General features: G+C 37.1%; 2 protein-coding genes and 1 pseudogene across 4 annotated transcripts; 1 reads left to right on the forward strand and 2 right to left on the reverse strand.

The window, feature by feature from the left end:
• Positions 1–4,027: 4,027 nt before the first annotated feature.
• Positions 4,028–142,424, reverse strand: SNX13 (sorting nexin 13; the record flags this gene model as incomplete). Of its 2 annotated transcripts, none has more annotated exons than XM_082661480.1 (26): positions 4,028–7,503; positions 15,394–15,506; positions 17,404–17,472; positions 17,728–17,873; positions 20,480–20,551; positions 22,002–22,163; positions 31,381–31,491; positions 33,410–33,517; positions 42,942–43,114; positions 47,211–47,280; positions 51,438–51,475; positions 57,108–57,240; positions 57,856–57,960; positions 63,781–63,974; positions 64,850–64,949; positions 68,481–68,569; positions 68,976–69,114; positions 72,449–72,532; positions 76,869–76,957; positions 78,334–78,435; positions 78,527–78,648; positions 94,423–94,544; positions 95,602–95,691; positions 98,251–98,353; positions 102,482–102,594; positions 141,825–142,424. In XM_082661480.1, 26 exons carry the CDS (start codon positions 142,422–142,424, stop codon positions 7,256–7,258), a joined length of 3,495 nt encoding a protein of 1,164 aa, XP_082517606.1. In that variant the 3' UTR covers positions 4,028–7,255. The 2 variants fall into 2 exon arrangements, with proteins under 2 accessions (XP_082517606.1, XP_082517607.1); XM_082661481.1 differs by having other exon boundaries at positions 42,942–43,081; positions 141,825–141,976.
• Positions 92,390–93,098, forward strand: LOC309826988 (phosphoglycerate mutase 1-like; annotated as a pseudogene). Its single transcript has one exon. The product of its transcript is annotated as a phosphoglycerate mutase 1-like (transcript).
• Positions 142,425–203,723: 61,299 nt separating the features above from the next.
• PRPS1L1 (phosphoribosyl pyrophosphate synthetase 1 like 1) lies at positions 203,724–204,668 on the reverse strand (the record flags this gene model as incomplete). The annotated part of the gene is given in 5 exon segments (XM_082662423.1): positions 203,724–203,851; positions 203,855–204,299; positions 204,301–204,391; positions 204,394–204,527; positions 204,529–204,668. Coding segments are annotated over 5 exon segments (936 nt in total). The 3' UTR covers positions 203,724–203,725.
• Between the last annotated feature and the right edge of the window lie 83,690 nt (positions 204,669–288,358).

The raw sequence follows: 288,358 nt of genomic DNA on the forward strand, positions 1-288,358 counted from the left end.
AGCTTTGGAAGGAGGGAGGTCAGAAACACAAAGGATTGCAAGGAGCCACCATCTTTCAAGCAGGCACAAAAACTTTTTTTCTTTAATGTCTTTTTTAGCTTTCTGTGCTGTGCAAATAAGACAAACAACATGGAGGATTCTACCTGTGGCAGAAGACACACAATTACTGGTGTAGCCTGCAACGTGAACTTCTTAATCCCAAGGCGAGACCTGCTATTGGCCAGACTAAACCTATGTCTGAAATGCCAGTACGTTTTCTTAAGAATCCTCAAGATGTGCAAACAAAAAAAGCAAATGGCTGCTTGAGAGAGAATCAGAAGGTCAGACCACAAAAAAATCAGCTTCCCAACATCGCTTCCACCAATAGAGAAATAAAAAATCTGTGCACTAATCAAAATCAGAACCAGATTGACCTAGACTCAGAAAAAGAACCAGAGGGAAGAAAAGTAGGAAACAGTCAGCAAGGGTGAAAGCTCTAATTGTTGAATGAGGTTCATCCCCGGAGGCAAACTCAGTTCACCTGGGCATCCCAGGGGAACTTTCACTTGTCAAAGGAAAACGTAGATACAAGAGCACTTTAGGAAAGGCTTTTACTTATAAAGAAGACTGCAAAAGAATTTTCAGGCTCTAGAAAGACTCACTAATAAAAAGGACAAGAGTTGAAAGTAAAATATCCCAGAAGTATCAACGTTACTGAGTTAATAGCCTGGTCATGGGAGTAAAACAGCAATTTTCTCATGTAATCATCACATCTTTAAACATCAAGAAAAACCCTGCTTTTCTTGTTTATCTCAGTTGCAAAGTCCCTCTCTTCCCTTCCCCTTCTTCCCAACTATGGGATGCCTACTTAAATCAAGACAAGTTAAAATATTTGGTTTTGCTGCCTCTAGCTCTAGCCTTCTCCTCCTCTTAAAGCAGGGCTAGGCATCCCATTTACATTCTCCCTGTGACCACCTAGAGGGGTGGGATAGGGAGGGTGGGAGGGAGGGAGATGCAAGAGGGAAGAGATATGGGAACATATGTATAACTGATTCACTTTGTTATAAAGCAGAAACTAACACACCATTGTAAAGAATTATACTTCAATAAAGATGTTAAAAAAAAACACAAATAATTCTGTAACAGAAAAAAAAAAAAAAAACTAGCCGCAGATTCGTCAGGTGTTAGCTTGTAGAGAAAAAACAATACCCAGAACTTAAGTCTTCAGTTCCTACTTTATTTTGTAAGTGAGAGCACAGATCAGTGGTTCTCAGTTGGCGGCAATTTTGCCCCCAGACATAACTTGGCAACGTCTGGAGACATTTCTGGTTGTCATAGCTGGGGATGGGGGAAGTGCTACTGGCATTATGTAGTAGGTAGAGCCCAAGAATGCTACTGAACATCTTTAATGCACAGTACAGCTCCCACAACGAAGAATTATATGCAGCCCAAAATATCAATAACGCCAGTTGAGAAACCGTGGCACAGACTCGAGTAAGATCACCTGTGTTGACATTTCAGCCTAATCACTTACCAGCTCTAAAACTTTGGTATGCTTGAGTTTTCCCATCTATAAACTGAAGAAGGTAATAGTATCTACACCTCAAAAAGTTGATTAGTAAGTGCTGTATAACTGTTGCTATGGGAATCTTTATTGGAAATACACAAATATGTTCCTCCAGCTTCTTGGATTGCAACATACATTCATAACATTATCACTATCTTTTCCCCTTTCATCTGCATCTGAATTGGCATGTTTCCACTTCCAGGTGTGGAGGCTTCTACACAAGGATAAATCTTAAAGATCTTCAGTGCAACTCATTGCTTTCTGTTAGCCATTTCTTTGAATCAAGGGGTTTAGTTGTGTAGAAAAGAGTTAACATAGAAGGTATGACTGCTGTCCTTTGAAAGGCCTGCTTATAAGGTTGGCCTTTGTTCTCAGCTATCTGAGAACTTAGATTTTAGGAGTACTCCTACCATTCCCAAAACTGACAGAAGTGGATCAGTATGTGTAAACCGTTTGTACAAAATATATGGTTTATGTGGAACACATGCTTTCCTTCCAGGAGTCCAGAATTTTGGTGTTAAGCAGAGGGTGCCTACATGACCTGCCCCCAATAAAAACTGTAGGCAGGGCTTCCCTGGTGGTGCAGTGGTTGAGAGTCCGCCTGCCGATGCAGGGGACACGGGTTCGCGCCCCGGTCCGGGAAGATCCCACATGCCGCGGAGCGGCTGGGCCCGTGAGCCATGGCCGCTGAGCCTGCGTGTCCAGAGCCTGTGCTCCGCAATGGGAGAGGCCGCAACAGTGAGAGGCCCGCGTACAGCAAAAAAAAAAAAAAAAAACTGTAGGCAGTCTTGAATTAGCTTCCTTGATTGGCCATGTTTCACACGTGCTGTCACAACTCATTGCTGGGGGGAATTAAGTGTATCCTGCAAGACTGCATTGGGAGAGGAACTTCGGAATCTCGTGCCTGGTTTCCCTCAAACTTCACCCCATGCACCCTTTCCCTTTCATCTTGTTCTATATCCTTTTGCTGTAAGAAATCTTTGCTGTATGACTGAAGGCCGAATCCTGAGAGGCCTCCTGGTGAATCACCAGGGGGGTGGTCTTGCAGTTTTCCAACAATTAGACCTATTGTTTTATTCCACTCAATTATATGTAAAAGTTCATGTTTGCCAACTTAAAATGTCACATTTCATACAATTCTCATACACTGTGCATTGGGAAACAGACATTAAGTATAATTTCCATTCTATTGTTTTTCTTGTGAAGTACTAGGTTCTTAGCTGCTGCCATTGTTCCTAGATCAAACATAGCATCTCCCTATTATATATGGATTAATGTCTGGCACATATGTTAAAATCTGACCTATATTACATTTCTCTCTCCTCTTTGCATTTCCTAGTTACTACTATTTTGATCACCTCAGCAAGATAAGGATCTTTAAGAAGTAGCAAGTATTTTTCCTGCTTCTCAGGAGACATACTCTACTATCCCTCACTGAGTTCATTATTCTGGTATCCAGTGCCAAATTCAACTCCAATATCTCCTGTTAATTTTTCTAACTGTCCTTTTTCTTTCAAACACTGAACTTCGTATACGAATGACAAGCTAAAAAAACAGGAAAGAAAAAAAACCCAAAACACCATCTCCCAAATTCATGGGTTTTTCTATATAGAGTTTAACTAAAGATGCCTCACCTTTTTTTCTCCCCTACTAAGATTTTTTTTTTTTAACCACGCTCCTTGGGAACACTATCCTCAAGCTATTAATAGGTATTTATGACAAAAGATTCTGTAGTTAACTAAGTTTGGGAAGTCAGGAAAACAAAGTTAAACAGAGTTATTCATTATATAACTTTTTAGAACCTTTGATACAATCATTTGAATTGTGAAGGAACATTTTAGGGTTTTGAATAGCATGTAGATTTACATAAGTTACATAAAAGTATAAAATTATTCCTTCAGGAACATCTTAAAGGGACCACTATTTTACAGTATGCATTTTGAGAAACACTATGCCTGCCCCTGGTAGGGTAGGAGTAATCACACTGATGTCTGAGAAGTCTTTGGATATAGATCCAAGAAGCCTGCAAAGACTATCGCCAACTAGGCAGAGCTACATTTCTGAGTATTGAGTCTATTGCCTTTAGAAATGAAACCTCTAAAATAGCAGGCAGGCCAGGAATTTAAAATGAGATCAAACAAAAATTGTTAATGGATTACTTATAGATCTTCCTCTCTATGAGAAAATTATAATTTTGCATGTAGGGAAGTATGAAGTTTCTTTAACAAGTGGTAGTAAATTAGCTGCCCCATAAAAGGAAAAATTAAATTCAGTTAGCTGTAAGTCAGTTATCATTCAATAGTTCATCTATCAACCTGGAACTTGAATTGCTTGATTTCTAAAATGAAAGGAAAATACACACAGATAATAAAGATAAGACAAGTGAGCAAGCATTTTTTCAAGTAATAAAAATACATCACTACTAAATAAAATTCAACAAAAAGGTTTGTTAATACTTTATTAGTATTTTCTAATGGACAAAACATAACGCAAACCAAATAAAATTTTTAATCTTCTTTTTAGTTCAATAAAAATAACTGACATTCTGATTGTTGTTCCTTCTTTGTTAAAGAAGTATTGATAGAATAGTTAGGCACACAGTTGACACTTACTGTACAATGAATGATATGCACAAGTTATCTTTTAACACTTATAATCCTAAAATGTGCTCTTTATATTTTTCCCTTGTAATACAGGAGCCATGCTCCTATAAGCAAAATTTACTAATAACAAAAGAATTTTACAAGGAGTGACAAAAAGACTTTTAAAACAAGTCCTTAAATAAAAGGATGCAGCAACAACGGAATGTAAGTTGTTGGGTTAAGAAGACAGCTTAAACTAGATCTCAAAACATTAAAAATTCATTTATTTTACAATTACTCAAATACACATGCATTAAATGAAAATATTGCACAAATTAAAATTTTAGATTGTGAAATTTTATATTGTTCTTAATTTTTTTAAAAATTGGTACACTTTCCTGGTAGCACTTAACTGTTTGATTTTTTTCCAAACACCAAAGCACAAACTTAAAATGAAGGAAGTGAAATATTCAAGGTTTTAAATTTAAAAAGAAAAAAAATTAAGGCTAACCAAGTGCATCCATTAGTCAATGGCACAATTGTTTTCAGCAACTATCAGAAAACCCTAATCATAGGAAATGCCCATCTAACCGTTATATATAAATCATACAATCAATTTTTTAGGTGAATTACTATGTTAGTAGTGATGGTTTCTAAAGTCTGTTACCTGAAAAGTCAGAAAACCCAAACAAAGAATGATTAATTTAGAAGGTTCTTGCCTAAAGGCACCACTGACTTAAAAACACATTCAAAAATCAAATATCAGAAGACATAAAGCCTCTTCATGTATATATTCATATATGCAGTAAATGCATTAAATGTAATAACTTTATTAAACATAGTACACTGTACTTGACTTATGGGTTAAATATTTTACACACAGCTCGACCAAGTCATTCAAAAAGTATCTCTAGTTTTAGCATGACCACGGCTCTCTCTGATGTAAAACATAGATGTGCAAGGAGAAGATGCATAACCATTTACACAGACTACCATTTGACATTTCTGCTTTTGAAATATAAACTCTTTTAAACAAAAATTATTTTAAAAACCCATTTACTCAAACAGTTTTTGGTATGATTGCAGTTCTCTTGCAGGGCTCCATGAAAATTCACAATCCTGCATGACCTTTCTTTCCCTGGTTGATGGCCAGCGTTCCTCACATTATCTAGAAATGCTTTTTCACATGTACACACTAGGCTCTTACTCTTAGATTTATTTATGGCAAAAATATACTTGAAATGGGCAGGGGTATATCTGAAAATCATTGCACTTACGGCCATGCTGATGCTTCCTACAGACATGTTTCACATATCTTTTCTTCCAAAGCCTGGGGCATGAGGAGAGACCAGGGCAGGAAGACACATTGAGAAGAAGAAATATTATATCTTCCACCAGAGTCAATAAGGATCTTTTCTCATTTGGAAGTTTAAATGAAAGGGATTTCATTTATGTAATTCTGAAGACATGCAACACAGGCTGAAAATATGCATACTATAAGTATGCACAACAGCATTATTAATAAATATGATTATTATTATAAAGCTTTAAAGGAAGGCTTTATTCTATTCGGCTTCACTTTGTAAGTAGGATCTCAGTGACAAGACAATAACATCTTGTTCCAATCTTAAAGCTCCCAAACAACTGGGATACCAATACTCTGTCCCTTTATCTTAAGCACCCGGATGTTCTTTTAATACCAGCATCTTGGCTCAGTGGTCTGATAAATAGCTTCACTATTTTAAGGTTTTAGTGTTAAATATTTTTAAAACAAAAAACGCTGACACACCCAAACCCTTAGTCAGTGGAAGTATTTAAAACTATGCAGAAATCCTGCATACAAAACATACGAAGACTTCCAAGATTGACAAATGGAGAATGAGAAAACTATAGGAAATGCAGAGGCTCCAAAACTGGAAAAGGTATTTCGTTGTTGTTGGTATAAAATTATTTTAGGGACTTAAATGTATACACCGAGGGGTTTTGCCAACTTGCTTTATTTAGTAGAATTTTACATTATGCAAAATATAAATAAAGCCTATTTTAAAAAATATTATAGTTGTTTTATTTATTTTCATATATGTACACTATAATAGAGTTAAGAATTTGTATGTTTACATACGACTAATAAACTCATTTAATCCTTTGATTTGCTATTTTTGCAATCACCTAACGTATGTCTAGATCACACAGTTTAAAATCATCATATAGTAACTTTCAATAGAGTACTGTTTTTTAAATTTCCACATTTTTAGAAGTATTTGGCAGTTCTTTCAACAAATTATAGCCCCTATTACATAATCAGTAATCTCTTAAAGATAAAGAAAACTGTAATAATTTTGTAACTTAACTAAGAGCCATCATATGCTTCTTTTTACACACAGAATGCCAAAATAAAGCTTATGACTGAGTACCGTTAAGAGCAAAATAGAGCCCTTAAGACACATAAGAATCAATTAAAATCTGTTTTCTACCAATGAATAACAGATCCAATGAAATTTTTGTTTTCACTGGTTTTATTTTATACTAGGTTTTTACTTTATGTCACAAAACTGTAATTTGGATATAATGTTACTTCATACTTTAAGGGCATTCTGTCACTTTCCCTAGACCTGAAACAGATGTTCCAAAGATCACTCACCTGGCTATCTACACTATATCAAAATTCTGAAAAAGACCTATAAAATCATTATGCAAAACAAATCCCTCCAAACAGCACATTGCACAGTTTCCCACTGTTAAACAAATCAGCCAATTTATCTGTGAACTCTTGTTTTGTGCTTTCCTTAGCTCTCATATCTACACTCTGGCACTTTGTCATTGCTGGAGAATGCTGATTAGTTTGAAACAGAAGAGACCAACGTCATTCTTGCTTGAGATGGGGGCAGTATCCTCTCAGTGTTGCAAAAATATGCACCAAATCATTTAAGACACAGAAATCTCTCTTGGTAGTGGCTGGATTATAGACAAGGATGAGAAGAACCACAGTCTTATGGATGTATTAATAATCTATTTTGAGACACTAAAAGACTGGTGCAGACACAACAGTATATGAGTTAAGCCCCAGAAGATCCGTCCATACCATCAGTCCTGGACAAAACGAACACCAGCTTCATAGATTGGAGTGTCACCTTTTCTGTAAAGAAGGCGCTTGAGTAGTATGAAGTTTCTGTTTATATTTCTGCATCTGCTTTGACCGTGAATGCAGTCTGTTGAAAAGTTCACGGAATTTATACTGTGGAAATAAGCTTTCCAAAAAGCCTTCCAAAAAGACATAAACCATCCTCCTATTTAACTGGTTGTGCTGAAACATTTCAAATACACGAAGAATACCTTTCCGTGTTGTCTCAGCCCCAATAATGTGCTTCAGTTCATCTAAATGAAGCGGGGGAGAGGGGAAATAAACACAATTCATTATTCAAAGGAAATCCAAGGCCTAAACTATGCTAAGTATGTAAAGTACAAAGCAGAGTAACTGATAAGTAGCAAGTATTCAGTTAATGACCTTAATATAAGTTTAATAACTGACTTAAAACTTATATACGTTTGCAAGCATGCATGCACTTACACAATAGATACTGTGAGACAAATACAGCACAGGAGAAAGCAGGAAACCCCAAATTAGAGTTGTAATCTTGTCCCTTAATACCTATATGATAACTTACCCACCCTGAGTTTGCATCCTCATCTGTAAAATGAGAATTTATAATAACCAATATTATTATAACTGTAAGAATTTATAAAGCCTTGATGAGATAATGTGAAAAGTGATCTGTAAACTCTAAAACACTATACACATACTTTTACTACATTTAATGCAGTCAGAAATACTATAAGAAAATGTGTGAAAGCTCATCTATGATTTCAAAAAACTTGCAACACAGAAACAGTGCCATTAAAATACTAAAAGCATAAAGACACTTACAAGGAGGGAATGCAACATGAGATAATAAGGAAAGGTTCCCTTCAAGGAAGTGACAACTGAAGTAGATTTTGCTACCTGGGCAGCATTTTCATAGGTGCAAACAGATGAAAGATTTAAGAACAGGAATGAGCAAATGAGCACTAAGTGGAAACAAAAACAAGACAGGCTCAAGAAATGGGGTAGTAAAGTTTGGTTGAATTTTAGGATTCCTGTAAGAGAAAGTGGTGAAAAAAATGGAAAACTGACAGTGCTGTGACTGTCAGGGTAAGCAAGTTCGGAGTTTACTCATAGGCAACATGAAGTTACTAGAGACACGTAAATATGGGAGCACCATGTATTATTCTTTTTTTTTCTCTTTTATTCTTGAATTTTATTTTATTTTTTTATACAGCAGGTTCTTATTAGTTATACATTTTATACACATCAGTGTGTACATGTCAATCCCAATAGCCCAATTCACCACACCACCACCACCACCCCCCGCTCCTTTCCCCCCTTGGTGTTCTCTGCATCTGTGTCTCTATTTCTGCCCTGCAAACCAGTTCATCTGTACCATTTTTCTAGGTTCCACACATATGTGTTAATATACGATATTTGCTTTTCTCTTTCTGACTTACTTCACTCTGTATGAGAGTCTCTAGATCCATTCATGTCTCTACAAATGACCCAATTTCGTTTCTTTTTATGGCTGAGTAATATTCCATTGTATATATGTACCACATCTTCTTTATCCATTAGTCTGTCAACGGCATTTAGGTTGGTTCCATGACCTGGCTATTGTAAATAGGGCTGCAATGAACATTGGGGTGCATGTGTCTTTTTGAATTATGGTTTTCTCTGGGTATATGCCCAGTAGTGGGATTGCTGGCTCATATGGTAATTCTATTTTTAGTTTTTTAAGGAACCTCCATACTGTTCTCCATAGTGGCTGTATCAACTTACATTCCCACCAACAGTGTAAGAGGGTTCCCTTTTCTTTGCACCCTCTCCAGCATTTGTTGTTGGTAGATTTTCTGATGATGCCCATTCTGACTGGTGTGAGGTGATACCTCATTGTACTTTTGATTTGCATTTCTCTAATGATTAGTGATGTTGAGCAGCTTTTCATGTGCTTCTTGGCCATCTGTATGTCTTCTTTGGAGAAATGTCTATTTAGCTCTTCTGCCCATTTTTGGATTGTGTGGTTTGCTATTTTAATATTGAGCTGCATGAGCTGTTCATATATTTTGGAGATTAATCCTTTGTCCACTGATTTCTTTGCAAATATTTTCTCCCATTCTGAGGGTTGCCTTTTTGTCCTGTTTATGTTTCCCTTTGCTGTGCAAAACCTTTGAAGTTTCATTAGGTCCCATTTGTTTATTTTTGTTTTTATTTCCATTACTCTAGGAGGTGGATCAAAAAAGATCCTGCTGTGATTTATGTCAAAGAGTGTTCTTCCCATGTTTTCCTCTCAGAGTTTTATAGTGTCTGGTCTTGCATTTAGGTCTCTAGTCCATTTTGAGTTTATTTTTGTGTATGGTGTTAGGGAGTGTTCTAATTTCATTTTTTACGTGCAGCTGTCCAGTTCTCTCAGCACCACTTATGGAAGAGACTGTCATTTCTCCATTGCATATCCTTGCCTCCTTTGTCATAGATTAGTTGACCATAGGTGAATGGGTTTATCTCTGGGATTTCTATCCTGTTCCATTGATCTATATTTCTGTCTTTGTGCCAGTACCATATTTCCTTGATTACTGTAGCTTTGTAGTATAGATTGAAGTCCAGGAGCCTGATTCCTCCAGCTCCGTTTTTTTCCCTCAAGACCGCTTTGGCTATTCGGGGTCTTTTGTGTCCCCATACAAATTTTAAGATTTTTTGTTCTCGTTCTATAAAAACTGCCATTGGTAATTTGATAGGGATTGCACTGAATCTGTACATTGCTTTGGGTAGTATAGCCATTTTCACAATATTGATTCTTCCAATCCAATGACATGGTATATCTCTCCATTTGTTTGTATCGTCTTTAATTTCTTTCATCAGTGTCTTATAGTTTTCTGCATACAGGTCTTTTGTCTCCTTAGCTAGGTTTATTCTGAGGTATTTTATTCTTTTTGCTGCAATGGTAAATGGGAGTGTTTCCTTAATTTCTCTTTCAGGTTTTTCATCATTAGTGTATAGGAATGCAAGAGATTTCTGTGCATTAATTTTGTATCCTGCAACTTTACCAAATTCATTGGCTGGCTCTAGTAGTCTTCTGGTGGCATCTTTAGGATTCTCTATCATGTAGTATCATGTCAACTGCATACTGAAGAATCCTTGCATCCCTGGGATAAATCCCACTTGATCATGGTGTATCATCCTTTTAATGTGTTGTTGGATTCTGCTTGCTAGTATATTGTTGAGGATTTCTGCATCTTTACTCATCAGTGATACTGGTCTGTAATTTTCTGTTTTTGTATTATCTTTGGTTTTGGTATCAGGGTGATGGTGGCCTTGTAGAATGAGTTTGGGAGTGTTCCTTCCTCTGCAATTTTTTGGAAGAGTTTGAGAAGGATGGGTGTTAACTCTTCTCTAAATGTCTGATAGAATTCAACTGTGAAGCCATCTGGTCCTGGACTTTTGTTAGTTGGAGATTTTTAATCACAGTTTAAATTTCATTACTTTGTGATTGGTCTGTTCATGTTTTCTATTTCTTCCTGGTTCAGTCTTGGAAGGTTACACCTTTCTAAGAATTTGTCCATTTCTTCCAGGTTGTCCATTTTATTGGCATAGAGTTGCTTGTAGTAGTCTCTTAGGATGCTTTGTATTTCTGTGGTGTCTGTGGTAACTTCTCCTTTTTCATTTCTAATTTTAATGATATGAGTCTTCTCCATCTTTTTCTTGATGAGTCTGGCTAATGGTTTATCAATTTTGTTTATCTTCTCAAAGAATCAGCTTTTAGTTATATTGATCTTTGCTACTGCTTCCTTTGTTTCTATTTCATTTATTTCTGCTCTGATCTTTATGATTTCTTTCCTTCTACTAACTTTGTGTTTTGTTTGTTCTTCTTTCTCTAGTTCTTTTAGGTGTGAGGTTAGATTGTTTGAGATGGTTGTTGTTTCTTGAGGTAGGATTGTATTGCTATAGACTTCCCTCTTAGAACTGCTTTTGCTGCATCCCACAGGTTTTGGATCGTAATGTTTTCACTGTCATTTGTTTCTAGGTATTTTTTTATTTCCTCTGTGACCTCTTGCTTATTTAGTAACGTATTGTTTAGCCTCCATGTTTGTGTTTTTTACGTTTTTTTCCCCTTAATTGATATCTAATCTCATAGCGTTGTGATCAGAAAAGATGCTTGATATGATTTCAATTTTCTTAAATTTACTGAGGCTTGATTTGTGACCCAAGATGTGATCCTGGAGAATGTTCCATGCACACTTGAGAAGAAAGTGTAATATGCTGTTTTTGGATGAAACGTCCTATAAATACCAATTAAATCTATCTGGTCTATTGTGTAGTTTAAAGCTTGTGCTTCCTTATTAATTTTCTGTTTGGATGATCTCTCCATTGGTGTAAGTGAGGTGTTAAAGTCCTGCACTATTATTGTGTTACTGTCAATTTCCTCTTTTATAGCTGTTGGCCGTTCCCTTATGTATTGAGGTGCTCCTATGTTGGGTGCATATATATTTATAATTGTTATATCTTCTTCTTGGATTGATCCCTCGATCATTATGTAGTGTCCTTCCTTGTCTCCTGTAACATTCTTTACAGTCTATTTTATCTGATATGAGTATTGCTACTCCAGCTTTCTTTTGATTTCCTTGCATGGAATATCTTTTTCTATCCCCTCACTTTCAGTCTAGATGTGTCCCTAGGTCTGAAGTGGGTCTCTTGTAGACAGCACATATATGGGTCTTATTTTTGTATCCATTCAGTGAGCCTGTGTCTTTTGGTTGGAGCGTTTAATCCATACACATTTAAGGTAGTTATCAATATGTATGTTCCTATTACCATTTTCTTAATTGTTTTGGGTCTGTTTTTATAGGTTCTTTTCTTCACTTGTGTTTCCCATTTAGAGAAGTTCCTTTAGCATTTGTTGTAGAGCTGGTTTGGTGGTGCTAAATTCTCTTAGCTTTTGCTTGTTTGTAAAGATTTTGATTTCTCCATCAAATCTGAATGAGTTCTTTGCCGGGTAGAGTAATCTTGGTTGTGTGTTCTTCTGTTTCATCACTTTAAATATGTCATGCCACTCCCTTCTGGCTTGTACAGTTTCTGCTGAGAAATCAGCTGTTAACCTTATGGGAGTTCCCTTGTATGTCATTTGTCGTTTTTCCCTTGCTGCTTTCAGTAATTTTTCTTTGTCTTTAATTTTTGATCTCTGAGCTTCCTGGACTTCGGTGGCTATTTCCTTTCCCATGTTAGGGAAGTTTTCGACTATAATCTCTTCAAATATTTTCTTGGGTCCTTTCTCTCTCTCTTCTCCTTCTGGGACCCCTGTAATGTGAATGTTGTTGCATTTAATGTTGTCCCAGAGGTCTCTTAGGCTGTCTTCATTTCTTTTCATTCTTTTCCCTTTACTCTGTTCTGCAGCAGTGATTTCCACCATTCTGTCTTCCAGGTCACTTATCCGTTCTTCTGCCTCAGTTATTCTGCTATTGATTCCTTCCAGTGTATTTTTCATTTCAGTTATTGTATTGTTCATCCCTGTATGTTTGTTCTTTAATTCTTCTAGGTCTTTTTTAAACATTTCTTGCATCTTCTCGATCTTGGCCTCCATTCTTTTTCCGAGGTCCTGGATCATCTTCACTACCATTATTGTGAATTCTTGTTTAGGAAGGTTGCCTATCTCCACTTCATTTAGTTGTTTTTCTGGGGTTTTATCTTGTTCCTTCATCTGGTACACAGTCCTCTGCCTTTGCATCTTGTCTGTCTTTCTGTGAATGTGGTTTTTGTTCCACAGGCTGCAGGACTGTAGTTCTTCTTGCTTCTACTGTCTGCCCTCTGGTGGATGAGGCTATCTAAGAGGCTTGTACAAGTTCCTGTTGGGAGGGACTTGCCCACCAGAGCAAAAGAGCTGGCTTTTCCTCTGGTGGAAAGAGCTCAGTAAAACTTTAATCTGCTTGTCTGCTGATGGGTGGGGCTGGGTTCCCTCCCTGTTGATTGTTTGGCCTAAGGCGACCCTACACTGGAGCCTACCTGGGCTCTCTGGTGGGGCTAATGGTGGACTCTGGAAGGGCTCACGCCAAGGATTACTTCCCCAAACTTCTGCTTCCAGTGTCCTTGTCCTCACGGTGAGCCACAGCCACCCCCCACCTCTGCAGGAGACCCTCCAACACTAGCAGGTAGGTCTGGTTCAGTCTCCTACGGGGTCACTGCTCCTTCCCCTGGGTCCCGATGTGCACACTACCTTGTGTGTGGAGTCTCTGTTTCCCCCAGTCCTGTCGAGGTCCTGTAATCAAATCCCGCCAGTCTTCAAAGTCTGATTCTCTAGGAATTCCTCCTCCTGTTGCCAGACTCCCAGGTTGGGAAGCCTGACGTGGGGCTCAGAACCTTCACTCCAATGCGTGGAATTCTGTGGTGTAAGTGTCCTCCAGTATGTGAGTCACCCACCCAGCAGTTATGGGATTTGATTTTATTGTGATTGCGCCCCTCCTACCATCTCATTGTGGCTTCTCCTTTGTCTTTGGATGTGGGGTATCTCTTTTGGTGAGTTCCAGTGTCTTCCTGTTGATGACTGTTCAGCAGTTAGTTGTGACTCTGATGCTCTCACAAGAGGGAGTGAGAGCATGTCCTTCTACTCCGCCATCTTGAACCAATCTCCTATTATTCTTAATTATTCATAGTCAGGACCCTATAGCAGGGGCCTCAAAAGCAATACTTTATTGCTCTCGAAAGAAACATGCAACTTCCAAAATGTATATTTCTAACTAGGGTACAATATAATTTAAAGCAAATAGTTTTTAATTTACTAAAAAAGAGGTGAGAGATTATGTATATATAAAAATATATACTTTTACATCTATCCTCACTTCCTTCACATCTTCACATAAGTGTCTTCATCTCAGGGAGGCCCCCAATGGCTACCCTATCTGCAACTGCAACTCAACTGATACCTCCCTTTTCCTGCACTATCTGTCTCCTCAGCACTTACCACTATCCAACATACTGTGGTTTATCTATTTCTTTCATCTGTTTTCTGTGTCTCCCTAGTAGAATGTAAACTCCAAGAAGGCAACGATAAGTGTAAAGAATAGTGTCTGGCTCATGAAAGGCTCTCAATAAATATTTACTGTATAAATGCATTAAGATTTCTTCCAGCCACGTAACTGAGTCAGTCTATAGCACCATCTGGTTTATTCTAACAGTATATTAATATCCTACATTATTGTTTCTTTTTATTTTTCTAAAATGTTATTTCTGTCACTTGCTTTTTATCTCCAAATGCAACAGTATAGTCTATAGGGCAGAATAAATAGCTATGTGGCAAATTTCCAACTTGTCAGAAGACAAAGTTGATTAAAATCTATGATGAAAATATAGTTTAAATTAAAAACAAAATTATATGAAAAGAAATAGATATTGAGAACTTAAATATTTTTCTATTCTCTACATCCACAATTAAAATGTGGAGAAGAGATATCTAGGTATTTTCAAAGATATTTATAACCAAAGAAGAGATCAAACAACCACCCAACTACACAAAACTGCTCTTATTGAGAGAAGACAAAACGGACAAAGTGAATCTCAATTAGTGAGACAGCAGTGTTCTAAAGTAACTCAAATTAGACCAACAGAATGCCACTATGTACACTTTCTTTAGGATCATGTTTTAGTAAAGATTAAGAATGGGCCAATCAGCTGTTTCAAAGGGATTCTTTGAAAAAATGTGTTTGTTCTCTTAAGTAGAACAAATATTCTTCCTGAAAACCTCATACTTCATATACTTTTATCAGCCCTTTCATCTGTCACAGAATTTATCATCAACTTCATTCTCAAAATGTTTCAAGGCAGCAAAGTGAAGTGGTTAAAAGCAACACTTTTTCTTCAAATGGTTGAAAGCAATGGCTTTCGGGGAACTCAGAGCTGAGTCAGAGTCCCAACACTCACTTACTAGCTATAAACCTTGGGTGACTCACTTAACCCCTTTGAGCTTCTGTTTCCTCACATATAAAGCTGTGATGTTAACAGTACCTTGGCTTCATAATGTTGTTATGAGGGTTAGTTAAAGATATGTGAGAAATGCCTAGCACAGTGCCTAGTATATGATAAGCCATCAAATGATAGTTATTATAGTCAAAAGGCAGCTATACTTAGTATGCTCAATGCCTTAAATTCAGAAGAAGTACAAATTAATAAGATTTATACTAAAAATGTTCACTTACCTGGCATAATTGAAAGTAATTTAGTTTTTCCTGCAACTCTTGTTCTCATTCGAATAGCTTTATCTCTGCATGGAACAGTCTCTGCTAAAATGCCATTTGGCCAAAAGGCATCTCTATTTAAGAAGATTAAATAAATTTTGTAAACATTTTCATTTTCTAATGATACAAGTTGGTAAAATTATTCCAATTTTCTAGAGAAAACACAAATGTAAACAGAAAAAGGAAACACTTCTGCAATTTTATATAGGTGTGATATTCAACAAACAGTAACTACATATAGGGTTCAATTTTAGGTGTAAAAGGATATATACAAGAAAAAATAACAGAAGTATGCCCTGGAACAACTTAAAACTAAGCCAATATAAAACAAATTCTGCACCCACACCTTAGAGCTGTATTGATTACAATGTTTCTTTCACACATTTAATCCATTCTCCTTTACTTTCACAGTGTGCTTGATTCCTGTTCCCTAGTTCTCAGGCCAAAGATAGGAATTGAGCACAGTAACTAAGCTTCCATCTGGGAATTTGGTCTGAGAGGAAGAGACTGCCCAGAGTAGTCCTTCTTAACTCTGATTGCACATTAGAAAACACCTGGGAGCTTTAAAAGAGCTTAAGGACCAGGGCCTCCACCAGATGAATTAAATCAGACTGTTTGCAGATGGGACCTAAGCATGAGTACTTTTTAAAGCTCTCCAAGTGACTCCAGTGTGCAGGCAAGGTTGAGAATCAGTGCTCCAGAAAAACAATATTTACCCACCCTGAAACAGAATGAAGGTGCCAGGGCAGGTGGTACAGCTTTTAGAAACAGTATGGTATTGTGAGGAGAAATTTAGCTTCAGATTAGAGAGACCTGTTTCCCCACTATCCAGCACATGAGGCTTTGGGCAAGCTGCTTAACTTCTCAAACCCTCAATTTCCTTGTAACAAAATGGAGACAAAAATCCCTATCTCATAAAATAGGATAAAATCAGAAAGTGTACATGAAGTAGTTAGACAGTGCCAAGTAAACAGTGTTCGTAGTTCCCTTCTTTCTGTTACTTCAAAGTACGTGATGCCATGAATGTTTATGCCTTGCTTATCTCTCACTTTTAGAAAAGTTGTTTGTCTGCCATGGTATGCTTTCCTTGAAGGGACTGAACCTTACCTCTCAGTTCCTGGTAAGAGGGCTAGACACAGAGAAGGGGTTCAGAATATTTTTGTAGAATGAACATATGAATTGGAGTATCACTACTATTAATCTGAACCTTTTCAGAGGTTCAAATAGTTAATAAAAATTTCGACCATGGACATACATATTTCTAAAATTCTTCATTTAAAAACAAGGTTAGCAGGGACTTCCCTGGTGGTGCAGTGGTTAAGAATCCGCCTGCCAATGCAGGGGATATGGATTCGATCCCTGGTCTGGGAAGATCCCAAATGCCATGGAGCAACTAAGCCCGTGTGCCGCAACTACTGAGCCCACGTGCTGCAACTACTGAAACCTGCCCACCTACAGCCCACACTCCGTAACAAGAGAAGCCACTGCAATGAGAAGCCTACGCACCACAATGAAGAGTAGTCCCCGCTCGCGGCAACTAGAGAAAGCCAGCATGCAGCAATGAAGACCCCATGCAGCCAGCCAGCCAGCCAGTCAATCAATCAATCAATCAAATCAAGGTTAGCAAATACAACTGAGAAAAATTAATCCTGGAAACTAGGTAACCTGATTATATGACCATGCCATGTCTACATTAATATTTCAATTATTTTAAAGCCACATTACTATGATAAAATATAGCCTAACATCTTAAAGATTTTTCATTTACACTTTTTTCTATTCTGGTTTTAAAAAAACAAAGATGAATAGGTCCATGGGACAAATGTTTATAATTCTTGCAAGTCTTTTTGCTCATCAGTGATGACTAAAACCAACTTTAAGGCCAGGAAGAGAAGGAATGCAATGAAAGTTAGTGATAACAATGCTCAACTCTGTACTATCTGAAAGAAGTGACTGTGTCTTAAGACATACCTGAAACGTTTCACTAAGTCGGCTACTTGCTCAGGTGAGGTCATCCAGTCAACATGGTCAACTATTTTTCTGAAAGTAAAGAAATTCAAATAAGTAAGGTCAAGATTTTAGAAGGTGAATAAAATAAAGAAACATTACTTTCATGAAGTAAGCAACTTAATTTGTATGAAGATTATCTCTGAGAGCAATAGTCTGCTTTAATGATCTTCAAAGACCCAGAGAAGGAAATTCACCTACAAAAGGTTGAGCAATCTACTTCCAGAAGTAAAACTTCAAAAGCTAAGTAAGATCAGCTCTAAGTAGTTTAAGAAAAAAAAGTGGTACCTATTAATAGTATCACCATATGTGGCTCTAATAAGCTGTTGAAGTAGGTTTTTGATATTCCTTCGCAACCACTGATTTCTCTCTTTTAAGTCGAATACTTCATCCATGAGAAGCAGCATTACCCTAAGTGGAATATTGTCATCCACCTGACAAAATATGGGAAGAAATAAGGATACGTTTATTTGAGTTACCTATCTACTATGAATGGCTAATTTTGCTGCTTTTACCAAATGACTGTTACTATTTACAGGTTAGAGAACAAGTTCTACTATAGCCTTTGTAACCAATATTTCATTCTAATTTAGAAAAAATATTTTTAACAGCCATTTTGACAGAATACAGAATTTTACAACTCTACAATGATGAGTAAATTCCAAGGCTGTAGTGAAAACAACTTCTCAAACTGGATTCATGATGGTCTTAGGAAAATATGATTTGGGATCTTGCAGTAGAGTCTGTATTAGTTTATAAGGCAAAGGCTAGCCCCTTTGCCTATTCTCTGGGGCATCTTTTTCAAATGAACAAAATATTCTCAACATTTCTCTTTATTTAATAGAACAAAATACAATCTACACAGAGCAATCTGTTTTGCTCGGTTACTGCGTTGTATGTATATAGGTATTTTCATGGAAAAGAAGCTGAAATAAAATCCAGCTAACATTACAAAAGGCAACTAGATTACTAGAATTTTCTTTTTATTTTTAAGAAGTAAAAATTTGTACACTTTTATCATGGGAATATTCAATTAATGATATAAAAATAAAGAAAGACAACTAGAATGCTTTGATGCCGAAATATATCAATATATAATAGGGTGCAGGTTTAGATATGCAACAAAACTGCCATAATTGCCAGTAATTTTGTAATTCTTTCATCACTAAGCTACTCTTTCCAATTATTTCCTCATCAATGTTGTAATTTAAATACTTAAATTTTTTCATGAGAAAACAGCATGAGTCATACATTTTTCACTGTGTTGTAAACATTTTCTTAGCATACCTTCTCTTTCACATATTTTTCAATAGCTTAACCACTTTGGAGGCAAAAATCACTACTGCTCTATTCTCTGATCGAGTATAGTCATGAGTCTGATGCCACATGACAATTCTAATAAACAGTTAAATTGTAAAAACCCTTAACAAAAAGTATAATGTTATGGATATTACAACAGTACAATGCATAATAAACATTCTAAAATATTCTTAAAAAAAACAAAAATATTATCTTTAAGACAGTTTATTATAAAGAAATTCAATGAGAAACTGAAGAGAGATAATTATAACTTTAAAATAACTCTGCCTAATAGAATAGAATATAAAGCCCAGACCCAAATATATAAAATAAAAAGATTTGTGACAAGGAAAAACCATACACTGGGAAAAGAGGGTCTTCTCAGTAAATGGTGCTTAGGTCAACTGCACCCCTACCTCATTCCATACACAACAATTGATCCTAGATGAATGCAAATCTAAGTTTTGGCACGGTAAACAAAAACTTTTTTTTTTTTTTTTTTTTTTCCGGTATGCGGGCCTCTCACTGTTGTGGCCTCTCCCGTTGCGGAGCACAGGCTCCGGACGTGCAGGCTCAGCGGCCATGGCTCATGGGCCCAGCCGCTCTGCGGCATGTGGGATCTTCCAGGACCGGGGCACGAACCCGTGTCCCCTGCACCGGCAGGCAGACTCTCAACCACTGCGCCACCAGGGAAGCCCAACAAAAACAATTTTTAAAGAAAATCATAGGAGAACATCTTTGTGACCTTGCAGTAGGCACAGATTGTACACAGAGCATAAAAGCACACAAAGTAGAAGATATTCACAATACACAAATACTTATATCTGACAAAGAAACAATATTCAGATTATACAACGCACTCTTACTAATCAAAGACAACCAAGCCAACAGATAAAAAATGGGGGAAAGAGATAGACATGTAAGACAGGACACCCAAATGGCCAGTAAACTTATGAAAAGAGGTTCAACATTTTAACAGTCATCAGAGAAATGGAAATCCGCATGAGATACAACAAAGAGAATGGCTAAAATTAAAAAGGCATAACATATTGAGTTTTGGCAGGCTGTGAACCACTGATTCGCATGCATTGCTGATGGCAGCGGAAGCAGTACACACACTTCGGCAAATTATTTGACAGTATCTATTAAAATTGAATTTTTGCATAACCTCTGACCAAGTAATTCCATTCCTCGGTACAGAAAGAAATATGTACTTATTTATTTAATCAAAAGACAAGTACCAGAATGTTCACAGGAGTACAGTTCGTAATATAGCAAACATATTGTACTATATTTACAAAATGTAATTGTACTATAATTACAAAATTGCACTGTAAGGCCACAAAAATGAAGAAACCACAATCACACGAAACAAACATGGAAGATTATCACAATGTTGAGCAAAAAATGCCAGACTTAAAGGAGTACATACCTCACAGTTTCATTTATATAAAGTATAAATGCAGGGTAGAAGTCAGGATAGTGTTTATCCTTGGCAGGGGAGAGGACAGTGACAGGAAGAGAGCATTAGGGGCTTTCTGGGGTACTGGTAATGTTCTGTTTCTTGTTTATAGTGCTGATTACATGGATATGTTCAGTTTGTAAGAATTCATCAAACAATGTTTACAATATATGTACATTAATGACAGATATACATATTATACTATATTAAAAAGTTAAAAAGATCTGCCAAGTATGATGTGAATTTCAACTGAATGCTACCAAAATAAAATTAACTCACAGTATCATCAAGTTGAGCTGAAACTCGACAATGTTCAGGATCTGAATCAGTCTTTGGAATTAAAGGAGGAACCTAATATTTAAAAAAACAAAAAACACAGTAAACACACTAAAGCAGAAAATGAAAGAACACAATACAATAAACCAAAATTAGTAGTATCAAATATAATGAACAGCATTTGATTTGATTTTGGGGACAATATATAAACAAAATTTATATAGCATTAACAAAGTATTGACAATCTACAGTTAGAAACCCAATATAAAAGGGTAATTATTTCATTACCAACAGATTTTCTTTCCTTTAAAAAAGGATTCATTTTGAGGTGGATGGAGATATTACTCAAACTCCCATACTTTTTAGAATTTAAAGGTAAGTAAGATTAAATGATTTAAAGACCAAAAGTTAGTAGCACAGTAGGGGAACAGAACTCCAATCTTTTTTCTTTACCATAAAGAGCCTGACAGTATGCTAAGAGGCTTAAAGGAACTAATTAACTGACTGTTATATAATGTAAGTTATGGAGGAAAAGGACAGAAGGACCAGTGCTAGTTGATAACCATTTCTCAGCACAGGAAGGACCATCAAGATCACCTATTATAACCCCTTCACATTACTGGTGAGGAAAAAGAAGCCTGGAAAAGTTCAGTGACTCTTGTAGGAAGTCATATGGGTAGCTATCAGCAGAAGCAGCACAAGACAACCCTCACTTCAGTGTTAGTGTACTTCCCCATGATTAGAAATTAGGATGAAACATCAGAAAAGGTATGAGAATCAATAGAAAGTATGATTTACACACACTGTATTTCAGGAGTTGCCTCTTACAATAAAGAAATTCTATCAGTGTTTATATATATTTCCTCTTCATTGAAACATTCTAATAGTTACATGATTTCTTTTATAGTCTTGATTATAACCTTAAACAACTAGGTCAAAATTATTTAAAAAATGTAAATTAGAAGCAAAAAACTACTTGGTCAACTACCTCTTCTGCTAGCAAAATGAAAAAGCTTCCCAAGAAACTCTTCTATGCCTCTCACAGGTATATACACAGTAAGATATGGCTGCAGAGACTGATGATGTTGAAAGACTTTTCCTCTCTTTGATCTCGTGAATCTTGATCGTGTGACTCAGGAGAAATTAGACTTTATGTTTGCTGATGAATACTAGTAAAACTAATTTACACAACAGCACATACCTGTTTTGTTATAAATTTTAATGACACTATAGAATAAACATGGCTGAATGGAATAAAAGAGTACAAAGAATGTTTACTTATTTTAAATATGTGCTTTAAATGGATTTTAAAATTCTACTGTAGTGGAGACTGAGGAGTGACTGGATTTTACAGTATCCATTTTCGATAAGAATTAATTCTCTTTAGTTTTTTAATTCTTTATGAGACTATGTGTCTATAGGGCTTTGGACTTACAAAGTAAAATAAGGTAAATCTAAGCAAGAGCTCAGTAAATCTTAGTTGACCTAAAAATAGTTTCCTTTAGGCATTACTGAAACATCTTACCTTGAAAAATGATTGCCTTATGTCTTGACCTAATCTTTCTGACATTTTGCCCATGTTGTCTGACATTTTAGTCATTCCCTCTGCGAAGCTATCAGGAAGGGATTTAACTGCATTTGAAACATTCCTCATAGAATTTCGAAGCGGATTTACAAAAGTGTCCATCTAAAGGGGAAAAGATTATATATCATGACTTCACTGTATCAGATTTGTTATTCAACTGAGAAGCATGGGAAAATAGAGTGCAACACATGAAAGATGTAATAATTTTCCAGTCTATATTATCTCATTGCATTTTAAAAGGATAAAACTGTTGTCTTCAGTGTGTCTTTAAAATCTATTTTCAGACATAAATATATGAATAAAATTTTTGAGTGATATGGTTATTGGTAGAAATGAATATAAACCTTGGGTTGCCTTCTTATTAAGGAAAACTCTGAAAAAATGAAAATTTTTCCAAACTAGAAATTGATGCAAGTATAAACAGCTACAACATACTTCTGGCACAAATTCAAGGCAACAATGACATAGATATTTTGAGGTGATATTAAAAAGCAAACAAGCAGATAAAATAAACAAACAGCTCAAATAACTAACAAGTAAGATTTATTTTTTAAAAAAATAATTTTTAGGATATGTTACATGCTCAATTACAATATATGGAAGGAATCTGGAATCCATTAGGAAGAAAAGAAGCTGCAAATCAGACATGTAAGCCATACTTTATTAAGGGAGAATAGAAAAACCATAAAGAAAATATGACAAGAAATATAAAAAGAACTGATCTCAGAGGAACAGGAAGCTTTAAAATTGACATTCTGAGAGGAACTTCAAGATGGCGGAAGAGTAAGACGTGGAGATCACCTTCCTCCCCACAAATACATCAGAAATACAACGAACTACATGTGGAACAACTCCTACAGAACACCTACTGAACACTGGCAGAAGACCTCAGACCTCCCAAAAGGCAAGAAATTCCCCACGTACCTGGGTAGGGCAACAGAAAAAAGAAAAAACAGAAAAAAAGAATAGGGACTGGACCCGCACCAGTGGGAGGGAGCTGTGAAGGAGGAAAGGTTTCCACACACTGGGAAGCCCCTCCATGGGCAGAGACTGCGGGTGGCGGGTGGGGGGGAAGCTTCGGAGCCACGGAGGAGAGCGCAGCAACAGGGGTGTGGACGGCAAAGCGGAGAGATTCCTGCACAGAGAATCGGTGCCAACCAGCACTCACCAGCCCGAGTGACTTTTCTGCTCACCCGCCGGGACGGGCGGAGGCTGGGAGCTGAGGCTCGGGATTCGGAGGTCAGATCCCAGGGAGAGGACTGGGGTTGCTGCGTGAACACAGCCTAAAGGGGCTAGTGTCCCACAGCTAGCCGGGAGGGAGCCTGAGAAACGGTCTGGAGCTGCAGAAGAGGCAAGAGACTTTTTCTTGCCTCTTTGTTTCCTGGTGCACGAGGAAAGGGGATTCAGAATGCCGCTTAACGGAGCTCCAGAGACGGGCGCGAGCCGCGGCTATCAGCGCGGACCCCAGAGACAGACATGAGACGCTAAAGCTGCTGCTACAGCCACCAAAAAACCTGTGTGCAAGCACAGGTCACTATCCTCCCCTCCCCTCCCAGGAGCCTGTAGAGTCCGCCACTGCCAGGGTCCCGTGATCCAGGGACAACTTCCCCGGGAGAACACACGGCACGCCGCAGGCTGGTGCAACGTCATGATGGCCTCGCCACCGCAGGCTCTCCCCGCACCCGTACCCCTCCCTCCCCCCAGCCTGAGTGAGCCAGAGCGTCCCCGAATCAGCTGCTCCTTTAACCCTGTCCTGTCTGAGCGAAGAAGAGACGCCCTCAGGCGACCTACACGCAGAGGTGGGTCCAAATCCAAAGATGAACCCCGGAAGCTAGGTGAACAAAGAAGAGAAAGAGAAATCTCTCCCAGCAGCCTGAGGAGCAGCGGATTAAATCTCCACAATCAACCTGATGTACCCTGCATCTGTGGAATACCTGAATAGACAACGAATCATCCCAAATTGAGGAGGTGGACTTTGGGAACAAAGATAGATATATATATATATATATATATTTTTTTTTTCCCCTTTTTCTCTTTTTGTGAGTGTGTATGTGATTTTGTCTGTATAGCTTCGCTTTTACCATCTGTCCTAGGGTTCTATCTGACCGTTTTTGGTTTTTTTTTTTTTTTTACTTTAAAAAATTTCTTTCTTAATAATTATCTTTTCCTTTTTATTTTGATAAATTTATTTTATCTTTCTTTCTATTTTTTTCTCCCTTTTATTCTCACCCGTGTGAATGAAAAGCTCTTGGTGCTCCAGCCAGGCGTCAGGGGTGTGCCTCTGAGGTGGGAGAGCCAACCTCAGGACACTAATTCACAAGAGACCTCCCAGCTCCACGTAATATGAAATGGCAAAAATCTCCCAGAGATCTCCATCTTAACGCCAAGACCCAGCTTCACTCAACGACCAGCAATCTACAGTGCTGGACACCCTATGCCAAACAACTAGCAAGACAGGAAAACACTCCCATTTACCATTGCAACAAACAGAATAAAATACCTAGGGGTAAACTACCTAAGGAGAAAAAAGACTTGTACGCACAAAATTATATGACAGTGATGAAAGTAATTAAAGATGACAGAAATAGATGGAGAGATATACCATGTTCTTGGATTACAAGAATCAACACTGTGAATATGACTCTACTGCCCAAAGCAATCTACAGATTCAACACAATCCCTATCAAACTACCACTGGCATTTTCCTCAGAACTAGAACAAAAAATTTCACAATTTGTATGGAAACACAAAAGACCCCAAATAGCCAAAGCAATCTTGAGAACAAAAAATGGAGCTGGAGGAATCAGGCTCCCGGACTTCAGACTATACTACAAAGCTACAGTAATCAAGACGGTATGGTACTGGCACAAAAAAACCAGAAATATGGATCAATGGAATAGGATAGAAAGCCCAGAGATAAACCCATGCACATATGGTCACTTTATGTTTGATAAAGTAGGCAAGAATATACAGTGCACAAAAGACAGCCTCTTCAATCAGTGGTGCTGGGAAAACTGAACAGGTACATGTAAAAGTATGAAATTAGAACACTCCCTAACACCATACACAAAAATAAGCTCAAAATGGATTAAAGAGCTAAATGTAAGGCCAGAAACCATCAAACTCTTAGAGGAAAACATAGGCAGAACACTCTATGACATAAATCACAGCAAGATCCTTTTTGACCCACCTCTTAGAGAAATGCAAATAAAAACAAAAATAAACAAATGGGACCTCATGAAATTTAAAAGCTTTTGCACAGCAAAGGAAACCATAAACAAGATGAAAAGACAACCCTCAGAATGGGAGAAAATATTTGCAAATGAAGCAACTAACAAAGGATTAATCTCCAAAATTTATAACCAGCTCATGCAGCTCAATATCAAAAAAACAAATAACCCAATCAAAAAATGGGCAGAAGACCTAAACAGACATTTCCCCATAGAAGATATACAGATTGCCAACAAACACATGAAAGAATGCTCAACATCATTAATCATTAGAGAAATGCAAATCAGAACTACAATGAGACATCAACTCACACTGGTCAGAATGGCCATCATCAAAAATTCTACAAACAATAAATGCTGGAGAGGGTGTGGTGCACTATTGGTGGGAATGTAAATTGATACAGCCACTATGGAGAACAGTATGGGGGTTCCTTAAAAGACTAACAATAGAACTACCATATGACCCAGCAATTCCACTACTGGGCACATACCCTGAGAAAACCATAATTCAAAAAGAGTCATGTACCAAAATTTTCACTGCAGCTCTATTTACAAAAGCCAGGACATGGAAGCAACGTAAGTGTCCATTAACAGATGAATGGATAAAGAACATGTAGCACATATATAGAATGGAATATTACTCAGCCATAAAAAGAAATGAAATTGAGTTATTTGTAGTGAGGTGGATAAACCTAGAGGCTGTCATACAGAGTGAAGTAAGTCAGAAAGAGAAAAACAAATACCATATGCTAACACATATATATAGAATCTAAGAAAGAAAGAAAAAAAAGGTCATGAAGAACCTAGGGGCAAGACGGGAATAAAGACACAGACCTACTAGAGAATGGACTTGAGGATACAGGGAGGGGGAAGGGGAAGCTGGGACAAAGTGAGAGCATGGCATGGACATATATACACTATCAAACGTAAAACAGTTAGTGGGAAGCAGCCGCATAGCACAGGGAGATCAGCTTGGTGCTTTGTGACCACCTAGAGGGGTGGGATAGGGAGGGTGGGAGGGAGGGAGACGCAAGAGGGAAGAGATATGGAATATATGTATAGCTGATTCACTCTGTTATAAAGCAGAAACTAACACACCATTGTAAAGCAGGTATACTCCAATAAAGATATTAAAAAATAAATAAAATAAAATTGACCTTCTGACTGTACAAGTGTCAGATAATTTCAATTAAGAGAGCCGTCTAAAGAAACCAAAGTAGATGCATATGGATCTCTCTGAGATTTTTTTTTTTTTTTTTTGCGGTACGCGGGCCTCTCACTGCTGTGGCGTCTCCTGTTGCGGAGCACAGGCTCCGGACGCACAGGCTCAGCGGCCATGGCTCACGGGCCTAACCGCTCCGCGGCATGTGGGATCTTCCCAGACCGGGGCACGAACCCGTGTCCCCTGCATCGGCAGGTGGACTCTCAACCACTACGCCACCAGGGAAGCCCTCTCTGAGATTTTTAACAGACTAAAACAAACAAAAGAAATGAAAGAAAGAGAGAAAAAGGAAGGGAGGGAGGGAGGGGAGAAAAGAAAAAGGGGACACAATAACCAAAGTCAAAGAAAACTGTACGACTATTTTCCAGAAAGTACTGAATCTCATAAAAACTACCACAGATATGAGTTATGTTGTATACAAAAAGAAAAAAAATAAAAGCAGTAAGAGCAAAAAAATGGAACCCCACTGCTTAAGGAACACAATGTTAACAGATGATATCAAGAAGATAAAACTCTTTAATATGCTTTCATGGTTTTCAACAAGAAAAATTAGAAAAGGTGAAATAGGTACTGTAATAAACAATAACAACAAAGAGTTTACTTCAAGATAACTGTAAAAGTTTTAGTAATTCCTTGGGTTAAGCAGACCCAACAGTCTTATAGATATGCTTGCTGGAATATACAACCTTGAGGAGGGACACTATCACAGCACAACAAATTTAAAGAAGAACCAAAGGACAGAAAGGAAGAAGAAGGGCTTGAAAACCACTACCACTGGTGAAGAGAGATAAAGAGATTACAAAGGGTAAAAAAGATGAAGTTAACTCTCTTGTGTGTGCACACACTTATGTGTACAATTATATATTTGGGTGTAAAATTACATATATGTGTGTGTGTAATTCTAATTCTATATACAGTAGTTCTGAGTTAACCAGAACAGTGTGTTCAAATCAATCAGGACATTATTTCCAACACTGACATTACTGCCAAGTTATTTTAACTGTAATAACTCTAAGTCATAAGAACACAAGTAGAATTTTTAAGAGAGGTAAACATGAGAATACCACACTTAAAATATACATTTTTTATGAGGTAGAATTTCAGAAGCATAAAAGGCAAGAATTTCACTTTAATCTTAACCTACATTAAAAACTGAACACCGTCAAAAATATTTTAGAATTTTATGTATCTTACACTTCGCAGTAGAAACATGGGTTCAACTAACATAACCTTAAGTTGGTTAAATGAATACAACCTCAAATCCTATCTAGGCATAGGGCTAACTACCACTGACACTCTTTCAAAATAAGAGAACTTAAATCTATATCATGAATTAGATAACTGAAAAGAGTTGCCTGTGCACCAGTCCCAGAACTACAGAATCCATTTCTTTTTCTTTCCTTTTCTTTCTTCCATGTTTTTTTTCCTCCAATTTCTGAGGGCAAAGCTTAATCATCTGTGTTGGGGGTGGGGAGTGGGGGAACCAGGGGGCATGGAAAAACCTCCACACGTGATTATGACGCTCAACCCTGAAAGCAGCAGAATTTAGAAGCATAAAAGCAGCCCATCACAATATGATAATGTTTCCAGAATCAGGATTCGTCTTAAAACAGATGTTTAAAGCAAAAAAAAAAAAAAGAAAGAAAATTGCAAAATTACCAGGCAGAAGAGTAAATTATGGATTGCCAGCAAAAGTGTACACTTAGCCTGACATACATAGATGTTGTCTATTCATTCAATTATCACCTCAGTTGAGTTATTTGTATGGGTAAAAACACGAACAAAGGAATTTTAACTTAAATTTAGGTCCCTATCTACAGCTTAAAACTGCCATCACACCATGATACAAAACTGGATAGAAAGGTACTGTGTACATGGAGGAAGACCGCTTGTCAATTACTTCTTCTAGGAATTGGCCCATAAATTTTGCAAAGCTAGACAAATTGTGTGGCCAAGTTAATGTGTTATAAAGTATTATTTCTCAACCTGAGTAGCTACTAATAAAATGTTTACAGATGATTTTCTCTAATAGCTATTTCATTTCCAATGAAATATAATTAAGGAAAATATTAAACTACAATTTAGCCAAAAAGGAAATGTAGCTGAAAACTCCTAATTCTTGATATGCATGAAAATTATTCTGACAATCTAAAAGAGGTCAAGATGAACTTGGTAATTACCAATATGATTTATGAAAAATGTATGTTACTGTGGATTTCCAGAAATAATTGAGAAGGATTTTTAGACTCTAATTTTTAGACTCTAATGTGTATATGTGTGTGTGTGTATATATATATATTGGGTTGGCCAAAAAGTTCCTTCAGTTTCTAAGTAAAAATAAAAGCCGTATTTTTCATTTTCACCAAGAACTTTATTGAACAACGTACTTACCCGTTTGTTCCACTACCTTTTGCCATTTTTCAGGCAACTTCATAATTCCATTCTCCCAAAACTTTTTATCTTTTTGAGCAAAGAACTGTTCCAGGTGACTTTTACAGTCTTCCAGGGAATTGAAATTTTTTCCATTAAGAGAATTTTGTAATGATCTAAATAAATGGAAATCTGAAGGGGCAGATGAATCAGAACTTCCCAGCCAAGCCCTAACAGTTTTTGCCTGGTCATCAAAGAAACATGCGGTCTTGCGTTTATCCTCATGGAAGTTTATGCATTTCCTGTTGACTAATTCTGGACGCTCTTTGTCAAATGCTGCTTTCAGGTGGTCTAACTGGGAGCAGTACTTGTTGGAATTAATCGTTTGGTTTTCTGGAAGGAGCTCCTAATAGAGGACTCCCTTCCAATCCCTCCATATACACAACATGACCTTCTTTGGATGAAAACCGGCCTTTAGTTAGTTGGTGGTGGTTCATTTCACTTGCCCCACCATCTCTTCTGTTCCACATTATTGTACAGTATCCACTTTTCATGCCCATCACAATTTGTTTTAAAAACGGAACATTTTCGTTGTGTTCAAGTAGAGAATCACACACGGAAATATGGTCAAGAGGGTTTCTTTCTCTTATGTGGAACCCAAACATCAAAGCAGTTAACATAACCAAGCTGGTGCAAATGATTTTCAGTGCTTGATTTAGATATTTTGAGTGTGCCAGCTATCTCCCACATGGTACAACGTCGACTGCTCTCAATTAATGTCTCAATTTGATAGCTATCAACTTCAATTGCTCTAACCAACCCGACTGTGGAGCATCGTCCAGCGAGAAATCTCCAGAACGAAACTTCGCAAACCACTTTTGACCCATTTAGTCACAGCACTTTCTCCATACACTGCACAAATCTTTATTTGCGTTTCAGTTGTGTTTTTACCTCTCTTGAAATAATAAAGCATAATATGCAAAAAGTGCTATTTTTCTTCCCTCTTTAATATTAAAATGGCTACACAAAAATTTACCAATTTTGATGTTTTTTTTAATGCACGCCGATATGACAGTTGTCACAATACAATCTAACAAACTTGTTTTGAATGAAGTTAAAGACAACTAAGCACTACTAGAGCCATCTTACGGAAAAAACGAACTTTTTGGCCTACCCGTTACATATATACATGCACAACTGCTGGTTGGTAAAAAAGACATTGTCTACATTTAATATAATGCTTCTTTTATCTCAAAAAGCTCTTATCAATTTATTAGTTTATCTTAAAATTGATACAACCTTGAGAGAAGATAAGGTAAACATAAAAAAGATGGAATACTGAAATGCATCTCTATTGACAATAAAGCCATTTAGAGCTGGAATTTAAACTCAATCACTTCAATCACAAAATATAAAGATAAGTCCACCATATTTTTTTCCTACCATTATAAGGTACATAACCTGGAATTTCTTATTAAAATAAAACATTCCACTTAGAAATGTTAACATTCACTTGGATGTTAAACCGTAGTATCCTTGAGAAATCACATGAAGTTCTTATGCTTACAGTTGTTAATCTTACTTATTTTGTACCAATTCCTTAATCTTTTTTAAGCAAGTTAGCCTTTTTAGAAGAACGAGTGGTGGGGAAGTCTTTTACTTTTAATTTTCATTTTGAAGTAATTTCAGACTTTTAAGAAGTTGCAAAAATAATCCACAGAATTCCCACTTCCAGCTTTCCCAACTGCTGCTACAGCTCCTGCTACTACTGTTACTACTTCTAAGAGCCAACGTTTATTCAGACAGGCACTGTAATACATAGATTATCTCATTTGATCCATACATGCTCTACACTGAGGATTAACACCTTCAATCTTTAGAAAATTAAAAGCCCAGAAGGTTAAGTAACATTTTGCAGGACACAGCTAATAAGTGGCAGAACAGGAATTTGAACCAAAGGTTGCCTGATTCCAATGTTTGTGTTCTCACCCAGTGAGCCTATCTTGCCCAATTTGAGCAGTAAATCATTTATTGCCTTAAGCTAGCATCTTAATAGGTCTTGTGTCCCCAGAATTTTAAACAATAAATATTTCACTCAAAAGGCACAAATACTTTCAGGAACATATCCTATTTAACATTTTTCTTATCCTTACTCCAAATAAAAGACATTTCCTCCCAATAAGAAGTAGCTCCTACTCAAGCTAACGAAAGCTGTGACCTGTCTTAGGCCAACTCTCCTTACTGTATCATTTCAAAAGCTTTTTTTTTCTTGCAAGCTTTTGCTACATTTTAATCAATATGTAAAGACAGGAGTTTGTATTTATTAGATATACTTCAATAGTAGGCTTAATAAAGCATAGAAGATAAACATGCAAAGGAGCATTTAATAAAGTTTTCTAGTTTTAAAACATACACACAAATACAAATTTATCTTCTTTTATTAAAAACAAAGTATGAAAACAGACCTATAAAGAAAACCAATGCATGGTCTGCTTACCTTACGAGCAAAATCCCCTTTCCCTTTACTGTAGGCTTTGTTCTCAAGGAAATCATACACGTAGTGAGCCAAAGCTGGGGATGCTTTCATCATTTCAGGAGTTAACAGTAACTAACAGGAAAAGAAAAGAGGTATCTTATATTGATAGTATACTGAAAATTAACTATTATTTATAATTTCATCTGCTAGAAAGTTAAGAATGTATAGTAAAAATGTTATTTTTTAAAAAAAATTTTAACACATTTTTCTATCTACCTATCTACCTGCCTATCTATCTATCTATTTTGGCTGTGCCACGCGGCATGTGGGATCTTAGTTCCCTAACTAGGAATCGAACCCACACCCCCTGCAGTGGAATCACGGAGTCGTAACCACAAGACGGCCACGGAATTCCCCCAAATGTTATTTACTATTCCATTTTCAGGTTTTATAGCTTATACTAAGAAGACCCACCATCAGTAAACTGTTATGTTTTTCACATTCTAATTTTAAAGTTAACATTAATAGAAAGTACATAAAATAATTCAAATTTTTTTAAGTATTAGAAGGCCCAAAACAAAGTATTGCTTTTACACTGTTAATGATACAGTCTAACATTCTAGCTTAATCTCTTCAATTAAAGATGTTTTGACATATTGAGATCATTACCTAAGAAGTAGACAGTATAGCCACAATTAAAATACATATTTATGGCCCCAGATTTGGAAGAAACGTGCTTATGTTCTAAATTTTATAAATAACTGATACAGATTTTAATGCAACTCAAGTTAATACATTTTAAAAAATCAAAATGTTTGACAAGAGTCATATAAATGATTTCAGATATTTAGCCTTAAGCCAGAAGACAAAGGTGAGTAATAGTAGATGTATATGTTTTTCCTACCCTTTCAGTAAATTATAATGCCATGGAATTACAATTATGGTTATAAACAAACCCAATTAAACCTATAAATGTTTAAGAGAGCGAAACCTTCCAAACAAAATATCAAGTACAGTATTAGCTAAGTTTCACTAAATATAATACTAAGACATGGTCGGCAAATTTTTCCTGTAAAGGTGCATATAATAATTATTTTAGGTTTTGTGATGCATGGAGTCTGCTGCAACTACTCAACTCTGCTGTAGTAGTGTAAAAGCAGTCATAGACAGCAGTAAACTAAATGGGTGGCTGTGTTCTAATAATAAAATAAACTCTTAATAAAACAGGCGGCAGGCTGGATATGGTCTGCTGGCTGGAATTTGCTGACCCCTGTTCTAAAGAGAGAAGTGGGGAGCTAATAGATGAGAAAAGTTTATAAATCATTCATTACTATAAAAAACCATAAAGTGATACTATTAAAATCTGGCATTTGGGTACCCAGGTCTAAAACAAAGTTATTTCTGATAGTCCCAACGGCTTATGCAGTACGTAACCTATGAGACACGTTTTATTATCCCATTATTCCAGAAGAGAAATCTACATGCTTAGCATGCTACACTTCTGAAAAGTCCCTTGGATCTATTCCTCTCTTGAATTATCCTGTAATTTTTAGAAGCTTTAGAATCATTCTGGACCATGGCAGGCAGCTATTCACTTTATCTGAGAATAAAAATCTATACAGGGGACTATATTTAATACCATGTAATAAGCCATATGGAAAAGAAAAAAAAAATCTACTAGCTTTGGATACATCATGAAGAGCAACTATTTACTGAACTGGTAACATTTAACTGTCTGCTGTAAAATACCTAGACTTCCTAGACTTTACAGTAGTGTAGAATGGATGTGTGCCTGCCGGTGTGTGTGTATATTCATCCAAACCTGAAGAAGCAAAATTCCTAGCACTGAGTGTCCAGAAAACTTCTAAGTTAATAAACAAACAGAGAAATAATATTTATAAATTACTGAGCAGATTGTATGTCACATCTCAGCACCTCAAAAGTGGCTGCTATCCCACTATTATAGTACAAACATTCTCTAATAAAGAAATCAGTTATATTTCTATGCTATATTGAAATGAAAATCTATGGGTAATAATAATGAACTTACCTGCAAATATGCATTTAGATCCTTTTTTCTCTTTTCTAAAAAATCTCTATCCATATTATTAAAAGTCTTTTTACCGGGAAGCTTTAATATGCTTGACAGATTTTCAAACTAGAAAACAAAATACATTCAGTAATCTTAATTTTTTTTTCAAAAACAGAAAAGTATTTTCCAACTGACAATTTCTCTACATATCAAAAGCATCTAGAACAGATTCTGCAATATATTAAGCCAAAACCAGAAAATATAAAATACTGTCCAAATATGTCCAAACCACAGTTCGAATGTTATTTATTATAAAGAAGTTATTTTCTAAGAATGACAAACATGGATTGCTGATGAAGATGGGTGATATCCACATGGAGTTTCATTTTATACTCTCTCTGATTTTAAGATTGTTCAAAAGTTTCATAACAAAAGGTTTTAAAAAATATTTTGCTATTCAATTGGCTAAAAAGAACTTATGATACAGTACTGAATACTCTTATTATTTGTAAATTATGTGTCTTTAATATTATTAAAATTAATAATAAACGTAAAAAAAATATTTTGTTTAACAACGCTTTAACTTGTGAATAAAGTATTAGCCAGTACATTTTTAATAATCAAAGTTGTGAGTTCCTGGTTTGGTAAAAAAAACTCAAAGAAATATTTTATATTGATGACTTCAAATCAGTTAATCACTGTAATAGCTAATTATTAAAGGAATAAAAAGCAAATTTCAAAACAAAGATTACAGCTATATCATAACTCTCTATATACAAACAGTACAACACATACTTCTACATGAAACTGCATGAAAAATAAACTCATAGATAACTAAGAAAAAAACAAATTAAAAGCTATCAAGTACGTATCTTATCTTTGTAAAGCCACAAACAAAAAAAACTAAGTGTACATACTTGAAATCTAGCATTTACAGACTCCACCTTCAAAAGTCCAGATATGTAGGAATCTACTGTGCCTTGATGAAGCACAGATTTTAACCACACTAGCTGCTAACAAAGTGGAAGAGCAAAGTCACTGAGCAAAGAATTGTGCTTGGCCAGCAATACCTAGTATCTAAAACTTGAATGAGCAGCCTCATTGCTTTTCCTTTGTGATACACATTCAGAAGTGCAACAAACTTTCTAAAACCATTCTTTGTTTAAAAACAACAAGGCTTCTGTAAAGAAAACTCATTCCTGGTGCAGAGATTAAAAAAAAGAGGAAATGAAAAGGTGTAGGATAATTTTCATCCCTAAACTGGAAGATTCTGATAAATTATTAAATGGAATGGCAGATCAGATGGTCGCTTGGAGCTATAATGAGAACAAGTTCATTACATGTTAATGCATGAAACTTAAAAGCAGTTCTTTCGCCCTAGCCAAGGCGAAAAAAAAAAGGGGGCGAGGGGGAGGTCATTTACAGCAGCGGTCCCCAACCTTTTTGGCACCAGGGACCAGTTTCACAGAAGACAATTTTTCCACGGACCAGGGTTGGGTGGATGGGGGTATAGTTCAGGCGGTAATGCAAGCGATAGGGAGCAGCAGATGAAACTTCACTCCCTTGCCCTCTGCTCACCTCCTGCTGTGCGGCCCAGTCGCAGACCAATAGTGATCTGCGGCCTGGGGGATGGGGACACCTGATTTACAGGGCAAATGTTATGCTGTAGTAATAGTCACAAGTTTGGTGGTTCACAAAATATTACAATGGGTCAACAATGAATGAATGTACAATATAGAGTACCTGGTTTTATGAATTAATTTTTTTAAAAATGACACCTTATAGAAGTACATTTACAGTTTTCAAGGTGTCCTAAAAGATATTTAGTTTCCTAGAATAGGACTTATCCATGGTATCTTAAACTACTGACTCAATTTTATAGAATGCATAGTTTATTCAGGCATTACCAGTATGTTTTATTCCCTCAAAAATCGTATGTTGAAACCTTAACCCCCAATACTTCAGAATGTGGCTGTATTTGGAGACAGGGCCTTTAGAGAGGTAGTTAAATCAAATCAAAGCCCTTATAAGAGGGAATTTGGACATACAAAGAGACACAAAGGATGCGACCACACAAAGAAAAAGTCATATGAGGCCACATCAAGAAGGGGGCCATCTGAAAGACAAGGAGACATGCCTTAAGAGAAACCAAACTTGCCAACACCTTGATCTTGGACTTCTAGCTCCCAGAACTATGGAAAAATAAATTTCTGCTGTTTAAGTTACTCAGTCTATGTTATTTTGTTATGGCAGCCCTAGCAAACTAATACACCAAGGCAATATAACAGTACTCAGCAAAACAACAATTTATTTCCAAAACTTTAAAACATTAAAACTTATTAATAAAAAATTAAATGTAACAGTTATTTTGTTAGAGTCTAAATTAATCAAACTCCTCTTAAAATTATCTGTCTGGAACAGAAAAAAATTACAAGTATTCACAGAAAGAAAATTTCGTATTATACCAAATTCCCATAAATATGCAAATAAATAAGAGATATATGTGCTGTTTTTTACAATGTATATCTTAATTTAATTTTACTTTTTTAACATCTTTATTGGACTATAATTGCTTTACACTGGTGTGTTAGTTTCTGCTTTATAACAAAGTGAATCAGCTATACATATACATATATCCCCATATCCCTTCCCTTTTGCATTTCCCTCCCATCCTCCCTATCCCACCCCTCTAGGCGGTCACAAAGCACAGAGCTGACCTCCTTGTGCTATACGGCTTCTTCCCACTAGCTATCAGTTTTACATTTGGTAGTGTATATATGTACATGCCACTCTCTCATTTTGTCCCAGCTTTCCCTTCCCCCTCCCCGTGTCCTCAAGTCCATTCTCTAGTAGGTCTGTGTCTTTATTCCTGTCCGGCCCCTAGGTTCTTCATGACCAATTTTTTGTTTGTTTGTTTTTAGATTCCATATATATGTGTAAGCATATGGTATTTGCTTTTCTCTTTCTGACTTACTTGACTCTGTATGACAGACTCTAGGTCCATCCACCTCACTACAAATAACTCAATTTCGTGTCTTTTTATGGCTGAGTAATATTCCATTGTATACATGTGTCACATCTTTTTTATCCATTCATCTGTTGATGGACACTGAGGTTGCTTCCATGTCCTGGCTATTGTAAATAAGGCTGCAATGAACATTGTGGTACATGACTATTTTTGAATTACGGTTTTCTCAGGGTATATGCCCAGTACTGGGATTGCTGGGTTGTATGGTAGTTCTAATTTTAGTTTTTTAAGGAAACTCCATACTGTGCCCCATATTGCCTGTATCAATTTACATTCCCATCAATAGTGCAAGAAGGCTCCCTTTTCTCCACACCCTCTCCAGCATTTACTGTTTGTAGATTTTTTGATGATGGTCATTCTGACCGGTGTGAGGTGATACCTCATTGTAGTTTTCATTTGCATTTCTCTAATGATTAGTGATGTTGAGCTCCCTTTCATGTGTTTGTTGGCAATCTGTATATCTTCTTTGGGGAAATGTCTGTTTAGGTCTTCTGCCCATTTTTGGATTGGGTTATTTGTTTTCTTGATACTGAGCTGCATGAGCTGGTTGTAAATTCTGGGAATTAACCCTTTGTCAGTTGGTTCACTTGCAAATATTTTCTCCCGTTCTAAGGGCTGTCTTTTGGTCTTGTTTATGGTTTCCTTTGCTGTGCAAAAGCTTTTAAGTTTCATGAGGTCCCATTTGTATATTTTTGTTTTTCTTTCCATTTCTCTAGGAGGTGGGTCAAAAAGGATCTTGCTCTAATTTATGTCACAGAGTGTTCTGCCTATGTTTTCCTCTAACAGTTTTATAGTGTCTGGGCTTACATTTAGGTCTTAAATCCATTTTGAGTTTATCTTTCTGTATGGAATTAGGGAGTGTTCTAATTTCATTCTTTTACATATACCTGTCCAGTTTTCCCAGCACCACTTATTGAAGAGGCTCTCTTTTCTCCACTGTACATTCTTGCCTCCTTTATCAAACATAAGGTGACCATATGCGTGTGCGTTTATCTCTGGGCTTTCTACACTGCTCCATTGACCTACCTTTCTGTTTTTGTGCCAGTACCATACCGTCTTGATTGCTGTAGCTTTGTAGTATAGTCTGAAGTCCGGGAGCCTTATCCTCCAGCTCCGTTTTTCGTTCTCAAGACTGCTTTGTCTATTCGGGGTCTTCTGTGTTTCCACACATATTGTGAAACTTTTTGTCCTAGTTCTGTAAAAAATGCCATTGTAGTTGGATAGGGATTGCATTGAATCTGTAGATTGCTTTGGGTAGTAGTCATTTTCACAATGCTGATTCTTCCAATCCAAGAACATGGTATATCTCTCCATCTATTTGTACCATCTTTAATTTCTTTCATCAGTGTCTTATAATTTTCTGCATACAGGTCTTTTGTCTCCTTAGGTAGGTTTATTCCTAGGTATTTTATTCTTTTTGTTGCAATGGTAAACGGGAGTGTTTTCTTGATTTCACTTTCAGATTTTTCATCATTAGTGTATAGGAATGCCAGAGATTCCTGTGCATTAATTTTGTATCCTGCTACTTTACCAAATTCATTGATTAGCTCTAGTAGTTTTCTGGTAGCATCTTTAGCATTCTCTATTTATAGTATCATGTCATCTGCAAACAGTGACAGCTTTACTTCTTCTTTTCCGATTTGGATTCCTTTTATTTCCTTTTCTTCTCTGATTGCTGTGGCTAAAACTTCCAAAACTATGGTGAATTAAGAGTGGTGAGAGTGGCCAACCTTGTCTTCTTCCTGATCTTAGTGGAAATGCTTTCAGTTTTTCACCATTAAGGATGATGTTGGCTGTGGGTTTGTCATATATGGCCTTTATTATGTTGAGGAAAGTTCCCTCTATGCCTACTTGCTGCAGGGTTTTTATCATAAATGGGTGTTGAATTTTGTCAAAAGCTTTCTCTGCATCTATTGAGATGATCATATGGTTTTTCTCCTTCAATTTGTTAATATGGTTTATCACATTAATTGAATTGCATATTTTGAAGAATCCTTGCATTCCTGGAATAAACCCCACTTGGTCATGTTGTATGGTCCTTTTAATGTGCTGTTGGATTCTGTTTGCTAGTATTTTGTTGAGGGTTTTTGCATCTATGTTCATCAGTGATATTGGCCTGTAGTCTTCTTTCTTTGTGACATCCTTGTCTGGTTTTGGTATCAAGGTGATGGTGGCCTCGTAGAATGAATTTGGGAGAGTTCATCCCTCTGCTATATTTTGGAAGAGTTTGAGAAGGATAGGTGTTAGCTCATCTCTAAATGTTTGATAGAATTCGCCTGTGAAGCCATCTGGTCCTGGGCGTTTGTTTGTGGGAAGATTTTTAATCACAGTTTCAATTTCAGTGCTTGTGATTGGTCTGTTCATATTTTCTATTTCTTTCTGATTCAGTTTTGGCAGGTTGTGCATTTCTAAGAATTTGTCCATTTCTTCCAGGTTGTCCATTTTATTGGCATACAGTTGCTTGTAGTAATCTCTCATGATCTTTTGTATTTCTGCAGTGTCAGTTGTTACTTCTCCTTTTTCATTTCTAATTCTACTGATTTGAGTCTTCTCCCTTTTTTCTTGATGACTCTGGCTAACGGTTTATCAATTTTGTTTCTCTTCTCAAAGAACCAGCTTTTAGTTTTATTGATCTTTCCTACTGTTTCCTTCATTTCTTTCTCATTTATTTCTGATCTGAAATTTATGATTTCTTTCTTGTGGGTCGCCTGTAGACAGCATATATACCAGGTCTTGTTTTTGTACCCATTCAGCCAGTCTATGTCTTTTGGTTGGAGCATTTAATCCATTTACATTTAAGGTAGTTATCAACATATATGTTCCTATTACCATTTTCTTAATTGCTTTGGGTTAGTTATTGTAGGTCTTTTCCTTGTCTGTGTTTTCTGCCTAGAGAAGTTCCTTTAGCATTTGCTGTAAAGCTGATTTGGTGGTACTGAATTCTCTTAGCTTTTGCTTGTCTGTAAAGGTTTTAATTTCTCCATTGAATCTGAATGAATCCTTGCTGGGTAGAGTAATCGTTGTAGGTTTTTCCCTTTCATCACTTTAAATATGTCCTGCCTCTCTCTTTTGGCTTGCAGACTTTCTGCTGGAAGGTCAGCTGTTAACCTCATGGGGATTTCCTTGTATGTTATTTTTCCCCTGTTCCTTTTTTTTCTTTTGTGGTACACGGGCCTCTCACTGCTGCGGCCCCTCCCGCTGTGGAGCACAGGTTCTGGACGCGCAGGCCCAGCAGCCACGGCTCACGGGCCCAGCCGCTCTGCGGCATGTGGGATCCTCCCGGACTGGGGCACAAACCCATGTCCCCTGCACCGGCAGGCTGACTCCCAACCACTGCGCCACCAGGGAAGCCCCCTTGCTGCTTTTAATGTTTTTTCTTTGTATTTAATTTTTGATAGTTTGATTAATATGTGTCTTGGCGTGTTTCTCCTTGGGTTTATCCTGTATAGGCCTCTGTGCTTCCTGGACTTGATTGACTATTTCCTTTCCCATATTAGGGAAGTTTTCAACTATAATGTCTTCAAATATTTTCTCAGTCCCTTTCTTTTTCTCTTCTTCTTCTGGGACCCCTATAATTCGAATGTTGGTGCGTTTAATGTTGTCCCAGAGGTCTCTGAGACTGTCCTCAGTTCTTTTCATTCTTTGTTCTGTATTCTGCTCTGTGGTAGTTTTTTCCACTATGTTATCTTCCAGGTCACTTATCCGTTCTTCTCCCTCAGTTATTCTGCTATTGATTCCTTCTAGAGAATTTTTAATTTCATTTATTGTGTTGTTCGTCATTGTTTGTTTGACCTTTAGTTCTTCTAGGTCCTTGTTAAATGTTTCTTGTATTTTCTCCATTCTATTTCCAAGTTTTTGGATCATCTTTACTATCATTACTCTGAACTTTTTTTCAGGTAGACTGCCTATTTCCTCTTCATTTGTTTGGTCTGGTGGGTTTTTATTTGCTCCTTCATCTGCTGTGTGTTTCTCTGTCTGCTCATTTTGCTTAACTTACTGTGTTTGGGGTCTCCTTTTCGCACGATGCAGGTTCACAGTTCTCATTTTTGGTTTCTGCCCCCAGTGGGTAAGGTTGGTTTGGTGGGTTGTGTAGGCTTCCTGGTGAGGGCACTGGTGACTCTGTTCTGGTGGATGCGGCTGGATCTTGTCTCTCTGGTGGGCAGGACTGTGTCTGGTGGTGTGTTTTGGGGTCTGTGTGACCTTATTATGATTTTAGGCAGCCTCTCTACTAATGGGAGGGGTTGTGCTCCTGTCTTGCTAGTTGTTTGGCATAGGGTGTCCAGCACTGTAGATTGCTGGTCGTTGAGTGGAGCAGGGCCTTAGCGTTGAGATGGAGATCTCTGGGAGAGCTTTCACCATTTGATAGTACATGGAGCCAGGAGTTCTTGGTGGACCAATGTCCTGAACTCGGCTCTCCCACCTCAGAGGCACGGGCCTGACACCCAGCCAGAGAACGAAGACCCTGTCAGCCACACGGTCTGTTCCAGGCTGTTTTTGGTGCAGGTGACAGAATGGAGTACAAGAGAGATGAGATCCTTGCCTCAGGGAGCTCACGGTCTCATGGGCAAGATGGATAGGAAAATCTGGAATACAAGACAGTGGAGCAAGGGAAGTTCTCAAACTCAGGAGATGAGCCTCTTGGTTACTTAAATCGAGCTCTGAGAAGCAGTGGCAGGCTGGCATGTGATCTGGGAGGAACGTAGGACATCAGTAGCACCGGTGATGTTCTAAGCCAGGCCAGGGGTCGGAAGACGTTTTTAGATTGCTGGTTTGTTGTAAAAGGATATAACTCAAAAACAGCCAGATGGACGTGATGAATAAGGCAAGATATGGAAAAGGGCATGGAGCATCGATGCCCTGTCTGAGCGTACCACGTGTTTGCCAACCCAGAAGCTCCGAGCTATGTGATTTTAAAACAATATGAAACAGGTAATAATATAAAAAGTAAATACAGCAATTATTTCTTCAACGTGGGGCAGAAAATTCTTTCACCTGTGCAAACAAATCAAGCTAAACATGAAGAAAAGATCTATTCAACAAGAACAACAGAACAGTTATGTCCAAAGTTAGTAATTTCCTTATGAATATATTAAAAAAGTCCAGTTAATATGGGCTCAAAAGTGTTTAGAGACCAGGCTTAACCTGGTCTCTAAACACTTTTGAGCTATTAATAGTTTATCTCACTCTATTCACGAAGTACTTTAGTGAGATTATCATGGTGGCAACCATATATTTGCCACTACCCTAATTGAAAAATATACTCTCTGGGGCTTCCCTGGTGGCGCAGCGGTTGAGAGTTTGCCTGCCGATGCAGGGGACACGGGTTCGTGCCCCAGTCTGGGAAGATCCCACATGCTGCGGAGCGGCTGGGCCCATGAGCCATGGCCCCTGAGCCTGCACGTCCGGAACCTGTGCTCTGCAATGGCAGAGGCCACAACAGTGAGAGGCCCGCGTATAACAACAACAACAACAACAAAATATATATATATATATACTTTCTGATTACTTAAGTAGTAAACTGTCATTTCAAAGCTTGAGTCCACCCAATCAAATGTCACCATTAATTATTATTATTTTATTGGCTTAATAATAATTGTTTATTTTAAAACCCTGAAAGAAGGATTCTCATGACTTAAAATAAATGTCACAGAACACCTATTCCAATTTATCCTGTGATAAGTTATTTTGTTCTAAGTTAAAAAGAAAAGAATATTTAATAAAAAATAAAACAGAGAGGGCTTCCCTGGTGGCGCAGTGGTTGAGAGTCCACCTGCCGATGCAGGGGACACGGGTTCGTGCCTTGGTCTGGGAAGATCCCACATGCCGCGGAGCGGCTGGGCCCGTGAGCCATGGCCGCTGAGCCTGCGCATCCAGAGCCTGTGCTCCGCAACGGGAGAGGCCACAACAGTCAGAGGCCCACGTACCGCAAAAAATAAAATAAAAATAAAATAAAACAGAGAAATAGTTTGTTTACATTCGTTATGTTTAAGAGTCCTCATACTTCTATGAAACAAGAGGGTTATATTTGTTAAGAATTAAAAACATTATTTGGTTAATGTTAAACTTAATTTAGATTTTGGTTCTTCATAACTTAATGGATCAAGGATTTAACTGTTAATACTTGGAAAAGGACGCCATTTTAAATAACCATAGTTTTAAATTATACTGCCAAAAATAAAACCACCAAATGTCCAGTGATCCCCATCCCTACTTTAAACCAAACCCAAATACCTCTGCAAAGCACAGCACATACACACACTCTTAATATCAGAAATATACACTTATTCTAATTTTCCAAGGTATACCACTGATACTTCATCACTAGTCCACAATGGTTAAGACTGGTTAAAATTTGATTGGTTAAATGTGCAAAATCATTATAACATTCATGTTGCTTATAAAAAAATTCTTACCTTATTTACTTAGCTTTGGTCAATACCTTAGCATCCCTCAGAGCTATTTAGAATCAAACATGGAATCAGGAAACAATGTAAAGTACACAAACTTTAAAAACCTCATTACCTGTTCAGTGATCCTCATGTGGAAGTCGTGGAAGTCACTATAACGACGGTAGGTTTTCCACATCTCCTCACTGTTTAGACTGCGCCGGTGTACAGTGATGGCATATAATGCGTATGTCTTGCCATGATCATTACAAACGCCTGCCACAGCATATGGGTCATAGTCAGCATATACTAGTCATTTAAAACCAAATGAAAAGGAACAAAAGACACAGAAAGGAGGAAGATGAAGAACAAAAACAAACAAAAAGGACAACATGAAATGAAGAAGAATTTGAAATGACAGACTGAGACGAAAGGATGTCACCAAAGGATAAAATAGATTCCCATCCTCTGTACTCACCTCCATAATGCGTTATATATGATGGCTACATTACAAAATGATCTACAAGTTTATGATGATACTGCCAACCACACAGTGATGTCTACTTTGGACTCTCTTCCCAATGAGCTTTTATTTATTATCAGTAATGATAACACAGTACCACCTCATACTATAGTATTAGAGTCTCTTAAATTTAATAGAAGAAAAACAACAGAAACAAAATAATGACCTCTGTACTAGCCTTCACTATTCAGCTCTAACTCGATAGCTTTTTAACTGAACAGCAAGCAAAAGCTATAGGATAAGACCTATCTTCTCTTTTGGCAAATCTCTTTCTTGTTTAAAATATTCAACAATTTACAAGTGTAATTTATTCTGAAGACTGTTATAAATAGTTATTTTCCTACTTAATTGACACAAACCATCCAAGCCAGGTAGTCTCAAAAATCAAAACCTATTCCTATTCTGTACTAATCTTAAGTAAAAAGACATATTTTGAATCATTTTGTCTTTCTCATGTTCCATTTTTTCCCTCTGTGTTGTATTCTATTCTAGATCATCTCTTCAGGTCTCTAAAAGTTTATCAGTCTCCACTCATTTGTACCTGGTCTGTTTCTTAATTCAGCCACTCACCTTAATTTCAATAAGTAATTTTTTTTACTTCTATAATTTCATATGGTTCTTTTTTTATAGTGTGGTATTCTTGCCTCGTTTTATCTCTACAAATATTTTTAACATACTCTTGGGCTAGGAAACCCTGTGGTACACAACCACTTCAGGATGGCTGAATCTAGACACACCAATATCGCGATACAAGACAGGCTTTCAATTTCATATGGGTGATAGATACCATTCCCAACCACAACCTTGACATTCTTTGTTCTTTCCTTTGACAGTAGGCTAAGTTCTGGTTCCTCTTTCACATCAAGCCACCTCTGTGACTCTGGGCTTTATGCAAATGACTGTGTTCCAGCTTCTCCTTGCCTTAGCCCATCCTGCCTCTTCTAAACTTGAGGGCATGAAAATGCTGTCAAAATCAAGACAGCAGTCTTCACGCCCCTATAAGCTCCTTGGCTTCAATTCCTCTTCATTTCCCTAAATTTGCTTTTCCTCATGGTCTATTACACCTGTAGATTTCCCCTTTTAGCTATTTTTATTCTGTTGTTTTCAGCCCTTAGATGTGTGGGAAGCAAGATTTCCCACAGCAGTTTAGACTACTACCATGTTGACCAGAAGTATAAACTGCTCTTCTAATAATAGATTATACTGATCCATAATTACAAAAAAAAAAGTGGCCAAGCTTTGGAGCTGACTAAATATTTGTATTTTGTATATAATTAGGCAAAGAAGGGTCTGTGCAGCTTCTTAGTAAATTATTTTAATAATATAATAGCTACAAATCTATACTGGCAAACGTAGTTGGACAGGAACCTCTCCCAGCCTTTCATTAAAATTTTTCTAAGATTTGCACTTTCTATTCAAAATTGTCCTTCATTCCCTTACCATCTAATATCAGTGTTCCTGACTTGACAAAATAGAAGACTAGGGATAGACCTGGGTCATCTTGCTGTCAGAGGCTTTAACTCTAATATTCACTGTTCACCTCTTTCAAATATCCTTCACTCGGAGGAACAAAGTGTACAGCAATTTTTCGACTATGTGGAACAAAGTGTACAGCAATTTTTCATCACCCAAGAGAACCACCATCACTCAACAGAGTTAGCAAGGCAACAAGGGAATGGATTCACCTGTTGTGTTCAAGATACGTTTGGGAAAGGATAATAGGAAGCAGGGGCCAATTAGGCAGCAAACCATAACCAATTAGGAGTTAATAAGAACAAGGAGAATAGCAAGAAATAGAAAAGGAAAGAAGAAAGGAATGTAAGAAAGCATTCTAAAAAAGAATGATCAGATTTGTCACAAATTGATAGGCAAGGGAGATCATGACTAGGATGCATGCACAATAGGAAGAATAATGGGGCTATTATAAAAGAAGCACTAAGACAGAAAGGTAATTTGATTTTAAAAGATAATGAGGTTACATATATTTTGAGATGATGGTGAGATATTATAGTGGAAATAACAGGTTTTGTTTGCATTAGGACAATGTTACTACTCCTAACAGGTGATGTGCAACCTCTTCGTTCCTAATCCATAGCCAGACAAGGAACTAGGATCAGAATATAAATAAATCTCATCACTAAACACATTGCCTAACGTAGCCAGTATTTTTTAAAACAAGATTTCTCAGTGAAGAAGCCAGTACACTGTAGTCTATGGATCACTCCTTAAATAGCATTGGACTCTTAAGTTCTACTTCCCATCATACAGATGTTAAGGACATGGGATCCAGACTCAAAGAGACTCTGAAGCCCAACTCATAAAAGAAATCTTTATTGAACAAACACTAATATATAATGCCCACCATGTAATTACGAATACAGTTAATTAGTCCCATAACAATCCTATGAGGCAAGTATTATTATTATTATCATTAATATTCCATTTTACAGATTGAGAAATTGAGATACAGATTGGGAAATTGAGATACAGATTGGGAAATTGAGATACAGAGATGTTAAGGAACTCATCCAAGTTCACCCAACTATTAGGTGGAAGAGCTGGAGTTTGAACCTAAGCAATTTGGACAAAAAGCTGTGCTCTTAACCACTATACTATGCTGCCCCTTTAGTGTTTATACATAAATTTGTCTGACAGAAATTACAATTTATTAAAAATGCTTAGTATTATGCTTCCGTATCTTTTAAGAAGCTAATAAATACTTGTTGAATGAATGGACAAAGCAGCTAGAAAACTAGAACCCTCAGAGAAGAGAAATATCCACATAAGAAATATGGACATTAGTATCTTCTTCTACACACAAAAGTTTAAGGACTTGAAGAAAGAAATAAAAGGACAAATTCTAAATGTTGCACTTTAACAAAGGCTTTCATATTTCGAAGACAACTCAACAAAGAAGATAGTTCTTTAAAAGAATTTTAAAATTTTAAGGAAGGAAAAAGTGAGACAAATGTATCAAAAGCTAGAAAGAAACGCAACTAGACCCTCTGGTTTTATTGACAACAACGTATGCACCAACTATTTGGAAAAGATAAAGGAAAAACTGAAAAAGCAATTATAGATAACTTATTACAGAAATCTGGCAGAAAACACAATGGAAAATTAGACTCCAGCTCCAGTGAAAAGAAAACAAGATCTTAAAAAAATAGATGCAAATGATCTTTTTAAAACTACACTTGTACTATTAAATCTCTTTCCAAATTATCTAAATTATAAGTATGAAATTGAACTCACGTATTTATCTGTACGTTTATACTTCAGTATGTAATCTGACAAACACACTCCTATATTGTAGGAATACTGAGAAGCCAAATAAGAAAATCGGCATTGGCATTATCTAATAACCCAATAACAATGATGGAAATTGATTTTTTTCCTCAGTTCACTAGCCACTTTGCACATATGCTGATTCAGTCATGAATCTCACCTCATCCAAGCATTTGTTGAACTTCTATAAACTCCTATACCAAAAAGCTTCATTTATCCAGATATCTAATCTGACTTTGCATGTATGAAAACAAATATTAAACTAAAATCTGCCCCAAGACAATTTAATAAGAATTATGCAGACAATTATCAGCTAGACTCAAAGAAAAAGAAGACTGGTTTCAAAGTTTATTAGACATGACAAAATGCTTAAAATTTAACCTTTTTCAAACGATAACAGTGACAACCTTAAAGAAAGGAAACACCCATGTAATAAATATCATAGAATTTAATGAAGAACATGTTACAGAAAAAAAGTAATTTGAAAACATGACTACAGAACACAAAAATGATTTATAAAAATAAATGTGGAAAATAATGTAGGAGTAGTAACAGTCAATAGTTTTTAAGTAATAATTAAACCATGAAGTCTCTTACCAGTGTCTGAAATGTAAGCATGAAGTTGTACTGAGTCATCAGAAGACACATTTGAAAGGTCATCTAAAGACTGGGTGATGGGGGGGGGGGGATCAGAACACAAAATTGTTAAATTTTACAGGAAAAAAAAATGTTAAAGAATTCTACATCATATATAACATTACTCTACTCATCTTTGCCCTATGTAAGCTTTATATTATTTGTATCTTTCCCCCCCAAACAATAATCCTCTTTATTTATACTAATAGGAGAGAGAGAACCTAAGATTAAGAAACTATAAAACAAAGTAATTTAGTAATCAACTTAATACATCAGATTATTTCTTCCTTCATTACCTGTCCACATACTATAATTTGCTTCTTCTCAATTATATATATTCAATACATGGCAAAAAAAAATGTGGATAAAAATAAGCAGACATATTCTTAAATCAACATTTCAATTTTAATGCTGAAATATACTAGAGCCAACTTTGTATTCTTTAACTTAACACTGTTGTTAACTTAGAAATAGTTTTAGTTAATTTAGATTCCTTATCTATAAAATGAGAACAATCGTACCTACATCAAAGGGTTATGTGAGGACTAAAGGAAAAGACATGTAAAACATTTAGAAAACTGCCTAACATAAAAAATGTTAGCCATTATTATGATTACTCACTAAATGAAGTGAATCCACAGTTTAAGATATTTTAAATAATTTTCAAAAATTATTCCATAAACAAAAAGTATTACTGATCGATTCAGAATAAATCTTTTCTAACTATGGACTTTAGCTCTAAACTTAAAACTTTTTTGCTACATATCCATACACCCACACATACAAAGAAGGGAACATAACGCATATAATGAAGGCAGACTGTATGGAAAAGAATTAACACAACAGACTTGAAGTTGCTCTCGTTAGAAAGGACTGCTTTCAAGGTTGGCCCTTGGACAATACCTGGGAAGTCAGATTTAGAAAAAGTTCCCTCCATTCCCTAACTGCTAAGAGTGGCTCACTCTACGTAACTATCTGTACAAACAATGTGGTTTATGCTGAATACCTGCTTTCCTTCTGGGAGTCATTTTAGTATATGCTAGGCAGAGGGTGTCTGTGTGATCCACCTCCAATAAAAACCCTGGGCACTTAGTATCAGATGAGCCTTCCTGGTGGCAACATTTCACACATGTTGTCATAATCACTGCTGGTGAAATTAAGTCTGTCCTATGTGACTTCCGTGGAAGAGGATTCTTGGAAACTTGTGCCTGGTTTTCTCTGCACTTTGCCCCATGCACCTTTTCCCTTTCTTGATTTTGCTTTATATCCTTTTGCTGTAATAAATTCTAGCCATGAGTATGACTATGCCGGGACCTGTGAGTCCTCTTAGTAAATCAATAAACATAGGAGTGGTGTTGGGGACCTATAACACACAGACATTATATGATTCAGACATATTTTACACTTAGAAAACCATAGGATTGAATGAACTTTGGAGTATTAATGTGATATTACCAGTTATTACTAAGAGTCATCTAAATGACTTAAATGAAGCCATGCATATGACACAAAGCCATTTAAATTAAGCAATTACAGTCTAAGAAGAAAGCCAAAATTCTACCTACTAAAGACTGATCATCAGGAGAAGCAAAATTTGATAATTCCATACAGATTAACCACAAATCAAGTGGGAGAACCATTCAATTAAATTAGGTCTAGTCCAGGCTTCACCACTGATACCTTAAGAGACTTTAGCCATATCAACTAGTCTTTCCTGTTTCTCAGTTTTCCCAATGTTATAATGGTGTAATACCTGTTCTACAATTCTATCAGGATATAAAGTGAATGAAAATACTTTGAAGAGATATAGAATGCACTTATTTTTTTAAGTGCTCACCTGACCTACAATAAAACATTTTGACAGAAACAGCACAACTTTTGTTTTAGTATTATTTTTACATGAAAGATAGAAGCCCCAGAGGAAATGGAATATTCTACAAAATTTAAGATTGTTATCTACTGTAATCTTCTTCTAATTACAAGCTAGCACCAAGAATATAAAACAATCACCTTTTTCAAAAAAAACATCATTATTATTGGTAACCTTCCCTTGCAGGTAACATTTAAAAAGCTAAATGCCGCTTACTTATTACTTTAAACACGTTAGCATCTTATATACTATGCAACCCAGAAGTTGTTGAAAAACTCTGTATAATATATAAGTGTCTTTTTAGCACATTTAAAATATGCAAGTAATATTATTTTCATTAAATATGATTAAAAAAATCCAATGAGATATCTCTTAACCATTAGTCACAGTTACAATGCATATGTAACTATCAACTAGACTACATAAAGTTACAACTGGTGAAATAATAACTACAGAACTACATTGTGATTTAGAACTATAAGTATTGATTAGTCATAGAAAACTGTGATTTCAAAACAAGTGCATTAATGCTGTCCTGAAATAAAATCAGTTTGTAAAGTAATTCTTGGGTTAAGATTCTTGAATTCCTTACCAAAAAAAAAAAAAAAGTGCTTTTTTTTTTTAACACTATGCTAAGATAAAAACCAAAAATTCTAATTTACTATGATAATCAATTGAGCAAACACAACTACAATGGCACTTCTAAAAATGTTTATAATTTATGTGTCAGTTTCAATCACAAAATGAGTAAACCACGACATTAAATATTTTCTTTGCTTAGTATACTGGAATAAACTATTATGATCTAGTTTATAATTTTAATACAATTAATAAATGTTATCTTCATCAAACATGAAAAATATCTGATGGTTTTTAAAACAATTCTTTATAATCTTAAACTATTTTTTAAAATGCAGCTATTCATTAAAATCTATGTATTAAAAAAATAGAATTGAAAACAGTCTAGCTACTTAAAAGCTTAGATTTAACAGATGTGAAAACCAAAAAACTGTAAGTCACTGACCTCAAGTGTGACCTTTTTCAATCCACACTGTTCTGGTTTATATCACTATGTGATAAAAGGGATCTCTTTTACAAAAAAGCATTTATTCCCAATAGGGAATGAAGAAAAAATATTTTTTACTAGTGTTCAAACACTTGTACAAGCACTACAAAGGTGAATATTAAAAAATTTCAAACCAAGGAAAAGTTTCATCACATTTGGAAACTTTCTATATAATGGGCATTATATTGCTAACACTCTTCATTCTCTAGGACCTATTCCTTTTCATTATAACTCTGTGGAATATGAGAAGTAAATGGTAATGATACCAAATAATTTAGGAAAACATTTAAAATGTTACTAAATATATGACATAACGCTATGGCTGATTTGCTTTAGTGTTTTGTTAAAGGTTATACGTTGCACAATAATAGAACATTTATACAATAAAGTAATTTTAGAAATAAATGTAGTAGTGAGGAACATAAGACAATGGACCTCTAAACTATTTAGCTATCACAAAAAGTTTGAAAGAAAATGTGTTGTAGGTAGAAGGAAAAACAAAGCAAACAATCTCCGCCCATCCCCCACAAATTCTGGACTGAAACTTTCACAGAACACTAATATTTCTTTCCAGCAGCATTTTATGAAATAAGGTATTCAATGGCAAGGATGGATATATAAAAGAACTGAAATGTTCATTGTTTCACACTTCACCTTGAATATATGAAATGTCAATGACAGTTTATATGCTAAAAACATGTCATTCTTAAACCTGTAATCATAGAATACAGTTGCTTAATTCTTGTAAAACCCTCTAAGCTTAAAAAAAGGGTTTTTTTTACAATAACTTGAATCTTTTATAGTGTAGACTTTAAAGAAATATCTTTTAAGTTTTCAGATATCCCAACTAATTTTATATTTCTTTTCTAAATACAAGAAGAAAAAACTAATTCCAGTGTAAACATTTTATGTCACAAATTTACTGCCCATCATAGCACTGATCAGAGTCATTTTCAAATATTAAATACTGGGGTTGAAAATAATAAAATCATTTTTTATCACCTGCAACTAAATCATTCAGGTGTGGCTTAAGCACATTTTTTAAAATGAAAAAAAATTTCATGTCATTTTTAAGTTCTAATTAACAGATCCCTTATTTGTGAATTCAATATTTCTTTAAAAGCATAACAACTTCTTACAAAGGATGACTTGGGGACTTCTAATAAATCATTTATTTACATATGTTAAGGCTCAGTCTTTCACATTGTTTTCAGGCCACTTTATTAATTAAAGTACTCATAACAGTACTTACCAAATTTATGCTTCCTGTAGGAGACCCATTAAAAGATTCTGTGAGAAGGGAAATTCAACTTAGTATACAGTAAAAAACTTTTGAAACTGCTTTATCTATCTAAGGTTCAAACACCAAGAACAAAAGTCACACAAGCCAAGATATAACAAAACAGTAAATTGTGGTACACTATTCCCAAACACCTATTCCCATTGTTTTCCAAGCCAGATATTTCAGTGAAAATAGTTATGTACCTAAGTTGCTCCCCCCCCCAAAAAAAAGGTATTTATGTACAGGAAAGCAATTATTATATATTTTATTCTCACAGTATCATATTAAGTTGTCTAATACAATGTAGATATGAGGTAAAACCTGCAGAGTGAAGTCCACTAGGAAATGTCAGAGGTATTTTGCTATTTCTGTCCCACTGGATTAATATTACAAATAAAATTATTCTTTAATATGAAGGATAAATAGATTGACTTTTAATATATCTATAAAGTCTACTTATTCTTGGTTGATCTGGATCAAAAATATTCAAAATCTAGATTCTTAAATGAATATACAATTAATAGAACAAAAGATACATAAAATCCCATGTGTAATGTCATTTAATTAAAAAGCAACTAAAATTATTTTTAAAAATTAACGTTAGAGACTAAGTGAATTATTAAAATTAACATCTTTCCCTCAGAATTTTAGTCTATATCTGAGCAAATTAGGTTACCAATTAAGATACCCCTCTGTTAAAAACACAAATGAATATATGGTAAAGCAATATTCATAAACAGTTTAAAGTTAATGTATGGCTTGTAGCCCTTAAGAGATTATTTATAATTTGGATCTCTAGATGGGCCTTCAAAGGAAATTTCTATTACTCTTGAAATAGGCAGTTGGTGTTGCTTTCCAACTTCAACAACTCTAAATGCCCAAGAACACTTCTCAGTTCCTCAAAACTTTGGTCACAAAAATAGGAAATCCCACCTAGGATTACCCCTTGGTTAACAGCAAGGTGAAAATTAAAATGAGTAAACAAACAGTTCTCTAACCTCCTTATTCAATTATATGCCTCCTACCTCCTTCTGTGGTCTGCCCACCTCTTAAGTCTTCCCACCAAAGACATGTCAAATTAAAAGAGAAACTAGGAGCAAAACAAGGCATAGTTTACTTTCTTGATCAATAATAAGATCCAGAAATAGAGTCTAAAGCCAATCTAGGTCCACATTTAATCAAAACTTTAATAACTGGTTATTAATATTAGAAAACAAAAGAAACTATTGTTTGACATGATGAGAAAAACGTGACTGAAATTAAAATTTAAAACAGCACAATTTAAATATTTTTAAAAGGCTGTGAAAGTATGTAGGAAAAAATACTCTTAAAACAATTTAAAGCTGAACTAACTAAAGAAGGCAATTACGAACAAAGAAAGAGAAAAGGAAAAAAGGGGAGGAGAGGAGGACAGAGAGCATGGGTTAGCACGCCATCCAGCCACCTACCTACCTACCTACAGAAGTCTAGTTAAATAGGAATGAAATTTCTTCCACAGCAAAGAAAAACCACCAGCAAATACTATTACACGTGGTAAGATTTGACCCACTAATTCTGTGCTCAGTTTAGGCTGCATTTTCTTAAAATCAGCTACATATTAAACACTAGATTAGGTAATTATTTCAAAATGTCTAAAAAGTAGCCAAAACTTCAGGACTTTAAAAAATACACAAAGTGCCAGGAAGCTTAATTTGAAAAGTCAGACAATGAATTTATAACCAGAAGATTTAACAAAGGCCTATTTTTAATTAAACAGTCTTATAAAGACAAGAAAATCATAAGCATCACTATTTGAAAAAGTTGTCACAAGTGCCTAAAACCTAAACACTGACAAAGATAATATACCTAACTGCCATTTTTAATAATAATGTTTCATATTATACCCATCATTCCACATACTTTTTCAAATCATTTCAAAAAAGGGTTAGGCAATTTCTCAGTTATAAAATATATAAAAGCTCATCAATTACGACACAGAATGTTAAAAAGCAATGTCCTAGAAAGACGAAAGAGATATATATATACACTAATTCCAAACTACAATCAATGATTCCGGTGTGAGGGACTACTCAATGACTGATATATAATAGAAGTACATTTACTTCAGATCAAAACTAGTTGCAGAAAAAAAACTTTTAAGCTACTCTGTGTTTTAAATAAGTATGAGGTTTTGAGAAGTTTGAGACAACATAAATAATTTGCTTCCATTAGTTGCATACAAGACAAATATAAATGGAAGCTAAAAGTCAATTTAGAAGAATTTGAAGTTCTTACACTATAGGATCAAAACCTACTCCCAGAGAATATATTGTTACTGTCATCATTATATAATATTTAGACACTCATATATTAGCTGATTATGATTCAATTTATCCTCTTTCATCCTGGGTCAGATAGCAAATCTGTTTCACAATACTAAGGAAACTTCTAAAGTAGACAAAATCAACAATAAAAACATTTTAAATAGTCCTTTCTGGAAGTAGAGTTCCTACTGCAAATTTCATAGCAGCTATGCAAAAGATTTTTCAAGAGACAGTAAATAGATATACTATATAACATACTTGAGGTACACTGAATTTTACTATTCATCTCCCACAGAAGTGCTCTTAAAAAAAAAACACTTCCTCAATTATGCAATCAAATCCAGTTAATAAAATATTATCCCAATTTTACAAATAACCAAGATATTAGATCAACAATCAATATAAAAGTTATTACAACATGGAAACTTCTGTAACTAGATTTCTTAGATTATTTAAAAAGTAAAATCTTGCTGGAGAGGGTGTGGAGAAATGGGAACCCTCTTGCACTGTTCGTGGGAATGTAAATTGATACAGCCACTATGCAGAACAGTATGGAGGTTCCTTAAAAAACTACAAATAGAACTACCATATGACCCAGCAATCCCAGTACTGGGCATATACCCTGAGAAAACCATAATTCAAAAAGCGTCATGTACCACAATGTTCATTGCAGCTCTATTTACAATAGCCAGGACATGGAAGCAACATAATTGTCCATCAACAGATGAATGGATAAAGAAGATATGGCACATATATACAATGGAATATTACTCAGCTATAAAAAGAAACGAAATTGAGTTATTTGTAGTGAGGTGGATGGACTAGAGTCTGTCACACAGAGTGAAGTAAGTCAGAAAGAAAAAAACAAATACCATATGCTAACACATATATATGGAATCTAAAAAAAAAAAAATTGTTCTGAAGAACCTAGGGGCAGGACAGGAATAAAGACGCAGACGTAGAGAATGGACTTGAGGACACAGGGTAGGGGAAAGGGAAGCTGGGACGAAGTGAGAGAGTGGCATGGACATATATACACTACCAAATGTAAAACAGATCGTCAGTGGGAATCAGCCACATAGTGCAGGAAAATCAGCTCAGTGCTTTGTGTGCACCTAGAGGGGTGGGATAGGGAGGATGGGAGGGAGATGCAAGAGGGTGTGGAGAAAAGGGAGCCTTCTTGCACTATTGATGGGAATGTAAATTGATAACAGGCACTATGGGGCACGGTATGGAGTTTCCTTAAAAAACTAAAATTAGAACTACCATACAACCCAGCAATCCCAGTACTGGGCATATACCCTGAGAAAACCGTAATTCAAAAATAGTCATGTACCACAATGTTCATTGCAGCCTTATTTACAATACCAGGACATGGAAGCAACCTCAGTGTCCATCAACAGATGAATGGATAAAAAAGATGTGACACATATATACAATGGAATATTACTCAGCCATAAAAAGACACGAAATTGAGTTATTTGTAGTGAGGTGGATGGACCTAGAGTCTGTCATACAGAGTCAAGTAAGTCAGAAAGAGAAAAGCAAATACCATATGCTTACACATATATATGGATTCTAAAAACAAACAAAAAAAAAATTGGTCATGAAGGGGCCGGACAGGAATAAAGACACAGACCTACTAGAGAATGGACTTGAGGACACGGGGAGGGGGAAGGGAAAGCTGGGACAAAATGAGAGAGTGGCATGTACATATATACACTACCAAATGTAAAACTGATAGCTAGTGGGAAGAAGCCGTATAGCACAAGGAGGTCAGCTTGGTGCTTTGTGACCATCTAGAGGGGTGGGATAGGGAGGCTGGGAGGGAGATGCAAAAGGGAAGAGATATGGGGATATATGTGTATGTATAGCTGATTCACTTTGTTATAAAGCAGAAATTAACACACCATTGTAAAGCAATTATACTCTAACAAAGATGTTAAAAAAATATATAGAAAAAAATTTAAAAATAAACAGTAAAATCTCACTAATATAGACTAGGGAGTGGGGAGGATAGGTAGAGAACAGGGGAGGCTGGAAAGCTTCCATAATAGAGGTATTTTTTAAAGCAGTGCTCACTATCTAATACATCTATTATATCTCCAACTTCAAGTGGTCCTGTCCATAAAATCTATTCATAAGTAAATAAGCATAATTAAAGCACTCTCTTAAAATAATTCCTTAGTCCAGGGCTTCTCTGGTGGCGCAGTGGTTGAGAGTCCGCCTGCCGACGCAGCGGACACGGGTTCGTGCCCCGGTCCGGGAAGATCCCACATGCCGCGGAGCGGCTGGGCCCAGTGAGCCATGGCCGCTGAGCCTGCGCGTCCGGAGCCTGTGCTCCGCAACGGGAGAGGCCACAGCAGTGAGAGGCCCGCGTACCGCAAAAAAAAAAAAAAAAAATTCCTTAGTCCAATCTTTCCCATTTACTTTGTATTTACATTGCTTATTTGCTGGAAAGTTTATCAAATACTAGATATTTAATTAGAGTTTAATAAGTACTTCTGAACTGAATCACAAGTAAAATGGTCATCAGGTCTAAAATCTGCAAACTGTACTCTAAGTGCTGCCTCTCCCACTATTCTTAAATAACAAATTATTTACTACTAATAAAAACTTATATTTGCGTTTTAGTTTATATTTCATTTTTATATACAGAATTCCATTAAAATATGACAACTCTGAGGTAAGATGATATTATGAGAAGAATATTATTCCAGATTTACAGCTGAGAAAGAGGCTTAAAGAAATTGTTTGGCCAACATCACACAGGCAATAAGAAAAGGATTAAAATCTAAGTATTATGACAAAGTCTGCTTTCTTTACTATAACATGTAGATAGAAAAAAAACTGAACGATTGGAATAAATGACTCTTATAGCTTCTCCCAGCTTATACTGGGCAGGATTTGGAAAAGGGTACAGTTAAAGAGGGAAAAAACTGTATTTTTATGTTTTATAGTTTATGGTATATTCTCAGATTCATCACTTGTTATTTCATTTAATCTTCTCAATAATCCTATTGCTAGTCATGACTATTATTACTTATAAACAAAAGGGAAACTACCATAAAAACATTGGGGTGACACAACTCAAGAAAACATGCTTCTTTAAGAATTCTATTTTCAACAGTTACATTCAAATTTGTTATTAAATTTTAACATTTTAATTTAGTATAGTAAGTAAACTGTCATTTAATTACAGATTTTTAAATATACTACAATTTATATTTGGGTTTCAAAAACATTTTTTATCTTATTTGAAAGGACTTTTTTTGGTAAGCAGAATATATACAGGAAAATACATATACACATAAATGTACAACGTGTGCCACCTTACCTCCATCACCATCATCTGATCCTCTGAAACTAGGATCTTTTAACATATCCAGCTCGGCTAACATGCGCACATAAAGTGCATTCTGCCTGAAGGAAGGATAAAATCTTTCATCTCGTAGCATCAATTCATATACCTTATTGAAATAAATCAAGATATTCAATCATTAATGCAGATAATGCAGTGATTTCCACTAATAAGATTTCAACGAAAGCTAGATAGAGGTCTTACTGTAATAAATTACAGGTTCCATATTAACAAGATGTCAGTAATAAGACTATGTCACAACCAATAATTTTTTTCTGGTCCCTCCAGCACCCAAATTGTACTGAAACAGGTCCTACTGCAACACAAGTCACACGACAGCAGGTTACATAAAATGTTCCAGAAAGTAGTACTCTCTAAGAAACAAGTACACATAAAGGCTCAAGACACATATTCAAATAAATGAATCATGTTATTTATACATCATCAATTCATAAAATTCTAGAATCTATATCTGGCCCTGCAGTCAGATTCAAATTAAACAACCCAGCTAAGGATTTTCCTCATTTGTCAATTAAATAAACAAAGAAAAACTGGCCTACCTTTTTTGTAATTGTGAAGTACTGATATTATTACCATAACTCATCTTTTTAGTTATCACCGTACTTTCTTAATGCTTCAATAACCTTTTATAAACAAATTACATGCATATAGAAATATACATTGTTTTCGAGAAAGATATAATGATAAATGTTGTACATAATACCTTCCTTTGAATGTCATCAAAGATTTCAGGAGTTGGATCTTCATGATTCAAAGTATCTGCTAATTTTGCTACCAAATAATCATCAACAGTAACTCTTGGAGATGCCTGACAGAGAAAAATAACAGTAGTATTGATCTTTGGATTTTCTATATACAAGTTAAGCCTTAATAGTAGGAGAATAATGGAATCATATTATTGAAACTAAATGCCAGAAAATCCTTGGTTTGTAAATGACACCCTGATGATTAAAGGCTGAAATAAGAGCTAGAACCTTCTTGTCATCAGGTACTACACAGTCGACGTTCGACAAACATGGATTTAAATCTTGACTTTTGCCGAGCAACTTACCTCTCACTAGGCTTCACTTAATCTGCAAAATGGTGGTAAATACCACATATGGTTATTATGAGGATGAAAAGAGATTTACGTAAGGCATATGTGTCTAGCACATAGGAAACTCTGTCATTAGGAGTTAGTGTTGAGCACTCAGTAGTCCTAGATGTGTATTTAATAAAATACCAAAAGAATAATCCATTTGTTATTTATCATTTAACGTTAGAAACAATCCTTTTGAATGGCATCTAAAAGAGACTATGCTTATCTTAATTTGGTTTTATAATACTGCAGCAAAGTTCCCACATGATACAGGATGGAAAAAATCTGAAAAGTTAATTTGTTCCAACAATTTCCATCTCAAGGTGCATAATGTGACAGATACTACACAGAAATATAAAATATCATGTTCAGTGTGAAAACTTACTGAAAGAAAATAACGCTGAGAAGCTAGAAATATGGTCATCTTTGGCATGTCAACTTTTGTATTTTTAGTTCTGAAGGCTCTAGAGAATAAATGAGCAACAAGGATGGTAACTTTTAGAGAAAGTACCAAAAGAATGCATTGTTCAAGTGATTTCTCTATGCTAATACACTATCTAAGGAACAGAAAAGAAGATATATCAAGAAAAGAAAAAAAAGTAAAAGTAAGTAAGTAACCTGGGTATATATACAGACAAAACTATAATTTTAAAAGATACATGCACCCCATGTTCAAAGCAGCACTATTCACAATAGCTAAGACATGGAAACAACCTCAATGTCCAACGACAGATGAATTGATAAAGATGTGATAAATATATACAATGGAATACTACTTGGCCACAAAAAAGAATGAAACATGCCATTTGCAGCAATGTGGATAAATCTAGAGACTATCGTACTAAGTGAAGTTAAGTCAGAAAGAGAAAGACAAATACCATATGATATCACTTAATATGCAGAAGCTAAAATATGACACAAATGAACTTATCAACAAAACAGAAACAGACTCACAGACGTAGTGAACAGACTTGTGATTGCCAAAGGGGAGGGGGGGTGGGGGAGGGATGGATTGGAAGTTTGGCATTAGCAGATGCAAGCTATTATATATAGAATGATAAACAACAAAGTCCTACTGTATACCACAGGGAACCATATTCAATATCCTGTGCTAAACCATAATGGAAAAGAATATGAAAAAGAATGTGTATATGTATAACAATCACTTTGCTGTATAGCAGAAATTAACACAACACTGTATATCAACTACACTCAAGCAAAATTTTTTTTTTTAGTTTTCTTTCAAATAAGTAAACAGGAGGCAAACGGCTACACAACTTCTAATGCTCCCTTGTTAATTCAACACTCCTGGTAGTAAACCCAAGTAGGTTGTGTGGTGGTTGTTTTTTGGTTTGTGTGGGGTTTTTTTGGAGGAGGAAGAGAAGGATACTTACCTACTATTTGTTTGTGTACGAGTGTGGTGTTTTGTGGGTTTTTTTGCGGTATGCGGGCCCCTCACTGCTGTGGCCTCTCCCGTCGCGGAGCACAGGCTCCGGACGCGCAGGCTCAGCGGCCATGGCTCACGGGCCCAGCCGCTCCATGGCATGTGGGATCTTCCCGGACCGGGGCACGAACCCGTGTCCGCTGCATCGGCAGGCGGACTCTCAACCACTGCGCCACCAGGGAAGCCCACGAGTGTGGTGTTTTTTTGTTTCCCCCGAACTAAGAACAGGAGAACTAAACAACTTCAACTATGTGACAAAGATCAGAGACGAACAAGATTTAAGTTAGTTTTGTCCTTTCATTTGCCCTCTAAGCTCAGTAAAACTCAGTTTCTAGGAAATAAGAGAAAAATTTGAAAATAATAACATTATCTATTTATCTAGTTTAATTTTTTCTATAATCTCTGGAATACAGAATTGGATTAAGCCTCATCCTTGGAAGAGGGTGACCAAAACTTTCAGAGAGCCCACCTTTCAAAAAAAGTAATATGGAAGAAATACTTATACATATGTTACTTCTTTAACATAAAAATACAAAAATGGGTGTTTTTCCAAAATTATCTATTAATCTGTATTCTTTACTCTTCTGTTACACAAATGTAGTTATTTAAACAAAACAAAAGGACTAGTTAACAGTGGCAATTAGTAATTAATTGGACTAATCAAAAAAATGTCTGAGAATATTAATATACTTAATGTTTCTGTACTCTGATACAGCAACTTATTTTAACATATTTTAAACTTTTTACTTTTAAATTTAAATATTGTAGGTGCTATATTATATATTCTTAAAATATAAAAATGTAAGACTTTTTAAAAGATTATACCTATAATAGGACTAATTAAATAGATATATCTATATTTAATAAAAAGTAAACAATTACTTTTCTTTTTATTCCATGATCTTGTAGGGTATTTTTGTGTTGCCCTTTTAAACGATACTTCTCTGATCTGCCTGCAGCCTTCAGGATATTATTTTATGCAGTGGTATAACTAAGTACAATCAACTATAAAATAAAATTCACTATGACTTTCAGCTCTGCTCTTAAGGCTATATATCACACTTATTTCTCTAACCAGTGCAATGTCATGACATCAAGTAAATATCCCTTCAATAAAACCATTTAGGCAAAGAATAATGGGATTTTACTCACTAAAAACAGCAGGTTTTTAGACCTGTAGGGATTTGTATCTCCAGATTTGTTTCATAGACCAGCTGTTTGTCTATCAGGTCCTTTGCATCTATGAATTCATCATACAGGCTACCCATGTCTAAAATGCCCATTTTTAAGTACTTCGAAGCATAATGAATGTCATAAGTTAAATCTCTCCTTTTCAAGGAAAATGGTTTTAAAACACACAGATCATTTAAATGTGGTAAAGGTGCATTCCAAATAAATTATAGTTTTAGTAAAGAAAGTGAGAAAATCCTCTTTAAGCTAGCTGTTCCCTTCTGGTGATATCTGAGTTCTCAACAGCCTTAGTTCCAAAAAGTGAGTCATTTTTTTCATTATATGAGTTTTTGTTACAGCCTACACATAAAAAACTCAGTTCAGTCCATCCATTTCAAGGTTTATTTTAGTCCCTCCAAAAATCATTCAATAGTTTTAGAGAAAGCATATAAATTTCTGTTTACGTTAATTTATTTCACCATACTCATTCTTGATGCATTTTCAAATGAGAGGACATTATTCGTGTCCCATTCTTTGAAAATATGATTTACCGCAGGCCATTGTTGGCATCTTTACTATGACTGGCAACAATGATAGCCATCTGGAAGGCACGTGTCTAAAGTTTTCTCCTGACATTTTGGTAATGTCAAAATCTCAGAAAGCTGAAGCAATAATATTGTTCAGAACATACAGGTATAATAAAACTGTATGGGAAAGCAAGCGAATAATTACAGAAAATGGGCTTCATCAGGAAGCAAGGACAGGTAAAGAATATATAGGGATCTTTAAAACTATAATGAATGTTCTATTTCTAAAGCTGGATGGGGTATAAAGGTGTTTGCTCTACTATTATTCTTAAAACTGTGTACTCTTTTAAGTAGGGTATATTTCATAAGGCAAAAATGTAAGCAAATGCACAAATAAGCAGTTTCCAAGTAACATTCATACTTAAAATTCAAATACAATTTTTGTGTTAAGTATAAATTAAAAGGTTATTATAGCATAGCCATTAAAAGTACTGGAGTGTGAGTAACCTTGAATCTTGAGGATTTTTGTGTCCATATTCATGAGGGATATTAGTCTGTAGTTTTCTAAATGATGTCTTTGTCTGACTTTGATATGAGAATGACACAACTCATAAAATGAGCTGGGAAATGTTTTATTTTTTCTCTATTTTCTGGAAGAGTTTGTGAAGTATTGGTATTATTTCTTCTTGAAATGTATGACAGAATTCATACCTAGTGAAACCAGCTAGGTCTGGGCTTTTTTTTTAAATTATTTAATTATTTTATTAATTATTTTTTTTTAATTATTAATTAAATTTATTTACTATATTTTCTGTTTCTTCTTAAGTCAGTTTGGCAATTAGTGTCTCTCCAGGAATTTGTCCATTTCATCTAAGTTGTCAAATTTGTTGTCATAAAGTTGTTTGTAATATTTCCTTATAGGCCCTTTAATTTCTATAGAGTTGGCAGTGATGCCTCCTCTTTCATTCATGATTTTGGTGATCTGTATCTTTTTTCCGGGCCAATCTAGCTAAAGGTCTGTCAATTTTGTTGCTCTTTTCCCAACTTTTGGTCGTACTGATTTTTCACTATTGTTTTTTCTGTTTTCTATTTCACTGATTTCCATTTTGATCTTTACTATTTTATTTCCTTCCTTCTGTTTGCTTGGGTTTGTCTTGCTTTTCTTTTTCTAGATTTTTAAGGTGAAAACGTAGAATGTTGATTTGAGATCTTTCTTCTTTCTCATTAGGCATTTAAGGCTACACATCTCCCTGTAAGCACTTCTTTAACTGCATCCCATAAATTTTGATGTACCGTGTTTTCTTTTTTTTTTTCTTTTTGGCTGCATTGGGTCTTCGTTGCTGCATGCGGGCTTTCTCTAGTTGTGGCGAGTAGGGGCTACTCTTCTTTGTGGTACGCGGGCTTCTCGTTGCGATGGCTTCTGTTGTCGCGGAGCAGGGGCTCTAGGCGCGCGGGCTTCAGTAGTTGTGGCTCGCGGGCTCTAGAGCTCAGGCTCAGTAGTTGTTGCACACGGGCTTAGTTGCTTCGAGGCGTGTGGGATCGTCCTGGACCAGGGCTCGAACCCGTGTCCCCTGCATTGGCAGGAGGATTCTTAACCACTGCGCCACCAGGGAAGCCCCGGAAGTCACTTTAAAGTAAATGTACTTTAAGAATAAAGGAGTCTGGAAGCCTGGGTCACCCTATTATTCACTGCTTCTCGCTCTCCACTCCTCACCCTGACTCACTGACTTTCGTTGGACTGTGGCATGAGAGAGAAATAAACCTTTGTTGAGTTAAGCCACTGAGAATGTGGAGAGTTCTAACGGGTTTATAGGGCTGTTCAATTCTTGTATATCCTTGGTCATTTTCTGTATAATTGTTTTATCAGTTTTTGAGAGTGAGTATTGAAGTCTCCAACTGTTATTGCTGAATTGTCTACTTCTCCCTCAATTCAGTCAGTTTGTGCTTCATTTACGTGGGGGCTTTGTTGTTTTATCATCCTTATCAACTGACCCTTTTACAATTAAAAAATGTTCCTCGTTTCTCTAGTAACAATTTTTTGTCTTAAAATCTATCACTAATATTGGTGTAGCCACTCCAGCTCTATTTTAGTTACTGTTTGCACGGTTTACCTTTTTCCATCCTTTTACTTTCTACCTATTATCTACAGTGTGTGTGACCTTGAATTTTAACTGTCACTTTGTATCTGCATGACCCTGGACAAGTTAATTCAATTTTCTAACTGAATCAGTTTCTTCACCTATAAAATGAGGATAATACACAATAATACTATTACCAGGATTAAATAAGGCAATGTAAGGCAGCTGTGCATAGCAGCATGAATAATGGATATTTACAAGTACTACAAAAATCATTATTAATGATACTGCCAGAGAAGATAAGCAAACAGTAATCAAAATATATTCTCACCTTTTCTGATAAATACTGTTCATAAATTCCAACAGCAGCTGCTCTTAAAAGACCTTTGGTTTGGTTGGTTTGATGTCTTCCATCTTTCTGACGACTTGATAAAACTTCTAGCTGTTGTTGGGCTGTAACCCGGTATCCTTCCACTGTCATCCAGAAGAAGAGATGTGCCTGACCTCCAGTTTGCTGCATGTAATCTACCAAAATCCATAACAACATAGATATTAAAGTTACACATTTTTGGGTGCATACAGATGTATGACAAGTTAAGAAGGATTAAAGTTTCAAATACTTAAAACTCCACATTTTGAACATGTTTAGAAAATGCTTGAGGTTAAAAAAATATATATATATCATAAACTGGTTAGGCTGAGAAGACCAGTTATGCAGAAAAAACAAATGGAAACACGTATTTTTTTTAAAAAATCTGATTTTTCACTAAAATATCTCTAGGGGATAAAACTGCCAGAGAAGCCTTCATCAGAAATAAACTACTTCACCAACATTCAGCTTCCATTCTCAACAAAGATTATTAATCACAATATTACTATTATCATAAATATTAAAAATAACGTTTGGGCTCTTCAATAAGCCATGCATTTGTTTTTGATCGTGAAATGAAGAATCAGGGAGTTTTGCTGGAAATGTCCCCCAGATAAAAGCAATTTTGATGTAATATTAATAAAATTAATAAATATTTATATATTAAAATGGCATAAAAACAAAGCCCTCTCCCATTCATGCACCAAAATGATATACACAGGTTATACACACCAAGTATTCCTGATAAAGTATTCTTTCTCAAATAACTTAAATTTAAATTCATAGTAGAATCTCCTGGGGTTTATTTAAAAGCAGATTAGCAAATGCACATTGGAGTTAAAATAAGCATTTATTTGCTCGACAACAAAATAAATCTCTGGTTTCCAAAGAAAAGGGAGTATTTCAGAGAATGAGGGGTGGAAGAGAGATATATATGCCACACCTAATACCACGTATCTAAAATTTAACAATATTTACAAATATTAAAAATTTCAAGGTTATATCATTTTTATAAAATGGATTTACCTACCCATAAAAAATTGTAGTGCAACATTGTCTACAAGAATGCTGTCCAGGGGGACTGTGCAAAGTTTCCCAAAGTTTGCTGCCAGTTTCACAGTATTTATTTCCTACAAATAAAAGTTAATGTAAATTAATATTTCATCTATTCACTCACTAGGTTAAAGATCTTTACATAGATGTAAAAATTTAAGTTAAAATGGAATAAAAATAAAGGTTTCTCTTCTTGTACATGTGGGTGCCCAATAAAAAGTATCAGCTCACTGAATTTCCTAGAGTTATTTTAAGAGCTGCTTAGTAAATATACATTAAAAGTATGATAAGCACTCATTTCTTCTAATAAAAAAATAAATCTAAATGTATTTTCATGGATTCTCTAACTCTGTATATTCCAAACAAAAATGAACATTTTAGGAGCTAAAGGGGATATTTGGATCACCTTAATATGTTCAAGAATAAACAAATCTCAATATTTTCAAGTACAGATTGAAGTCTATCTACTGGGAAAACAGAAAATATTCCCGAGTTAATCTGCTCCTAACGGAGTAAAAATTCTATAATCTTTATAGAAAGTGTATTTCTTTTCAGTCTACCTAAACAGTAAATTACATATACTTCAAAGCAAGAGAGCTACATAGGGTGAAAAAAAAATTTGTTAACAGGTTCAAATTTAGAGAATCTACATGTCCAGCATTGTGCTAGGTGCATTATACACATTACTTCATTAATCTCCACAGCAATCCTATTGGATAAATACTACCAATCCCACTCAACAGATAAGAAAGTTGAGGATCGGAAATGTTGCCTGGGGTGACAAAGCTGGTTAGAATGAGTCAGTGTCCTCAAAACCTGCTGCCCCTTCCACAAAGAGCCATAGTGTTTCCAGGAATGATTTTCACCAGCTTCTCTGCGTTCCCAAATCCATCTCTCACAATCCTCTATTTTTAAAAAAAGATAGACAGGTTTTCTGAAAGTTAGATAGGCTGCCTTATTCAGGAGCAGATATTAAATTAGGCATAGGAAAAGGAAGATGTTTTGAAAAAAGGAGAAAAAAGCTTTCTCTGTAATTAGTATCTCTCCTTCATATAAGTACTTAATAATAACAGATTACCAACTTAAAATGTCTGGGGTAAAGCAATCTAGTCCCAGCGCATGATTTCTCCTAAGTCTTCCTTCCTCAGATTTTATCACCTCTTTTTCCTGTCCAGCAGCACCTCTATAGACAGGGAATGGAAAAGAGTATTCACTATCACTTTATTTCTGATAAAAAGAATAAAGCACCTCCTAAGACTTTAAGATAAGTAGCATGGTTAAAAAACTACATCTCTGCGAAGAGTGTGAGTTTTCTTCCAAAGGAAAACACTGTATGACTTGAGCTATTAAAAAAGGTAAAGGTTGATATTCGAAATAGAATTGACAAGCTTCCAAACAAGGTTCCAAAATTTCAAAAGGATTCAATATCGGAAGGTGTTTAGGCAAACAGACTTTAAATAATGATGCGTATGGATCATTAACTCTTAAGATCTAGGTAAGGTAACTAGATAAAGAAACAGTAAGAACAAGTGAAACCATATTATTCTTCTATTCTGAATTTACATGCATGTATAAACTCACTTTAAAATATAGTTAACTGAAACAAAGACAGACAGACATACACCCGCACACACATATAAATGACAAATGTGGGCCTCAAGTAATGTAAGTTATAATTAAACTAGCAAACTAAACTCAAGATTTTTAAAAATAAGTCTTCCATTCCTTAAGGAATTTAAGTACACTGCAAATTACAAGACCAGAGAGTCACAAATAAATTTCCAATAGAAAACCAGCGTGAAAAAGGTGACTACATTAAAAACTAAATGTAGTAAAAAATGTTTTTGTTACGTTTTAAAGCCCCAAATCTCTGCTTCTCCTTTACAATGAAAGTCTTCCAAACAGCTACCTGTAATCACAGTTTCTAATTCACCTCTTCCCATTTTCTCCTGGACTGACTCCAGTCAGGGTTTCTCTCCACTATTCCACCAAAATGCTATCATCAGATCATCAATAATCCCCCTGCTGGCAAACCCAATAGTCAATTCTAAATCTTCATCTTACTCAACTTATTAGTCGCCTTTGATATACCTGATCTCTCACTTCTTTAAACATTTTCTACACTTGGCTTCTAGGATATCACACTCCCAGGTTTTCCTTCAATCTCACCAGTCACTCTGTTTCTTTGGCTAGATCTTTCACTTTGTCTTAAACACTAAGTAACTGCAGGGCCTCAGGACTAAGTCCTTGATATCTTCTTACTTAAACTCATTCTTTTAGGTAACCTCATCCAGTCTCTTAACTTTAAATAAACATCTGATAATCCTGAGGATTCTCAAAGTTTGTTCCATCACTAAACATTCCCTTGAACTCGAGTTTACGAATTAGCATGTGTACTTGAATGTCAAACCGGGATCTCAAACTAAAACATTCAAAACTTGATTCTCTCTTCCAGACTTCCTCCTCCCTCAGCTGTATCCATTTTAGTAAACAACAACACTATTCATACAGTTGCTCAGGCCAAAATACTCTGGAATCATCCTTGAGTCCTTTTTTCCTCTCTCACCCTGTATTTAAACCATTAGCAAATCCTGTTAGCACTATATCTAGTCTCTAATTACTTCTCACATGAACCTCCACAGACATCTCTTACTGAACTAATGCCAACAGTCTTGTAAGTGATCTGTTTCCATTCTTGTTCCCACCACTCCACCACAATCTATTCATCACAAAGAGTCCAAGTAATCATTTTAACTCATAAGTCACATCATGTCACTTGCCAGGGCAAATCTCCAATGGATTCCTATCACAATTAGAATTTTTAAAAATCTTACTATGGCAGTAAACCCCAAGGTTCCTCTCTAATTTCATTCCTACTACTACAATCCTTTTCATGCATTCCATACCAGACAAAATGACCTCCTCTAACTCACCAGGCACTTTCCTATTCCAGGGCCTTTGCATGCTCTCACCTTTGCCTGCAAGATTCCTTTAAAAAAAAAAAAAAAAATTCACAGGACCCTCTCCTTATTCACATCTCTCTCTGCTCAAATGTCACCAAATCTCTCAGCATATATCTAAAACACTCCCAGACATTCTCTATCACCATACTTTGCTTTACTGATTTTTTTCACATTTACTTATTTTTTACATTTTTTACATAATACATCAATTTATATATTGGTTAATTTTCTGATTCTACAACTACTGGGTTGGCCAAAAACTTCGTCCGGGTTTTTCTGTAAGATGTTATGGAAATGTAAGCTCCATGAGAGAGATTTCTGTTAGGTCCATCTAAAAAAAGGTGCCCAGTGTACAAAATATAATAAATGTTGAATTTTGAATAAATAATACATGAGTAGATAAATATATAAATCAAGAAATAAAATCTTTAATTACTTCAGTATTTTTCATGCAGCATTTTAATCTCTTTAGCTTGTTTTAACAAATACTTACACTACATTGTGTAAGATAAACTTTTTTCTAAATTCTTAGTTCTTTTGTAGAGTGCTACACTGGTTAATATTCTACCTTTTGTCATTTGCTAGACGTTTTAATGAATATAAAGTATTTATAACTAAATATTAACTCAAAAGTACTTTACTTACCTTGCCTGACTGCAACCGTTGTATTCTTGAGTCACATACTTTCTTTACAAATAATAAGCTATTTATTTGATTTTTGATGGTGTTGATATCTAAAAACAAACAAATTGATTATGAGGTAGAAAGTGGCAGTGTTACTTGTGAAATACTTTAAACATACATTTACTATAATTTAACATAATAACCAATGAATAGAGTAATTATTTTATTTAATAAAAGAAAAAACTGGAAACTTTACAGTGAAATTATTTAATTAAAATTAAACCATGCCAATTATCTTTACTTCAGAGATAACTGCAATAATAAGAGTCTCATATTCAGAAAATTATCGTGCTTTAGTCTCAGCACATATTAGCATAATAAAAGTCAGATTTACTTAAGGTGAAAACAACTAATAGCATCAAATGACATTTAGGTAAATTAAAGTTTTGTTTGAAGACACAGTAATCATTAAAGAAGTAAAACATTCTTATGCTTAAATAAATTATCAATACTTACCATCACCAGCTGTATCTAGAGATCGAAGATATTGTAATTCTTCTGCTGCTTTATCTCGGACTGCTTCTAGCTCTCCAATATTGTCACTCAATTTAATAATGTTCATAAAGGCCTCATAGTTGCAGTTAGAATCACGGATCTGAAAATAAAGTTTAAAATACAGATGGGAGGGAGACTCGCTTAGGTGAAAACAGAATCTTGAGTGCCTACCATGGGCCAGGCACAACTTTCCTCTATATCCCCACTGTTTATAACAAAGCAAAATGAAAATCTCTGTACTCTTGGTACTTAAATTCCTGTGGGTCACAGACTATTAACAAAGTAAGTAAGATATATAGCACACTACAAAGTAAAGAGCATGCTCAGAATGTCTGATAATAGCAAGGAAGCCATGATGGCTAGAGCTAAACTAAAGAAGTGTAGAAGAGTAATGGAGATCAGTGGTAATGGAGGGCAAATATGGAAGGGTTTAGTAAATATTTTGGCTTTCACTCTGAATGGAATAGTTACTGGAGAGTTTTAAACAGAAGAGTGGCATTCTCTGACATAAATTTAACAGAATCACCGTAATGACATAAATAACTGTTATTTCATCTTTTTTCTCCAGCCACTTGCTATTTAAGAATAGGAATGGAGTAGAAGGTTAAGTTGGATTTAACCAGAGTGTGGTTTCACCAAGCAAATAATAAAGTGAGAGAGACAGGAAGGTAGTTGAGGATGTTGTGAAGGAATGTATGACCACCAACAAAATTTAAGCTAAGTGAAACAGTAAGGGGAGCTATGAAAAGGTAGCCAACTTGGGATACTGTCCATTCTAAACAAGGAGTCAAAGCACTGGGGATTTGTGTAAGTCTGGAGGTACGGAAAAAAAAAAAAAGGCCAATGAGCACATGAAAAAATGCTCAAAATCATAAGTCATCAAGGATGTGCAAGTTAACCATAAGAAAATGACAATGCCAAATGTCTATCAGAATGTGGAGAGACCAAACTCTCAAACAGTGCGAGTGGAAGTACGAAATTGTAACACAACTTTGTAGGACTACTTGGCAGTTTCTCTCACTTGGTATAAATTTTACTTCAATAATACAACAAGAAGTAGGTTTTTAAAGACCTGATTTTTCTAAGAATACATTAAGAAACAAGTTAAGTAGCTGTTCACTTATCTGCTCTGGGGGGGGTGGTAACAATATGAACCAATTAGGTACTCTATTCCACAGTCAGAGATAGGACTTAACATTAACTAGTTTGTCTTAAAAAGAAATAAAATATATATTTCGAGATGAATAATGCAAATCCGTCCACACTGTTTTTAGAAATGACTTAAAAATTTTAAACTATTGTTGGGTAACACGAACACTTTACATAGATAAGATGTATGTTACTACTACACTGCTCTAAACTTTTCCTTTCAAATAGAAATAAACTATACAATTAGATATCATTAATATGAAATTTAACTGGGTGAAAGAGTAAGAACTGAGCCAATTTTAATCTTTATAATACCTACACATGTAAAGGGTTTTCCACACAAATAATGCCAAAAGTGTGCAAACCAGACAACAAAGTAGGCTAACGATCCTTTATTGATATATTCTTCTCTTTTAAACATATTTTCTGATATTTTATAGCTAAGTACAATAGTGATCAATTCCTGTTCATTAGATAACAAAAAGACCCACCCATCATACACAATAATAGTACCAGCTCAACTGTGGGGAGAACAAGTAAAAATTTGATGGTCTGAATTCTTTTTTGAGTATGTGTTAAATCCCCCCAAAACATTTTTCCCATATAACTAATTATATACTTAATATAAGCTTAGCAAAAGAAAAATTGAAAACTGAAGAAAAATATAAATAGGAATAAAAATAATTCCTAACCTCATGAGTGAGAGATAACTATAACATTCTGGTAAGCATGCATCCTTTTCTGTACTATAGGTAAGGTTATACAGTACTGTACCCTGATTATTTAAGGTAAGTATACAATATCCATTTTTGTGTTACAAAAAAATTTTTTTTAATGTCATTTACTCTTGCTTTATTACTTAAATGTTTTTAAATTTGACCTGTGTTTCCTACTTCTTAAAAAATCATTTTGTTACATAACCAATACTCCTTGTGAGTAAAGTGAAATATATAAACAAAAGAGAAAAATTAAAACTTTCAGGATCCTACCTCTCTATTAATATTTCAGTCAGTATACATCTTATCAGAATCACAGTCATTCATAAATATATAATTACTTATATATTTATTTTTTAAAAGATTAGATATCTATACATACATCATTTTAAATTATGTTTTCACATAAAAATATACATATCTTTTCATATTCATAAAGATACACTACCATAATAATGGCGGCATAGTATTTTATTGTATCAATATGCCTAAATTATCCCTCTATGTGGGACAATTAAATTGCTTTCAATTTTTTAGTATTACTAGCAACACTGTCATTAATGACCTTAAATCGGATTGTTGCAAACTTGCTTATTAGCACTTTAGAATAAATTTCAGGAGTAGAATTCCTAAGCAAAGGACATGTATTGTTTAAAATTTTAATTAAGCGGATATGCATATTTTTAAAGCTCTTAGAGCCTAGCAGTACTCTGAAGAAGCTGACAAAGGAAACAAAAAATCAAGTTCTGTGACCTCCATGAAAGGCTCTAGGAACACAAAGATAGTAAGATAATTTCTGCCTGCAAGTAACCCACCATCTGATGGGAGAGACAAATACTGCAACAGGAACAACAATAAAAAATGGCAAGTCTGATAATGGATATGGTTAAACAAAGAACAATCAAGTAGTTCCTTCCTAGGAAAGCTAGACTGAGTTAACAGAAGACACTGTGGGGAAGAAATTTCAGATTCAAAAAAAATGAATCAAAGACCTAGAAGTACCTATCAACGTATTCCCAGTAATAGCCCATTTACACTCTTCCTCAGCCATGAATTTATTGAAAGCACACATAACCAGAAAAAAAAAATCAGAGCTAGTAAACTTAATAACCACTAACCCTTTGATATATCTGACGAATAAGAAAACTGAGTTATCTTATAGACATACTAAGCAACTTACAGAAACAAATTTAGAATAAAATGTAAAGTACATACTATTTAAGTAGTTCAGAACACAGCTGTATTTAAAATCAAATAGTTTTTTAAAATACTCATCATCTATATACACACAGACAATAAAATATCCTTTTTTAAATTTAAATAAGTAGAAACAGCACCAAAATTGTAAGGAAGATTACCTTATCAACAAACTTTCTTACAGAGAATTTGGCTGGTACATTCAACACATAAGCAAATAGAAATACTGAAAATATAAAGATTATCTTTAGATGTATTTTTACTTAATTTCTTGAATAAATTATTGCTTAATCATCCTGACCTCCAAATCATATTTGTACATTTTAAAAAACTGTTTTAAAAACAAGAGTTGTAATTTTACAAAGTACATACCATCCATATGACATATTGATTAATATAATCAGGATCACTGAGTTGATTTATTAATGGAAGAAGAATTCCTCGTGCAAGGATTTCCTGGACAAAAATTTTAAAACACAAAAACAAACTTAATCTAATATACTTCTCAAATCAATAGCACAAAGTAAATTTCCTAACACAATGCTGTTACTTAAGAAAGGTAAGGTACATATAAAAGTAAAACTTCATAAATGACATGATTTTACAAAAAGGTGAGCTAGTACACCTCATTTAAATGAGATGAAGCCACCTATATCAACTTGGATACATGGCCACAATGATAAGTAGAGTTGAGTGAAAAAAGGCAAAAGGATACTTCTAATATGTTAGCATTTATACTCATTTTTAAAAGGCAAAACATGGCACTAAAAGTGTTTATGGATTCCTACATCTACATTAAAAGTATAAAAACAAACAAGGAAAAGATACCAATCTTAGAATAGTGATTGCCTTCAAGGGAGGGACAGAGCAACTACAGCAAAATATTAACAGTGGTTAAATCTGGGTTGTTGGTACATAAATGTCTATTGTATTATTCTCTATACCTGTCTGAGTTTGAAATTTACCTAATAGAAGATAATAAAAATAAAATAACATAGGTTAAAACAATTACTCAACATTCTTTAGAATATACCTTCCCATTCTTTGCAGCTGTTTATGCTCCTACCTATTAAGATTCTGCCTCTCCTTCAAGGACTGAATCCAGAATTAATTTTCCAATTAAATAAACCCTGATCATTCCAGCTGAACACTTTTTCACTTATATGTTTAAAATACACTAATGCCCTGTATTTAAGCCATTTATCACATACCATTCTCTATGTAATTTTGTGTCTTCTACTTCTCTCATACACTACAGCTCTTCAGGAACTTTTTGTATATGAGTGAGATTAGTTAATCTATTGATTTATCTATCTTCAAAAATATTTAGCCTCTTCTTCTCAAGGTCATTGTCTTAAACATGGATGGAATTTGACAAATATTAAATGATGGAAATGAAGAAACTAAGAATTTAATGCTGATTCTACTAAGACAATATTTTTACCTGTTATTACTCTTCAGTCCTTTATGCCTGTGAAATCTAAATTTATGAAATATCATTTCTTATGAATACTGGAGAGGCTAAATAGCTACAAGTTTAACAGGATGTTTCACTTTTCTAAGTAAAGGACCAATTTATTTACTTATTCCTTTCCAGATCTCTAATTTATCTGTGCCATTTTCTGGTGTAAGTTCATAGAAGGTAGCCTTCACTTTATTTTCCTTTAAAGAAATACGTTATTTAAATTCTACTTTTGTAAGTTGTACAAGTCTTTTGACAACGTTTCCCCCACGATGAATTCGTATTTCCAAAAGGCACTAATGAAGGCTCCAGTAACTTTCTGAAATCTCTTTTGAGACACCATACAGTCTCAAAGTAGAAGAAATTGCTTATTCTTTCAAGGTTAGCTTTAACTCTAACTTCTTAAAAATTATATTTATTTATAGAATCCCTTCCTTCAAATTATGTATCTGACCACAGAAGCTCACATTTTAAAATGTACTTTGTAAGGAGAAAATTCACAAACAAGTATTTTTTGAAAGTTTCTTTTCAAAGTGAGAGAAAAAAACATGTGGACAAAATTTCTGAATAAATCTAGTGCTTCTTATTAGTTAATGCAAACAGTCAATATATCTCAGAAAACTACGCTGATCTCCTAATCTGCCTCATGAAAGGGTTTGGTTAGTCTAAGATGTAATCATATGACTCAACAATTCCTCTACAGGTTCTAGTGAGAGCTCTAAATATTCCAAAATATGTAGCAATTTCCAGATAATTTTCATATACTTTAAGACAAGCACCAGCTGCCAAATATGAAGGCTCAAAAGATAGAGTCATTGAGGCCATGAATCTCTAAACCAATAAAACACGGTAATGGAAGAAAGGAGTAGCAATTAAACAGCAATTATCTCAGTCAAATACTGTGATCTGTACAATCCATACAAAGGATCCATCATATAAAGGAAAGAACTAAGAACTCTCTAAACTGTTATTTAATCTGAACAAAATGTCTTTTGGGAAAACCTAGATTTAATTATCAACAAAAGAAAACTGATAAAGAACTATCAAGTTAAAAGAAAAACAAACTGATTGCAGTGCTCCAACAATTATACTCAACTCAATTAGACTCAAGCAAAAATAAATAAAATATTGGTCTAAAAGAACAATCTATGGCAAAACATATTTGCTCTTTAAACAGTCCTACTTATTTTAAACTATAACCCCATGTAACAAGACTCATCTTCATTCCTGTCTCCTAGAAGTCAATTTAATCTTTAAGGAGCAGCAATAGCGTGTCCACCACAGCCAGCAAGAAGGACAAATAGGTTTCCTTTTGCATTAAACCCAATTCTCTGATTGGGTATGTGCTATGTGGCAGGTACTGTGATAACCACTAAGTACATAATCATGATAAATACAAAATATGGTCCCCGTCTTTATAGGACTTAGGATTCTACTGGGGGAAAGAGGCATCAAGCAAGTAAATGCAACAACCAAATTGTCATTTTAAAATATGGTAAATGTTATGAAGGAAAACAGTACTTACCTACACTAATAGGGAATTATGAGGGGGCTTTTAGATTGGAGGCCTTTCTGAGAAGTGAGATATGTGGGACAAATACAACTTAGCCAAGAGAAGAAGGAGAATCATTCTAAGCAGATGAAAAAGAGTACGAGACAGTCCTATGGTGGGGAGAAATGGCACTTCTGGAGAAGCCAATGTAGCTGGAACATAGTGACGGCATGGCATGAAGGCCAGAGAGGTAAACAAAGCCACATCATGCACAGTCTTATTGTAAGCCTTTTAAAAGGACTTGAGATTTAAAACATTTCCTGGATAGTTATTACTGGGATGAAGAAAAGACTTATAAAAGGTAGACAGGATCTGGAGGCAAGAATAAGATTTCCATCTTGGGCATTTAAAGTTTAAAAGGGCTGTGAATCAATCAAATAGTGATTTTAGTGGGCAGCTGGTCAGAGGGGCCTAGAGCTCAGAAGGGAATCTGGCCTATAGACATAAATTTTTATTAGCATTTGGCTGGTGTTTAAAGCCATAGGAATGGATGAGCAAGAAGAGGGCTAAGAACTGAACAACTTGGATATTTAAAAGTTAAGAAGAGGAATTAAAGCATATAGAGGTGACTAAAAAAGAGACCGAAGGAGGAGAAAAAGAGAAGACAGTAATGACGTGGAACCCAAGAAAAGACAGAGTTTCAAGAAGGAAGACATGGCCAGCCATGTGAAATGCTGCTGAGATACTGCCTAGCAGTGGCTCTCTGGAGTACCAGGCAAAGACTCTGCTGCCAAATAATCAGCATGAATGAGTATGATGACTGATTAGCAGTATCTTCCTTCAGTGGTAAGTGTGAATCTAGTGATAGACATGCCAGATATTCACCTCCCTTGATAATGACTAGCCCAAATGACTGGTCTTCACTATATATAATCTAGCAGACTCTTCCCATCAAAATCAAGCATTTTCTTCTCACTTCACAGTACCATTACCCTACCTGAGAAGTGCACTGAACTCAAGTTAGAGAGCTATTAGGAAATTGATACTGCTTAAATAATAACAAACAAGCATTAAATAACAACAGACACCTTAGGAATTGGTGTATCTGTTCTGCAGAATGGTAGACTAAAGAGATCATAAGCTTTCATTTTTAGAAAAATTAGAAACTTCAATTTTACCCATTCAGCCAGGGTAAGGGCTAATGTTAGCATTAGCTAGCATTTCTCAATCACAACCAGTAGCCAAAGCCAAAATGTTATTCCTTTACATGTGTACAAAGAATTTTACTCCAAAGGTTTATACCCAGGAAATAAATGAGTCCAAGACTACTGTTCTCATCTGACTTAACTTATTTTCCAATGACAAGAAGCAGAATCTTAGCTACCCAGATTTTTTTGAAAGTTTCTATCCAGAAGTGTTACTTTAGTCAGTCTAATTTAAGTAAATTTATAGGTGAAGCTATATTAAAGAAAATTTAAAACATATCTTTGTTATAACCCAAAATCCAAGTATCTAACTCTAACTCAGGCAGTTTTCAAGGTGTTGTCCAGGAACCTCTGGGGTGTAGGGGGAGACAAGCATACAGTGATATTTTCAAAAAGGAACATGATGGTGTGATGATACCATTAATGGAATGTGGGCTGTGTATTTGTGTTCCAAAATTTCTTAGTTTTAATTTACAATACAATAAATATTGATAGATAAAGCCCACATAAACAGAAGCTCTTTGGGGTCCTCGATAATTTTTAAGAGCGTAACAAGGTCCTGGGACAAAAATTTTAATAATTACTACTCTAAGTTTCTTTACAGCCATGTATTTTGTATGAGCTTAGGCTTACCCTGACAAAGTATCGCATGATCTTGTTCTGGAAATCTCCAGGAGGTAGCAATAAATATAATAAGACCTCACACAAATCCCTTAGGAATCCTAGAAATAAAAGAAGTAGCTATAACAACATTAGAAAATATGAAGTCTCCACCTACTCTTGATATAAAACACAAATAAAGGTAGAAATAAGCAGTTGCCTGATTATACCAGCTTATTACCTTAGTAATCAGTATTCACTAAAAATCCCTTTATTATTCTCCAAATAGCAACTATTCATTAATCAAACGAATACATATTTTTTATTCTGCCCAATTCTAACCCACATTTTGAACTGTTGAGAAACTTCAATTACAAAAGTGTTTTCCCCAAAAAGTTTTAGTTGTACCATGTATTCTACACTTCTACCACACATCTTTGCATACTTAAAAGTTATTTGCACATTTAAAAATACACTTGTAACTATTTTTTCAGGAAAGAACTTCCATTGTCTTGGCAGGTAATAACAAGAAGAGTATGCGCTTCTATTGGGTTGGCCAAAATGTTCGTTTGGGTTTTTCTGTAACATTATGGAAAAACCCGAACGAACATTTTGGCCAACCCAATATTTTACTGATTGAGGAGGGCTTGATTTACATAAAAGGACTGTACATTATTATATCTATTTCTTACATTTAGTTATTTCATATTAGTGCTAATGAAGTAGCAGTTAAGAACTGAATTGCACAATAAATATAAAAAAGGAAAGAAGGAAAAAGGGAAAAAGCGGAAAGGAAGGCAAAGAAATAAAAAAGCTGAGCACATTTTTTAAAATCTAAGAAAACAATTTCCACAACCAGAAATGCGTTTCTGAATTGTTCATATGCTGACACTTCCCGGGAATATAATTACTGGGTCAGAACGAACTTTTTGGCCAATGCAATAAACAGCTAATCAGAAAAATGTGCCAAGCAGCACAGACTCCTAGTCGTTGTAAAACTAGGAAAAGACAACATCCTCAGCTAAAGCTTATCGGGTCTAACCTCTCAAAAAGAAAAGTACATTCAACTCTATAAATTTCATTTGAAATATTATAATCATTCCCTTAGGAAATATTCAGGGTAACAGGTGTACTCTTGAAATAGAAATAATAAATTCAAGGGGAAGATAAATTACTATAGATCAAAAAAAGTAAATTTATAATTATATAATGTTTCAGTTTGCTGTATTTTAAAAGATGACGAAAGAGGTACTCTTTAATTGCCATCTTTAAATTTTAAAGATGACCTTAAAAGAGAAAAAAGAATCTGGAAACTATTTTAAAGAGTTAAAAAATACAATAAAGTGAATAGTAGCAGTGTCTTTACTATGCTGCCTGTCCTGTAAGAATAATTTCACTCTTAGATTTTACACTTATATTTGTTCACTGATTCTGCTAACTTGTCTCCAACCAATGTGAACAGTTACTGTTCTCAAAAAAGTTAAACTGAAAAGAAAACCTTCTTCATCTTTGGGAGATGTGCACACTAGGTCACGGCAAACGTCCTTCTCCATTTCAACTTCAACTTCAAAGAAGGTATCTACAAGATCTTCTGCTGTACCTGGACAAAGAAGGAACAATTCAAGACATACAGAATAATAAAGAAAAACAGATTTAACAATCCGAATTTTCAAAGGGGATAAAGATATTACCTTTTACTTGATCATCTTTCTCTGTTATCTTCTGTTGAGCCTTTCTGAATACTCGTAGGTGTGTGCCAAAATCATCTACAATGCGTGTAGTAAAATAAGGTTGCCAGTCTATTTCTTTTGACCTTACAAAAAACACATGACATAAAAGCATTATATAAATGCTTTTTTAATCAAAATATAAGTTTATTTAATGACTACTGAAAGACATGATTATCAAAAGAGACTGAATTTATTTATACTGAGATTTTACTCATTTAACCACTATTACACCTTAGCATTCCCTTTCAAGAGACCCAGTTTATCAAATCTACTTAAACCCTCGAACAATATTCTTTGAAGTATTTTATGTGCCAAAGCTTAAAAGTACTATCTAAATGCTTAAAATAAATAAGAGAAAAAACAACAGGTATATTATGCAATTTCTCATCCCAGACATAACAATATATTAGGAATTCAGAATGTTTTTGCTTGCTTTTAAAAGAGCAGTTGAGATATTTCTTGGTTCCTTCTGAACCCTTTCTGAATTCTCCACATTCTTCCTTTTAGTTATACGGTCCAAGTTTTGAACCAAATATCTTTGGTATGAGCCTGACTGGTTTCTGTTTGCATATAAAACACTTAAAAACTTAACTATTTGAAATAACTATAGTCACATGGAAATGGTTTAAAGAGTAATGTAAAATACCACACTTACCCATGAAAAAGGTGATTACTAAGTTTATTAAGTTACCTAGTACTCTTATCTCTAAAGCAACAGACCTCAACAAACATCACTAATTTAGTAAACCAGTGAAACAGATAACAAATACAACAGATAAACCCAGATTATACATCTCCTTGGATTAAGTGATATTTTTAAACAAACATGTTATTCAATGCTGTTTTCCTTACGTTAGCACTAAAATTAATTCACCCCTTTAGGAACATACCAAATAAACAGAAGATAAAGAGGCTACTCATGAAGATGCTAGACAATGGGGGAGCAAAAAAAAGTTACCATAATTCATTATGCTAATTCACCATACCTGTATAATAAAGAAGCTAGTGAATAAGTTGACTTGATTACTGTCTTTTGAGAAAAAACTTTTAAATGTGGTAATGGCATTGAGGAATATAACAGATGGCTATTTTTAAACAAAAACATAAATTATTAACACTCATAATTTCTAATGCACAATTATGATTTTGTTATATACATGGAAAGAAAGAGTAAATTATAAGTACATGAATACAAACAATTTAACAAAAATAAATGTAACCTGAGCTCTGGGATCTGAGGAGAGGTTACCATTACTCAGAATGTAAGAGCCATGTATATAAGCATACACTAAACTTGGTAACAATACTCAGTCTCAACATAAAACCTAAAATAAAAACTTAAACCTAGAGGTCTCTAGAGTCTCTTTTTGCCCTTATTTTAGAAAGAAAAGCACAATCTGTGTAAGCATCTTTCAAAACTCTTTACATGAATATTTGTACAAAATCATCCAAACCTGAAAATTTTATAAGAACAAAATTTACTTGGTATAGGCCATTAGCTCATTTAATCCATAAAAGGTTCATTCTAACAAATTTAGAAGAAAGCAGAATATATAATCTTTCAAATTACATATGTTCTGTTTCATGGTACAGTGCTATTTACAGAATTTACTGAAATTTTCAAACAAAACAAAATTTATTAATTTTAGAAGGCATTTTAAAACCTATCTCAATTCATTATGGAGCATATAATGACATTTAAAATGACTGAAAGTTAACAAGTAATGCAAATACATGAAAATTATTTTAAGTATTAAATACAGATTTCTACTTTCAATATACAAATATATTGAGGGTGGGGAAAACAGGGAACACAGTATTTTATATTCTCTATCCAAGGTCATCATTTTCCCTCTGCTTGACTCATTTACCCTGAATACATGCAAATCTATTGCAAATCTCAACTCAAAGGAACTGTTCTAGGTTAGGAAGATAAGAACAACAGTAGTACATGACTTCCCATTTACATAATTAGGAAAATATCTACTAACAATTTCTAGTAGTATTTGTCTTAAAATTTGAAAGCCACACTTCCTTCTATTGATCCACAGGTAGTTTTCTATTAGAGCTCTTAATATTATTTATTCTTAAGTCATGCCTACAGTCAAGGCTCTTTTTCACTTTGTTTAAAATATTCCCCCACATGACTCCTAGTAAAAACACCTGGATTATTACACAATGAATCCTATTATCTACACTTTCATTTTATTATTACTTAGAGGCTTTCACTTCTTGAATTTAAAAATGAGAGCATACTTCCTATATGACCAAGAGAATAAGGGATATGTTCAACCCTACCCTGAGAATATACAATTTATATTAGGCCCCTGAAGCTTATATATCTTGACAGAATGCTTGTAAGAATTACGATGGTTAATTAGGAATGCAAATAAGCAATGAAGTCTTAATTAAAGAACAAAAGGAAAAGTCCAACTACCAAGTGTAGCTCTCTGATACATCTGGCAGGCCTTATCTTCATCTCTAACACCGTCATCTTATTCCTGGCCTTTTAATTGATCTCCCACGTCCACTCTAGTCTACCCTCCATTCTATTTTCCATACAGCAGCCAGACTGATCTTTTTAAAAATACAAATATGATGATACAAAACAGGAGCCGTAAAAACCCTTTAGTGACTCTCCGATCATACACAGCTGGGACCCTGCTTACTTCCTCATCATTTGTTCCACTGTCCTTCCTTTTCTGTTCTGTGTTTACCTCAATACCTTTGGACAGACTATTCCCTCTGCCAAGTTTGCTCACCCTGTCCACTCTCCATAAATTTACCTTCGCTCCCCCACATTCCTTTGACAATTCTCACTTATACTTTAGAGTTCACCTAAAATGTCAATTCCACACGGCACTCTTCGTTGACCCTCACCCTTTGCTTTATTCCTTCAGACAAGGTCTGGATCTCTGGTTACATATTCTCATAGCAGCACATTTTTCACTTTTTATAGCACTTATAACCTGCAGTTAAATAATTCAACTGCTGAGATAAAAATCTCAGGAAGTCAGGGATTTTGTCTGTTTTATTCCACTATGTTTTAGTCACTACTTGTGTTCCCCAATGGCTAAATAATATGTTAAACACTGGAGGCACTTGATACATACTGATTTATTGATTTCTCTTTCAGGGTCAGAGCACTGTTAATAGGTGCTTGGAGAATGGCCACATGAACCACGTACAGCAACTGCTTCTTTACTCCTTAAAGTTCTGAAATAGGACATATATTGAGAAGCTCTTTTTGCGTCCCTAAACCCCAAAGCTACTTAATGCTAATGCCAAAAAAAGGCAATGAATGTCCCAAATATGTGGGCTGAGACTGAGATTACATAAATTGCTTCACTGGGGCCATCTATTCTAAGCAGTATACAGCTCATCATCAGTAACACAAAAAACACATCAAAATCAACTAAGACTGAACTGGACTGAATACATGTCCTTGATTCAAGTAAAAGATACACCATTTCATTAGCTGTGAAATTCAGCAAGTCACGTCACCACCCATGGTTTTTCTCTAGGGACACTTACAGCTTTAAGAACCTATGATTAACTACATACCCATCCCAACACACACACATGCGCGCGCGCAGGAACACAATACATAGAAAAGTGGTAACTGGTAAGTAAATCGAAATATTTGATCAAAAGAAGGAATCATGAATGTATTTCATTTTAACTTAAATCATATAAATCTTTCAGTGTAAGACTAAGATAAGACCTTTTGATTAATGTTTTGCTAAGTGTTATTAATGTGGCCTTTGTCTTGAATAAACCATTCTCACATTGAGGAAGTTATGGTTTCCAGTTTCTTTTAAATGGCATTAACAACTAACGACATCTGTGAACAAATCCAAATGCAGAGTAAGAGTCTTTCAAGGCTTTTCACCAACATTTTATAGTTGTCTTTCACACACCTAATCCTACTGTGATCTATTTAGCAACTAGCTGAGTAAATTCCAAAGCAAGTGACCTCTTTTTCATAGGAACTACCCTGTCATACTCATATTCTTTAATCTATGTAGAAGTAAATTAAATTATATGATTATAATAAAAAGTATAAGCAGGGTACACAGGTTCAGAAACAAATACAACTTCCTTTTTTAACACACTCAATTGTCTTCCTCCTCTAAAGCATCCATGCTCAGCTCATACCACAAAACAATTATATCAGACTTTCTGTGCCCAAGAATCAACAACTAACTTCTGATAAGTTTAGAAGTCAAAAGGTAGGGACAGAAGTGGACAGAAGTACTAGAATGTAGCCTATTAGCCTAGCTTTAATGCTAAGGGCATGAGTCAGTATGTCTTACAAAGGGAATGGAGAATAACTGGCTAACTAAAGAGAATTTCTATTACAGTAGTACAGAACTGGTACCATTCTAAAAATAGCTTACAATTTTTTTTGATGATACCCACACACAGAAATAAGTAGAAGTTAGTTAAGTGCTATGTCGTAAGTCAAAAAGGATTAATTAAAGAGGCCACACTACAAACATATTTTGATGAATGACTAGTATTTAAATGGGGTAAAGAAGGATATAGGAACAGACAAAAGAGGGATATGAGCATGGCCTATGCAAGAGTCATCACGTAGACCTGCCTAACTAAAGAAGTGGGTGACCATTTGGCAATAGAGGCAATCTTCACACACTGGGCAGAATACTGCCCTGGAAAAGGTCCTTTATGTCAAAACGATAAAAGTAAAAACTGATTTTCCCACAGAAACAATCCTATAATAAATGTTACATTCCTGATGCTGTATTATTTTTTCACAGAAATGACTACTAAGACCTTATTTTAAAACAGTGAGAATGACATAGTAGGGACCTCCCTGGCGGTCCCAGTGGTTAAGACTCTGCACTTCCAATGCAGGGGGCATGGGTTCGATCCCTGGTTGGGGAGCTAAAGATCCCACGTGCCGTGTGGTGCAGCCAATAAATAAATTAATTAATTAACTAATTAAATAAAAAAAGAATGACACTGTATCTGCATAGTATGTATGTACGTATATGTATGTATGTGTATATATATACACACACACATATATATAAAGACTTTTTAAATGTGTATTAATCAATAAAGGTGATGTAATAACCAACTGCATAAAATTACAATAATATGTATTAATCTCCTATATGAGGTCTTTTACCTTCTAATTACAAAATTCAGACATTTAAAAAAATCATTAGTATAGTAAAATTCCTATACTAATGATTTCTAGTTTTTCTGGGTAGATTTTGACAAGCATCTTTGAAGACATTTTGAGAAGTTTTATTCCACTAGAGGATTTTTAGATCACTGACTCAGACATCTTTTGCTGAAATTGGGTGTCCTATCTGTGAAAGAAAAAATTCCTTCCTTGAGTCACGGAATCAGACAGTAACTTCCCCCTCAGACTTCACTATTATAAAGGATATACTCTTTAAAATACATAAACCTTTACATGTTTCCATCCTTCAAGAGTCCTTGAGGGAGTACGCTGTTAGCGTCAAAAGCTTCAGCCTAAAATTGAATTTGAGCAATATTTTAAAAGCAGAGAATTATAAACTTGCTCCTAAATCCATTAAAAGATTTTCCCTTCTTCCAGTCTCAATTTGCTCATATTATAAATACTTCACGTTACCATAACCACCTCCCTAGAGCACCTTTGTTTCCCTTTTAAAATCTACTTTAAGGATGTAGTTATAAGGATTGAGTATAAAATAATGAAACTGAACTTACATTAAATTTACTATTACTCTATACCATAATTCTTAAAAATATATGGAGAATTACTCTTTCATGGGAGCTAAATTAGCAACCACACGAGGTAACAACTTTCATTACTTCATGGTTGCTAACCTGTCTGCTCCCTTCCCTTGGCTGCACTGTTGTATGCTGAGTAGGAGAGCCAAAGGTGCACATCTCTCTCCTAACTCCACATTCAGTGACTTCATACTGACAGCTTAAAATCAACCATGGTGGGAGTATTTACACTTCACAAAACTTAAAGGAGTCGACTTATAAAACTACAAATTTATTGTTTTCAGTATTCAGTACAGAATAGTACTAGTTTGGATAATCAAATAAAAATTTTTCAAGTTTCACTGATACAAGACTTTTAACTACAGAGAAAAGACTGGTCTAGTAAATATCTTTCACGTTTAAGTCTTGTATCCTTTCTGACCGTGGAGAAATACAATAAAAGGTTTAAATAAAGTTTATCATCACCCTACTCTAAGATCTCCTATCAGTAAAACAACAGACTAGAGGAGTACTTTAATCCCAAAGTAAATTAAATCTAATTAGCAACCCCACACACTATAAAAAATAACTCCCCAAATGGTATTCAAAATGTGGGGTGTGATAGATAATGTAAGTGAGTGTTTTGAAGAGGAAGTATGAGTGAAAACAAACAAATCAAGATTAGTACCAACCATACCAGGGAATCTCAGTCTTTTAGAACTGAAAGAGATCTGAAATAATTACCACAAACCCCTGTAATTACAGAGCCAAAACTTAAATTACTTATTCTAGATTATATAGTTATTGAGATCAAGGCTTTGTTTAAAAAAAAAAAAAACAGAAAAACAAAAACAGGGTTCCTAACTTTCAATTTGGTGTTTTCTCTGCTATACCTTAACAACACAAAACCTTCTGACTCATAAACGTTATAAACAAATTGGTAGAAATGGAGAAAAATTTAGGCATGCAGTTTTATATAACCATAGTAAAGGAAATGGTATTTAGTGAACTATAACTCCACCTAAGAAATCCATCCAGTTCTACATCCTGTGCCCCAATGCTTCAAAGAGGTCAAGGATGCATAACTTTTAAAGAACTTGGATCTTCAAATATAAAGAAAAACTTAGATAGAGGAACACACATGAAGCACACTCTATTTTAGGGGTTGAGTATAAAGAACACAGAGCTGGAAGCCTTAATCAAGCTACAGGAAAAGAAAAAAAATAACCTGGGGCTAAGTGTGAATCTTCTTAAGTATAATGTTAAGTATTAAATATTAAATTCATGCTATTAAGTATTTTAATAAATAAGGTTTTCAGTAAAATTTACCTGATAAATGAAAAATTCCTAGACCCAACAGCGAAATATATTAAATTTTGTGGAGAAAAATTACCAAGGAAGTCATAAATGGAAACTCAATTAACAATAATTTATTGAGTATTCACTACCTTATCATGTACAAAACACTATATTTAAGCATTAGTTTCAAGATAACTTCCCAAGGAAATATTCAGTGGCTACCTATACAAAAAATGTCATCTACACCTGAAAAACGGTTTATTTTATTTATGTGTTTGCAAGAATATAAAAAACAGAGAAACAGGAAAAGGAATTTAGTTGCAAAGTCATCCTAGATATTTTTATTGCTGAGCAACAAATGTTTCTGTCTTGGGCTATAAGAATAATACATGCCCGTTTTGTAAAATGTAATTTCCTTCTTTAGATTTTCTGTATCAGCTATAAATTAGCCTTAAATCCACAATCCAAAGATCACTGTTAATATTTTAGTGTTTTTCTTTTAGTATCTTTGCTATGCTCACATACTTACAATTTTTTACACAGCTAAAATCATATAGCGTACACTACTTTGTGTGCTTTTTATTCTAATGTATTTCCTACTTCGTTAATACTACGTAATATTTTAATGTATGCAAATCTATGTATTCCAGGGGTCAGCAAACTCTCTCTAAAAGAGCCAATTAGCAACTATTTTAGGTTTTGCAGGCCACATCATCTCAGTCAACTCTGTCACTGTAGCACAAAAGCAGCCATCGACAAAATGCAAACAAATGAGCATAACTGTCCAATAAAACTGTACTTACAAAATCAGGCAGCAGTACAGTACACTCAATAATAAAATGACAAATAACCTAATTTTAAAATAGGGAAAAGATCTGACAGACATTCTCTATATACAAATGACTAATTTGCACATGAAAAGATGTTCGACATCGTTAGCTATCAAGGAAATGCAAATCAAAACCATCATGAAATACCGCTTCACACCCACTAGGATGGCTATAATCAAAAAGACAGACAATGACAAGTACAGGAAAGGATGTGGAGAAACTGGAACCCTCATACATTGTTGGTGGTAATGTGTAGCCACTTTTTAAAAGTTTGCAGTTCCTCTAAAGGTTAAACTAAGTTACCATATGACCAGAAACTCTACTCCTAGGTGCACATCTAAAAGAAATAAGAACATTAAGTCCACACAAAAACATGTACATGAGTGCTCATAGTAGCATTCTTTATAAAATCCAAAAGATAGACGCAAACCTACTGTCTGCCAACTGATGAATGGATAAACAAACTGTGGTGTATCCATACAATGGAAAATTATTCAGCAATAAGAAGCAATAAGTAATAATATATGCTACAACAAGGATGAACCTTGAAAACATCACGCTAAGTGAAAGAAGCCAGTCACTAAAGACCACATATTGTATTATTTCATTCATGTAAAATGTCCAAATGCATAGAGAGAAAAAGTATATAATTGACTGCCCAGAGCTAGAAGCTTTGTGGGGGATATGGGGAGAGACTGATAGCGGATATCAGGTCCCCTTGCGGGGTCATTAAAATGTTCTTAGGGCTTCCTTGGTGGTGCAGTGATTGAGGATCCACCTGCCAATGCAGGGGACACGGGCTCGATCCCTGGTCCAGGAAGATCCCACATGGCACGGAGCAACTAAGTCCATGAGCCGCAACTACTGAGCCTGTGCTCTAGAGCCCACAAGCCACAACTACTGAGCCCACGTGCTCCAACTACTGAAGCCCGCCACGCCTAGAGCCCATGTTCTGCAGCAAGAGAAGCCACTGCTATGAGAAGCCTGCACACTGCAAGGAAGAGTAGCCCCGGCTCACCACAACTAGATAAAGCCTGTGTGCAGCAACGAAGACCCAACACAGTCAAAAATAAATTAATTAATTAAATAAATTTATTTTTTAAAAAAAGTTCTTAAATTGACTGTGATGAAGGCTGCACAACTCTGTGAATATACTGAAAGCCAATGACTTTAAGTGAGTGAACTGTACAATATATGAATTATAAAAATATACAGTTAACCACCCCTGGTCTATTCTATAGATATAAAAACTTCAACTTTTTCTCCCCTTTTAAATATTTAGATGGTTCCTAATTCTTTTTGCATCTTTCTGATTAACATCTCTTTTGAGCTAAGTTTTCAAATGGCAAAGAATATAAAATGACAATAGTATAAAACTTCACTGTTGCAAATGTCCATTATTGTACTTGCCTTTTGGACAAGTCTAGGAACATACGATTTACATTTCTATGGCAAAAGGGAGTGAGAAAAATGGAAGACAAACTAAAATCAAGCAGGACCCTTGGGAGCTTCCCTAGACAGATCCCACCACCACCACCATGTCTTCCACCTGCCTCTTGTCTGTAGAAAAACTTCAGGCAAAGAATAAATTTAATCAAAGAAATGAGAAAATACAGAAACAAAGTAAAATAGTCAAACAGGACAAAATAATAATAGTTCAGTCCTTAAAGTCAAGGACCTTTAGTTCCTCCTCAAGGGCTACAGATAATATTGAGCCATATCCTCTGAGCTGTTTTACAGATATTAAAACCCCCACCAGGTGGAAAAAGTTAACTACTTGATGACCAGACTGTAGCCCTGACATAAGCTGCTCCATCTTACACAATTCTAAGAACTGACCTCAAGGAAATGGGAACAAACTGACCCTGGAACTGAAGATTCACTGTACTTAAAGCAATCGAGATGATGCTAATCAGACCACCTCATGACCAATTTCAAGATGACTATCAGAGCTTACTATGCTGCTCTGCACAAAGCCCCCTCCCTCTGCCTATACACACCTGAAACTCCCTTTTAAAAGCTCTTGCCCCCTGATCAGCAATGGGGAGTTGGCTTCTGGACATGAGTCCACCTTCTCCCCGGGTTGCCAGCCTCCTGAATAAAACAACCTTTCCTTTCCAACCAAAATTTGCCTCTCAAGCAGCGAGCAGTGGGACCTGAGTTCAGTAGCAAAACCCCGTTATTCCAGGAACAGTGATACCATCAGCATCAGAACCACTGAATCTCAGAACCTACATTTCCTATGTCCTTACACCACGGGAAAACCCTTCAGGAAGGAACACAGTAGCAATAGAATATATCTCCTTTCCACTAACCCTAGGGTTCAGGGAAACAGATGTGTAGAGTTAGTAACCACATTTCACTTTTGAGAACAACAAGGTTCCTTGTTCACTTGTACCTCCTCATACACTAACCTTATCCCCCTTCTGAGAACTGTGCTCAGATTATTCCTTTTGCCTAACATGTCCTTTATCCCTCCCTCTCCATCTCAATACACCCATTCTTGAAGTCCAGTTTTGGCCTCAATCCACATGAGGTCTTGATCAGTGACTCTGGTCCATTCTATCTCTACATGAAATCCTCTAAATGCCACACAAATCACCACTTTATTTCTCTCCATTTCATGTGCTTTAATTTTGTCTCCCTTTCCCTTCCCCCTCAAAAAAAAAAAAAAATAGAGCTAAGAAGACAAGGTCAAAGAATCTGTGTATATATCCTAGGAATGTAACAAATAACAAAAACAACAATAACAACAAAGAAGTTAACATTCACTGAACACATGCTATGTGCCAGATCCTATGATGTTTTACATGCACTTTTCCCCCATATAATCATTACAACAATCCTATGAGAAAATTACCCCATTTTACTGATGCAGAGATTTAGGCACAGAAAGTCAAATAACTTGCTCAAAAAGTCATTTATTGGTCGACAAATACTTTATGAAATATTTCATGCACATCATCTCCTTTGCCCCTCACAAACTCAGAGTGTGCTACAAGTTCAGCATCACTGCTGTACAGAGTTGTTAAGAAATGTTCTTTTAAGTGCATTATAACTTAATGGTACAGGTAGAATTGTAATACAAATCTCCCAGGGCTTTCTATCCTATATCATACTATCTTATTTGAAGAGAGAATAAAAATACATGGGTTATCACAGATTCATCTGCTAAAGCTCCAGCCTAATTTATGCCCAGGCTCCACAGAGAACTCAAGTGCTATGGGAAGGTTTCCTTCCCTAAACTGTTACTAGAATAACAGGTACTAATGTTAGTATGAGGTGTTATCATTACAAAGTACTCTCTCACATGCGATGTCATTTAATCCTAACAACAACCTGATAAGCAGACATAGGTTATCACTAGACTCAAAGAATTTATGGTTTTTACCCATTCAAGGCCATAGAGCTTAATAAATAATAGAGCTAAAGCTCAAAACCAGAACTTCACACTCTAAGTGTATCCTTTTCTTCCTGTTATATCTCAAAATGAGTATTTTGTTTTATGTTGATGTTCTGTAATTGTTTCCCCAAGCTGATGAATAAATATGAACACTAGAATTTGGTGGTTCTAAATCTTTTCTGGGTTCATAGGCCCTTTTTGAAAATAAAATCTATGGAATCACTCAATAGGAAAAATAACAGACAATTTCGCATACATCTTCAGGGCTTCATGGGCTGTTGGTTAAGAACCCTATGCAAGATTGTAATTTGAAGGAGAGAAGTGATAACTTATGCTTCACAGTGCACAGCAGACAAGAATAAGAATTTTTAAAGTATTTGAGTGATTATAACCAGGCTTAATTTTCTTGATATTCACATTGGAAATAGTCAAGGAGCCTCTGTGAAGACATACATTTTAGTAGTAACAGAAAAAGCCAATGAAGGACAAAAATAAAGTCATTCACAGAAAAGGCACAAACAATAACTGAGCTTTACTGTATGCTACAGGTTTTACATCATATTGTTTTTTAACCTGAAAGCAGCCTCAAAAGTAGCTTATTATCAGCTCTTTACAAATAAGGAAACTAAAGCTCAAGAGAGGCTGATTAATTTGCCCAAAAACTTAAGACCAATGAACAAGCAAAGATATAAATTCATATCAGTCTAGTATGGAAGAAACCTGGCTCTTCCTGTAATCACCCAAATACTTAGCTTGAAAGCACAGAATATTAGAGAAGGGGGAAAAAAAAACTTACGACAGGAAGTTTAAAGAAAAGGTGGTTATAAGATCAAAAACAGGGAAAGCATTGCAATGATACGAAAGAAAGGTGGGAGAAACTAAGATTAATAATCTAGATCATAATATATCTGGTAGCGAGTGGAGGAAAGAATACTAACTATTAGGAACAATCTGATTCTAATTCTCGCTCTGCCCCCAACTCAACAGATAATCCTAGACTAATCGCTTAATCTTTCTGGAATTTAGCTTCCTTGTCTGTGAAATTATGGATGTTGGACGGCATAAAAACTTAAACTTCTAAATTCCTTCACAACTTTGAAAACATTTTCACAAGAACTATTTTCATTACATTCCACTGAGCAGGGATTTTGCTTTATTCATTGCTGTATCCGCAGCACCTGGCTGGTACAAAGTAGACACAAAATATTAGTTGAATGAATAGATGAATTTGATCATGACAATAACCCTGTGAGGAATGCAGTACTGGGCAGGTATTTTTTATTAGGCTTATTTCACATGTGAGAAAAACCAAGATCCAAAAAATTTTTAATACTTGCTCACAGTACTGCGGCTAAATGGTAGAGCAGGATACAAACTCAAGTCTTCCAATTACTAGTTCAAAGTTCTTTCTAGGTCTAAAATTTTTTATATTTTCATATACTCTTAAGCAGACACAAGAATAATGAACTCTTCTTATTCCCACTCTTCCAAAGGGAGAAAAACATCATTAGGATGGTGTTACCATAAAAAGCAGTGAATGACCGATTCAAAAGAATGATCTTAAAAAATACCTAACACACAATAATGTTATATATATGAAATAAGGAGATAAAATCCAATTTCTGACTTCTTTGATTATACTTTATTATATTTTCTGTGTTCCACAGTTAAGTCTACACTCCTAATTATGGCTGGCTACTTTACAATGTTTGCTGTTAATCATAAGGGAGAAGGAGCTCAAATCTATCCAAGTAAGGTTAAAACTCAAACCATGAAACTTACTGTAGGCCTCCTCAGTGACCTCAGGCTGAGGAACTCACCTCACACTCTAAAGCTTAAGATCAACTGAATTATAGAAGAAAAAGTCTTGACAGGGCAGCATGAGCTAGAAATATCTATGTGAACAGAGATGGAAACAAAGTAACAGCCCTAGGGCAAAGCTCTATTCTCCAAGACTCTCAAAAGTACAAAAGTATATTTCAAGAACCTAATTAGGGAAGAAGAGGGGTTGGTTGGAGAATAATACCTTCAGATTAGACAGTGTACTCCTGGCATAGCAATGCAGCCTCCTGCCTTGAGGCCACAGGCTCATAGGAAAATCACTCTGTGTACTGGGTAGCAAATTCTTTTATTTAAGAAAAAAAAAGATTGCAAATTCGCCCAAAGATAGAATCCTTTCTTTCAAAAATAAATAATTTCTGCATATGAAATGCCCTCCCCAAAATCAAGCAGCTTAAATACAAGGATATAGACCAAAATATTTTGTTATATGGGAGGCAGTATGTAAGGGGTGTTTGTAAAGTGAGAATTTTTGTATACCTCAGAAAAGTTTCTTAAAGGAAACTCATTAAAATACACTTCTCTTCTGAAAGTAAACAAATAAACTGAATACGTATTCTCCACTGACTTATGCTCCTTTGGTTTCTTCTTCCTCTAAGAGGACCCCGCTAGGTATGTGCCAAAAGTGAGCAGTTATGCTGAACTATTTTCAGAGCGCTTGAATAAAACAGAGTATCTGGGGTCATGACCTTGGCATCTCAGTGAGCCCCAGTCTATGCCGCCATGGCCACCTACAAGGTGGTGCTGATCCCACACAGGAAAAGCACACAGAACCTGTAGAACAGCTTCAGTGGCTGGAGCAAAGCCAACATGAGCCCAGGAGGCGTGAGGAGGTGAAGCACCACATGCAGGTGCTACAAGATGCTGGCTAGGAGTTTGACATCTGCTTCACCACGGTGCAGAAGAAAGCCATTTGGATCTTCTAGACAGCACTGGATGCCAATGACCAAGTGTGGCTGCCAATAGTGAGGACTTGACTTCAATAAAGCAGAAACTGCTGCCAAGCATGACGAAACCCAGGTAAAGATCTGGACATGCTATTATGTCCTACCACCTCTTATGAAGCTCAACCACCCTTCTACAGCAACATCAATAAAGACTGAGGTATGCAGACCTCACTGAAGATCAGCTACCCTCCTGTGAGAGTCCGAAGGACACTATTGCCAGAGCTCTGCCCTTTTGGAATGAAAAAATAGTTCCCCAGATGGAGGAGGGGAAGGGGGTACTGAATACAGCCCACGGCAATAGCCTTCAGGGCACTGTCAACCCTCTGGAGGGTCTCTCTGAAGAGGCTACTGTGGAGCTGCACCTGCCCACTGGTAGTCCCACTGTCTATGAACTGGACAAGAAGCCCATGGAGTTCCTGGGAAATGAAGAGCCCATGTGTGAAGTCATGGAGGCTATGGCTGCCCAGGGCAAGGCCAAGAAGTGAAGGCAAGCAAGCAGCCTACTTTCCCAAGGACACCCCCCTCCCACCCCATTCCTCTGCACCTCTTCCCTGCACATGTCTGTGGGCATCTTAAGTTGTAGCTCCAGATGGGGATCAGTGGCTCCCAATTTTCTTTTAGCCATTTTGTCTCCTGCTCCCATTTCCTTCATACAATCTAGTCAGAACAGCACCTATGGGGCAAAGGGTCCTCAGTCCAAGTCAAGGGAAGACTTATTCAAGAGGGTGGAGAGGAAGTAACTCTGGGACTTTTTGCTAGTGCTTCGTTTATTACTAAGGCCCTGCTTGAGTAGAAGATAGGCAAGAACCATGCTAAGATGTGACCAATGAGGAGGAACAAGAGAGCTTATTTGTGTTCCCAAAAGCTAATCCTGTACTATTTTGTAGTCATGTGACTGTCTGGGAGGCTCTAGTTATTCCAGTAGAAGATGAATGTAACCTGCATGGTGATTCAAACAAACATTTCCTCCATTACACCAGAGAAACTCGCTCCAGAAGATTAGGATCAATCCTGAATGTTTAAGTGTTGCATTTACTTTTACAAAATATATATATAAAATACATATATGTTGTGTCTATATTTGTACATATTATATATATTTCATATATTATTTATATATTAATGTTAAAAATATCAACAACAACAAAAACCTTCCGGGGATTTTAGTGGTGCTTAACAGAAAACAAACTATTCCTTACACCAATATGAGATAAGCTCCCTGACTCCTAAGGTATAGGACTTCACCCTGTTGTATGTTTCAGAACCCCTCCCCTGCCTTATTGTTCTATGGCCATAAAATGCCTCTTGATCATGTCCAAGCATGTCTTTCACTGTGTCAGATTTCCGAATCATGTTCCAGTTGTTTGGCGCTGCCACTTGGCCCAGTACTCATTTTGAGCATAACTGTACTAAATCCTATTTCCAGAACAGTATAATAAGGGAGTGATGCAACTAAAAACAAAATAAAACAGAACAAGAGTATCTGGGTAAGAGGGGAAAAAAGTATTATCGGTAAGTGGGATGAAAGACTTTGAACAGTCACATGATTGGACAACTGGACCCTGAGGAAGAAACGGACGTACAGACTAAGAGAACAGGTATTAGTCAAGATAAACATTCTGTAAATGTAAAGGAACAAAGGTTTTTATGACTCTAGTTCTATAATCTAAGAGTTATCCCACAATAATAATCTACTGTTCTACTTACCATGTAATAAATCAATTTTCTCCTTCCATTTGAAAGTTATTTTCCCTATTGATACAAACAATATTTAAATTTTTCTGCATAAATACAATGCAGTGACCTTACCTAGTAGCAAACTGAATGAGTGCATTCTGAAGAGTCTGCCTAATTTCAAGAAGAAAAGATTCATCATCACTTAGTGTATAATACCAATACTGGACATAATCCCTCAAGGAAAATTGGATAACCTAAAACAAAAATATGGAAAAAAATACAATTTTTTAGGATTTAAAAAGTAACAGTGGCAAAGTAAAACCTGAAAGGATTACTTGCGATTTATATTTACTTGCTACATACTAAATTGTAGTGGTAAATAACTGCCTTCATTAAAAAAGCATCAATATACTAAAACACATTTCAAAAATTTTTCAATTATTTTGGTAGCCCAATTCATCCACTGCCCAAATTTTTTAAAAAATTAAAGAATTATCTATGGCGAAGCCCCACCCAATTTCAGATAAAGATGAAGCCTGCAGAAAAAATAAATTTCCAATGCTACAACATAATGAAGTTTTAATCCGTTTGATGGAATGAGATGCAAAATAATGTCAAGAGACGCTAATAATCTTGGAAATGTTTTCTTTTGAGAATATCATCAGAATCATTGAATCAAATTATAAAAATGACAATTCACTTAATTCTAATACCGGTGATGCTGCCAACAGCACTGTTAGCCAATAAATAGCAAATAATACAGTTTAATGTATTATGTTTTTGCAAATCAGACAAAGTAAATATGGGTTCATCTAAAAAATAGTATTACATTTTAAAGTATACATTATTTGTAATAATCACAAAATCAAGAATCGATGAAAAATATTTTGGAGAAGAATAATTTGAATTCTAATTTTTAAAATATTTTTGAATGAAACCATAAATATCCATTTAAAAAAGTAATTAAACTAGTAGGAAAAACATCTGATTTATCAAACCACTAAGCTTGTTCATTAGCTGAAGAGTAACATTTTAACTATAAAATAATTAGAAACATTATCAGATGTCAGTAAAACCTTTTTTTCCTAAATGTAAATTCAACCAAAAGGCTTTAATATCGTATTAAGCAAACACCTTATTATAAGTAAGTTCATAAGTAAGGCAGCATCTTTATGTACAGACTCCAAGGACAGCATTATAATGAATTTCCAGCATATTACACAAATAGCAAAAATTCTTCTTTAGTATTTTCAAAAGAAATGCACCTAGCACACAACATATGGAATTCAAATACCACATACTGAAACTCACTTGCTGGAGAGGTTCATCAATTATATTGGCACCTGTCAATCTTCTATCGATCTTTATAGTCCTGGCTTCCCGTTTCATTTCTTCTAAGCACTGAAAGGAAACCATAACATTCTATTACATAGTTTCTTGATTTAAAGTCTCTGTAGTTTACTTCTAACTAAATATTCATTGTAACTTCCCTGTCATTATTTTCAAGTTAATAAATAACCTTATTTCTTGAGACTCGGGTATAAAGCAAACACTATTTCTCAAATTAACAAAACTAGACATCTAGAAAAAAAATCTTGTGTCATCACCAAAAACAATTATCAGCAAACATTATTTAGAATGTGAGAAATTGAAAATATCAGATATAATATTGCCATATTTCAATGAAACTTTAAAATCATAAGTTAGTGTTTCAGGTGAGTCAAATAATTGTCTTTATTAAACACACCCCTATTTCCTCCTTCTCCCTCCCAGCCCACAACAGTATACCAGCTGCCAAATGAATATATTTTAAATTAATTTTACTTAGGGATGGTTTTTAGCAACTAAAGAAAATAAATATTTCTCTGTAGTCTTCAGAAAGACCAGTGACCTGGAAATCGGGTGAAAAGTAGTAAGACACTCTTCAATTAAAAATACAAACCAAAGCACACATACATATAAAAAACATATGCCTCGAGTTATCACATGCAACCTCTAAGATTTTTTCATAAAATATACTTAGGAATCATTTTAGAAATAGCAATCAAAATCACCATTTTTACACCATATACTAAAAAACAGATTATAAAGACTTAACCAGTCTTGACTATGATTTATTACTGTTTAGGATCTTAATTCTTAAAATATTTTGCATCCTCTCTATGTACCACTCAAGTGAGTGGAAAATATGGATGGCTAGGAAATGATTCAAAAAGAAAAGGCAAAAAAGCAAACAACCCAATAGAAAAATGGGCAGAAGATCTTAATAGAGATTTCTCCAAAGAAGACACACAGATGGCCAGTAGGCACATGAAAAGATGCTCATCACTAATTATTAGAGAAATGCAAATCAAAACTACAATGAGGTACCACCCACCTTACACCAGTCAGAACGGCCATTATTAAAAAGTCTACAAATAACAAATGCTGGAGAGGGCATGAAGAAAATGGAACCCTCCTACACTGTTGATAGGAATGAAAGTTGGTATAGCCACTATGGAAAACAGTATGGAGGCTCCTCAGAAAACTAAAAGTAGAGTTACCATATGATCCAGCAATCCCAATCGTGGGCATATACCTAGACAAAACTACAATTCAAAAACACACACGCACCCCTACGTTCACTGCAGCACTATTCACGATAGCCAAGACATGGAAACAACCTAAATGTCCATCAACAGATAAATGGATAAAGATGTGGTACATATATACAATGGAATACTCCTCAGCCATCAAAAAGAATGAAATTATGCCATTTGCAGCAACATGGATGCAACTAGAGATTTTCTTATTATATAAATGAAGTAAATCAGAAAGAGAAAGACAAATAGTACATGGTATAACTTATATGTGCAATCTAAAATACGGCACAAATGAACCTATCTCTAAAACAGAAACAAAATCACAGACAGAGAGAACAGATTTGTGGTTGCCAAGAGGGAGCGGAGGAGGGAGGTGGGTGGACTGGGAGTTTTGGGTTAGTAGATGCAAACTATTACACTTAGAATTGATAAGCAACAAGGTCCTACTGAAGAGCACAGGGAACTATGTCCAATCTCCTGGGATAAACCATAATGGAAAAGAATATTTAAAAAAAGAATGTACGTATGTGTATAACTGAGTCACTTTGCTGTACAGCAGAAATTAACACAACATTGTAAGTCAACTATACCTCAACTAAAAAAAAAAAAAGGTTCATTTCCTCAGAAAGATCTGTGAGCAAACTCAAAGAATACACACTAAAGGGAGTTTTAAAGGGAGACAGAAGTAAGTTTCAGAGATTACTTTAAAAGTTACAGTAAGTATTAGAAAAAAATGTATTTATCAATATGAAAGTCTTATTAGCACATAATGGATAAGTTAATAATTGTAAAATTCAGTTACTGGCATCAACTCCAGACCATTGGCCTCTCTTCATACAAGAAAAACCATCCTAATCCCACAATAATAATTGAAGGCAATGAGAATCTGAAGCGTACTTCTAGTACACAATTCCAATTTTATTTAGAGTATGATATTGAAAACAAAAGAATAGGAAAGATAATATAAAATTGGACTTGAATTATTAAAATTATAGAAACTGCACAGCCTAATCGCAAGCTCTATTTTTCAAGTGAGTTAAAAGAGAAAGTGCCCATTTTCCTCCCTCTGGTTCCGATGCATTTATTTCATTCAAAACAGTATATTCATTGACATTTCCACAAGTCATACACATGATGCACTGAAATTCTAAGTTAAGACAGCAGGAAAAGACCCCAAATTTCTATCTTTTCCTCAAATTTGCATTCTCACCTTTAACATCTAACATGCATTTTCTAAGCCTGATCAGATAGACTCTCATAAATTTATAGTGAGCATTACTGAATTATAGGAAAATCTGCCAAGCCATATAAAGATGATCACATATCATCACTGCGTACAGCAGGACTTTAAGGTTTCACATTCCTTTACCCTTCTTACCTTAGGAATCCCAGTTGATGTCGGAGGAAGAAATGAGTGTTCACACTGCTCTAGGTACTTCTCTGAGTTTGTTTTTCCAAAGAGGAGAGTAACCACAAAACCCCTGAAAGAAATTTAATTATAGATACAAAAACAAAACTTCACTACAATTTAACACATCTATTTATTACCAAATATATTTTTCAGATTTAATTGATGGCTTACCATTCACTAAAAAGTCAGTTTGTGACTTTGACGAGGCGCAAGGAATTGACAGATTTTGTTAAGTTCTCAAGTTTAAAACAACTATAAACATTTTGTGAATTTATACAATAATGCCTTTACGAGTTTTCATCCAATATATTTCACAAAGAATCTCAGGCAACATTTTCAAACTTTAGAAAAATAAACCTTCATTAAATAAGTAGGCAAGCTAATAACCAAAGACAAATGAGATGTACATCTATAGCTATACCCACATTTCTATAATTCTGTTAACTAATTAAAGAGAGATATAACTTGCCACTATGAATACAGAATAAACAAAGGCTATACAGGAAAAAAAAAGATCCAATTTACGATTTGTTTAAAATAAGACTGGAATTTAAAAAAGAAATATAAATACATCCCCAAAAGTTAATTATTTTTAAAACAATTATGGAGTCAAGGTAAGATAAAATACTGGTTTAGAATACTTTGTATTGACTAAATGCTATCAGTATTTCCTACATTTAAAGTTTCCCAAATAAATCTAAGCACTACTAAGTAGATAGGAAATCCATAAAAGAATATTAAATTTTAATTTTATAATGATTTACAGTAATCTTACAATGATTGAAAGAGTGCAGTTGGGGACTCCCCTGGTGGCGCAGTGGTTAAGAATCCGTCTGTCAATGCAGGGGACACAGGTTCGATCCCTGGTCCAGGAAGATCCCACATGCCGCGGAGCAACTAAGCTCGTGTGCCACAACTACTGAGCCCACGTGACACAGCTACTGAAGCCCATGTGCCCTAGAGCCTGTGCTCCGCAACAAAAGAAGCTACTGCAATGAGAAGCCCACGCACTGCAACAAAGAGTAGCCCCCGCTCGCCACAACTAGAGAAAGCCCATGTGCAGCAACGAAGACCCAACACGGACGGACGGACGGACGGAAGGAAGGAAGGAACGAAGGAAGGAAGGAAGGGTGCAGTGACAAGAAAGGAACAGTAAAAAATTAAACACAGTCAGCCTTAGCTATTGAAAGGAAGATTCTCAAGGTCCTCTGCTTTTCGTGGCTATCTGCCATTTCACCACTCTTCAGTACAGGCACCACATAAGCAAGGAGGAGGTTGGAGAAACAAATAAAGTCAAATCAACTCATGTCATCAATTCTGTTTCTGTTTCTTTTTTAAAAGGTTGGCCTCAGAATTATCAGTAAATTTCACATATCTGTGTTCTATCTGACATTATTACTAAGAATCAAGTTGGCCTTGTATTTCAGTTTTACCTAGCTGTAAGCATATTTAGACACAATAAAATGCTGATATTAAGTTAACAATGCATTTCTAAAAACATTATCATAAAATAAACGTTCACCTTTGCCCACAGTGTGACAGTAGGAAAGTAAGCTAAGGAATAATATGATCTTAGAAAGAACCTTATTAATAGCTTCAGCCTTGAGGTTTAAGTAAAAATAGGTGCTACAAATGATTGCATAACCAAACAAACATAACGGGAATGCCATTAAATAACTCATATCAGTACTGAAGGTATCCCAAAATAACCAGAAAAAAAACCCACCAAAATTCAGAAAAACAAAAACCAAAAACTTCTGAGTGGTTTTCTTTCCAAAGGGTTTCTTTATTTTAGAAAATAAGGGGTTACCATTGACTATAAGCAAAACATATACATTATCAACACTGTATACAGGTAAACTGCAGAACTCAAAAACTTAAGTTTTACTAGCCAAAAAAAAAAAAAAAAAAGATAGTTTCCATGAGAAAATGTATTAATTCCTCTCTGACTTGCATTTTAACTAGGAAAAAGAACAAAAACAAATCTTTAAAACTTACACAACAAAAACAAAAAAACACTAAAACTAAGAAATGATTTTTAGTTATATGTAATGTAACTATTTAAGATTGATATATAAAAGCCTATTTTTGCTCTTAAAATTCATAAGGCACTAAACTATATAAATAAAGCTACATTAAAGAAAGGACAATCATTCTTCATAATTAGAGCCAAAATTAGAAAGATTTTTGACTCAGGAATTGTGATACTCACTGACTGTAACTGAGTAACCTGGGAATGCTTAATTAACTAATCCTCTGAGATGATTCTGGATGCTTGTTAGTATATAAATTGAAGTCCCCTTACTGTGGCACTATATTTCCTGACATCAGTAGTCTGGAACAGAATATCAAATCAATTTATGACATAACATGAACTTGGAATTTCAGATCCTTCCATGTGACTTAATATTATCTAAAGAGTTTATAGTGGCCCTCCCACACCTACCAATATCCCAACTTATCTAAAAAAATTCACAGAACTTTACAAATATCCAAAAACTTTCTTGAAATTATTCCTTAATAAATTAGCAGACTCAAAAAGGGAACAACAAAGGTTCCTGGGACTTCGAAATGAATGGACTCGTGACCCTTTTCCCTTTCCCAAATTTTATATGGAGCAGTTGAGTCTAAGAGAAAGGATTCTCACCCCTCTACCTTCATCTGTAACGCTGCAATTTCTTCCCTTTCTGAAGTATTGTAAAATATTCTGAAATCCTTCCTCACTTTTGCCAAAGGCTTATTCAATTAGTGAAATAAAAGAAATCTTTCCTTTGTGAGAGAAACATCTCCTCAATTTCCTTTCCAATAAATAAAAGCAGCCATGACCTTGTGGGGGAGTAGTGCAACCATGAAGGTCTGGCCTTGATTTGTGACTAAAGAATGTAATTTAGGAAGCCCAAATGGCTGCAGATCTGTAAGTCTTCAATCATCTTTATAATCAATAAAGATATTCAGAACTCCATTTATCTGATTCCTATGGCTTATTTCTTAATTGTCTCAGTATATAATACCATATCCAAGCAATTATAAGGAAAATATTAAATCTAATATAAAATACAGTTTTATGAATAGTCCTCGATGTAGCTTCCCAGTTAAATTAATTCTCACTTGTTCAACCATCAGTGGGTGACCTCCCTATAAAATGGTTACACATGATTTTCAAACTCATAACCTGAAAAATGTGACAGGATGACAGCCATCCCTTCAGTGTCTTATACAGTCTCTCTCAGGCCACAGTGTATATATGCTATTCAATTCAGCTAAGTCCTCTAAACCTATAGGCTCAAACAATTCCTCCAAATATTTGGGGTCTCAAAAGATTTTTCTGAAAGAACTCATAGGTATTCACTGCACAAATAATTACATAAATGTATTACACATATACAAATACACATATATATATACATACACACATAAACATTAACAACAAAATGCTCATTTCAGCTAAACTACCTTGTTCAGAGTACCTAAGTAGCAAGCATCTCTCTTGTTTATACATTTTCTTACATATAATTCATATCTGATACCAAACATTCTACATAGGAAGCTATACTAAATCATGACTGAAACCTCTCCTGTAAAGTTTTATCAACTCAAGGTAAAGCATAAACACTGTAAACCAAATAACCATGAAGAGAAAAATGGCAAAATCAGGTGTTTGTTGGAATTTTCTAGAACAAAATGACAGCATTCACTAAGGGAAATAATTAACACAATAATTAACATTAACATAATAATTAACATTAGTGTCTGAAGTCTAATCAATGAAACAGTCAGTATCTTCTAGTCTGTAAAACTTGATGTGTCATCTCAATTTAACTTATTTATCTTATTATTATAATAGATAAGGAAATTTCAACCTTAAAGGGGAAATAACACCAAAAGGAATAAAAAAATCTTAAAAACTTTTCAAGTTACACAAAAAAGTTTATATCATCAGAAATTGAAATTTATTTTTGAAGATGATGACCCATATTGCTGGTACAAATCATAACCATCATCGTTTTTATTTCTATAGTTATCTTAATTTTACTATTTTTAACTCTGGTAAAAACAATTTGCAAAAATAGCATTCACAAATCATACTGCCATTTCTCATGATCATTTTTTTTTCTCATTGAGGTCTCATGGTCATTTGTTTCCATTTTGAACAACTGAACATGACATGAATTATAAAATTATCATTGAGAATACTTACCCACCCACAAAGCAGAGGATATAAAATGCCAAATAAAATATTACAAAGGGTCCAAACGTTATTAGAGAAAGGACAATGCCAAGGCTTCCCCATCCCCATATGGACAGACTGGTCTGAAATAAAGCAGGAAAAAAAATCTTTTTAATAAATAAATAATTTTCCATAGGAACTAGAAAAGAACCAACAAAACTTTTACATACTTTATGTTTCTCCTTTTAAGCATTCATGGTATTGTTTCAGTAATTTTAAAAATATTTACTTTTGAAAGTGTTAAGTACATTCTTGGAAATTTATCTCCCAGAAACAATATACAAAATCTATATGTAGAAACAAATTTATAGCATATCAGCAACGATTTTAAAAAACAATCTATTGGCAATATAAATGAACAAATTACATAAATTGTTGAATGACATGAAAAGTGATAAAGTATTTATAATAAAAACATTTATACATTTATATATGCAAAAGCATGTATGAAAGCTTAAGTAGACAACAGATTGTACTTGTTTATATTTCATCTTAAAACTACAGCATGAGACTTTTTAAAAATTAAAATTTCAAGGTAAAAAACCCATGTCTCACTAAAAATTATATTTTTATTTACTCAAATTATTTGCAGAAATTTGTAAAATTATAACTGCACAACTTCCAACTTCCCGTTACCAAAATTTACCACGAGTTCAACAAAACATCTCTAAAAATTCTCCATCCTGTTTCCCTATTTTGTTTAGAATTATACTGTATTATCTATTAAAAATACTCCTTTTGTTGAAGGCAAACTGGATTTTAGCAATTTAAGTCATTATGAAATAAATAAATGTATTCAGTTCAACAAGTTCCTATATCCATTTGCCTTGTACTGTGAGGTATACAAAGGATGCATTTGTCCCACTCCTGCCATCAAGAAGCCCAGAGAAGAATGTCTTACAGGAATGAAACAATTAGACACTGAACCAAAAGAAAATAATAGAAAGCATTATAAGATGCTAAACTGAACGAAATTAATGACAAAAAAACTATGGAATAGACAATAAGTGCTATGGACTATGAGAGAAAGCACAGTTTTACTTATTTATTCATTCATTCATTCATTCACCAGTCATTGACTGCTTCCTATGTGCTGTAAGTTCAAAGTGCTGGGGATATCACAAGGAATAAAGTATACCCTCATAAATCTACATTTTAGTAAGGGAAGAACAACAAGCACACCCTCATGAATTTACATACCTTCGTAAGTTTACATTCCAGAAGAGGAAAAAAGACATATAAATAAGTAAATATATATCAGATGGGGATAAATGCTATAGAGAAAAATAAAACAACTGCATGTGGTTGATCTAAGAAGCTTTCAATGATTAAGTGACACATGAACAGAAATCTTAGATAAGATATACGGAAAATTTATAATAGTCTTCCTACCCCCAAATAATATTTTTCCATTTATTCATATCATCTATGTCCCTCAGTGAAGGGTTTTTTTAAATTTCTTCTATATAAGGCCTTCACAACTCTTGTTCATTTGTATTTTTATTACCTTTTTTCCTTATCCTGGCCACATCTTTTTAACCAGAGGACAGAATGCCTACTGATGTTTCTACCCTGCCTTCATGATCTCCTCCTTGAATCAGCTGGGGATACTATTGCACCTATGAAGTGGTCTCCCCTGACTTCTTTCCAAGAGCTGAAAGTAGGCCATGGTGGTTTAGAATAAAGTACAGAACATTTCAGTCCCTCTGACAATAGTTCTGCTGAACATTCGGGACCGGATCCACACTATAGTACCGCCAGATGGCCAACTATAAAAAACAGATGTGATTTCCCAAGATTCATTCAAAACCTTTTCCACTGACTTTCCTGAAAAGAGTTCTTACAAACTCTCAGGAAAGCTCAGACCAGACTATGACCCAGATACTTTATCCAGCCTACCTTCTTCAATGATATTTGATGTAATATTAGCAATATTACTCTTTCTTTACAAAGTTATATTTATGCTTGCTCGCCATTTTTCATAGCTAAACAACTTACTGTTCAAGGATCTATTCAGAGGTTTGAACAATGAAACCAAGCAAAATGGCTATCTCTGGAGATAAAGGAAAGAAGGGAGCATGCAACTGGAGGACAATACACAGGGGGCTTCTCAAATACTCAATACTCAAATGTTCTATATTTTTTAACCAGGTGTTTGCTCTAAACTGTATAAATGTGTTATGGCTCCAACTGTATGACTATCAATTAAAGAAATTTAAAAATTAAATTTTCAGGGCTTCCCTGGTGGTGCAGTGGTTGAGAGTCCGCCTGCCGATGCAGGGGACACGGGTTCGTGCCCCAGTCTGGGAAGATCCCACATGCCGCGGAGTGGCTGGGCCCGTGAGCCATGGTCGCTGAGCCTGCGCATCTGGAGCCTGTGCTCCGCAATGGGAGAGGCCACAACAGTGAGAGGCCCGCGTACCGCAAAAAAAAATAATAATAAATTTTCAAAAAAGAATCACAATTATATAATGTGGGAAAGATTATTAACTCAATTATTTAACAAGGGGAGATGCTCAATTGTCTAAAAGCTCAAATTTTCAGAATCTTACAAGTCTCTTCTTACTCATTTGAAAATGGCAGCAAAAATCATCAAAAAACAAACTCTTATTCATTCAACAAATATTTGGGAATAGCTACATGCCAGATGCTAGTGATTTAACAGTGAACAAAACAGACATTACCGTCACATGAAAAAAAAAAATCTATGGAGAAGAACCTTTCCTTAATTAAGTTTGAGAGGAATTTCTATATTCCAGGGACTAATAAAATTAAACATTTCTAATCAAGCAAGTCAGGTGCTCATTTGTTTTGTGGTTAATCTCATAATATTTACCTTCAAATAAACTATTCAATGAAATATCAGAATAGAGAATTGTCCAAAATTGAGAAAGTTTCATGTTATATTTAGTGTTCCCATTTACATATTTGACTAATATTATAATCTTAACTGGTGAGATTAAGAAGAACATTTGATCTAAAACCATTTAAAATTTTTGAGTTCTAATTATTTCCTAAGATGATACAGGATGATAAAATTTACAAAAATTTTGCACTACATCAGAAACTTTTTACAAATTCAGAACGGAAGCCAAAAAATATAAATAAATCCACTTCACAATGATTTACATTAAAATAATACTTGATATGTTACTATTTTCTTCTCCAAACACAACAATCAACACCGAAATATTCATGTGTCTGGTTCCCTAAAATCACCGACACACCAACTGTGAGATGGAAGAAACCTTCGTGATCATCTACGGCAGTACTTCTCAGACTTTAAGAATCTTAAATGTAGGTTCTTAAAATGCAGATTCTGATCCATTATATCTGGGGTGGGGTCTGTGATACTTTTATTTCTAATAAGCTACCAAAACTGTTCAGAACTAAGGACAATTATATATTTATAATTCTCCTAAATTAGCCTCTAGGTCCACAAAACCTTACAATTCCAGAACCCAAAACCTCTGAAAATCAAAATTGTACCAAGTATTCTATATACCTATCTCATTTACTCCTCAGAACAACTTATGAAATAATCAAGAAGGTAATACAGCATAGTGCTCAAAAAATATGAACCCTGGAGTTTAACTATCTGAGTGCAAATCTCACGTTTACTATTTATTAGCTGTGTAACCACTCCACGCCTTCATTTCCTCACCTACATTACGTGGTTTTTTGGGGAGTAAATAAGCCCATGGTCTAGTGGTCGATTTTAGCTTAATCGTTATTATTATCCCTAGTTTAACAACATAGAAACTAAAATACAGAGAAGTTTTTTTAAAAATGGCCCAAGGTCACACAGTTAGTATGAGTGGGATTTGATCCTATTCAAATCCTGACTCCTTAATGAACCTTAAAATTTGTCAGCTGACAACTGCCTGAAATTAAAACTCACAATAAGAAAAAAAGGTTAAAATCATAACTGAGTGCTTTCTTTTATTTAAATATTCATCAGCTTAATATGCCTCCCAAGAAATTAGTCAGAACACTACTTGTAATGAATGTTATAAATTCCTGGTTTGAGTATCAAGTACATAAATATAAAGTATAATTTTTATTAGACAATCAGTTTATCTATAAATAATGAAAATAATTTCAGTTTCAAAGGGTATCAATTTTATTAGCATGCCCTGGTTCTTATATGTATCAGTTTGGCCTTGAGCAGAGGGACACACAGATATAAAAAATGACTCCTGCTGCCAAGATGCTTAAAATCGAGAAGTGACAATGTAAAAAATCTTAAATGCCTCCTGATAGTAGAAAGCAAATGGAAATAATTTACATTGTGGTATTTTATGCCTATCAATTCATACTACCATTTATCTTATTTCATCCTCATCACAGACTTTTATTGGGCTGGCCAAAAGGTTCGTTCAGTTTTTTCCGTAAGATGGCTCCAGTAGCACTTAGCTGTCTTTAACTTCATTCGAAACAATTTTGTTAGATTGTATGTGACAGCTGTCCTATCAGCATGCATTTTAAAAAAAGACTTACAAAAATTGGTGAATTTTTGTGTAGCCCTTTTAATATTGAAGATGGAAGAAAAAAAGCAACATTTCCGGCATATTATGTTTTATTATTTCAAGAAAGGTAAAAACACAACTGAAACGCAAATAAAGATTTGTGCAGTGTATGGAGAAAGTGCTGTGACTGACTGACTGGGTCAAAAGTGGTTTGCACAGTTTCGTGCTGGAGATTTCTCGCTGGACAAGGCTCCATGGTTGGGTAGACTAGTTGAAGTGGACAGTGATCAAGACGTTAATTGAGAACAATCAACATTATACCATGTGGGAGACAGCCGGCACACTCAAAATATCCAAATCAAGCGCTGAAAATCATTTGCACCAGCTTGGTTACGTTAATTGCTTTGATGTTTGGGTGCCACATAAGTTAAGTGAAAGAAAACTTCTAACCGTATTTCTGCATGCGATTCTCTACTTGAACGTAATGAAAACGTTCCATTTTTAAAACAAATTGTGACGGGCGATGAAAAGTGGATACTGTACAATAATGTTGAACAGAACAGATCGTGCGTAGGGCAAGCGAAATGAACCACCACCAACCACACTAAAGGCCGGGTCTTCATCCAAAGAAGATGATGTTGTGTATATGGAGGGAGTGGAAGGGAGTCCTCTATTATGAGCTCCTTCCAGAAAACCAAATGATTAATTCCAACAACGACTGCTCCCAGTTAGACCACCTGAAAGCACCATTTGACGAAAAGCATCCAGAATTAGTCAACAGAAAACGCATAAACTTCCATGAGGATAAACGCAAGACCGCATGTTTCTCTGATGACCAGGCAAAAACTGTTAGGGCTTGGCTGGGAAGTTCTGATTCATCTGCCCCTTCAGATTTCCATTTATTTAGATCTTTACAAAATTCTCTTAATGGAAAAAATTTCAATTCTCTGGAAGACTGTAAAAGGCACCTGGAACAGTTCTTTGCTCAAAAAGATAAAAAGTTTTGGGAAGACGGAATTATGAAGTTGCCTGGAAAATGGCAGAACATAGTGGAACAAAAGGGTGAATATGCTGTTAAATAAAGTTCTTGGTGCAAATGAAAAATGTGTCTTTTTACTTAAAAACCGAAGGCACTTTTTGGACACCCCAATATGATAGGAAAGGTAGCAGAATACAGTACTAAAAACATAGAATCAGAAATTACAGGTTCCAGTTTGCCACTAATGTTCTATGTAACCACTGCAAAATCACTAACCACTTTTTGATCCAGAACTCACACTAGCGCATGAAGAAGCTGAGCTGTGAGACCATCCCTCAAGTCAAGCCTATCTAAAGCAGACTTGATTAAGTAACTTGGATGCAGAGCTACGCATAGATTCTCCCAGCTATGTGTGGAGAATGGGGCTAAGTGCAAACAGCTATTTTATATATTAATAGATCACATGAAGAACAGATTGTCAGAGCTCCCAGAGAACGGACCTTGGACTCTCATAAGAGTCTTACTAGAGTGAGTCAGCCACTCTCAGTTATATTCACCTGATATGTCTCAACACATTACATGGCATAGGGCAGCCAGATAGGGCTGAGAATCTTAAAGCTGATATTACTTCAGTGCCAACCTGGATCACAGAAATTATATAAAAGAATTCAACAACAAAAACAAGTACCCATAAGAAGAGTCGCTTTATTGAAACTATAGATTGTTTTCCGTCCACCTTATTCCACCTATAATAAATTGGAAGTTCTTCTCCAAGTAATTTCAGTAGAATGTGCTCCTGACACAGAACTTTGGCTCATTCAACATTACATAATAATTTAACCAAGGCCTGCTACAAAGAAGCTGCTCACTAAATACAGAACTAATTAATTAATTTACTAACTAGAGAAATTAAATAAGGGAGGGAATGGAAAGAGAAGGAAGGGGAGAAAAGAGAGAAGAGGGGAAAGGGCAAGAAAAGGAAAAGGGGAACGCTAAATTGAAGTCCTGCCCCTCACTCCCACCTTAGGACTTTAGGCAGAGTTATACATTCCTACCAGCACAACCTTCACCAAGCCCCCAACCTCCAAAAAAAATAAATCTCCCAAGAGCTTGGTCCTTTTTCTCCCATAGAACTGATGTACAGAAATAACATACTTTTGACTGTCTCAACATAACCTACAACAGCCTACATCACAACTTCCCTTTCAGGGAGGCAGCCACGAAGAGGCAGCCACACAGGGATCATCAGTACATTTAGCTAAGTTGGTCCCCAAACCCCTCTTTTCATACTCCTGGGACACGGAAGTAAAGATCCTCTTCCACTCACGTGTATTTAAGATACCTAGTATATCCTTGTGAGGATGATTAAAGACTAGCATGATATGGTGCACATTTTCAATCCAGCTGTTGAGCCAGGAGGGGTAGAGGGTCTTGTCTCCAAGATGGCTAACTGCCCAGCTGGCAAAGATAATGGCCACTGGCTACCTGTGGAGATTATCCTCTCTCTCCCAACTAGGGGTGCCCAGAATAATTAGGTTATATACACACATATACACCAGCCCCATGTATTTTTAGTTCTTTGGTAACAGAACCCTCTCCCTTAAAACAGAAATCTATTGCTCAACTTTTATATATTTTCAAGAATTAATTATGTACACATATGTAGGTAACTACTTTAACAAACCCTTCAATGTTATATTAGAGCAGTAGTTATAAAAGATCATACACTACTACATAATTAGGACTCCTAGCATCCAATGATGAAGAAAATACAAGAAAACAAAAAAAGCTACAATTATTTCAGTGTTTTTTAAACTAGATACCATCAATTACAAAATAACTATACAGTCTGAAACAACAGCAGGTACATTCATATGCACTTGTTTTTTCAGGATACAAACTAAGTTAGGCTGCACAACCCCTCCCCAGCCCATACATTGGGGATCACTGGAATTAGAGTCTAAAAGAAATTACAGTACTGAAAAAACAAAGGACTGTATTTACTGAGTGCTTTCCCTTATAAAGAATAATACAAGTATTTAAAATGTGGATGGAGCAGTACAGCAAAGAACAGTCCTGACAGGCTTCTAGTAGACTCAAAGCCTCCAACTTCAAAACCATGTTAACAAGGTTTCCTGAATTTCCAATTAAAGGTCCAGTAGATACACAAAGCTGAAATAAATTAATCAAAGGTGCTTTCTAGAAGCTGTATTTTTATAGTTATACATAATGTTTTTGTGCCTTAATAATAAATAACTGCAGGACTTCCCTGGTGACACAGTGGATAAGAATCTGCCTGCCAATGCAGGGGACACAGGTTCGATCCCTGGTCTCGGAAGATCCCACATGCCACAGAGCAACTGAGCCCAACTGCCACAACTACTGAGCCTGCGCTCTAGAGCCCATGAGCCACAACTACCAAGCCCACATGATGCAACTACTGAAGCCCGCACACCTAGAGCCAGTGCTCCGCAGCAAGAGAAGCCACCGCAATAAGAAGCCCGCGCACCGCAACAGAGTAGCCCCTGCTCTCCACAACTAGAAGCCCGCGCACAGCAACGAAGACCCAGCCCAGCCAAAAATAAATAAAAAATAAACTAAAATTAAAATAATAATAATGAAAAAAACTGCAAAAAATCATAGTAAAGACTTTTTAAAACAAACGTTTAACCTAGAGGGATGGGATAGGGAGGATGGGAGGGAGACGCAAGAGGGAGGGGATATGGGGATATATGTATATGTATAGCTGATTCTCTTTGTTATAAAGCAGAAACTAACACACCATTGTAAAGCAATTATGCTCCAATAAAGATGTTTAAAAAAAAAAGAGAAATAAAACAGATTATTTTCCTTATGTTTCCATTTGACAGATAAATGTCTATTTTTAATTTACATATACATCAGTCTCATTCCTAAACAAATACATATGTATGTATACATGTATATATAGATAACATACAAAAAGGAAAAGTATTCCCTTAAAAATAACTGATTAAAGCAAAATTTTTAAAGCTACTAAAGAATAAGACAGCTAAATTTCTAATTATGTGAACTAAAAGAATCCATCAAGATATCAGAAAAAAAATACCAATCCTGGGCATTTTGAACAAATTTTTTTGTATCAGCATACTTAACCTGATTATTTTTTTAATCCAATTACATACCAGTAGAGGAAAGCATGTATAGCTATCATTCATCTAAGGAAGGGAGGGTGAGAGTTATAAATTTATAAACATTTGCTTATTTTTTTTAAATATAAGGATATACAGAAAATTTTTTAAATGACGATCTTTAAGGAATGGAGAAAATGGGGTAGAGGGGACAGGGATAAGAACTGGACACTGAAAATACCTTGCTCTGTAAATCTGACTTTGTATCAGTATAAATATTTTACATATAAAAAGAATTTCAAAAGCAATCTCTAAATTTCAAAAGCAAAGTGAAATTTAAAAATCTAACTCAATATACTAACAATGTTGGAATAACCACACAGAGAAAGCAATATAGTAATTTTACTATGAATCATTGCTTCGGTAAAAAATAGTGTTGATAGTTCCACTAAAACGAACTAGGGCTATTGGAGGAATGGCTGATTCCAAGTCTGGAGCAGGAACTGAGTTTAAGATGGGCCTGGAACACTTTGCCATACCAAAAAGCTACCAAAGATTACTAAGAATATGTCAAAACTCAGCAGACAACCTGAAGAGGCTTCACCTGGCTAAAGATGGAATCAGTTACACTAACAACTGCAATGTATTGGAGCACTTCAAATATTTGAGTTCATGAAATCATAGAAAGATTTTTAAATTTCATTGATCACCTTTGAAGGGTTCTAAAGAACCAGCTCTTTTTGAAAAGTGGTAGAGAATTAGGCATTTATCAGGCTAATCAGAGAGTTGATGAAAAATCGGTTTCTCTTTAAGGAAAAAATCCATATAAGAAGAAGAAATGACAGAATATTGCCATATTGCAATCCCTAACATAGTTAGGGATCTACCAGTCTAACACGTGCAAGGAACGGATGGGGGGGGGGGGGAGAGAGAGAGGATGAAAGAGAGAGAGAGGATGAAAGAGAGAATATGAACCAGACATTACATGCCTCTTGAAATAAAAATACACATCACCATCTATCAAAAAGTTTTGTGCGGGTGGGGTTGGGGGACTCGAACCTGAATCTGACTGAGGAAAAGCAGAAGACTGAGAAAATGTTACAATACATCATGGAGATGAACTTAGCAAAATTCAGACTGTGAGAAACACTAAAGGGCAAAAGACCCAATTCCTTCAACAAATAAAGGGCAAAGGGAAAAAAAAAAAAAAAAAAAAAAGAAAGAGGGAAGAGGAAGGTTGAGGAGAACCTGTGGGTTAAAACTGCAATATGTAGAACTTATTCAACTTGATTTTAACAAAAATACAGTGGAAAAAGAAGAAGAATGAGGCGAGAAAGAAGGAAGAGAAACTGGGTAATTCTAAATATCTTCTGAATATTTAATGACATTAACAAGTTACTGCTTATCTTTTAGCTTAAATAATGAATGGTGCCAGCTATTATGTTATAGCAAAAAGAACCCTTATGTTTTAGAGATGCATGATGAAATATTTAAAGATGAAATCATGTATCTCGAATATGCTTCAAAATAATTCTTAAAGTGGACAGTAGAGGAAAAGTGAAAAAGGATATAGACAAAATATAATTAGGCATGAGCTGGTAAATGTCTAAGCTGGGCGTGACAGAGGAAGTTCATTATACTAATCCTTCTACTTGTAATGTTCAAAATTTTTCACTAAAAACATTTTTTAAAACACACACAATAATCACAAAATTCACTTACATAGTAAATGTACTTGCATTTCTTAAGGAACCAATGCAGGAAATAAACAGTGCACAAACATGCTACATGTTCACAGCCCAGAGATTAAACTGGGATTAAAAATTTCCTGTGATTAGTTGATAGTAGAGCAATATACACTTGGCTATTCAATTAAGAAAAAGATTCTTTTAAATATGGAACTACTGTAAGTAATGACTTTTAATATCCCATTTTATGTGTGGGTTATGTATTTATTTTATATAAGAATTACTGCCTTTCAAAAATAATTATTTGGAGGGGTTACACTGATCCTATAATAATTAGATAACCATGTATTGGACTTTAGTTATACAAAGATGAATCAGGCAGTTTCTGCCCTCAAAACGTTCATAAACTAAAAAGGTAAAATACACATGTAATGATAACACAAATGCGGTAAGTGCCATAATAAAAAGTTACAAACTGTTTGGGAATACAAAAAAGATAAATCCTCCAGAGCTTAAACAGTATTGACACTCCTTTAAAATTGGTTTCCAAAGGCAATTTTGCAGTTGAACAAGAAAAATCCATCTCTTTTCTTTTCAGTTACCCACTTCTTTCCATCAAAATGGTATTACCCGAAATTAATTACTCACTTGATTTACTAAAGTTTTGGTAATTTCCAAAAATAAAAATTCCAAGTGAACAAAGATTCACAACTGCTAACGCTACATAAGAGTGTGCCACAGGTAATCTTTCATACAAAAGTAGGACAGAGAATATCATTTGTTTACTAAACTTCTAAGCCCAATGCTCAAGGCTATTTATACTTTTATGTGTAAATGTATTTAAAGATTCCATTTATAAATGGCAACAAAGTAAGTTGTGAGAGATAAATGTACTATTGAAGAGTTTCCAAAAACTACACATAACCAAATACAATCTTTTCAACAAATGGTGCTGTCACAGACATCCACAAAGAAAAAAATTAATCTAAGACACGGATCTTATACCTTTCACAAAAATTAACTCAAAATGGACACAGACCTAAATGTAAAACATAAAACTCCAGAAGAAAACTTGGGAGAAAACCTAGACAACTTTGGGTATGGTGATGCATTTTTAGATATAACACCAGACATAATCCATGAAAAAAATAACTGATAAGCTGGACTTCATTAAAATTAGAAGCTTCTCTGTACTTTGTACTTTCCTTTTAATTTTGTTATAAATCTAAAACTGCTCTTTTAAAAAAGTCTTTAAAAAAACTACATATAATCACAAATACAAGATGATTTTACAACAGGAGAGAATGGTAACAAGACAGCACCAGTCATGAATTATAATAAACTGATATAGTCATTATCAATGCACAAAAGTATGAAACTCAATCGTCAAACTGCTCAAAATTCATTCAACTTTATAAAAATGTAAAGAAACCTATTTTTACATAATGTTAAAATTAACTATTTAGGGGCTTCCCTGGTGGCACAGTGGTTAAGAATCCACCTGCCAATGCAGGGGACACGGGTTCGAGCCCTGGTCCGGGAAGATCCCACATGCCATGGAGCAACTAAGCCGGTGCACCACAACTACTGAGCCTATGCTCTAGAGCCCACGAGCCACAACTACGGAGTCCGTGTGCCACAACTACTGAAGCCCACAAACCTAGAGCCCCTGCTCCGCAACAAGAGAAGCCACCGCAATGAGAAGCCCACACACCACAACAAAGAGTAGCCCCCGCTCTCTGCAACTAGAGAAAGCCCGCGTGCAGCAATGAAGACCCAATGCAGGCAAAAATTTTTTAAAATAAAATAAATTTTTTTTAAAAATGTGTCCTTTAAAAAATAAATTAACTAGATTCATTTCATAGATTTCATAATCTCTTATCTTAGGACAGGAAACAAGAGGTCAACATCTCTGATACAGAAAACCTTAAGAGAAACAATAAACGTACACAAAATATGTATAATGTAATTAAGGAAAATTGAGGATCAGAATTTTAGTTGACATAATACATTAGCACATACTTCAACTACCTCCACCTAGACTCCCCTCCTCCCAAAGAAAATCACACTGTCTTTATTCAGGATACCTAGTGTATGAATTCCTCTCATAATCTACTCTAGTGTGGTCTAACATTCTAACATTTTGTGGCACAGTTTTTTAAATATAATTTTTACTTGTGAGGTCTAATTTTTAAACAAATGGAATTTATTTACAAGGGAAAGCTGTTGCTAAAAGGGAACATGTGCACTCAAAACTATGTAAGTTCCACTTGCAGGAATAATTACTTTTCCCTCCCATGGAGAACAAATAGAAAATCCAAAGGTCAGTTCCAACATATCTCCCTGATTTTCCTATGGAATGAGGATATTTTCTATAAAAATTCTTTGACTCAACAAAAATAAATAAATACAGTAAGCCCTAACAAATTATACTTTGAGTACACTGAGTAAATCAGGTGTTCAGAACTTGAAACCCACCAAGTGACAGAAACATTATTATTCACGTGGGTTACATTCTGGTGACAAAACACCAAAGCTGGGTGTGGGGATGGGGGTGGGTGTGTGTGTTTAATTTTGTACTTAAATATGCATGATAAAATAATAGAAAAATATCCTCCCTAACTAAACACTCCAGTTTCAAGTCACTGATCATGGTGCCCAGGATCAAAACCTCAGCAAATAAGGAATTGAAGATAGGGAGGATTCATTACCAGAATACTTACTGCAGATGGGATGGGAGTCAGCCCATCTGATTTCATGACCCTTTATTACTCAATCGTCCAAATCAAGCGATTGGGCCTGTCTCCTTTTCCACTACAGTCTTCTGAGGCTTCCAAGTCAAGTTTCCTCTCTTACCCTAGTATGCAATAGAACCAAACACACCTCAGACATCTCAGTAGGTGATGATGGTTGGTCTTTGTTACAAAGAATTTAAGGTTTGAGAAAGGGATCAAAAACTGCCAGCATATTTTAATTCAATAAACATTTTTTAAAAATCAGGATTTCTGACTTTTCTTGAAAAACAGAAAAATCTGGCATCAGTGGAATCACCTCCCTGCAAGGCAATAATGGAATGAAGCTGAGTGGCAACAATCCCCATGAAAATGAGCCACAAACTCCTCGGTAGTGCCACAGTCCCAAAATTTGCTATAAGGTGTACCAGATGTGAGTCCAAGATGTGATTTATCACCGTAGCTTTACAGTTGTTTTAATGAAAGAAGCAAAATATTTATCTGTATCTATGTTACTATCAGAAGAGGAAAAACAAAAGATAAACCAAGAAAGTAATATGTTTAAAAAATGGCAGACAACCTATTTCTTAGTGGAAGTAAAGTTAGAAATACATATCCCCATTTCATGAAGGGATGTGAATTCACATTAAGCGTTTCCTTTTCCCTAGTTTAGTCTGACAACAGACACTTCAAAGAGGAATAAACTAATAGCCTCAAGAAGAATCCAGTGGAGTAAAGAATGGAAGGAACAAACAGGGGCTGCAAAGGGGAAATTTCTGAAATCTGTTAAAGTGGGAAAGAATAAAAGGAAATTAAAGAGATCAAAAAATTTTCTACTGCTTTGCAAGTATACCAGATTATCTTTAAGCAGAGGAAAAGAAAGCCTGCAACGCCCAGGATTCTGTTTTCACTCTCCTACAGTCTTACTATATATGCAATCCCTGAGTAATTTTGTTTTCTAATCTACCACTTTTAACTACCTCATACGTACCATGACTTCCAAAACTGTGCCTCCAGCCCAGATATACCTCCTGAATTTCTAACACTTATATTCAACAGCATACTGAACGCTTCTGCCTGAATTTCTCATGGGTACCGCAAACTCATCATGTCTAAAATTAAATTCATTCCATACCCCAATTTCCTATATTCCCTCATTTACATTAAAAGGAGGAGACGTCGACATAGAGAATGGACTTGAAGACACAGGATGGGCAAGGGGAAGCTGGTAAGAGTAGCATCGACATATATACACTACCAAATGTAAGATAGATAGCTAATGGGAAGCAGCCACATAGCACAGGGAGATCAGCTCGGTGCTTTGTGACCACCTAGAGGGCTGGGATATGGAGGGTGGGAGGGAGGCTCAAGAGGGAGGGGATATGGGGATATATGTATGCAGACGGTTGATGCACTTTGTTGTACAACAGAAACTAACACACTATTGTGAAGCAAGTATACTACAATAGAGATGTATTAAAAAAATAATTAATTAAAAGGAGGCATCACTGCCTATCCAATCACTGAAAAGAGAAGTCGTAAGAGTTACCTTGAACTGTCTGTCCTCTTAGAACTCCCACATCCAACTAGTTAGTTATATTTTACATCTTAAATATCTCTTGGGGCCCCCCTCACCACCGAAGCCTTATACAAGACCTTCATTACAGCCTGCAAGACTACAATTCCTGCCTCTCCTCTGTTACATCCTCCTCACTGCCAAAATGACTTTTGAAAAAAAGAGTCTGAAATACCTGGCTTTTTCTTGAGTAGGACCTGTTCTCTTGCTTTTGTTCTCTAGGATGGATCACCTTTCCTCTCTAGCAAAATCTCTATCAAGTTCCCTTCAAGAACCAGATCAGATTTATACCCTCCATAAAGCGAGTCTTCCCTCATAGGCACCTCTCCCTCTTCCCAGATAGAATGTTCAGTCCTTGCATTCTCTGCCTCCACTGCACTATTTAAAGTTCTATAGTAATTATTTATGAATATCTGCTTTTTCTAAACTAGAAACTTCTTTCATTCATTGGTCAAACATTTATTAAAGTCTAGCATGTGCCCCCTATAGCCAGGCTCTGCATTAAAGGATTATTCTGGGCCTCAAGAAGCTCACAATCTTGTGGAAGAAGAGAATTACATATAAAATTATACAACAATACAGTAAGAAAAATGATAGACATGCATCAGCTATTACAAGGCTCTAAAAAGAAGGAGCAGGTAATCTGACCCAGCCCGAAGGGGAGGAGGGGCAGCAAATCAGAGGAAGCGTCCTGAAAAAGGTAACACCTAAGATTAATTTCAGAGGATAACAGGACTCAGCCAGGTGAAGAAGAGGGCAACTGATAAAGAGAAGACAACAGGAGTGGGCATTGAAGCAAGAAAGAGGGTCCCATGGGGAAGGCACTGAAGGTTGTTTTTAAAAGGTAGATTGTGAGAAGCATATGGAATGTTCAAGTTAAACCATTCTATCAATTATGTGCACGATTTGAAATAGGCAGGAAAACCTATGAAAAGCAATTACAGTCATACTATCTAAAAGCCAGAAACAGGTCAGAAGTAGTGGGGATGAACACATGTCTGCATAGTGGAGAGATATCGAGATGACCAACCAATAGATCAATAGATTGCATGGGGCATGACAAAGAGCCATCATCACAGCTCTTTAAGCTTGAGTAGTATCTGGCTGAACAACTAGTCACTCCAAACAAGATACAAGAAAGAAGGCTGGGGGATGGTAAGTTTGTTGTTTTGCTTTGTGGATGAAGAAGTGAAGTTCAGTATGGGACATGTTCCGAGCAAAGATACATACAGATCTCAAGTGAAGACAGACAGCAAGCAAATGGATATAGTGATACAAGTTATTTTCAAGGGAATCCTCAGGACTACTAATACATAGAATCAGAATTGATTAGTCATCTAAAAAAAATGAGACGGGCTTCCCTGGTGGCGCAGTGGTTGAGAGTCTGCCTGCCGATGCAAGGGACACAGGTTCGTGCCCCGGTCCGGGAAGATCCCACATGCCACGGAGCGGCTGGGCCCGTGAGCCATGGCCGCTGAGCCTGCGCGTCCAGAGCCTGTGCTCCGCAACGGTAGAGGCCACAACAGTGAGAGGCCCGCGTAACGCAAAAAAAAAAAAAAAAAAAAGTAGTTAGGAATTCTAATCCTAGCTGGTTTCTACTCCTAGCTCTGCTCAAAGATCATGTGAACCTGAGCAATCAAAATGTCTCTCAACCTTTGTTTACTCACTTCTAAAAGGAAGTGGATGATAGACTTCTTATATATACTTAAATGGCTTAAAAATTAACTTGAGATGATAGTATGAGGGGTGTGTGTATGTGTATATACAACAAATTCAAAGATATAGTCAGTGCAACTCTGGAAGTCTTTTGTGAATTTCTGTAACTGCAAGAAGAATGTTAACTTGGAGTATAAAAGGGCTCTTTCCTAAAACGCTTAACTGGATTATATGTAATAAATTATTTTTCTACTGAGATCATCACTAAGGCTACCAGAAATTCAAAAAGCAGTACTCGAAGAAAAATGTAGTACCTATGTGAAAATATGAACCTGCCGTTCAGGACAAAGTATTCATCTACTACACTGCCTCCCTTCTTGGACTTCTTAAAAATGCCTACCTACTATGGTTTAAACCATCTTCTGAGGGACTCCTTAAGTACAGATCACCATGCTCTGAATTATAAGAATGACTCCCACCACACTGGGCCACAGTTACAAGGGTGGACTTCTAAGGCTGGTTTACTGGTCTGTTAGACAGCCTGACAAAATAGCTCTATCAAATAATATAGGTAACCCAGAGTAAATGGTGACTCTGATCTGGCCAATAAAGTCTTCTCTTGGGGCTGTCAGTTGATGGTGATGGGAATAAAAGCAGCAGTGACGCAGTAACAGAGTCACTCAGGATGGCACAGCACCAGCACAGGCACTTATAAAAGCCTAATGCTAGGAGTGTCACAGGTTACCCACGTAGCTAGATCTGTATTATATATATTGTACATGACCTTCTGGTGGCCAGATATGTGTTGTATCCATAACTCCAGTCTACATCTCAATCTATCTGAAACCATGCAAGGCAGCCGTTTCTGTTGTATTGTGAAGTCTGGCTATCTAATAAGGCTCTTCTTTCACTGATTTCACCACTACCTTATAATAAAATTCTTGTCGACTAAGGGATTATTCCAGAATTCCTCTGTGCCTTACATCCTTAAAAAAAAAAAAAAAAGTCTACCATACCTAACACTTTTCAAAAAGCTAAATGCATTCTATGTACCTTTTAGTAGGTCTCTATCTTCTAAAACTAAAGAAATAAAAATAATGACCTTCAGATTCTTTCCTCAGTACTAAAGATGTAAGTTTATACTGTTTTCTCTGTTAACAGAAGAACTCAATTAGATCTTCCAGAGCTGACATTAGCTTCTTAACATTTTTTTCTTTCTTGGCAAACATAATTTAGTGAGGGTCATTTTATGATAAAAAACAAATTAAAAAATGAAATATTGAAAGAAATAGGCAGACTTCAGTAATGTCAGAAGGTCATTATTTAGTCCAAACTAAATCAAAATTAGCCTTATCTAAAAAACCTCAGATATCTGATGACTATTTAACCTATCTTAAACCATTTACTTTAAATTTTCTACAGTATCCATTTATCAAGTATAATACAAGGCACTATTTTCATAAAGATGTTACAGTGATAGGATGGCCCCCAAATGTAAAGAGACTCAAAAAACAATTCCCAAACCCTTGGCAAAAGTAGAAGACAAAGAAATGTGACCTGCACTAAAGTCAGTTAAAACCTAAAAATAACTTCTTGAAGGTTCCCAAGACTATTTGTGTTACTGTTTCCCCCTATTTTTTCTTTTTCATTATTTTCATTTTATCTTGCACAGTAGGGAGATTTACATTTACTTAGACCTCTAAAACCGTTCTCTGGGTTCTATGAACATAAATAGAGTGAGAGAAAAGAAATGAAGGAGCACAACTTCACTTCAGTTTGAATGACATGAACAAAGCAAAATCATATTCAATAAACAAATAAACCACTGGAACAAAGATAAACAAACCCGTTTGAAAAATCTACTGTATAAAATGTACTAAATAAGAGTTGATATCCTAAAACAACAACAACAACAACAAACTGATCTTTGGCTCATTTTCTTTTTCAAGTCACCATGATCTTACATAGGAGAGTAGAAGGGAAACAAATAAACAAACAAAACTGGGGTTATGTAAAATGGTACAGCCACCATGTAAAATGGTTTGACAGTTAATCAAAAATTTAAACATACAATTACCATATGACCAAGAAATTTCACTCCTAGGTATATATCCAAAAAGCCTAAAAACTCAAATACATATACATACATGTTCACAGCAGCACTATTCACAATAGCCAAAAGATAAAAATAGCCCAAATGTCCACTAATGAATGAATGGATAAACAAATTGTGGTCTCTACTTACAATAGAGTATTTATTATACAATCATAAAAAGGAATGAGGCAGTACTGATATATGCTACAACACGGATAGCACATTATGCTAAGTGAAAGAAGCTAGGCACAAATGGTCAAATACTGTATGATTCCATTTATATGAAATACACAGAAAAGATAAATTCATAGAGACAGAATGCAGAAAGGTGGCTGTCAACGGCTGGGACGAGAATAAAATGGGGAGCAAGTGTAATTCGGGGTGATTAAAATGTTCTGAAACTATATAGAGGTGGTGGCTACACAACATTGTGATTGTACTAAATGCCAATAAATTGTTCACTTATAAAACGGTAACTTTACGTTATGTCAATTTCACCTCAATGTTTTGAAAACTTAAAAAAAAACTGGGTCAGCTGTTAGAAGACACAATTTCTACACCCAGGTTGTAGGCCAACCACTTATAGCTGACCTCTCTGAGCCTCAATTTCTTCATCTGTAAATGCGTTGGGAACAGATGATATCCAAGCTTCCTCTCATTAACTGATGCTCTATATCTGCAGCTCTGAATTTTTAAAGAATTGTATCATATAGGAATATATCTGAAAAACAAAGCATGAAGTACTGGTTTATGTTCTCAGCAAGTTTTACAGGAAAGTCATTAGAAAGTTTAACAAAATTGCTTCTCCTAATGACTTTAAAGAAAGTGGACATAAACATTAAAAGGCACGTCAATGAAGGCAACTCTGCAAGAAGTAAAACTAATGTGTTCTAAGATTGTAATTTTCTAGTAGTCAAGCTATATCCAAGGATACAAATTAGAGAAGTTAACCACAATTATAAATAAACAAATAAATAGATGAAATTTGAGAATCTAAAAGAAAGACTGGATTAAATAACTCTCAGGCATTTTCCCCTAATATCAATTCTTTCAGGCTTTGAGAGGTGCTGAGAATCATATAATCTGCGGTCACTGAAAGTGGGTAGTCTATATTCCGATTTAGAGTTAATCTATATACACCTAAAAATAAGGTAAACCATAAAAATTAAAGAGCCTAACTAGTGTTCTCACAACGCTACTTCTACAAGTTAGCAGACTAAAGCCACATAAGCAAGCCAAAATTTTCCTCAGGAAGCAGCTTTGGATATATACTCTAACACAATAAATGTTCAGCTGAGTTATCAGAATTTACCACCATACAGTAGAGCAGAAATAATTTTGGCCTAGAAAATTTAAGCCAAATGATGTCAGCTGCCACAGCCAAAGAAAAATCTTATTAACATTCCTATGAATAGTCTAAATCTGTATTGGCAAAACTAAACTATGAAATGTCCCCACAAATGACTGAGACAACTGACTAGCTGTGCAGAGTTTTTTAATAAATATCAACTGACTTTTAGAAAAATGAGAACCATTCATACCCACCTAAACATAGGTAAATCAATGAATGCAATCCAAAAAGAGAAAAGGAAATCAAGCACCATTTAGCATAATTGCTCCTCAGTTTTCATTTTGCTAATAAGCACATCTGAAAACTATGAATACAAAAGATACATATAAAAAAATACATGTCACAACCCAGCGTTAAAAGCATCCTTTTGATGTAACCTAAATCCCTATGACCCATCATAGGTATCATATGCTTGGTGTCACAACCTCAAAAAGTTACTTTTACTTTCATAATTCAAACACACGTGAAATAAAGTCACTGTATACAAAATCATCTACTTTTAAAAAGTACAAAAGCTTTGGGCTTCCCTGGTGGCACAGTGGTTGAGAGGCCACCTGCCGATGCAGGGGACAAGGGTTCGTGCCCCAGTCCGGGAAGATCCCACATGCCGCGAAAAAGCTGGGCCCGTGAGCCATGGCCACTGAGCCTGCGCGTCCAGAGCCTGTGCTCCACAGCGGGAGAGGCCACAACAGTGAGAGGCCTGTGTACCACAAAAAAAAAAAAAAAAAAAAGTACAAAAGCTTTAATCATGGACATATATTTTGCTCAGTAAGGGCATATGGGTTTAAATTACTAGTTGACATGATATACTGTAATTATGCAAAAGTATATTTTCCACTAAGCATACAATTTTCTTATTTCTACATCAGGCTATTACCAAATTTACTACTTTACTACTTACCCTATTCTGACCAAAAATCTATTAACAATTTTTCATAATGTTTTTGAATGAACTCATCATTCAAAAGTAATTCCACAGTTCATTTGCATAACTAGGGTAGCTCTTGAACTCTGCAAGTATTATACTTTAAAACACTTCCTTTAATTTAAAAGAAATATAAATTTTCTGCACTCCACTGACAGTGATATCTGATGTTCTCATCTTCCAAGTTTAACAATGCAAAAAAATCAAGTTACATGTCAAATTAATCAAATGAGTTGCAGTAAACCAATTTATTCTGACAACAAATTTGAATCAGTGTAACAATTATAAATTTCTAGTCTCATATATAGTTTATACTTTAGGTTGAATGGTTTCTTTGTGAAACTGACTTCAATTCTCTATGCATAAAATTCCAACGTATAAATAAGGGAAGTTTGCGTAAATAATATACAAGGTCCCTTTTCACTGTTTCTAAGTCTATACCATTTCTTCAATGTTGAAAAAAATCTGGAATTGGGCAATTAAAATTGTTCCTGAAAAGCATCAAGTGTAAAAGTAAAGAAACAGCAAAGGCTGTGCCATTGTTAGGTACAGCAAAGTGTCAAACTCACACAAGCAAGCACGCTCGAGTGAGCAGAGCTATGCTCTGCAGACCTAACCAAGCCTTGACACTCCACAGCCTCCTCCTGCCAGTGTCCGGACAAAAGAGACCAGGCCCCTAACCACTCACCTAGGAGCCTGTGGAACAGCAGCATGAAACTCTGGGCCTCTCCATGGATCTTATGCAACCAATTCAAACCCCTTAACAAAGAGAAGAATACAAAGCTAGGACTTCCTACTAAGTTCAACCCCAGGTCTTAAACTGACTCCTGAGAGCCACTCATCCAATTCCCAACTTTCATCCACCATGGGACTGCAGAATGTATTTTCCAGATTCATTATGAACCCACTATGCCCTGTTATCTTTGGTCACTACCAAAAGATAAATTTATTACAGTTATCAGTCCTCTCCTGGACTCTAACCACTGTACTGTTCTTGTTTTTTCCTCCTTTATCCAACCTCCCACTGCTTACCTTCCTCCCAAAACCTCCCTCTAGGTTTACTCTGCTCCAGGGTAAAAGTAAACGGATCTATATCATCAACAATTTCACTGTTTGCTTTAAGTAAAAGCTGCTTCTCCTGCCTCACTCTCAAAGGTTGCTTATTCTTTCATTTATCATGTACTCCAACTTCATGATGCAGGGTCATGTTCCTAACCGTAACTCCCAGCCAGTTTCCCGTAAAAAGCAAAAAACAAAAAAACCAAAACCCTGCCACTGTGCAATTGCTGCACATTAGAATTCCCAGGGGCATTTTAAAGCCCCACTGCCCAGGTTACACCCCATACAAATTAAATCTGAATAGCTGAGGATGGGAGCTAGCCATTAGAATTTCCAATGTGCAGCAAAGTTAGGGTAAGAGCATTAGTAGTTTATAAAGTTCCCCAAGTGATTCCAAAATGCAGTCACAGGTGCAAACCACTGCTCCCCAGGGCACTACTAATCATTCACTCAAAACCCTTGACATGCTTCTGTCCTAAGTACGACATAACCTTGAATTATTTCAACATGCATCCACCCAACATTCTTTTTCTTTCTTTTTTTTGGCCACGCCGTGCAGCTTGTGGGATCTCAGTTCCCCAACAAGGAATTGAACCCGGGCCACAGCAGTGAAAGCGCCCAATCCTAACCACGAGACCAACAGGGAACTCCCAACACTCTACTTTTAATATCATAAGCATTTCACCTCCACCGACATTCACTGCAAGTCCATTTTAGCCACTTTAAGACCACACTCCAGACTTCATCACCCTGTCTTCTCTGAATGGGAAATGTGAAAATTAACTATCTTACTCTCTGATCACAATCTTCCAGTTCTAAATTAGTTAAACCTACTGCATCTATTTTTCGTTATCATTCAGAATTGCAGACACTTAATTCTACTTTCTCGTTACTTAGCCCACTTCTGCATTCACTTCCCTATCTAGACTGGACTCCACAGTTCACCATTTCAACCACTCTCTTGCCAATATCTTCATTTATCACATTACGTTGGCACTGTCTATTTATTTTCCTGTATATACCATATACCTAAGTCTCATGAGATCATAAAATGTATATGCTTTATTCATTGATGTATTCCTGTTGACAAGTATAACATCTGGCACATCCAGTATACTCTGAATAAGTATATATCGAATCCACAGATCTTCTCAGTAATCATCTAAATCAATGTGATATACACATCAATATTTTTTCCTAGTGATAATCTTCACCAGATTACCTTCCTTTCTTATCATTAATTGGCATCTTAATACTTCAATTTCACTTGCCCTTTGTTTCTGTGTCAAATCAATTCAGTGAGCACCTATCTATATGGCAGAGGGAAGGGGAGAAGACAGGAGTATAAAGTGTAACAATAAACACTACTGGAAAAATTAGATAAACACTTGAGAAACTTATAAAAGTGGGAAAAGATAATTTACAGCACCACTTTTAAGAGTAATTTTTTTAACTTAATGAAAATTTTCTCTCGTGTATTAAATATAAAGAAAGGTATAGAAGTATGTACCCAGACTGCTTTTAAAACAGAAAAAGCAAATACTTTCACTTCTTACTAAATACACTTCTGCACTGGTTTACTCTTCAAGCAGCATGAACTTTTTTAAAAATATATATTGCAAATAATACTTTATTCTTTTTAGATTACACATACCACTTTTCCTACAAAAGACACACCATATCCTTAACTCATTTTATTTACATTCAATTAACAGTCATTTAAAATGTTTACGTGAATACACTATTATGGATGTTTATTTCTATCAAGCAATGATCAAAAAGGCTGTCATAAAATCTGTACTCCAGCAAGTGAAAAACATGAAACTAACATCTTGTTTGAGAAAGCGACACAAAACAATTGGTCAAATTATGGTAATAACGAGGGAATAGCTTAACACACATAACCTTTAAAATGAACTGGAAAATCTTAAAATACAGATATGTATTTGTATATTGTCAAAGTTTAATTAGGTAGTAAATAAAATTTTTAAAACGTTAATAAGTATAAAAGAAGGTGGAGATGATGAGAGCAGACACATTGCTGCAAGTGACTATGAAGAGGCAGCGGGACCATAATCAGAGATGATCCTCAAGAATATCATGACTGAGCTGTGATTCCTGGACATGTAGTGTTGCTGAAAGAATAAGCCGGCCTAGTTAGGGATCTGCAAAGTCAAGACCCAGAGACTCAGAATGTGCCGGGAGAAAAAATAATGGATAAGCACACCAATAATCATGAAATAATAGAGCCAGGAATTCAGGAGAAGGTAAACAGATTATTACAGACAGAGAGGGCAGGACTAGAAATAAATAGTCTCTGCTTTTGGAGGATTCCTCCTCCTCTAGGGGGTGCGGTTAACCATGAAAACACTCAAAGCATGGCAACTGAGGATTGGAACACTGCAAAATTTTAGGTTACTGTAGCTAGCTACTCCACTACAGAGCAGAGCGGTTTTTAATTACCTAGCACTGCTACAATGTAAACCAAATGCCTCATCACCCTCAAATTCTCAGTAAAGTCTTCTATCAACACACACACACACACATATCTAAATATGATAATAAAATTTAAGAAAAAAATTATTTTTTCAAAATTCAAGTTGGGGAAAACTATAATGGCTTAATTTCTGCTCTATTTTTATGTATTTAGTTTGTCTTGTTTATGTGATCCTTGATACCATTTCCTGAAGCTAATTACAGAAAATATATTACAAAATTTAAATATTTTTGACACAAAAAGCACAGTCAACAAAAGAAAAATAAATTGGACTATGTCAAAATTTTTAAATGCTGTGCTGCAAATGATACCCTCAAGAAAATGAAAAGCCAACCCACAGAATGAGAAAAAATATTTGTAAATCATATACCTAATAATGAACTTCTACCTGGAATATACAAAGAACTGTTAAAACTAAGAAGGACTTCCCTGATGGCGCAGTAGTTGGGAGTCCGCCTGCCAACACAGGGAACACAGGTTCGATCCCTGGTATGGGAGGATCCCACATGCTGCAGAGCAGCTAAGCCTGTGCGTCACAACTACTGAGCCCGCGCACCACAACTACTGAGCCCGTGTGCTGCAATTACAGAAGCCCACGCGCCTAGAGCCCATGCTCCGCAACAAAAGAAGCCACCACGATGAGAAACCCGCGAACCACAACAAAGAGTAGCCCCCGCTCACTGCAAAGAGAGAAAGCCTGCGCACAGCAACAAAGACCCAACACAGCCAAAAGTATATAAAAATAAATTAAATAAAAACTAAGAAATAAATAATCTAATTTTAAAATGAGCACAAGATTTGAGTACACATTTCTCCAAAGAAGATAATATAAGTGGTCATAAAAAGCATATGAAAAAATGTTCAACATTATTAGACATTAGGGAAATGCGAATCAAATACACTACAAGATATCACTTCTCACCCACCGGATGGCTATAATCAAAAAGACAGATTATAACAAATATTCTTGAGGATGCAGAGAAATTAGAAGCCTCCTATATTGCTGGTGGGAATAAAAATAGTGCAGTACTTCTGAAAACAATTTACAGTTCCTCAAAAGGTTAAACATAGAGTTACCATATGATTCAGCAGTTCCATTCTTAGTATATACCCTAGAGAAATGAAAACATGTCCATACAAAAAAGTGTTCATAGCAGCATTATTGATAATAGCCCTAAAGTGAAAATAACCCAATATCCATCAATAAATGAAAGAATACACAAAATGTGGTGTTTCTATACAATGGATTACTAGGCAATAAAAAGAAATTTGAAATACTGATGCATGCTACAATATATATGAAACTTGAAAACATGTTAAGTGCAAGAAGCCAGTCACAAAGACCACACACTGTATGATTCCATTTATATAAAGTGTCTGTAACAGGCAAATCCATAGAGACAGACTTGTGATGATAGCCTGGGGCTCAAAGCAGGGAAGATTTGGGAGTGACAGCTAAAGGGTAAGGGTTTTTCTGTTTGAGGGTAATGAGTTCTACAACTTACTGTGGCAACAGATGCACAACTCTGTGAACATACTAAGAGCCACTGAACTGTATTCATGAATGGTATATAAATTACATGTCAATAAAGCTGTTTTTTAAATTACTACTTACTAAACAACAAAGAGAAGTAAAATAAATAAGCAAAAGAGGCTAAAGTCCAGACACACAGATCAATGGAACAAAACAGATTCGAGATAAAAACAATTCTAGAAATAAGTATCTAAAGAGATAAAGTGCAGAAAAGGCACTATCTTTACTGCAGTGGTTCTCAGCCAAGGGCAATTATTTCCCCAGGAAACATTTAGCAATGTATGGAGACATTAATGGTTCTCAAAATGGGGGGTGGGTATCACAGACGCTAAGGATTTTGCTGTGTGCATCCTACACAGCATCCTAATGCACAAGATAATCATCCACAACAGTGAAGAGGAGAAAGAGGATGAGAAAGAGGAGGAGGGACTTCCCTGGTGGTGCAGTGGTTAAGAATCGGCCTGCCAATGCAGGGGACACGGGTTCGAGCCCTGGTCCAGGAAGATCCCACATGCCTGTGAGGGATAACACAGGTTATGCTATTCCTGTACCTAGGTCAATGTATATGGATAAAGAAAAGAAAAACTAGATTTCCACCAACAGTTTGTGAGAATTTTGAAACGGCTGAAAATTATGTTGCTTGTAATTCTAATCATATTCTTAGAAATAATTAAACACACTAAAACTTGTATTTCTTCTAAGACATTTAACAACAAAAAATTATTTTTTAAATTACACTTAAATCATTCCTTTAAAAAGCTCTTTTTCTGAATAACAGAGTTCTAATTCATTACATTTCTTGAAACTACTACGGGAATATTTTAGTGAGGAAGGAAGCTTTATTCCACTATATTTTTCAAGGCCAGAAAGAAAACATCAAAAGGAAATTAAAATGTTGAATGCCCAGGTTTCTCAATAATTCTCCTCCTGTTCCATAAATATCTTGTTCTCTTTAGATTCTGTCACTTTAATACTACTAAAATAAAATCTATTATTTTGATATAATACAGTATTGCACTTGGCATTTCTAACCCAATAATTTGTCTACAGCCTACCCACTCTATTTGAGCCACATTACAGTAAGTACATAAAGCTCTTCAGGGGCTTCCCTGGTGGCGCAGTGGTTAAGAATCCGCCTGCCAATGCAGGGGACACGGGTTCGAGCCCTGGTCCAGGAAGAACTCACATGCCACAGAGCAACTAAGCCTGTGCACCACAACTACTGAACCTGCGCTCAGCCCACGAGCCACAACTACTGAGCCCACGTGCCACAGCTACTGAAGCCCGCGCGCCTAGAGCCCGTGCTCTGCAACAAGAGAAGCCACCGTAATGAGAAGCCCACGCACCACAGCTAAGAGTAGTCCCCACTCTATGCAACTAGAGAAAGCCCACGTGCAACAAGGAAGACCCAATGCAGCCAAAAATAATTTTTAAAAAAATCTTCAAACACCAAGGTCATTCTCTATCATTACCTCATACTGAAAAATAAACTCAGTCACACAGCAATTCACCTTAAGCTCCTTTTACAAAAGTGAATCAGAAAGAATGAATTTAGTTTATACATTAGAAGACTGTTATTTACCAAAGTGTTCTCTACTACAGCACACAAAACTTTTATTACGGCAGTTAAATAGTGCAATGCAAGATAAAACAGGCCATATTCATAAGTGGCCCCCCTTCACCTCATTCATATAAGACTGTAACAATACAAGAATAATAGTCCCAATATTGACAATTCAACTTCTGCTTTTCCCCATAATATATAATACAAGGGGAAACTACAGTAAACAGGGTTAAATGTTCAAAGCACAGCCTAGCACTGAACTGTCACCAATCTCCTACCTCTCCCTTTCTTCTTATGAAAAGGAGCATCCTCTGAAACAGCAGGAGCCATGATGTATTAAGTGTTAGTATTAACTGTTTAGTGCTTTGCTAACCACTTTATATAGATTTCTAATTCTCACAACTCTATGACATAAGTTATATTACTAACTCTATTCTATAGATGAGGAAACAGCTAAGTCACAGAAGTGGACCATGAACTGAACTTGGTTTAAAATTTAAGCATGGGGCTTCCCTGGTGGCACAGTGATTAAGAGTCCACCTGTCAGTGCAGGGGACATGGGTTCAAGCCCTGGTCCGGGAAGATCCCACATGCCATGGAGCAACTAAGCCCATGCGCCACAACTACTGAGCCTGAGCTCTAGAGTCTGCGAGCCACAACTACTGAGCCCAAGTGCCACAGCTACTGAAGCCCACGCGCCTAGAGCCCGTGCTCTGCAACAAGAGAAGCCACCACAATGAGAAACCCGCACACCGCAATGAAGAGCAGCCCCCACTTGCCACAACTAGAGAAAGCCCATGCACAGCAACAAAAACCCAACGCAGACAAAAATAAATAAATAAATTTTAAAAATAAAAAAAATAGGGCTTCCCTGGTGGCGCAGTGGTTGAGAGTCCGCCTGCCAATGCAGGGGATGCGGGTTCGTGCCCCGGTCTGGGAAGATCCCACATGCCGCGGAGCGGCTGGCCCATGAGCCATGGCTGCTGAGCCTGTGCGTCCAGAGCCTGTGCTCCGCAACAGGAGAGGCCGCAACAGTGAGAGGCCCGCATACCAAAAAGTAAAAAAAATAAAAAAAATAAAATTCAAGCATGTCCTGAACCATTATTTTACACCGACTCTTAAGTAGACTTTTTTAAAAAAAAGGATATGGAGGGGGATGGGCAAAATTCTGCACATATATCTAAGGAATCAAATAAAAGTGATTTATTAAGATTTAAAAACTCAATTTATTGGGCTTCCCTGGTGGTGCAGTGGTTGAGAGTCCACCTGCGAATGCAGGGGACGCGGGTTCGTGCCCGGGTCCGTAAGATCCCACGTGCCGCGGAGCGGCTGGGCCCGTGAGCCATGGCCGCTGAGCCTGCGTGTCTGGAGCCTGTGCTCCGCAATGGGAGAGGCCACAACAGTGAGAGGCCCGCGTACCACAAAAAAAAAAAGAATTCAATTTATCAGAAAAACCTGAAGTAACTAAACTGACACTAATATCTTAGTCCTTGGTACCCCTTAAGAATCTGGTGTAGATTTTGTAGGTATTAGTATTCAGATAACTTTCAAGGTATATTCTAGACTTGGTACAGGTTCAAACAAATTTCCTTCATGTTCCTGAAGGCTGTCCAGTAACAACTCCACATCAAAACAATGACCCTGAAAGTACTACAAGATGCTCTTAATTCACAATAAAAAATAAAGCTCAACATTGTTCTCTGTTAACTCAGAGATTATGAGGCTTTTTAATCAATATAAATTCAGACAAGAGGTATACAATCACAAAATGAAATTATACTGAACTGTATTATTTAAAAATATATACAAATTGTTGTATACATTCGCCTTTTAAATTTTTAAGCAATGGAAAGTATTTTTAAACCCATTAAGTGGAGTATAACTTAAAAAATAAAAGTTAAATTATTGTGGCCTCTTTAATTTGCTGGAGGTGGGGGAAGGAAAGGGTGAAGGTTAGGGGAAAAAACTGAGAAAGCAAGCACGCCTACAGACATAGAGGAGAATAATAAAAGAGGTGAGGGAAAAAATCAACACATCCACAAAGCAACAGCGACAAGGGGGAAAAAATAAGTATAGTAAGGAAAATAGAGACAGACACAGATTCACCCACAAAGGACCTTGATGGTATAATCTTCAGCTAACTAAAATGTTATTATCACATGAACACTCCACTCTTTTTTTTTTTTTTTTTTTTGCGGTACGCGGGCCTCTCACTGTTGTGGCCTCTCCCATCGCGGAGCACAGGCTCCGGACGCGCAGGCTCAGCGGCCATGGCTCACAGGCCCAGCCGCTCCGCAGCATGTGGGATCTTCCCGGACCGGGGCACGAACCCGCGTCCCCTGCATTGGCAGGCAGACTCTCAACCACTGCGCCACCAGGGAAGCCCAACACTCCATTCTTTGAATATAACAATGTATTGTACTATTACATGAATGCAGATAAGCAGCTCCTGAATAAAGGAACTGAATTTACATTCTTAATACCCATATTTAGATGTATAAGTACAAATCTTATTTGTAATAACTTAGCCCTAAGTCTTTTTCTTAACCTACTACACAGTATACTAATACCAATCAAGCTAACTACATAATTTTTTTAAACAAAGTATTTTAACATTTCTCATCTTTCTATTCCCTATATAAAAAGGAACAATTCAAGAGAAAAGCTTAAATAAATTCTGAGCTACTTTACACAGAACTTTATCAAATTGACAAGAACCTTAGTACTTCCCATAGCAGAAAACTACACAACACTGGCATCTTTTTAAAGCATGTGAGATTATACTACAACTTTTCCCTTTCACTTCATCTACTGTAAAACCTTTAGTGGGCAGAAGAAATTATTGTTCAGTCAAAAGTTCTAGTTATGACCACCGTATACAAGTGTCACCTCTCTTGATTTCCTCCTGATATTTAGTCTAGATCTAGCTCTTAGTGCAATACATAATTTAGAAAGTTAATAAAAACTGAGAAAGGGAAGAATTAGATCATCTGCATCAAAGGGGATTATTTTGTTTAATTTGACATTTTAAAACTTCCTCAATAAAACAAAGACAAAATACAAAAAACAACTTCAAACACATTCTAAGTTATAAAAAATAAACCACTTGTTATTTACTTCTGAGGAAATAATAATTAAAATCTAGTTATTTCTTGAGTTTTATTGTGGGAAATACTGTGTGCAGTACTTAACATGTTATTTCACTTAATACTTAGAACAACCCTATAGGGTATCATTAATTTAAAAGTTACACAGATGAAAAAACTGAGGCTCAAAAAGGTTAATAACTTTCTAAGGTCAAAATACTCTGAAGTGACAAAACAGATTCAAATCCAAATAATCTGACACCAACGGCCACTCTTAACCAAAAGCATACACTCTTCTTCAGAAACTAAGAATGTCCAATTTGTGATTAGAAGATATATATGTGGCAGGGTTGGGGGGAGAGAGAGAGAAGAGAGAGATAGAGATGATTAACACTCTGAGTCCCAGTACAAAGGCAATCTCACTAACTTCTGGAGTTCTATAAATTTTGCATTAGTGCCTATTATTTGTTTGAATATTCTGAGCTATCAGACACTAACTGGTAGAGCTTTTATAAATTATAAAATATTCTTAAGCCTAATTGATTTTTCTAAAATTTTTATATAATCAACACACCCACTATTTGTAAAGTCCATTATTTCAGTTTCTTTTTCTGTACCTTTGTTGTGTTCCACCTTTCAAGTTGTCGCCAACCTCCCTCTAGACCACTTCCTCTTATTCTGCTAACTCTTACCAGGATTAGACTATTTCAACGGTTTGAGTGTTGAGTACTTAGGTAGTACTCAAGAAAAAGTGTATGACGTTAGTAATTAACACTGGACATTAAAGGAGCTAGTTATACTAACAGTTGTGATCTGATTAAACACCCTGAGGAAAGTTCTGAGGAAGAAAAAATGCCACCTCAAATAATCTCAGGAAGAGAAATCAAGAACAAATTCTAAAGTACAATATTATGACTTGGAGAAACATTAGATAATACATAATATCATAGTATCTTAAAATCAGACCATTATTTCCCAAAATCTATGTAATAACTAAACTGAGGTGAAATTTTATTTCAGACTTAACTCTTCCATTAAAACTGTACAACTTCAGTTTTATAACTTCCAAGCCTCAAATGATCGTGAATCCAAGAGCCATTCTCCATACATATCCTGTTGTCACACAACTCTGGCCTGAAAATAAAAGATGTCACAATACAAAGAATCACAGACTCGCTCACCTGCCAAACCACAGCCAGGCTAAAGATAGCTCCAGGTTCCAAGAGCAAAACCAATTCAGGTTTAAATAGAGTAACATTCAAGGACTCTCCAATAATGCAGGGCTAACTAAGGTCGAAACAGGATTCACCGTAGGAATTTCACAGCTGCATCAGAATTAAAAGGTCCCTCAGGAAATTGGAGAAAACAGTGCAGTAATCTAACAATGGTGAATTATTCCAGATGATTGTATATGAGCCTCTGGTACTAAATGAAAGATCATTAAACCAGCTGCAGAATTATTTTATTGAACTTTTCTGGTACATATTATTTCTGAATATACAGTGGAATTATAGATGGGTGAAATGATCTAACAATGCTCTAAGAGTGACATTGAGAGGTATTTTAGGTAAGAGATCGTGGTAGCAGCTGCCCTCCTAGAAAAGGTACCCCCCAAATGTCCAACTTTTTGAAATTCATGACTAAATTTTTACTCTTACTTGCAACTTCGAGACAACATTAAAGGTCATACAAACACGAAACACTCAACAAAGCACCACAAAAATCTGCATTACTGTACTATTATAAACAAAGCTTTAGGTTTATCTAGTTCAGGAATACAAATGAAATCATAAAAAGTAAGTAGTAAAAACACAAAATAAAATCCAAGTTGTTCTTGCATTTATGATTTGTTACATGAAAATAACATCAATCTAATCAGATTCTTCTCTGTAGGAAAAATTAAAACAGAATTACATTCTAACTAAATGCTTAATGTTCACCTTTTTTTTTTGGTCTAACTTTTGTGTGCGTGTTTTGTGATCCCAAACATAGTATTCAACCACAGTGTACTATTTTAAAAAGCCTAATGGACAGAGATAATAACCAGTCCTTGAAGGGTAATTAATGTGATAGTTTAAATTTATCAAAGACGATTTTTGTCTTAGTAATTTTTCAATTTTACTTTCATTTTGCTGGAGGGAATATTCAACATTCTTTTATTGACAGATATTTAGTGAGGACTAAGCGTGAAGCTCTCTTCCAGGCACTGGGAATACAATGGTAAGCTGCACATTCAGGAGTTTACACGAATATGTAACATACAGGAATATGTAACATACGGGGTAGGGACCAAGTACTACTTTTACCAAGGTAATGGAATTCAGCTACGTCTTTCAGTAAAATCTGGTAGACCTCTTAAGGAGATATAAAGAGTCTTTTCATAAAAACAAAACAAAAGACAAATTCACTTTTTTTTTTTTTTTTTTGCTCCTCTGTTCTCTTGTGTTTTTTTTTCCACTTCTCACTGTGAATTAGCTTGGAGCGAAGAGAGACAGTAGAAATGGGCTGACTCTTCAGTTGTAAGAAGCAGCTCATTTTAGAGCAGCCATGTCATCCAAACTGGTAGTTTTACCTGGAGTTAACTGAAGCAAATGCAAGTAATTACCTTTTAATTACATTCTCCAACCTTTTATTCCTCTTGATTTTTCACCTTTTAATTACGTAATTTGTTTTATTCTGACAAAAGACCTCAAAGCTTCAGCTGAATGATGGCCAAAGTGGCACCAGTTAGCTCTGATAGTGAATTTTCTGAGGGCAGGTTTCAGGTCAGACACAACTGCAGCACCAGAACTTAGCATGTGCCTACCACAGAGTAGGGGTATTTATGTTTGGTGAACAAAGTGATCCACAAAAATTAATCTCCATTAGTACAAGTTACAACCAAAGCCTTATAAAAATTGTATTAAACAATTAAGAATTAAGAACTTATTAATTTATTTCTTAAGAATCGACCAGGATTTTAATAATTTACCAGGGTTGATTAAAAATAAAGGATTTCTTTTCCCACGAATATTTCACACTGTGTATACACAAATGACTACTAACCCTCAAATAAGTAACCTTTTTCAAAATATTTTTTGGAACTGCCCTTTCAGAAATTCTCTGGAATCAATTTACCAACCACACAAGAAGCTATCCTTATTATTACTCGGCAAGACATGCTCTCAGTCTATTTTTTTTCCTTTCCCTTCTTTTAGTCTAGTCCCTGCCTCTCTGTAACTGCACCAATGGCCAGGGGATACCCTCTTTCTCTTGGGATCCACTGAGAAGCTAGTGAGCCATAAAGCTATGGAGCCTAGAACCTGAATTCATATTAGTGCAAGACATATAGAGAACAAAACTGATGTATTAACCACTAATATTTGTATAATGATTGACAGTTTACAAAGAATTTTACTCCCTATCATTTTATTTGATCTTCATAACAATGTGAGAGTAGCTAGGAAGGTGCTATTATTATCCCAGTTTCACAAAGAAGGAAACTAAGGGTCAGAAAGTTCAAACAACTTCCCCAACGTCACATCATAAATAAGTGGTGAAGTTAAGACTCATCCTTAGAAATGCCTAACATATAGGTCATATTCGTGTAGCCTCACTATTGTGGTAGTTGATAGACAAAGTATGCATCACCATGACTTCAACCTATTACTCAAGTTTCAACCATTTTTTAACATGATAAAACAGAGCTGTCCACTTGCTTTAATTCAAAGTTCCCCCTCCTCACAAATATATAAGGCATTGTAATATGAAAATTAAACTTGACTCAGAAAGTCAATGTTAGAGTTCCATCAACTGAGGGAGCACTTGATGGTCTGTGAAACCGCAGAATTTCAAAACACAATTTAAAAAACCATACCCTGAGAACCTCACTCAGGAATGCCATAAAGTCACTTAGCTTTGCCACCAAATGGCTAATTAGTGAGTAGCCAGCATTGGAAACTCTTAACGATGATAGAACCTGTTTTCTTCCTCTTCCAGAAGCTCATGCTCCCTCCTTTTCCATTATTACTCAGCTAACAGAGCTTACTTGATCCACCTAAAACAATCTACTTCAAACATCCTCGCATACCCCTTTTTTTCTCTCTTTACTCTAGACAATACTCTTTATTCCACAGTTAAACTAGAAATGACACTAAACATAAGCATGAGCACATCTAATAACGTGATTAAATTAACAGATAAAGCACCCTTTATAATCTGTAAAAGTGTATACATGTGCTGGTAGTTACTACACACAGAAATGTAAACCCACACACTTTGCAGTGGCCTTATGATTCACAAACCAATGCCTTGTACCTTTAAAACTACAAACGTCTGTACTTTAATTCCGTATTTCCTCAAATAAATAAAAGTAATTTTATAAACTTGTAGCAATTAAGGCAAAACTTTTAAACACAGTGGACTAGTTAAGAAACTTTTATCAATTTCTATGAAACACTGGTCAACAAACTTTGGAACAATCCATCTGAACACTGGTATCTCCCTACCTAGGACTCCCAAGGATGGTTATGGAAATCTAAAACCTCTATTTTAATATTCTGAAATGCCAAATGGAAGACCTACATTTATCTAATATAAAGTTGTAGAGTTTAACTAAAAAATCACACATTTGCTTTTGTTTGCAATTCTGTCAACCAGCTAGCTAGTTGATAATCAGAAGTGATGAAAAAACGGTATATGCGTGCTAGAATAAGAAAATATAATGAAAATAAATACTAAACAAATATAGTTTATTTATAAGCTCTCTGAAAGTCTGGAATCAGTGGGAGGAAAATAAAACAAAGGCCCTTTAGAATTCTTGAGAAATGGTTGGCAATACTCAACTTGGCTTGTCAAAAGATGTAGAGTGGCAAGCCAGCCTCATTCTAGACAGTAATGTCCTTCTTCCCTTATAAAATCTCTTTCCCACCTCTTAACATCCTTTGAATAGCAATGGGCCTATGCTTCTTGTTCTGGTTAGTAGCCTTTATAATGTCATTAACTAATAATGAAAGAAAGAGCTCACGTCATGTAAGGAGTAACCCACCCCAAGAGTATTTCTCTTAACTAATGTATTAACCAACAAAATCAAGTCATAATTTTTTCTTAAGCACTTACTATGGGCAAGAGTGTGTGTGTGTGTCTTTAAAAAGAGCTCTGAAAGTCCAAAGACTCTCCCTTAATGCACAACTCATCACATCTCAGGATTTCCCAAAGCGAAATACAAGAAACTCTGTAAGTATCTGTATTCGTCAGGGTTATCCAGAGAAACAGAACCAATAGGAAATTTTTTTAAGATTTATTATGAGGGCCTGGCTCACAAGATTATGGAAGCTGAGAAGTCCCACCATCTGCTGTCTGCAAGCTGGAGAGCCAGGAAAGCCAGTGGTGTAATTCAATCCAAAGGCCTGAGAATCTGGGGATCTGACGGTATAAATCCCAGTCCAAGGGCAGGAGAAGATGAAATGAAATGTCCCAGCTCAAACAGTGATGCAGAAAAAAAAGGGGCAAATTCTTTCTTCCTATTGTTCTACTCAGGCCCTCAAGAGATTGGATGGTGCCCACCCACACTGGGGAGAGCAATCTACTTTAACAAGCCCACCAATTCAAATCCTAATCTCATCCTCATCCAGCTGCACCATCACGGTGGTACCCAGAAATAATGTTTAATGTGGCACCCCAAGGCCAATCAAGTTGACACATAAAATTAACCATCACAGTCTCTATGCAATTTGACACAAGTTCTAACACATTCTTTGACAGCAAATCACCTATCAAAAGCTATAAGAAGTCCTTTTTAACTTCCGTTAGGCAAATCTTCCAAATTTATTTGAACTACAAAATTTTACTCCCTTAATTATTAACCTGGGACCTCTAAAAGTACAGCAGTTTATGCCTTACCCATCTGTACCATATTTGTTAACCACAAAATCAAGAATGAATGTTAATATATTAAAAAATCAATAAATCTAGATGTAAATAACTTAGCACAACTACAATTTTTATGTAACATTTACTAATGCTCCACATTTACACACAACCCAAACAACTACTAAGTTTAAATAAGTACGATTTTTATTCACTATTTTTGAAAGCACAAGTGTCAACAGGCTGGTAACTGGTTTTTATGCACAGACAATCTCTAGAGTATGCCACAGCAGTGGTGCAAATTCAGTATATTTTCCTACGTCTTCTATAACTTTAGTTCTCTATGATAATACATGCTCAGAAATAATAACCCCAGTAGCTTTTTAAAGTGTGTGTAATGAAAATTCACTAATAAATATTTCATTATATTTGAATGTTGTGAAAATTCAGATTAATTGAAACAAGTTCTCAGGTAAACATCCTATACCCTAAGTCTGATATGTGGAAGTTCACTCCTATTTAAAAAAAACGAATGGGTGGGGCTTCCCTGGTGGCGCAGTGGTTAAGAATCGTCTGCCAATGCAAGGGGCCACGGGTTCAAGCCCTGGTCCAGGAAGATCCCACATGCCACAGAGCAACTAAGCCCGTGCGCCGCAACTACTGAGCCTGCGCTCTAGAGCTCGCAAACCACAACTACTGAGCCCATGTGCCACAACTACTGAGCCTGCACTCTAGAGCCCGTGCTCCGCAACAGAAGCCACAATGAGAAGCCTGCGCACCGCAACAAAGAGTAGCCCCCGCTCTCCGCAACTAGAGAAAGCCTGCGCGCAGCAACGAAGACCCAATGCAGCCAAAAATAAATAAATAAAAGAAAGATAAATTAAAATAAATAAATAAAATAAAATCTCTCAAGAGAGCTGAAAACTATCCATAGAGAGGAAAATGGTCAGAGTTCTATACTGAGAGTCAGGAGATGGGATTCTAGTTTTACCTTTGCTTCGAATAATTGTTTGGCCTTGGATAAGTCTCTGGGCTTCAGTTTTCTCATCTATAAAATGACTACTCACAACCACAGATGAGATCCAAGTACCATTTAATGTGGGCCTTACTTTGGAGAGGTAATCCAGTGTAGTGGTTAATGATAAACTCAGCAGAGACTGCCCAGGTTGGAATCCCGGCTCTATCACTTAAAAGCTACGCACAGCACGCACGCACGCGCGCGCACACGCACACACACACACACACACACACACACACACACACAGAGCAATAAAGCACATCTAACTACTATCACTGACTTACTGTTTAAAATATTTCACTGAAAGATGAAATTATTTTAAAATACAGAAGCTTCAGGGAGTTCCCTGGTGGCCTAGCGGTTAGTATTCCGCGGCTTTCACTGCCGTGGCCCGGGTTCAATCCCTGGTCAGGGATTTGACATCCCGCAAGCCGCGTGGCACAGCCAAAAAATAAAATAAAATAAAATAAAATAAAATACAGAAGCTTAGAAAGTTCAGCCTTTCCAAATCAAGACTCTCATTTTACTAGCAAGCACTGAGTTCATGTGAAAGCAGTACAACTCTTCAAAGGCTGCTAACCTAAGCCAAATTTAACCAAAAGATTATCTCATAAAATACTGTACATTAGCAACACCACTGAAAATTTATTATAAGGCTAATTATTCCCAACAAAATATCACACTAAAGGTAAAAATAGAACTTCTGCTACTTGCCTTTTTTTTTTAACCTAATACTGCTAATGACAACAGAGCTTATGATATACCATAATCTCTGTGAATAAAATTAACCATGGGAATAAAATTAACTACAGGAATGAAAAAAATAATCTGTAGAATTCAGAAATATAAAGTGAACTACAAACTACTAGAAATAAGTAGTTCATGAGTTAAAAAATCAACCAATAAGTATTTACCAGGCCCTCCTACACCAGGCTGTGTGCAGATTATTAAGTACAAATACCAAAGTATGAAGTTCCTCAGAGTTAATAAGGCTGGAAAGGCAAGTCCTTTATTATCACATTTTCACACAACAAAAGCCACTCATCTACAAACATTTTTATGTCCTCGTTAGCCCAAGTAGGAATACTTCTCACTGCCCATTAAAATTGTTTGCTATCCTTAGTTCAGCCCACAAAGATGCCCAAACTAGTCCGTGACAGCTGACATTGGAAGCTTCACAGGACTTAAAGTGAGTATAGCTTCTAAGATATTTCCTCAAATCCACAAGCTTCAGAATTTATCTTCAATGACACCCACACTAACATATACCACAACACATAACTGTTAACTTAGGTCAAGTACCTACTTACAACAATTTCGTTCTTTCCCTTAAAGTACTGCTAGTAAAGGCAAACTCTACTTCTTCAAAAAGTCTGCTTTTTGCAATGGTCATCAAGCACTAGAAAAGGGAAATTGATTGGCTAGTCATAGTTGCCCTACTTCCATTTCAGAACCAAGGGAAAAAACTGTTCCACTGAGAGTACCAAGGAAGTCTTAAGCAAATCAAGAGGATAGATGCTAAACTCAACTTCCAGATTCCTACGATTTAAGCGAAAGGTGACAGGGTGTGGGAGAGGGAGGTGATGTAACTGGGCTATCGAAGTATCCCCCTGAGAAAAAGAGGTCCTCTTCACGAAGCAGTCAAGGTAGGGGGTGGGAAACAAACCGGTCTGGCCCAGTGACAAACCCAGGATGCTGACCGAGCTTGGAGGTGGAGGGCCCTGGAGGCCAGAGACCCGCGAAGAGAGAGACCTCGAGAAAACCGTAGGGGAACAGGAACCAGCAGCAACGCGGAGAGACCGACACTGCCACAGACCAGCGTGTAAGGGGACGCCACGAAGGGAGCGGCGAGTTAGGAGACAGCGACGGCAGGAGGGAGACCAGTGCCAGGGGCGACGAGCAAGTGGCAACTGCGAAAGAAGAGGCACAGGCAGCCGGAGGTGGCGGGACTGTTGAGTCAGCACAGCTCCTCTTCAGGGGGCACTTGTAGGATCCCCGCTCTACTCGGGCCCCGGGGCCCGCTACCAAGGGTCGAGCCCGCAGGCGGCGGAAATAATGTTATCCGACCGGCAGGCGCCGGCCCCTTCCCCATCTCACAGGTAAACACTGGCCGCCGTCGCCGCTTACCTCTGTTAACATTATTACACCCCGGGGAAGTGAGCTCCTTCCTAGCCTCGCCGCATGGCAACAGCCGTAGCAGCAGCGAAAACTGCCTGAGCCGCCGCCAACGGCGGCAACAGCTCCTTCAGTCCTCTCCCGGGCGGCGGCTTTACTCGGCTTCGCTGGCTTCCCCCCGGCCCGGCAGCTCTCGACGGACGCGCCGCCATCTTGGAAGAGCGACGTCCGCGTCTCCCCGCGACGTGCGCTCCCATTGGCGGGCGCAGGGGCAGCCGGCGTCTCGTGACCGTCGCCATAGCGCCGGCGCGAGGGGAAGTGGAGGCGGGTGGCCGGAGACCCAATCGGCGCCGGCTGAAAGGGCCCTGGGGCAGAGCGCAGAGGCCGACTTGGGACCGCTGGGAGGGCGAAGAGGCCCCAGCGCGATGCCGGCCCGGGAGTCCGCGCGCGCGTCCGCGGCGGCAGCTGATCCTCCGCCGCACGCCGGGGTCGGTCGGCCCTGGGGTACAGCGAGAAGGGCAGAGGCCGAGGCTTCCATGGATGGCGCTGCGGACCTCGCGCGTCTCGGGGACAAGGCGGCAGATGTCCAGTAGAAAAACTTCCCTCTCGCATATCTCCGGCCCCGCGGCGACCCAAGAGCAGGAGGGGGATGTTCGGCTTTCTCCACTGTCTGGGGCTTAAATATGAGCTGAAAGTGCTCCCTGCTCAGCCCCTCTTTCCTTCTAAACTTTGACAGAAACTTTCCTTTGTCCTTACCAGTCCTCAGCGTCTTCTCTTCTGGGGTGCGCGACAGGTAGTAGAAGTGATACAGGCATATCAGCTTTACCCCGGTCGTAGCAGAGTGTCGCTGATTCGGTGTTTGGCCAGCACCTGTATAACAATGAGGGCTTGGTTTTGCTCTTCCTAAGAGACCTCTAAAAAATGTAAAGCCAATTTTACTTTTTAACTGCGGTCCGTACAACTTCACTGGCTTCTTGATACAGTGTGTGCGTGTGTGTGTGTGTGTGTGTGTGTGTCATGATGAGGAAATTTCAGCACGTGTCATTGTCAATAGTCCTAACTTAAATGGGACTGAACTCTGGAACGCAGGGTGCATAGAAGCCCCTGTTACTGACACCCTTCTGAACCTGCCACTAGGCAAGTTACAGTGTGTGAAACTGAAGGCAGTCACTTCTACCTGAATTGTAATGAAAGTAATTTACCTGAACCTGCTGTCAAAGTGAGTTACCCTGTTGTATGTTAGAAACCAGTTTCCAAGGAAATTGACAAGTAAATTTTCAAATTTGACACGCAGAATCCTTCCACCTCTTTTAAGGGGTTACAGAGGCATTTGGGAAAGAAGTTCCTTCCCCTTAACCGGAGTCCCCCCTTCCCTTAACAATAGTACTATTGTGTAAAATGAAATTTACCTAATACATTACTCTTATATTCTCAAAACATTAAGTAAAGGCATTAGAAACTTTGTGTTACCTCTGTTGTGTCCTTATCAAGGAAAGAGAATGATTCATTTAGGTAGCCAGGTAGAAATTCAAGATAAATCCTGATTTTACTCAATTCAACTAAGTGAGGCAAAGTAATTTTGCTGTTGTTTTAATCTACATCTAATACATAATTTTCATATTACTGGGCCAGCAAAATTCTGACCTCTGCAACAGAATAAAATGTGTTACAGGGATTGACAGAATAGCCATGAATAGAAAATAAGATTGGAAAATACTCTCTGGCCTAAGATATTAAGGAAGCGAAGAGATACTAGAGACAACAAGGAACCTGGAAAAAGATAACTGTTCCAACCTATAAATAAGAAAACAGAGGAGGCTCATTAATATTTAAGATACCAACTAGTAAATTAAAACTGTAATTTAGGTGTCTGGCCTGAGTATTTAATTTTCACATGTTTTTCCCATTCCAGAAGGAAGGCATTTTCACTTATTTTAAAGGTGATAAATTAAGTGTAGGCACAACTTGAGGTTTGTACCAACCTGTAATATGACATGGCTATGCTTTTAACATTTAGAAGTTTGTCCGTAGACCTAGGAGCAAGCCAAAATCATTAGCTCCAAGTTTTCTCCGCCAGAGTTCTTTCTGTGACCTAAAAAACCTTATGTTATCTAGCCTCCCCAGTCCCACCCCACATCCACCTCTCTGACCTCATTTCTGCTAAGCACTGCTCCTATAACAGCAAGGCATCCTCTAGCCCTGGGGCCTTTGCACTGAATATTTATCTGGAAGGATCTTTCCACCAGGTACCTGCATGGCTAGATCTCTCACTTCTGTTCCATCTTTGCTCAAATACCGCCTTTTTCAAGGAAGCCTATTCTGACCATCCTTTTAAAATGTTGCCCCTCCCCCAGTGTCCTCCTAAAAGACTCCCAAGGAAAAGGCCTAATTAAAAATGAAAACAAAATCCTTTGTGTTGAAAGAATTTTTTTTTCAATTGACCATTGTGTGTTCTTATCTTGCAATTAATGGGGGAATTACTTTTACTGTCACTAGAATGCCAGAGAGAAGTTTATGACAGAATAGTAAGCTGAGCCTTTCCCTTAAGCTTATATTACTGCTGATATTTTCAATGGTGATAATGGGATGGGAGGATAATAAAGATAAAATATGTTTAGAAGAAAAGCTTTCTTGGGCTTCCGTGGTGGCGCAGTGGTTGAGAGTCCGCCTGCCGATGCAGGGGACACGGGTTCGTGCCCCGGTCTGGGAAGATCCCACATACCGCGGAGCGGCTGGGCCCATGAGCCATGGCCGCTGAGCCTGCGCGTCCGGAGCCTGTGCTCCGCAACGGGAGAGGCCACAACAGTGAGTGGCCCACGCACAGCAAAAAAAAAAAAAAAGCTTTCTTATGTATATATACATTGGCATGAGTCAAAGTTAATTTGCTAGCAAGGGAAGCAACAAAGTAAATAAGGTATGGCATTTCAGAGATTTATGGACGTTGGGAAAGAGAATGCTTATAGAAGCAGCTAGCTTCAAAAAAAAAAGTAAGCATCTAATTTGGCACAGATTACAGTTTCATACCACGTGGTCTTAAAAACATCCTATCAGTTGTTACAGAGGAAACCTGGGACAGGCTGACCTGAGATGCCACGTTCTTTGGCTATCAATCAGAAATTTGAAACAAAACAAAACTATCCATCTTAAGAAACACATGATAAGGATACATCTGTGGTTGTTATTGCAAAAGGTTTGATTCCTCAACAAGCAGTGTCCAGTCTAACACAGCAAAGGATGACAAAAAGAGGTCAGAGGCAAAAATCAAGTGTGTGATGCTTTTAAACAGGCCACTGCCAGTGATTTCCAAACCTCCGAGCAACAATTCCAAATATCCAATTTGCCTAATTTTTTAATTTTAAAGCAAAGAAAAAAAATTCATCTACATATTCAGGTTGTCACATGTTAACTATAATCCTTTTTGAGAAACTGTAAAAGTATAGCATCAATCTCCCAAGCAAATTGCATCTATCAAACAGTTGTCACATTTAATCTTTTGGTTTCTTAAACCATATTATTGACTCCAGTTTCTTCATAATGCAATGTCATCAGTGTCACCTACCACCTGTACCGAGCATTAAATAGTACCATACATTCATTAACAAGGTCCAATATCACAGCCAGTGAATCAGTATTAAAATAATGCATTGGCAACAGAGAAGACACATTCTAAGAACAGACAGCAGCAGGGTATCCTGATTCTTACAGCTTTAGTATGACAACAGTAAAGCAGAAATTTCAAGGCATTTAAGAGTGTTCTGAAGTCTAGCTTTGAAGAGCTCTGCAGGTGCTTTTTTCTTACACAGTATTTTTTGAGGAAATACTGAGGCAACTCAAGACTAAGAGAGAAGCAGTAATAAGGTGAAGTTTTGCTAACAGCAGATGCAGCCATAAAATAATAATATTCACAAGTCCACAATGGTACCAAGATCTCAATAGAAAGGACCATATTACAAATATGTAGAGTCTGTAGTGTATTTCAGAGATTTTACTAGATCACTGACAGCCCCAGTCAATAGTTTTTAAAACAAGTATTTTTACACCATAAAAATCAGCACTTTTCAAACAGTTAATTCTCAATTTTGAATACTATTTTTCAATATATGGGCCAGGTGCTGTGGGAAGCATTTCGCATATATTGAACAATTGAAAAAGACCATCACAGTAGATCTTATTACCCTCCAGGACGTGAGTTTAGTAACATTCCCAGGATCACCTATCAAGGATACATGCTATCAACAAGATCTTGAAGCTGACCTCAGTCACCTCCTTCTCTTTGAGTATAGATCTACATAAATTATTTCAAATTATTTTGCATAGGTGACTTGTCTCTTCTCCATTTTTTATTGATTCAATCATTTCTTTATATGCGTATGTACTCGTAGATATTTATTTTATACTTTGGGTTAAATCCAATACTATTTTATTTGGTTGTTCAGATTGCCTCAGCTTTGGCCACTGGGAGCTCTTTCAGTTGTCCTATGTCCTTTTAATATAATCCCATCACTGTGGGATGGTTTTTTGTTTTTGTTTTTGAGTACTTCCTTAATTTCTCATACTACAAGATTCTTCAGGCTCGTCATACCTCTGTCCTAGAATCAGCCATGTCTCTAAGGAACTTTGGTTCCTTTACTGGAGAATGGTATTAGAAACCAAGATCTGTTCTTGGTTTCTAGAAACTAGAAACTAGGAACACATCTAAAAACTAGATGTGTTCTTTGCTACTGGTGGTGCCCTTTCTTTTCAGCCCTTGCAGTTAAGAAAGCAAGGAAATATATGCATGTACACTAATCTATATATATACACCTATCTATATATATTTCTGTATGGAACCATCTGTACCTATATTAAACTAAACACAAATTCATAGTGATGTCTACAACTCTAACGCATTACCAGAAGGATCATTCTAGCCTCCTTCCTTGGCTTATCTGTAAATTTTCACTCCAGCAGTGAGAAACCTGATTCCTACTATCAGCCATCCATTTATTTACTTGTTCAATTCCAGTATGCATGTATAGCTGTATCAGAATTGTTAGCCCATAACCCCTTGTGAAATCAATTAGAGTACAGTCTCTAGGTGCAGTTTCTTTTATCTTTAGTCTTACAAACTTCAGTCATTTCCAAAGTTGCTTAGTTCAGTACCTTTCCTCCCACCCTCTTCAGTGAGGTCATTTCTTATATTGGTAATATAGTTAGATTCTCTTGTTGCAGTCTACTTTCTTTCTTGAGATTCCCCCAACCTCCTAAATAATTTGAATTTTTAAATTCGCATACCTTAAGTTTCACTCTTTGTGCTGATTTCTGACAAACGCATAATGTCACATCATACAGAATAGTTTCACAGCCCTAAAACATAAAGAGAAACGCATAGTGAAATTACTTTTACATTTTTATGCACAGACCCAAACAACTAATGATTTTATAGAAGAAACCTCACTTGGATATAGAGATATCATAAATATATATACATCTATATTATATACATATATAATATTAGATATATTAGACATATAATCCTCTATAATACCTGATATTAAATTCTTACCGTGTGCCAGGCTCTGTTCTAAGTGCTTCACAACAACCCGAGAATATAGGAACTGTTATTATTCCCATTTTACAAATGAAGAAATTGGGCCCCAGAGAGTTAAATTTTTTTTTTTTTGCGGTACGCGGTCCTCTCACTGTTGTGGCCTCTCCCGTTGCGGAGCACAGGCTCTGGACGCGCAGGCTCAGCGGCCATGGCTCACGGGCCCAGCCACTCCGCGGCATGTGGGATCTTCCCGGACCGGGGCACGAACCCGTGTCCCCTGCCTCAGCAGGCGGACTCTCAACCACTGCGCCACCAGGGAAGCCGGAGAGTTAAATTTTTTGTCCTAGTTGCACAACTAGTAGTAGAGAAAATATTTAATGAAAAAATTAATATATACATACATGTATGTATATATATACACTGTATAGTTATATATTTCAGAATTATATGTGTGTATATATTGTGTTTTCAAGTATATTAAATCAGTTAACTTTAAAAGCTAAAATTTTTCAGTGATCCTGTCCCCAGTTTCTTATGTGAATCATAAGAATAGTGACTGGCCTTTGACCTCCTGTTTCTGCCTTCAGCCAAAGGAGGAAATGAGAAGAGGAATCAGTACTCACAGACAGAACCTAGTATGTCCACTTATTTAAGGCTTACCTCAGCTAGTTCCATTTTTACAGAGTAAGGGTGAAATCAAAGACTGCTATTATATTGCTTCCTACTTTACTAGCTTAACAACGAAGGTAAAAAAAAAGTTACCAGTGTTTTTAAATGGTTACATATTACGTTAATTGGCATAAAGTTAATGAGACCTGCCTTTACCCTTGCATATATGGTAATCTTTCTGTTTTCAATAAAATTTTTAAATTTAAAAATAACTGTAATAGGCACTTCCCTGGGGGTCCTGTGGTTAAGACTTCGACTTCCAATGCAGGGGGTGCAGGTTCGATCCCTGGTTGGGGAGCTAAGATCCCACATGCCTCGCGGACAAAAAAACAAAACATAAAACAGAAGCAATATTGTAACAAATTCAATAAGGACTTTAAAAATGGTCTACATAAAAAAAAAACTTTAAAAAATTAAAATAAATTAAGAAAAACAAAAATAACTGTAATAGATGTACATACAATTGAATGGAAGAGATATTAGACACATGCCCCATAATATTGGCCATGGAATGAGAAGAGTAGAAACCTGAGAAGATTTGCATTGTGGTCCTGTCTTTGCTATTAAATAGGATTAAACCTTGAAAGTGAAAATTCATCATTTTTTGAGCTTCACTGTCTTTTTCTGTAAAGTTAAGAGCTTGAAACATATAATTAGATTAACACTAATATACTGTGTACATGAATACAGTCAGTTGTTGCTTGAAGCATTGGGCAATGCACTGCGGCTCAAGATCAAATGCTCTCTAAGGTTTCTTTCAATTTTAAAACTGTGGTACTTATGATAGCAAGTTTTCCTATCACTTTCCTTCAACAAGCATATTCATCATCACCTTTTTCAAAAACCTTGCTACCAAGCAGAGGCTGCTGTGAACTGTTTGTAGTAATGAACTCCTTGAATTACCACCTTTCCACTTAAAATGAGACACCTCCTACCTTGGAACAGCCATGTCTGCAAATATCCGTGAACAGAGAGATCAGCAGAAATGTCAGGAAGAGTTCTGGTGTATAAAAAACAAAGCAAATAATCAAATAAAAAAGCACCTAAAATCACACTATTCTTGAAATCGATAGGACATTCACCTATTTTGGATAGATAAGATTTATCTTGTTCACTTAATCAGCAAAATGCTGAGGGTTTCACATTTTATCTTTAAAAATAGATGTCCTTTTTGGGTTTTCCTGTTGCTGGGGAAGTGTACTTTCTGTTGCTAACTGAGAGCTAAATGTTCTGCTTTGAATGGAAGATGTTTGTTTTTATCAGTAGGAGTGGCAGAAGGATGAATGAAGGAATCCCCCCTTTTTTTAACTTGTTTCTGTAAGTGAAATGTCTGCCTTCTGGGTAAAAGCATATGATTGGCTATTTACCAGAGTATCCTTTAATAGAATCATGGAATTTGCTCATTTGTTTACACATTACTTTATTCACTAAACCTTAAATGAGCTAACTATTCAATTTTTAAAGATCACAGGGTTATGGAATTCTTATTGAAACACCTGTTATCACTCAATCTCTAATGGTTAGAAGGTACAAAGAGATTATCATCTTTGCATTTTTGTCTGATATAATTTAGTCTCAAAAGGGGGAGGGGAATAAGAAATAGATGAGATCTGACTTTCCTTTCAAATCTTATGATCATATAATTAAAATACAAGGCATCTTCCTCTTCATCTTTATGTATTACTGTTTGCACTATTTAGGGCAGGAAACTGAAAGGGGAAATATCACAGGCAAGCAAATTTGAACAAAATATTACTTTGGTATATTTACTTTCATGCTTAAAACTGCATTAAAAAAAAATATACCCATTCTGGCTATCCTCAGCTTAAGGTAAGAATTACAGAATTATTTTTTAAATGTAATTGTCTTAACTTGAAATTAAATTCTATATTATCACCATCTTAATTGTATTGTAGTACTCTGTGAAAAACTGTTGATTTCTTAAACAAGGACTTCTGTTTTGTTTGAAGCTGTGTCTCTCGGTAATTCATCAAGTTTATACTTTATGGTTATGCCAGAAATTTTGGTTACACTGAAACTCTATGCTGTGAAAAATGTAATTGAGTTTCCATCTTCCAAATTTCATTTTTTGTCTTTAGAAGTAAATTGTTAATCTATGAGCCACTGGCTTTTGGGAAAGAGAGAATATTTCATTATATCTCTCTAAATCATTCTGTGGCATGATGATGTTGCCTTGGCCTAGTCATTTCATTTTCCTCCTGGGCATTGAGGGAGATTACAAATCCTGCCTGTCTAGGTGGGGTCCAGTAACTAGCTCAATGGAATGTAGCAGTCTTCCTCTCTTTCCACCTTCGAAGGTGACCTTCCATGCTATGCTAGATAATAGAGACGAGTTGGAAGGAACCACACAGGAGAATCTGCCCACCAGATCCAGAAAGAAAATCTTTGGACTTTGCACAAGTGACAAATTCTTTTATTATCTTGGGTTGTTGTTACGGTGTTAAAACCCTCTCTCACTCTACTTACTGACAGTAGTAAGTGTCTAACCTGAGAAATCCCCCCCTCCTCGCACCCTCCCCACCCCCTGCAAATGAGGGGACTGTTTTAAGTGATATTACTTAAGTAGATCCTCAATAGTTCCACTTTTTTTTTTTTTTTTTTTGCGGTACGCGGGCCTCTCACTGTTGTGGCCTCTCCCGTTGCGGAGCACAGGCTCCGGACGTGCAGGCTCAGCGGCCATGGCTCACGGGCCCAGCCACTCCGCGGCACGTGGGATCTTCCCGGACCGGGGCACGAACCCGTGTCCCCTGCATCGGCAGGTGGACTCTCAACCACTGCGCCACCACGGAAGCCCAGTTCCACATTTTTTTTAAGGAGAACCATTTTAAAAGTTACGGCCTGGGTGTTACAGATTAGACAGACAAACACACACGCAGGCGTGCGCGCACACGCACATACACCAACACACACACACATAGGCACACAGAGACGGCTCCCAAAGATTTCTGGGAGAGGCGGATGAACTGAAGACCCTGTTCCATCCAGTCTTCTCAGAAAAGAAAACCAGGGAAGTTAATGGAATAGAAAAAAGAGTGAGTAATAGACAGGCATGAACCAGAATCAAGGACCAGTTAGTTGCTCTGAAAATCCTGAGAGCCTTCCCGGAGAGTTCTAATAGCCACTGCCCAAGTATGCAACCAAATTAGGAACTAAGGAGGGTTCAGACCAGACCAGGTGTTTGACTCAGGAATTCCACCAAAGAATGACTTCCTGGTCACTTGGAAGGTTTTGCCCTGGGGATGTCTTACAGGTACTCCTCACCTCTGACAGAGTCTCCCACACTGAACAGTTCACCTGGGAACAAGGGAACTAATGTTTTTAAACTCCTCTGTGCCAGGTGCATTCCGTACCTTATCTTTAAACCTCATAGTAAGCAGTGTTAGCCCCATTTCTAAAATGAGGAAATTATGGCTCAGGAGGTTATTTAATTTGCCTGAGTCTTCTGCTAATAAACGGCAAATCTATTTCAACTTTCTGACTTGAAACTTATCTCTTTTTTTCCCACGATACCTCCCCCAAGCTCAGCCTCAGATCTAGGATACCCTTCGAATGGCCAATAAAAACCTGTCTCTTTTCCCAAGCATTTCCTGCTTTTTACAGTCCAGATCTCTTGAGGATCTCTTGGAATAAACTATCATTTATCTAATGATGACTTGTTTTTCCAGTTTACTCACTTTTTCCTGCCTCTCATATAAGAAGAGACAAGGGTATGAGCCCAATAGCATTTTACCTGATTTCTTCTGTTAATTTGTCAAATATAACCATAGTTCTTCTCTAATGTAAACACGCTTTACCTCTCCTGGTTGTAAAATGCTAATCTCACATATTTATTGAATTTTTCTTATTGATTAGCATGCATTCCACGTTCATTATTATCTTATAGAGCGCGCTCGAGGCCTCTTTATCATTAACAGCAATATGATTTTCATATGTCTGCCTCAGGCCTATTGACCTCTGCCTAGGCCATACCTGTACCATAAGCCAAGGGTATATGGTCTGTTTCTTTCGTTCTGCCTTCCTTTCCAAGTGAGGCGCCAGACTTTAGCTGTGTCGGGTCTGTTCTCCTTCACTTTTCTCCCTCAGAGGCTTATGGTTTTGTGTTTTTCCAGACGAATTACATCTCCCTCTCCTCACCTGCTTCTGACATTGACGACTCCATCATTAATCAACTCTTTCTCCTTAGGCCAGTCCCTAGTCCCTAAAGTATCCTTCATGACCATGGTCATAAGCTGCCTCTGAGCCCCATTAGAGCAGAGAGGGATGACCCTGTGATTTGTAAACACCAGAAAGAGCAAACCACAAAGTAGAGGTTGTAACTTCATCAGCAGGCCTATTTTCCTGAAGCACATTGACATTTATGAGAAGTTAAGTCCAGGTGGTTTGCAAAGTCTCCCATTTTTGACATCACAGACTACTAATGTAAATTTATTTTCAGTCATTTCTGGTGATTTTTCTCCTAAGCTCCAGATAATCTTTTCCTATGTATTAGTCTCATTCATTATCCCTTTTCTTTTTAACCAATTCCTCAGAAACACGTTTGGTATAATGTATTTCACATAATTGTATGGGGTTTTTTTGCTTTGCTTATCTTTAGAAATAAAGACACTAAAATGTTAAATGTACACTGAGGAAACCAATAAGGTTTAACACCTGTGCAACGTTTGAAAGCAACAAGTCTATATACAACATCAAAGACAAAATAATTACTAAATAACACAATTACTATCCAGTTTCGAACTTAATTTATTTAGTAATTATTCTCATTTATCCACTTCTTTTACTGATTAAAGCACATGAGTGTTTGAGTCACCAGAAAACCAACAAGTGGACACCTCTATAGTCAATGCTAAATACATAAAAGTAAAGTAAAATATCGAAAGTGTTTCTCACTCTTATTTTCCTTTATTCCTATTTCTTGGCCAAAGCATACTCACTAAAAGACAGCATTATATCTGAAATAAACAACATTTTCCTAGCGTTCATTGTCTCGCTTTGTCTAGTATTTTAGAAAATTATTAGAGTGTGAAAGAGATTCTGATAAGAGTTTATAATGTGAAGAAATAGAGGTCAGATTTTAATCACACACATCAGTGAAGGAGCAGAAAAGGCTTTCAGAGATTCTGCTTTTGCTTCCTTTTCTAACTAAAATCTAAAGCTTATGGAATTTACACTTTTTACAAATGTGATAAAATAACCTCTCAATCACTTGCACTAATAAAAAGAGAAAATGGATTTGAAAAATTCCAAATAGTGAATAATCTAAAACTTGTCAAACTACAAAGTAAAGCCATGGAAATTTGAATGTATCTAATGCTGGATACCCATCTAGCTATATTTACTGAGTATATTGTTTTAGATAAATCTAGAGATTTAGAGATGCCATGGCAGAATCTTGATGTTACATGTCGGCTCGCTATTTTACGATAACTTCAAGTTATTATTTCTTAACTGCCTTTTCTTCATAGTAATCATGCAGACCATCACTAGTGGTGTTCTGGAGCTGGTTCAGACTGACTCATGAACTCGGGGAATTGTTAAAATTCTTAGAATTTTGCTAGTTAATTTTTAGATACAGTAATTATTAAAAATTAAAGTATATAAACTTATAATTAAATACATTATCTATAAAACAAACATAATAAGTACTCAAAAATCTTCACTTCCTAATTATTTTACTACTTTTTATTATTATCTATGTTTTGAGGTTATTTATGCTTAGAGTATGATGAAAATACTACAGAATAGTGTGCTAGTTCTCATTTCTTCCCAACTCTTTGTTTACTGATGTCCTATTAGTAGCTTAAAATAGGCTGTGGTGGGAGTATTTACACCATGGAAATTGGCAATTATTACAAGTCAAGACGAATTATTGTTTTGCTGATTTTCTAGAGTTAAGGAAGTGCTCGAGAACACGTTAATAATGCATATTAAACTTTAAAAGTGTCATGACTAGTTGTTACATTGTGAATAACAAAAAAAAATATTGAGGAACTATCCTTCCACTATTCAAAAATTATTATCCAATTCAGCAAAGAAATTGTTCACACAACTGACAAATGAGTGAAGTTCTGGCATTTTACTAGTTAACGAAAAAGAAAATATCAGCCAATATTCATGTTCGTCAAACACTTGTCAATTGCAACCACAGTTTAGCCAGGATACAAGAACAGCAAAAATCAGCAAAAGCATCAAACGAGAATCAACTGGCTATATTCAAATAATAAAAGTCTTGAACACTGTATCATTTTTAATAAGTTGTGTGCCACTCATTCTTTATATCAATAAAACGTGTAATAAGTTTATATGCATCTTTTAATATATGCATGCATGTTTTCCAGAGAGCCAGTGTACAAGCTCACTACTGTCTAGCACTTACACTCTGACCCCCTTCACACAGCCTCAGTTTATTAATCAGTTGTCAGCTTACTCCCCTCTCCTCCAGTCTCACGTTTGATTGGTTATGACCTGAACGATAAAGTCGTTCTCTGGTTTTGATACCTGGCTGCTCAGGAGCACTGTTCTTCCTGGGGTTGCCAAGCTGTATCTGCTGGCAGGTATGTTCTCAGCCACATGAAGAAGGCATCCCTGCAACAGGAGAAAATGAGATTAACATGCCAAGAGAAGTAGAGACAAGCAGAAATATCTGCACTTCAAGGAGTGCAGATAGAGTATGTCCTGGTGATGCTGACTTCCCAGATCCAGTTCGTCCTATAGGCATTACTTCCTATAGCCATTTCTTTGACTTACTTCAATATCTTCCCAGCTACATGGCCCAATACCTTTATGTTTGCCTTAAGATAAAATGAGCTGGTTTTCTATCACTTGCAATTATAGAGCCCTGACTAATACAAATCCCTATGCAGTTAATGGACAGACTTCAGCAAGTCTGTAAACTGCCTGAAATTGTATGCAAGATTTTGTGTGTTTGTGTGTAAGTGCATTTTCCCCCCTGAGAATAGGGTTCATAGCTTCCCTCAGATTCACAAAAGGATCTATAAACCCACAAAAGCTTACTTAAGTTAATGTGAATCGAAATAAACTAAACCTGTATCTTTCTGTGTCAAAACTTGCTAGGCATATATACTACACCAATCTAGAGGTGATTACATTCACCTGAGTATGAATTTGAGTTTGTCTTTGTCTGATGTTTTTAACCTAGATTTTAAGGCCTCCTAAGAGTCTTAAATCCCAAAGGCACTTAATTTTCACTTAATTCCTTCCTTGTTGTTACATTCTTCACATACTAGCCTATTTCTATATGTGTGATATTGTGAACATAGTTCTCAAGAGAGACTAAAGTGGGAGACACTTGTTATTCATTTGACTTTTACGAAATGAACATCTGATAAGAAGCCAGTATCTATATTCTATCAAAGCTTTAAAAATGACATTTATTCACCTTTAGAAATAACTTTCAAGGAAGTAATATCAGGCATTAAATCCAAATTGGATAAATACATATCAGTTGTTTTAAGATTATTTTCTAGGTTAAGAGGTTAAGGAAATTAAGTTATAGGGCAGGAAATATCTTTATTGGGGCAAATTAAAACTGGGTTCAATATGAATAAGAAAACAGTAAAAGGTAAGAAACCCATCTTGTTGTCTTGTGATGTTAGTTCTCAAGTGGAAAATAACTGTATTCGATAAAAAGCAAAATAAAGTGTTCCCAGTACTAGGCATTCAATCCCTTTACTTCAGCAAAAGCTAAAGCAATTTCCGAGGATGATTTTTGTCTAAGAAAAGTAATTTATTGCTTGGATAAGCATGACATAGAAGGCTGTGCAGGTACCGCTCACCTAACTGAAGCAATATTTTGTTAGCCTCTGTAAGAGTTTTGGTTGATTGTACCTATTGCACTAAAAAGAAATTATTTAAATCATATTTAAAATATAACAGACACAATAAAGTGATATAGTCAAAATGTCTTTGAAAATAAATTTGGTTTGAAAATTAAAATGTGATACATTTAAATTTCTAAAAAATAAAAACACTTTGTCATCAAAGCCAATAGACAGCATTATAAATATCCCATCAAGACAGAAGTGAATAAACAATGTTTAAGGCTTATACGAATACAACTAGACTAAGATATCTAGTCTAGTAATGAGAGCTTAGGAGCTAAAGCTATCAAGTTAAACGGTCTATTTTAAGAAAAAAATGACTACATTTAAACTTTACTCTTAGTTGAAATTTAGTGTTGCTTCTTTAAATCACATAAACTATTAAGTTGAGAATGATTAATCAATGCACAGAAAAAGAATTCTAAACTTAGTTCTAAGGTTACAGTAGGTTATACCTATTTAATGGGTAGTTGGGTTGGTCCAACCTTTAAGGCTAGAGTTTATAACTGCCTTGGAGTCTATAATTCTCTTCATAAGTACTTCTCATGCTATTGGCTATAATGTTAATCCAAACATGTACAAATGGATTGATAGATAAGCATGACACAGAATACTATGAAGGCCTTGATCACCAAACAGAAACAATATTTTACCATCCTTTAATAAGGCTTGGTACAATAAGAGTAAGAAATTGACCCCTGGATGTTTCTGACTACAGAACTCAGATTTTCATGATAGTTCATTATAATAGAAGTGCAAGTTAACATGGCTCTAGGTGTTCAACTCTAAGAAGAAAAAGTTATATGCAAAAAATTGGTTTGGGAGAAGAAATATGTAGTTCCTTATTCTTCATTATCTACTTATCGATATTATTCATTTCTTCCATAAGATGCCTTACACTGACATCAAAAGTGGTAACTTGCCCCAAACTAAAAATATCCTGTAAACTGAGCTTGACACCTATTTAAGTCATTATTCTATGTAACCTGCAAATAGAGTCTAAAGAGGCAAAATAAATAATCAACAGAACCATGTGGCAATTCCTCACAATAAAGACTTTATAGATATTGAGGAGTATAAAAAACAATACACAGGGCTTCCCTGGTGGCGCAATGGTTGAGAGTCCGCCTGCTGATGCAGGCACACGGGTTCGTGCCCCGGTCCGGGAAGATCCCACATGCCGCAGAGCAGTTGGGCCCGTGAGCCATGGCCACTCAGCCTGCGCGTCCGGAGCCTGTGCTCCGCAACGGGAGAGGCCACAGCAGTGGGAGGCCCGCGTACCGCAAAAAAAAAAACCAGAAAAACAAAACAAAAAAAATACACACTGGCCTACACACAGCACTGACTAAGAGTTAGGATATTTTCATACTATCTGGGTGAAAATTACAAGCAGGTGATATGCACAGTTCATCGATATGCTTAATACACTTACCCTGTGAAGTGTACAGAAACTATCAAAAAAGAAATTATGAACAGTGTTTCAAACATTTAAGAAGTTAATGTTATATTTCAGAAGAGTAATGATTAAGCACCATTTTCTACTTCATACAAGTTACTTAGATATCTGCATAAGTTTTCCTCCTACGTATAAAAAGTTGATAATACTAAATAGCAAAAACCAATCACTGATGCCACTAATATTGACATTTCTAGAAGAAGGACAAATAATGTAGCACCCTTCATAGCAGACAGGATTCCTACTAGAGGCCTGGGGGATTGTTCTCTACTGGGTTTCTTCTTTTTCCTATTTCTCATTTGCAAGCTTGTTCCCATAAGATAACAGCCTAGCCAAATGAATAACCTTTGTTTCTGAAAAGAGCCTCTGCCCTAGGTCCCTCACTTTAATAAACAGGGATCAGTAAGCTAGAAAAAAAATCATTAAATATTCTTTAGTAGTATCTCCTGAAATACAGCATCTAGAATTAGTCCCAAGTAGCCATCCTGGTGCCTTCTCTTTTATACCATACCCTGACTTCTTTATCTTTTCTAATTCACGAGTAACTCTCAAACTGAAAGCACCTCTGACCCAAGAGATAGAGAGAGAACCTGCAAGGGAGGAGAAAGACATACAAATGTTGCAACAATTCAAGCCAAAGTACATAGGAGGCCCAAAGTTTACTTCACCATGTCTAATTTTAAAATTTTGTTTAAAATTTTAAGTTTAAAATTTCATCTCCTTTTTCCAAAAGTTCCACTTCTATCCCCCACCCCAAGCATTAGGACCATCTTTTCTACTCTCCCCAAATTTGAAAGTGGTTGAGAAATTTTAAAAGAATGAAGTCAAAAGGCACTGGGAGGGAAAATATGGGTCTCAGAGTTGATTTGGAATCAGTACACAATATTTAACATATTAGTGTAAATCTATTAACAAAAATAAGAGAATTCCTTTGCTTTCAAAAACAATTATTTACATAATTTTGTTTAATAGACAACTGAGTGGTCTTTGATGATAAAATAATTATGAAAACACCAGGAACTGACAAATGAGGTAGACTGTCATAATCAATTCATCTACAATTTGAAAATAACACGAGGGGGGAGGGGGAAATAAGATAGGAAATTTAGAATTTCTGTAGGACATCATCATAACATTTTCAGTTAGTGACTACTGATGAAGGCCAATTTTGAATAATTTTTAAAAGCAGAGATTAACAGATAGTATTATAGGACACAATTTTGTAAAACTTAAGAGTAAATATTTCGGTAAAGCCAACTTTCTGCAAAGGTACAAGTAACGAAACACTTTCTACAATGTAATAATTCTATTATATGCAATCATTAGTTTGTAGGTCTTTCTCTTCTGCTAAATTGAGCTCCTGGAAGGAAAGACAGGCTTAGTCTTTGTTCTCACAGGTTCTACACAAAGTGTGATTCAAATGTTTGATTAATTTACTTAACTGATATCATATATCCTTATGGAACATATACTCAAGTTACTCAAGTTAGAGTTCATACTATATTAAAATCACTTTCAAAGTTTTTATAAAACAGATGCTTAGGCCCCAATCCATACACAGTCCTAAATATGTTTATTTTTTTATTTTTAAACATCAATATGTATGAAGTTTATTTTTTATTTTTATTTTTGACCGTGCAGCACTGCTTGCGGGATCTTAGTTCCCCAACTCATGCCCTCAGGCAGTGAGAGAGGGGAGTTCTCACCACTGGACCTCCATGGAATTTCCCCTAGATATGTTTAAAAAGCTCTAATTGGTACACCTTTCCATAACATGCTGAATATACAGAAAACCACTAGAAGTATTACCACCAAAGTCAGAAACAAAGCAAGGATGCCTATTAGCTCCACTGTTGTTAAACTTGGATCACAGGTGCCAGTTTCAATCATACAAGAGAGGATAAGCAGAAGCTTAAGAATCAAGAAAGAAAGAGCAAAACTATATCTAATGACATATAATGTATTTTTACACCTAGAACACAGAAGAGAATCCACGCTAAGACTAACACAAATAAGAAAAAAAAAACTTTTAATAAAGGAGCAGTTGTTAAATTAACATACAAAATCAATAGCTTTCACAGATAGAAAACTAACCACTTAAAATATATAACTAAAGAAAAAATATTTATAATAACATCCAAAATATAAATAATTAGATATAATCTTAACAAAAAATGTGTTTAACTTCAGGAAAACTTTAAAATACTCTTCGGCTCAGAAAGTAGACCTAGAGAGATGGAAAGACATCCCTTGTTTTTCAACAGGAAAACTCAGTATTATAAAGATATAAATTCTCTCCACGTTAATATGTGAATTTAATGTTGTCCCAGTAAAAATTCCCTGAAGTTTGTTTGATGAAAATGGGTGATTCTAAAGTTCATATGGAAAAATAAACATGCAAGAATAACTAGGGAAACTCTAAATATAGACAATCTGAGGGAGGACTAGCCCTATGTGATACAAAACATACTATAAAGCCTCTATAGTTGAAAATGTGGTGAGTAGATGCATGAATAGAGAGACCAATGGAACAACGGAATACCGTGTCCAGAAATAGCTCCAACTACCTATGGAATTTAGTAAATGACAAAGGTGGCAGTTTAAATCTCTAGGAGAAATGATGGACTTTAAAAAGTTGTATGAGAATATTAGATAGAATTTTAGAAAGATAAATTTACAGGCATACCTCACCCATACAAAAAGGAAAACTCACCAGATAGCTAAATGTAAAATATTAAATCATATACATACTAGAGAAAAACAAGGGAAATTTATTTAAAACTCTGTTGTATGGAAAACTTTTCTAACTATGACTCATAATCCAGATGCATTAAGAGAAAATATTTGACCTCATAGCCTTTATTGCTGATGGAATCTCTAGTCAACGGGAGGTTGAGCCTATCCTCACAAGAACAGAGAAAATCAGGCAGAGGGGTCAACGGTGAATCCTGCAACTGCAGGACCAGTATCTTAGAGTGTCCGTGCACTGGGGCAGATGTGTCTCCAAGTGCAGCCTGCTTCTACCCCTCACAGTGCTTCTCACTTCAAATACCTGGGGTTCTGCCTTTGCTTTCCAACCTGGCATTCCACTAAGACTGGAGCCTCTAGTCTGCTTCTCTAATAGCCAGAGACCCTGCATAGAATTTACTACCATCTTCCCACAAAAAAGGTCACGTCCTATTCCCCAAATTCCCATACCATAAGTCACTGACTGAGGACCTGTTGTGAAATAATAACCCGGAACCATCAAACTGACTTCTTCCAGTATTTACATTTCCCTGTAAATACTGCTTATTACCTTTATGTGTCATGGACTCCTTGTATTGCCGATGATTCCTATTATTACTGCACAATTTGCTCTCCTCAAATAATGGCTCCTGTTAGAACCAAGCCCAGGGGTTCTTTCAACTTTGCAATTTGAACTACTGGCCTGGCTTCCTCAGCATCTTACCCAATGGAGAAGTCACTTTTCTCAGTGACCCTTCCTCCGTGAAATCCTGTCTTCCTTCTCCATGTCCAGTCCTTGTTGATAGAGTTGGTTGGCTAAACCCAGGTCATTTGACCCTTAGTTTAATCACCAAATTGCTTTTCATTATGCTATGGTAGACATTACAATGCTCACCTATATCAGTTCTTTCTGGAAACATCATACATTACACTTCTCTGCCCACCTTTTAGTTAGGTGGCATTCTCATAGCTTGAGCTCCCTAGATGCAGCTTCTAAGACAAGAACGTGTGAGCCTGTGCACCACAACTACTGAGCCTGCTCTCTAGAGCCTGCGAGCCACAACTACTTGAGCCCACATGCCGCAATTACTGAAGCCCATGTGCCTAGAGCCTGTGCTCTGCAACAGGAGAAGCCACCGCAATGAGAAGCCCACGCACCGCAGTGAAGAATAGCCCCCACTCGCAGCATCTAGAGAAAGCCCGCACACAGCAACGAAGACCCGATGCAGCCAATAAATAAATTAATTAATTAATTTTTTAAAAAAGATGGATTAAGAAAATATCCTCCAGAGAGACTGGTAAGGAAGTGAGGGAAGCAAAACAAGGAATGAAATAAAGTCAAACAAGAGTATAAGCTAAGGCAAATGTCCCATAGAGGGCAGGCTTTAGCGTGATCCCACAGGAGAATTCTGGAGGGTAAGTGATACCTCTGAGTTGTCCTAAGCTGAGGAAAGAGAGTTGAGCTTGTATTCCTGCACAAGACAGTCATTCATAAACAGCCACTGGGGGTGTATGTCCTTGTGAAAGCCAAGCACTTCTGGCTCTCTGTGCAAAGGAGTTCCAGTAGCTCAGAGGCAGGCTGCTGAAGAAGAGCCCATGGGTGCTGGTCATTGAATGCACACAGACTAGGGATTTAAGGGGACACGCCAAGGAAAGAAAGACACTGTCTGTGTACCTTAGGTGCTATGTGAGTACTTCTGGCCAATAGTGTTTCAGTGGAAATTACTATCACAGGTGAGTTTAATTTCCAGTGTGTAATCTTCCAGCATTTTATTCTCTTGTCTTGGCAACCTAGAAGTCTACCTGCTTCAGACAATCCAGCACCACAAGGTGGTGGAGTTTTGTCAGTCTGTATCCCTGAGTCATTGGGGCAGATCCTCCTTCTGATCTGCACTGGACATTTCTACTAAGTGAGAAATAAACTTAGGCTGAGTTTGTTATTATGGCATATCCTCTCCTATCCTGACTAATGCACATATCATTTATACATTCTTCATTCAAAAATATTTGTTGAGCAAATACCATCTGCTAGGTATTGTGCTTGAGAATATAAAGACAGAATAATTATTTTTCCCCTCAGAAAGCCCATTGTTACAGTAGCGTATAGTTAGTACCATAATAGAGATACAGTGTGGGATCCAGAGTGCTATATGAACAACGAATAGGAGACTCTAAATCAGACAGTAAGTTACGGAAGCCTTCTTAGAGGAGGTTACATACAAGTTAAGTTACAAAACATGAGTAGAAATTAGCTAGAAAAATAAGGAGACTAGGGAAAGAAGGTCACCTCAGGTAATGAGAATAAGAGATGCAAAGCTCAGATTCATGAGGCACGGGACAGGATACACCGATGACTCACAAAGTATAACAATATGCAAATTAGTATTTTGATATTTTGTTTCTTGTAGCTTGGCCTATCAGGTTGAATCACAGACCAGTTAACTGACACAGGAAGTCAATTCAAATGATGAGCTAGTTCATGACCTAAGGCAAATCACTACTTTACCTCACTATATCCTGTTTACCTACTCTGAAAGATAAAGTTACTTACTGACCTGCTTCATAAGGATGTTGCTTAATTAATATTGGAAGTTGCTTTGAAAATACCAAGCACTTCTCACACATGAAGAGCTAGTACAATTTCCTTGGGAGATGTCTTGATAAAAGGCAGCATGATTTTTAAATCTTTAGACTGGAATAAATGTAAAGAAGAAAATAATTGTTGCTTCCCTTCCACTGACGCTAAAGGACTTTCTACTGCCATGCCTTTCTACTTCCATGACCTCAGGCTAAAGAAAATAGAAAAGATATGATGATTCCATGACAAAGTTGAAACGCTTTACAGCAGATGTGAAAAATTTTAAGATGAGAACATTTACAAAGTGACCATCATTGGTAGGGGCTTCCAGGGAATATGCACTCAGATGGTCTGTTTTTAAATTTAAGTGCAAATGATGATGATGTTTATGAGAATGAGAATGAGGATGATGATAACTAATATCTAATAAGCAAATTCTGTGTTCTGGAACTGTTCAAAGTGCTTTTCCATGTATTATCTTTTAAAATTCTCTAGACAACCTTACGCCATAGGTTTATTACTATCTCTGTCTTACAGATGAGGAAATGCAGGCCCGGAGAGTTTACTAATGTGGCCAGGGCCACTCAGTAACCTTGATAGCTCATGGTTTCAGCATTATTCCTGAGTACTCATGTGGCTCTGAAGTCTGTTTCTTTATATCTTTTCATGCTACCCACAGTTTCACTATTGATCTCATGGGCAGAACAATGCCTTTAAGGTATTACCATACTTGGGGCAAAACTTTTGTATTTGTGACTGGATTAATAAAAATAGTTATTTTAGAAGGCAACCTATACGGAAAAGTTAATTTGAATTCATCTCTTCACTGATCACTTTTGTTGATCATACTTAGTTGCTCCATCTATTTTCCAATTCAAGTGCCCTCAAGGTCATAAGGGATTTCTGATTCTTTTCCTCAGGAACAATTGTGAGTGTGCACTTTTTTGTGCACAACTGCTCCTGAATTTTCTGCCCATATCTGATGCCACGTCCTAGAATTCAGACAGAACCAGAAACTCTGCCATAGGTCCATTTTACTGACCTGACAAATCCCCAGGTTTCTTCTTTGCCCGGACTAGGATATGACGTTAGGCAATAATGCACACGAAAATAATCCCCTAGAAAAATATTTTTGGTTCTAAGCACCTAGAACAGGCACTTTTTTCTTTGGCTGCACCACGTGGCATGTGGGATCTTAGTTTCCCGACCAGGGATTGAACCTGCACCCCCTACGTTGGAAGCGCAGAGTTTTAACCACTGGACCCTAGTCCCCATGCACCCGTCTATAGTGTATTTTCATTGTTCTCAAATATATTAATGTACACAAACAATCTGAGCTACATATTTATTAAGCAATATTGATATTGGGTAAAGTTCCCCATTTCAGGATATACTCTGAGAGCCCTATTCATTCTATAGCATTTTTACAAAACCTAATATAGATCAAAACACAAATAAATTATAACTGGTGGTGTGTGAGTTGTATAGTCTATTACACCAATCTGAAAAGATACAGCTATGAGAGCAGAGTTGTGTCTCCTTCTCAAGTGGGCATGTCCTATTGTTTTTACTTGCATAGAACATTAGTCAGGTTTTGAAGAGTCAAATGATAGATTCATAGGACAGTAATGAAAACAATAGGGAGCCGTGTGCAGAGACCTTGCACCTACTGCAAAGTATTAGAGGTCCTGGCGCAGAACCGCTGCACCTGACACCTCAGCTCTGCAGGCCACCTGCAGAAGAGCTGCCCACGACACCTCAATTGAAGACGGAGGTGGCGGGCCGTGCACAGTGACACTGCACCCGGCATTGCAATCTGGAGGGATTAGCACAGTGCCGGGGACCCAGGAGAACCCTTCTCCCTCTCCTCCCTTGCTGTGAGACCCTATGAAGTAGCTCCACCCATGGCCTGTTGGGAGAGCGTGTGCTCTAGGGCTGGAGCTCACACGTCTCCATTCTCTGATCAAAGAATAATTTCCCTTTGCTTCTGAACTGAACTCGGTCTCATTCTATTGGCTTCAGCGACATCGGACAGGAGGACCCTTGCTGGGCCCCGACTTGAAAGAGTCGATAACAATTTGATTTGAATTATCTCATCTAATATCTCCTTAAAAATATGACTCATATCATATATTTATATACCGTGTATACTAATTGATACATGTTAAAATACATGTGTAGATTTGCCTAACTTTCCCATTATGTAGACTGAATAGGTGTCTCGATGATATGATTTTATGAGAACTATGGAAATTCTTCCAATCACTCTGCATTGAGATGGAGTTTTCCCATTTATCACTTATTTCCTATAGAAAATATCCTTTGCTCTCTAGGGGTTTACTTATTACTTCTAGCAAGTTTTTTTGTTTTTGTTTTTGTTTTTGTTTTTGCAGTACGCGGGCCTCTCACTGTCGTGGCCTCTCCCGTCGCGGAGCACAGGCTCCGGACGCGCAGGTCCAGCGGCCATGGCCCACGCGCCCAGCCGCTCCGCGGCATGTGGGATCCTCCCGGACCGGGGCACGAACCCGTGTCCCCTGCATCAGCAGGTGGACTCCCAACCACTGCGCCACCAGGAAAGCCCTAGCAAGTTTTATTTAAAAAGTAGCCTTTCATTTAGCAGATGTTGACAGGAGTCAAAAATTACAAGAGTGAACAATTAGGGAAGATTAGAGAGGGAAAAGACAGGGTCTGGGCCTCCAGCCATTTATCAGTTCAGATAGCAGCCAGCAAAAGCACAGTATTAGATTGGAAGAGACACGATTGGGAGTAGAAAGGGGAAGAAAAAACATAGAGCGTTAACTTTGTATTCAAACCATAACACAGGCTAGATAGAGACAGATACCTATTTCCATTCCACAGAAGAGGAACTAGAAAGGTCAAACAACCACACGAAGTCACACGGGTGGTAGATCCTAGAATCAAATCCCAGTCTGTCTGATTCCAAACCCTTCCTACCATTTCTCTATTTACAGTAGTGCTGCCTGAACCCTTGGTGCATTCTTATTGCAATAGTCTGAAGTGATCTGAGTTTCCCAGCCTCTTCTCAAAGCAACCTAAATCTAGGTTGTCTGACATCTTTTGAAATCCAACACTAGTGCGCAGTAGAACTAATTAGGAAGGAAAGTTAAGAGAAGTGCTGAGGCGTGGAAGCAGTGGAGCCTAGTGACTACTCTATGGACTCTGGAGCCTAACCTTGTGATGTTCAAATTCCAGCTTTACTACTTACTACCTGTGTTCCTTTGGGCCAATTACTTAAATTTTTCATGCATAAGTTTCCTTATCTGCTAATTGGGGACAGTAATAAAACCTAGTTCATGGAGGTTTTTTAAAACAAGAAGTAATAAATATTGCAAAGCACAGAGAATAATGCCTTTCACACAGGGAGCGTTCAATTCATGTTGTAAGATATTTCAACATAAATAGCAAGACACTAATATTATGGTTGGACACAGGGCTAGAAACCTAGAGGGCAGTGAAGACTGAGGATTGATATCCTCTACAACAGACAGAAAAGGCTTAGTGGAAGGGGGAGAAGAAAGAAAAGAGAAAGTGCGGAGAGACTTCTAGGCAAGTTGAACCAAAAGAATAAGGTGCAAATATCAAATACTGAGAAATAAAATAAAATTTAACAATACAGAAATTGCTAGGGAGTGAGGAGGAAACCTCCTTTCTGGCTGATTGTAGAAGCAGCAAAGGCGAGAACTTCCTAGGGGAAGATGTAAGAGATGCAAGGACACCTACGGAGAACTCAGAGGAGATGAAAGAAAGTTATGAAAAATAGACAGGATCAAGCACAAATACACCCTCAGGGGATTGGGCCACGGAGGTCACAAAGAGAATAATGGAAATGAGGGGGAAAGGATTGTTGAAAGAGAATTTTATGGAAAAGAATGAGGATAATACATCTGGGCTGGGAAAGTGGGTGGGGAAAATAAAATAAAAATTTACCTTTAAGAGACTTAAAGATAAATCAGGTACGTGGCCAGGTTTGAAAAGTAAAGGTAGTTGGGTTATAAACATACAGTCATAGAATTGTGCAGGCGCACAGTTACATGCCTTACTTCTAAACCCTCGTGTCATAGACATTCTCTGCCTGACCCAGAAAATCCATACTCACAGTATGACACACACACAGAATTACAGCTTGATCCGTGCTGCATATGAGTGGTTAAGACCTAGGAATCCTTTTCACACTTGTGGGTAGGTGCAAATTTAGAATGAGAATGAGCTGTTCACCATTTATTAAGCTGGCTGGGTTGTATTATAGCTACTGTATTAATTGCAGGGTTTCTGACAAGGGTATGATTTTAGAACAAGCTAGTTAAGGAAGTGAAAATTCAGCTTTTCAGATCTTAGAACAGATAACTGTCATATATAAATCTGAATAGTTCACTCAGATTTTTTGACAGGGATCCTGATGTACAGTAGAAGCCTTTGACCTCCCATTGTGGCTGTAAGTGAAGCAAAGACGTCAAATACGTTATGAATGAAAGAGTTGGGCTGAATATATTTTTGTTCTAGGAATTTATGACATAAGGCATCCTAAATAATTTGACTTTTTTGGAGCACATACATATGTTAATACATTAAGTATATTTTCCCAAAGACTCATTTTTATAACTATAGCCAATAAAAATCAACATGTTTTACTTCTAGTAGACTTATATTTTCCTCATAAAAATACTACATTTTTCGGAATAACTTCCAAATATACAGAGACATTAAGTTTTGGAAGTAAAGGACTGCTGTGTACGCGTAAATATTAAGGCATTATACAATCTCAGGTTGTTAGAATCATTTTTATATTGTATTTTGAACTGAATTAAAATTTCAACTCTAGGTGGCAGTTTACTCCATCACTTACTTATGTTCTTTAACAAGCAGTAGATTCATTCACAGTTTTTCATGTATGCATAATTTTGTGTAAAAATTAGTCCCTGGCTCTCAGTAGCTGTTAAAAATAGATTTGATTTTAGGAATAAAATCATGGCTTGAGATGCAGGCTTTGCGTGTATCTTGCCATTCTTGGTTTCATTAAGTTGATGCGATGAAACAAAAAAGAATAAAGATGAACGTTTTAACTAATTGTTTTTGAGGAATATTATCCTCAAATCATGGCAATCATTCTGTGTCAACGTTGTGTTTGTATCACGCAGAAGAGAATTTAGGATGAATAATTTTTTCATGAATACACTAATTTTCAGAAATATAAAGGATGTCCAAGACACTGAATTTTCTGAGAGTTTTTAAATGATATTAATTTAGGTGAAGGAAAAATACACCATAAAAAGGAAGATGACTCATACCTGTGTTTCTCTTTGCATCTCATTGATGGAAATAGCTAAAGCTAGAGTTTATTTGGGTCATCAAAGACCAAAATACTCAGACTGCCCGATTAAAAACTATGTTTTCCCTAAGCCACTCCATGTGAGGTGTTTTGTTTTGTTTTATACATTTATAAGGACCCTAACAATGGGTTATGCAGAATACCTCCAGGCATTTGCCACCCAAATAACTTGCTACAGTTCATAGTCTGTATGAACTACAGTTCATAGTCTTTCATTTTTTAGTCCCAGCAAGAGAAGATTTCATTTTTTAGTCCCAGCAAGAGAAGAACGGATAAGGATTTAAATTGTCCTAAAATTAGATTTCCTTTAAAGTGGGGATAGTAACAGTACCTACTTGACAGCATTGTCTCGAGCATAAAGTAAGATTATGTTTGTACACAGTAACTGGCACCAGACATTCCGTGCATATTAGTTATTCTTATTTTTACTAATCCTTTTTTAAATTAATAAAGTGTATCAACTAGAATCTCAGAGAGACTGGTCAATGTGACAACCTCACAAAGAGTTCTTATTTATGGAGTTGCATGCCTTTAGCTCCCCTGGGCCAAGCGCTGTCTCCATACTCTCCCACAAGTAAAAGGAACATAGGAAAAAGCCATATGGCATGGGCGTAGGGGGTGAGAATATTAGTCACTGAAGTGAGAAAATGAACAATTTCCAAAATGTGTCTAATTGTTTATAAAAATGAATATAAAATTATATTTGGTAAAATTGGGTTTCTGCATTTCTCCTTTATATATGTATATGTCTATATATATGTGCGTATATAGATATATATATGCACATATATTTATAATATGTGTGGATGGAGAGATATATATGCACTGAAATATCATCATCATCTGCACTCTCATCTTATTGAATGACACTCTTCAGGGTTTATATAGAAATCAAAGATACTGACCCTAATAATAGAATGTAATCCTTTATGTCACTCAAGTTCCATTTCTAAATCATTCACATAAATATGTCTAAATAAAACATCCCTGTGGCAGAGCTTCCTCACTGCAATAGCACAAAGGGAATAGATAATAAGTATGCTGTCATATTGCTCCTTGAAGGGGTCAGGGCTCCCAGGTGGGGCCTGGAGCAGCTCTGTATGGAGGCAGCTGCCCTCAGCATATGCAGCCTCATCCATTTAACCCAGGGTGCTCTACAGATACTACTTCTGTGTATACCCTTATGTGAAAAAGTTTGGAAAGGACTATCCTAGCATCATCAGGTATTCTCACTGTCAAGGGCTGAATATGGTCCATAATTATATGACCTCTCAATAATATTTCCAAAGAAGAGTACTGATCATATACAAAAGCTTTTGACGACTCCCCATTGCCTGTTGAGCAAAACCTAAACTTTTTAGGGTGGTATTCAAGCCTATACACTGTCTGGCTCCCAGCTACCCTTCCAGGTCTATTTCCCACCAATACCCTTCCATACCTGACACTGGAATGTCAGTCTCATTTCCACATACCCATACCAGGATTGAATCACATGTCCACATCTCGTAACCAGGTCAGCTGAAAAGGCAGCCTTTATTCCACATGGCCACATGCCTAATTAAAAAAAAAAAAATAGAGGTTATATTACTAGAAGAGAAAGAGAGGATGATGTAGGGGACAACTATTAATCTCCACTTCATTCATCCATGAGAAGTATAAACTTTTTGAAAGACAGATTCGTATTTGATTTAACCTTGTAATCCTGGAATCAGGAAGAGTACCTTATATATATTAATATTGAATGAATGCATGCATACATAAGAGTAAGACATAGGGATACTAGTCATCAATTCTTTTATTGACTCCATTACTACAAGTGACATTGAATACTGAGTTTAAATATGTGGAGTCGATTTTATTTTAATATGCACACCTGATTATGGCACATTGAGAACCAAAGTGATATTTAAATGCAGGGAAGTGAAATGAAAAGCGATCACTCTGAACATTTGGACAATAGGAATCTGAAAATCACATGCATTAGACTTGTGTTAACACCAAATTTGAATGTCATTATTGGCAAGCTTATTGTCGTTGCTCTACTCCAACTACCTGTATAGACACAAGTAAATTTACAAATCAGGACTCTTTCCTAATTATTGGAAACATTGGGATTGTCAATTATAACTTAAAAGAAGAGGAAATGTGAATCACTCTCCTTGTTCTTTCTCTCTGAGGCCAGTGACAAGTTGTGTCACTGTCACTAACAACTAGTCAGATATGAAGTTTTCTTAAATTTACCCCTCCTACTTCCCACCCTCATCAATGGAAGGTGTTGGCTTTGGAGAAGTGAAGATATATTCCTATAAAAGTTCTCCTCACATACTTTATAATTTATAATTTGATGTCCCTAGCTTCGTTCTTAGATTGTGATTTTGGTAGAAGACTGTTGGATTTCACTTTCTAGTTCTTTTTCTATGGGTCATTATTTAGGCCTCTAGAAATTTCTATTGTGTTTTACATGAAGGTTTAAAACATTCCCTTAACAACACACAGACACATTATTGTGAGAAAAGGACCTTTCATTTGGGCAAGAACAGGAAGAAGAGGGGAGTAGAAACTAAAAAACTACGGGAACTTAAAAATAAGTTGTACCTCTCTCTCTTACATTCCCTCAAAAATGGCTACAATCTCCTAATTTCCCTTGACTTCCTTTTAATTTCCCTTGACTTCCTTTTAGAGTAGACTTTATTGTTAAAATTTGAGATTTATTGCATTTTGATTAAGATCAGAAACTTAACCGTCTGTAAATTGACAGGAAGATTTAAAATCAAATCCATCCATCCATTCAACACATACTTGAGTGGCCATACTATGTAAGGTGCAAATATCAACATCTAAAATAAGTATAGAGATGGATCCCATATCAGGTTGGCTCTCAGGAAGATGGCCACACAAAATAAGCATCATATAAGAGGTTGTGGTCAGCATTAGGTTTAAATGTGAGTAACAGGAAAACTCAAAACAGCAGTGGTTTAAGGAAGATATTGCTTATCCATTTTAAGAATTCGAGACTTGGTCAGTTGCAACAATGAACCATACCTGCAAGTTTACTCTGCTGTGCTCTCCTTCCATTTCCAAGGCTCCTTCATGGTACCATGTTGCTTTTGGGGTTGCAGCTTTTATTACCAGTCAGCAGGAAAGGGGAAGGAAAAGAAGAATGCATACCGCTTGTATTAGTTTCCTAAGGCTGCTGAAATAAATTGCTAGAAAAGTGATGATTTAAAACAAAAGACATATTCTCTTACAGTTTTGGAGCCCAGAAATTTGAAATCAAGGTGTGAACAGGGCTGTTCTCCCTCCAAAGTTCCTACTGGGGAATCCTGCCTTGCCCTTTCAAGCTTCTGATGGTTCCAGATGTTCCTTGGCTTGGGGCTGCATAGCTCCAAGCTCTGCTCTCTCTTCACATTGCCATCTCCCCTGTGTGTCTCTGGGTCTCAAATGTCCCTCTGCCTTTCTCTTATAAGGACACGGTCATTGGACTCAGGGCCCACCCTAAATCTGGGATGATCTTGTCGCAGAATCCTTCACTTAATTACATCTACAAAGTTGCGCTCATCACTTCCACTTTTATCCCATTTAATAGAACATATTTAGTACCCATACCTAGCTACCTGGGCAGCTGAGAAATGTAGTTTTTGTTCTGGGTGACCATGTACTCAGTTAAAAACCAGGATTCCCATTAATAATCACAACGAAAAGTGATATTGTTTTGATAAAAATTATTTAGAAATGTTATGGTTTAATATAACATCCTTGTCCATTTGGGCCAATGTTATACTAAGAAGTTAGACTTGTAAGCATTATAAAAAGTTTAAATAGTATTTACTTCTTATAAAGAAGGAACTGTAAAAACCCTGCTAGGAATTTTGTACGCAACCGATTCCATAATGGCCACATTTTCCTAGGGAGTTTGTGAGGTTTAGTGAAGCTACTTTATAAAAGCCTCTTCAGCTCCTCTTGCAGTTGCTTCTTGTGCCTTAACTCTAGTTCCTAGTAAAGTCTGAGAACCACAGACTTGTTTTTTAATCAAGAAAGAAATCAGTTCATGGTTGAGGAGAAAAATCTGTTAAACTCACAGACCTATAATTTGGGGGCAATACAGTGTTTCTTTTCGTAAAGAGGTAATCATCTATATACTGAGTCGAATCAGAACCGTTTGCTATCGAGTTGAGAAAGATAGACAAATAAAGCCTTAGAGTTTAAAATGAATTGCACTAGATGAAGAAACATGTCTGGCACTCAGTCAGCAAACAGCCTGGTAGTCAAGGTTCTGAGTGGTGGATCTTGGTTTATAAACTGGGAAAAATAAAGCCGCCAAGATACAAGGATCTAAGCGTTCATAAACCTATTGACTAACTACATTGCTCTTGTAATCTTAGAATTTTCTCTTATTGTTAAAATTTTCAGTCAAATTTGGGTCTTCTCACAAAGATTTTATGAGGGCTTTGTGCCTATTTTTTGTTTGTTTTTTTTTGTGAGCCAATAATGCATTTAGAGTAGAACATCAATTCAAAATTATTTCTTCATATGGTCCCCTTTGCTTGGCTAAATATTCTTTTTACTGCTCTCCTGAGGTTCTCTTCTTGTATCCCAAAGCAGAATGCCTCACCTTAAAGAAGTATCTTGCACTTGCTACATGTTGCACATAGAAAACTGGTTTGAAATGATACACAATCTCATATGAGGAAGTGAACAGGAGGAACAGAAACCTTTCTCAAGGTACTTGGAACATAATTTATTTAAATAATTATTGGCTGTCAAGAAGTTACCAATCAGATTTAGACTCCTCGGCCCAAGCTATTGTTCTTGACTCTGTAAAACTGCCCAATAGGGCAGACTCTGGTATATGAAAGGGAAAGGAACACTTCCCTTCTTGTCCAAAGTATCCAGCTCCAGGATGTTAACCATCAAAATGGCAAAAACTCCAAGCTGTAAAGCTGCCACTCCCTGAGCATATTATATGCTTAGTCTTGTCCACATATATCCCACGTGTTACCATTGAGAAAGTGCAGGTGCTGTTTATAGCTAAGTTTTGTGAGGAATTTTCCATTTAGCAGTTAGTGCTCTACATGGTCAGTTCTTAATTTTTAAAAGCCTACCTAATTTTCAGTATCACTAAACTTTAATACTGTGGTATTAGTCAAGCTTATGACAACTGCTAGAAAGTCTAGTTTTCTTTTCCTTGTTTCCTTGGAAACAGGAAAATTTTGAAATAAAAAAGCTTCTTGATTCCCGTTTAGTGTCCTTTTATTCCCCACTATCTCCTCCTATTCTGCTCAAATTCTCAGTGTCTTCTTTCTGCCCTAAGTGCCTTTTATAAGACCTCTCTGAGGCCATCCTATTCCCCAGGGCGCTCACTGTTCCCAGTTATCTTACCTCCCCTCGTGGAGTCCAAACTCCTTCCCCACAGTCTTCCCTTAGGTACTATGAGGAAAGCAATCTGATTGAATTAGTTTGAATTCTGTGTCAGTGAGTAATAGTTTCTTTAGTCTCAAGTTATTCACTTTATTAAAGGAGGAGGCTTGTTACCTAATAAGAATGGCTAATTGGAAGAATTTCATTCCGGAAAACAAAGTAAAATTAAATATACAGTTCCTATAATAAGATGGAGTTAAACTGGATGACTTTTAATGCTCCCCTATGTTCTTTAATTTTATGACAAAATAGGAGTTGTATAAGGGACAGAGATTTTTGGCCACAGGCCATTTTCCCTTCCCAGGAGTTGCTCCCTGGATCTTCCCCAGGCTCAGCTCATTGCAGTTCTTAGGACCAATTGGGACAATTGGGCTAGAAACATGTGAGAACCTCTGTCCAACAGAAATATAGTGAATCACATATGTAACGTTGAATGTTCTAGTAGCCATATTTTAAAAAGTTAAAAAAAAAGTAAATGTAATTTAATTTAACCCAATATATCTAAAATATTAGCATTTCAACATATAATCAGTATTAAATTATTAATGAATATTTTACATTATTATTTCCATAGTAAGTCTTTCAAATCCAGTGTGTATTTTACACTTACAGCACATCTCAGTTGAAACTAGTAACATTTCATGTGCTTTAATACACATGTGTCAGGGGTTACCATACTGAACACTGTACTTCTAGACCATGAATCTCCACCATCGCTGTACATTAGAATCATCTAGTGACATTTTAAAAGCGCTGATGTCCAGGCCAAACCCCAGACTCATTAAGTCAGAATCTATTTGGGGTAGAAACTGGACTCACAAATTTTTTAAAGATACCCAGGTGACTACAATGGACAGCTAAGGCTGAGAAAGGGCTAGACTAGTGTTTCTCAACTTTGGCTTAGAACATTTGTATAGTTTTTGTTTTGAACAGCTATGCCCAATCTACAATGCTCCAGAGGTTCTGATTTTAATTTGTTTAGATTGGGTGCTAGCTTTGTTTAGATTCGGTACTAGGCAAAGATATTTGCTTAAATTTCCCCCAAGAGACTATAATGTACAAGCCAGGTGGACAAACATTGGTGGACACTTTTTTCATTTCATTTTTTTAAAACTGAAGTACAGTTGATTGGTGGACATTTTTTTTTTTTTGCGGTACCTCTCACTGTCGTGGCCTCCCCCGTTGCGGAGCACAGGCTCCGGACGCGCAGGCTCAGCGCCCATGGCTCACGGGCCCAGCCGCTCCGCGGCATGTGGGATCTTCCCGGACCGGGGCACGAACCCGTGTCCCCTCCATCGGCAGGCGGACTCTCAACCACTGCACCACCAGGGAAGCCCTGGCGGACACTTTTGAATTCAGTTTTCTATTAACAGCTTTCTCTATTATCTTCCTGATCAGCTGATTAGGCTTCCATCTTGATTCCAAGATACACTTTCCAAACTCTACCTGGAGTCTTATAGTTGGACCCTTGTTTTTGTTTCCCTACTTTGGCCCCTACTGAACCCACATAGTATTCCATTTCTCATAGATCTGTCATCTGTTGCCTTGCTAGTTTCCCCTTCAGACACTAGAATTCTCTCCCAAGACCCCAGCCAGTAAATAGGTCACCTGCTGACAGATATCCCCTGTAATAGTTGTCTGCCTGCTGAGATTCCCAGGTATTAACCTTCCCTGAATTTTATATCATTGATTGGTTGCCCATTGGACACTTCCCTCAGATCACCATAGATTTTCCCATTGCTGGGGATTTGCTTCTGCCACCACCTCCTGCCTGTCTCTATCCATTCCAGGTGCCACAGACTTCCTCAGCCTTCAGCCGTGTTCATCACCTCAGCCCAGGTGCCACTCCGGTACTAAATCCAGGTTATATATTCTTTCTACTCTGTCTCATTCTTTTTTTTTTGGGGGGGGGAGTTTTAATTAATATATTTAGCAAATTCTCTTTATAAAATATACCTTTTTTTTTTTTTTTTGCGGTATGCGGGTCTCTCACTGTCGTGGCATCTCCCTTTGCGGAGCACAGGCTCCGGACGCGCAGGCTCAGTGGCCATGTCTCACGGGCCCAACCGCTCCGCGGCGTGTGGGATCTTCCTGGACCAGGGCATGAACCCGTGTCCCCTGCATCGGCAGGTGGACTCTCAACCACTGTGCCACCAGGGAAGCCCAAAATATACTTATTTTAAAACCCCAAACAAAAGCCCTGACATTCATTTCGAAAGACAAGTCATTTCAGTGCTCTTCCTTGAAGTGCCTGCAGTTCTTTCCTCTGGTCTCAGAGAAGGGCATGGACGCGTGCTTCACATCATCAGGATAAAAATCCAGGAGGGAGAAATCCTGTTGCAGAGGGTAGCTGTTTTCATCTAACACAAAGAGGCTCTGCACCTTCGGGACACAAGGTGCCCTGCTGCCCAACAGCAAGGCATGGAGTAGGTCCGCGGTGATTAGGCAGTAGGTGACGTCTGAGGGAAGGACCATAACTCTATTGAGCCAGTCAGCAGAAATGTTGAGAAGAATCTTCTCTGTCAGCTTTGATCCTACATGGATGCAAACCTTATATATTCCATCTACTGTGGTCATTAAAGCTGGCGATTTTAGATGCTATCCCTTCCAAGGTAGTTGCCCGACCAGGTGTTAGTGCCAGAAAAGTTGTCTGTCGCAAAGGAATGGTATAGGAGGTGTCCACACAGTGTTGACGCTGAGCGGGAATTGGTCTAACTAGTCTCAGGACTTAATGAAGCTCAGGTTCTTTAAGTCTCATTGCAGAAAGAATTCAGTGAGAGACAAAGTGATACTTAGGAAGTGGATAAGGAGGGATACACATTCCATAGACAGAATGAGGTCCATCTCAAAAGGCAAGAACGGCCTTGGGAAAAACACACTCCACAGACAGTGTGGGCCACCGCAGAAGGTGAGAGGTGCACTCTGCCTCATTCTGATACAGCCAAAATATCTCATCATACACATGAGAAGGAATGTCTTTATGATTGACACACATTTTCTTGTCAGTCCTCCCTCCCTGGAAGCTCACTAAATTCCCTTATGCTGTTGATTATAGTTTCCTCCCCTAGTTCTATTTTTATGCCCAACTGCACTTATGATCCCATGTTTCTCAAGTTAGCTCCTTCTCTTATTGGCTGCATCTCAGGTACCGCTATCACCATCTACACGTTTACCTAAGCTGGGAGAATTGGGAATGCTCTTGGCTCCCTTAATCCCTACCTGCAGTTTGGTCACCTTGTTCTTTTATTTATTTATTTATTTATTTATTTATTTATTTATTTATTTATTTATTTATTTATGGCTGCGTAGGGTCTTCGTTGCTGTGCACGGGCTTCTCATTGCGGTGGCTTTTGTTGTTGCGGAGCACGGGCTCTAGGCTCGCGGGCTTCAGTAGCTGTGGCTCGAAGGCTCTAGGGCACAGGCTCAGTAGTTATGGCACACGGGCTTAGTTGCTCTGTGACATGTGGGATCTTCCCGGACCAGGGCTTGAGCCTGTGTCCCCCACATTGGCAGGTGGATTCTTAACCACTGCGCCACCAGGGGAGCCCCACCTTGTTCTTTTTGATTCTACCAATTTTCTTTTTCACATTGCAGTATTTCTCCACAGAACTTATCTTTATAAAATACATTGAAGCATCACACATTTGTTTAAAACTTCCTGGCTGCCATCTGCCTACAAAAGTACAAATTTCTAAGCATGGCACATAACAATAAAATTAATCATATATACGATTGTCAGGACTGGGTGATGAACCTCCCATTTTTCAGTCTTTCCTCAAGCTATGTGTTCAGCCTCATCTCATTACATTCGTGCCTTGTACCTTCTGTCCAGTCACTCTGAACATGCACTGTGCATTCGGGACTTTTCCCATGTTTGCTATTCCTCCTGCCTGGAGTACCCTTCCTTCCATTCTTTGCCTTGGAAACATTTATTTATCTTCAGAGTTTAAATGGAGTAGCCATTCTAAAATTCTGAAATTTGACATTCTTTCTCTATGGATCTATAGCTCTTTGCACTGAATTACATTACTAGCATTTACTGAATTATTAATTATTTATGTCTGTCTACCCAGGTAGGATGTGAGCAGAAATTTCTCATCTATCTCTGTGTTCTCAGCTCTGGCACATGTTAGATGTTCAGCAAATGTTAGATATAGTTATTGCATAAAAGGATCATGGTCTCTTTTATACAGAACTGTGTAAATCCTTTTATTTTCACCTATTTGGGGAGTTAATTGTTGGTACGTATTCTGAGACCATTTAATAGGAAAATACATGAAGATTTTAGTCCCAGGTTTCTTATTTTTCTTCTTGTCAAAAGCATCTTACCCAATCACCCAGTGCTATTCATTGTCTCGGAGGAAGATGTGATCGAATCTAGAATAAAGCACTAATACTTATTTCTGAAAATTTATAGCAAAGACAAATAGTAGAGTAAAGCAATTTGATTTGCTAGAGCCAAACAATTAGAAGGAGACAAATATTTTAGGTTCCCAAAAGTCAGAGTTTGGAGAACTGAAATTAGTTTATACCAGAGCCTGTCAATTTTTTTTTTGATAGTAACTCACAGAAATAAATATGTATCCAATATACAACACACACAAACATACACAGAAGTAAACCAGGAGTTTTACAAAACAACAGTTACTCTTATTATGTGATAGAGTAGTATTTTCTATTCAGTTTGATTCTATTTAATTTTTAAGAAAAATACATTTATTTTATAACCTATTTATGAGTGACAATTTATGGTTTGAAAATCTGATTTATACTGCAAATCCTAAAATAGAAAGAATTTACTATTTAATGTTAGGTCATTTTTCTCACCACTATGAAAAATGATAAAAGTTCAGCTAGCTGTCCAGAAGAAGATGAGAGGCGCATGACAAAATTTAGATCCTCCCTTACCTAGAAAACCCAAATAGGTTTAGAAGGAATTCAAGGAAGAGTGAAGAAGAACGCAGGCCCTTTCGAGAAGCTCTGCAGGAACCTCAGTGCTCTAGGACTTTGATGTCCGTCTGTGGCTGGAGGAGGGGTCTGGGCAGCAGAGACTGGAGTCTCACAGAGGGGAACACACATTCCAGCGTGGGAGAGGGAAACAGAAGGGCTATAGAACAGAGGTATATAGTAGAGCTGAGAAACCTGGAGGACCGGAAAAGGCCTGAAATTAGGATGAGAAAAACTCCAAATGCATGAGATCTTGTGACCAGGCACCATATCAACACCATATCTCAGATATCAGCAGCAGACGCCAGCTCACAATACCCAAAGGCCCAGTAAGGGCAGCCAGACGACAGCAAGTGTCAGGTCATGATACCTGAAGGCCAGGTGGGACAAGGGACAGCTAACCAGACCACAGCTTTGGACCAGCAATTCCCTCTCCTCACCCTCAACACATAGATACACAAGGCTGATACGTAAGTCCCCAGCGAACTTAGTTCACTTAGGGGAGAGAAGGGGAGACTGAATAGGAGGAGGAAGAGAAGAAAGGAAACTTTTTTTTTTTTTTTACTACCTGCCTCAAGGACATTGAATTTTAAAGACATTGAGTTTAAGACATTGAAATGGCAAAAATACGAGATGTTCACCTTCATTTCTGTACATGTGAGTAATGACTGCACATTTTAAATCTACTAAACACAGCTAACTGCCAAAGTGATACATTATCTAATGGTGAGTGTCTCTCATCGTCCATCTGTCACCAGAAGAGTTTTTCTGATTGATGTAGGTAAGGGTGAAAGTTTTAGCATTCTTTCTTCTACCTCAACCAAGGCCAGGCAGAGGGAGGAGACATTACACCAGCCACTGACGGTGATCTCTTGAGGCAGCTAGGAGCACTTCAGCAGCCAGGCTGAGGCAGGGGAAAGCAGAAAGGTTCATGGGTGGAAATGCTATTAATCAAGAACAATCCCAGGCTACACGGGGATCTGAAAGGAAGGGTTTGACCAGCACCTGGAGGCAGAGCAATGGCTTGGGCAGGATCCCTAGAGAGGACACCCCTTACTCATGGGGACCCAATAATGGGAGAGAGAATAGAGTTCGACACTGGGTGGTCAAGAAGTACCCTGAACCATCTGAGAAAGGCAGTCAAATTCCAGCGGAGTAGGAGACAGGCAGTACACATACGCTGGGCTGGTCAGGTGCAGCTGGAATGTTGACCTTGTGATGTGGGTTTTGCTGACTGTATTTTGGACTCTCAACCAGCCCTACCTGCCTTCAAAGGCACACTGCCCATGGACAGGGAACTCTCATGAGTCACTGCTCTCCATGCTCACCAACCACTTTGTTTCCTCACTATTTAGACGGCTCATTCTCACTTCCTCTGTACCTGCCTTCAAGGACTTCAAGGACATCTGCATTCTCTTAACGTCTTCACCTTTATCTGACCATGACTCTTGCTTCTCTTTAGACAATGTACCTCACAGTGCATGCAGATCTCTCACCAGCACCTTTAAAGCTTCTTTGGCCAACCCTTCCTGCAAATTTTCAACTCTGTATCAATTGTATGATTTCTCTCTCTTTTTTTTTTCTTTCCTGTCATATCCAGCCTGCAAAGCGTGGTTACAAAATATTGCCTAAGTGTATAGAATGGGGCCATTCCAAATGTAGGCCACCCAATCTCAGTTGGTCTTTTAATACTGTATGAAAATCCTTTTAAAAACGTAGTGTGTTGATATACATTCTCCCCAAAGCTCTGATAATCTGTCAGCCCATTTACTTGTAATGAAACAAATAATAGCTAATATTTATTGAACACATTGTGATTGGTGTTCTACAAGCATTACCTCATTTAACTTTCACAACCACATAGTGACAGGAACTATTATTGACCTCATCTTACAGGTGAAGAAATCTAGAATTAGAGACATTTGCTCCTGGTCACAGTTAGTATATGAAAGAGCCAGAGTTCAAATCATTTCCTCTCTGATTCCAGAACAATGCATATTAACCACTAGGCGGCTCTGCGTACTTCTCAACAGGATATTTTTTTAAAATTATTTTAAATTATTTTTTTAAATTATTTTTATTTTTTTATTGAAGTATAATTGATTTACAATGTTGTGTTAGTTTCAGGTGTACAGAAAGTGATTCATATACATATGTATATAATTAGTTCCAACCTATTTCTGTTCATAATCTTGATATCGGTGGGCCCAGATTACCTCAGAGGAGGCGAGTGTAATTTCTATTCACTTGGGAGGGCTCTAAGTGATGACATCATATCCTTTCATGCCCCCAAAATGCAACTGTCTTCCTGATGTTGTTCTCATTTTACGCATGTTCCTTAGGGCCCAGTAAAATATAGAACCCTGAATGGTCAAGCTACATATTTGAGTTTGAAGTGTTAAATGTGTAAAACGTTAGGTTGAACTCAGATAATCAAAACTCAAGTTGTATGCCCCATTGTCTCTGCAATGGGAATGCAACAAACTCGGTACCAAAATTTGCAAAACTCACAATCTGAGAGCTTCAATATTAGAATTTTATGCAGTTATTCCTGCCCTTTCCCACAATACCCACTGATGGCTTTCTTCTTACTCCTTGCTCATCCCACCCCCATCTAGTCGACCCTCCTGTCACTCACTTTTTGGCATGAGGAACTCGGCCTCTGCTTGTGCCTAGGTTCGTTATGTGGCAGCTGTTTTCATTACCATCTCATTATTTCACTGAGGGGGAGATGTTTCCATGGTGATGCTGAATTGCATAAGTAGAGATTTTACTACACTGAGCTTTTGTCTACTCAGTGTTCCAGTTACAGGGGAATTGAGCTAGAACCTTTCCAGTAGGAAAATAGATTGTAAATCTCCCTTTTGTTTACTGTTATGTCTGTGCTTTTTATCAGTGAATGTATGTTGTAATTATGATTTCTAAACAACAGATGGAAGTTGATGAAGAAAACAAGTAGTTGTTTCTTTTTATTCTAATTAACTTGACCTTTTAACATATCCATGGAAGTTTCCAGAGTAGCATTTCATGGGATAACTGACTAGTACTTTTAATATTTTTTTAATAGCCCCACAAGGAAAAGAGAATTTGGAATCCCTGGGAAAATTCTATACGGCAACGAGACCCAATTACTAACGTGATTATTGACTAAGCTTTGATTGCTTCCAAAGTTGTCATTGCCCAGGGAAACAAAGGTCACAACAGCATTGAAATGACTATTTAATACTTTCTTCACATGTGAATGAGTGACACAGCTTTTCATTAATTGCTTTGTGGCTAATCCTACATTTGCAGGAAGATTTTTATTAATACATTTTCCCTTGCAGTAAACCTTCAATAATTCGATCTTACTAGAAGTAAATCTACCCATAGCTGCAGATTCCTTTTTCACCATTTGCTTTTGGACTTTTAGCCAAATCAAACCACATTTGTTTAACTCTTAAGTTCTTAAGCTTTATATTCTAATTTTTAATGTAACAACTCTGTACTAACTGAAGTCCAAGGCAATTAAAAAGTTTAGAATAAATAGCATTGACATTGACAGAATTATTAAGGACATCCATTAAACAAATGCACCAATAAGGTAAGTACATTGGAGCATGTTAAGGTTAATACAGAGCATGATCAAACCAATCGCGGCCTGGAATTCAGTTTAATATAGATATATTTCTCTTTTTTTTAAAAACATTAACTCACACTATTTTTAAAAATTAATTTATTTTTGACTGTGTTTGTCTTCGTTGCTGCACGTGGGCTTTCTCTAGTTGCGGCAAGCAGGGGCTACTCTTTGTTGCGGTGCGCGGGCTTCTCATTGCGGTGGCTTCTCTTGTTATGGAGCACGGGCTCTAGGCATGTGGGCTTCAGTAGTTGTGGCATGCGGGCTCAGTAGTTGTGGCTCATAGGCTGTAGAGCGCAGGCTCAGTAGTTGTGATGCACGGGCTTAGTTGCTCCGTGGCATGCGGGATATTCCCGGACCAGGACTCAAACCCGTGTCCTCTGAATTGGCAGACAGATTCTTAACCACTGCACCACCAGGGAAGTCCTAGACATATTTCTGACCGAATCCAATGGACTTTTGATGAGAATATTCTTTTCATATAGTTACTGGTATTTTAGCATTAGTGCTGCAGAGATTCTCCCATGGCTAATTTTGAATAAACGTAACCTAATAGGTGGTACAGTAGGATACAGTGCAACAGAACACTTCTTGAGGAACTATTATGTATTAGAAACAATGGTAGATCTTTTCCTACATTACCTCATTTACTCCTTGCACCAACGTGAGGTGGATATTACCATTTCCTCTTAAATGATGATGAAACAAATGTTTGGATGTTTACGTAACTTGCCGAATGTCAAGCATCCAGTCAGTATTAGCATTGGGGTTCAAATTCTGGTGTTCAAGTCTATCGCTCCTAACACCTCATCAGAAGTAACTGTGGAATTATAGTAGTCACTGTCGATCTCTAAATAAACTAAGAAAGCTTTGGGGGGTACTGTGTGAACAATTTTAGGGTGAGAGCATGATGGAGAGCCATAGAAGAGATAGCAAAATCTAGCACAAAAATCTGCTTTTATGAAGAATTTTGTGTGTGAATAAGTAATAGCAATACTTTAGGCAAATAAATCACATATTAAAATGAAAAATAGATTTTTTTTGCGGGTGAGAATTTGTTTGGTGGGCAGTTCAAACTTAGTACAGTTTCTCCTATGAGGCCTCATTTCAAATCAAAGGGCATTAGAATTGTTCATCACTGTTTATTTTAAGCTGCTTCTATTTCAATCAAAGTCCCACTTCTAGGGGAGTAATATCTCCTATCTGTACATGAAATTCAAGTGCTCTCTTCCTTAAGTGCTTAGATATAACCCACAGAATGTCATAACCTGTACATTTGAAATACATGTAGGTTCAAGACATGATGGTCTTGCCTTAATATTCCATCTGGTATTCAAAGTTCTATTTCATTAACCCACTGAGCTAGATTAAGTAAAATTCCATCTTTCCTTATTAGAACATTTTATTTTTATTAGAACATTGCTTATTATAATTATTTACTTTCTCTGTAAAACTTTGTTTTCTATATTTTAGGTTAAGGAGAAACTGTGGAGTTGAGGAAAGAGATGTGTATTGACATAGGCTTATCAGGATAGCCTCTAGTCAGGGTATTTCCAAAATATGCAAGGTGAAACTAACAAAACCAAAGTGTTCAGTCAAGTATTTGTAGAACTGAGTCCTTTGAAAATTGTAGTTGTAGACAAAGCAGAGCTCCATCTGACTGGGAGCCAAGTATCACCTGGTACTATTTTTGTACAGTCTATTATTATCATGAAATATCTTTACAGAGAGTGAAAGGATAATGACCTTTCAGTCCTCTAAATGTGGATAAGAGCTCAATGTCAAAATACATTGCTATGCCTCACCACATAACTAGAAAGAAAATTAATCAAAATTATATGTGTGCAGATGGAAATGCTTAAGCCAGTTTTACAAACCAATTACTTTTCATTTCCAAAATCCTGTAACTTGTTCAAGATTTAATACACGCTGAACAGCCTCAGAACTCCTTGAAGAATAATAATTCACACTTAATGTAGAATATAAGTTGACTACTATTTGTGTTCTTTAGTTTCTATATTTTTCAGTTAAGTTATAATTCAGGACCACGCAAGAGGTGCCTTTATAGAATATGTTTTCTGCTGATTGGCCGTTTTACAAAGACTTATGCAGCATATTTTTCATGATGTAGTACCGTTGCTATTAGGGGGTCTGATTCTGCACTCCTTGTTCAGAATAAATATTCTGAGAATCCTGGATAAAGACAGCTGAATTCAGGATTAGGAAGCAAGGTTTTATTTTAGCATTTGTCAGAGCTAAACCTTCAGAATTACTATTAAAAGGTTTAATTCTGCAGGGATTTTTGTTGTTGTTGTTATTGTTTTTGCTTAGAAAAGCTGTTGATGTCCAGATCAAAGAACACACATTACTGTTTCATTTTAAATAAATTTTTGTTACAATGTAAATAATATGTGCTCATGTATAAACTAGAAAAAGAGATAAACAAAATGAAAATAAAAATCACTCATAATTCCACCACTCAGATATACCATTGTTAATATTTTAGTATTTAATATTAGTATATAATCAGATGAACATTTTAAAATAATAGCCATAATTTGCTAATATTGACAATAGTGTTAAATTTTTAACATTTTCTAGATTTTAAAAAGTGCATGTATCACATTATGACTGTCACTTAGTAAGCAATATATTTTGAATATTTCTCCATGTCTTCAATAAGCCCATTTACAATGGTATGAAAATATTAAAGACTAAATATAGTGTCCCATAAATGAATCTTTAATTGTTTTTGTTTTATTATTTCCTAAAACTGTTTTGAAAAATTTAGATGCCCAATTGTTCATTTTAAGTCAATATTTACATTTTAAATCATGGGTTTAATAGTTACCAAATGTGCCATGTCCATAATATTAAAAATTAACATTTTAAATTAAAACTGTTAGGAGCTCTTTAGTATAGCTAATGGAATATAATATCATAGTGATTTGGTGCCACAACTGTACATTTGAAAAATACATCAACAAGATGATTTTGTCAGAAAGTATACATTGTTCCTTTTCCTTCTTATACTCATATTTCCATTACATTTACCTCACTGATTTATCCTAATATAAAATCTATTTTTATTTTTGAAGTATTTATGTTTTGAAAAGATTTATTGATTACATTTTTATACCTCTCTGAAGCAAAATATACACATAAAATGACATTTGAAAATTTACTTATTGTCTATTACCATCTGTTAGAAATTCTTTTGGATTGAGTTATATTTAGTATTAAATGATTGATCAAAGATAGCTAAATGCATTGCACTTTTCATAATTTACTATTAAACATTAACGTAAGATTTTATCAGAAATACATTTCTTTTTAAAATATTTATTTATTTATTTATTTTTGATTGCGTTGGGACTTCGCTGTGGTGCGCTGGCTTCTCACTGCGGTGGCTTCTCTTGTTACAGAGCATGGGCTCTAGGCATGTGGGCTTCAGTAGTTGTGGCACGCAAGCTCAGTAGTTGTGGCTCACAGGCTGTACAGCACAGGCTCAGTAGTTGTGGCGCACGGCCTTAGTTGCTCTGCAGCATGTGGGATCTTCCTGGACCAGGGCTCGAACCTGTGTTCCCTGCATTGGCAGGCAGATTCTTAACCACTGTGCCACCAGGGAAATCCCAGAAATACATTTCTAATTAAATAGATGCAGTTTTTTTCCTGCAATAAAGGTCATATCCATAGGTAAGGATGCCCTATTTCTAAAATGAAAGAAGTTCTAGTGGAAATTAACTAAATGTTCAGTTATAAGTGTACGGCTTACATAAAGTTTTTTCATTATTGTTTCTAAGTGCATTATTTATGATAGAATCCACAGCACATCTCCTCTAAGTTAGTCTAAATTGAGTAAGTATGTGGCAGGAATGAAAAAATAAATAGAGAAGTGGTTGATATGTGATGGTGAACAGGAGACCCACCCAAAGAAAAGACAAATATAAATTTATAATATCAATAATATTTTAAGAAAGGTTAATGAAAATATATATCCTATGAGTCTGAGTATATGCTAAAAAACTCTGAAACCCATTAACTTACCTCCACCATTGTTTTATCACCCAAGCTTGAGATAGTAATAGGAAGTAAAAATATATATATATATATTTCACTACCTCCTTCTTGAAATCATTTTTTTTAAATGTCACAGAGACCCAAACAGTGTCTTGATTAAAGGAGGGTTCACAGACACCAAAATTTTGAACTGTCCTTTGTTTGGCACCCCATAATCTTTATACAATCTGGAGAAATGCAGCCTTCGTAAATTCAGAATGGGCAAGAGGTACGCTTTTTTTTTTTTTGTAAAGTGGAAAAAGGCATTAGGGAAAGTGAAGCTAGAGAAGGAAAGTAGACATGATATTTTGACCATAGCCACATTCTCACATTTAAGAAAAAATTTATTTTAAAAAACGATCTGGAAATTGATTTTCTTAACACGTACTGTCAACACTTGTGTTCCATACAGAGCGCCTTCAAATATCCCCAAAGATACTGAACCTTGGGCTGAACATCATTGGTGTACTAGGTCTTTAACACTAAAACATTTGCCTAAATATACTGACAAGGGATTAATATTAAAACAGATGTTTTTAAGATGGTTACTCAGAAAGAGGAAATTCCAACAATCCAAGCAAGGGTTTGTGGAGCTGCACTAATGCCACATTTCAGATACTCTGTTGGTCTTTCCTTATTTTGCACATCTTTTCAAACTTGTCTCTCCCACCAGTCTCTTGCTCACCCATCATCAGTCTCTCTTTGACTACTTCACAGCTTTTGCTAACTAATGCTGTCTGCTTCTTTATTACTTTAGTTTTCTCTTGGCCACTTCTCTGCCTCAAGACCTTTCTTTGTACATCCTTTCAGCTTCAATCTCGCTGCCTGATTCCTTCAAAATTCACAACTGCAATTTCCTTAGAGCAGGATTCTGATTGACCCATCTTATTTCTGCTTGGTCAGAGATTTTGATGCCAAGCCACCCTGAGCTTCTGGCCAGCTCACAGACTGGCTGCCTAGTCAGATTTGGTAAAAGTGGAGTGTGTCATCAGAGGCTTGAAACTGTCCCTTCAGTAAGATGATCCACCTTGCACATAGAACACCAGTTTAAGAACACTGCTATACCCTCAATAACACTATTTTGCACGTTGATTTTTTTTGACAAAGGAATATATTATAAACATTCTTCATGGCAATAAATTTTTTTGATATCACCTTAATGCAATAGTTTCCAAACAACATTGCACATTGCAATTTGGGAGCTTAAAAAAATAATGATGTCTGTGTCTCATTCCCAGAAATTATGATCTTTAAAAAGTGACCCAGGCTTTGGAATTTTTAAAATATCTTCGGATAATTCTGAATTGCAGACAAGTTTGGGAACCATGGCTTTAATGGTTGCAGAGAGTCCTTGAATGGAGGCACTATAACTTATTTAATAAATATTTTCTCAATAGATATATTTTAAGATTGTTGTTAAGTTTTCACTACTTTAAGCAACACTAACAAGATCGTCCTCTTAGCAAAATTTTTTAGCGCAGCTGTGGTTACTTTCTTAGGACAAGTTCCTACTACAGGAATCATTGAATCAAAAAGCATAAACATTTCCAAACTGCCCTCAAAAAAATTTACAAACTTATACTTTTGCCAACAATGTATGTATTAATATCTTTGCCTATTCCAGCTAAAATTGAGTATTTAATTATTAGTTTTTTCTATTTGGAAGTAAAAAAAACTGTTTTATTTTAATTTTATTTCTTGCATTACTAGGAAGCTTGAATTCCACCCCATTCTCAGTTTATTTTGCCCTTTTTTTCCTTCTGTGAATTATTCATACCTGTTTTTGTTCATTTTTCTCTGAGGTGATCATCTTTTCTCTGATTTGTTTATTTCTCTTTGCATACTAAAGCTGTAGATCCTTTGTCATATATGTTGTGCATATATTCGAGATTGTTTGCTTTTCATTGTTGTTTAGCCATACAGATTCTTTATAAAGTTAAATAATTCGATCATTTAAAATTTTTTTAGTGCCAGTTTATTTTTAATGTATTATTAAATCAAGATATAATTGACATATTAGTTTCAGGAGCACAACACAATGATTCGATATTTGTATATTTTGTGAAATGATCACCACAATAAGTCTAGTTACCATTCATCACCATAGATAGTGGCAATTTTTTTTCTTTTTTTGTAATGAGGGTTTTTTAGATTCACTCAACTTTCAAATATGTGATACAATATTATTAAGTATAGTCACCATGCTGTACATTAATCTTCATGACATTTATTTTATAACTTGAAGTTTGTACCTTTGATTCCCTTCACCCATTTTGCCCACCTCTGGTAGCCACCAATCTGTTCTCTGTATCTATCAGCTTGGGGTTTTTGTTTTATTTGTTTGTTTGTTTGTTTTGTTTTATAGATTCCACATATAAGTGATATCATACAGTATTTGTCTTTCTGTCTGATTTATTTCACTTAGAATAATGTCCTCAAGGTCTATTCATGTTTTCGGAAGTGGTAAAATTTCATTCTTTTTTAAGGCTGAATAGTATTCCAGTGTGTGTGTGTGTACCATTTTCTTTATCCACTGATGGACACTTAGGTTGTTTCCATAGCATGGCGTTTGTAAATAATGCTGCAATGAACATGGAGTACATATATATTTTTGAATTTATGTTTTCATTTTCTTCAGATAAATACCCAGAGTGGAATTGCTGGATCATATGGTAGTTCCATTTCTAATTTTTTGAATGACTTTCATACTGTTTTCCTTAGTGGATACACCAATTTACATTCCCACCTACAGTGTACAAGGGTTCTCTTTCCTCCATATCCTTGCCAACACTTCTTAGTTCTTGCCTTTTTGCTAATAGTCACTCTAACAGGTGTGAGGTGACAACTCAATGTGGTTTTGATTTGCATTTCCCTTATGATTAGCGATATTGAGCATTTTCTCATGCACCTATTGGATATCTGTATGTCCTCTCTGGAAAAATGTGTGTTCAGATCCTCTGCCCTTTTTTTTTTTTTATTATTTTTTGCGATATGTGGGCCTCTCACTGTTGCGGCCTCTCCCGTTGCGGAGCACAGGCTCCGGACATGCGGGCTCAGCAGCATTGGCCCACGGGCCCAGCCGCTCTGCGGCATGTGGGATCTTCCCGACCTGGGCATGAACCCGTGTCCCCTGCATCGGCAGGCGGACTCTCAACCACTGCGCCACCAGGGAAGCCCCTGCCAATTTTTTAATAAAAAAATTTTTTATATTGAGGTGTATGAGTTCTTTATATATTTTGGATATTAACCCCTTATCAGATATACAATTTGCGAATGTTTTCTTCCATTCAGTAGGTTGCCTTTTCATTTCATTGATGATTTCCTTTGCTGTGCAGAAGCTTTTTAGTTTGATGTAGTCCCACTTGTTTATTTTCACTTTTGTTCCCTTTGCTTTAGGAGTCAGATTTAAAAAAATCATTGCCAAGACTGATGTCAAGGAGCTTACCACCTACATTTTCTTCTAAGAGTCTTATGGGTTCAGGTCTTACTTCTAAGTCCTTAACCAATTTTGGGTTAATTTGTGTGTGTGATGAAAGAAGTAGTCTAGTTTAGTTCTTTTGCATGTGGCTGTCCAGTTTACCCAACACTGTTTTTTGAAGAGACTGCCCTTTCTCCATTGTATATTCTTGCCTCCTTCATTGTAGATTAATTGACCATATAAGTGTGGGTTTATTTCTGGGCTCTCTGGTCTATTCCCTTGATCTATGTGTGCCAGTTTCTTGGCTTAAAAAATACAATTTTTCATTAACAATTTTTCTAACCCTCAAAAATACAACCTTTATCAAGACTGAAATTTGTTATTTTTATGATAAATAAATGAGATCTGAAGAATACAACAGGTTTGTATTACTCAGCCATTATTTGTTTTGCATCTATTTCTTACCAGAAGCATAAGTGAATAAACACAAAAGACATGCAAAAGTTTAACTCCCAAAGTTTTTCCTTTTAGCAACACTTCTGCAATAGACACACTGAAAATTTCCCGGATATACTGAAGCAACAAGGAAACAATGGTGATGGTATAATAAAGCCAGATGATATTTAACTGAAGACTCTCTTGCTCATTTTATTTCATAACCAAAATCCCAAAAAGAGTTTAAAAGGGATTTGGTTCCCCATAGTGCTACCCTGATGTTTGTGTTTGTCGGTAATGCAATCCGTAGATATAGATCTCATGTCCTGTGGAAAGTTAGCATTAAATTACTGGTTAACGTAACTCTGGAAGAATCGTGTTCAGTACAGCATGTCTTTGAACCAACTCACGTATCCTTATAGTTGTCCTCCAGTTTATGATGCTGAACATATGGTGCTCTAACCCTATAAGAAAATAGTAAAGATGAGATTGCCTTGTAGTCTCATTTAGACAGTTAATTTTATCTGTTTTCTTAAGTCACATTTCGTTGTTCTTCTCAATGGTGCAAAACTAATTGGCTCTTATCACAGTTACATTACCATTACACAGGCAGATAAAATGAATGCAAAGTAAAAGATCACTACAATCAGAGATATCTGGTTAAAAGGGAGACAGGCTTGCATAGAGTGGTTGCACAATCCACAGAAGGCTCTGGCAGAATAACAAATCACTACTTTCTCCAGGTTATCATCTTGTACTCTAGTTCATTATTTTGTATCATTTGTTTTAACCTTGGACTGTCCCCACTACATCTGCTCTGCTGTGATTAATTCTGCTGATGGAAATAAACTGTCGAAGGGCAATGCTGTGCTGCATGACAAATTAGCCTACCGAATTATGTCCATAAATTAACATTTTGTTTTTATTCATTTAAATAAATCAAAGTTGCCCAAACTTATTTTGTACAGATCGCTCTAATACCAATTTATTTTTGTCACTTTTTAGCTAGATCAGATTACTTACTTTTTGGTCAACTAATTCGTAAATGGTCTCTTACCTTTACATTTCTACAGCTACTATAGGTTATTGCCCCCATTGGCCCAAGTGGAAGAAAATATTGTTTTTTCAGTTAAGCTGATCTCCCCATCAGGCTTTCTGCTCTAGTTTACCCTTCCTCTGCTTCCTCCTACCCTCAGTCCTGGCCACAGCCCTTCATCCTCTGTTTTTACTGATTATATGAAAATGACTGTGCTATGGATTGAATGTCTATCTCTCCCAGACTAATATGTTGAAGTCCTAATCCCCAGTGTGATGGGCCTTTGGGAGGCAATTAGGCTTAGATTAGGACATGAGGGTGGGACCCTCATGATGGGATCAATGTCCTTATAAAAAGAAGAGGAGACACAAAATCTCTCTCCATGTCATGAGGATGCAGCAAGAAGGCTGCAAAGCAGAAAGCATGCTCTCATCAGACATCAAATAGGCCAGCTCCTTGATCTTGGACTTTCCAGGCTCCAGAACTGTGAAAAATAAACGTTTGCTGTTTAAGCCACCCAGTCTATAGCATGTTGTTATAACAGTCCGAACTAAGACAGGTTACTACTGAGAAAAAAAAAAACCACAACAAATTCTTCTCATAAGAATCTCCTAGAGCCTCTATCAAAAGAAAAGATTTTTTATGATACTGAGGTAGGGACCAAGACCTTGGTCTTTTTAGGCCTTCTCTGAAAACAATGGTTAGGGCCAACCAGGCTCACAGTAAACTTTAAAGGTCTGCTCAAGATTGCTATATGAAAGAATATTATCAGTTATAAAACAGGATATTTTAAGAACAGAAAAATTGATGGGAAGTGTTTCTATATATTCTGCAGCATTGGGTTGCTTGCCTCCAAAGATTATTTGAACATTAGAACTTAGTCTTTTCAGAATACTATTTCACTGGTCTTATTTTAATAAAAGCATTTAGGCCCTTTTCAATAAGGGGTTCACTCCCTGCCACCTCAGGAGACTGAATAATACGAGAGAACTTACAAGCCCTCAAGTTAATTTCAGAAAGTTCTCATAGTGACTGTCCTAAACTTATATGCAAGGGTGTGCTGGAGCCAGCTCCTTCCTGCCCACTGGACCTGATTACGCACATTCTTCCCAATTTTGTGTTCAGTGCGGGCAGATTGGTAGCTTGAATTTGGCAGTAGGAGTATTTATTCCATGAAAACATGCAATCAGTACCAGTCAGGACTTTCGTTTTCCAGAGAGCTGGTTGTTAAACCTTTACCAGCACCCCACTGTTTATAAGCCAGGTCAGTGTCACTAGGCGTGGGTCTCTTACCGTGTCTTTTCTGGTTAAACTGTTAACTGGTTCATAGAAGAGGAATCTTTATATTTATAATCATTCTTCTCCACCCCTTCTCCTCTCTCTCTTTTTCTTTCTCTCTCTTTCTTCCTGGGAACATAGTTCATCCTCCTCCACCTTTCCTCAGTCCTTTGCCCTGTTTCAAATAAATATCCTAGAAGTTCTCTCCGAGTGAGACAATTAGGGAACAGTTATTCCCAGGCCTTTCAGCTCAGCTGAGTCAGGTACCATCCCAGTTACCTTTCCAGACAGGTTTCCACAATTATAACACCTGTTTCTTCTTTACACAGGCAGAGTCCCCTTATGTTTTCTCTGATACTTAGATGGCTTAGACAGAGGAAAGCATCACATAATTAAATCACTATATCAGAGATAACCAAATCAATAGTCAGCTTAGCTGACCAGTGCGTTTTCAATGAAAGATTTGCATAAGGGTACTTGTTTTATCAGTCTGTTTCATGCCTCCTATTACTGTCCGAAACACTGTAGGGGATACAATGGTCATTTCTTACAGAATCCTTCCAAACTTCTTAGGAAAATCAGGACTAATGAAATATATGAAACAAACAGGAAAGAATTAGGTACTAAATTGTTGAAAACTGGGTTAATGTCAATAGCTGGAGGGATCAGGAAAGACTTTGTGTTGGGATTTCTTCTTGAGCTTGTCTTTGAGCAATGACTAGGACCGAGGCATGCAGAAAGAAAAAAAGGAGGGCAGTCTATGTGGGACCAACAGCATAAGCAAAGGACTTGGCCAGTGAGCAGGTCATAGCTGACTCTCGGGAATTACCGAGAAATTTGGAGGGATCCTGGGAGGTCCCTAAAAGCCAAAAGAAGAATTTGTTAAATGCAACAGGCAATAGGAAGCTATTATAGGGCTTCTGAACATCAGAATGATGACATTAAAAAGATGTTTTTGAAGGTTAATATGTCAGCATTATGAAGGTAAAGATATAGGTAAACATTAGTGAGTGGCAGGAGAACAAGTAGATGCAACTTAGGTGGGCCTTGTTAAAAAGCACATGGGGAGGGCTTCCCTGGTGGCACAGTGGTTGAGAGTCCGCCTGCTGATGCAGGGGATACGGGTTTGTGCCCCTGTCCGGGAGGATCCCACATGCCGCGGAGCGGCTGGGCCCGTGAGCCATGGCCGCTGGGCCTGCGTGTCCAGAGCCTGTGCTCCGCAATGGGAGAGGCCACAACAGTGAGAGGCCCGTGTACCGCAAAAAAAACCCAAAAAAAACCAAAACAAAAAACACATGGGGACATCATCAAGGAGCAGTTCAAGATCACGACTAGGTGGCAACCTGCTTATTCACTGGGGCAGAGGTAAGGGTATGGGAAGTGGGAGAGTAGCCTCAGTGGGGTTAGATGGGGGCTTCAAAAGCATGGAATCCAAAAGACATGCTTAGGCATGATACTGGCAACTGCCAGAATCATAAGAGTTGATGTGATGGGCAGAACACAGTGATGGGAAATCTAGGTGATGGTGCAAGAGAGTTGACCAGATGTGGTAATGCAGCAGGTGTGGGAGAAATCATTCCAGCCTTCTCCTCAGGAAAGGATGCAGACACTAGAGCCAGCACACTTCTAGGGCCTTGACATCACCTGGGGTGCAGTATAGGGCCCTAGTCCAAATAAGAACCAGGGCACAGAGCTGACAGAATATGGAGAGGAGAGATAATGAAAGGAAAATCCCGATCTAATGGCTAACACAGGAGGAGCGTCAGAGCTTGCCAACCCAAGGAATGCCAAGGCCTGAGGGTTGGTCCTCATATAGCAGACCTTGGGCTGAGCTATGTTGATGGTAAAAGGGAGACAGAGGACATGTGGAAGGCCAACAACTGTGGGTGACTTGCATCACTGAGATCAATTCTAGGCCTACACCAGGTTACAGATTCAAAGCTGTTGATCCTGAGTTTTTAGGATTAGTTCAGAAACTAGCAAATCCCTATGAGAGTAGCTGAGGAAGGAGAGGTGGGAGACAAAATAAGGGTTGACCCTAGGAACTGATGCAATAATACAGGTAGTAAGAGTCAATAATTTAACTTTTTGATATTTTAACCTAGTGATCTATGTTTTGAAGAAGTATACATGCTTGAGGGGCAAAGGAAGCAGAGAAGTTGGAAAAACTTGAAAGGTATTTACATTCAACTTCAGTAAAATTTTGAATAACTATCATGTTCAGAGATTGTATTCTTCTGATTCATTTAGATTTCTGATTACTTAAGCTATGTAGAAATTTTTCAGAACATAAACTCTTCTATTTATTTTTCTTAGGTTAGCTTAACTTTCCTGACTTATGGTAGTATAATGAACACAATTTAATATTACTTCAATAATTGGAGATTTCATAGAACTCACAGTCATTACTCTTTCCTGAAAAAACTGAAAGTATTTTTAGACAATTCTTTATTAGCTCCAGGACTACATTTTTGTAAATGAGGCACCAATTTGAGCTTATTTTTTCATCATTTGCCTGTAGGAATTCAGTATGTTTTACTAAATATGTTGAGGGTCCCATTTAATTCTGAGGGACTGTTATTCCATGGTTTCCTTACAAGTCTAGGGTATGCACCTAAACACAAAAAAGGGTTAATTGAGGATTTTGCTTGTTTGAATACATGTGAGCTATCAAACTTTGAATAAATAACATTTTAGAGTATTTCTTAAAATTTCCACATTATACTATCCAAATTCTGTTACCAAATAGAGGAACACAGGAAACAGTCTCCTAAGCGAGTCTATTAATAGAGGGAGATTTCTGTTTCAAGCGAAGGAAAGGAGGAAATCTAGGCTTTATTTCATGTACACACCATGTGACCAAAACTGTTCTAGCTGTTTCACACATGTTCATCTTGAATCACAACAATTGTGTGAGATATTTTGTCTCCATTATGGAGATGAGGAATCAGAGATTCAAAGACATATACTAACTGGGTGGTAACATAGCTGGTAAGCAGTACACCCAGGAATGGAAATTCAGGTCTATCTAATTCTAAAGCTAATTTTTATTTTCATTGCCCCATGCTCCAGGAATATGTCTGTATACATAAACTGTTATAAAAGAAATGTCAAAATCCATTTTTTTCAGATATTGAAGCTATGAAGTCTATATCAATATATATTTCTGAGCCAATAAAACAAAATTATCCCTACAGATCACTCCCCCCCAAAAATACCTTTTTCTATGTAATAATTCAATATTGCTCAAAGTAAAAATCACCTGAGAAGTCTCCCTGGTCTAGAAATAACCCTACAAAAGGGATGTCATGTAAGTTTCATCTTCTATGCCAGGTCTTATCAATTGGCAGGGCTGCCTGGATCCCTGCATGGAGAAGAAATCTGAAGTTATGTCTAGAGTCAGCAGGAAGGAGCCTTGGGATCCATTAGAGATGAAGGCCAGGGTCATGGGAGAGGAAAATGGCAACTCATGTACCATGTATTGCCTAGAACTGCCACAAGTATGTAATTTGGGAGGCTACTGCTCAAAATTGCCTTCCACAGTCAAAATTCTCTCTATTAATTTCACTTTGAGGACTTAGTATTTCCTAAGCTTGAATCATCATAAGAATCGTCTAGATTAATTGTTTGAAAATATTGTTTTCCAGGTCTCCCTGGAGATTCAGGAGGTTAAAAGTGGGAAGTCAGGAATTTTATCATCTGGCAAGTCTGGGAATACTTGAGTTGCTTTTGCATTCAGAAAGCCCCTGTGAAAGACAAACATTGCATTATTAAGCAGTAATGATTTAAGACATAATCTTCCCAGTAAAGATTTGAGTACTTACAGGCCAGGGGCAAACAATAGATCAATTTGATGGTGACTGGTGATCAGAGAAATTCAGAGCAGGTGATAACTTACCTACTTTATCTGGCTCTGCCCAACTTACTGACCTAATCTCATTCTGCTTTCCCTCTTGCCCACGCTACTCCAGCCAGACTGGTCTTCTTTCTGTTGCTCTAATACGTGCAGGCTCCCACCTCAAAGTCTTTGCCCTTGCTGGTCCCCTGCATGGTATGTCATTCCTGGAGACCTTCACAGGGCCGGTGTCCTTTTAATCCTCTCTTAAGTGGTAGGGCTGTTAACTGAACAAGCCAAATGGCAAGCAAAGAGAAGGAAGAAAAGCACAGTTTTTGTTTGTTTGTTTGTTTTGCAGTACGCGGGCCTCTCACCGTTGTGGCCTCTCCCATTGCAGAGCACAGACTCCGGACACGCAGGCCCAGCGGCCATGGCTCACGGGCCCAGCCGCTCCGCGGCATGTGGGATCTTCCCGGACCGCAGCACAAACCCGTGTCCCCTGCATCGGCAGGCGGACCCCCAACCACTGCGCCACCAGGGAAGCCCCAAAAGCACAGTTTTAAATCTGTGAAGCAGATTCATTGCCTAGCTGACAACCAAACTCTTTAATTTTGTAAAACAGAGGATCCTAGCTCTTTCTTTGCTCTAAGCAATGAGTTATGCCAGTCATTGCATAGCATCTGCAGTGAAATCAGGGTAAAGAAAGTAATGGTTTACCTAGAAAAGAAGGAAACAATGACAAGTATAAAAACAGAGAATAGAGTCACTGGTTGCAAAATAATTAAATTTGGGTAAAATGTATTATTTAAAACTGATCACTGCCTTATCTTTTCTGATTCTTGCAGGGTGCTCATAAGTCTAATCATCTGACTGTATCTTTGAAATAGAATTAGGATTTGGGAAGCATCTTACTAAACACTAACTGAAGCCACTCTGAAGAAAACATCATTAATCATGTCATCTGATAAGAGATACTGTCAGTGTTACGTTTAGAAATTACACTCAGAATGAATTCCAGTAAACAACCCATGTGTGCATTAGGGATTAGGAAAATGAGGGCTTCTTTGTTTACTATAAATCTAAAAAAATATTACGTTGGCTTAATTTCTCAAAATGGAGCCCACCTGGACTCATTTGGTCTCCCAGTTGCATAGGCGTTCTAGTCCAGTTCAGTTTGCACAATGCTGAGACATTCTTTTCAGAAAGTACTATTTTCACTGCAAAAGTCATCTACAGAAAACATATCGAAAAAGCTACAATAGTTCCCTATTGCTTTTTAAATAAATAAAAACCTTTAGGTTGGTATTTAAGACACTTAGACATTTTTAGGTTTACCCACCATTAGGTAAGATTTATATCAATTTTTAAAAATCAACTGAAGCATAATATCTGACTGCTTAGTATTAAACATTATAGGAAGCATCATAAAGGTACAAAGAATATATGAAATATTCCCAATCCTTAATGACTACCCAAATTAATCTCACAAGAGAAGGCAATGTTGTAGAGAATGCTGCACACAATAGGAATTTATGGGAGAGAGAAAGCGATCAGATATTGAGATGTTTGTAAAAGAAATAGGCCTTGAAGAAAGGTAAGATTTAGTCAAGTGGAGGATAATAGTGAGGCTACTGGAGGTTAGTTGAATTGTATAGAGGAATTACGGCAGAGATTTGCAGGTATTTTCTGGGGCAATGAATAGATCAATAAGAATGAAGTGGAAAGTTTATATTGGGAGTAGTGGACCAGATTTTGATGGCTATACATGAAAACAAAGGGTGGATTTTTCTGTAAATAATGAAAAAAAATAGAAACTTTTGATTATGGGATTAAAGTTATGAAAGTAATATTTTAGGAATAAGTCTGGCAGAAGTACAGAGGGAATCTGAAGGATGATATTAGGATAAGCAAGTGCTTACCTTAGACATTAGTGTATGAAGAAGGCTCAACCCTTCTGATTTGCCCACAGCAGCTGAAACGAGCTGTATCAGCGGGATGGCGGGGAAGAAGTCTGACAAGAGCCAAGAGTTGGGAGGAAAGTACCTGTACTATAGTGTTATAAAAAGTCAAGTGAAGGGGCTTCCCTGGTGGCACAGTGGTTGAGAGTCCGCCTGCCGATGCAGGGGACACGGGTTCCTGCCCTGGTCCAGGAGGGTTCCACGTGCCACGGGGTGGCTGGGCCCGTGGGCCATGGCCGCTGAGCCTGCGCGTCCGGAGCCTGTGCTCCACAGCGGGAGAGGCCACAACAGTGAGAGACCCGTGTACCGCAAAAAACAAAAAAACAAAAAAAAACAAAAAAACAAAAACAAGTCAAGTGAAGAAGGCACCTTGATAAGAAAATAGTTATAAATTTTGTAATGGTTTTTAGAAAGATCAAGGAGAATGAGGGAGGTCAATAAAAACAAATAAATATTTACTTAGTCTGAAGGGAAACCATCAGAAGACCAGAAAAGTAAACAATTCCCAGTTAATATAAAGTATATGGAAACCAATTGCCAGCTCTTTCCCAATAGAACTGAAGAGCTGGACGTTCATAGAGATAAAATAAGCCCCCAAAAGGAAGTTGTGTAGCAAATTTCTAGAAAAACTCTCAAAGGGTTATTGGGTATTGAGAAAGGGAAGGGTCTATGAGCAATTTATTGAATTAAATTAAAACATTAAAGAGCAGTGGAATGGTTGTGACTGTCTCCAACTTTTAGACCAGTAGACTTCAGAATTTTGCCACAAGAGACAATTTGTGAGTTTGGTTCTTAAAAGTGAGAGGGGATAACTTCATGTGGGCTTTTAGGCTTGAAAAGTGCAGTATCCAAAGTAAGTTATGGTCACCCCAATAGCTAGGAAATCTTTGCAGCCAGAAGTCAAAATATCCATCACAAAGGAAAGGCCCCCTGCTATACTTCTTTCTCTCCACTACTGTGTGTCCTCAATAAAACAGCTAATACTGGGAAGTAGAATTAAAAGTTAAATATAATTAAAATCTACAAAGAGAATCGAGATATTGTATTCCATAAAATGAAAAATAATGTCAATGATATCAACCATAAAAAAAAGAGAGGAAGCTGTCAAAAACAAAAGGAGTATGTGAAAATTAAAAGTAGGGTTGCTTGATATTGAAAGGAAATTCAATAGATGGGATGAATAATAAAATTAATTACTAATAGAATTAACTGAAGACTGAATTAACTGGAGGATCAAATTAAAGAATTAACCACCAACCCAGTGACAAAGAATAAAATGATGAAAAATATGAGGAAGTTATAAGATAGGGAAGATATATCCAGAAAATAAAATACCCATCTAATAGGGGATCCAAAAAAACATAAACAGAGAAGGGAAAAGATGCAGTGTAGTAGGTTGAATAATAGCTCCCAATGACAGCACTCATTTATTTTCTCCTGTCTCTGTACCCTTTGATTTTGTGCCTGTCATGGGGTCCCCACAACGAGATAAGAGGGTACCTTACCAATCCTTCCTGGATAACTATTTCCATTCCTGCCTTCTGCTGAGATGGTAGATTGGATCTGTGAGTTACATCATCCTCTTCACATCCTTCTGAGCTTTGCCTAGAATCTCCTTTCATGTCTCTATTTCTACCAACAGTCTCTTCAAAGTCATCTAGGCTTTTATTATCATGCACCTCAAAATTCTTCCAAGCCTTTCAGGAACCTAGCCAAAAATCATAGGCAGTGCTAAGTCCAAAGACAGTCCCTTTCTAGCATAAAATGATGACTTAACATCATAATTTAAATGTATTTTATAGTGTAGCAGACACACCACCTCATAAATTTGAAGAATGTTATTTTGAAAGTCATTTTATCATGTTTAAAGGGAAAGGCCATAGATCCAGTGGCTTACCAAGGTTAGAATTTTCTGCCTCGCTCAGTAAGCATTCCATAGATTACTACGTTATATTCTCTAAATTCATGGATGCTGAGCTGCACCGTGTTACTGTTACCCACAGAAATCAATTTTCTCATAAAGTAACTAATGATCGCACCCCAAGCTGCACTGCAAAATCCTCCATTTAGATAGAAGAACACCTGCAGCAAATCCAGAATGTCATAGAGAATGATGCCGTCTTCACCTTGAAGTTTGTATAGACCATCCAAACACAACGTAAGTTTGAAATCTATCTTCTGTTTAACTTTTTAAAAATAAGGAGTACATTAAAATAAACGTCTTCCAAGCCTATTCCCAATACTTAATTCCAAAGCCACTTCCACATTTTTAGGTACTTGTTACAGCAGCACTCCATTTCCTGGTATAAACACTGTATTAGTTTCCTACAGCTCCAGTAACAAATGATCACAAACGGGATGGCTTAAAATGACAGAAACTTATTCTGTCATAGTTCTGTAGGACAAAAGCCTGAAATCAAGGTGTCAGTAGACTTGGCCCTTTCTGGAGGTTCTGAGGGAGAATCTGTCCCATGCCTCTCCCTTAGCCCCTGGTGGCTGCTGTAATCCTTGACAATCCTTGGTTTGCAGATGCCTCACTCCAATATCTGCCTCCATCTTCATGTCACTTTCTCCTCTGTGTCTCTCTCTCAAATCTCCCTCTGCTTTTCACTTATAGGGACACCTGTCATTGTTTTTAAGGCCCACCCTAAATCCAGGATGATCTCATCTGGAAAACCTAAACCTAATTAAACCTACAAAGACCCTTTATCTCAATAAGGACACCTTATCCAAATAAGGTTCAGGTGGCTATGACATGGATCTGTCTTTCGTGAGGCAGGCCTCTATTCAACTCACTACAGTCTGCTCTCTAGCCCCTGCCAAACTCACATCTGTCCCACATCCATACAAAACACATTTACCTCATCCCAACATTCCACCAAAGTCTCAATCCATTACAACATCAACCCTAAGTTCAAAATCTCATCAAAAGTCCTAAATCTCATTATTAAATTATCTGAATCAGAGACAAGCGAAACTCTGAGTGTAAACCATCCTGGAGCAAAACTTTTCTCCATATGGGGACTGGTGAAGCAGTTATCTGCTTCTAAAAATACAATGGTGGGACGGGCATGGGATATACACTCTCATTCCCAAACGGAGAAATTTAAAGGAACAAAGGGGTTGCACAACCCAAGAAAGTATGAAATCCAGCAGGGCAAATTTCTTTAGGTTTTAAGGACTGGGAGTAATTATCTGTGGCTTGATGCTCCACTTGCTGGGTCCACAGCTCCAGCCTCTGGGCCTGCGACAGTGGCTCCATCAGCCTCTGGGTTCACAGCAGAGGCTCAGTCAGCCTCTAGCCCTCTCTCAATGAAACTTCTGACCTCTGTACCACTCTTGTCATCTCTGCCCTTAGAGTCATTCTTTATTTTTCACAAAGGGTAGCACAAGTCTGCAACTGAGTAGCTCTATCAGCCTATTTCCTGCCTGTAGAATCCTAGAAGTCATGCCTCAATCTCATCTTATATAAATTTTTATAAATTCTCTATTACAAGAGTACAGAAGTTATTCCACATTTTCTTCCAGTGTTTTACAGTTTTGTTCCTTATAACCATTCCTTCTGGAATTTATTTTTGTGCATCATTTAAAGACAAAAACAAAAAACAAACAAAAAAAAATGCTGCCCCAATTAGTAGTCAGTTATCTGGCATCATTGACTGATCAGTGCATTATTTATCCAATGACATGATATGCCAGTTTTATCATACATATGAGCTGGTATGTAATACTATTGAGTGTTTAAAACAGTTTTTGGTCAATAAGCATAAGCACACTATCGCTTTCAGCTATGGAAACTGCTACTTTGCTAACCATGAGGTGAATATATTCTGCAGTATGTGGTATTTACTATGGTATGGCCTCTTTCATCTATTTTGTATTCTGAGAACAGTTTGTCCAAAATGACTGCTTGTATGTGTAAAAGTAACATTGGATATGCTTCAGATAAACAAGGTTATAATGTTATAATGGTGCTTACAGTGGAAGTTTTAAGAAGGCTGGAAGTGCTTTCCAGGATATAGTCAAGAAAGCAGAAAGTTAAGATCATCAAGGAGGTAGATATTGATAAATGACAACTGACATTAAGAAGCCCATTATAAGCATCACTGTTTGATGAACATGTATATGAAGATACTTAGGAAAAAAATTATTTTAAATTAAAAATATTTTAAACTATTTTATTACAGATTTTAAAATAATTTGCTTTACATTGTGGTTCAATTTTTACGTGAATTTTATCTTAATAATTGTGATAATATTCATAATAATTTCACGAAAAATTTTATCAGTTTCACTTCTTTCTTTGCTCACCATTATCTCTTTCATTCCATGTGTTCCTCCTAGTTGTACATACTTGTTGTTTTCAGTAACCTCAAGTGATACTTTCAGGAAGCATTCATGGTGGTAAAATTTCTGAGTCTTTTAATATATAAAAATGCCTTAATTTTGTCCTCAAACTTAAATAATAGTTTGGCTAAGCACACAAATTTAAATTAAAAGGAATATTCCTTTAGAACTGCAAAAATATTTTTCCATTTTGCTTATTACCTGAGAGATCAAATGAGAATTCTGACAGCAACTGAATATTATTTCTTTAGAGCTATCTTACATTTTACCTTTCAGAAACTTTTAGGGGCTGTCTGAATTTTCTTGGGAATCAGAAATTTCAGGATATATCTTAATGTGGACTTTTTCTCACATACATGCAGACTTTTTATTGGTTTCCCCTACAAGAGACAATAACGTAAGTTTTAAAATATAAATCTGAAGTCATCTGAGAGGCAAGGAAGAAAGATTAAAATTAAATGCTTAATCAAAAGGTACTACACCACCACCTAAAATCTACTACCATGGCAGTAGCAGGCTAAGATTTAGCTACAGCAAAAACATCTGATGAAAATTTTAGAGACTATATAGCAGGAAGTGGATTTGCTTTCCAGAAGACTGGTACACTGATAATTTGGATCCAACAGGATGTTTGACCAGGAAAATGTCAAGATGATTAGAAGTAAAACTAAATCAAAAAGAACAGGTACACTGGAGAATCCAAAACATGTACTCTCCAAACAGATGGTGACAGATTTATCTTCTTCCTCTCGTGAAGCATTTGCTGCACTTTGCAGCCTTTTCTCATAATCCTACCCAATGGCTGTTCAAGCTGAAAGCTGCTGCTCTCGCCTTGCAGATGGCTCAGCAACCACGTGAACTAGGTTTGGGTTGCACAGGACTCTTGATTAATTTAGCACGGATCTTGGAGAACTTGTGACAAATGGGGAAGAGGGGAGGAGAATACAGGGAATAAGAGGGGGTTGATGGGATTGAGATGTGGTGGTGGTGGATTGGGTTGGTTGCATTTTTAGTTGTTCTGAACAAAGTGAACCCTGAAGCATTCACATGTAAAGTAGTCTAAGTTTCCCCAATTAATTTCATACAACTCCACACAACACCTTCAAAGTCTGAAGTCAGCAGCTGAACTGTAGTTACAGCTGCAAGGCTCACAAAATCATCAAAGAAACCAGAATGAGACAACCCAGATAGGATATTCCAGCAATTATTCTTAATCTGTCTTTCTCCAATCTAAAATAAGCATCTAATATACATGATGTGGGATGTAGAAAGCCATGCTGGAACAAACAGGGTCTTCTGCCGAACTTTTCATCAAACACAAAGGGAAACCAACGGTCAGGGTATATTTTTATTTTATCTTATTTTATTTAAAATACAACAACCTCAACGTTATTCTGTCACAATGGGACATGGCTGAACAGGTAGACGACAGATTCCCCATTGTGAGTTCTTCTGATGGCTTCGGCAAGGATCATGGAGATGTCGATCACCTGTATTTTGGAGCAATGCTTCACCTTATCCTCCTAAGGTATGGTATTGGTGACTACTACTGCTTCAAAGCCTGCACTGTTGATGTGAGTAATGGCCGGGCCAGAAAAGATTCCGTGAGTCAAGATCGCATAAACTCTGGTGGCTCCAGCTGAGAAAAGTTTGTCAGCTGCATAGCAGATTGTATCACAAGGGTCAGCCATGTCATCCACAAGGATAGCCACACAATCCTTCACATATCCCACTAGTACCTTTCGGTCCACTTCATTGGCCTTCTTCGGTTCTTTGTGAATCAAGGCAAAGTCCACATTCAGTCTTTCTGCAACGGCGGTCACTCCCTTAGCTCCACCAACATCTGGAGAGACAATCATGCCGTTCCTCCACTCAGAGATATTTTCCTTTATCCACTTCAGGACAGCTGGATCTGCATACAAATTGTCTACTGGGATATCAAAAAAGCCCTGAATTTGAGAAGCGTTGGCCCATCGTGATGATACGATCTGTACCTGCTATAGACAGCGTATTTACAAGTTTGGCGGAGATTGCGGCTCGGCTCTTATCCTCCTTATCCTGCGGGCACAGGGGAAGCACGGGATGACTGCAGTAACTCGGCTGGCTGGAGCAATCTTGCAGGCATTAATCATGATGAAAAGCTCCATTCGATTGTCGTTGATTTCGCCACAACCACTCTGCAATATGTGGACATCCCCTCACACTCTCGCCTATTTCCACGCAGGTCTCCTGGTTGCTAAATTTCTTAGTCACCACCTTGCCCAGCTCCTGGCCCAATCGGTCGGCAGTTTTCTGGGATAAGTCCTGGCGGGAGCTGCCGCTGAAGATTTTGATTGGCATTTTGGTCAACTGCCCTAGGCTCTCTACGTCCGGTGATCACCCCTGCAGTTGAGAAAGGAACAGAGGTCAGACCACAGACTATTCCAGCTCCTAGAGAGGCGCGAGAGCTCCGGTTGTTACTCAGCTGTTCCGGTCTCTTCCGGATGTGCGCCGCTCTAAACTGCCTTCTGGGTCTTCAAAAAAAGAAAATTCCTTCTTGGCATCCAGTTCACGCTTCAAAACTAAAGAATCAAATCTTGGGCTTCCCTAGTAGTGCAGTGGTTGAGAGTCCGCCTGCTGATGCAGGGGACGGGGGTTCGTGCCCCGGTCCGGGAGGATCCCACGTGCCGCGGAGCGGCTGGGCCCGTGAGCCGTGGCCGCTGAGCCTGCGCGTCCGGAACCTGTGCTCCGCGGCGGGAGAGGCCACAACAGTGAGAGGCCCGCGTACCGCAAAAAAAAAAAAAACCAAATCTTTTTTCAGTTCGTGGATTTTTTTTTTTCCTCCTCTATTAGTGCTTGTATTAGTTTCCAAGGGCAGCTTAAATCTGAATATGTAAAAATGTAAAATTTCTACAAGGCAAAACACGTAGCTTTGAAAGGAAAGTTCTGGACTGGAGGAAATGTGGAGAACGTGCCCAGAGTTCTTCCAACTGCGTGAGAAAAAGATAAGTAGGAACAAACGTATGAAAAAATGCTACAAATCAAGAAATTGACTTTCATTTTCACATACCAGGTAAGCCAAAATTATAAAATAGATAACTCCTTCTAGTCTAATGGAAAGTGTAAGTGTGTAGATTTTGCAAGGGAAATTGAGTACATAACATACGGCTCAACGTGTCTTCTAGGAATCTACTCAATAGAAAGATTCACAAAGTATATTGATAACAGTATTTTTTGCTGTATTAATCCATTTAGTCAGTATTTCCCGAGGTGTTCTGTGTCAGGTGTTGCCCCATTTACAGGGTATAAGATGATGAATGACAAATAGTAACCTCTCTAGAATTGCTTATAAAAGCAAAATATGGAAACCAAAAATGTCTGTCAATAGCTAAATTATCAGATAATGTATTGTACATACACAGGCAGCCATTAAAGAGACCGCAGTAGTCATATGGAAGAAGTCATATGGAAGTGTCTCCAAAATATTTTATTTACTTTTTTTCATTTAAAAATTTTATTTATTTTTTTATTGGAGTATAGTTGCTTTACACTGCTGTGTCAATTTCTGCTGTACAGCAAAGTGAATCATATACATATATCCCCTCTTTTTTGGATTTCTTTACCATTTAGGTCACCAGAGAGTACTGGGTAGACCTCCCTTTGCTGTACAGTAGGTTCTCATTAGTTATCTATTTTATACATAGTAGTGTATATATGTCCATCTCAATCTCCCAATTCATTCCACCTCCTCCCCCTTCCCCCTTGGCGTCCATAGGTTTGTTCTCTACATCTGTGTCTCTATTTCTGCTTTGCAAATAAGATCATCTATACCATTTTTCTAGATTCCACATATATGCATTAACATACGATATTTGTTTTTCTCTTTCTGACTTACTTCACTCTGTATGACAGTCTCTAGGTCCATCCACGTCTCTGCAAATGACACAATTTCATTCCTTTTTATGACTGAGTAATATTCCATTGTATATATGTACCACATCTTCTTTATCCATTCCTCTGTTGATGGACACTTAGGTTGCTTCGATGACCTGGCTACTGTAAATAGTGCTGCAGTGGACATTGGGGTGCATGTTTCTTTTTGAATTATGGTTCTTGGGTATATGCCCAGTAGTGGGATTGCTGGGTCATATGATAGTTCTATTTTTAGTTTTCTAAGGAACCTCCATACTGTTCTCCATAGTGGCTGTATCAAGCTATATTCCCACCAACAGTATAAGAGGGTTCCCTTTTCTCCACACCCTCTCCAGCATTTATTGTTTGTAGATTTTTTGATGATGGCCGTTCTGACCAGTGTGAGGTGATCCAAGATATTTTTAAATGTAAAAAAATCATTCACAAAAATATGCATAGTATGATATTTATGTGTTTAAAATTAAGTAATAGTCAAAGCATCAAATCATTAAGGAAGTCCTTTTTATTATGATTACCTTTGCAGAGGGGAGTAGGTTGGTTGTACTTGGGGATGAATATGTCACAATTTATTGACATCTATTAATGTAGTATTGAACTTTCATTACTTTTATAATTTAAAAAAGACTAACAAAATATATATGTCTTTTTTAGGAAATTTTAAGTACACAGTTTCCAAATGCATTGGGGGTTGGAGTAAGGGCTAAGAAGTAGTAGAGATCATAGATACCAGGAATTTCAACAATAAACTGTGTCATAAAAGTAGTGGAAACATCAGATAGAGATCATAAAGTTTTATCCTACTAATTGTGTGTTTAACATTTGGTTCTGGGATATTTTTATTTAGCCTAAAACCAAATCATCATTTTATAATATTTTGAAATTACTAAATAATTTGTTGAATGTATCTTCACACCCCACTTTTGAGCTTCCCTGCTGGGTTTGGTTCATGGATAGGATAAGATCAGGAATGAGGTAAGGAATGGGGGGAGGCAACAGAAATGGATAAGATTTGGCAATTTCTGTGAAACACATTGCTAGAAAACAGTGTTTTTATATATTAAATGTGCTTAGTATAAAACATAAAAACAGCTATGTCAAAAAGGCTAAATCAAAATGTCCTGCTGCTGATCCAACCACATCTCTGGAGACATCAACATGCTTTTCTCTTCAGTTCAAACTCTTCATGGTTGACCGTATATGCAGGCTCATTTCAGTCCACAACTCTTCATTCATGTTCTTTCCTATTATAAAATCAACAGACCCACCTATACAATATAATTCTCATCTTCAGCCAAGACTACATACAGTGATTTCTAAAGAAAATTCTGTCTTAATTTAGCAACACTAAAAAGTACTTGCAGCTTTAATTAAAATGATTCTTAGTGTTCTAAATGTGTCACACATTTTTCAGTTTTTAAAGAAAAACAAAACAGGTTTTTAAATCGACTTATTATTACTAAATTGGACTGAACGCTAATGTAAACTTTAAAAACCGATAGTTGCTTGCGTTTTCCTTGAGGTGTTAAGCAGGAGAAATTTTTGTGTTGCTGCCATTTTTGATCCATGCTCTGGCTGTTGCAACACCTCACAGTTTCAGGGATTTGTCTAGAATCATAAAATGTTAAAGATGGAAATGACCTTAGAAACCACCCGGTCTAGCATCCTAATTCACAGACAGGGAACCGAGGCCCAGAGAAACGAAGCAAGTTGCCTGGGATCTAACAGCTAATTAGAGAGAATATGGATTAGAACGCAGAATCCCTGAATTTCCAAACAGGGCTTTTCTCACTATACCATGTCTAGGCCTTTTCTTTGAGGTTTATCAGAATGAAGGAAAAAATCAAAAGGTTATGTAGAAATTGTTGCACAAAATTTTACTCTTTCGTCGAACAACTACAACAAGGAACAAAACTCCAAAGCTGAGACTGGAAAATTCTTTTGCTTTTAAGAATTATTTCCAGAAAGAAATGAACGATTAGCAGTGTCATGGAAATATCTTCATTACTCTGATATTTCTGTTACATGGGTCTATTGTAAGGGGATTTAGCTCCTGTTTATTTTAGTCTCTGTAGGTTGAGAAAGACATCTATCTTATCATTGACTGTTTCTGACAAAGGTTATAGGTAGGAATGATGCCCATTGAACAACACATTCTCTCTATTTAAGATGTTGCTAATAAATTACTCTGGAAACAAAAATTGTGGCATAGAGAAAATGCCTTATCTTTCTCCTTCCCAAGGCAAGCATATTTAAATGTCATCTCTACAGGTCTGTGAGAATTGTTGTATTTTGAAGGTCTTTTGAGTTAATACCCAGAATATATCTATTACCTTGGGAATAGTTTCTTGCTTTACCGATTATTCTTTTACCCTTCACGATTCCAACATAAATAATTCAAAGAGAGCCCTGATGCAGCTTGATCAACTAAGGAGAAAAGAAAGTCAGTCGGTTCTTTCAGAAAGTGGAGAAAAATAGTTGTTGTATTATAAGTAAAATAAATGCTTTCACTAAACACGCTTGCAGTTGACAAAATGCTAGATGCTTAGGTGACAATTACAGGTCTTTGATAAACTGTCAAATCTTGTCACAACACATGTTACAAACAAGGACAGATTTAGATGTTCTTTATGGCAGCTTTGTGTAGTTTGAGAATGTATGGCAGTTAATTTCCAAAAGGAACATGTTTTTCTTTCCAGCCGTTATCTGCTTGTTTATTAGGAAGAGTTTCTTTGTGCCTTTAATCCTCGTTTGACTCAGAGTTCCAGATCATTATTGTAACATTACCTTACCTCATTTCTTTTGTTCATAATAATCATCTATAATACTTTGAGAAGACAGTTTCCCACAGAGCTTTACATTGGTAGAAATGCTTTAAAGTTTGTTTTGTGATTGTTTACAATTTAGGTTGACTACCGTGTTTGTTTACTGAGTTTTTAGTTGGAAATCTGTCATTTTATACAATAGACGTGAAGATGGTGATTAGGTAAATAAATATGAGTGAAACAAATAGGAGAAAAAGACAAAATTTTGTTACTCAGAAATGCGACTTTAATTTTGAGTATTATGTTAGACTCGTGACGGTATTTTTGAAACACACTTTGGAATTAAAAAAAAATTTCTAATGAACTTAAAAATCTTAGTATGAAATAATAGTCTTGGAATAATAATGAGGTTAGGTGTGCTGAATAATACATAATTGTAATGACAGATAAGGCAATGTATGGAGAGGTTCCATAACTAGTAAATTGCAAATAAGAAAATATCTCCCTAATATTTATGTGAAATATTTTTAAGTATTTTAAAGCAGGTATGGATCTTTCCCTTCTCATGTAGAATATTAGTTTCATGAAATTAGTAAAAAGATACTCATGTTAATTATATTTTGACAAAATGCAAGCTCCATTTATGCTATTTAAACCTATTTTAAGTACTTTTTATTTTTTCTCTTCCATTATGATAATTTATTTAATCTTCATAATAAACATTAAACCCAGTTGTCCATTCACATGAGAAAAAAAGAGTGCAGCGTGGTTTGAAATGGTTCAGTGATTCTCCAACTTCAAGGGCAGCAGGGGACTTCCCTGGTGGTCCAGTGGTTAAGACTCTGCACCTCCACTGCAGGGGGCATGGACTCAATCCCTGCACACCAAAAAAAAAAAAAGAAAATTATATTAAGATTCAAGGGCAGCAGGATCACCAGTAGGGAGTGTGAGATATAGATTCCTGAGCCTCATCCCCAGAGTTACTGATCAGTAGGTCCAGGGTGGAAACTCAGACTTCATGTTTCTTACAAGACACCAGGTAATGCTGATGCTGCCATTCTGGTGTCCACACTTCTGAGAACCACTGGTATGCATCATTAACATTTATTTATTTTGGGAAAATAAAAGGTAATAGTTGATTTATTTTGCTTCTGCTCATTTCACTAGCCCTTGTAATTTTGCATATTTTATTTGGCTTCTAGATCTTTTCATGTTCTTTTCTACATATGAATAGTGCTTTTGAATATCACATAATTCTTTATGAACAGTACACATATATCCTTCAACTTAAAATACCTGTATTATGTTACAGAAATACTTTGACCAATATGTGTAAGATGTGAATTCTTGTTATTTGGGGAGTTTTAAAAATCCATTAGATATTTGAACATCTAAAAATTAATTTCTACCTATTAGCACACTAAGAATTGATTGAAATTAAGAGGCTCTCCTATTTATTATCCCATTTCTCCTCCCTCCTTGAGCCTCTTACAGTGTTCATCACTGAGAAGGATCTTTTTGTCAAACTCTGAAAACCACTTGTCTGTCCATGATGATACCAAGTATTGTACAGAGTGAATACTTGCTGATTTGATTTGATGTTGCCTTTTGGGAGGAAACCATTTTTCAGACTCTCCAACTTATGCTGGTTCAACTAACAATTTTTCAACTTTACCATGGTGCAAAAGCAATATGCATTAATTAGAAACTAAACTTCGAATTTTTATCTTTTCCTGGGCTAACAATATGTGGTACAGTACTCTCTTGTGATGCTGGGCAGGGGCAGCAGCTGCAGCTCCCTGTCAGCCATGAGATATGCACTTACAACAAATTTCTACCGATACAGCTGTTCAGTTTTTCACTTTCAGTACAATATTCAATAAATTACATGAGAGGCTTTGTGTTAAATAATTTTGCCCATAGACTAATGTAAGTGTTCTGAGCACATTTAAAGTAGGCTAGGCTAAGCTGTGATGCTTGGTAGGTTAGGTTATTAAATGCATCTTTGACTTAATGATATTTTCAATTTACAGTGGGTTTATAGGGATGTAACCACATCGTAAGTTCAGGAAGGTCTGTATATCAGTTTATAAACAAAACGAAACAAAACAATAAGTAAAAACAAAAGAATTTCTCTATTTAAATATATGTTAGAATGAGTAGACCCCTATGGACTACATATTGTTCTTCCTCAAGGGTATTTTGTTCCCATGTACTCCCACATACATTTTAGAATTTTGTTGGGATTTTGATTGGAATTACATTAAATCTGTAAATCAATTAGGGAAAATTGACATTATAATATTAAGTTTGCAAATCCATGGACATGCTATTTCTCTTTTAAATTACTCTTTAAAATGACAGTAAGTTCCTGTAATTTTTCTCAGATATACATTTTTCCATTTTTCCAGGTACTTCATTTTTATATGATTTAAATGATATCTACTGGAAATTGTATTTTCTGTTACACAGTAATATAGTTCATAGTTTAAATTTTGTGTCCATTCTTTTTTTTTTTTTAACATCTTTATTAGGGTATAATTGCTTTACAATGGTGTGTTAGTTTCTGCTTTATAACAAAGTGAATCAGTCATACATAAACATATGTTCCCATATGTCTTCCCTCTTGCGTCTCCCTCCCAGTGTCCATTCTTAAAAGTCATTTGTGGATTTTAAAAGTTTCTATATAGGCCATATATCATCTGGAAATAAATGACAATATGGCTCTTTGATCTATTTCTTATACTTTTCCCCCTTCTTGCCTTGTGATGCTGGTTAGGACCTCTAATGTCACGTTGACTAGAAATGGTGACAGTGGCCATTCTTGACTTACTTCTAATCTGAAAAGGGAAAACTTTTAATATTTTGCCATTATGTATGATGTTTGTGTGTTGTATTTTATCAGGATATACTCTATAAGGTTGTTTCCTGTTATTAGTTTGTTGAAAGTTTCTTCTTCGTTTTTTTTTTTTTGATCAAGAAAGGGACTTGGATTATGTCAAGTGCTTTTTTTCTGCATCTTTCATGATTATAATATGATTTTTCTTGGTTATCCTCTTAATATTGTAAATTACAATGGTTTCTTTTCTAATGTTAAACAGACCTCATTCATGGGATCAACCCAATTTAATCATGATATATTGTCCTTTTTATGTATTACTTGATTCAGTTAGGTAATATTTTATTTAGAATGTCTTCATGTATCTTTATGAGAGAATTTGGCCCATAATCCTTTGTCTGTACTTATTAGGTTAAGAAAACAAGATTATACTAGCTATGTATGAGTTGGAGAGCATTTCATCTTTTCTATCCTATGGAAAAGTTGTAGAAATTATGACATTAAGTGGAACTGGACCAGAAGATATTTGACTACTTATTCGATTTCGCTAATGGTTATCAGTTACATTTAGGTTATAGATTATTGGTTATATTCAGATTTCCATTTTTTGGTCAGTTTTGTTGTTTTATTTTTCTACAAAATTTCCTACTTTATCTAAATTTTCAAATTTTACTGACAGTGCTTCCCACAATATCCTTTTATTATGTTTTTTGTATCTGCAGCATCTTTATTTAATATGATTCCCTTTGTCATTTCTGGTGTTAGATTTTTGGAACTATTTTTTTTTTTTTGATCAGTTTCACCAGAAGCCTATTCATTTTATCAGTCTTTTCCAAAAAAACTAATGGTTGAAATTGTTGATGCACCCTCACTGGCTGCTTATTTCAAACTTTGTTGACTTTAAGATTATTTTTAATTATGTCCTTTCATCCTTTCTTTGTGTTTATTTTGCTGTTCTTTTTTAAAATTCTTGAGATATATGCTTAATTATTTATTAATATTCAAAGGTATACATTTTTCTTCTAAGTACTGCTTTAACTTAAGATTTATATGTAATATTTTTATAGTATTTCTGTTGGTATTCAGGTAAAACTATTTTCCAGTTTTGATGATGATTTCTTTGTTTCAGGGACCATTTAGTTTATTTCTTAAATAACAGATGTATAGGGAACATCTAGATATCTTGTTGGTGTTGTTTTTAGTTTCTAGCTTAATTGTACTGAAGACAGAAAACATACTTTGTGTGATTTAAGCCCTTGGAAATTTGCTGAAACTTTTTTTATGGTCACTTTTCATAAGTAGTCCATGTGTGCTAGGAAGAATATGTACTCTTGAGTGGTTAAGTGCTGTATACATACACACACTTTCAGTTTCCTTTAAAAAATTTGTGTGTGTGTGTGTTGTATTGTGCCTCTCTTCTTCACACCTATCTTCTAGCTTACTCGTTCTCTTTTCATGTGTCTATTATGCTATAAGACCAGTTTATTGAGGGTTATTTATTTATTTATTTATTTATTTAAAGACTAATGGAGACAACTTCCCACTGCCTTTTTGGGTTTTTTGTTTTTTGGCTGCATTGGGTCTTCGTTTCTGCACGCGAGCATTCTCTAGTTATAGTGAGCAGGGGCTACTCTTCATTGCGGTGTGCAGGCTTCTCATTGTGGTGGCTTCTCTTTGTTGTGGAGCACAGGCTCTAGGCACACAGGCTTCAGTAGTTGTGGCACGTGGGCTCAGTAGATGTGGCTCGCGGGCTCTAGAGCACAAGCTCAGTAGTTGTGGCACACAGGCTTAGATGCTCCACAGCATGTGGGATCTTCCCGGACCAGGGATCAAACCCGTGTCCCCTGCATTGGCAGACGGATTCTTAACCACTGCGCCATCAGGGAAGTCCCTATTGAGGGTTTTTTAAACAACTTTATTTTTTTTAGAGCAGTTCAACTTTACAACAAATTGAGAGGAAGGTACAGAGATTTCCCATGTACCCCCCTGCCCCACACAGGTATAGCCTCCCTTATTATCCACATCGCTCACCAGAATGGTACATTTTTCTTTTTACCAAGGATGAACCTACCTTGACACATCATAATTACCCAAAGTTCTTGGCTTACCTTAGGGTTCATTCATACTGTTCTACATTCCATAGGTTTGGACAAATGTATAATGATATACATCCATCATTATAGTATCATACAGAATATTTTCACTACCATAAACGTCTTCTGTGCTCTGCCTACTCATCTCTCCTCCCCTCCCTCACCTCTGGCAACCACTGATTTTTTATTGGCTCCATAGTTTGCCTTTTCCAGAATGTCATATTTTTGGAATCATACAATATGTAGCCTTTTCAGATTGACTTCTTTCACTTAGTAATATGCATTTAAGTTTCCTTCATGTCTTTTCATGGCTTGATAGCTCACTTATTTTTAGCACTGAATAGTATTCCATTGTCTGGATGTACTACAGTTTATGTATCTATTCACCTACTGAAGGATATCTTGGTTGCTTCTAAGTTTTGGCAATTATGAATAAGACTGCTATAAACATCCGTGTGGAGGTTTTTGTGTGGGCATAAATTTTCAGCTCCTTTGGGTAAATATCAAGGAGTGTGATTTCTGGATCGTATAGTAAGAGTATATTTAGTTTTGTAAGAAAATCGCCAAACTGTTTTCCAGAGTGGCTGTACCATTTTGTATTCCCATCAGCAATGTATGAAAGTTCCTGTTGCTCCACATTCTCACCAGCATTTGGTGTTGTCAGTGTTCTGGATTTTGGCCATTCTAATAGGTGTGTGTAACTACAGTTTTTAATTTTCATTATTGCATTTTTCATTTGAAGACATTTTGTTTAGTCCTTTTAAAGTTCTACTGGGGCACTTTTTAGAGTTCATTGCTCTCTGAACATATCTTCAAACTTGTTCTTATTTCAAACTATTTTTAAAAACATAGTATAATAGCTGTTTTATAAGATGCATTTGGTAATTTCAATGTCTGAAGTTTTTGGAATCTGTATCTGCTGTCTATTTCTCTTGCTCATGCTGGCTTTTTTCTTTTGTGCTTGTTTATGCTTAGCTATGTACCATTATGGCATATGTACCATTATAGCATATGAAATCTTATTTGAGGAAATTCTTTGAAGTCTAGAATGAAAGTTTTTCTTCTAGAGAGAATTTGCTTCTGACTCCTATATGGAGTTGCTATTAGTCTGCGACTACCTTAAGTTTCCCTGGACTGTCAACGTGATATAACCCCAGGCTGCAGAACTATGTAAGGGTAGCCTAAGGTCACAACTTCTCAGGAATCCACACCTTCCAACCCTTTTACCCCTGTTTCTTACACTGTTTTTCTCTGCTGTCTGCTGTGCTCACCAACAAACCATCCCACCCTCCTATAGACCATGGAGGCAGGTTTACTTCTGATTCACCATTATTCTGAAGATAGAGAGCTTTGGGGTCCCAATTTAATGAGTAGAAAGTCTCCTATGAGACTCCTCACCTTGGGCAGGCCCTGGGCCTTAACTTGCATTACCCTTGACCCATGAAGTCTATAAAACTGAAACCTAAGATAATTAGAGCTAGTCTTAGCTCTTGTATCCAGAATATAGGATGAGCCTTTGCTCATATTCCCTCCCTGAGGGCAGAATGGTGCAGGCAGCGAGCAGCAGTTGGAACAGGCAGAGAACACTTGTCGCTGTGGAGAAGCCATGTTAGGAAGGCTAGTGGTAGCAGAGATTGTGCCGTGGTGGCTGATAAAGAGACTGGACTGGACAAGTCTGCAGGCTATTTAGCAGAAACAGAAACTGGAAATCTGAGAAATTGTCAGAAATAGTTCACTGTGGGACATTCAGACACGGGGCTCATTTTTTGAATTAGCTAGAGTGTGCTTGCACCATGGTATTTACAGTTCCAGCCTGGTTTTCCCATGTCTTCTAGGACCTTTGAAATCAAGGTTATTCTTTTATTTATGATAAACTTAAGGTCAATGATAAGAGAGACTAAATATATATAATGAATGTATATTCTGTGTACTACCTTCTAGTAATTTGTCTTTAAAAATATTACTTGTGATTGTTGTTGACTTTAGCAGTTTACTTCACCAACAGTTACTTTTTGTGTAAATACATTCTGCTTCATATCCTTATATGTTAATTTACTTCTTATCAATTCAATTCATGAGCTCTCTTTTCAAATACACTACTGTGAAAAACAAGAAACAGCTTATTAGTGTCAATCTGTTTCCTTCCTTTTGTAGACATAAGAAAACAGGTTTTGCCAGTGGATAAATGAATTTATGACAATGAGGTATTATTTTATCTTTTGAAAATTATGTATAAATAATTTAAAGCAATATTTTATTTTCACTAACTTTGGAGAGTTCTGTGCTGTGTTTGGTGCCTAGAAAATTAGTGACTAATGATGTTTCCAAGTATAAGGAGTAGAATAGAAATAGCTGATTTCTTATTTTCTGTATGTTTAATCCAACAGCAGAGGGGATGGATGTTTGATGTTATGGATTTGCACACAGACTCTGGTGCCAGACTGTTTGCGTTTGAATCCTGGCTCAATAGCTTAATATCTCAGTGGCTTTGGACAAATTACTTAACTTGTCCTTGCCAAAGTTTCCTCATCTGTTAAAAGGATGACAATAATAGTACCAACCTTTCAGGATTGTGAGGATTAAATAAGTAGAGCAAATATGAACCATCAGTAACAGTACTTTATATATTATTATTATTTATGTGTACAGAATACAGACAAGCACTGAAAGTTTTGAAAAGTGATAGCAGGATTGGTCTACTGGAGACCTGCTCCAGGTTCTTCTCTCACTTGCCACATATCTTCCTCCTGGAGGGGTGATAACAGTGTAGTAGAGCCAGCAAACTATTGCTGTGTCCATATCTCTCCCATGGGATTAGAGAGAGCTGTAATGAGAGGGTCACATGCTGAAGGTATGCCTGTTCGTTACATAGAGAGCTTGGTTCCATCTGACTTCTTGAACTAGAGTGAGCCTTTACCCAAGTACTCCTCTATCAGGTGAGAGTTGGGAAGACACTGACAGCTTAATGCATCCTGATGATAGCAAGTTTTCTCCAGATATAAGGATAGAGTTAGGTCTCTTTAAAAAAAGTTTAGTCATAAGGCCATGTAGAAAATTATTGGTTAACTAGAAGAGGATGGTTTCTCATTTTCCATAGTTTATCTAACAGGGATTAAGCATATTTTAACTATAGATCATAAAATCTTTTAAATATTTCAATGTTTAATTCTTATAACTATATAGTAAGTCTCCATTTTTAGAATATTTGAAAGCAATAAATGGTGATTGGGAAACATGATCTTCCTATCCTGAGTTTCAGTAATAGTAGACTGTTCCTCCCAGCAAGACATCACTGAAACATTTTGAACAAGAATATATACATTACTTATACATATCTCCAGGGAAGGAAATCCCACAGATCCTTTGAATGATTTGCTCTTTTTAAAACTATAACTGATTTGAGATATTCTCTTATATCTCACTTAAGTCTGCTCTCTTGAGAATTAATCTTATTCTTACTTATTCATTCCTCAGTAAAGATGGAGAGCAGCTGATACCATCCTCTTCACATACTTGAGAACCATTATTAAAGAATTCCTTTGCTGAATAATCTCATTTTGTCAAGGCTTTTACTATAGGTTTTGTTTTTAAATCCTTTGATCCTTTTTACTGCTCTGTACATCTCTTTCTTGAATCTCTGAATCTAAACAATTTGTGCTCACGTGGGTCTGACCCATGTTTTATTTATTTATAGTTTTATTCTGGATGTGTCACCTCACATTCCTAATGCTTAACTACTATTTATGCATCGCAGTATCCCACTTGCTTTTATAAGAACAAAAGCATTTCAGTGGAGGTGGTACATTATCTCTGAGCATTTATTTGTATCACAGGTAAACTAAGCCCATTTGAAAACAAACAGCCTCCCTTCACACGCACACACAGAAGTGTATATCTCGATTGTAAATTTTTTCTAATTAAATAAGTTTTTGTTTGTTTGTTTGTTTGTTTGTTAACAGTTGTTAAAGAACAGCACTATGTTCCAGAGCTACTTGGGGTTAATTATGGTTTATCACACACTGAAGAAGAAAAACACAGGGTGCAAAGTAGATAAAAAGAATGAATTTTTAGCAATTAATTAAATTATATTTCTTTAAAAAAGATAATATATCTGAAATAAATAAACAAACAGATTTTGGGTTGAATTGTTAGATTTTACCAGTGGTATGCTTTTGATCTTTCCACTTTAAACATGGTATATAGGCATACTGTTTGTATTTGAAGTTTGCATCTGTCATTGGTATAGTTAAATAAAATTGGGATAATTACATTATGAAACTGGAACCAAAATTGGCAAGGTAACTCATTGAAATTTAAGATTTCCTTGATTATTGTATTAACTATCAGATTATATCTTGAATTTATGATTAATTCAAAGAGTACATGACACAGATTGTTTTCTTACTTTAATTATGTTTGCATGATAGGTTTATGATGTTGCCTTGTTGAATGACAGAATTTTATTTGCTTCTTTCAGTTGTGTCTTTGTGTCTTTAAAGAGCTTCTACCACTTTCTAAAAACACTGCAATCAGAGAAGATTTTCATTAAATCCTTCTTTCCATAGTTGCTCTCTTGTTTTTCTGATGAAATCTTTGTTTACTTTTCTTTGGGAGGTTTAGATTATGGCCAACCATTTACAGCATGTTCATAGTTTATTTATGACTCAAAATAAAATAAGACCAAAATTTAGTGAAACTTAACACTTGAAAGGTTCCATATGTTTGAATGTGCTCAGATTATTATTTTTTGCCTATAACTAAGTTACAGATCACTGAGATGTAACTTATGTGCAGGCACTGTATGGGATTTCATGAATATTTAGTGCTTTGTTTCTATTTCTGAGTCTGTGAAGTTTCATAAATCAGCACTGTTTTTGCTTGGTTGCTACATAGCAGTGATTTTTGTGCTGTCTCTTCTGTATTAAAACGGCTGAGTTTCATACAGTTTGCCTATGGAAATAATTCCTGGTAGGAAAAGACAAATTATGTTGGCTCAGTGTTAAAGGTTATGATTTAAGTATAATGGAAGCAGGAAATAGACATTTAAATTTTACCTTAAACCTCCAACTTTAAACATTATTTACTAACCTATGTTGTCTATTGGTTAGTAAATAATGAGATCTTAAGAATCTGTTTCCAATTTTGTGATCTGGAATCCAAACTATTACCAACTATTTTTTGTCTGAAAGCTCCACTGGCAATGTTTCTTTAGACTTTGTAACTATAAATAAAGGCTCTCAGCTATTTTATTGGGACGTTAACGTGTCCTAAGCCAGTGATTCCCAATATGGTCAATCATCAGCATTATCTGGGCTGTTTTCTGAAAATACAGATTTCCAGACTCAACCTTAGGAAATTTTTTTTACTTGGTAGCATTAAATCAGAGATTCTCAACCTTGGTTGCACATTAGAATCCTCTGGGGAGATTAACACCCCCCCCCAAAAAACCTGATAACTCAGTTCCATCCCCAGAGATCCTGATGTAATTCTGTGTCACCCTAACTTTAACCCAAACTCTGAGATCTTTTCAGACTAATGTCCAGCTACTTTTGAGAACCACTGCTTTAAACAATACATTTCTTTTTTAGAAGTATGATATTCAGAGTTTCTTATAGTGACTATTGATTTGGTTTACAATTTTACAATTTCATTACCATCTTCAAATATTTCCCTTTTTTTGTTTAAAATGTTATACTAATAACCCCTGGAAGGCTGATAGCTCCAAGCAAGTTCTGGCATGGGAAGATGTCTGAGCCTGTTTACCTCAGCAGGAGAAATATACGACTTCTTTGAGAAATACTACAGAAGCTGGATTGCCTTCCTCTCACCAGATAGAGGGCTTACAGACAGGGAGATTAGGGATAGTAGAGTTAGTAAGTTGATTTTGCTGTGCCCAGGATAACCAAGAGGCCTACTTTAGCTTGAGTTGACTCCTTGGCCCTTGGTAATAGTAGCTAGCATTTATTGAGTACTTACTATAAGCTGAATACTTAGAATTCTTCACCATAGCCCCACTTCCATTTTATAGGAAAGAAATGGCAAGCACGGGGAGGTTAAGTAACTTTCCCAAACTCACACAGTTAGTATGCAGTAAAGGCTGGATTCGAACCCAGGCTTGTCTGACTCCAGGGCCCTTATGGCTGCCTATGATGTCACCTTGACCACTTCCTAGACCACAATATGGTATAATAGATATGAATGAGGGGTATATAAGCATATCGAAGTCTGATCTCATATGAGCAATGTTTACATGTACAACTTACTTGACTTCTCTTCAATTACGCCATCTCTAAAATGAGATTAATAATAATACCTTCTTCACAGTGTTTATTATGAGGCATTTAAATAAAGCAGTAGCTTGGTACCTGGATTATAGAAGTACTAAGGAAGTAATGTCTGTTTTTATAAGTCAGCACAGTTTACAAGTCCAAAGACATAGAAATTTTGGGTTTGGATTGATTGTCGTTCTTCCTGTGGGTAGGCTAGGTTGTTCCAGTCAGTGTATAGAGATTAGTTAAGGTTTATTCTAACCCTGAATTTCTCTAATTTTTATAAATTGTATCATTCACCCAGATACATTGTCTCTACTTGGCAAAATTCCTCTGGTCCTACCATTATGGTTAATCATTTAGTTTGTTAAATAAATCTTATTTTTTCATTGATTTACATAAGAAAAACAAAGCTTCATTCTTGTGAAATATACTACTTTAGGTTCCAAGTAGAAGACTTTTCCTAAGGAATTAATATGGTAGCTTACTTAAAAGTCTCTCCCAACATGGTGCCACATGAAATTACTGAAATGGGAGGCAGAATACTTGAATTCTATTCTTCCTGATCTTCCTTCTTTAAGTACTGGGCAATTTCAGGCATGTTCACTTAACCTCTTAAGTCTTTGGTTGTCTTAGATGTAAATTTGAAGCTGTATTATATGATAGTGGTAGGTTCTTTGTGCTCTAATATTATGTGGTTCTGGGTATTATAAAATAGCAACAAGGATATATTTATACATGTAAACTGTGTATATAATGGGAACTGCAGTTCTCACCCACCAGTTCATCGTTTTAGTTCCAACAATCTCTTCCTTATTCTGAGCTCATTTATCGACAAGAAATAGGATTCTATGATTTCTAACTTTTTTATGATTCTATTAATCTTTCCTCCATTATCAGCCATTTGCCAAAAATGTAACAGCCCCTGTACCTAGAGATCTCTTCCTTGGTTACTCTCTAATAACTTCTGGAAAATTGCTTTATCTTCTATCTAGTATTTTATTACCTAATTAGAGTGTTTCTCAGATATTGATTCCTGGATATACATTTGCTTACACAAATAGTGGAAATCTTTTCCTAATTCACACATACAAGAGTTAAATCAATGGATAAAAGACTTCTTCCATAAAATATTTTAAAACCTCTGTCACCTGGTACCATTTGTTTGTGTTAGAACAAAATATGACAGAATATACCATTAATACAAAATTATTTATATTATAGTATAGTGATTCTCGAACTAATATCCAATCCACTGCAGACCAATTCTTTTGTAAAATACAATGAAAATGAATTACTAGAAAAACAATATGTTAAAAAGACAAAAAGTACAAATCCAATTTTTAAAACTATGTTGCAATAGACATAAAATAATTCTGTCAAACTGCTCTAAAATTAGTTCTCTCAAATTTTCATTCTCAGAGTCTATACTTGTCATAAACTGAAAGCAAAGAGTTCATAGAACTGTACTGATCTATGGATAAGACATTGAATTGCACTGGTCTTGAAAAGCAAGTTTGACTTTCTCTTTTTTGTAACTTTGAAATTCTTTCGCAAAAATAAGAGAGCTTCCTTATTCCCCTCTCTCAGCTTGTAGTATTCTTTAAGAGGCTGGATCTCCCTAGCTTCAGATAATTCCTACATTCAGTGACTGGATCCTTCAGGTTCTTTGCTGGATTAAAATGTAAGTAAAGTAGATGTGTATTAAGCCTTACCTGTATTTAGCCTCAGTGGAAGTGGGTTGCTCAGATCCTTTCTCGATAATGGCTTTTAATGAAAAGGAGAAGAGGACAGCCTGGGGGGAACCAAGTGACTCAGGTGTAGAGAGGGGTTACTACCAAAAGGCCATGTCTGTCTGGGCCACATGCCTGCTAATAAATCACCAGAGATTTATCCATGATTTTAATATCAGAATCATTGTCCAGGTGGAAAACAATCCAAAAAGTTGATGATAAGGGAAATACATGTAAGATGATTTTGTTGTGAAAATATCTGAGGCTTTAAAGGTGTTTTTTCCTTTTGATTTATTATAAGAAAGAATACAGAAATTACTATTGCTCAAAACAGTCATTCTACTGGAAACCTCAAATAGCAAATTAGAATTACATTTTTTTTGAAAGATAGTTGCTAGGAGAGTAGGTTTTCCAGACCCCAATTAAAGATTCATTTTGCAATCAGCTTAAGCCTATATTTTTGAAACTTGAAACCTTACTCATCTGGCAGAGAAAAGGATCATAACCACTGAGAGGGAATACAAAGATCTTTCAGAGTATCCATATTTTACTTCTAAATCTTAATCTTCAAGGACTTTTCCCTATACTTTAAAAAACCTTATTTGTCTGCTAAGGAATTTTCTGCATTATTTCACCACCAAAATAATTGTTATTATATTAACTATTATAATTCAAAAATCTACCTTTATAAGGACCCATGAGAGAGATTTCTCTCTGACAATGCATTAAAAATACAGTGCTTGGGCTTCCCTGGTGGCACAGTGGTTGAGAGTCCGCCTGCCGATGCAGGGGACACGGGTTCGTGCCCCGGTCCGGGAAGGTCCCACATGCCGCCATGGCCGCTGAGCCTGTGCGTCCGGAGCCTGTGCTCTGCAACGGAAGGGGCCACGACAGTGAGAGGCCCGCGTACCGCAAAAAAAAAAAAAATACAGTGCTTCTTCTGAGCTCTCCATTTGTTTTTGACTTTTTCTTACCTCTGTCACTTATTAGAGTTAAGCCTCTGATAATGTATTTAACTTTTATGGTCCTCACTTTCTCTCATTTCAAAGGTGGGAATAAAAATTTTACCCACTTTATAGAGTTTTTCTATAGATTAAATGAATTAATATATTGTAAGTGCTTAGAGCAGTGCCTGGAACGTAAGTACTTAAAAAGTGTAAGCTGTTATTATTATTGTTGTTACTGTTTTCTTTCATGGAACTGGCAATTCTTATAACTATTCATGTTTTCTTCTTTGCTTTTTCTCCTAGGAACGTTAAGGATCAAATCTGTTTCTTTTAGTAGCTGTCCATTATTCTTTTATTCCCCTTATTCTCAATTCTTCATCTGTTTAATCTTTATTCTGCTATTTTGTGTGCATATTCGCAGGTTGCCTCAAATTCTTTCTGGAATAAAGTGGAATATTAATCAATGCATCTATCAGTTTCTTTTTAAGAGACTGGATTGGATTATGAGTCCACCTATGGACAAGAGTAATCTGAAGGACATTTTAAAATCCTGATCGTCTTAAATCTGGTTTCCTGAACCTATCAGTTGAGAGGGAGATAGAATTATTATATTTGACTTGAAAAATCTTTACAACCTAGTTACTGGGGCCAGTCCTTAAAGTTACGTCGCTAGTACACCAAGCGGGAGTGCTGGGATGGATGATGGAGAGTCCACCTCAATATCAATTACAGTAGAGAATCCCAAATAGGAGAGTATCTTACCCACTTTTGTATCCCCAGTGCCAAGCCCAGTTTCTGGTGGATTACAATACTCAGTAAATGGTTGATGAATGAACATACCATTTTTGCCTGGGTGCCACATTTTTCATTTGGCAACTTCAGCTTAGGACCTCAGTTATAACCATAGAATTCCCTTAAATGAAACTTTTATTTTCTGGAAACAAGACCTTCATATCAAGCAAAACTAGGAAGCTTTTTGTGTTTTTTTCCCTGCCTAATCCACCGTCTGTCATTCCTCCATGCTCACTCTGTATTCTGACATTATTAACTCACTTATCAGAGGAAGGTCTCTGAAACCAACATGCTTTTTCCTCTCATATTTGCCTTTGAACCTGCTGACCGCTCTGTCTAGTAAAGTACTTACCCTTTAAATCTGGACCAGGTCTCTGCCTCTCCTGGGAAGATTTCTTTGCTAATTGGCTCCGTTAGGCAGAACTAGACGTGCCACATTTATGACCCCCCCATGCCTGGTATATATCCTCACTGTAGTCCTCTATACTTTGTATTTTCTTAGTTTGATGCTCAGGTAACATGTAATGGAGAGAAAGCACAGGTTTGGCAATTGGGCAAAACTGTGTTGGGTCCTTTTTAGCTTTGTAACTAAGCCCTGTTACTTAACCTTGCTGAGGGTCAGGTTACTTGTTTTGAAACGAGGATAGTAAAGTCTATCGCATAAGGTGTTGTAAAGATTAAATTAGGTAATATATGTAAAGGCCAAGCACATAGTTGGTGCTCAGTAAATAATAGAGTAGGCGCTCAATGAAGATCATGTACCAGATTTATGATGATAGGTGAAAAATCAATTTGAATTTTGATTTAAGGCATTAGATTTTTTAGAATTAAATTTATTTTAGGGCTATAAGTATGAAAAAGGGGAGAATCATGTTTCTAACTGCCTCCGAAAAAGCACTTAGTATAGCGCCATGTGTTAATAGACAGTCATTAATGATTTTGATGACTGACCAGCAAGCAAATTTGCTTCCTTTCTTTACATGTCTTTAAGGCTCTATCCAGAGTCAAAGTTAAGAATGATTAGCATGGTATTAGAGCAGAAGTGCTCCAGAACCTCACCATAAGCACTGGTTTCCAGATGAGGCTATTCTTGAAAGACTTAATTTAAGCTTTTCCACTTAGCGTTTAATGTGACTTACTTTGTACAATGACAAAGCTGCAGGTGTTAACAAAATCTAAGAGTTTAAAAATGTGCTTGTGGTATATTTAAAGTGACCAAAATAACTTTTTTTAAGATTCAAAAATAAACTGTTGACATAAATCACAGAAATACCACTGCTTAAGAAATAAGATTTGTTGCATTTCATCATTTTCACTCGGAATTAAAGATCCTCTGTAATCTAGCCCCAGTTTATCTTCCAGACACCTCCGGCACCCACCCTCTTCCCAGACCCTCTAGACAGTCCAGTCTTAAGATGGATTTTTTTCCACCTCTGCCTTTAATTCCTCCTTAGCCTCTGATGTGTTTTTGTGTAGAGACATGCCTTTTCCATCTTCTTATTCAAACTTGAGCTGAAGCTCAGGGCCTGGCAGGTGGTGAGGGCTCAAGACATATTTTATTAGTGGCAGGTGACTCAGAGAGGCCTAAGCTAGGCTATGGAGAAATCAAACACATCCTGTCCTTCATGGGAAAGTCAATGACTAGAATTGTTGGAGGTGATGGCTGGTCTCCCCAGACTGGTCACAAAAGCTAATGCTTAAACTTCCCTGGCAGTATGCTTGATGGAGAATGAGTGTAGCCTGAGTGGCAGGGGAGCTGAGGTTCACAGACTTGGCCCCCAGACAGTGGATAAAAGTCAGAAGGGAAAGGCAACTTTGAATGAATCACAAGGCATAACATATAGCTGGTCTTTCAGCTTAGATCTTCTCTCCTCAGCTCCTAGCTTCCTCAGGATTTGTGGCAGAGCCCTGGGGAGATGTCGCCTAAGTGAGAAGACACACAAGTGAGAGCCATCAAGTGAGGGGTGGGCAATTAGTTCCTTTAGTCAGCAGTACAGGGGGGCAGCACATTTGGAAAGCTGAATGGGAAGAATAGGATGCTTAAAAAAATTATTGGCATCCCTGTCTCTCTGATTTCTCATACTTCCAAACTATGAAGCCTAAAGAAAGTTCTAGAATCTGGGCTCTTTCTTAGAGAAACAAGGTAACAGCATTTAAAGTGCCTTGTAACTCCTTAGAAGAGATTATTTCTCTGTAGGGTCTCTCAGATGGAAGAAACCAAATGTGACATTTCACAATCTGGGAAGGGGGAGGCATCTTGCTAATTGAGAAAACATTTCTATTCACAGTCTTTAGACTGAGATTTAGACTATACTATCCCCCAACTAACATCTGTTCTTGGTAAAGATAGCATGGCTAAATTCAACCCGTCCATTATTTAAAGGATAAGGCATGTCTCCATTTTACCTTGGTGGGTCTATGGAGAAGGAAATACAATCAGGAATTTTTACAACCTCATGACTACACCAACTATTCTTTTTACATAGAATAACTTATTTCTCCATTGCCTCCAGAAGGGAATCTGAAAGGCTGAGCATTAATCTTAAAATACTGACCAATTAATAAGAGTTTAAGAGACCCAGAGCCCAACATTTGGTAAGTTTGCATCTCTCACCAACAGCACTCTCTCCCCACCAACTCCCTGCAGTATTGAACTCAACATAAACATTCATGAGCATTATAAAACACAAAGGAACTATTTTCTTTGCACATCTGCATAATAAGTTGTTAATTTTCAACCCAGTTATATGTAAATGATGACTGCTGTATATGAAATACTTCCCTTGCTTTTAATCAAATGTTGCCCATCCTTTAAAGCCCCAATTAAATTCTACGCAAGTTTGCCCTCCCCACACTCTTTCACCCCCAGCTTATTTAATTTTCTAAGTCAAAGTAACAGATGCAAGGGACACGGGTTCGTGCCCCGGTCCGGGAGGATCCCACGTGCCGCGGAGTGGCTGGGCCCGTGAGCCATGGCCGCTGAGCCTGCGCGTCCTGAGCCTGTGCTCCGGCAACGGGAGAGGCCACAACAGTGAGAGGCCTGCGTACTGAAAAAAAAAAACGAGAAAAACAAAAACAAAACAAAGTAGCACCCTCTTTTTTAACCTCTGAATTTAAAGCACTGTTATCTATATTTTGTATCTATTTGACAAAGGCTCAAGGAAACGGTATGTAACTGGTTAGTCTTTCATTAAAAACTTAGTTACCTTAGCCACTGATTTGTTCATACTTGATTGGGTTAGATATACTGTAGCCCCAGGAGCTAAAAATTTGGGAGCTCTAGTCTACAAAAAATTTCAAGATAGTTTCTAAAAAGGAATAAATGAACACTTGGCAGGAGATGCCTGTCACAAACACTGTACACATCAAAGCAGATTCCAGTAGGAACTTCTCAATGGCGAACATTAGTTCCTAGTATTTTTACTTGGAATTGAACATAAATATGTAAAACTTCATGTTTATCTATTTCTTATTTTTAAATTAATAAGTGATCATTGTTGAAATTTTGTAAAGTATGAAAAGGCATAAGTGAGTAGGAAAGAAAGTCACTTAAAATCCTACTACTCATTTTGGCATACTTCTTGCATTTTTTTGTTACATATTTGAGACTTTACATACAATTTCATATCCTGTTTTTACATTTAATATTATAACATAAGGGTTTTCCTTAGTTATTTGAAATACCTAGCAAACATAATTTTTAAAGCAAAAATGGATATTTCTTTGTTTCCTATTCTCTCTTATATGAATAATTCATGCTAGTTATAGAAATTTCAGATAATGCATAAATGTGTAGAGCAAAAGTAATTCCACCCCACAGAAATAAATGCAGTGAAATTTAGTGTATATCCTTCCAGACTTTTGCCCATGCATTTAAACAAAAAAGTATGCATATATACAGATAAAATATATGTACATAAATATGCAATCCTGGGATCACACTTTGTATACAGTTGGGCAACCTACATTTGCACTTAATACATTTTAAAATATTTTTGGGCAACCTACATTTGCACTTAATACATTTTAAAATATTTTTGGGCAACCTACATTTGCACTTAATACATTTTAAAATATTTTACTATCTATCATCTACATGTTTATTCTTTACCCCCTTAAATAACTGCATGGTATTATATCATAAAAAGAATTTTAATGATTATATAAAACTCCATTGAATAGATGTATGTAGTGTACTTAACCTCTCCTCACTGCATACACCCACTCTGCCATTGATGGAGACATTGTTTTGTTAACTTTTAAAACCAAGAATAATTCTAAATTAAAAATAATGCTGTGATGAACATCTTTACCAATAAAGCATGTCCACACAAAATTATTTCCTTAATAGAGCCCCACTGTCGAAATGATTGATTCAGGTATGTGAAAAAGCTTGACTCCTGATAAATATTATACATTTTCTGTAGTTTTAATTTCAAACTTTCTTTGCTATTCCTTATTTCATGTAAAATGCTTGCACCTACCTACCCTTTACTTTTTAAACTCACTGTATCCTAAAAGTCTTTTACATTTAAATTTGCAGTTCTGTCATTTTCATTGAAGATATTGGACATGCTTTTATAATGCTTTTATAAGTTTGAATTCAAGAAAGACGACTGGCTAGATGGCTGGTGTGTGTGAAATTTGTTTGTAGATTGACTTGATGGTAGTTTCTGGCACTATCTTTTGTCCTTTGTCAGCCCCTTTGGGAAAGTTTATGACAATAAACACAGTGTAGCATACCCCACAATATGAACTTGGTCTTCAGGAACGGGCATTAACTGCTTTCATTCTGTAATAGTATCTACTGAGAGATGAGGTTTTATTTAGGAAAGTGCTCAAGACTGAAGTCTCTTGCAATATCTATGAGATGTGTGCATTCAGAGTTAAAATTTCATGAGAACTTTGTTCAAGGAATTACTTTTCACCTCAGTTCAATGTTAATTTACTTTACTTGTAAGCAAACAGAATGCAGTGATACTATTTCTATCCTAAGAACATATGCATGTTGTTCCATTAGTAGTAATATTTTCATCAGAACATTGTTGAACAGTAGCAAGTGATAACATTTGTAGGCAGTAATCAGAGACTTGACAGCTTTCCTCACCACTAACATTCTTCCTTCTAAGAGGTGAGAGATGTATATTGAATAGAACACTTCAGAAAAGAATTATTAGCTGTTAACTCAAATACCAAGTTGAAGTTGGATTACTCAAAAAAATAAAACCGGCCTTCCCTGGTGGCGCAGTGGTTGAGAGTCCGCCTGCCGATGCTGGGCCCGTGAGCCATGGCCGCTGAGCCTGCGCGTCCGGAGCCTGTGCTCCGCAATGGGAGAGGCCACAACAGTGAGAGGCCCGCGTACTGCAAAAAAAAAAATAATAATAAGAAGAAAACCATCTTCTGAGGTATCCTAGTGGCTTCATTTTATAGGTGACAGCCATAGTAGAGTAATCCTCTTATTTGAGGAGTCATCAATCCTTGTCCTATCCAAGAAATGAATACAGGTTCACGTATCTTTAATAGCATTTAATTATATTATCCTGATTTTTCCTCTTGATTTACTTATCTCAGTGTTGATTATTCATCCTCCATTTAACAGCTTGGGCCCCAGCTTTCCTCCATGAGCCTTGGCTACATTGCTGGCTTGGCTTGAAAGGTAGGTGTGTGACAGGGAAGTTATCGTCACTAAGTTCATGAAGAAACTAAACATAAAGATAACGAATGAGTTACAGTCATAATAACAGTAGCAGTAATGATTAGTGCTGACATTTATGGAGCACTTACTTTGTGCCAGGGACAGTACTAAGCACTTTACAGGCAATAATTCATTTAATCTTGACAGCAGCAACTTATGAAGTATATGCAACTACTATGCCTTCCATTTTACAGTTGAGGAAACCAAGGAACAGAGAGGTTGTGACATGGTATATTCAGCTAGTAAGGGGTGAAGCCAGCATTGAAGCCAGGATATCTGGCTCTGTGGTGCTTAACCACCTGTGCTGTGTTGCCACTGAAAATGATAAATAGAAGTGTTTGGACTAAACTTTCTGGCTCCTAGTCCACTGCTTTTCTTGGATAATAAACCCTATGTACCATCTATATACTGACTGAGGATACAAAATATGTAAATTACACGGTCCTCATCTTTGGGAAAATTTTCTGACCAGCATTAAATGCACAAAACACCTTTATTTGGAGGATGAATTGAAGGAGATAGGGCCAGTTCATGGAGAGCTTTGATGGTCCAGCTGAGTAATCTGTGGTCATAACATAGTTGGTTTCAGTTACATCAAATATAATGTTAATGTATGTGGTCATTGACTTTAAATCTAACACTCTCTTTCTTTGTTTCTTTCTTCCTCCCTTCCTTCTTTCTTTCAGCCTTCCTTCCTTTCTTTTTTCCCCACCTATATAGCATTTGTGTGTATTTCTATATAACTTCAGTTAGTTATAAGGATGTTTTAAAACTTGTTATAAGTATAGAAAGAACACTCACTTCTATTTAATATGAAAAATCCTCAGCTAAATTTATGAAATATGGAGAAAATATTTACAAATAATTGCAGTTTTTTTTGCTCTTTTAAGGAAGGTATCATAACTAGGTCTAAGAGAAAAATTGGCTTAGATGTCCTTTGCCGATTGGCTTGTAGTAAATAGATCAAAATTATTTCTAAATAGCATAATAATGATCCACATGCAAATGAGTATTTTTAAATGCTTAAAGGTACTTGAATATAGTTTAAACAGTTTTCATGAAATTTTGTGGAAAATTTATTTACTTAAAAAATACATTCTTTAGGGCTTCCCTGGTGGCGCAGTGGTTAAGAATCCACCTGCCAATGCAGGGGACACGGGTTCGAGCCCTGGTCCCGGAATATCCCACATGCCATGGAGCAACTAAGCCCCTGTGCCACAACTACTGAGCCTGTGCTGTAGAGCCCGTGAGCTACAACTACTGAAGCCCACGTGCCTAGAGCCTGTGCTCCTCAACAAGAGAAGCCACTGCAATGAGAAGCCCGTGCAGCGCAACAAAGAGTAGCCCCCCCTCGCCACAGCTAGAGAAAACCCGTGCATGGCAACGAAGACCCAGTGCAGACAAAAATTAATTAATTAATTAATTAATTTAAAACTTAAAAAAAAATTCTTTAGAGATAGTATACACATTAGTCTGGCCTTCTTCTGACTAATTACAAATTCAGCTTTAGTGGAGTGTGAATTAAAGAAGTATTGTTGCTTTTCCAATGCTGCTCATTCTATTTGGAAAAATTAAGGAAAGTGTTGTCTAATTCTTTTTAAACACACCATGGTATCTGGTACCAACAGTGGGTACTCACTAAGTGCTGCTGATTGATGAGGATGAAAGGTCAGATGTGCCCCAGGAGTGCATTTACCAATGTAGATAGTCCGTTTTGTGGGATAAAATCACAGGAAATGGAAGCCACTTTTACAAAAGAAGAAAAAGAAAAAAAAAGATTTGGTTTGTAATTTTTTTCTGGTTGTTTTAGAATTTCCATTTTTAGATGAATTTCTCACTTGTGTGAATTTATGAAAGGCAAATTATGACTTCCAGTGTTTTTCTCTCAAGCTATCTACTCAGTTTTCCATTCTACATCCCTCAAATGATTTGATTCTGTTAGAAATGTTACATGTAATTCTGTATTTACAGAAGGAGTGAATTGCTAGGGAGGGTTTGAGATTTGCAGTTTGGGTCGCAAGCATCTCTTAGATTACCTCCTCCATATAGTCATAGTAAGATTATGTTCAGCAGGTAACCTGACTTAACATCAAACCTGAGCAACTAGAAAGTGAAACAGACAAACGAAACTCTTCTATTTTCAGAGAAACAATTAGGAGCATCAGTTAGAGGATCACTATACTATTGAGACTTGATAAAATCCTCAAAATAAAGGTCAAGATGCAGACATTAACATTCTCAAATACTCAGAGTGTAAAATTACTTATTAAATTCAGTCAATTTTATTGCAGTCGTACTATATACCAAGTACTGTTCTAAGTGGTTAGGGATAGGACACTGAATAGGACAAAAATCTCTAACCTTGTGGAGTTTGCATCAAGTAGAAGTGGGGGGAAGACATACAGTACTCAAATAAATAAGTAAAAAATACAGTCATCAAACATAGATAGGGACCATAGATATAAGGATGGAAGGGGGATAAGGAATGACAGAATGTGAGGGGGGTTCAATTTTAGTAAGTGACTTATGAGTAAATACTAACATGACGGGCTGCGTTGTGCATATATTTGGGAGAAGAGCACTGCTACAAAGGAAATAGCAAGTGCAGAGGGTCTGGGCAGTGGTGTGCCAGGCATGCTCAAGGGAGTCATAGAGCTATAAGACATGAGGTCAGAAGAAGAAAGTGGGAAGTAGATCATTATCCAGGGATCTTGCAGGCCACTGTTGAGACTTTGGCTTTTGTTTGTGTTGGCTGCTGCCTTTTTTTTTTTTAACATCTTTATTGGAGTATAATTGCTTTACAATGGTATGTTAGTTTCTGCTTTATAACAAAGTGAATCAGCTATACATATACATATATCCCCAAAGTGAATCAGCTATACATTTACATATATCCCCATATCTCCTCCCTCTTGCGTTTCCCTCCCACCCTCCCTATCCCTCCCCTCTAGGTGGTCACAAAGCACCTAGCTGATCTCCCAGTGCTATGCGGCTGCTACCCACTAGCTATCTGACATTTGGTAGTGTATATATGTCCATGTCACTTTCTTACTTCATCCCAGCTTACCCTTCCCCCTCCCCGTGTCCTCAAGTCCATTCTCTATGTCTGCATCTTTATTGCTGTCCTGCCCCTAGGTTCTTCAGAATTAATATTTTTTTTCTTTTTAGATTCCATATATATGTGTTAGCATACGATATTTGCTTTTCTCTTTCTGACTTACTTCACTCTGTATGACAGACTGTAGGTCCATCCACCTCACCACAAATAACTCAGTTTCATTTCTTTTTAAGACTGAGTAATATTCCATTGTATTTATGTGCCACATCTTCTTTATCCATTCATCTGTCGATGGACACTTAGGTTGCTTCCATGTCCTGGCTATTGTAAATAGAGCTGCAATGAACATTGTGGTACGACTCTTTTTGAATTATGGTTTTCTCAGGGTATATGCCCAGTAGTGAGATTGCTGGGTCATATGGTAGTTCTATTTTTAGGTTTTTAAGGAACCTCCATACTGTTCTCCATCATTTCTCTAATGATTAGTGATGTTGACCTTCCTTTCATGTGTTTGTTGGCAATCTGTATATCTTCTTTGGAGAAATGTCTATATAGGTCTTCTGCCCATTTTTGGATCGGGTTGTTTGTTTTCTTGATATTGAGCTGCATGAGCTGCTTGTAAATTTTGGAGATGAATCCGTTGTCAGTCGATTCGTTGGCAAATATTTTTTCCCATTCTGAGGGGTGTCTTTTCGTCTTGTTTATGTTTTCCTTTGCTGTGCCAAAGCTTTTAAGTTTCGTTAGGTCCCATTTGTTTATTTTTGTTTTTATTTCCATTTCTCTAGGAGGTGGGTCAAAAAGGATCTTGCTGTGATTTATGTCATAGAATGTTCTTCCTATGTTTTCCTCTAAGAATTTTATAGTGTCTGGCCTTACATTTAGGTCTTTAATCCATTTTCAGTTTATTTTTGTGTATGGTGTGTTCTAATTTCATTTTTTTACATGCAGCTGTCCAGTTTTGGCAGCACCACTTATTGAAGAGGCTGTCTTTTCTCCATTGTATATACTTGCCTCCTTTATCAAAGATAAGGTGACCGTATGTGCATGGGTTTATCTCTGGGATTTCTATCCTGTTCCATTGATCTATATTTCTGTTTTTGTGCCAGTACCATACTGTCTTGATTACTGCAGCTTTGTAGTATCATCTAAAGTCTGGGAGCCTGATTCTGGCAGCTCCGTTTTTCTTTCTCAAGATTGCTTTGGCTACTTGGAGTCTTTTATGTTTCCATACAAATTGTGAAATTTTTTTGTTCTAGCTCTGTGAAAAATGCCATTGGTAGTTTGATAGGGATTGCATTGAATCTGTAGATTGCTTTGGGTAGTACAGTCATTTTCAAAATGTTGATTCTTCCAATCCAAGAACATGGTATGTCTCTCCATCTGTTTGTATCACCTCTAATTTCTTTCATCAGTGTCTTAAGAGTTTTCTGCATACAGGTCTTCTGTCTTTGTAGGTAGGTTTATTCCTAGGCATTTTATTCTTTTTGTTGCAATGGTAAATGGGACTGTTTCCTTAATTTCTCTTTCAGATTTTTCATCATTAGTGTATAGAAATGCAAGAGACTTCTGTGTATTATTTTGTATCCTGCTACTTTACCAAATTCATTGATTGGCTCTAGTAGTTTTCTGGTAGCGTCTTTAGGATTCTCTATATATAGTAACATGTCATCTGCAAACAGTGACACCTTTACTTCTTTTCTGATTTGGATTCCTTTTATTTCTTTTTCTTCTCTGATTGCTGTGGCTAAAATTTCTAAAACTATGTTGAATAATAGTGGTGAGAGTGGACAACCTTGTCTTGTTACTGATCTTAGAGGAAATGGTTTCAGTTTTTCACCATTGAGAATGATGTTGGCTGTGGGTTTGTCATATGTGGCCTTTATTATGTTGAGGTAATTTCCCTCTATGCCTACTTTCTGGAGCGTTTTTATCATAAATGGGTGTTGAATTTTGTCAAAGGTTTTTTCTGCATCTATTGAGATGATCATATGGTTTTTAATCCTTCAGTTTGTTAAATGATGTATCACATTGATTGATTTGCGTATATTGAAGAATCCTTGCATTCCTGGCACAAACCCCACTTGATCATGGTGTATGATCCTTTTAATGTGCTGTTTGATACTGTTTGCTAGTATTTTGTTGAGGATTTTGCATCTATGTTCATCAATGATATTGGCTTATAGTTTTCTTTCTTTGTGACACCTTTGGTTTTGGTATCAGGGTGATGGTGGCCTCGTAGCATGAGTTTGGGAGTGTTATGCCCTCTGGTATATTTTGGAAGCGTTTGAGAAGACTAGGTATTAGCTCTTCTCTAAATGTTTAATAGAATTCGCCTGTGAAGCCATCTAGTCCTGGGCTTTTGTTTGTTGGAAGATTTTTAAACACAGTTTCAGTGCTTGTGATTGGTCTGTTCATATTTTCTATTTCTTCCTGGTTGAGTCTTGGAAGGTTGTGCTTTTCTAAGAATTTTTCCATATCTTCCAGGTTGTCCATTTTATTGGCATATAGTTGCTTGTAGTACTCTGCCATGTTCCTTTGTATTTCTGCAGTGTCAATTATTACTTCTCCTTTTCATTTTGCATAATCTGTCCATTGGTGAAAGTGGGGTGTTAAAGTCCCCTGCTATGATTGTGTTACTGTCAATTTCCCCTTTTATGGCTGTTAGTATTTGCCTTATGTATTGAGGTGCTCCTATGTTGGGTGCATAAATATTTACAATTGTTATATCTTCTTCTTGGATCAATCCCTTGATCATTATGTAGTGTCCTTCTTTGTCTCTTCTAATAGTCTTTATTTTAAAGTCTATTTTGTCTGATACGAGAATTGCTACTCCAGCTTTCTTTTGGTTTCCATTTGCATGAAATATCTTTTTCCATCCCTTAACTTTCAGTCTGTATGTGTCTCTAGGTCTGAAGTGGGTCTCTTGTAGACAGTAAATATATGGGTCTTGTTTTTGTATCCATTCAGCCAATCTGTGTCTTTTGGTGGGAGCATTTAGTCCATTTACATTTAAGGTAATTATCGATATGTATGTTCCTATTCCCATTTTCTTAATTGTTTTGGGTTCGTTATTGTAGGTCTTTTCCTTCCCTTGTGTTTCTTGCCTAGAGAAGTTCCTTTAGCATTTGTTGTAAAGCTGGTTTGGTGGTGCTGAATTTTCTTAGGTTTTGCTTGTCTGTAAAAGTTTTAATTTCTCCATCAAATCTGAATGAGATCCTTGTGGGGTAGAGTAATCTTGGTTGTAGGTTTTTCCCTTTCATTACTTTATATATGTCCTGCCACTCCCTTCTGGCTTGCAGAGTTTCTGCTGAAAAATCAGCTGTTAACCTTATGGGGATTCCCTTGTATGCTATTTGTTGTTTTTCTCTTGCTGCTTTTAATATTTTTTCTTTGTATTTAATTTTTGATAGTTTGATTAGTATGTGTCTTGGCGTGTTTCTCCTTGGATTTATCCTGTATGGGCCTCTCTGAACTTCCTGGACTTGATTGACTATTTCCTTTCCCATATTAGGGAAGTTTTCAACTATAATCTCTTCATATATTTTCTCAGTCCCTTTCTTTTTCTCTTCTCCTTCTCAGACACCTATAATTTGAATGTTGGTGCATTTAATGTTGTCCCAGAGGTCTCTGAGACTGTCATTAATTCTTTTCATTCTTTTTTCTTTATTCTGCTCTGGTAGTTATTTCCACTATTTTATCTTCCAGGTCACTTATCTGTTCTTCTGCCTCAGTTATTCTGCTCTTGTTTCCTTCTAGAGAATTTTTTATTTCATTTATTGTGTTGTTCATCATTGTTTGTTTGTGCTTTAGTTATTCTACGTCCTTGTTAAATGTTTCTTGTATTTTCTCCATTCTATTTCCCAGATTTTGGATCATCTTTACTACCATTACTCTGAATTCTTTTTCAGGTAGACTGACTATTTCCTCTTCATTTGTTTGGTCTGGTGGGTTTTTACCTTGCTCCTTCATCTGCTGTGTGTTTCTCGGTTTTCTCATTTTGCTTAACTTACTGTGTTTAGGGTCTCCTTTTCACAGACTGCAGGTCCATAGTTTCCGTTGTTTTTGGTGTCTGCGCCCAGTGCCTAAGGTTGGTTCAGTTGGTTGTGTAGGCTTCCTGGTGCAGGGGACTGGTATCTGTGTTCTGGTGGATGAGGCTGGATCTTGTGTTTCTGGTGGGCAAGACCGCATCTGGTGGTGTGTTTCGGGGTGTCTGTGTCCTTATTATGACTTTAGGCAGCCTGTCTGCTAATGGGTGGGGTTGTGTTCCTGTCTTGCTAGTTGTCTGGCATATGGTGTCCAGCTCTGTAGCTCGCTGGTCGTTGAGTGGAACTGGGTCTTAGCATTGAGATGGAGATCTCTGGGAGAGCTTTCACCGTTTGATATTAGCTGGAGCTGGGAAGTCTCTGGTGGACCAATGTCCTGAACTCGGCTCTCCCACCTCAGGCTCAGGCCTGACCCCTGGCTGGAGCACCAAGACCCTGTCAGCCGCATGGCTCAGAAGAAAAGGGAGGAAGAATGAAAGAAAGAAAGAAAGAAAGGAAAGAAGGAAGGAAGGAAGCAAGGAAGGAAGGAAGGAGGGAGGGAGGGAGGGAAGAAAGAAAGAAAGGGAAAGAGAAATAAAGAAAGAGAGAAAGAAATAAAGAAAATAATAATAAAATAAAGTTATTAAAATAAAAAATTATGAAAAAGTAAAAAAAAAATAAAGCCAGAAGAGAGCAGCCAAACCAAAAAACAAACCCACCAATGATAACAAGCACTAAAAACTATACTAAAACAAACAAACAAACAAAATGGACAGACAGAACCCTAGGACAAATGGTAAAAGCAAAGCTATACAGACAAAATCATACAAAGAAGCATACACATAGATACTCACAAAAAGAGAAAAAGGAAAAAAAAATATATATCTATATATAAAAAAAAGGAAGAGCAAGCAAATCAATAAACAACTCTACCAATGATACTAAACTCCAGATACTAAGCTAAGATAAACATAAGACCAAAAACAAATTAGATGCAGAAAGCAAACCTGAAGTCTACAGTTGCTCCCAAAACTCACTGTCTCAATTTTGTGATGATTTGTTGTCTATTCAGGTATTCCAGAGATGCAGGGTACATCAAGTTGATTGTGGAGATTTAATCCCCTGTCCTGAGGCTGCTGGGGGAAATTTCCCTTTCTCTTCTTGTTCACACAGCTCCTGGGGTTCAGCTTTGGATTTGACCCTGTCTCTGCGTGTAGGTCACCTGAGGGCGACTCTTCTTCGCTCAGACAGGACGGGGCTAAAGTAGCAGCTGATTCATGGGCTCTGGCTCACTCAGGCCAGGGTGAGGGAGGGGTACGGAATGTGGGGTAAGCCTGTGGCCACAGAGGCCAGCATGACATTGCAACAGCCTGAGGCGCACCCTGTGTTCTCCTGGGGAAGTTGTCCCTGACTCATCGGACCCTGGCAATGGCAGGCTGCACAGGCTCCTTGGACGGGAGGTGTGGAGAGTGACCTGTGCTTGCACACAGGCTTCTTGGTGGCTGCAGCAGCAGCTGTAGTGTTTCATGCCCATCTCTGGTGTCCATGCTGTCCATGAGCCGTGGCTCATGCCCATCTCTGGAGCTCGTTTAGGCAGTGCTCTGAATACCCTCTCCTCACACACCCCGAAACAATGGTCTCTTGCCTCTTAGGCAGGTCCAGACTTTTTCCCAGACTCCCTCCCTGCCAGCTGTGGCGCACGAGCCCCCTTCAGGCTGTATTCACACAGCCAACCCCAGTCCTCCCCCTGGGATCTGACCTCCGAAGCTTGAGCCTCAGCTCCCAGCTCCCACCCTCCCCAGTAGGTGAGCAGACAAGCCTCACAGTCTGGTGAGTGCTGGTTGGCACTGATCCTCTGTGCGGGAATCTCTCTGCTTTGCCCTCTGCACCCCTGTTGCTGTGCTCTCCTCTGTGGCTCCAAAGCTTACCCCCTGCTATCCCCCTGTTTCCTCCAGTGAAAGGGCTTCCTAGTGTGTGGAAACCTTTCCTCCTTCACAGTTCCCTCCCAGAGGTGCAGGTCCCATCCCTATTCTTTTGTCTGTGTTTTTTCTTTTTTCTTTTGCCCTACCCAGGTACGTGGGGAGTTTCTTGCCTTTTGGGAGGTCTGAGGTCTCCTGCCAGCATTCAGTAGGTGTTCCGTAGGAGTTGTTCCACATGTAGATGTATTTCTGATGTATTTGTGGGGAGGAAGGTGATCTCCGCATCTTACTCCTCTGCCATCTTGAAGGTCTTCTCTGTTGGCTTCTATCTTGAAACTAAGTTGTAGTGTGACAAGAGTGCAAGCAGGGAGACTAATTAAGAGGCTACTGAAATGATCCTGGTGAGAGGTAATGACAGCTTGAAGGAATGGTGTATGTTAATGGATGTAGTTTATGAGAGAAAGAGTGTGATTAAACATGAATCCAAGTTTTTGGCTTCGGTTATTGGTAGTTTGGGAGTTATTAACCGAGATGGGTAAAACTGTTTAGTGGTGCTGGATTGCAGAGAGTGATGGGACACTTGGTTTTGGACATCCAAGTGAACTTGTTGAGTAACAGTTACAAAGCCTGCAATGAGGGAGGAGATCTGGACTGAGGTACACATTTGCAATCATCCGTACATAGGTGGTATTTAAAGAGATCAGAATGGATTGGCTCATGAGATCAAATTCCCAGTTCCAATGCTGTTGTCTTTTCTGATGGTGATGGTGTAAACAAGTTGATTTTAGGTGCTTTGACATATTGAAGTTGGTCTGATGATAACATTGAACACATATCTTTTCTCTACTTTTAGCTTTCAACTTTCAACCATCATCTTCACTGTGAAAGCATTTATTGCCAGATAGGGCTGGCCACTAGTGAGCACTAGTGAGCATTTCAACCTCAAGGCACCTAGGAGACAGTACTACTCATACTTTGTTGAGGTCAAAACAAAACACAGCAGAAAACATCCAACTCTAGAATGGATTGGCAAATAATGAAAATTTTATTGCAGATTTTGTGGCTTGACAGAGAAGAAAGTTGACACTGCACACTACACGGATGAAATGTAATAAAAATCTCCTCCTCAGGCTTCCCTGGTGGCGCAGTGGTTGAGAGTCCGCCTGCCGATGCAGGGGACATGGGTTCGTGCCCCGGCCCGGAAAGATCCCACGTGCCGCGGAGCGGCTAGGCCCATGAGCCATGGCCGCTGAGCCTGCGCATCCGGAGCCTGTGCTCCGCAACGGGAGAGGCCACAACAGTGAGAGGCCTGCATACTGCAAAAAAAAAAAAAAAAAATTCCTCCTCCTTTGCTCTTCCCCCTCAGTTTTTCTTAGACTGTCAGCTGTCACATCTTCATTCTCTTCCCCCGACCCCTCCACTACTTCTCAGAACCCTTCTTACTACTCAAATAATTCACTTTTGGTCTTAGACTTGTTTACTCTTCACCCTCCACAAAACAAAACCTCTACCTACATTTAACCAAACCTATTTTTCCTACAAAGCAGTTCAGCAACCTTCTACTGTGACTCAAGTTTGTCTTTTAGGTGACCAGCTATCTGTTCCAAAGTACTTATCCCAATAACCAAGAAAACCCAGGTCTTCTTAAGTGTGTGTGTGTGTGTGTGTGTGTGTGTGTGTGTGTGTAAGGGAGGTAGAGAGAGACAGAAAACAGAAAGAGAAAGCGAAAGAAAGAGACTGCGTGTTGAAGATGTAACTCTCCAAATCAATGCACATTTGTTCCCAAGTTTGGGTAAGAACTACATTGTAGGCTGAGAATGTATTATTTTTATTTGGTCATAATTTGAATAAGGAACAATATAAAATGCCAAGAAATTTTCAATCATATCTTCACAATCTTTTTACTAATCTTTACCATACTATTACTTATTCATGTTAATATAATTATTTTTGAACTCTCTTCGTCTGCCATATAAAATATGCATCACTGGATAATTGGATATAAACCAGTATATGTTCTATTTTAACATTTTCGCTTATACTAGTCTTCTCTACTATCATGGATACTGTACTGTGCTGTCCAAATCCCCTGTTCAGAACAGAGGGACTTATTTCCTCAGCTGATGGGAAGAATTGTCCTCTGTTAAAGAGAGCCTCTTTACTCAAATTCCATGCCTTTGAACTAAGGATAAAAATGGCTCAGCTTCCTCACCCCAGCTCAGGACAACTTGGAAGGGCCATCCCAGCTCCAGGGATTGCTGTGCAGTCAGCTAAGGCCGCATTGTGGTTTCTCTGAAGCCCGACTTCTGCTTCCACCCTATCCTGCTGCCTTCTCTTCCCCACAAGGGGTTGGTCCCGAGAGCTGTGCTTTCTGCACACTTATCTCCATATCAGTGTCTGCTTTGTGGGGAAGCCGTTCCCTCATAGTCACCTCCTTCCAGAATATTTGAGGTTGAGAGAGTTTTTCTCACACCTGTTCCTGAACTGCCTGCCCTCCGCTGCTTCTCCTAATCATGTGCTCCTGTCTGTCACCACTCGCTCTGCTGTGGGCCACTTCCTGAACCACGATGCTGCTCTCTCCCAGCAGGCGCCCCTCTAGAGCATTCCACATGGGGCAGGCACCATTCCCTTTACTGTCTTATTTTTATTCCCTGCAATATCACCCACACCAGGCTACAAAGGTATATCAGAATTATTGAAGCATTGCAGGCAACTGAAAGCTACCACAAGTAAATATGACTGACTCCATAGTGCAACGAAGAGGAGCACAAAATGTTAAACCCATTACTGGGGGATCCTCATGGACACACAATGAGTCTTTATTATGTTCTTTGTTGTCAAATCCTTGTCTCTCCCTTCCCCCGCACCACCACACACACACACACACACACACACACACACACACACACACACACACACACACAAACACTGCAATAAGCATTTCCGTTTTCAAATGTTCATAGTATACCTCTTCTTTCTCTTTTAGGGATTTCCCACTCTCAACCTACACTGTTTCTTGGATCATCTCCCTCGGAGATTATCTCCCCCTTCCCGGGTGTTAATTCAGTCCCAAAGTCTGGGCATCAACTGGACAGTCCCATGTGGGCAGTGGCACTTCAAGTCAGTCTACAAGCAGTCTAGGTATCAGTGTAACGTACAGTCTGTCTCCTCAGTTTCCCCAGTCATCCAGTGGTTCACTATTAAATCATCTCCTAAAGGCAAGTGAAAATTTTCGGAGCTAGTATTATCTACCTCTGCACTCTGCAATACTGTATCCACTAGCCAGTTCCACTGAGAAGTTCCAGTTACTTCCAATTCTTGAGCTGTGAGTTGACGTATCTCTGGTTTTCATTTTCTCTTGGCTTCGAAATTGGTTATAATTTATCCCTCTTGTTTCCACCTCGAAAATTGTGCTGTTGTCCTCTTCTTTCCCATTCTTTTTCTTCTCATGGATTTATGCTTTAAAAAATCTTTGTTGTCATTTTAATGGGGTTTTAGGAGAACCTGAGACAAATACATGTTCAGCACGCTATGTTTAACTCAAAATTCCAAATACAGTATTCTCAAACAGTTAAACTTTGTCTCATAGACCCTAGGTTTATAATAAAATTGTAGAAAACTCATTATTATGAAATATAGGAATTAGTCTCTAAAAGGATTTGTTGTAGGATAAATATTTTGGCTACCATTGAGGTTAAATCATATTGAAATAGGAAATAGGATTTTCTATAATTCCATATGAAATATATTAAAATAGCATTTCAATACAAGGATTTGTGAATATAGCCTATCAGTTCTTCTGAAATTCCTGAGTCCTTTCTGGGGAAGACTTCTTCATATTTTTAAACTTCTAAGTAAGAAAAGCAGTCAGGAAATAATATTTTCCCCAGTAAGCTTTTTCTTAACATTAATTTATGTGTCTTGTGTCCTATTTTTCATCTCAGTCTTTGTCAGGCAATAAAGTAGCATATTTTAAAAATCATGGATGCATTTCATATTTAAAGATGAGAAAATGTTTTTATTACCAGTAAGCCAAAGAGTTAGGAAAAATAGCACTTTGTTCTTGAGTATTAAATGGACAAGTCTGAGCAATACACAAAGCAGTGGGAAAAAAGATACATAGTTAAGAAATATATTGCAAATCTAAAATGCTTTTTTAAAGCACTGAAGTTTGCAACTGCTATGAGATGAGTAATACCCCATAAGATACAGTTGCTGATTTCTATTTTTCAGGGGTTTTCAACAGACACTAGAAAAGTTTTGTTCCAGAACAAAAGATCAAAGTCTTTTCTTAATTAAATTATAATTGACATACAGTATTATATTACTTTCAGGTGCATAGCATAGTGATTCGATATTTTTATACATTACAAAATGATCACCATGATAACTCTAGCTACCATGTCACCATACAGAGTTATTATATTACTGACTATATTCCCTATTCCGTACATTACATACCCATGACGTATTTATTTTATAGCTGGAAATTTATGTCTCTTAATCCCCTTCACCTATTTCATCCATTCTCCCCACTCCCTTCCCCTCTGGCAACCACAAGATTATTTTCTGTATTTATTAGTCTGTTTCCATTTTGTTTTGTTTGTTTTGTTATTTATATTCCGCATATAAGTGAAATCATATGGTATTTGTCTACCTTCTAGGTCCATCCATGTTTTCGCAGATGGCAAGATTACATTTTTTTTAATGACGGAATAATACTCCATTGTATATGTACACTATGTCTTCTTTATCCATTCCTTTATTGATGGACATTTCAGTTGCTTCCATATCTTGGCTATTTTAAATAATGCTGCAATGAACATAGGGGTACATATGTCTTTTCAAGTTAGTGTTTTTGTATTATTTGGATAAATACCCAGAAGCAGAATTGCTCGATTGTATGGTAGTTCTATTTTTAGCTTTTTGAGGAACCTCCATACTGTTTTCCATAGTGGCTGTACCAATTTACATTCCCACCAAGGTGCACGAGTGTTCCCTTTCCTCCACATCCTTGCCAACACTTGTTTCTTGTCTTTTTCATGATAGCTATTCTGACAGGTGTGAGATAGTATCTCACTGTGGTTTGATTTGCATTTCCCTGATGATTAGTGACGTTGAGCATCTTTCAATGTGCCTGTTGGCCATCTGAATGTCTTCTTTGGAAAAATGTCTACTCAGATTCTTTGCCCATTTTTTAATTGGGTTTCTTGTTTCTTTGATACTGAGTTGTATGAATTCTTTATATATTTTCAATATTAACCCCTTATTAGATATATCATTTGCAACTATCTTCTGTTCAGTAGATTGCCTTTTTGTTTTACTGATGACTTTTTCACTATGTGAAAACTTTTTAGTTTGATGTAGTTCCATTTGTTTATTTTTGCTTTTGTATCCCCTGACTGAGGCGCCATATACAAAAAAAATATTGCTCAGACCAGTGTCAAAGAGAGCACTGCCAAGGGTTCCTTGTAGGAGTTTTATTGTTTCAGGCCTTATATTTAAGTCTGTAATCCATTTTGAGTTTATTTTTGTATATGATGTAAAAAAGTGGTCCAGTTTCATCCTTTTGCCTGTAGCTGTCTAGTTTTCCTAACACCATTTATTGAAAAGACTGTCTTTTCCCCATTGTATATTCTTGCCTCCTTTGTCATAGATGAATTGACCATATGAGCATAGGTTTATTTCTGGGCTCTCTATTGTGTTCCACTGATCTATGTGTCTGTTTTTTGTGCCAGTACCGTACTGTTTTGATTATTATAGCTTTGTAGTAAATTTGAAATCAGGGAGCCTGATACCTCCAGCTTTGTTCTTTTTTCTCAAGATTGCTTTGGCAATTCAGGATCTTTTGTGGTTCCCCTACAAATTTTAGAATTATTTGTTCTAGTTCTGTGAAAAATGTCTTGGTATTCTGACAGGAATTGCATTGAATCTGTAGATTGCTCTGGGTAGTATGGATATTTTAACAATATTGATTCTTTCAATCCATAATCCCAGTATATCTTTCTATTTATTTATGTTGTCTTCAATTTCTTTTATCAATGTTTTATAGTTTTCAGGGTACAGGTCTTTCACCTCCTTGGTTAAATTTATTCCTAGGTATTTTATTCTTTTTGATTCAATTGTAAATGGGATTGTTTTCTTTATTTCTCTTCCTAATAGTTCATTATTAATGTATAGAAATGCAACAGATTTCTGTACATTAATTTTGTATCCTGAAACTTTACTGAATTCATTTTTTAGTTCTAGTAGTTTTTTGATGACGTCTTTTGGGTTTCTATTTATACTATCATGTCATCTGCAAATAGTGATAGTTTTATTTCTTCCTTTCCCATTTGGACACGTTTATTTCTTTTTCTTGCCTAATTGCTGTGGCTAGGACTTCCAATACTATGCTGAATAAAAATGGCAAGAGTGGGAATCCTTGTCTTCTTCCTAGTCTTAGAGGAAAAGCTTTCAGTTTTTCACTGTTGAGTATGATGTTAGCTGTGGGTTTGTCATATATGGCCTTTTTTATTCCCTCTACCTACTTTATTGAGAGTTTTTATCATAAAGAGATGTCGAATTTGGTCAAATGCTTTTTCTGCACCTATTGAGGTGATTATATGATTTTTATCTTTTGTTTTGTTACTTTAGTATATCATGTGGATTGATTTGCGGATGTTAAAAGATCCTTGTGTCCCTAGAATAAATCCCACTTGATCATGGTGTGTGATCCTTTTAATGTATTGTTCAATTTGGTTTGTTAATATTTTATTGGGGTTTTTTGCCTCTATGTTCATCATGGATATTGGCCTGCAATTTTCTTTTTTTGTAGTGTCTTTGTCTGGTTTTGGTATCAGGGTAATGCTGGCCTTGTAAAGTAAATTTGGAAGTATTTCCTCCTCTTTGATTTTTTGGGAATAATTTGAGAAGTCTAGATATTAAATATTTAAATGTTGGGTAAAGTTTACCTGTGAAGCCATCTGGACCTAGACTTTTGTTTCTTGGGAGTTTTCTGATCACTGATGCAATTCTTTTACTAGTAATCAGTCTATTCAGATTTTCTGTCTCTTCGTGATTCAGTCTAAGATTGTATGTTTCTAGAAACTTATTTTTTCTTCTAGATTGTCTAATTTGTTTTCTAATTATTCATAGTATTCTTTTATGATCCTTTGTATTTCTGTGATATCAGCTGTAATTTCTCCTCATTTCTGATTTTATTTATTTGGTCTCTTTTTTTTCCTTGATGAGCTTGGCTAAAGGTTTTTCAATTTTGTTTATATTTTCAAACAACCAGTTCTTGGTTTTATTGATCTTTTTTATTGTTTCTTTAGTCTCCATTTCATTTATTTCATCTCTGATCTTTATTATTTCCTTCCTTTTATTAATTTTGGGCTTTGTTCTTTTCTTCTAGTTCCTTTAAATGTAAAGTTAAGTTGTTTATTTGAATTTTTATTATTTCTTGAAATAGGCCTTTGTTGCTATGAACTTTCCTCTTAGAACTGTTTCTGCTGTGTCCTGTAGATTTTGGATCTTTCTGTTTCCATTTTCATATCTTAAGGTATTTTTTCATTTCCACTTTGATTTCATTGTTGACCATTAATTGTTTAGTAACATACCATTTATTCTCTACATGTTTGTGTTTTTTCCAGTTTTCTTTTTTGTAGTTGGTTTCTAGTTTCATACTGTTGTGGTTGGAAAAGATGCTTGATATGATTTCAATATTCTTAAATTTATTGAGACTTGTTTTGTGGTCTGGCATGTGATCTATCCTGGAGAATGTTCTGTGTGCACTTGAAAAGGATGTGTATGTATTTTGCTACTTTTGGTAGGAATGTGCTGTATATACTTGTTAATTCTATGTGGTCAAGTATGTTGGTTAAGGCCAATGTTTCCTTACTGATTTTCTGTCTGAATGATCTATTCATTGATGTAAGTGGAGTATTAAAGTCCCTTATTATTATTGCATTGCTGTCTATTTCTCTCTTTATTTCTGATAATATTTGCTTTGTATATTTAGATTCTCCTATATTGGGTGCATAAATGTTTACAAATGTTGTATCCTCTTGTTGGATTGACCCACTTATCATTATGAAATGCCCTTTTTTTGTCTTTCAACTCTTTATGCGGTAAATTGCTTATCTCCATTTAATTAAGCTCTTTCTTCTGGGGATTTGCATTGTTTTTTGGTTTGGAACATATTCCTCTGTCTCCTTATTTTACCTGTCTCTCTGTGTTTGTCTGTATGTATTAGGTGAAACACTTACCTCCCTCAGTCTTGAAGTAATGGTCTTGTGTAGGAGATTTTCTGTGTGACCCAGAAGCACAATTTCTCCTGGCCACCAGAGCCACCATGCAACTCTGTGGGCATTCCTTGTGTGAGCTATGTGCACCCTCTGGCTGTGTTAAGGCCATGGCTACTGTGCAGTGAGGGCAGGGCTCAGAGCACCCACCTAGGCAGATTAAAGCTTGGTTGCTGCAAGGAGGGTGGTGTCTTGGGGTGCTTGATGACCCAGTTGTGGCCCATCCACTGTGTGGGGAGGGTAGGTCTCAGGACACTCACCTGTCCTGGCTCTGTAAGAGGTGCTGCCTGATTTATTCTTGATGTGCTCCTATTGTTGGGTGTTTGCTGAAGCCTATCAGTGTTTGAAAGAGAGAAATCTCATTTAGCACTTAATTTCAGGCTCATTGTATGCCAGACCCTCAGACAGCAGCTTTTAAAGTATGCGCATGTATTCAGTCCTGTGGGGCCATAATCTTAATGCCTGCTGGCCTCCAGACCAGGAGATCTGCAGGTGTCTCCTGGGAACAGCTGCAAAAATTGTGGCTCCTGATAAGCGTATAGGCTCTTTTCTGGGGAGTCTTAGTAAAGCTAAAGGGGTGTGCAAGGATGGGGTCGCCTTGCTTATGTTTCCTGAAAGCACCTCTTTAGCCTCCAGATGTGAGGGTAACCTGAAGCCTGTCCTGCAGGGTGAAACTTCAGGCTATGTAAATAGGTTTTTTCCATAGGAAGACTGGGGTTGTGTTACAGTCTTCTGTCAGTGCAGTGCCCTGGGAGTGGTGGCCTGCCAAGAACTGTCTTTCTGATTGTTACAGTCCTGTGGAGTTCAGGAATGCTGGTCCCCTTGGCCACCAAGGCCAAGAGATATGTCCCCTGTGTGAATTGCATGTACCTGCTGGCTTTAGCTAGGTAGCTGGAGAGTGTAGAGGTCAGGGCTTGTTCTCTTGCTTCAGGGAGGCAACCAGGAAATGACTTGACTATTTGCACCCACTGGCTTCAGCAATGTACCACGAGAATGCCTTGTCTGTGCATGTGTTAGCTTTAGGCCACGGGTGGAGAACACCAGCCCTAGCCAGGGGGCAGGGAAGTGTTGAGTTGGCAGACTTTAGCTAGGGAGGAGGAGAAAGTCACAACTGTCAAGCTCACCTGCCCCAGCCAGGAAGTGGGAGAGTGCTGCAAGCCACTGGAGCTCTCTGGCTTCAGCAACGGGCAGGGTAGTGCCCACAATTGATTGACTGCCTCCATGTCGCAGCTTGCCCACCTGTAGTGGCAGGTTAGGTGGGAGTACAAAACTGGTGTCTGTCAGTGTCTCAGTCTCCAGGGAGTGTTTCCACCATCCCCATCTCTCTAACCAATGCTTGTATATTCACAAATGGCTCTATTTCATATATAGTTGTGGCACTTTTCAAGCTGCTGTTGTTTTGCTGGGTCTCAGGGTGAGTGAGATTGCATGGGAGCCTTTTAAGAGGAGAGTCTCAGTTTCCCATAGCACTTTGGGACCCTTGGATGGCAGCCCCATTGGTTTTCTTTTTTTTAATAAATCAAGTAATTTATTTATTTATTTTCGGCTGCATTGGGTCTTCGTTGCTGCGTATGGGTTTTCTCTAGTTGTGTCGAGTGGGGGCTACTCTTCATTGAGGTGCGCAGGTTTCTCATTGTGGTGGCTTCTCTTGTTGCAGATCATGGGCTCTAAGAGCATGGGCTTCAGTAGTTGAGGCACGTGGTCTCAGTAGTTGTGGCACGTGGGCCCTAGAGCACGTGGGCTTCAGTAGTTGTGGCGCGTGGGCTCAGTAGTTGTGGTGCACAGGCTCTGGGATGTGCAGCCTTCAGTAGTTGTGGCATGCAGGCTCAGTAGTTGTGGTGTGTGGACTGTAGAGCACAGGCTCAGTAGTTGTGGCACACAGGCTTAGTTGCTCCATGGCATGTGGCATGTGGGATCTTCCCAGACCAGGAATCAAAACTGTGTCCCCTGCATTGGCAGGTGGATTTTTAGCCACTGCGCCACCAGGGAAGTCCCCTACCACCATTGGTTTTCTAACCCAAGCATTTTGGGTGCTCCTCCCTCTTGTGTAGATTCTAGGGGCTGGTGTGCCTGATGTTGGGTGCCAATCCCTTGCTTCTCCAGGAGCAGCACCTGTCTGGTGAGATCCCTCCTAATGTATGTCAGGGGGTGGGTTTTTTGGTAAGAGTGTTTTTCTGCCTCTCCTGCCTAACTTCATGTCATCCTTTTTATCCTTTGCTGGGGAGCAGGTGTTCAGCTACTTCTCAGGTTTTTTTCAGAGGGGATTGATCCACAGGTGGGTGTATATTTGTTGTGTCCATGGGAGGAAGTAAGTTCAGGCTCCTCCTGTGTTGCCATCTTGAACAGCCTCCTCCAAAGTCTCTTTTTGAAGAGTAGGAAGGTGTTATTGATGGGACTGGGGATTTACCCTACTCTGAATTCATTCAGGGAAAGTCAATTTCTTTAAGGTATAAAAAAAAATGCATCCATAAGAGGTACAATGGTGACATTACGTTTAAAAAATACAAATAAATACCAAGACTGGAGGAATAAAAAGAAGCATGCAGTTCCAAACCGACAGAAGTAGTTTAAAATGTTCTTTACTGCTTTATGGAACTAATCCCCATTCCTTGAGTCATCTGTATTTTGCTAACTATTTTGCATTTATTAAAGACTATTTTTATTGATTACTTTGATATTTTCCCAACAAACTGCCCCTTTTCAGTTGTTTGGTAGTTTTGTTATGAGCCATGATGCTAATGAAATAACCAAATGGGAGAAGAACCACATTTTTTCCTTTTCTTCATATGGTGAAGTTTCCTATTCTTCCAATTCTCCTAACACCTCATTATGCTGTTAGACCATCTATTCTAAATTTGCCTTTGGAGTTGGGAGTATTGAGCAGCCTCTTTTGACGACTGACAGGAATATTACTTTCTTCAATCATGGCCCCTAAGAACACACTGTAATGGAAAGAATGCTCTTCTGTGACAAGTACTTCAAAAACAGATTTCTTCTTGGTCCATAATTCACATGTTTTATGTGGAGGATCCACTTCCATGCTACTTGTCATGTCAATACTATTATTATTGTGTTAGATATGCCCATTGAAGACACACATGTACATCTTAAGTTGAAACACATACACTCACACACACACATTCACACACACACACACATACACAGTGATCTTTCCCTTTCTGGTGAGGCTAAAACTTGGAGGAATACACACACCCCACTTATGTTAAATAATGTTGGATGGGAAAATCCAGTGTTCTTGACTTATCTTAGAATTTTGGCTTTGGTGAGCACCCTGATGTGCCTTAAAACAGTTATCCAACCTTACTCTTGTGATGATGATAGAGCTATATGGTACCTGCAATCAGAGCATTTTGTGGTTGACTAATTTAAAACTTTATTCTTAGTACAGGTGGTTTTTAGCCTATATTACTGTCCAAGCAGGAAAACAGGTGGCACAATCAAAGGGGTAAAGAGGGTTTGAGTCACTTCTCATGGAGATGTGGGCAGCGTGAGAGGAGCCAGCAAGTTGTAGAGAAGTACCTACAGCCCAGAAATAGCAACAAGTCCTTAATGTCCCTCAGCCTGAGGTGTTGAGGGGAGAAAGCAGTTGAGCAGAACCCTGTGAGAGCTGCATCTGTGGGAGCTGCAGGCTGAAGAAGAATGCAGTCACTGCCAAATTATGGCTCAGTAGGCAGAGCTGGAGAGGTTGGACTAAGAATGGTGTGACTTCTCTCTCTGAGCCTCCCACAGGCAAAACCCAACCAGTAGCCCAAAGGCAAGGAAGTCCAGGTGATGCAGTCTGCAGAGGCCAGCCTTCTAGGCACAGAGCCAGACTGGGAAGAGAGTGGGTCTGGAGGGAATGGATAAAATATTCCCTTTCAACTGAAAATGTGACCCGATTACTATGAAACTGAAATTACATTGAGATTAAACTGAAAATGTGATTCAGTAAAACTCAGCTACTGATTACGGATTACAAAAGGCACAAATGATGAAGAGCAGAGCATAAATGAACAGTTAAGGTTGGAACCCAAAATGAATTGACACATTTAATAATGTGCTCAGTCAATATTTTGTTCATTTATTTATCCATTCAGTCATCTATTTGTCTATTCAAGGTGAGAGGTTTAATATAAATTGTGATTTATATTTAAAGCCTAACTTAAATTTTAATTAAAAACAAAAACGGTTCCCTTTTTTTAGTGTATCAGAGGGCCAGGATTAGAACTCAGGAATAATAGGGATAAAACAAATACAGTTGACCCTTGAACAACACAGGTTTGAACTGTGCAGGTCCACTTATATGCAGATTTTTTTCACTAAATACACAGTACGGTATTACATGACCCATGCTTGGTTGAATCTGCGGATGTGGAATCAGGGATGGGAGTCTGACTGTAAAATTACACGTGGATTTTCAACTTCACGGGGTTGGCTCCCCTAACCCTCCTATTGTTCAAGGGTCAACAGTATACAGTATTTTATGTGATAAGCTTATGTGTTCTAAGTGTGTATGCAGACACACCTGGAAAATTTTTTGTTGAAGAGCTAGAGAAAGAAGAAGGAGAAGCAACTAGGCTGTTGGGGCAAAGAGAGAGAGAGGGCTGGGCTGATTTCAGTTAGTAGGGAAAGAGTGGGACCAACAACTTGGAAAAGTGGGTAGCAGCACAGCAGACATACTCATTGGTCCACACCTAGCTGCTAGAAACAATTCTATGGTAACAGCAGCAAGCTTATCTTCCCCATGGAAGTCTATTTGTGCTAGAATATAATCAACATCAGGTTCTTTCTTACTCTGGTGGATGTGGGACATGGTGAAATGATCGACAGTGTGAAAAGAAGAATGAAAAGTAAAGTTGTAGGTTTGGAAAAAAAACCTTATTGATTCCACATATCTTTCATATAATTGTGTAAATGTGGGCTTTAATTTTATGCACTCCTGCCTACTCCTCTAACTCATCTGGAGTGACACAAGGAGGACAAAGTGACTGCCTAGGTACTTATGTAAAAGCTAGGCTGTAGGATCAGACAGAGCTGGCATCTAATCCTGACTCATCACTTACCAGCTCTGTGATTTTAGGCAAGTTGCTTAATCCCTTAAGACTCAGTTTCCTCAAGGGCAGAAGATGGGTTACACTGGTATATTTCTCCTCAAGTTATTATTTGGATTGATTGAAATAGCAGAGCAAAATGCCTGATACTTGTTAAATCTCACTGAATGTGAGCTGCTGTGATGTTAAGGATAATACCAATGTGGTCACAATGGCAATGTTAGAATGGTTCTTTCTGATGGCTACTATTGCTAGGAACAATATCAATGAAATTTCAGGTTTGATAAAATGGCATCATTTGAGAGTGAGTCACAAGTATGTATTATAGACAAAACTGTTACCACATTAAGATTGGTGATAGCACTTTAGTATAGATAGCTAAAAATAAAGAAGCATTGTGTGTAAGTTTACTTTTTTTTTTTTTTTTTTTTGCGGTACGCGGGCCTCTCACTGTTGTGGCCTCTCCCGTTGCGGAGCAATAGGCTCCGTACGCGCAGGCTTAGCGGCCATGGCTCACGGGCCCAGCCGCTCCGCGGCATGTGGGATCTTCCCGGACCGGGGCACGAACCCGTGTCCCCTGCATCAGCAGGCGGACTCTCAACCATTGCGCCACCAGGGAAGCCCTGTAAGTTTACTTTTGATCACAAATCCCTCTTAATCAGGGAGAGGCAGTTCACTAGTCTGAAAGGCCAGGCATCCACATATTAGTTAATTTCTTAGGTCTCCTTGGTTTTGATCTTTGTTTTTTGTCTTTCCAATAAATATAATCTTTCTCACACTATCCTTCTTGGTCTTCTTAGCCTCAATCCCTAGGAATGGCTCTTTCTCTACTGCTGTGGATATTGCAAGGGATGCATGGATTGCTTTTGCAAGTAATCAAGTTTACTGAATATGTGTATTACCAGGACTGGCTGAGTTAGTGCTAGAGGCTTATGAGCTTCTTTTGTTTCTCTCATATTTCTCAATATTGCATCTTTTGTCTCCTTCATTCCATAATCAGTAACCTGTGGACTAGGACTTTGTGTGCTGCTTCAGCACACTGGTTAGGAACTAGGCTCTGGAGGCAGACTGCCTGTGTTTGAATTTAGGCTCCAATCTTCACAGGCTAGCTGTGGGATTTTAGCATTAATTAACTTAATCTGTCTCAATTTCCTCTTCTTCAGTGGTGACAACTATTAGTACCCAGATTTTAGAATTGTTATAACAATTAAATGGGATAACCTAGACTAGTGCCTGGTGTATAGGAAATCCTTAATAAATATTATTATTATTATCAGTACTACTTGAGGCTCCTCCCTGTGAGAGGATTGTACTTCCTACTGCATTGAAGTTAGACTTGGCTAAGTGACTTGCCTTTGCTAATGAAATATGGGAGGAATTGATGTATGCGACTTTCACACAGAAGCTTTTAGAACCAGTGTCCTCCAGAGCTTTGCTCCCTCTGCCAAGAATGCACTTTCGAGATAGCTATGCTCTGCCTGTCTAAGCCCAGGAACAGACACATCATGGAGGAGACTGGCAGCTCAACTGCCAAGGACCAATTTCATGAACATGAAGTAAACCTTGAGTTTTGGGGAAGCTGTTTGCAATTGTGCATAACTTAAAGAAAGCAAATATGCCAACAGAATTCATTGTCAGACTGTTACTTGTTCACTGTCTTTATACCTGTAGGGCTTTGTTTCCTTTTCAGAGAGTAAAATATATGTTCTGTGGCTTAGTGAAGTTGATCATTTGTCCAATAAAAGACTTGATCTCAGAGCAGTGCCACCCTTAAGACAAGTTCATGTTACCCTCTACTCAGTTCCATCGTTGTCTTATATTTGATATTCTGTTCAGAGTCGCATGGCAATTTATGAAAATTTAGTTATAAAACCCTGGTGTTTTCTCTTTTAAGAATTTTCTGCCAATGACATTCAGATAATTTAAAAGCTGTTTATTGCTATTCTTTTGCTTGGAAGAAATAATGCCTATAATTTCAAACAGAAATTCATATTACCATAAATTATTAAAAGAAAAAAGACAACGGCATAATGGGAATTAATTTACTTAATACTTTCTATGTGTTCCTGAATTGCATGAAAATAAAAATTGGGAATTTTGAAGTCACTAGAAAAGCTTATTATGTAATAAAATCCAGAGATTAAATTTTTTAAACACTTGTTCATAAATTTTAAGAAAAACTTCCATAGATTTTCCAATTATACTTAACACTACATGATTATAGATTTCAATGATCAAAACTATTATAAAACAAATAAGTTTTTGTTAATAATCACACCCCAAATTAATCTTTTTTTCTAAATTTAAATTTTCTTTAGACTATTTTTATGGTTGTATCCTATCTTCTTAGGCAGCCACAGGAACTATAGGAGAGAATGTACTCCTTTATAGGCAATTACAATCATCTTTAGAGAAGGAAGGTGCATTCCAGTGTTCTGAATGTTCAGAAATAATAACTGCAAAGTTAACAGCAGAAGATTTAGAATGGGACAGCAGAAAAGGAGGGTTATAGTGGTAAACTGTCTTTAAATACTAATCCAAATAGTATCAAATGTATTGGAAAATTTTTACCATGTATGGAATTTTGGCTCAGAAGAAAGTAATAAGTTAGAAAAGGAAGGTAGGCATACTTTTCTTCCTTCTTCCTTCCTTCCTTCTTTCCTCCCTCCCTCCCTCCCTCCCTCCCTCCCTTCCTTCCTTCCTTCTTTTTTGTGCTTACACAGAAAAGGCAGACTGGGCAAGAATTTCACTTGGAGGAGGATGCTGACACAGAAGGTATGTGTTAGATCAGAGAGGGGCTCTTAGTTCTGAAAAAATTAGGACCTGACTTGTGGTCTTCGGCTAGTTACTTGAAACTTCTGGATCTCAGTTTCCTCATTTGTAAAATTGAACTGGATTAGATTTAATCACTAAAATCAGGGTAACAAACTTCTGAAACTCCATGAAATTCTGTAACGAAACACAGTCTTTTTAATAATACTGAGTAACAGAATTTTTCTAGTAGAGCCAATATCAATTTTTTTGAAACAACTTTGGAGTTTTGGAAGATATTATGGGTTGGTTCACTCACCCATTCAAACTCTCTTTCCCTTGTCTTTCTCTAGTATAGAGGCTGGAAAAATAAATAATAAATAAATATGAAATAAAATTTGCTATCCCAGCCTCCCTTGCAGACAGGGTTGATGGCATGACATAGCTGTGGATAGTGAGAACTAGGTAGTAGTCTGTTTGGGACTTCTGAGAAAGTTTCTGTTTCCTTGATATATGTGTTACCTATTTTACATTTCCCCTCACCCTTGCCTTTTCCTACCCTGTAGAAAGTAGATTTGATGTCTGGAGCTGCAACAGCCATTTCAGACAATAAGGAAAAGGCCTTGAAAAATCATGAAAACTTGGCCTTCCATCCTTGAGCTACCAAACCAATACCAGCAGCTTCCTATCTCCAGACTTCTTATTGTGCTAAAAATATAAATAAATAAAACTTTTAGTTTGCTCAAGGCACTGTTTATTTAGACTTTCCACAGCTGAAAGCAAACTTTAACTCTTAGAGGACTGAAAATAGACTCCTTTAAAAAGGAAGGCATTCTAAAATTTGTAGTATATGTTTATTCATATGGCAAACAACATTATGCAGCTGGTTGAACAGCCTAAGTTCAGAAGGTAACATTAAATTTATACTTTCACATCATAAGATAACATTTTTTTAAGAGCTAAAATATAACTTAATGATTACTTCAAGCATAGTGAAAAACAACCCACAAATGGCATTAATTTGTTCAGGTTCTTCCTTTAACTTAATTGGCATAAAATTTTGTTATGTTAAGAATTATTTTCTAATAAACACTTTTAATTTACCCACCAGTATTATGTATAAATACAGGCATGTGCATTTAAATATACATCTAGATTTTGGATGAATTTCTTTCACTGTAAGCTGATTAGCTATAGATTAGAGGTACATAAATCACTTTGATATGGATATGAAAACTACTCTTTTAAAAGAAACTCACTGTGAAAGTATAAAAAGCGAAGGCTTTTCTTTGATTGTTTCATAATTCGAAAACTCGGTTTGACAGCCTGCTAACGTGCGTGTGATAACAGCACTTCACATCTGTATGTGACTAATTGCAATTCAGAGTATTTCATAAATGAGCAAGGGGTTGTGATTGAACTTTACTATGACCCACACATTTTTGCTTAAGAAAGGAATTATTAAAAATAGAGGCAGCATATTCATCTAGTTTCCATTCAATATTTAGCAAGGGAAAGAAATCCTTAATGCGTAACATTACAACCTCAATTAGTGCATAGACCTCTCCCTTCAGCGGGGAATTCCTGAACAGACGATGAGCAATACAATATCCAGACGATGAGCAATACAATATCCATTGTTGCAGACCTAGAAATGGACAAAATGAATTCAGAAAAAATAGCCACTTAAACCTCCCGAGGAGGTTATCAGCAGCCACGAGAAAAATTATTTGCAAAATGAAATGACTTCTAGGAAAAAATGATCTCAGTGAAAACTGGAACTTTTATGGAGAGGACTAATAATGTGCTAAAAGATTTTTGGGGATTACAAACAAAATTAAAGATACATGATGGAAAAATGCTACAGTGGGTGTACAGAATTGGCCTTGCAGGTTGGGTAGTTTCTGAGTTCAAGAGGCTCTGCTTGATGATGGATATATCATCTTCTCTTATTATAGATGCACATGCTGACTCAGTTTTAAATCTGACCAGGGAACCCAAACTTCAGGGCCACCTTGCACGGAACACTTTCTGGGAGGTCAGATGCACAGACTGTGGGAATGTTGCCTGTCATTCTTATAATTCTTACAGCTCTCTTTTTTTCATCCTTTCATATTTGGTATTATACAGGGAAAGAGCCAGGTTTGGTGGGTCTGAAGCTCATACATATTTGGTGCCCTATTAAGTAAAATAATACTAAATTATAAATACAGAAACTTAGAAGATGTCTGTGCAAATGAGGGTCTCTGAAACTGAAGCCTCATTAGCTTCATAGTAAAATTATCCTCTGGTATATTATTCTAGCTAAATGTCTTTACCTATTACTTCTAAATATTGTATCTTTACTTTTTAAATGGTATCACCCTGAAACTAGTATTCAGAAAAAACAAATTACAGGGTCTGCTACAGGGTTCTGCACTTAGTGGGTGTTCAGTTACTTTTATTGACAGTGTCATAAATAAAGGATGGGATTTTTATCATTCATAAGAAACATTTATTTTTAAACATAATGGAAAACAATTTTAAAACATACCTTTGTCATAACAAAACACAAAGAGGTCCTAAAAGGCTGTACTTCAGAGGTGATCACTGATGAGAACTGAATCAAGCATAGCACTTGGTGGTCCAATTATAGGAACTCAGGAAGGACTCTGCAGTCAGACTGGATAGGTTAGGCAAAGGTGTGGTAACAACAAACCCCCAAATATCAATGGTTTATTCCGTGCTGATATTTATGTCCTCTGTGATTTGGTGGAGGACTCAGTGTGGCCTTTATTTCCGAAAGGGACTGTCGTCATATGCTAAAATGCTAATCTAGTGGCTGAGGGCAAGAGAAATAGAGGAACAACAGGAAGGCTGTTAAAGATTCCCCTTGAAAGTGGCACATCACTTCTGCTAACATTTCATTGGATAAAATAAGTCATATGGCTAATCGGTGTAGGGGGAGGTCTGGCCCCCCGGGGGATGCCCCAGACATTTCAAACGGTAATAAAATGTATGCAGTACTTCTCCCTATAAAGAAAACTACACAACATCTAGCATCACCACCACCACCACAAACACCTCATTTATCTTCCCTTCTATGCCTAACATTTAAAAAAAATGGAGCTTTATCATAAGGCTTTTTCTTTTGCTGCTAAAATGCAGAGAATATTATCCATTTTCCTGCAGGGAAAATTTTTGTTTAAACCTAGTCTTGCAATCCATAACAGCCTATGATGGTGAGGGCACTATGCTAACCCCTGGAGAAGAAAGTACAAATGAGTGCACAAGAATTCCAAAAAAATTATGTAGATACTTTGCCCTAAAGGAGGCAGGGCTAAGTGCCCACTCCTTACGTGTGTGTAGGCTGTGCATAGTGACTTCCTTCCAAACGCTGTTTCAACCAGGTCAATATCAACAGGGATAAATCATGTTGCTGACTTGTACTCTTTATATGATGTGCTGAAAAGGCACTTTATGATCTTCGTCACCAAACCCATAAACCCAGTCTCATCATGAGAAAAATGTCAGACAAATTCTAAAAGTGGGGCATCCTACAATATACAACTACAACTGTCACTGTCATGACAAACAAGGAAAGCCTGAGAAACTGTCACAGCCAAGAAGAGCCTGAGAAGACATGATCACTAAATAGAATGTGGGATCCTTTGATGGGACCCTGAAACAGAAAAAGGACATTAGGTAAAAACTAAGGAAATATGAATAAACTATGGACTCCAGTTAATAATGTATCAACATTAGTTCATTAATTGTAACAAGTATACAATACTAATGTAACATGTTAACAACAGGAAAAATGAAATGTGTATGTGGGGGAATATATGGGAACTCTCTACAGTATCTTCTCAATTTCTCTACAATATAGCCAATTAAAAAGAAAACTACAAGAAGTTTATTTATCTCTTGTAAAAATAAAATAACAGTGTGTGAAAAAAAAAACTACAAGAAATAGGAATGAGTATCTATGTTCTCCCACTGCTCAGTTGAGGAGAGAGTAAAACCAGAAAAATAATTATAATACAGTGTCATAAATGCTGTAACTTAGGTTGGAACAGAGACCTGTGGGAGCGCCATCACAACTTTTAAGAGAAACTTTTCTACTAAACCATATCTTGAGAATATTTGAATCTCTCATAGCACCCAGCAAGTGCCTTGCTCAAAGTCGGCATTCAGATATCTAAGAGAATGACAAGGAATTCAGCTCCTTGTGAAATGACCTAGATGAGGTAGACATAAATAATTAGAGTTGAGTAAAGAATAACTACGGCCTGTACCACCTCCCCAAGGGGTAGAAACAAGTTCAGTTTGGCCATACACACCTTTATTACATAAATATCTAGGGAAATCCCAGCAATATATATTTTTTGTGCTTCAAAAAAGGTGTTTTTGGTGCTTCAAAAACGACTTCACATGAAAGGTTTTCTTGAGAGACAATAGAGGGAAAATTGTTTCCTTTTGAGTCAGTAGTAGGCAAACAGAAACATCATCTTAAAAAAAAAATAAAGGCTGGACACTTGACCATTTCAGAAAGGGTTCCATTTTGGAAAGTAAAGGGTGAAAAGTCTAAATGTTTATACCTGCTTATACCTAATTCATACGAGAATGAGGAGTTTCCCTAAAATAGTCAACACAACAGGTTTCTCCACTGAGAGCCCATTACAAGATTCATCATGCTCATCAGTGGAATTCCTAGCACAGACAGAAAATTAAGCTAGATGAAGTTCTAGCACCAGCGGCCTTAGGAGTGTGACCTTTTTATTTAAAGGTAGCTGACAACGCTTGGAAGGTGAATTCTTGATTAGAGCAAAGTGAGGGTTAAATCTAGCCACAACATGCCTTCATTCTACCATGAATGCTGGACTATTTTAAATTAAATTACAGGCACCATACCACTAACTTTCTCGGAGTTATCCTGGTTTTATGGCATTGGTAGTTTGGCTTTAATCTTAGGGCTTAAACTGAACCCTCCTACTAACTTGAGAGACCTTGGTCAAATCACATCACTTCTCTGGATCCAGGTTCCCTCCTCTGAAAATGAGGGCACTGGGTTAGGTCTCTCTTGTTCTTTACATCCGTATAATCCATGAGCCAGCTGTGTTTTACATGACATTGAGGAAAACATAAACGTATATGTAGAAACACTAACTTTAATTCGCGTGAGGGTCAAGTTATAAACAGTGTACACCATAAATATTAGCCTCTTCGAGTGACCACATGTTAGCGTGAGACAAGTATGTTTAGGGTTACATTTTTTAAAAAACATCTTTCAGTGTTCTACGCTTTATAAATAATTCTATAGGTATTAGTGATACTAATATGGACTAAGTTATAGGAGTTAAAAAAAAAGTCCACAAAATGAAAATACTAACCACTGAAGGGGATCACCTCGTCAATTCTCGGACATACTAACTCCACCTCCCTTCTCTCAGGGTTGGTTTTAGAGCAGATGGTGCTCTCCGTTCAGCCTTTAAAACGCCACAAACCTACTTTATGTTCCCAGTAGCCGTCACCATATTTCGTCGCGTCTCCCATTTGGTCATTAAAACCCCAAATGGAAAATCCCCTTGAATGATCCTCTGAAGTCCAAGCAACTGTGGGGACGCTCCAGGTACCGCCCCACAACGCTCTCTTCTCTCAAAAAAGAAGTCGCGGAGCCGCGGATACGTGGGGCCGCGGACGCCGCGCGCACCTGAGCGGCTGGCTCCTTCCCGGCGCGGTCCTCGGCCCGGCCCCGGGCTGCCCAGGGGCCCTGCAGGAGGAGAGCGAGCCCCGGCCGCCCCACCAGCACCTTGCGCCTCGCGTGGGCGTGTTTCGCTTCAGAAATCTCAGATCGTCTCAGGCGCCCCGTCCTTCCCCGGGGAACAATCGCCGGTCCAGCCCCAAGCCCCCCTCCGCTCCACCTCAGGCGGCTCTCTGGCCCCTCCCGTCCCCCGCGCGTCCTTCCCCGCGTCTCGGCCGCACACCCAGGTGAACCCGCATCCCTCGCTCTCCCGCGCCCGTGCCTCCCGCGTCTCTGGTGCCGGGGTCCGTGCTCTCGCCGCCGGTCCTGCCTCTCTTCTCACGCGGCCCCGCCCAGCCTCAGCCGCGGCGCGGCTCCCGGCCCGGCCTCTCAGTCTCCCTCCCACCTCCGCCCCCCACCCCTCCCAGAGAGTTGCTATTTTTAGCAAATCCTCTGCGCGCCGCCACCCGCTCTGCTCGCAGCCGCGCGGCCGCCCTCGCGAGCTACCCCTCCCGCGCGGTGGCGGCGGCGGCGGCGGCGCGTCCCGCACAGCGCGTAGCGCACACCCCGCCCGCCCCGCCGCACCCGCCGCCCTCGCCTCAGTCTTCTCCTCAGGCGCCTGACGCGGCCGGTAAGTCCCTGCTGGCGGAGCAGCGGCGGTCCCCGAGTCAACTTTCAGTCACCCCTTTGCTTCTGCCTCGCCATTCTCTTCTTCTCCGCGAAAGATGGCTGTTTGGAGAAGGGGGAGAAGTTAGGGGGTCGTCGGCGCGGGGCGAAGGAGGGCGCGACAGCCTCGGAGGGAGCGGGCGGAGGTGAGTGGCACCACAGCCCGGTCCGCGGCTGGTGGCCGGGGAAAGCCCTGGGAATGGGGGTTGCCGAGCGTCCTCCGGATGCGCTGCTGTATTCCCTACTGGGGCTTCCCAGGTTAACAGCATCCCAGTCCGGACCCCGACGCAGCTTGCCTGGCATCTCGCAGCCCAGAGGTCGGTGGGTCTAAGGGCGCCTTGGCCATAAGTTCGGTGCCAGGTGATCTTTTTGGTGCAGACCTCGACATCTGGTAGACTAGCCGAGGCGTGGGGTCGTCGGCGTGATGTCCCCCCCCGCCCGCCGACACACACACACACAGCCAGTGGATGTTGGAGCCGAGTTATGAATGAAAAGTTTGTACTGCCAACGTGTTGCTTGAGGGCAGCAATACTTAGTGGGGGAACCTTTGATGTTTCGTGGGGGACTTCAGCTCCAAGTCCATACATGAGAATTCTGGGTTTCAAGAAAAGTTCCGGAGCCTGGGGGATGGGAGATAAAGCAGTTCCTTTGGCTAGTGGAAGGAGAGTGATGAATCGTAAACTTCTTGAGGTGAACTGATTAATTCAACGCCACCCGAGGGTGTCGCAGTGAGGACCAGAGGGAGCCGAGGACGGGGGCGTTCCCTGAGTGCCTAGCGGGCGGCGTTTGTTTGGCTTGGAAGCCATCGCCCCCTGGTCCGCAGTGAGAGGTGCTGGGGTCAGAGGCCTGAGCGTCCCTCGTGTGACTGGCGCGGGACCGAGGCTGAGAGGAGAGGGGGCTGCGGCGGGAGCGCAGGACGCCGTTCCTGGAATGTGGAACTGGAAATTCTCTAGTGAGTCTCCTGTGCTCTAATTTCAAGAATATCTGTCGTGTTTGTTTTCCCTGCCAGGGAGGTGTGTGTAATCTCCCAAAAGGAACTTTTAGATTAAGTAACTAGAGCATTTTGAAATCTGTGAGGAATGGGATATCTACGTAGATCCCATTATACGTCTGTATTGTGTGTGTGTGTGTGTGTGTGTGTACGCGTGTGTATACGTAGAATGTGGGCGTGGGGTAAGAAGGGCTTTAAAAGTTTAACTTCAACCGGAAAAGAAAATGAAGAGTTAATTTTTTCTCCCCAAGTGGTTTAACAATGCTTATACAACTGAATACTCTTGTTGTGCTGAGATTTATCATAAAGGGTAAGATTTAGGAATTACAGGTATTTGGAGTACAATCATGTTTTCAAATCTTACAGGCATTATTGAAATCTAGGAAAAGGGAGTAAGTACATAGAGAATCTGTATTAAAGAAAAAGTAATTTAAATTACTTGGAAAGAAAATCTTTTGACATTTGAAAAGGTCTGGATGTTATTTTCTGATGTTCTAGAAATCTTTTTAATCCCATAATTAATAACAGCACAGAATAAGTTGCAGTTGGTAAATGAGGACAATTAAAAATGTCATGTTTGGAAGGGATATCTTTTGAACTACTCTTCAGTACTTTGGATGTTTATTATGGGAATTGTGATATTTGCTTTTTACCACAGATAATTAGTCCTCCTTTTCCTTTTAAACCACTGTTCCAGTTTGGGCCAGTTTAATTACCCAAACATCAAATCACTGACATGCCTTCTGGAAAGCATTTGTATTTAAGATGCTTATTAAGAATATTATATTTTCAAAAGGACAAATAATTTCATCAGTTGTAAAACTTTCTTGTAATTTATTTTCATCCATTTTGTTTGAATGAGGCAAATCTCAAGAAGAGAAGCATTTTCTTGGGATATGTTATTTTCTGTGTGGGAAAAAGTGAATGTCTTCATATATGTTTCAGTCATAAACAGGTGTATGTAGAGTAGGAATCCTGAATCTGACCTTTGATATCCGCCTGCCAGCTAGAAGGAGAGATGCTTTCCTGGCTCTCTTCCTGAATCGATCATCTCCACTACAGAACGGACACAGATGCCTACAAGGTTGTTCAGAAGGAAGTTTAGAGTTTTAAATTAAGTACCAGCTTATGGTTAGGAGGGAGGTGGGTTTTTCTGTTTTTGTTTTGTTTTTTTCCTCAGTCTTCCTGTTTCTCTCCTTCTGCAATTGATTCAGCCTATTGGGCTGGCCTTTATTGGCAAAATCAGACTGTACACTCTGGTTAGAGAGTGTTTGACATATTAAACTGCTATCTTCTGTAAAGATAAAAACGGCTCTTCTGAAATTAAAAAGGTAATTTTAAACATTATCACAGACTGCTATGATTGTTTTATGCCCATTATTATGCCCATTATTATAGTAGACAGAGTTGCTTTATGAAGTTACTGCCATTATCTATAAATACTTATTGTGTATATTTGGCATGCATTTGGATAATATTTGGGTTTTAAGGAGTTTTAAATCATGAAGCCAACTGACCAGATAACCTTTTTAATTAACTAGTTTAAATGATACACATAGTTCAGATTTATATTGATATCTGCATCGAAGTTTGTTTTAGGGTTATATAGCTTTCATTTCTTTTTATTAGCGTTACTTCTATTTTGAATTTATTTAAATATTACAACATATTATACTGTAATTTACACCTGCTCAGTGGGGAAGGTGTAGGTTATTCTTAAATAGAGATATGGAGAAGTAGCTAACAAGGAGAGTCATTTGAGAAGCATATGGCCATCATAAAATCCTTCTGTATGTAGCATCTGTACCTTCTCATTAGTGAAATATTGTAGTCATGGACATTTTTTGTTATTATATCCAAATATGGCTTTTTATTTTTGATTCCATAGATTTTTTAAAGAATGTAATTTATTTGAGTATTTAAGTTGGTGGGGGCTTTTATTGTTTGAAGCCTTTTCCTTTCAACAAAGACATCATACTTAATTTTTATTGTACCTGTCCACAGATACATACCATTGTTTCCTAGCTTGTGATTATAACTCTTACCTTTCCCGGTGATGCTTCAAAACATTTGAGAGATAGGTAGGAAGACATACTGTTCTCATTTTCGGAAGGAGGCAGCAGGTACACTGATAGACCCAAGGTCACACACTACTGAATCAGTGTGAAGCTGAGGATAACATCTATATTTCCTGTATCCTAGTCACAATAGAAAGCTGCTCCCATGGCTGTGTTTTGACATTTCCATAAATTAAACATTCCTAGATGTTTAAAATGCTGAACTTTGTAGATGTTCAGGTCAGATTTTATGCCAGTCAATATAGTCCTAAGTGACTGGGCCCTTACTGTTGCCTGCTGACAGGAGAGACCCATGACTCCAATAGCTGGTTTTAAATCAATTATACCCACCTCTGAGGGGTATCCACTCTTGCAGTCAGTCCATATCCTACACATCCCTTTGCTCCCACTAGCCCCACCTTATCAACTGCATGCAGCCCTTTTATTGGTCAAAGCTGCTTTGAAGTTTATCAGCACAGTTGTCAAGCTTGAGGATCATCAGACTCACTGGTGAGAGAACTCAGAATGTGATTTTTGAAGAGAGTATTGAGAGAGGACAGTAATGGACTGTCCACTCTAGAGGCAGCCAGTATCAATTAAGGTACATGTTGTTTTGGGTGTCAGGACATCCACTTTCTCTTATTACCTATACTTCTTCAGAAATCAAAGTGAACTGAGAGTTTATGCAGCTATCTAGTCATTTCTGTCCATGTAGACCTCTTAACTTTTTTCTTTTTTTTTTTTGCGGTTTGCGGGCCTCTCACTGTTGTGGCCTCTCCCGTTGCAGAGCACAGGCTCCGGACGCGCAGGCTCAGCGGCCATGGCTCACGGGCCCAGCCGCTCCACAGCATGTGGGATCTTTCCGGACCGGGGCACGAACCTGTTTCCCCTGCATTGGCAGGCAGACTCTCAACCACTGCGCCACCAGGGAAGCCCTAGACCTCTTATCTTGATAAATCAGACTTAAACAAAAGAAAAAGGATAGCAACTTGTTCTTCTGTAGGGAAGGTACTCTTAAGACTTTTTCTTCATCCTCCCAAATGCCCTCTCCTTCAAATTTCACCAGAATTTTTGAGAGTAATTACCCATTTGATTTGTAAGAGCCAAGGTGATAGACTTTCGATATTGGATTATTAGATTCAAAAGTGGAATACATTATCCAGGATGCAGAAGAAACCATTGCAATTTCATAGAAAATAGTAATATGTAATCTTATGCAAGCTCACATGTATTTGATGAAAATACTTTCAGCATTTTTGAATAAGCAGATGGTACCAGGAGCTCTCTACTCTATTCGGTTAATATATATATATACGTGTGTGTGTGTGTGTATGTGTGTGTGTGTGTATGTGTGTATATATATATATATATATATATAAACTGTTCTTTTCTCTAAATGTATAGTTTATAAGAGCTCATTCAGATCATTTTAAAATGTGAAATATTGAAAAAGAAGTGACTATTCAAGTGTGGTTTGGTACTTACTATAATGAATTCTGTTTAGAGTCCCCCAAAGAAGAAAACTTCCATTTGTTATGTTCTTTGCTGTACCAGAGAGATTATTGCATGCTGTTGGTGAGATTGAGGAGAGTTGAAGTTGCTGGAAATGGTACTTTCTTCCCATTTCTACAGAATCTGTGATAAGGAGATGGGTGTTGACTAGTGTAGTTTGAATGGAATAGTGATGCATGGAATTTGAAATGGCCATTAAAAGAAGAATAAGATTCGGATCACTCAAATATCACTGGAGATATTTGGTAGCAAATCATCAAAATTAACTTTAGTTAATTTAGGCAATACATAAACTTATTAGAGGATATTGACTCGATTTGTTTTCTTTTGCTTTGTCACGCATTACCACAAATTTCGCAGGTTGAAAAACACATATTTACCATCTCAAGTTCATTGCTCAACAGTTCACACATGGCTCAACTAGATCCTCTGTTCAGGGATCTCACCAGGTGTTGGTCAGTGCCGCGGTGTTATTACAGGGTCACTGGGGAAAGATCTGCTTCCAAGCTTTCTTAGATTGTTGGCAGAATTCATCTCCTTGTGGTTGTAGGACCGAGGTCTCCATTTTCTTGTTGGCTATCAGTCAGAGACCACTCACAGCTCTTACAGACTGCCTGCTGTACTTTGCAATTTGACCCTCTCACAGGCACGAGTGACCCTCTTTCAACATGGCAGCCTACTTTTCAAAGCCAGAAAGGAAGAGTCTCTTGCTCCAGGATGATATAACATATGGGAGTGATGTGACATCACCTTTACCATATAACATAATCTAGTCAAGGGAGTGACATCTATCACCTTTGCCATATTTTATTGGTTAGAAGCAAGTCACATGTTCTACTCAGACTTAAGAGGAAGGGACTGTAGAAGGACATGACTCATTGGAGGTCACCTTAGCATGTGTCCACCACATTGACTAGTTCATAGAATCTCTGGGATAGACAGCAGACCTGGCTTAGAAGCCACTCAGTCAGAACAGTGCTCAGAATCACTCTGCAGAACTGATTCTGTGAGATAGCATTGCTGTCACTGTTGGCACACCAGCTTCTGTAGTGGAAGGTGGGCTCTTTCACAAGAGAGAGAATTCTCCATATATAATAGTGGGGTTCAGTTGTTCATGGCCAAAACGAATGATGTATTCATTGCTAAGGAAGGAAGGAGAGAAAAATATGAGCAAGTGATTGCTTAATGAAATGTTGAAGTTTTCTACCAGGGTAGGTATGATGACCATCTGGAGATGGGATTGGATTGGAGACTAGCTAGGGTCGTGCCGCTCCTTAGAAAGAAAACTCTCCTGCGATTTAGGAGAACGGTGAGGACTCATTTAGGAATGGTGCTTATAAGAAAGGAGTCTGAATCACTAGCATGTATGTTAGTCTATGAATTGACTTAATTAGTCTCCAGTATATTCCATATGTGAAAGGTTTTTAAGGGACTGGGCCCATCAGTCCTTAGAGGGAACCAACCTTGTGATTTGGAGTCCCACAGTGTGGCCTCCCTTTATCTAACAGGATGGAACTGAGCCAGAGACCATCTTTATCCACTGTACATCTGTGGCCCAATGACTATGGGGCATTGTATGGGGACATGGGGGTCTACTGAGCATAGCTAATGTCCAAGCTCTTTGCAGGAATGATTTTACCTAATCTGCTTCTCATCTCTAGCAACTGAATTCAAGTTTCCCTAGTTCCACCTCCCCTCTCTCCCTCCCCCTCCCTCCAAATAAATGGAGACTTTGAAAGGTTAAATGCTAGCAGTCATTCAGATAGCAGTGGCACCAGGGTTTGAATCTAGGTCTGATTTCAAAACCCGTAGTCTTGTAATATACATCTCATACTCACATGCAGTAAGTGAAGTTTCCAGGGGAAAAGCTTGTTTTTTCCATTGAAGTGAATGTCAGCACTGCAGTTGTTCTTAGATGCCTTCGTTCATCTTGAGAGACCTGGATACTGGAAGATGAGGGTTAGAGAGAGGAGTGAGAGAGTGTGCTGTATCATGCCTTCTTTTATTTTCCCAGCAGGAAGTACAGATTATAGGTCTCTCTTCCATATAAAAGTAAGAGTGTGGAGTGGAGGCTCTGTATTTTTATTTCTACTTATCATTTTGGCAGAAATCGAAATCTCTGTGTCTCCTTTCTCTCCTATATGTAGATTTCTACTATTAAATTCAATCAGGAAACTTGAATTCTCACTGCTTTTTCGGCCATAGGGTTCTTTCTATACATCTTTTTCAGTAGATGCCACAGTTTTGATCTACTTGAAAAGTCTATTGAGACATTCCTCCTTTGTTCTTCTATTACTCAGTTCCCCTTTCTACTCTGTGGTGGCTCTGAATTCTATTCATAGATATTCTACTTTTTTTTTCTCTTCTGTTTTATGTACTTAAATCTCTTCTTTAAATGGATCTAGTTCCATTGATCGGAATCATTGGCCCACATCCCCTTACTGCTCTGTTGCAAAATGCAAGTTCAGTGTGGGACTCAATCTGTATTCTGTTAGTTTTACAGAGTTGTACCCTATGTCCCACCATGGTCTGAGGAAGACTTTAAGATTTCCCTGGGTATTTGAGTCAAAATGCAAACATTTTAAACTGAATACCCCCAAACTGTACTTTGATTGGATTGTGTTAGGTCAGGTGTATTCCTATGAACCACTCATCTGTGGCCAGGTAGACAGGGTATTGGGATGGCCCCATCTGGCCTCAGGTGTCTGCCCTTCTAGAGTACGACTGCTTACAGAGAGGGAAATTGTGAGCCACTCAGCCTGATTATGGTTGACTACAGTAACTTCATCCAGAGCAAGCTACAGCTCAGGAATTTTTGAAATAAACTTATTTCTTCATACAGATAGATTTTCTAACTTAGCTTAGGCCAGATTTGACTGTAAAAGTCGAAACTCCCTAGCGTGACACCTAGATTCTCTCATAGACTGGACTTAGCCTATCTTCATTACCTTTACATTTTTAACTCTTGCCACTCCCTGCCTTACAGCTTTAAGGATTTAAGCCCTAAGCTTGGAGCTACCAAGTGGCTTAGATTTTAGATAATGGGAACTGGCAGCCTGAGAGAGTAAATCAACATGTAAACAAAAGATGTGCATATCTGCGCATTTGTGTGTGTGTGTGTGTGTGTGTGTGTGTGTGTGTGTGTGTGTACGCATGTATGTGGTGGGTAGGGAAGAAGTAGTAGGAGCATTTCAGTTTTTCAGTTCCTGCGTCCAGGCATTCTCAGGGCCGTTCTACCACTGATTTTTCTGGGATTATGTTATGTGAGCAATGAATTGTCCATAAATTGAATTTCTGCCCCTTGCAATTGAGAACACTCAGTAGCAGAGGTTTCTGTCAGCCCAGCATTTGCAGTGTATTTTTTGAACCAACTTCTTCCAGAACTATCGTGGCCATCTCTTAGCCAAACTCAGACTTTCCTCCTCTGTGGTTTTACTTAAGAAGCTACGCCTTCTCTGCTTTCCTTTTCCTCTAGGCCCAACTTATGTCCCTCTTCTTTTGTGATGCTTCCTCTGATTTTGGCAGCTCACCATGATCTTTTTCCTCTCTGAATTCCTGCAGTAATTTAGAACTATGGCAGTGGTTCACACAGGCTTACAAGTTGAATTTTAGTATTAATTGATTGAGAAAATCCATAATAAAAAAAAAACGACTACTGTATGAGTAAAGTCTTTAAAAGAATTGGCCTTTTATTACCCAGAACAGCATCTTTATGCTTTTGAAATATGGTAGTAAATTTAATATATGGAATGATTTACATATGTATTTGTGGTTTCTTTCCAATTCCTTTGTGGCTCACTAGGGAGAGGTCCATGGCCTCCCACACCTAGACGGAAAGGAGAGAAGAGATTTGGCTTGCAAATGAGCACCCTCTTTAAATAAAACGCCATGGGATGTGTGGTTTGATTTTAACAAAGACTACTGGTCTGTACAGTGTGAATCTAAGTTATTCTTATTAAACATTTCACTTAAGTATTTAGGAACATAAAATAAAGTATGGATTGGGAGTTTGGGATTGACATGTACACACTGCTATATTTAAAATAGATAACCAACAAGAACCTACTGTAAAAAACAATTATAAAATAAGGATACAGCCAAAGCTAAAAAAAATACAAGCACATTTCCTTATAGATTTCACAAGTTGTAAAACCAAAACCAATGAGAAAATATTAAATGTGAACAACAGAACTGATAAAATTAGAAGGAACAACATTGAGTTATGTTTCCAATGATACTGTATTGTTGAAATTACACTGCCAGTGTTGGGTTTAAGAGTAAAAGATGTAGCCTCAGATTTTTTTCTTTAATCTATTTCTGTGCTTTATATTAATGTAGAAAGTGTCCTTTTAAAATGTAGTTTAAAAAATTAACTTAAAGTCTTTGTTTGCTGGTTCAGGGTAATCAGACTTCACACATCATGAAAACTCTACCAGTAAATAATCTTCAAATGTCAGTTTTAATGAATTATCACCTGAGAACTTGATAACATCTTTTTGTTCTCTTAAAGATGTGATTAGAACTGTGAAGTTCTTGAATTATAAATCAAATCTGTAAGCCATACCCAAAGACTCCAGGAGTGGAGAACATATTGTATAGGAACAGAGAGATAGGATGCATGCATCACCTTCACTCTCAAAATGATGGTGATTTTTAACCACTGTAGCACAGGTATTTTTGGATGCCTCTGCTAGCAAGGCAGAGTGTTCTATAATGTGTTCTATTATGTGTTCTACAATGACTCAATTCATCCTCACCTTTTTTCCTAATCAGACTTTACTTATTTAGCAAACTGTACGTTATTTGGCCTTCACCTAATGCATGCATGATTGAGAACAGCAACAGCAGACGCCAGAATGAAAATTTGTTGGTGGTATTTAGTTTTAAGATGCTTCTTCAGATATTAATTAGAATACATTTATATGTATTTTATTTTTTTAGATTATCATTCCAGTGAAGACCCAAAATGGAAGAAATAATTCCACATCAGGCTCATAGATCTCAGTTTGAAGTACACAGTCTCAAGGACTAATTGCCACTTAAAACATTTTACATCTTACTCTGTGTTGTGTGTCATGAGTTAGATTGTAAGCCCCTTGAAGACAGAGAGAACTTGGTTACTGTTTTTTGTTTCCTTCCACATCATTAAGGGCATTCCTGATAGTTGGTGCCCAACAGGTATTTGCTGATCGATCAACTATTCGTATGTCATTATTTCCGACTGCACTTGCAAGCTCCTTGAGAGCAGGGAATGTTTTGTTTTAATCTGTGGACTCCAAATTCCTAGCACAGCGACTCTCACATGAGAAATGCTCAATAAATTGTTCTGAAAGAAAGAATGGATGAGTTATTGGCTGTGTGTGTGTGTGTGTGTGTGTGTGTGTGTGTGTGTGTGTGTTAGATTTCATCTTTCACATACAAGGCATCTCTCACAGCTGTATAGATCAGTGCTTTTCAATAGAAATATTCTCTGTGTCTGTTAAGCACTTGAAATGTAGGGAGTAAGGCTGAGAGCCTGCATTTACTCTTATTTAATTTTATATATATAATATACAGTAGTACCACCTTATTCATGGTTTCACTTTGTGATTTCAGTTACCCATGGTCAACCATGGTCTGAAAAAATTAAATGGAAAATTCCAGAAATACACAATTCACAAGTTTTAAATTACATGGTATTGTGAGCAGTGTGATGAAATCTCTTGCTGCCCTGCTCTGTCCTGCCTGGGATGTGAATCATCCCTTTGTCCAGTGTATCCACACTATACATGCTACTGACCTGTTCGTCACTTAGTAGGTCTCTTGGTTATCAGACTGACTGTCTCAGTATCTCAGTGCTTGTATTCAACTAATCCTTATTTTACTTAATAATGGCCAGAAAGTGCAAGAGTAGTGATGCTGGCAGTTTGGATATTCTCTTACTGTGCCTAATTTATAAATTAAACTTAGTCATAGGTGTGTATATACATACATATATATATATATATATATATATGTATATGGAAAAACATAGTATATATAGGGTTGGTACAATCCGTGGTTTCAGGCATCCCCTGAGGGTCTTGGAATATATCCCCTGCAGATAAGGGGGCGGGGGGCGGGGGCGTGGAGCGGAGGGCTACTGTACTATCATATGGCCAGTAGGCAGCCTAGGTTCAGATATAATGCTTCCATTCTCAGACTCATTTGCTCACATCTCCAACACAGCTACATTGTTTGGTTGTACTTGGATGTTGCTATTGAATATTGTTGTTATTTGTATCACTTTAAACATGGAGCAATGTATTCCATCAGTTTGGTTTCATTCTTTTCCCAAATGCCCAACACTGCATGTCATATCTTCATTCATGCCACCATCTGATTTGGTTTTTCATCATTTCCTTATTAGTCTAGAGGCCTGACACTGACCACTTTACCAGATAAATTTTACATTCACTTTTTTTTTAATGACCCAGGTTTCCTTGTGTTTGCTAGTCCAACTCTTTTAATCCTTTTTTTCCTAATAAGCCATTTAAACTCGGATTAGCTACATCATTATCATCATCATCATCATCGTTATCATCTAAAATGTTGTTTATGCTATGCTAGCCTTTATTTGATGTAGTAATGTATGCTGGTATTCTGAACAGATTTTGAGTTTACTGTTTTCTTAAAAATGTCTTTGAATATTCCTTCTCTTCTCTTGATTTCTTTGCTTTTCTTGTTCTTTTACCCTTTCTGGCATAGGAGAAGTATGAAGGAGCATCCTATGCATTTAAACATATTATAGCTCAATTCATATGTAAGACGTAATCCCACCATAACAAGTTTTACAGCTGGTGTCAAAATGCATGAAATAAGTACAACAGGATTTTCTATTTAGAATGGCAGGAATTGCTTCCAATAAGTGGCCAAAATCTTTTATGCTACTTCTGGCACTTCCAGAGCAAGACTTAGATTAAAATCCATCATGCATTTATTGAGGCTCAGTATTGGGTGTATTCACGTGTATTGTCTCATTTAATTCTTTCAAGAACGTTTAACCTAGTAATATGTAATGGTTATAGAGACTTAATATTCAAATAAATTGAAATAAATTCTGCTGACAAGCAGAAACACTTTAGGCTATTTTCCACTCATCCTCTACTGCTGGGGATTTTTTTTTTTTTTTAATATTTGTTTATTTATTTGGCTGCGCCAGGTTTTAGTTGTGGTATGCAGGATCTTTTAGTTGTGGCATGTGGGATCTAGTTCACTAACCAGGGATCAAACCTGGGCCCCCTGCATTGGGAGTGCAGAGTCTTAACTGTTGGACCACCAGGGAAGTCCCCTGCTGGAGATTTAATAGTTGTCTTATATGGCAGAATTTGAATGCACAGACTTTGGCATGGGAATTCTTGCTTTTTGTTCACTTTTTTAGTCTAGAGTAGTAGTTCCCAAACTTCAGTGTGCATCAGAATTTCTTTTCAGGGATGCACACAAACTATATGTTATGCCTGAGTTAACCTCTTTTCCAAGGTAGTTCTGTTTTTATTAGATTTTCATCTTGGAATCTACTTTACTCTTACTACACAAAAGATCTATCTCCTTTGTATATTTTGTTGATAATTTCCACTTCCGTTCCAGCATAGGGCTACTCATTGAAAGAACTTGTAGGTATGCTTTTGAATAGATTTCACAAAATAGGAGAAAAATTCAGTAGCAATGTACAGAATTTTGCACTTGTGAATCGCCTGCTGTGCTTTGGTCTTATGATTGCTTTCATCTACCTCTTAATGGTGAGAACTGCTTTGTCACCTTCTCCCCCTAACCTTCCTGATAAACATTCTCCTAAAAGCCCAAATGATATGTATTATGCTAATTGCTCATTGTGAGCTGGTTGGGGGTGGAATGAAGGGAACATTCTTTTGTGACTTGTGCTATAAATATAATTTTTAATCTACTTATATGTTTGACCCAATTTTTAAAAGTTACCTACATTAAAATAAATATTTGATGAGTTTAGCTTTGTAATGAAACAATAGTTGTTTGCTTTTATTTGTAAAGTTTGACAAAAGCCATTGCCAAACCTTGTGAGATAATTTGTTTACTAGAACATCCTTTTCGAATTACTACTTTTTCTCTATGAAAGCAAATGTAATAAGTTCAACTTAAATTATATTTTCCACAGCATAATGCTAAGACTACTCAAGCCAAATGGGAAAATGTAGGCCATGTGGAATGGGATCTCAGAATAATGACAACAATTTTAATTTCTCTAGAATAGTAGCTCTGAAATATTCTTGTGTGAATTTATAATTTTCAAGTAACTATTGAAAGCACATTAAAATTTATTTCAGTTTTTTCTGTTTTTCTTACATATCTTAAAACCTCATACTACATTTATCAGTTTTGCTTAAACAGCAAATAATCTTTTAAAGAAATTTACATAATAGAAACAAATATGTTGTATTTACTCATGTAGTTGCCATTGTCAGTGGTCTTCCTTTCTTTTATTCCTTCATTTTCTTTCATGCTTTTCACACCATTTCCATCTGGTGTCATCGTCCTTGTGCCTGAAGGGCTTCCTTTAACCTTTGTTGTAGCACAGGTCTGCTGGTGATGGATCCTTTCAGCTTTTGTGTGTTTGAAAACGTCTTTATTTCATATCTTCATTTTGTAAGATTTTTGTTAGATATAGAATTCTAGATTGGCCTTTTTATCTTTTTGTGCTTTAATGATGTTACTCCACTGTGTTCTCACTTGCATTGTTTTTTATAAGAAATCTACTGTCATCCTTATTTTTGTTCCTCTTATATAAAACATGTCCTTACAGATTTTCCCTTTGTCATTAGTTTTGATCAATTTGATTATCATGTGTCTTGGTAAAGCTTTCTTCATGTGTCATGTGTTTTGGGTTCATTGAACTTCTTGGACCTGTGGGTTTATAATTTTCATCAAATCTGAAAAAACATTAGTCATCTCTTCAATTGTTTCTGGTTTCCCTTCTCTCCCTCCTCTCTTTCAGGAACTCCAGTTACTTGTACATTAGGATTATTGATACTTTTAAAATTATTTAAATTAATTTTTCTTTGTGTGTTTCATTTTGGATAGTTTTTATTGCTGTGTCTTTAAGTTCACTAACAGTAATCACATTTAGTGTGTTTTTCATCTTATACATTATAGTTTTCATCTCTTGAAGTTTAATTTGGGTGTTTTAAAAATCTTCCGTGTCACTATTTGTTTTAAACATATGGAGTAGATTTATAATAACTGTTTTAATGACCTGGTCTGCAAATTCTAACATCGTTTTCAGTTTTTGGTCAGTTTTGGGGGTTGATTTTTCTCCTTGTTATGGGTTATATTTTCCTACTTCTTTGCATGCCTGGTAATTTTTGATGGATACCAGACATTGTGAATTTTACCTTATAGAGTGCTGGATATTTTTTTATATCCCTATAAATCTTCTTGAGCATTTTTTTTTTTTAATGGGATGCAGTTAGTTACTTGGAAACAGTTTGATTCTTTCAGGTCTTGTTTTTGAGATTAGTGTCTGAGTACTCTACCCTAAACCACGTGAATTATCAGGTTTTCCAGTCTGGCTGGTGGGAATAGGCACAGTTCGCAGCCCTGCGTGGTTCTTTTCCTGGCCGTGGGTTGTTTTCTTATATACATACGCTGATCAGTACTCTGCTGAATACCTGCAGGGGTATCTACAGATTAGAGATCGCTCTCTGTTCAGCTCTCTTTCCTCTGGTACTCTGTCCTGAGATTTCTAGCTTCTCCGATTTACCTGATTTCTCAGATACATCTCTTCAATTCAGAGACTATGCTGGGCTCTGCCTCAATTTTCCTTCCCAGAGCCATGGTCTGGAAGTTGGGTCAGTCATAGGGCTCATGTCATCAGTTTCCCATTTTTTAGGGTTCACCTTTTGTTTTTCATTTCTCATTGCCTGGTATCCAGTGTCTTGAAAACAGTTGTACAGTTGTTTGATTTTTTCCGGCAGGAGGGCAATTCCCATCTCTGTTACTCTCTTGATTTGAAGTGGGTATCCTCCATTCATTTTCTCTTTCATGTAACATCTTATCGGTCAAGATAATTTTGGGGACTTCCCTGATGGTCCAGTGGTTAAGAATCCACCTTCCAATGTAGAGGATGCAGATTCGATCCCTGGTCAGGGAACTAAGATCCCACATGCCGTGGGGAAGCTAGCCTGCACACTCTAGAGCCCATGCACCACAATTAGAGAGCCCACATGCCGCAACTACTGAGCCCGCACGCTCTGGAGCCTGTGTGCCACAACTAGTGAGAAGCCCATGTGCCACAACGAAGATCCCGTGTGCTGCAACACTAAGGCCCAATGCAGCAAGATAAATAAATGAATGAATGAATAAATAAATAAAAAGACAATTTTGGGCATACTATACATATTTAATACTCAATTTAATGCAGTTTATTGTGATATTCTTTCTACTTTTCAGTAGATTCCAATCTTTCTATAATGAATACTTTGTATTATAAACATATTTTCAAAAATTATTTTAATAGTTATGTCCTACATTATGCTTGATAATGTTAATCATTGCCCTAGCCATTCAAAACCATTCTTAAGGCAACCCAGTCAAAAATTAAGATCTTAAATTTGTTAAACATAATAATTTACATGCTTTTAAGTGGATAAAAATGCTACTGTAGGGAAGTACCATGTTTTGTTTTTTTAAGAAAGATTGAGGCCAAGAAGCTTTTAAATAATATACTCTTGAATTTGTAGATCTGAATCATCATAAAACAGTCAATAAATTACTGTCTTATAAATTATATCACTTCTTATGGAGTTCCTCTTCGTATTTATTTACGAGATTCAATAGTTCATGGGTAAGCTTTTAGGATGTTCACATATGAAACACAAGTGAACCATGTGCTGGTGAACTATTTTATTTTTAGTTTTTTCTAGTATTTGATAAAATATAGTACTGTGAACTAATATGAGAATAAAGTGTCAAAATTCAGGAGCATATCTTGCTATAGTGCATACTTGTTACTTCAAGAGTTTTCTGGCAGTAAGGGCACAATTGACTGTGTTAATTTAAAAGAATCTTTGAGGTAGTATAGTTCCATATGCTGTAGGAATATGTCAATGATTTTTTTTATTTTATAATTTGAGTTTTTAATGCAGTCTTTTGAAAGCTAGTTGTTAAGCATGGCAAGAAGACTAGAATTGCTTTAGAATTCTTAGGAAAATAATTTTGTAAGAACAGATTAAAATTAACTTTAACTTTCTCCAGCACTGTCATAAATACCAGCACGATGAAGCCAAAATTGTGGCAATGTTACATTGCTGTGTTTCCAATATTTAAGCATAAAGGTTAGGCCAGATTTATATTCCCTTGTAAAACTGAACCAAAATATAAATTATTTATAGAACTTTAAGAACAGAATCTTTAAAAAATTGAATACCACTCTGTGGTGGAGATCCCTAGTTGTCTCACAGTGTCCCCTTTCTCCATCATCCTCAGATGTAGAGCCCCTGAATTTTCACTGGGGACAGACCCCAACAGAATAAAGATGACACTTTTCAGCCTCCCTTGTGGATAAGGATTATTCCATGTGGCATGTAGTTCTGGTCATTACGATGTACGCAGAAGTGACTTGTGTGACTTCCTGATGCCCTTTAAAGGCTGAGGGTGCTGCCTCCTTCCCCTTCTCACTTGCTGGGATGTGGATATGGAGGTGTACTTCCTTAGACCCCAAAAGGCCTGGGACAGTGATGATGACTTCTCCAAGCAGAGCTGCCATAACAGCTTGGAGTTTCATATGAGTGAGGAAGAAACTTCTAGGCTGTCTAAGCCACTGTTATTTTGGGTCTTTGTCACATACCAGCAAAGTTATATACATTGTCCCCACAATTTTTTTTGTTTATAAGACTTGTAAGTAATTCCTTTGTTAAGCTGTAAGCTTGAAGGGACCAAGTGGTCTTATATCATAGAGATCTAAACTTCTTCAAAGGACCTCATTTCAAAAAAAAATTGGCTTATTTCAATGTTTATCAGCTGGAGAGGACAATACAATTAAACCCATCTGGCTCTTCTCTGAGAACCATAAAGATTTGAGGCACATAATCTTTATGTTGACTGTTGAAGAAAACAATGTTTAGGAAGAGAGAGAAAGCTTAATTTTTTAACTTTCTACTTTGCTCACAGTCACCAAATATTTTTTCCATTTTCCCGTATTTCATAGTTGTCAAATCCCAAAGTCCATTTTTCACTCCCCAGTGTGAATGGCTCCCTGTGCTGTTTTACACCATTTCCTGGTCCCCTTCTTGGTCTTTATCATCCCTGAGCCTCTGGGATGTCACACCATTACAGTTTCCTCCTCTGTTTCTGCTCTCTCCTTGGTCTTCTTTATGGAATCTTCTTTAATCCACACCTTCCTTGTGGGCATACTCTGAGTCTTGGCCCACTGTTCCTTTTACTCTGTGTTAGGGAGGTCACAGATTGGCAGCTCATAGGCATGTTTTGTTGATATCGCACAGAATTTAAAGAAATATTGTATCTACTGGCAGTATTTAAAGATCAGGATATTTAACATGAAATCCAGATTTTGGCTTCTTTTGACCAAGGAGAATTTCTAACAACATTGCACCTACATTCTCCATAACATTAAGTGGTTAGAACTGAGTTATAGCTGCTTCCTTTAGATTGGATGTATTCTTTCTTCTTTGTTATAGTCTCCACCACTCCCTATTGCTTACATCTTGTATGTTTTATTTATTTCCATTACTTGTCTGATCTTTTAGGCATTTAAGTTTATGATACTTATCTTCCTGGGTAATTTAAGTTTTAAATCAATCTTTTCTAGAAGTGATTTCACTTTCCTTCCCCTTCCTTTTATTTTTTAGAAACTTATTTATTTTTGGCTGCATGGGGTCTTTGTGGCTGCGCACGGGCTTTCTCTAGTTGTGGTGAGCGGGGGCTACTCTTCGTTGTGGTGTGCGGGCTTCTCATCGTGGTGGCTTCTCTTGTTGTGGAGCGCAGGCTCTAGGTGCACGGGCTTCAGTAGTTGCAGCATGTCGGCTCAGTAGTTGCTGCACATGGGCTCTAGGGTGTGTGGGCTTCAGTAGTTGTGGCTCATGGGCTCTACAGTGCAGGCTCAGTAGTTGTGGCACACAGGCTTAGTTGCTCGGTGGCATGTGGGATCTTCCTGGACCAGGTATCGAACCCGTGTCCCCTGCATTGGCAGGCAGATTCTTAACCACTGCACCACTAGGGAAGTCCCTCCCCTTCCTTTTTAATTCCAGTTCCTCCTCTTCAACCCTACTACTTCTTTCCTAATTAGACTGTTTTGTTCTTTCACATGGCTTACTCATAGTAGAATCCTAACAGACTTCTCTGCCTCTTTCTTATGGAAATCGTCTAATCATCCTCCACACTGATTCTAGAGTGACCTTTTAAAAATTAAAATTTAATATGACTCTATGCAGCCTTAAGACTTTGAGTGGCTCACCTGCCTTCTAGATGGCTTCAGACTCCTTAGAATTGATGTGGCTGTAAAATGGTACAGCCACTTTGGAAGACAGTCTAGCAATTCCTCAAAAAGTTAAACGTAAAGTTACCATATTAATCAGTAATTTCACCACGAGTTATATGCCCAAGGGAATTGAAAACATATTTCTAGACAAAAGTGTGTACATGAATGTTGATAACTATTTATAATAGCCAAGAAGTGGAAACAACCCAAATGTCTACTAACTGATGAACAGATAAATGTGAGAGATTCACACAGTGGTCCATAAGGAAAAGAATGAAGTATTGTTTCATGCTACGTTACGATGAACCTTGAAAACATTATGCCAAGTGAAAGAAGTCAGACTTGTAAGGCCCTTTTTAAGGTCATATATTGTATAATTCAATTTATATGAAATATCCAGTGATTAAAATAAGAGTAGTGGTTGCCAGGGGCTGGCAGAAGGGGAAATGGGATGTGACTGCTATTGGATATGGGTTTCTTTTTCAGGGTGATAAAAATGTTCTGGAATTAGATAGGGCTGATGGTTGCAAGCTCTGAATATACTAAAAAATCAGAGTTATAAAGTATAAAGGGTGAATTTTATGCTATGTGAATTATATCTCAAAAAAAAAAAATAACAGAGAACTTAACAGATCTAACTTTTGCTAGTCTCTCCAGTCTCATTTCCTGGTACTTTAGTCTTCCCACATCTCTCACCTGTCCCTCTCCCCTTGTGCTAGTGTACTAATCTCCTAACTGCTCTAAGAGGTCTATGCTATAGCTCAGTGTTACCCATTTACACAATTCTGCCAGAAGACTCCTACCTACCCTTCCCTCTCTCTGCCCATCTAGAGAATTCCTAATTTTCCTTCAAGTTTTAGTTCAGATCTCACCTCCTCTGGAATTTCTTCTTACACACCCGTGCTGGATAACTTACGAGGGGGATTAGGTAGAGTCTCCAGAGCCAGGCAGGAGCACCCTAGAAAATGAAAAGAGATTAACTTGGATGAGTTGATCCAAATTTTGCGGTCAGGAAATCTAGAAAGAAGCTCTCTTAAATTTCAGTGTGCATGTAAGTGTTCATGTTTTATAGTTTTTAATTTTCAATTTTAAATAAAATATACGGACTGGGTATGGGGAACCATATTTTAAAGCAAACATCATGTCGGAGTCTTAATCCAGTTTTGCTGCCTCCCGAACCCACCCTGTGTAGGCTTAGGAGCATCTCCTTTGTGACCCCCAAGCACCCTGGATAGTCCTTGTCACCCTGAATAGTAACTGTTTAGTTTTCTGTCTCCCCATCTCCCAAGGCGACTCCTTGGGCATAGCTCTGTCTCTCTTATTTTTCTAGCTATACAAGTGAATCCTAGTAATTCTCCATAGAAAGTATTGGCAAAATTTGAATAAATGAATAGACATGCTCAGTGATATCAAATGGGAGCGACAGCTTGTTTTTGCTTTATTGACGATCAGAGATCTGAGGAATGTTTAAAGATGCCTCCATTAAAACATAACATGATCTTTCCTTCTTTCTCTCTCCCCTCCACAAATATCCTCCCTCCCTTCCTCCCTGCCTCTCTCCCTCCTTTTCTCTCTCTCTCTCTCTCCACATACACACAAGTACACACGCACACCCTTTAACAAGCTATTTCAAAAGAATAGAGTAAAAAAATGTGAGAATTTTCACTTTTCTCAACCTGTGCACCTAAGGAAGGTGTTAGATTTAAGGCCTAAAGGGGTTATTAAAATGGTGCTTTCCCCAACAGTTTTTTAAAGTGTTTTCTGTACTTTTCCTTCTCATGTCAGAAATTTCATAAGTTAAAATTCATGTAACATTAACTCCCAGTTTGGATTTTTTTCACCATGCAGTACCAAATAGTGGCTGGTTAATGTTTTCTTTTTGAAAATATGTGATTATACTTAATTATTTAGAAATGATCCCTTACTTTTTTACCTTTGGTTTTTAAAACTGAAAATTATTTCCTGTCCTGTAGTGTCTCATTTCTCAGACCCTGAGACAAAGGTTTGAGAGCGGGTAGCTTATTGAGGAGGCAGAGAACACATGAGTAGGAGTAGGGAAGGCGGTAGAGGGTGTGTGTTAAGCTGGCTACAATTTTGGGTAACTAAAGCTTAATTCTTCTGGGGAAACAGTGGAAGGTCCCCCTGAGAATTATCTATCTAAAAAGCAAGGGAGGGGCTTCCCTGGTGGCGCAGTAGTTGAGAGTCCGCCTGCTGATGCAGGGGACACGGGTTCGTGCCCCGGTCTGGGAAGATCCCGCATGCCGCACAGCGGCTAGGCCCGTGAGCCATGGCTGCTGAGCCTGCGTGTCCGGAGCCTGTGCTCCGCAACGGGAGAGGCCATAACAGTGAGAGGCCCGCGTACCGCAAAAAAAAAAAAAAAAAAAAAAAAAGGCAAGGGAGCTGGGGATTACTCCATAGGACTCCTTAGTGGAGGGCTGCTTTCAGCCTGCTGTGCAAGTCCAGTGAAAACCCCCCGGCAACAAAATAGAAGTGTTGGCAGTTGGAAGTCTGTGGGCATACAGTTGAGTAGTAATGGCCAGGGGACTTGGGTGAGCATCGGCAGAATCCGCTATATATGGAGACGGTGCACCACTGTGAGAGGAGTGCTCAAGTATGAAAAAATCAGAACTTAAGTTAGCCTAATGCAAGTGTTTACTCAACCATTAGATTATGTGCTAAGTACTGTGCTAGGTTATGGGATTGGCTGATTTACTTGTTGAGGTGCTTAGCTTTTTAAAGCTCAGCTACTTTATAAAGGTAACTTATTTTCTTCCTTTCAAAGTTCAGACATAAATGATATGATATTCCTGAAAGTGCTTTGAAATGTTTAAAGCAGTATTTCATATTTATTATTATGGCATTTACCCTGAGAAAGCAGTAGACATGTGGTTAGGCCGTAAACTTCTCTCTTATTAGGGATCTGTTAGCCAGTCAAAAGCTTTTTTTCATAAGGCTGTGTGAAACTGGCCTCCCTGTGCAGTTTGTATAAGATAGTAAATTTACAAGTTCCATGAAGGAATAAGGTACCATGGGAATGGCTATTTTTAGCCAGTTGGCAGTGAAGGCATCCCAGGGAAAGTGGATAAAATGAACCTTAACGTAGTAGGTAGGAAAGAGCCATGTGGAAATAGGGAATTTATAAAGGAGCAATATTCAGGAGAGATTAAGTTCAAGAGGCAGTGAAGGTGAGAACCCACTCAGTGCCCTGTTTAAACTTTTGGGCCCATGGGTCGGTCAGGACAGGGTGACATTCTGTCTTTATTGCTAACTAGCTACATAGTGTTTGACTGTTACTTAAGTTTTTGTAGCCTTTCTTTCCTTAACTTTACATTGGGGATCCCAGTACTACTTATACTATAGGATTGTTGTGAGAATATGTTGTAAGGGTCAATGAGGCACATTATGTAAGGCAGTTAGAATAGAGTAAATCTCAGTAACCTCCTCTGTAGCTTTTGGTATCACTGTAGTTTCAGATTACAAGTCTTATTTCCTGAAGCTGCATCTAGTCTCATGCAATGCAAGGTTTCCCAAAGTATATGGAACATTAATCCTACAGCATGTGGAAGAAAAAAGGATTACGAAGTTAAAAGAACTTGAGATATCCTGTGGATCATAGATGGACTTCATGGAGAGTCACATTAAGATATTAATAGCTCTGAAAAGTCTGGGAGTAAATAAACCTTTTCGACTTTGTTTAATACTATGTACTAAATTTCTTTGATCAGTGCCCTCCCCCATATTCACATTGTATATTCTCTGGGAAATGTTAATTTGAAGAGCTTCATGAGGTAGATCAAGCAAATTACTGGTACTTATAGATCCCCATTAATATTGTGAATCTATAATAAATGATAAATAATAAAATATGTTTTGAGATTCTGTATGACTCTGAGCCAGTTTATTAGTTACCCCACAACAATCATTACATGATCTTTCACGTATTTCATTCCTCCTTTTCTACACAGAACTGTATCACTTGCGCTATGTTTCCTCCTAGGCCTCAGATATGTTGAGAATGATGTTTTTTTGGCCCAACTTGAGATAATTTAAAGAACGTTCCCCAGAGAGTTCTGGAAGTTGCCTTCCAAAAATACTTGGAGTAATTCCACCATCATTAAACTAAGCAGATAACTTTCAAGGTGGATGGTTTTAAAAGGGACAGCAGCTACTTGGATGTGTATTTTCTCTGCAGAATGAAAGGTTTGTCATTTTATAGTCATGTAAGGAGTGCTGAGTTCCTGCTATGTGCTTGTCCCTGTGGTAGATATAGTTGATTTTGGGCAGACATTCATAGTCTAGTGCGGGAAAATAAATGTTCAAAATGAACCATTATGGAAGAGGTTAAATACAGTCATAGAGGGATCCAAGTGTTATGAAAGTATGGAGGAGGGGTTTGCCTTGGAGGTCAAAAAATGCTTCATAACATCAAGGATACTTACGATAACCCTTGACTACCATGTGAACAATAGAGAGAGGATATTCCAGGCTGAGAGTAGTAAATGTACACAGGACCAGAGATGGGAAAAGGGTGGGGAACTGCAGCCACGTGAGTGCAAGTGGAATGTAGGCTTCTCAAAGGAAAGTGGAAGGTGATGAAGCCAGATGGAGTTCTGACTGTGAAGGCCTTGTAAGTTCTGGGGGATGGAGTTTGGAGTTCATCCCCTAGCTGGTGGAGCACAACTGGTAGACTATTAGAGATGGCCATAGTCATAATTTTAAAAAGATTGTTTCGGTAGCACTGTGCAGTTGAGTTGGAATGAGAGAGACAGGAGCAAGGAGCCTCGGAGGCCATTGCAGTGGTCCAGGCAAGAATGAGTCTAAACTAAGGTAGCAGAAGTGATGATGGGGAAAAAGGAACAGCTTTGAAAGATATTTAGGAGATGAGGAGGTAGACTGTCATGAATGACTGGATAAGAAGAATAAGGGGAAGAGGAAATCTGGGATTCTCTCAGAGGGGGCAGGGTTGGATATTGGCATCATTCAGTGTGATTGGCATTCAGGAGAGAAATGCATGTTGGGGGACGCTTACTGAGTTCTATTCTATGCTTGTTGCATTTGAAATGCTTATTGGTTATTTATTTGTGCCTTTATTGATTCCTGGAGTAATTACTCTATGCTAGATAATGTGGTAGACTCTGAGGATACGGCAAGAAAAAAAGGCACAATGTTCCATGTGCCTGTGAAGCTCACAGCCTAGTGAGAGAGACAGACATAAACAAATAATTACTCAACTAATTACTTAATTTGTAAGCAAATAAGAAGGGGCCCTAACTCATAAGGCAGTGTGGAGTCCATTCTGGAGCTTATTAGCAGAACAGTCCAGTCTATGATAGAGATTTGGGGGTCATTGGTGAATAGTTGGTAACTAAAGCCATTCGATTGCCTAGACTAGGTTTGCAATATGAGCAGGAGAGGGGACTGAGGTTAGAATAGCATGAACATTTAAGGGGGATGGTGGATGACTAAAGTGCTAAAATCTGGAAAGGATAGCAGAGTAGTTGAAAGGCTGGGAAAGGGTTGGGACTGTGGCAGAGAGGTCAAATAAGATAGGTATGCAAAGGTTCCCTGGCTTTGGAACTGCAAGTCCATGTTGGCTGTAGCAAGAGCAGGTACAGTAGAGTAGAAGGTGCACAAGCCATGTTTTCATGCAGCAGTGTGCTGGAGCTGGTGGCTTACACTGGTTTGTGAGAGCCAGATAGTTAACTTTTCAGGACTTGTACAAGCTGGTTGTTAAACATAGGCATTATTTAAAATTAAATTATGTATGCTTACAATTAAATAAATTATATTAAAAATAAATGTAACAAATATTCAAAACTCATACTCCTTAATTATTTTACTACATTTTCCTATTATCTATGCTCCTAAGTTTACTTAGGTCTATTTTATCTGAATGGTGGATATGCTATATATAATGGTGTGCCAGTGCATATCTCTTCTGAAGTTTGTTGATTTACTTTAGTATCTTGAAATTAGCCCTAGTGAGAGTATTTACACCATAGAAATTGGAAAATGTTACAAATCAGAGATTTTGTTTTGTTGATTTTCTAGATTTGAAGTGATAGAGATATTGCTAATGCAGACTAAACTCAAAAGTATGTTGAAGATGTAGCAATTACATTGTAAATGGCACAGAAAATTGAGGAAATGGTATTCCAGATATTCTCCAAATACATAAGCCATTATCCAGTTCAGCAAAGAAGTTGCTCCCATTATGGATGAGCAAGAGAAGTTTTGACATACATATTCATTGTTTCACTTTTCTCTTACTTATTAATACAAAAGAAAATATCAACTAACATTCATGTCAGAATGTACCAGATTTGGTACATATCAATGAAAGCATTTTATAAGAAACAGTTGGCTATATGGAATTTACAGTAAAGAATATTGTATATTTTATTATTATGTGTAAATTGTGTGCTTTATATTGCTAAAATTTATAATAAACATAAATGTATATAGGTACATACATACATACACACGTATTTATGTTATGAGAGCTGATTGATAAACATTTACTGGCACACAATGGCTGTATACATAGGATGTGTGGAATCAGGTGGAATCTACTCTTCAAAAAGCTTGGCTGAGAAGGGATATTCCCTCAGTACTAGGTTATAAGTAGCCAGAAGACATTTTCAGGCTTGTGGACTTCTTTTGTTTCATTTTGTTTGTGTCTTTACTTGAATGGATTTATAGCCCTAAAGAGAGGAGCCAGTAGAGAGGAAGAGATTGATGGTGCAGAACAAGATAAAAGTAAATGTTGGCAAATGAAACAACAGACAAAGGATTAATCTCTAAAATCTACAAACAACTCATGAAGCTCAACATCAAAAAAACAAACAATCTGATTAAAAAATGGACAGAAGACCTAAATAGACATTTCACCAAGGACGACATACAGATGGCCAAGAGGCGCATGAAAAGATGCTCAACATCACTAATTATTAGAGAAATGCACATCAAAACTACAATGAGGTATCACCTCCTGTTGGTCAGAATGGCCACTATCAAAAAATCTAGAAACAATAAATGCTGGAAAGGGTGTGGTGGAAAGGGAACCCTCCTGCACTGTTGGTGGGAATGTAAATTGATACAACCACTATGGAAAAGAGTATGGAGGTTCCTTAAAAAACTAAAAATAGAACTACCATATGGCCCAGCAATCCCACTCCTGGGCATATACCTTGAGAAAACCATAACTCAAAAAGAGACATGTACCACAATGTTCACTGCAGCACTATTTACAATAGCCAGGACATGGAACCAACCTAGATGTCCATCGACAGATGAATGGATAAAGAAGATGTGGCACATATATACAATGGAATATTACTCAGCCATAAAAAGAAATGAAATTGAGTTATTTGTAGTGAGGTGTCTGTCATACAGTGTGAAGTAAGTCAGAAAGAGCCAAACAAATACTCTATGCTAACGCATATATATGGAATCTAAAAAAAGAAAAATGGTACTGATGAACCTGGTTGCATGGCAGGAATAAAGATGTAGACACAGAGAATGGACTTGAGGACACGGGGTGGGAGGGGGAAGCTGGGACAAAGTGAGAGTAGCATTGACACTACCAAATGTAAAATAGATATGTAGTGGGAAGCAGCTGTATAGCACAGGGAGATCAGCTCTGTGCTTTGCAGTGACCTAGAGGGGTGGGATAGGGAGGGTGGGAGGGAGGCTTAGGAGGGAGGGGATATGGGGACATAGGTATGCATATGGCTGATTCACTTCAGTGTACAATAGAAACTAACATGGTATTGTGAAGCAATTATACTCCAATAAAGATCTATTTAAAAAAAAAGTAAATGTTGGAAGAAGGTGACAAAGAAATGGTAGGAAATAAGATGCAGACCATTGTGGGAAAATTAACCTTGAGCACAAGGAGGATGCCTATTCCTGTAAGGATGAGGAATGATTGCAGAAGATGTGGTAAATTCAAGTACACGGACATTAAAGTCATTTACATCAGTGAAGTGTAATTTAAGAAGTGGGCAGGATGAGCTCAAGAAAAGAAACTCAGAAAGGTATTTGTTAATTTCTGAATAAATTATAGAATAAGAGGTGAATACTATGATTGACCAGGGCAAGTTTTTATACTGATTTAATCTCTGAAATATTGTGTTGCATTTTCAGTCTGTTTTTCCAGGTGGAAAGATTTAAATAAAAGTGAGAGACAATTTAAAGGCACCTCATGTATTTAAATGCCAAATATTATTTGTTTTACTGAGCCCTGCAATGTAGTCCTACATTTCCATGGACACGGGTTGAGTTTCTACAAGATGATCAGAAATGGGGAATCATTTGAGGTTGACTGAACTGCATTCATTGCATGCATGGATAGTTTGAACACAAGGTAAAATGTTACCCAGACTGCTGAAGAAAACAAGACTTATTTTGGAACATGACTTTTTTCAGCATTATAATTTATGACTTTTTCACTTGGATTCTTTCTTTTAACACACTCATTTATACATATGCCTCAATCAAAGAAATGCATAACATTTTGCTTACACTGCCTCAGTTTTATTAGTTTTCCACCATTAAAGTTTACGGTCCTGGGCTTCCCTGGTGCAGTGGTTGAGAGTCCGTCTGCCGAAGCAGGGGACACAGGTTCGTGCCCTGGTCCGGGAAGATCCCACATGCCGCGGAGCGGCTGGGCCCGTGAGCCATGGCCGCTGAGCCTGCGCGGCCGGAGCCTGTGCTCCGCAACGGGAGAGGCCACGACAGTGAGAGGCCCACGTACCGGAAAAAAAAAAAAAATTTACGGTCCTTACTTTTCTCTCAATTGAAATACAATAAAATAAAGAACTATTTTATATTTCATAGTACTTTAACAACTCAAGTCTTTTCATATCTGTTTTCTCAAAATATATTAAATTAATTATCCTAAATATTCAGAAGTACTGGTACTGATTATGCTAAATAAGGGTATTAGTATTGCGTATTGCATGCACCTGGCTCTCAGTTGCCATTATAGCTGTCATTTTTGAGCCTAACAACTGTGCTTACTGCCCTTGCAGTTTAAAAGCACCTCATCCATCTGGTTGAGGATTTCAAGGCCTTAGCCTTGACTTCTGGAAGCATAATGCCTTACTCTGTGTTCGTGTTGTTAGGGTTAGAACACTGTTGTAGCCCTGCTCAGACAGCCGGTTTTGTGTGTGTTGATAGCTTCATGGTTGCAAGGTGCTACTGCTGGCCTAAGTATCATGTTCATGTTCAAGGTGGAAAAAGGGGTGGGGGACAGGGAAGGGACAGCATCAGGCAATGAGTGTGTTCTGTTAAATCACAAAAGCAAAAGCTTCAGAGACACTTCCTTTAAAGTTCTACTTAGACCTTATTGGCCACCCCTAGGCACAGGAGAGTCTGGAAAGTGAATATTTATTTAGCTTTCCAACATCTGTAGTGGGAGACAGCAAAGGAGAAGTTAGCAGAGAATGGCTTTGGTTGGCTCAT

This window comes from Grampus griseus (assembly GCF_964374135.1).
Source record: "Grampus griseus genome assembly, chromosome: 9".
Lineage (NCBI taxonomy): Eukaryota > Metazoa > Chordata > Mammalia > Artiodactyla > Delphinidae > Grampus > Grampus griseus.